The following is a 288,358-nucleotide window of genomic DNA, read 5'->3' on the forward strand; positions in this document are numbered from 1 at the left end:
CTCGTAGACCCTGGTGACCAGGAGCCCAGATTACTTTTGTGCGAGTTGGATCGGCGGGAGCCTGTCTTAGAATTTGGAAGGCAAGAGGAGATATTTCCCCTGCAAGATAGCGTTCACAGGCCCGGCGGGAGTCTGTGCTAACCGTTCTCGATTTTTGATCGGCGGCAGCGAGAGCTATTGCAACTTCCTCCACTCGCGTTGAATTTGGGGCCCGAACGGATAGCCCATCGACATTCAATCCCCGGTGGACTACGGCAGCCGTGTAGAATACTGCGGGTGACGGCCCTGTGATGTCCACGTAGTAGACGCCCACTTAAGATCAATATTGCCTCTCAAACGCGCGAACCCGCGCTTGTCGTCTGCCTTCATGTGAAGTCATGTCCATATTACGCGGGAGCGGAGTGACCCAGAGCATATGGCGCCACAGCACCGGGATGTTCTCCATCCCCTCTGGTATGCATGTGTGTTGGATGTGTAAGCGGTTTAGCAGGCGGCAACCAGGAGCCGTCAGCGAGAGCCGCGTGTATTGGTTCACGAGGGGATCCTCCCGCAACTCATGATAAGAGTTTACCAGTCCCAACACCTTCAGTTTGGCGTTGGAGGTAGCCACCGGTAGGTCCAGTGCTCGCTTTGTTGCCTTCCGGATGATGGCGTCAATGCTCTCGTCGTCTTGTTTGGTGGTGCGTAGGTACGGCACGGTGTAGAGGATCCGGCTGGTCACGAACGCATGGCCGAGCCGTAGTGCGTCCGTGCCCCGCGGCCCACCCCGCTTGGGGAAACGCGGTGGATCATGCGCCCTACCTGTTCACCTATGCGCTTGAGTCTGGCTATAGTAGAGTCCGGCCTAAGCCTGCTATTGATGAACAGACCCAGGATCCGGAGCTCTGCCAATTCTCTGATCAGACCGCCCGATAGAGATATGTTAGAGACGTATTGTCCATGGGATTTGTCCTGAGATGTAGAAGCTCTGATTTGGCGGGAGAACATAGAAGACCACAGTCGGCAGCATATGCATCGACTATGAATGCGGCCTGCTGAAGGCGATCCTCCATCTCGGTGTTCCAGACTGGGATATCGTATGCGTAGAGCGCGTTTTATACCCGCCACCCGAGCCAGTTGGTAGGGGAGGTGCATCATGGCGATGTTGAAAAGGAGCGGCGATAACACCGCCCCCTGTGGTGTACACCGTGTACCCATAGCGTACGGGCCGTATTCTCGTACTCCATCCGGAGGAGTGCCTGACACGCAGAGAGAAAGTCTCTGACATAGGCGAAGACCTTAGCCCCGCAGTTAGTGGTGTTGAAGTTAGACAGTACGGTACCATATTTAACATTGTCAAAGGCCCCCTTAATAAGATCGAGGGCGAGAATGACCTTGTCATTTTGTGGCATGGCTGTGGGTCGTATTATGTCCCTGTGTAGTTGGAGTAGGACATCCTGTGCAGACATGTGCGGACTGAACCGAACATAGTGTCTGCAAAGAGGCCCTTACCCTCCATGTATGGAGAGAGGCGATCCCGTGCCATCGTCTCCATGAATTTTGCCACACATGAGGTCAGTGAGATGGGTCTGAAGTTGTCCGCAGTCACGGCTTTGCCTGCTTTGGGATGAAAGTGACAAGCGATGTTTTCCATTCGGGAGGGAGTGGACACCCATCCCAGATCTGATTTATGTATTGTAGCAAATTGAGGTAGGCCGAGTACAAGAGGTTCGCCAACAGTTTCACTGTTATTATGCGATCCCGACCCGGTGCCCCACCTCGGCGCATTTTAGCCAGGGCCGCCTTAAGGTCATGCAATGCAAAAGGGGCATCTAAATCCTGATTTGGCTTGCCGGAGTACGTGTACTCGGGCCCAATCGGGTCATTTGTGCGGAAGAGATACCTGTCACACAAAGTGTCCACAAGTTGCGCCGTCGTACCTTGGTACCCGTGCAGAGCCCGCCGGAGCTCTTTTTGCGTCTCCCCTTTCGTTTGAGACGGGTCGATGAGGCTGCGTAAGAGACGCCAAGACCCCTTCGAGCTCATCTGACGCGCTGCCGAGTTGCAGCGTTCTATCCAATTGGAGTATGTGAGCTGTGCGGCATATGCCGCAGCCTGCTCAGTAAGTTGTGCAATGCGAGCTCTAAGCTTGTGATTCGTCTTCTGCTCTTTCCACCGTTTTATTAAGCTCCGGCGCGCCTCCCACAGATGCACACAGATGCAGGAGGTGATTGTCCACTGCCAGGATCTCGTCGGTAGTGTGAAGTGTTTGCGTGTGTTGTTTCTGTGTGTGTATGACCTCTGTTGCCCACTCCGCATAGACGTCGGAGAATAGTACGGGAGGGATGTCATGAGTTTGAAATTACTGCCAATTGGTTATTTTAGCCTGTCCCCAGTTTTTGCGGGCTGCCTTCGCCAAAAGCGTGATGCGGGGAAGGCAGTGGTCGCTGCCCAGAAAATCCCCCAGGTTCTCCTAGGTGGCGTCTCTAGTGTTCCTACCAGAGGTAAGTCAGGACACGTGTCACGGGTGACCGAGTTGCCCACACGTGTGGGGCAGGCCGGATCCGTGAGCAAAGTGTCTAAGGGCGGAGATGGGCTCCGCCAGCTTGCGTCCCCTTGCTTTCTCGAAGTGATAGCCCTAGTGAAGGCTGGGGGCGTTGAAATCCCCAACAATCATCAGGGGTTCTTTGTCCGCCAATTTGAGCGCACAGGGGGGGGGGGGGGGGGGGCAGTATAGGTTGCGTACATGTATGACGCTTGTCCTGTTGTTGCCTTTACTCTTGTCTCTAGTCTTTTGTGCGCTGTTTTCAACCATGAACCCATACCAACTCGCCCAACTTAACGTTCTACTATGTATTGATGAGTCGCGGCGCTTGAGAGGCAGAACCCTGACCATTGTGTATTCCTGCTCAATCTACAGGTCAAGATCGACCTGAATCGCGGTGTATGCTTTATGCACCAGGATGCGCGTCGAGGGGCCCCCCTGAAACGAGTTATACCCAGAGAATTTTACATCATTACCGGGCTCTTGCAGAGAAAGGAGCGCTGGCATGTCACCGAGGCACTGCAGGTAGAGCTGGAGGTGTGACCGTTTCTTCAAGGCTCCAAAGTCCCTGCAGTTCCATTGAACGATTTCGAATTGTTCTAATTTATTAGCTTTCTGAGAAGGTTTGCTAGCCATGTTGATGTTTTTTTTATTACTACGGGGCTGGGTAGCCACTCGGTCCGGGGGTCTGCGCAGCCCCAGCCGGGGGCTGCATCCACGCCGCGGCCATCGGGCCGGAACCGCTTTCTTCCGCTGCCCGTCGGGGAGCTGTTTTACGTTTTATCTGCGGGGAGTCACCGCAGAGAGTATTTTTTAATTGGGAGGTGACCCAGGGTTGCACCGCCTTAAGGACAGGATCAGTCACCTGGGCCGCAGTGTCGGGAATGCGGACCTGAACATGTCCTGAAAGGACTCGCGTACCGCCATTATGATGTGTGAAATCCGCGCGGCAGCGGCGCCGCTGCCGCGCCACGCCGCGCCGCGCATATAAATGTGCGCTTTCCTTGGCGTGAATGCTTTGCTATGCAGTCCTCTAAGAAGAAGTGGCAGCGACAGTAAGAAGCGAGAAAGCGACAACGTGAAGAACTTCTTGCAAAGCGTCGTGCTAAGGATGCAGCTCGGCGACAACGTTCTACCTCGCAGAGTGGTTCCACGTCATCGGGCTAACGCAATTTACCCGGTTTAACCAGAGCTAAACCACTGCCAATTTTCGCGATCTCCAATAAAAAATTCAGGGGGCACTTTGTTGACCTAAAGTGTGGTGAGGCGCAAGCCTTAAACGCAGTGTTGCTGCTTGTGCCACTGATGTGTAGTTAAGATGTTAAGCTTCGCCTCAAAGAGTGGAACGCAACAGCGTCTCGCAACGCTGCCAGGGAGTTCACAGAATGCCGTCGCCCGTTCGGTTGTACGCCTTGATCGTCGGTAAATTGTTTTTGAGGGAAGGAAATGTACCTGTCTCGTATACCTCGGTGGACACCTGAACCTCAAAATTATCTGAAGGCTAACCTTGAACAAGTTCAAAATCGCGCTGTTAGATTCATTCATTCCGCATACTCATAAGACATCAGTGTATCGTCTTTAAAAGCTGAAATTAACTTGTCACTTCTTTCCCACCGCCGGCGCATTGCTAGCCTCTGCCTTTTTCATAAATTCTTCAACAGTTCATTGCACGAACCCTACATCGTACGCCGCATGCACATATCCCAGCGCACTGGTCATCCGCTTCAAGTTGTTCGTCCACGCTCCCGTACCACTGCATTCTCAGCCTCGTTTTTTGCCCGAGCAGCATCCGACTGGAACAGCCTTTCCCACCAAGTCGCGTCCATTACCTGTCCATCAAGATTCCACCAAGAGTTAACGCAGCTGATGTTCGATTAAACCAAACCTCATGTTATATCTGTAGACCCACCCCTTATGTAATACCCCTGAAGAGGGGTCTTTAAGGAAATAAACTGAACTGAACTGAACAGGAAGGGAGGAAGATGCGAGTGAACGAAGACACCGTACTCACTAGACGCGCCTTTGTTCATTCCAAACCATCGAGCTGGCATGGCGCAGTTGCAGCGAACCATAAAGAAAGATTTGCCGCTCACTCCGCACGGCATTAGGTTTCTGCCGGTCGAAGACGATGGAGCTCCATATGACACCATTTTTCTGCTTGGCTTGCATGCAGCGTGGCGTAGTGCCATGGCATATCGCCATTGCGATCCTGGAGCCAGATCTGGGCATCAATATTTTGTTGAGAGTGTCCTGAAAATTTACGATGTGTTAAAAGACCGAGGTTTTGACGAAGAAATTGTATCCCTTTCCCAGAATCTATCCCAACTGAAGAAGTTGGAATGGTCGCTGGAAGCGAGGAGTGCTGTAGCCATGTAAAGAGCCATGTAAATAGTCACATATGTTGTAATGCACTGTATTCCCACGCCTTTGAAGGCAATAAAGAAAAAAAAAGCTGGCATGGCGCAGTGGTTAGCATGCTCGTCTCGCACTCCGGAGACAGGGGTTCGATTCCCGAACTCGACCAATTTCCTACTCGGTTTTATTTATTTATCTGGCCTGATTAGAAAGCTTAATTAGGCTAATCGGTTAATTAAGCAATGAACTAAACTCAGTCCCACTTAGTTGGAGCATCACTATACGATCCATTTAATTGGTTGCATGGTTACTAGCCAAAGTACAATTGGTCCCGTTTGAAGTTCACGCACTGTGACGTCACCACCATTTGGACCAATTGAAAAGCATGGCATTTCTGTCGACAACTCCTGCTTGCAACGATGAGGCATTAAAGGCTTGCGCCTTAATATGTTCAATGAATCAACCACGTTCCGTACTCGGAGTGCCAGTAGTAGCACGAGTGAGGCGTCAGCACGAAGATGCTCAAATAGCTCTTGCGGTAAAAGGCATACTTCCTTTTTTTTTACCCAAGCACAGGCAGGTTGATCCACATCTGGCTCATCTATGGGAGGCCCGATAGGGACTTTTCAAGCGCTGGCGTCACCAGCGACACAATCGCAAATTGAAACTCCGCATTGCCACTCTCACTCGCGAGGCAGAAGAATACGCGAGCACGCTAGCCCGCGCAAACTGGGCAACCTTTTGTAACGATCTCAATGGTACATTAAACACAAAACGCACGTGGTCCCTCCTACGCGCTCTCTTAGATCCAACAACCACTAAATCTCAGACACAAGTAAACACACAACGTCTAATACAACTAGAGCTCCAAAAAGGCGCGACGTAATTGGCCAACTACGGGACACTTATATACCCACACCACTTCAGTCAGCAGATCCACCCAATCTACCTCCACCTAACCCAGAGCTTGATGCCGACATCACCTTAAACGAAGTCCGCCGAGCACTCTTCAGTATTCGCCGCTCTACGGCGCCGGGGCCGGATGGCATAACGTACAAGGCACTACTCAATCTGGACGAAGTCTCCCTCCAGGAAATCACGGAGCTCTTTAATAACCACTGGCAAGCTGGGACGCTCCCATCAGCCTGGACCCATGCCGGCATGCGATTTATACCCAAACCGGGCAAACCCCTCACCCTTCAAAATTTGCGCCCCATCTCCTTAACGAGCTGTGTCGGCAAGCTCTTCGAGCATGTCATTCTCAATCGCCTGCAACCGTTTCTAGAAACAACAGGCTTTCTCTCCAACGTTCAATTCGGCTTCCGCCCAAACATTTCGGCGCAAGACGTACTTCTTGCCCTTAAAGAGTCCCTCTTTTACATCAAGCGCCGTACACCCAGTACGCGAGCCATACTGGCCCTGGATATTCATAAGGCTTTCGACACAATAAGCCATGACCATATCCTCACGACATTAGCCACCACGGGATGCGGCACCCGTATATGGCAATATATTCGGGCCTTCCTTCAGGGACGCACGGCAGAACTCCACCTTGGGGATATTGCCTCCCAGCATTTCCCCCTGCCTAACCGTGGTACCCCACAGGGTGCGGTTCTGTCACCTTTGCTTTTTAACATTGCCCTAGCGCCACTGGCAAAGGTCCTTGCTGCTATCCCAGGGCAACTCAATCGGGCTGTCCTCGACCCCGTGGAATGCCCTCACAATGACAAGGTCGTACTCGCCTTGGATTTGAAGGGTGCATTCGACAACGTTACCCACAAGATCATTCTCACCCACCTCTCTCAAACTAACTGCGGCAGAAATGCCTTTCAATACATTCGGCAATTTTTAACCGACAGACAATCTTACATTCGGATCCAGGATAAAGAACATGGCCCTTTTCATTTATGAACCAGAGGTACACCCCAGGGCGTGGTGCTCTCTCCCCTCTTATTCAATTTGGCTATGATGCGCCTACCGGCCCAGCTGGGCGCTGTCGCCGGTGTGCAGCATGCGCTGTATGCTGATGACATCACCCTGTGGGCCACGCAGGGTTCCCTTGCAGACATTGAGGCTAACCTGCAGGAGGCGGCGACCACAGTGGACCGTTATGCTCGCTGCTGCGGCCTCCAATGCTCCACCCAAAAGTCTGAATTTGTGCACATACGCCCCTCACCAAAGTGCACAGCCAAAATTTCATTGTCTCTCGAGACAGGTCCAATCCCTGAAAATATCGAAGTCCGGGTACTGGGGCTCTTTATACATCAAGACAGACGGTCAGAAACAACATTGGCCAAACTCCGTCAGGTGGGGGACCAGGTGGGCCGCTTGGTCCGACGGGTTTCTAACAAGCGCGGGGGGTTACGATGTAAGGACGCCTTGCGGCTGGCGCATGCATTTGTAACCAGTCGAATTCTATATTCGACTCCATACCTCCACCTGCGGAAGCAAGACGAGGATTCACTCGAAGTCATCCTCCGCAAAATTATTAAGCGGGCTCTAGGCCTCCCCGTGACCACCTCCAACAAGCGCCTCCTGGGACTAGGCATGGTGAACACATTTCGGGAGCTCCGGGAAGCCCACTTGACTAACCAATACACACGTCTCTCGACGACATCGTCGGGTCGCCGCCTCCTTGTCCGACTACACATCCAACATACCACTCTCATGGAAGAGCGCGTACGTATTCCATCCCAGTGGAGATGCGCCCTCCACGTGCGCCCTCTTCCCGCGAACATGAACCGTGCGGACCATAATGCCCGGCGCCTGGCGCGGGCGGAAGCCCTGGCCCGCCACTATGGATCGAAACCCAGCGTATTCTACGTGGATGCCTCAGGCCCCCACCATGTGGGATGGTACACAGCCGCAGTCGTCCACCAATCCAAAACAGTGAACGGCCTTACTTTCCGAGCCCGTGACATAACACACGCGGAGGAGGTCGCCATTGCGTTGGCTGCATCTGATTCCAATTCAAAAACAATTATTTCCGACTCGCGAGGGGCATGTCGGAACGTCGAGCAGGGCTGGGTACCGCATTTAGCCTACCGCACTCTTCAAAACAGCGTCTACACCGGTGACCCCGCGCACCGGCGTATCGTTTGAGCTCCCGCTCACATAGGCCTTGAGGGAAATGAGGCAGCTGACGCCGCCGCCCGCGCGCTCTCTCACCGGACATTCCCCTCCGACCCTGACGATCAGGAACTCGAATTTATTCCAGCTTACGCCTTCAAGGACATCGTTTTACTCTATCAATCTGGCCATGGTCTTTATCCCCGCCCGTGTAAAGGTCTTTCCAAGGCGGAGGAGCGGCTTCTGCTCCGCCTGTATACTAATACTTTGCTGTGCCCGGCAGCTCTGAAACACTTCGACCCTTCTTTCTCGGGCAGCTGTCCGCACTGTGCGGAGAAGTCTTCGGACATCTACCACATGGTGTGGGCCTGCCCCTCCAACCCTGCTATCCTCCCTCACCCCAACCCAACCCGGGAGGACTGGGAGGCGACCCTGCTCGGCTGCTCTGACCTGCAGGCCCAACGGGCCTTGGTCGCGCGAGCCCGGGCGGCGGCCGATGACACTGGGGTCCCGAACTAGGGACCTCCACCTAGTATTTGTAAGGGCTGGCCTCCTCTGGGTCAGCTCATGCATAACCTCCTGTATTATACCTGTACATAAATGTTTCCCACCACCACCATCCACACAGACATATACGCAGATGATATAACCCTCTGGACAACGGCAGGATCCCTTGGAACAGCCCAGGATATCCTGCAATCTGCCATAGACATCACCACTACTCATTTAGCAAACACAGGCCTCCGTTTCTCTCCAAATAAATCGGAACTCCTGCAGCTGAAGCCCCTCCCGACTGACCCCCAGATTGAACTGAACATGTACGGGAATCCAGTGCCCACTGTGCCTCAGGTAAAGATTCTCGGCCTTCTCATTAACAACACGCTCGATGCAACCGCCACTCTTCAGCTCTTCAGACCAAACAGGTCGCTGCACTTATCAGGCGGGTGGCAGCACGCAATCATGGGCTGTCTGAACGCGAGACCCTCAATATGACAAATGCACTAATCATTAGCCGCATTACATACCTCCCATACCACATACTCCCTCAGCGGCAAACCCAACAGGCAGACATCCTAATACGCACGGCTGTTACCTCCGCCCTACGTCTTCCACGGACGGTTAGCACAAAACGTCTCCTGGCCACTGGCACCCACAATACACTGATCGAATTATTAGAGGCTCAACGCACCAACCAATTAGTCCTCCTGAGTCGCACGGAAACAGGACAATGCCTACTGCGACAGCTTCGTCTCAATCCACCAATTCCCACCCCAACAAGTCCTACACCTTACATGATTTCTCTGCGCACTCAGGATCACGTATATCAGAAGCCCCTACCGCGCAATATGAGCGCTAGCATCCATCAGTGTAGGCGGCAGGCACGAGCGAGCTATTACACGAAAACATACAGCAACCGCTCCGATATCCTTTATGTCGACGCGGCAGAAAATTCGAAACCAGGATATTTCACGGCAGTCGCAGCCTATGAAGACGGCACAGTGGGGGCCGCCGCCACTATCCGGACTAATTCGCCTGTAGAAGCGGAAGGAGCCGCCATCGCACTTTCTCTGGCCCACTCCACCATTGACAAAAACGTAACCGAAATTTGCACGGATTCCCAGGCCGCGTACCGCCACTACCTAAAGGGCGTGGCGACGCCGGCAACACATCGTATTCTTCCCACAGTCACCTCTCTCGACCGAACGGTTACTCTGTCATGGGTCTCTGGGCATGCCTCGATCCCCGGTAATGAGCGCGTTCATGCGCTGGCCCGAGAACTCTCCTCCCGGGCCCCGGATGATCAGGCACCCAACCCTGCGAAAGAGGCCCCATCGGTCCTCTCTACATATCATCAAATCACAATATTCTACAAACTCAGCCGCATGACACTGCCACCACCCCACAGTACCTTGTCGCCCTCATCCAGCGCCACATGGCGACAATTACAGACAGGCTGTTTTATTTCCCCCCACCGTCTCTCATGCTTTCACCCCACCTTTCTTCCTGATTGTACCTCCTGTGGCGTGCCCAGGTCCACACTTTCCACTACCTTTGGGAATGTCCTTCCCCAAAGGCAGTACCCCCTATCCCCAATCCCACTCATTCTTCCTGGGTGGCTGCTTTACGGACCGCTCAGCCCACCGGCCAGAAATGGCTGGTGGATCGGGATTTACGTGAAGCGCAAGCCCGTGGACTCCTGGACCAGTAGGGGACCACCCTGAAGATTTTTTTTTTGTAATAAAGTTGCTTCCATCCATCCATCCATACATCCAGGCGTCGGTGATGTGATCCTTTGTTCGGAATAAGTATTCATATTTCTTCGCAAACGCGACAGGACGCAGAATGTAAGACGAACACGGGCGCCCGTGTTTGTCTTAATTCCTTTCTGAATCCTGTCGTATTTGCGCTAAAAAGATGAATACTTTGACGGGGTGATCGGCGATGCTCTTTCCAACATTTCAATTCCGGTGTAATATTAATTACCTTATCCAATATATGTAGTTTGTAACGGTTCTATATTGTAACGGTTCTGTATTGTAACGGTTCTATATTTGTAACGGGCCTGCAAATTTTACCTATAAATTTTAGCTCATACCAATTGCCGAGCGTTCGAATGAAAGTGTCTAAAATCAAGAAGTAATCAACCTAATTTCTCTATGCATACGCATAGCGTTCTATTTCAATTGAATTGGTTTTTGAGGAAAGGAAATGGAGCAGTATCTGTCTCTCATATCTCGGCGGACACCTGAACCGCGCCGTAAGGGAAGGGATGAAGGTAGGAGTGAAAGAAAAAAGAGAGAAAGAGGTGCCGTAGTGGAGGTCTCCGGAATAATTTCGACCGCCTGGGGATCTCTACCGTGTACTGACATCGCACAGCACACGGGTGCAGTGGCTTAGCTCTGCTATGCCAGGATATTCGTAGTAGCGTGAGGTGAGGGCGAGGTGTCCACACCTCGGTGGACACCTGAACCAGAGGGAAGGCGCATAGCTGCCCTCTTGGAACAGTGGACACTTCAATCGTGCTTTAAGCTGCGTGACGGTAGTGACAGGTGCGCGCTGCATGCACTGGCATTGACAACGAACGTTGTGCAGAAACGCGGCGCTGAAGCCATAGGCCATCGGCGTTCGTTATGTTCGCGTTATGTTCGGCGCACCGCGCTCATCCCACTAGAGGCGCTGCATATGAAGTATAGTTAGCTGAGGGAGGATTAGCTGAGGGAGTTGACGGTATAAGGGCGATAGCACAGCAAGCGCAGATCGTGGTGTGTACAGTGCCGTACAAGGAAGGAATGCAGAGGTTGCTAACGACGTTGTGAATCTTGATAGATAAAGCAGTTAAGCCTCGAGAAAGGCTTTGAAGTGGTACACAAACAAGGAAGTGCACAGAGCAGGTTTGGGCAGAGACTTTGGACGAGATGGCATCCATTTCAGTGGAAGGGTAGGAGAAGAGATAGGCTGGCGCCTTGGAGGCCAAGCAGTAGCTTTTTTAGGGAGTCCACGGTGGCTCAGTGCGTAGGGGTAGGTAGAAGCGATGTAGTAAATGTAACAATTGCGGCTGAGCGCAACAAAATGGCCACTAGGATGCCCAGAAAGAAAACTACGAAAAAGAAATTTAACGCCAGGATCAGTTACATAAACATGCAAGGGGGTAGAAAGAGAGCGAAATGGCTAGAAATAAAACAGCAGTTAAAGGACGAAGCAGTAGGTGTGTACGCTCTATGCGAGACACATCTGAGGGATCTAGAAGATCCACCTTTAATCGATGGCTATGTCTGGGAAGGGTGCAACAGAACAACAACGGAGAAGAAGGGAGGAGGAGCAGGTATGCTGATACATCAAGGAACAAATTGGCAAAGAATAAAATCAACTTGCAAAGAACATGTCTGGGTATCAGGTACAATTGCTGGCAAAAGGACATGGCTAGGGGTAGTTTATTTAGGGACCGGGGACTAATGCAGGCAAGAAAACAAGGATCTAGTTAAGGGCCTCAATGACGATATAAAGCAGGTTGGAGACGGTGTCTATATTATTTTGCTTGGAGACATGAACGGCCACATCGAGGATCTAGATGGATACACAGATTGTAAGGGGAAGTTAATGCTAGACTTGTGTGAGCGGCACAACCTAGTTATTGTCAACAGAGAAACTAAATGTGAGGGTCAAATCACGTGGGAATCCCGTAACAGGCAAACAACCATTGACTACTGTCTAATGTTGCAGGGCATCTATAGCAAGCTCGCAATAATGGAAATAGACGAAGAGGGGAAGTACAGCCTAGGAAGTGATCATAAACGTATTAGTCTACAGTTGGGAGCCCTAGTCAAAAGATAAATGCAGCGAAGTCAAACAGACAACGCAAAATTAAACGATGAACAAATAGCGGTAATATCAGCCGAAATAGAAGAAGTAATGGAGAAACGCCCCATGAAAAAGTGGGATTATAATCAGTTGGAACTGCTCATCGCTACAAAAATGAAACAAGTGTAAGGAGTAAACCGCTGAAGAGGAAAGAGGAAGCCACGAAGCTGGTGGAATATGGAAATTAAGGAGGCCATCGAACAACGACGGGTGGCTTCAAGGGAACACAGAGAAGCAAAGAGGGCGCAGTTATCTGAAGAGGAAATAGGCGAAAAATGGGATTCTTATCGACAAAAGAAACAGCAAGTTCAGGTCCTAGTCCAGGCTAAAATGAAGCAGTCCTCTGTTAATGGCTGGCTGAAGTTCGCGAGGCAAATAAAGGGGGGCCAAGAAAATTCTGGAACCATATAAGCTGGTTGGGAAAAACAAATCAAAGAACGCGGGAACAGATTATAGATGCTGAGGGAAAATGTTTAAAGGGAGACGATGCTGTGAACTACATTACGTCATTTATAGCTGCGTCTTTTAGCAACGACAATAGGGTAATCTCCCCAAGTGAGGCGGCAACACAGGACAGCACAATAGAAAACAGCTTACAATTGACTAGTCTTAACTGGGAAAAGGCGGAAGCGAATATTCCTAAAACCACATCCACAGGGATAGACGAAATTCCAATTAAGCTGATTAATGAACTTGGCCCAAGAAGCAAGGAAGCGCTGATAAAAGCATTAGAGACAGTCATAACACATCAGCAAATTCCGCACAGCTGGAGACAGGGTAAAATGAATTTGATTTATAAAGAAAAAGGTGATAACATGAACATAAAATCATTCCGTCTGATTACGATAACATCTGTTATGTACAGGCTGGCAATGCAGGCGGTGAAATTAAAAATGCAGTCATGGGTAGAAGGTAATCGGATACTCGGAGAACTTCAAAATGGGTTCAGAAGGGGTAGACGCTTAGATGATAGCCTTTTCGTGCTTACCCAATGCATAGAAATAGCTAAGGCGGAAAACTGACCTCTGTTTTTAGCCTTTCTGGACGTAAGCGGTGCATACGATAACGTGAACAGGGAACTCCTGTGGAGCATATTGAAAGATTTAGGTATCGGTAATGAGGTAATTGATTTTCTACAGGAAATCTACCGAGATAACGAAGTTGAAATTACATGGAAAGGAAAAAAAAATTATGGCTGAGGCTTAGCTAAGGTTAAGCCTAGTCAGATGCGAAGCATATTGATGGCTAGGCTTGGTAATACATGGTTTTCCTTGGTTGCATACTTGGTCATTTTAATACAACCACTAGAAGCCTTCGTCGTGGGGGAAGACAACGGCATGGCTACAGCGGAACGCCGACTAACCCCGAGACGCGCGTTGGTTGAGCGCCTGGATTGCCACGGAAGCCGCGTCTGCCTGCCCGGTGGAGCGAGCGTTTCACCTACACCGAGTGTGAACGCGCGTTCGAAATGCGCGGGAATGCCGCTCGAGGACATTCCGGCGTCTGTGCGATGGCATCGTCACGACGACGTCACGGTGTCACGTGGCGTGACGGCTAGGGGTCCGACGGCGACGGCGCGAGGTGGAGGCCGCCTCTCTCATCCGATGTCACGTGGTGTGACGTCACGGTGTCACGTGCTGTGACGTCACGATGTCACGTGGTGTGACGTCACGGTGTCACGTGGTGTGACGTCTAGGGGTCCCACGACGACGGCGTGAGTGGTAGCTCTAGCAATATGCTTCGCATAAAAAAGTACCACAACTGTGGGGGTGCACAAAGGATTAAGGCAAGGTAGTCCTCTATCACCGCTGCTGTTCATGCTCTACGTGATAAATATGGAAAGAAGGCTAAAAGAAAATGATCTAGGTTATAATCTGTCGTACAGGTTAGGCGGAAATGTAGTTGAGCAGCGACTCCCGGGTTTAATTATGCGGACGATATTGTACTGTTAGCAGATAGCCAGGAAGATTTACAAACTTTGGTTAATTGCTGTGGAGACGAAGGAGACGCTCTAGAATTCAGTTTTAGCACAACTAAATCAGGTGTGATGATTTTTAACGATACAACTGATCAGGTGCTTACAATACAAGGCCACGAAATACCCAAAGTGGCCGAATACAAATACCAGTGCCCCAGGATATGGCACAATCAATAATGCAGAGGAATGGGAGACCATACTCAGAATTGCCGACCTTAGCATACAACGATACGCTACCCGCCTGGCAGCAGAAGCTGCGCGACTATACCGTTGCTAGTCTTCCAGCTGCGACGCTGCCCCTCCCCGGACGCCTGCGTGCGGACCCGGAGGGGCACGGGTCTTCTTCTGGCGGAAATAAAGTTTCTTCACTCACTCACAAATACCTCGGGATATGGCTAAACGAAGGGCAGATATACACGGAAAAGCATGGACAAGCTCTTAGGGCAAAAGAACGAAGAGACGCCGGGATAATGAAACATAGGGCATTATGGGGGTACAACAAATATGAAGGACTAAGAGGTATTTGGAAAGGAATACTGGTGCCGGGACTTACTTTCGGCAATGCGGTTCTGTGCTTAAGGGCACAAGTTCAGTCGAGATTAGACGTAAATCAGAGAGCTGTTGGAAGACTAGCACTAGGTTCCCACGGCAAAACAACAAACGAGGCAGTACAAGGGGATATGGGCTGGGCATCGTTCGAAGCACGGGAAGCTAAGAGTAAAATACTATATGAAGAACGCCTGAGGAAAGTGGACGATAACAAGTGGGCAGCTAAGGTATTTAAATATTTATACAGAACGAGCGTTGACTCACAGTGGCGGAAAAGAACTAGAAAACTAACCAGTAAGTATGCTGGTCATGAGGACGGAGAAAGAAAGAGCATTAAACGACAGGTTAAAAACGCGGAAGTTAAAAATTGGATGAATTCAATGGAAAAGAAACATAGTGTAGAACTATACCGATACTAAAAAAGGCAGATCAGGAAAGAATTTTTCTATGATAACTCAAGAGGCAGTGCCCTACTTTTTGAAGCTAGGTCAGGGTGTCTTAGAGCGCGCAGCTACAAAAAGAAATTTAACGAAGATGACACATGTGCAGTGTGTGGTGGATCTGTGGAAACAATTGAATACCTCATAATCAAATGTGATGGTATCCATCCCGATGTCTATGCAGGCACAGTCACTCTTCCTGAGGCCCTAGGGTTTAAAGACAACAATAGTCATGTAAATGAATCTGCAGTGGAAGTTAGCAAAAAGCGATTGGAGTATTGGTGGCTGAAAAGCAGAGATATGGCATAAGGTTAGAACTGTAGGAAACCGTAGGTAAAGATGATGGTGAATCTTAATGAGAATTGCCAACATAGTAAACAAAAAAATAGTAAAGAAAGAAAAGCTGAGCATGGTGGCAATTGCCACCACACCGTTTCAAAGGGGGCGCTCCTATCCATCCATCCATCCATCCTTCCAAAACACCTGCTTTCGCAACCTACCAGGCTTAACCAAAGCTAAGCCCCCGCCAATTTTTTTGTTTCTGTATCTTTTCTTATTTTTATTTCTGTTAATTTGCTTATGAAACCCATGCGTTCACTAGATGCGCCTTTATTCATGCTCAAACCCTGCGCTTTAGTGGCGGAGAGAGAGAGAGAGAGAAAACTTTATTTACAGAGGAATGCGGGGCACGCTCCAGGGTTCCCGCACGACCCCACTGCACTCAAGTGTTTATGTTCCGAAGGTCCATAACACTGGCAGCACGGCCGGTGGCGATGGTCTGCACGGCCGGGTCCTCCGAGCGCAGCAGGGTCTCCCAGTCCACCCAGGTCTTGAGGTTCTCTAGGTCCCGCGGGGGAGGGTCCGCCGGGCAGAGGGAAATGATGTGGAGGGAAGAGGCGAAGGGTTCTGGGCATAGAGTGCATGCCGGAGTGGGGAAGGAGGGATGATAATGGGCTAGGGTAAGGGGTGAAGGGAGTGTGTGTGTCTGTAGTCTGCGCCAGAGTGTTGCGTGTTTGTTATCTAGGGAGGGGTGGGGCGGGGGGTAGAGCTGGCGTAAGGCTCTGTGCGCCTGGGTCAGCTCACTGAATGAGTGCATGCGCTCCTTCGTGAATCCCCGATCAGAGGCCACCTGAGCCCGGTTTAAAGAACCTCGGGCTAAAAGGTTGGCGGCCTCGTTTCCGGGATTCCCGGAGTGTGCGGGCACCCATATCAGCTCCACTTGGCGGGGTGGGGGGGCATCGGGCGAGTCTAGTATGCCAAAAGCAGGGACATGGACTCGGCCTTGAGCAAAATTTAGAATCGCAGTTTTAGAATCGCTTAAAATGTACCGGGCTTCCGTGCGGGTTATAGCAAGGGCAATGGCGGCTTCCTCTGCAGTCTCTGGGGACGCGTCTGGAGGGAGAGGTAATGTGAGGAGGGCGGATAAAGAGGAGTCCACCACAGCTGCTGTCGCTTCATCGCCCGTGCAGGCAGCGTCCACCCATACGGCGTCCGGCTGGGGGCCGTACGCTCGATGGAGTGCCTTCGCACGGGCTCTGCGGCGCTGCTCATGGTGGGACTGAAGTCCCTTTATGAGCTTTTCTAAGCAAAGCTGATCTAGGGACTTTAGGTGGGACGGGTGCATATTCCTCGGGAGCGGCCTGATGAGGAGCTCTCGGTGAAGGGTTCGTGGGATGGCGGAGTGGTAGCGTCTCTAATCAAATGCCAAAGGCCCTGCTTTGATTCCCAGCCCAGACGGAGTTTTTTTAAGGCGGAATCCTTTAATGGCTCATACTGTCGTGACCAAGACGTGTTAGCAAATTTGTCCGCGTTTTAGATTGGTCGAAATAGTCGTGACGTCACTGCGCGCGAATTTTGACGGGTGTTTACCGAAATATGTGAGGTAGTTACTGCGCAATTTCCTTTCCTCAAATACAATTTTAAGCATGAAATGCTTTTAGCTCCCGTTGTCGGCAGTGTGGTGACGTCACGCCGAGACCGAGAGCCAACATCCGGGCACTGAAACGAGAACATCAGGGCACCGTACGAGATTTAACGAGACTCTCTAAGACCTCCTACAGGCTGGCATACAAGCGCCGGTAGCTTCGCGCCGAACGGGTGGTGGCGTTCGTCCCTTCCTGTACGGTGCGGTTCGGGTGTCCACCGACATTACAGAGAATTACTGCGCCATTTCCTTTCCTCAAAAAGCGTTGCGTTTAAAGGGCAAGGCACCGCGCCGAACGGGTGGTGGCGTTCCTCCCTTCCTGTACGGTGCGGTTCGGGTGTCCACCGAGATTACAGAGAATTACTGCGCCATTTCCTTTCCTCAAAAAGCGTTGCGTTTAAAGGGCAAGGCACCGCGCCGAACGGTTGGTGGCGTTCCTCCCTTCCTGTACGGTGCGGGTGTCCACCGAGGTGACAGAGAATTACTGCGTAATTCCCTTTCCTCAAAAAGCGTCGCGTTCGAAGGACAAGGCATTGCGCCGAACGGGTGGTGGCGTTCCGTGGACTGCCTGGTAGCGCTGCAACACGCTGTCGCGTTCCACTCCTAAAGGCGAAGCTTAAGCGTCATTCATTAGCAGTTAATTAGCATTTAGTCACTAATTAGTAATTTGTCATTACTTCGTCATCAATTATGTGTGACGTAAGCTAGTGGTGACGTCCCCAGTCTCACATAGGCAAAATGGTGCGGAAAACGTTTTCGCCTCTACGCACTTTAGACAGTTTCGAACGCGCTGCATATGCATTGTCAGGCCTGCGTCTCGTCGTGTCCGCGTACGCTTCTGCATCGTCCTGCATTTCATGCTTACTCTACTCTCGGGGAAACGCTACATGGCGGTTCAAGCAAGCGGACGCGCGTCGCATCGGTTCCGCAGATTTTGACCAAACTCGACCGGACCAAATCATTCTCGCCACCGGATTTTCTTCGGAACGGAAAGGTATCAAGTGCTGGATCCCCAGGATAGAAATTTCAAGCGGTAGGACCAGTTTCCGGCTTTCTACCAGAAAGTTATAAAGCGGAGGCCGGCCAGCTAACCCTAACGGGCCACCCAGCTCGACATCGTGAGAGCATGGGCCGCTAACCTTGTCGACGACGCCGACGCCTAGCATCGACGCCGTTTCAACGACGGACCATATGGCGGGGCCCAGCCATATGGTCCGTCGTTGAAACGGCGCCCAGCCGAGACAACGATGTGCCATTACAATCACCAAACGTCCTTCTCAACGAATTCCAAGAGATGGATGAAGACGACTTCGGAGACACCGACTTGGGAAGTGAGGACGAGATCCCGTCCGACTCCTCGTCGAAGCCGGCCGGGTACAACAACGATGCCAGCTGGGAGCTTGCACAATCCAAGCGCCAGAGAAAACTTCAAAGGCGAAAAGAACGCAAAGGCACGGGAATCGACCCAGCCGCCAAACCTCACGATGGAAAATTACCGGGTGATGCGAACGGCTGCAACAAGAATGGATCAAGGGAGCAGAGCAGGCCTAGGCGAAGAATGCCGCCACTCCCCAGAAGCGACTACAAGATCATTATTCGACCTAAGAAAGGACTCATGGTGAAGTCCCTCACCACCCACCAAGTAGCGCGCGCCATTGTCATGGCGTGCGGCCAGCAATGCAAGGACGAGGACCTACTTTTAAGGCTTCGCACCGGATCCAATATCATTATCGTTAGCACCCCGCACGAGCAAACGGCTCAGCTAGTGCGGCACATTACCCGTCTCAAATTCGACGGAAAGACTTATGAAGTACACGCTTACGTGGCGGCACCGGAAGACGTCCTGCGCTGCGTGATCCACGGTGTAGACCCAGGTACCCCTCCTGAAGAACTCAAAGCACACTTACGAGTCAGAACTCAAGGAGTCACCATACTTCAGGCAAGGATGCTCGGAAAATCTAAGACGGCAGTGCTCACGTTCGACGGCCCAGTCTTGCCGAAGTTTGTCATTTATTACGGAGGAGAAGTACCATGCTACCAGTACCGCCCCACTAGGCAAGTGTGTTACGTCTGCTTCCAGCAAGGACACCGCTCCGACGTGTGCCCCACACCGAACATTATTGTGTGCGGACTGTGCGGAGTTTCGAACCCGCCCGACGACCACGAGTGCGCGCCCAAGTGCATAATCTGTGGCGAGGCACACCGGACCGGATCCAAGGAGTGCCGAGAGAGATTGAAAAAAGCGAGGCCAAAACCCACAGGAGGAAGAGGTCGGAGCGACCAACGCGGGCGACCACCCAAGTGATGGCTCAGCTCAGAGGGAGAGACATCGAGGAGCCGATCGAGGTCCAACTCCTTCCCGCCTCTACCACCAGCCGGCCCACGGGAGGGGGAGAAGCAAGAGAAAAAGAAAAAGAAGAAGTCTTCCCAGTCAAGCGACAGCAAGGTGAGCTGGGCTTCTACCACTGCTTCGCACTCGGTAGGAAAGGGTAGTGACATAAACAACACAAACAACAAAGACAGTCGCGTCACAGAACCGAAGGACGCGAACAGCGATGCGCTGAGACGCGAGCTAGAACTCGCTCGAATCAAACAAAACGAGCTCGAACGCAAAGTTGAGGAACTCACAAAAACACTAAAGGAACAACAGCGGGAACTCGACACGACTAGAGCCCTTCCAAAACGACAACCACAGGCATCGAACGGAGACCTTGAAACACGATTGCAACAGATGATGCAGCAGATGATGCAGGATATGATGCACCAAATCCAGTCGCAAATGCAACAGATGCAAGTACAATTCCAAGGGCAGATCTCAGAGATGAGAAGCGCTTTTAGAAAACAAAAACATACCGAAAACATTAGGGAAAGGGCGTACAACCGTCCAGCGCTAACAGCTTTCGCAAACGAACAAGGCAACAGCAGTAACGCGTAAACATGATCAGTACGTAGCGGCAAGAACAAGAACACTTAGATATTTGGCAATGGAACTGCAGAGGCTACCGCAAAAAGCAGGCCCTCTTAAAACAATATATAAACACACAACTCACACCTCCTGATGTAATTGCGCTCCAAGAGACTGGAATCAAGCCGACCTTACAAGGGTACGAGGTTTACGAGAGTCAAAACGAAGGTAGAGCGGCCGTCCTAGTCAGCAAAACCATTACCGCCATCAGGCACGATACCATCGCCGACACCGACATTGAACACGCGCTTGTTGAACTCATTCCGAAGAAGCGAAAGGGACGCAGCACGTTCTTAATGAATGTGTACAGCCCGCCGAGACAAAGAAAAGCCAAACTCTTCGAACTATTTTATGGAGCGCACAAGCTGGCCAAAGAAAATGCGCTCATCATCGTAGGAGATTTCAACGCCATGGACAGGAGTTGGGGATACCAGAAACAAGACATCAAGGGAAGAACATTAGTGGAAGTAGCGGAATACTTTGGCTGCAGTCTAATCACAGATCCTGCGACCCCCACGAGAATCGGGAATAGCGTGAGCACAGACACATGCCCGGACCTCACCTTCGTAAGGAAGAGCAGGGAGTCACAGTGGGAAAACATGATGGAAAATCTAGGCAGCGATCACTTTATCCTCCGGATACGAATAGCATCCGACACCATAAGACGCCAGATTGGACAGGCGAAAATCACTGACTGGAACGCGTTTCGCGGGGCTTGCAACAAATCTGAAGGCGGTATCCAATCACTGGAGGAATGGAGCGGCATGCTGAGAGAAACGCGACAACGATGCACAAAAAGTCTAAGGAGAACGACAGCAACGCCCGAAGTAGACGCCCACCTCCTCAGGCTATGGGAAGCGAGACGCAGTCTCACCAAAAGATGGCGGAAGCAAAAACACAACAGGAAACTAAAACTAAAGATAGCAGAAATTACGGCAAAGGCGGAAGAATACGCGATGCAACTCGCGAAACAAAATTGGGAACAACTCAGCGACTCGCTTAGGGGAACTCTAGGCACAGCCAGAACCTGGAATCTCTTAAGAGCACTAATCGATCCGACCAAAATAAAATCAGAAAACAATAAAGCCATCCACAGATTCATCCACTCCTTCGAGGGATCAGACATCGCCCTACTGGAGAAGGCACGAGAAAAATGTTTTGGCGATCACAATCCCCCGCGATACCAAGGAACGTATCGAGGAGCCGAAAACGAGAAACTCGACCGCCCCATAACTGTGGAAGAGGTTTACGCGGCCATAAGAAACACCACCAGAAACACGGCAGCCGGAGCGGACAGAATCGACAACGCCCTAATCCGCAACCTGAGCGACGACCTCATACAAGAGCTCGTCAGCTTTCTTAACAAACATTGGGAGGCGGAGACGGTTCCCGAAGATTGGAAACACGCCGAAGTAATAATGATACCTAAACCTGGTAAAAAGCTACAAATTGAAAACCTCAGGCCCATATCACTCAAGTCCTGCCTTGGCAAGCTTTACGAACGGGTTGTAACTTTAAGACTTCAAAATTACATGGAAGATAACGACTGTGTACCACATACAATGTTCGGCTTCAGAGCGAAGCTCTCGACGCAGGACGTTCTCCTCCAAATACAAGAAGATGTCCTGCGAAACGTACCTCGGACGGGAGAAAATGTCATAATGGCCCTGGACATCAAGGGGGCATTTGATAACGTCAGCCACGAAGCGATCCTTACGGGCCTAGACAACCTGTATAGCGGACGCAGAATCCACGGCTTCGTCAAAGCCTTCCTGTCCGATAGAACTGCCACCATCGGCATAGGAGATCTTCGATCGGACAAAATTCGCACTCCAAACAAGGGAACACCCCAAGGGTCAGTTATCTCACCCCTACTCTTCAACATAGCTATGATAGGCCAAGCTCGAAAACTAGAGAACATCGAAGGCATCAGGCATGCAATGTATGCTGACGATACAACAATCTGGACAAACACGGGCTGTCTCGGAGAGAAGGAAGAAAGGCTACAGCAAGCGGCCTCTTGTGTAGAGCAATACCTCGCAGAAAGAGGACTCGCATGCTCGACCGAGAAATCGGAACTGCTGAGAGTCTGGAGAGGCAAGCAAAACCGGACCGTCCCAACCAACGAGGACCTAATACTCAACGTCTACCTAGAAGGGACGCCCATACCCGAAAAGACAACAATAAGAATTTTGGGCATGTGGGTTCAATCCAACCATCGCAGTACTCACACTTTTACCCTACTGAAAGCAACAACGCTACAAGTCGCACGCATGATCACCCGCATCACCAACAGGCGACATGGCATGCGTGAAGAAGACACACTAAAACTAGTCAGAAGCCTAGTAGTTAGTCGAATCACGTACAGCCTACCCTACCAGTGCCTCAACAAAAATGAAATACAACAAGCGGATGCCCTGCTACGCAAAGCGTATAAGACAGCGCTCCGACTACCACGCAACACGTCTACAGAAAAACTCATGGCCCTGGGATTACACAACACCTTTGAGGAGCTACGAGAGGCGCAGCTTGAGTCGCAAAAACTCAGGCTGTTGCAAACAACGACAGGAAGAGCGCTCCTGCAGAGGCTCGGATACCGCGAGCAGATGCGAGAAATGTCGAGGACAGCAACGATCCCCGACGAGCTTCGCAAGACCCTCAAGGTAGCTCCAATACCAAAAAACATGGATCCCAACCTCCATCGAGGCAGAAGAGAAGCGAGGGCCGAATTCATTGAGAAAACATACGCTCCTCAAGCCACGACCTTGTATACAGACGCATCTTGGAGAGGAGGAGATACCAAAATCGCTGTAGCGGCGGTGGTCGATTCGTCTTTACGCGAAATGACCAGCGCGTCTCTCCGAGGCTGCACAGCTGCAGAGTCCGAGGAAGTAGCCGTTGCTCTAGCGGTGGCAGAGGGCTATAGAACCGGGCGGTCGCTAACAATACTCACGGACTCTCAAACAGCCTGCCGAAATTACATGAATGGCAGGATAGGTCGTCACGCGCTCCGTATTGTTATGCCGGGAAACCCGCCCGGATTCCAATTCTGCAGGCCGCAAACTTTCTGCTGCGAACGTCCCTTTGACAAGCCCTGGTGCTGCGCCGCAAGGCAACGCGCCCTAACGCTCCCTTGACAAGCCACGATGCTGCGCCGTAAGTCAGCGGGGTCTCAAGGAGAAGCATCGGCGAGCAGCGTGCCTGGACACGTCGCTGGGTGCCAGACTACGAGGCGCCCGTTTCCCTTTCCCCAGGGCGTCACCGCGCGCGGCAAAATTTGAAGCGGGTGGCCGGCGCGGTCGCTGGTTGGTCCTTTCGGACTGCCGTCGAGTGCTGCCCTCGGATTGGACAGTTTTGAGTGACCGCCGTTCCTCAGGCTATATAAGCGCCACCGCTGCCGCTTGGATAGCAGCTGTAGTGTGAGAGAGTGACCGAGTGACCGAGTGACCGACCCACCGTGAGTCGAGTGCTGCTCACGAGTGGAGTCGGATGGTGTGAGGTGCTGGTGTCTCGCTGATCGTCGCTTGCGAGAACAGTCGCGCTGTGTAGCTCTCGGCCCCCGTGCCGATGTTGAACTATATTATGCCCTGTACATAATGTATAAAGCGTTTTCTTAGTCTCACCGACGCCTGACTCGGAGTCTTCGCTACCGCTAAGAGAGCTGGCAACACTCAGTCACGAAACGGGTGGCGAGCGCAACGGGACCACCTCCATGGCACAACAGTGGTGGCAGCGGTGGGATCGACCGACATCAGCTACCTCGGCGCGGTGAGTGCCTGAAGTTTTCCTCAAACGCCAGACTTTCTCTAACACAGGTTATGGTAGCTTAGAGAAAATTGGTGTAGCATTGTGTTAACCTTGTGTGTTTCAAGCCTAGGAAGAGTGTTTTGAAAACCAAGGGATGCTGAAGGGGTAAACAAGGCAGTGTGAGAAATGCTTGCGCGTGTCTAACTAGTAGTGATATAGTAGTGTACGGCAAGTATTTTCTAAAAGGGCAAACAGAAAGAGGCCATTGTGAACGCTGGAGGGTTACAAGGTCAAAGAACTTCTCCAAATTTGTGAGGAGCTGGGCATTGATTTGGGCTCGGCAAAAAGAAAGAATGCGATCCTTGAGGTCATGAGGTCATGAGGTCATGAGAACTGAGGACGTGACGGCTGAGGAAGCCGAAGAGGCCTGGGCTGATGTCATTGAACGGCGTGAGCGGGAGGAAAAGAGGGAAAAGGAACGTCGCGAGGAGAAAAGGGAAGAAGAGGAGAGGCGGGAGCGCCAGGCGCTTAGAGAGCACTAGGTAAGAAAGATGGAGCTGGAGCTCCTCGAAACCCCGCCAGCGCCTATTCTTGCTTCTACGACAGTTCTCTCTAATGGTCCAAGAATAAGCGACCAACTGCCGCCCATGGTCGTCGGCGAGGATATGGATAGATACCTCGAGAAAGTTGAGCACGTGTGCAAGGGTAATGACATTGAGGCTCTAATCTGCGGCCCAGAGCGTGGCTGTGAGTCACATGACGGTGACGATGAAGCGCCAAGCCAGAGCGCAGCGTTAGCTGTAAAGTGCGATGCTACAGAGATTACCGCTGCGATCTTGAAAGATGAAGGCGTAGCGCCTAGATGTCGACCACAGGAGAGCGAGCAGCTGTACTCTGCGGAAATTGAGACAGGTCGCTCTGAGTTCGCGGCGGGCAGTGGCGCACCGATAGCGCCAACTGAGAGTTCGATTGTAGGCGAGGAATGCTGTTCAGCGCTGCATGGAGACAAAGATCAGCTTAGTGAAGGTCAAACTCCAGCGTCTTGTGATAGACTGCCGGAAAACGAGCTATTGTGCTCAAAGGAAACAGCACCGAACGGTTCGTCAGGTGAACCGTCGCCTGGCACTGCTAGAAAAGCGCAGGTTTTGTGGCTGCGCGAGCAAAGTCTTGCTCGGGACGAGTGCACGAATTCTTCAAGACCAGATTTTGCTGGTCAGACGAAGGCTGGTAGCTTGAAGGATGAGGGCACCGAAATAACCGGAGAATCGCACAACAGATCCGCTAGGGCAGTTCCCAAAAAGCGGCGGTGTAGAAGAAAAACCAATGTGAATGGTTGCGCTAAAAAGGGAAAAGTGCGGAAGAAGCTTGTACGATCGAGGGCCGGCAATGTGCGTAAGAGCCCGAAATTGTCACCTTGGAGCCCAAGAGTTCGCAGGCGTCGCGTAAAAGGAAAGCCGACTCACCAGGCGCAGCCTGGTCTAAAGCGTACTACGCCGCTGTGGAAGCACCGCAGTAGAATTCCTAGGATTCGGGACGGGCGTGATGGACTCCAGAGAAGGGTGCGCGGTCGCCAGACAAAAGAGCGCCACAGTGCACGCGCTAGTCAGAAAGGGAAACGACATGACTGGGACCGAGAAATGAGGAAGCGCCCCTATCGCTTTCAGCCTTCCAAGCGCTGCCTAGGCTTTGGATGCATGTCGCGGAGAGGCGTGACTAATCAATCCCTCAGGTTCTGTGAAGCGCAGGCTGGTCGAGCGACCGTCCGACCGCGACCGCGCAGGGCGCGGCTGAAGTTTGTGGATTCTAAGAATACATCTTTCTTGTATTTAGTGTTTGTTTTTTTGGTCATTCACTCAGATGTAAAAGGAAAGATAGAGGCAAACCAAAATTTGAGCTTCGGACTTAGAAACGGGCCGTATTGTTTCTCTAGCCTGATGGCTAGAGTGATTCATGGTTTGGGCGAGTTTGCATTGCCATACCTCGACGATGTTGCCATCTTTTCGGACACTTGGGAAGAACATCTCGAGCACTTGCGAGTCGTATTGTGCAGGTTGAAAGAGACAGGCCTTGCTGTGAAACCAGCTAAATGTCATCTAGGTTACAGTGAAGTGACCTATTTGGGCCATGTGGTGGGGTGCGGCCGGCGTAGACCTTCCGACATCAAGGTAGCCGCTATTGTAAACTATCCCCGGCCAACCACTAAGACGGATATAAGGGCTTTTTTAGGTTTAGCTGGATATTACTAACACTATGTGAGAGACTACTCTGACCTTGCCAGCCAGCAAACAGACGCGCTTCGAAAATCGGAGCCCGTTAAGGTGACGTGAGACTCGAAGAAAGAAAATGCGTTCCAAATGTTGAAACAAGCCTTGAGCCATAAGCCGGTTCTAACGGCGCCAGACTTTTCGAAAGGTTTCATCATTCAATGTGACGCGAGTGATCGCGGAATGGGAGCGGTGCTATGCCAAGAAGATGCTAGTGGTCACGAACGACCAATTTTGTATTTGAGTCGCAAACTAAGCTGTAGGGAAGAGGCATGCAACACCTTTGAAAAAGAGTGCGCCTGCCTTGTGTGGGCAGTTCAGAAGCTGGCTTGTTATGCCTCCGGTTCTGAGTTTGTTGTGGAAACAGACCATTTCCCTCTAACCTGGTTAAGTGACATGTCGTCTAAAAGCGGCCGTTTGCTGAGGTGGAGAACGATCCTCCAGCAGCGCAATCTCGTTGTCCGCTATAAGGGAAGGTTGAACGCGAACGCCGATGCTCTTAAGTCGTGCATTTTAGGCCTTGCTTCTTTCAGTGACCTCCTCGTTACTTACCTTCTCACGCTTTGCGACAGACTATCATGTTCAAAGGAAGAAAGGGGCAAAAATGAATGACCTCATTTGCTTCCTCAGTAGTGTGTTTTCGGTCCAAATGATTTCAAGGGGACCAATATGATTTTCATCATTATTCCTGATTATTAAGTGCTCCTGCTATTTTGATGTGTTGATACTTTGCAAGATGGTTGTTTGAACCTTGTGTACCAGATCGTACACATGCCTCTTGTTGCAGCGGGAAAAAAATGGGTCCATCAATTTAGTTAAGTTGATTTGGATTATGGCTTTGTCTGGTGTTTGATGGGAGACAGAAGGCACTTGCTTGTGTTGGGTGTTGCCTTTTGCCGGTCGGTTTTGTAGTCTGCAGAACGACCAACCATGACCGGTGGCGAGAAGCAAGGGGATCGGAACGACCTCAGCAAAGCTGGTCGAGGTGCCTTGGCGACAACACTGTGAGAAGAGATCCTGGTCCGGCGAGTAGGACCTGGTGCACGTGAAGTTACCAGGCACAACATTGGTGGCAGCGGTGGGATGCCCAAAGTCACAACAGTATACTCCTCGCAGCGAGCGACAGAATTAAAAACCAGGAAGAACAAAACGACAAGATCCCACACAAAATTGTGTGGGTACCGGGGCACACGGGGGTGGCAGGGAACGAAGAGGCCGACAGGATAGCTCGAGGATACATTACTTTCCGAGCATCCGATGAGACCGCCGAACTCGCGCCAGCACCCAGGGAATATTCGGCCATACTACAAAACTATAGAGGCAGAAGAATGCGATATCCCCCACCGCACAAATCTCTCAGCGGAGAGGAAGCTGTCACTTGGAGACAATTACAAACAGGCTCTTTCCCAAACCTACATATACTAAACAAAATGCACCCTACGATATACACCGACAAATGTCCCTGGTGCGACGAAAAACCTACACTATACCACATCACATGGACCTGCCAAAACATACACGTGGTCCCCAAAATACAAAACCCGAGTGCGGAGCAGTGGGAGACTCTGCTGTCCAGCGACCGCTGTGAAGACCAACAAGGTCTGGTGCAGCGAGCTCAACGGGCGGCGGTGGCCAGCGGAGCCCTGGACTGAGGGCAACCGACCACTGATTAGAGGCGGACGACTTCGACAGAAGGCTTCTGGGGGTAGAACCAAGACGTCTCTGAAGATGCCCCCAAACCGCAGGAAAAACCATTAGTGTAAATAAAGTTTTCCCTCTACTCTCGGTTACGGGGGAGGCAGAGATTTTTTACTGGTGTCCACCGAGATATGTGAGACAGTTACTGGATAGCTTCCTTTCCTCAAATACAATTTTCATTCTCTTGATTACGGCTCCTCTTTCTCTTTCTTCTTTCACTCCACTTCCTCCCTTCCTGTACGGCGCGGTTCAGGTGTCCACCGAGATGACAGTTGTTGCGACTGAGAGAAGGATGAAAAGGAAATTTCACGGGCCTGCCAACAGGCTCCTGCCGAGCCACCACCGCTGCCACGTGCAGATAGAGGAGAGTTATAAGATGAGAGGAAAGAGAAAAAGAAAAAAATGGCTGAGGCTTAGCTAAGGTTCAGCCTAGTCAGATGCGAAGCATATTGATGGCTAGGCTTGGTAATGCATGGCTTTCCTTGGTTGACGTTCATCCCGCTCTTCATCGGTCTCTGTGGCACGCTGAAGCTTTCGCTTCTCGTTCAAATCAGCCCTGCTTCTAGGCGGCATCCCAACACCTGGCCGCCTCCGTAAGTGCCCGGAGAGTTGTTGTTGTTGTGACTGAGAGAAGGATGAAAAGGAAATTGCACGGGCCTGCTACTGGCTCGAGCCAAGCCACCACCGCTGCCACGTGCAGATAGAGGAGAGTTAAAAGATCAGAGGAAGGAGAGAGAGGAAAGGAAAGACGCGCGTCGCAGCAACAACTGCGTCCGCCGGAGCGGACGCTGCTCAAAAAACAGATAAGCGGCCGAAGCCGCGCTCGCCCAAGCGAGAACAGTACACACTGCCCGGAGAGTTGTTGTTGTTGTGACTGAGAGAAGGATGAAAAGGAAATTGCACGGGCCTGCTACTGGCTCGAGCCAAGCCACCACCGCTGCCACGTGCAGATAGAGGAGAGTTAAGAGATCAGACACTTGTTGCTGGGCTAGTTGGTGCATTTTTCTTCGTACAAAAGCTAGCGCAAAACACGACACACACAAGAAAGGTAGACAGGACAACGCGTTGTCCTGTCTACCTTTCTTGTGTGTGTCGTGTTTTGCGCTAGCTTTTGTACGAAGAAATAAGAGATCAGAGCCAGGCAAGCTCAGCTTTATACCGCTGCTGTAGCGTCACGTGGTCAGCTGCAGCGCCTCTGATGTGGAGCCTCCACCGCCGCGGCCGACCGCACAAGCCGGCAGCCCATCTCTCCTGTGCTGTGTCGTCATGTTGTCACGTGGTCAGCCACCGCGCCTCTGATGTGGAGCCTCCACCGCTGCAGCCGACCGCGCGATCCGGCAGCCCATCTCTCCTCTGCTGTGACGTCATGTTGTCACGTGGTGTCACGTGGTCACGCTCAAGGTCAATGGTAGCTCCACCGCCGCGGCCGACCGCGCGAGCCGGCAGCCCATCTCTCCTCTGCTGTGACGTCATGTTGTCACGTGGTCAGCCGCCGCGCCTCTGATGTGGAGCCTCCACCGCCGCTGCCGACTGCGCGAGCCGGCAGCCCATCTCTCCTCTGCTGTGACGTCATGTTGTCACGTGGTGTCACGTGGTCACGCTCAAGGTCAATGGTAGCTCCACCACCGCGCTCGACGGGCTGTAGTGTAGCTCTAGTAATATGCTTCGCATAAAAAGACGCGCATCGCAGCAACTACCGCGTCCGCCGAAGCGGACGCTGGCTGAAAAAACAGATAAGCGGCCGTAGCCGCAGAATTACAGCGCCATTTCCTTTGCTCAAAAAGTGTTGCGTTCAATGGGCAACGCATCGCGCCGAACGGGTGGTGGTGTTCCGTGGACCCCCTGGCAGCGTTACAACACGCTGTCACGTTCCGCTCCTAAAGGCAAAGATTAAGCGTCATTAATTGGCAGTTCATTAATGCACGAACAGAATGTGAAGTGAACAATCACGTAGCAGAATGCAGTACTCGGGCTGTCGTCTTTCACCACTTTAGCCGCTAAAGTTCCTCGTAATTTTTTTAAGTAGTGACGCCGAAACGCGGACAAATCTGGCGACACGAATGCTAAAGACAGTATGAGGCATTAAAGGCGCTCGCCTTAAAATTGGCTGTTGTTTGACCAATGGCCATCCCGAGTAGAATTGGGGAAGCAACGGCGCGGCAATCGCAGCGGCGGCGGCATCTCAGGGGAGTGGTGGTGGTGAAAACATTTATTTAATCATAGGGAGAGGTGTTGGGGGTCGTGACCTGAAGGGTAACGCCCTTACAACCACTAGGTTGGATGCCTAGTCAGGCACACCATTGGCGTTTGCCGCAGCCCGGGCGCGCTGCGTTAAGGCCCTTTGAGCCTCGAGGGTGCAGCAACCGGACAGGGTCGCCTCCCAGTCCTCTCGGGTGGGGTTCGGTATAGGGGGTAGGGATGGGTTCTGCTGGCAGGCCCACACCATGTGGTAGGTGTCAGACACCTCCCCACAGTGTGAGCACCGCCCGTCGAATTTAGGATCGAAATGCTGTAGAATTGCCGGGCACAACATCGTGTTGGTGAGCAGGCGCAGGAGTACCCGCTCGTTGACCTTCCCCAGCCCTTTGCATGGGGTGGGAAGAGTTTGGTGCGTGGATTTGTAATAATCGCATATTTCCTTAAAAGTGTAAATCGGATTGAAATCCAAGTCCTGGTCGGCGTCGGGTCCCGTGGGAAATGCCCGGAGAGAGAGCGCGCGGGCGGCGGCGTCGGCTGCCTCATTTCCGTGGACGCCTTGATGACCTGGAGCCCAAACGATAGATCGGTGCGCGGGATCCGAGTCTCGGCTACAATTTTGGTAAATGCGATAAGCTAGGGGAGTAACCCACCCTTGCGGGACGTTTCGACAAGCCCCTCGTGAGTCGGTGATTATGTATTTGGAGGAGGTGTCAGAGGCTGCCAAAGCGATGGCAACCTCTTCTGCGTGAATTGCTGACTGGGCCTTGAAAGTAAGGGCGTCTACTGTTTTATCCTCGTGAACGACCGCGACCGTGTGCTATCCCCTGGAGTCCGGGCCGGACGCGTCCACGTAGAAGCAGGGTGTCGAACCGGAACTGAACCCGAACCCGAAACCGGAACCGAACCCGAATTTTCGCCCGGAACCGGAACCGAACCGAACCCATATTTTTCTCGCCAACTAGGAACTGAACCCGAACCGGAACGATTCAAAGGAACCGTTCCGAACCGGTTCGGGACCCGGTTCAGCCCCACTTTTTTTGCATCCCGGCATACGTCTTGTACTCCGACAAAATGATATGATCTATCGCATAGACTTACCCACCCGTAGCTGTCTGCGCTGACAAGTGCCAAAATGGTGCCCAGTATATACGACAGCAAACTTACAGGAGGTCTGGTGCCTGGGAAGAAGCCTAATTGTCGCTTCTCTAATGTACTGCCGCCAATTCTACACACTTGTACGTCAGGTTTATGTGAAATCTTGAGTTATTACTCCTCCGTTTTACATATTTGCGTAAATCTTTAATCAAAGTGTTAGGACTGCTCTAACTCAGTAAAGTACTATAGACACGAAACTTTTTCTTGCGTGCTTTCTTCTTTCAAACGATGCGTCAGACGTTGGTGTACATGGAGCACCGCGTGGTATTCACCAGCACCTAATAAATAATTTATGGTTGAATTTCTTCTTGATCCTGTTTCAGTTTCACCAACATAACAATGGCTGTGACGTGTAGTGGAAATTAGGTCGCGTGAGATGTTATAAACGGCAACATAACTGCTGATACGTCGTTCGTTGTAATTATAGGTGTTGAAGTCGGCTGATATAAGTGCTACAGTGAGTCAAAACAACGTATCAGCGTTTGTATTAGTTTTCCCGTGCCTCACGTGACCTAATGTTGAACTCACGTCAAAGCCATCATTCGGTTGATGAAACCGATACAGCATGGGAAAAAAAAAATTATTTTCTAAATTATTTAGCGGCAGTAGGCGAATACCACACGGTGATCCATGTATCCTAATATCTATGGCGTCATTTGAAAGGAGACTTCCAGGTAAAGTATACGAAGTCCTTTTAGCCTAGCATTTGAAACGGTGACGTAATCACCAATTAAAATTACGACGGCCTTCAAACTTCTCCGCAGCGCACAACGCTAAGGGGGGGGGGGGGGACGCATGATGACGTCATCAAACGTATCCGTACATTTTCAACGCGTAAACGCCTGCTTTGAAGGAAAAAAAAAACCAACGGAACCGAAGTCAAAGCCCGCCGAACGTTGTTTGGAAGCGTCCAACGAGGCTCGGCAGGGGGTGTTTGACGGCAGCAGTAATTTAAAATCATACCTTCCATGACATCACACTGAACTTCCCCGCACTCCTTAGTTGCTTTGAGGAGAAGTGCAAAATTTAATCGTCGATTACGTCACTATTTTAAATGGTAGTGCAAAAAACTTAGTATCGTTTACCTACAGCCTGTATAGAGTTGAATCCTTCTGTATCGCGAAATCTCGAAAGGTGGCGCAATTGCCCTATAACTTGCACTGACATCGCGCAGCATACGGTGCCTTTTGCGTCTCGCCTCCAACTAAACGTGGCCGCCGGGGACGAGCTCGAACCAGGGTACATCGAATAAGTAACCGAGCGCCCTAACCACTGAGCAACCGCAGTGGGTAGTGCAACATTTACTTTTGTAGGCGCTCATTGTCTTAGACAGCAAGTTCTAAATAAATTCCCTCACGATGAGCCTGTAGGGCAATAAAGAAAAAAATGTCTCAATGGCTGTGGAGCTCGGCTGCTGATTCCGAAAATACAAAAACCAGCGTGCTCTGTCGCGCGTCGAAAATCCCCAGCTGGTCTCCGTTAATCTGGAGCCCTCCACTACACCGTCTGTCATATAGCCCCAATGTCTACTCGACACGTTAAACCTGAGATATTACTACTAGTATTACCAAAAGAAGGATTTAGAAATTGGCGCAGCTTCTTTTTTTTTTTTTAGAATCCGCATATTCTCGTTTGCGCGCGACGGAAATAAGCAACGAAAGGCGGGTTTTTGGCAACGGTGGAGATGTACTAAAAAAAAAAATTAAATACTGATTACACAAAAGGGCAATGCGGAAATACATGTGCTCGCTGGCATGCGATAGTGATTACGCCCAATAAGAAGCTACTGCGATGCAATGTAACTACGATGAAGTGATTTCGTTATGCCAATTCGCTGAAATTGTTCTGCTTCTAAGAAAAAAATTTCTTCCAGTCGCCAGCGCGCGGCTCCATCCGCTGTTCTCGCACTGCTCGATCTTGAATTCTCTGTCTGGCGACTTATATCTACTTTTCGCAGTCATATTTACCGTTCTTAGTGTCTGACGCGACAGGCTTATGATTGTTAGTGTTTTTTTTTTTTTTCTTAGAGCGCTTGGGCGATTGAATACGTTGAGCCTTCACAACAATCTGCCTCGGCTATATCGGTAACAGGTGGGTATTGGGGGGTGGTGAGATGGGTGAAAGTTTTTGAAGGTGCATTTTTACCAATGAATGCCGTGATGTGTCGTCCACCGGAGTGTCCATCAAGGATGGAGGCTGCACGCACGCAGCGCGGTTATTTTTGGGAAAGCAGGCTATACTGCTAACGCAGTAAAAAGAACAATTAAAAGAGTATGCATAGTCTTACCTCTGACTCCGAGTGGGATTCGTACTAATAGCGGCGCAACTGAAAACTGTGTTTACAGATGCTTTAGGCTATTCGGCTATCTTGTAGGCTTCTTTTTATGGTTGTTGCATGGAATATTTGGAACCTCTCTGACCCTCCTCATGCCTTACTTGACAGCGTCAAATTCAGCGATCTCGTCTTAAGGCCTCACGTCACCATAACTCCCTGCGTCCGCCCGCACGTGAAAATTCCAGACGGTGCACACGCCATGAAAGGGGAACCAGTCAGGAGGTTGAACTTGCGCAGCATATTCCTCCTGCATTGAAGTGCACTGTGTCTGAACAGTGACCTCGTGGAACGCGGCGGTTCTGCGTCCTATGAACACGAAGAGTTCGCACGGAATTCAAGAGTTTTTCATCGCAGACATAAATGTTATAATGAAATGTATGATGTCAATGGGTTTTTTAAGAGACTGCTTAAGTATGTTCTAAAAGAATACAGCATCATGACAAAATATCATTTTATTGCTGAAATCGTTTCTCGTTGCTCGCGCAGGTTGAAATGCACTGACTACTGCACAAACGCCCCTTTGGCGCGAAGGTGGTAAGTCCAAACATGTAAGGTCCATGTCTGAAGGGTGAAAAAGGTTTTTGGGGCCGATTAAAACTAAGTCAAGCCCACTTATTGCGAGCCTGATGGTCCCGCAGGTTCCATTCGTTATATCTGATGTTCGTAGCAAGTGGATTCTTCTTACAACAGCCAAAAATACTAAGGCCGCAAAAAGTGGCTATTATTTCTTACAAAGCTGCGTTATGCCTGCCTACTTGTGCAAAGCAGAGCCTGCCGCTGCTCTTTCCAGGCTATCAGGGCGGTCATTTAATCCTCGTCGAGACCTTGCTGCCAACTACCAAATTTAGGGACGGGGTATAAGTAATCATGGATGAAGTGTCCATGGCAGCTGGTGGCAGGTCGGCCACGTAAATGAGATTCCTGGCAGTAGGAAGAGCTCGCACTTGGTGTTCAACGTCTCCGCCAGAGCAGGCGCTTCTGCGATTTTGTGGTCCGCAGGAACGTAGTTATGCGAGGAAACATCCGGTCGGCTATGGATCAACGAAGCGTTGCCAGAAATCTGCAATCATCTGGTCACGCGTGTTTTCGAGCTTCTTCTGTCGTTACTGGGATGATGCAGCGACGAAGTAGGGCAGCGCTTGTGGCGCAGAATGCATCCGTTGCCCTGTCAGCTATATGACAATGCCTGCACATAGCAGCGGCGCCAAAGATTGAGACGACTGGGCAGGCTACGCATACCACGTGACTGGGATACCTCCGCAAGGATTTCAGAAATTATCTATTCGCTGTTTTTAGTTGATCCGCGAGATTAGTCAGTAGCTTCGCTTTTGACGATGCCCCTGTCTCACGCGCACCGCGCTTCTTCTACTCAGGATGCTTTGCCGAGCCGGCGAACGCGTAGGCAATGATTGCCCTCGTTGCCATCGACGCGGGTTTGGCCGGCGGTTACTTACTATTTCAATAGAGAATTATAGCATATCGTTACCATGTTTACATTAGCATTTATAGTGTTACCGGACGCCGGACTTTCCGGTTAGCGCTGCGCACAGCAGTGCCGCCTTTTAATTCAATTTCTGGGTTGACATGTTCTTTCCGGGGCGGTGTAATGAAGGTTGAGAGGCGCTATTTCATCTGCGTGCTTAGCGGAAGGACGACCTCTACAACCTCGGGGTAGTTCACCACGCCACCTCGTTCGCTATAACCGAGTGGTGTGGCCAGAGTTGTTCGCTGTATCTGCGACGAATTTCCGTTGCCCTTATGCATATTTTCACGGTAGCACCACACCCGCTCGAAATAAGCGAGCGTTCCTTATATCTGTGGCCATTAAAGTGGGCTCCACTGTACATCCGCTGACTTCGCTTTAATACACTAGTATGAAGAAAGTTAAGGTAAGGCTGTATATGTATGGGTAAAGGAAGTAATGACCGATCGCAACATTTGTCATCTGCCTTGTGGAGAGGCCGTATAGGTAAGTAAAAGCCAAGAGTGAGAAAACAGAATGAATCAGCACTCGCGAGCATGTCCAGAAGAGACAGGCAAGCACTTACTAACCAAATAAGCATAGCTGCCAGAAAGGGGTTGTTTGTAGCTTTGCAAATAAATGCCTGAAACAAGTTGGTGGACAAATGGTACACGCCAGATTAACCCCTCTGTATCACTCTATCAAGGGCGCAAAAAATTCTGTGGACGCAAAGGTTGCCTTTGATAGCGCCCCAGGAAGAGTCCCAAACATTCTATCACGAACAAATTTCTTACTTTCCTATAGTGAGAAGCCACGATTAGCTGAGTTTTTGAAGATACTGAGCTATAGGGGCTCAGGATATATAACGTGAGTCACAAAGGCGATGTCGAATAGGTGATTTAAATAAAATATGTTTGGTAAGTTATTTATGTTAGGGAGAGCCAGTGCTCCCACGAGGCTGTCGTTGGGTGGGGGATGGGCGATAGAGGGATTCTCGAACATTTTCTTACCATGTAGTAAAGGAGGGGGAGACTGGCAAGTCGGTTTCGGTGTGACGGAAAGGTATCCATCTGTATGTATACGTGCCGATACATGACAGTTTCATTTCTCAGTAGTGCGCGGGAACGTAGCGGGCGCGTGCGGCGGGAATTTTGGGGTCTCGTAAGTACACTGCGTACTTACGGGGCCGTCAGTACACTGCGTACGAGACCTATTACTCGCGCTACGGGGTCGCCCAAACAGCTCAAGCAGGAGGGTGTTGTAGATGCAAAATGTATCGGCTTTTCGTCCTGCACCTCATAAGGTGGATAATAGCGTATATATACAGCCGATTTTCATTTATTTCGAGTTCATTTTATTTTGCGGCTATTACCGTAAATTCGTCTCTTTTCTGCGGACAATAAATAAAATGGGTAAAGTGAGAACATCTCGCATTAAACAGTTTTTTCGTGCTCAAGTAACGCATAAACACGACAAAAGGAAGAAAGGAGATGACACGAGCGCTGACTAACAACTGGTTATTTTATTCTGGAAAAAGCATATAAAGGCGCAGGGCGCAGGAAACAACCCCCCCCCCCCCAAAAAAAAAATCAAAACAAAGGTTAAAACTTAAAAACCATACTGCGCATGCACGTCACAGTCGAGTCGTGACGTCTTTTTCAACGAAATTCGAAGAGTATCTTCGATAGTAGACGGCACTCCCTTATCTCATGGACCTCACACAATGCCAAGAAAGCCTACCAAACTGATAGATGGTGTAGCAACACGCTCATCTGCTTCCCCACTTAGAAAGACAAGTCTCCTGTTTAATCACTCTGATCGAATTTTTAGGGAGATGGTGGAGGCCTTTATGATCAGGAAGGATGCAGGTGATTCGCTTGCCAAATAGCGCTAAAAAGACACGGACACACAGAAAGACACACAGGACGGGCGCTAGCGCCCGTTCTGTGTCTCTCTTGTGTCCGTGTCTTTTTAGCGCCAGATCTGTGGCATGTGAACCATTACCAACTCGCCCAAGCTTCTACTCTGACTATACTGATGCAGATGAGCGTGTTGCTTCACCATACATCAATTTCGTAGATAAGGAGCCAGGCTTTCGTGGCAACTGTATAGGGTCAAGGAGACAGGGGAGTGCCGTCTACTATGGAATATAGTCTTCGAATTTCATTGAAAAAGATGTCATGACTCGACTACGATGTGCAGGCGCAGTATGTTTTTTTAGTTTTAATTTTTGCTCTTCTGTTTTCTGATTTGTTCACTGTGTCCTGCGCCTTCATATAGTTTTCCGAGAATGTAATAGCCAGTTGTTAGTCGGCGTCTGTGTCGTCTCCAGACTTCCGTTAGTCCTGTTTCCTGTGCTGCTTAAGCAACCGTTACCAACGAGCCCACTTTTATGTTCTCGTAAACAAATCTTTGCATTTTTTATTTTGTATAGCGATGTGCAAGAAAAAAGAAAACGCATATCACTGAAACCCATCTGCGTTCTAATTTTTTTTTGTCCTGAACCCGTTTGAACCGGTTCGAGACGGTCCGAACCGGTTCGAACCGGAACGGAATGGCCCTCTGGAGCCGAACCCGGAACTGAACCCGAAAGGCGTGAACCCGAACCCGAACCGAACCCGAAAATATACCGGTTCGACACCCTGCGTAGAAGACTCCTGGTTTGCTCCGAAAATGGCGGTCCAAGGCTTCCGCCCGCGCCAGGCGCCTGCCATTATGATCCTCTTTGGACATATTGATGGGGAGAGGCCGCACGTGGAGGGCGCGTCTCCAGTGTACGGGAAGGCGACATCTCTCCTCTGTGAATTGAGTGTGCTGGATGTGAAGTCGGGCTAAAAGGCGGTGACCTGACCCGACCCTGTCTTTGTGATACGAGTGTATTGGTTGTTGAGGTGGGCCTCCCTGTCCCGCTGTCTGAAGTTCGTTGAGGCGAAAGCGTTTTCCGCATCACTTTGACTGCCTCTGTGACACTAGTGACGTAATCACTGGATGGCATCACACATAATTAAGTACTAATTACTAAGTAATGACAATTTATAATTCGTAGCTAATTACTGATTAACACCTAAATACTAATTAACTGCTAATTTCTGACGCTTAAGCTTCGCCTTTAGGACTGGAACGCGACAGCGTGTTGTAGCCTGCCAGGGAGTCCACGGAACGCCACCACCAGTTCGGCGCGATGCCTTGCCCTTTGAACGCAACGCTTTTCGGAATGACGGAAACTTGCCCCCAATCTACGCCAGGTGCCTGGGTTCGCTCTTGCGCCGTGTATAAAATGGACAACGCAGCTACGTTCTGCCTCATTGTGAACAAGGCTCCCGTGGGGGAGCCGAAACGTCATCTCATCCTTTCTTTTGGTCGGCGCCTTCTAATTTCGTCATGTACCATCCCGACCAGACGTGCCGCCGCGGTGGCTCAGTGGTTATGGTGCTCGGCTGCTGACCCGAAAGACGCGGGTTCGATCCCGGCCGCGGCGGTTGAGTTTCTTTGGAGGAGAAATTCTAGAGGCCCGTGTACTGTGCGATGTCAGTGCACGTTAAAGAACCCCAGGTGGTCGAAATTTCCGGAGCCCTCCACTACGGTGTCTCTCATAGCCTTAGTCGCTTTGGGACGTTAAACCCCATAAACCATAAACCATAAACCATCCCGACCAGACGGGTTTCCGTCAAACACTAGACTTCAACGCTTTTAAAGGAAAGGAAATGGCGCAGTAATTCTCTCTCATCTCGGTGGGCACCTGAACCGCACCGTACAGGAATGGAGGAAGTCGGAGTGAAAGATGGAAGAGAAATAGGAGCCGTAATGAAGAAAAGGAAAATTGTATTGAGGCAAAGTAATTAGTGACTGTCTCGCATATCTCGGTGGACACCCGTCATCCGTTTGTAAATGAAGGGAGGAAGTGAGAGTGAAAAAAATGGCTGAGGCTTAGCTAAGGTTAAGCCTAGTCAGATGCGAAGCATATTGATGGCTAGGCTTGGTAATACATGGCTTTCCCTGGTTGACGTTCATCCCGCTCTTCATCGGTCTCTGTGGCACGCTGAAGCTTTCGCTTCTCGTTCAAATCAGCCCTGCTTCTAGGCGGCATCCCAACACCTGGCCGCCTCGTAAGTGCCCGGAGAGCGAGGCAAGCTCAGCTTTATACCGCTGCTGTAGCGTCACGTGGTCAGCTGCAGCGCCTCTGATGTGGAGCCTCCACCGCCGCGGCCGACCGCGCGAGCCGGCAGCCCATCTCTCCTCTGCTGTGACGTCATGTTGTCACGTGGTCAGCCGCCGCGCCTCTGATGTGGAGTCTCCACCGCCGCGGCCGACCGCGCGAGCCGGCAGCCCATCTCTCCTCTGCTGTGACGTCATGTTGTCACGTGGTGTCACGTGGTCACGCTAAAGGTCAATGGTAGCTCCACCGCCGCGCTCGACGGGCTGTAGTGTAGCTCTAGTAATATGCTTCGCATAAAAGAAAGGGAAAGAGGGGCCGTAATGAGGAAAAGGAATATTGTATTTGAGGAAAGAAAAATGGCTGAGGCTTATCTAAGGTTAAGCCTAGTCAGATGCGAAGCATATTGATGGCTAGGTTTGGTAATACATGGCTTTCCTTGGTTGAATACTTGGTCATTTTAATACAACCACTAGAAGCCTTCGTCGTGGGGGAAGACAACGGCATGGCTACAGCGGAACGCCGACTAACCCCGAGACGCGCGTTGGGTGAGCGCCTGGATTGCCACGGAAGCCGCGTCCGCCTGTCCGGTGGAGCGAGCGTTTCACCTACACCGAGTGTGAACGCGCGTTCGAAATGCGCGGGAGTGTGACGTCACCATACCACGTGATTCACACGGCGTGCAACCGCAGCGACGGCACAAGTTGGAGCCCCGTCTCTCATCTGTCGTGACGTCATTGTGTCACGTGGTGTGACGTCACCATACCACGTGGTCTGCACGGCGTGCAACCGCAGCGGCGGCACGAGTTGGAGCCCCGTCTCTCATCTGCCGTGACATCATTGTGTCACGTGGTGTGACGTCACCATACCACGTGGTCTGCACGGTGTGCAACCGCAGCGACGGCACGAGTTGGAGCGCCGTCTCTCATCTGTCGTGACGTCATTGTGTCACGTGGTGTGACGTCACCATACCACGTGGTCTGCACGGCGTGCAACCGCAGCGACGGCAAAAGTTGGAGCCCCGTCTCTCATCTGTCGTGACGTCATTGTGTCACGTGGTGTGACGTCACCATACCACGTGGTCTGCACGGCGTGCAACCGCAGAGAGAGAGAGAAACAACTTTATTGCCATAGATTGGCGGGATTTACGGCAGGTGGGCTTGGTGTGGCCCCCAGGTGGGGGCGACTTCCTGGGCCCACGAAATGAGTGCCAGTTGGACGCTCTTGTCTGGCCTTCTGAGGAGTTGGTTCCATCCGTCTTCGGAGGGAGCTGGCAGTAAGGTTCGAGGGGGCGGATTTCCCGCGCAACCCCAGATAATTTGAGCCTGGGTGGCGATTTCTCCCTGGTAACAATTTTGGCAGACGGGGTCGTATTCCCCGTCTGTGATGAGTGAAAGTCTAGAATGGCTAAGGATGGAGTGTGTCTGCAACCTGCAGAGCAAGGTGGCTTGCGCTCGATTCAAGTCGGAGTGTGGTGGCGGGAACTGGCGTCTTATCTCTCTGTAGAGGTTGGTAATTTCGGCAAAGGTCTGGGGAGCCTCGGCAAGAGCGTCTGGGTCCGTGGGGCCGGCCGCCCGGTTGGTTAGTCCTCGGGCTAGTCGGTCGACCCCTTCGTTTCCAGAGTTTCCCGCGTGGGCGGGTACCCAGACCAGGTTGATCTTATGGTCGGGAGTGCAGCCGCGAAGGATGCGTGCAGCGGGGTGGCAGATAAAACCTGCCGAGTAATTTTGTATCGCTCTTTTGGAGTTGCTGAGGACTGTGCGCGTACGTGGGTCAGCGATGGCCAGCGCGATGGCGGTTTCTTCTGCCGCTGTCGGAGAGTGAGCTACTACCGTGGCGGCGGTGACGAGAGTAGATTGTGGCGTGGTTGCACAAGCCACGTATGTGTTTGCACTTTGCCGGGCAGCATCTACGTATATTGCGTGTTCGTCGCAAGGTATGTGGCATCTAGTGCTTGGGCTTTCAGCTGACGGCGCGTATCATGGCGGGCAGGTAGCATGTTTTTGGGGATTGGTTTTATAACTAGGCGGCTATAGACCCATATCGGAATGGGCGTCGTGGGGTGGGCGTCGCCTATGGGGTTGATGTTGAGACGGTCAAGTATGAGCCGCCCGTGTTTAGTGCAGGAGAGGCGGTGGATTTAGGCGGTCTTGTGTGCCTCTATGAGTTCTGTGAGCGTGTTGTAGATGCCGAGTTGGAGGAGGTGCTGTGTGCTGGCGTACTGAGGTAGCCCCAGTGCCGCTTTGTACGCTAAACGTATAATGCTGTTCTCAGCTTCCTCGTCCTTCCGGCGGAGGTGATAGTAGGGGTAGGAGTAGACTATCCTGCTAATGAGGAAAGCTTGCGTGAGCCAACAGAGGTCATCCTCCTTCATACCTCTCCGGCGGGTGCTGATGCGGCGGATAAGGCCGCAGCGACGGCACGAGTTGGAGCCCCGTCTCTCATCTGTCGTGACGTCATTGTGTCACGTGGTGTGCACGGCGTGTAACCGTCACGAAGGGCTTGGGTTGCCTATTGTAATATGCTTCGCATAAAACTGCGCAGTAACTGTCTCACACTCGCTGCTCGCGCTTGCGCAGTTGCGACTCTCTGGGGCTCCGCGAAATCGCTCACACCTAGCGTAGTTGTTGCTCCCCATCAAATCAGTGAGCTCACGCAGGCCTACAGAGCCTCACGCCAGCTCTACCCCCCGGCCCATCCCTCCCTAGATAACAAACACGCAACACTCTGGCACAGACTACAGACATACTCTCTCCTCTCACCCCTTACCCTAGCCCAATATCATCCCTCCTTCCCCACTCCGGCATGCGCCCTATGCTCAGAACCCTTGGCCTCTTCCCTCCACATCCTTTCCCTCTGCCCGGCGGACCCTCCCCCGCGGGACCTAGAGAACCTCAAGACCTGGGAGGACTGGGAGACCCTGCTGCGCTCGGAGGACCCGGCCGTGCAGACCATCGCCACCGGCCGGGCTGCCAGTTTTATGGACCTTAGGAACATAAACACTTGAGTGCAGTGGGGTCGTGCGGGGACCCCGGGGCGTGCCTCGAATTTCTCTTACAATAAAGTTTTTCTATCTCTTTCTCTGTGATGCCTCCACATTTGGCCTTTGATGGAGTGCCAGCGGCGAAGGCCTTGCGCAGCTCCTCCGTCAATGCGCTGAACCGACACCTCCCGCGCGCGGCTGCCGATAGCGGCTGACGATAAGATCTTGCATGAGGTTACCTTTGAGGCAGTGTTGCCTCAGGTGCTTTCGCACGTCCCATTCAGTTTAACTGCGTTCAAACCCTGTCATTTTTATTTTCTTTTAATCCTGCCCAGGATTCAGGGACAGCGCCCAGTCGTGCCTCCTGGTGGCTGTCAGGAGCGCCGTCTTTAAGCAGGCTACTCCTGCTAACACTGCAGCAGATTGGCAAAGCCAGCTTTATAAAGAAATAAAAACGTTTTTGCCGACAGTGCGGCGGAAGCTACCTGCAGAATGCAAAGGCTTATTCGTTGTTTTTTGTAGTGCGACCAAGCTCCTCGCCCGTCAAAACACCGCCTCATACACCCCAGTATTTTTTTTTTTAAATATTTTTCTCTTCAACCCCGCCGCGGTGGCTCAATGATTACGGCGCTCGGCTGCTGACTCAAAAGACGCGGGTTCTATCCCGGCCGCGGCGGCTGAATTTCGATGGAGGCAAAATTCTAGAGGCCCGTGTGCTGTGCGATGTCAGTGCACGTTAAAGAACCCCTGGTGGTCGAAATTTCAGGAGCCCTTTACTACGGCGTGTCTCATAGCCTGAGTCGCTTTGGGACGTTAAACCCCAATACACCATTTTTCTTTTCCCTCGGTACTTTCTTCTGGAATCTTTTCTTCTAATTACTTTTTCTGCGTAGCAGGGACGGTATTCAAGTTAAGAGAAGATGAATCTCTTTTTGACAGCTTCTTTCCTTTTTCACCAGCATATTTTAGGTACGGAGAGAGAGAGAAAAACTTTATTATGGCAAGTATGTTAGACCCACTTTGTGTCCCTGCACCACTGCACTGTCCCACTCTACGTCGGAACATTCATGTGGTGTTTGTTCATGACGTCGGCACCCCGAAGCACCGCAGCAAGCTGCGATGGCGGGTCCAGAGACGAGAGCACGACCTCCCAGTCCTCCCAACTTGATAACGCGGGCTGTCCCTGCGGGGGAGGATCAGCAGGGCAGCCGAAAAGGATGTGGGAGAGTGTGGCGTGGGGGTCGCCGCACAGGGAGCATGCAGGGGAGGTGCCATAGCAATGAGATAGCAGCTGAAGGGATGATAGAGCCGCGTATCTTCCCTGCACAAAGGTTTAGACGAAGCGGACAGCATGAAAGTAGTGCAAGCTTTTACACTTAGCCGCATTTCATACGCCACCCCATACCTTAAGCTTAACCACATGGAAACAGAGTGAGTGAACGCCATGATTCATCTAGCAACCGAGGCAGCCTTAAACGGAATGATTTTAATTCTTATTCTAGGCAAACCCAGACAAACATCATCATTTCAATTTTCATCTTTGCTTGCGCTAGTATGGTAACACCACCATCTTATCTCATGCAAAGACGAAAGTCGAAAGGGAAACTTATCGAAGCATACGATATTAGTTAGGACAGTTAGGATTAGTTAAGGCAAAACTGCGCTCATAAACTGTTTCACTTTGTAAATTCGTTTGACAAACTTACTTGGTGTGCCATGCCGTGGCGGTCGTATTTCAATGAAGGCGATACGCAAAAGGCGCGGAAGTGATGTCCGATGTCAACGCTAGAGATGTGAGTGCCTGAAAAAAACAACAAATGGTGAAACATGTTTTCTCGTTTGTTTTTTGTTTTTCATGGCCCGGAAGAAGGAAGAAAACCGTAAAATTTCCAAACTCCGAGTTATCTGCACAGCCTCGCCGCCTTACGCAGTAGATAAGTTCATGTAAATTACCAGTTTGGAAGTGTGCCTGGCCCCTGAAGCTGTCCACATAGTGGCGCGGTCTTTGTAGCAACCAACCGCTGACTTCAGTCGCATGTCAGCAACAACGAGTTCTCCTGTCGTATATATGTCGTGTGAAAGAAACTGGTCGCATTTCGGTAACGTGCATACGAAGCTGCCAAACACGGTTGTGGAAGAGCGTGCGCAAAACCTCGAGAGTACATGCACTCTAATCTCAACTTGGGAATAGGCGCACAAGCAAGCATTTTCTTAGCCGGCAGTGACGAGCCACACTAATGCAGTGTTTTGCGTCAATTCCAATCCATTAAATATGTCCCCATATTTTCCTGATAAGGCTTTGCAGCATCATTGTTTTGGTTCAAAAGTATAATTCTTTAGTTATTGCTGAGCTACAAAATAATGTGCCTAATGAAGTGCCTTTTCGTTTTTTTTTCTATTATGTTTATATGCATGTTTTGTCGTCGCCAACTGGCAGGCACTGCCGCTCAAGCCTGCTTTGGCATAGGCAGGCCTGAATATGTATCGTGTTCCTTGAAAATAAGCAAGCTAATATTATTATTATTATTTTCTAAAATTCCTTATTTTTCTTGGAAATAAACGAAAAAAAGAACTCTTTCCCAAGCATTCAAAATATCAAGTGCATTGCGGTACCGCGGCACTTTTGCCGTGATACAACGCATCTTCTCATAAGGTGCAATTTTTATATTGCGCGTAGCAGTAAAAGCTCTAGTCTTCAGCCGCTAACTCTGAAACATGCTTCTCTATATGCAACGTTATCTTGAAATTTTGGTCGAAATGGTGGAGAGCAGTCGATATTACTGGAATGCCCTGCACTACTGCATCTCTCGCTCTCTTCTTTCACTCGTCCTTCATCCTACCCTCAGGGCGTGCCGTGAGTGCGTACTAGGCGCCGGAGCGGTGGGCGACGCAGCTGCGTAGGGCATCGCAACAGAAGCGACGGAGCGGCACATATAGAGTGCGTCGCCGCATCCAGAGGGCACTGCCGAGCATAAATAAATCTAGACGCTGGCATGGTAGGTGAGGCGTGCTAACAGGAGTGTGATGCGTAAACCGAACGGCCTGCTGGAAGCTCTTGCTCGTGACGCGGCGCCTACACAAAAGGTAACGCGCAGAAACGTCCACAAGACGAGGGTGGAAGCGGGACCATCGCAGCACATTACACAGTGGCATATCAAGCCACCACGCAACGCAAAAACATACAGGTTGTGGAAGTACATGCTCGCTAAACGTTGCAAGGTAAACTAAAGGCCGGAATCGCCAACGGCGATCATCAAGTGAGAGTTTACAAGTGATGTGAGAAGAAAACTTTCTTTGATGGTCCATTCTTTTTTTTTTACCGTGAGCGCCTCTACTGCTGCCTAAAGCCAGCCTTTCATGCATCCCTATTTCCGCCGCAGGCGAAAATTAATGCCCGTAGCCTGAAGAAACACTGCTATGGTTTACACCGCCTTTCCTTTGTCGCTGAAGCCCAAGACAACAAATGCTTTAGAAGGCAAATGTCACACAATGTTGTTGAATCTTCGTACTATGTCGCGCATGTCGTTTGTGGAACACGACATGGATAAATTAAATGAAAGCTAATGAGGAAGTAATTACTCATTGCCATCCACACGAGCGCAGCCATACACCTACAAAGGAAAGCTATACAGCTTCGACAGAAAGTTCGTAGTTAAAGAAAAATTTATCCTGGTCCAGGGCTCGAAGCCAGGATCACCGCTTCACGATGCAGTCGCTCTACCAACTGAGCTAACTGATACGGCTAACATATCAGTCCCGGTTAGCTGTGGAAGCTGTACGACTTTCTTTTGTAGCCGTATGGCTACGCTTGGGTGGATGCCAGTGGGTGGATGAGTACTCCATTATTACGAATCTACTCCACCTTGGGAGATTCCCCTAAAACTTTCGACCAGAAACGAAGGCTATTCTCACTCCACACATTTTGAGTTAGAGGAGTTTTAAGTATTCATTGCAGTTTTCGGCAAATAGATGAAATGGACAGACGATAATGAACCCAACATTTCATATCGGTCTGGTAAAAAAGATTTTCGTACCACCGAAGCACTATTATAAAAGCACGAAATTTCTCTCCTGTATGCTGCACTTCTCTCGTTCTTTTTCTCTTTAGAATCGGATGTACTTTTCGCGCACCATAAGCTCGGTAAAACCCCTTACTTCGTCTGGAAAAAAAAAAAAGTTGGCACACTGCACAAAACTTTTTGTTAGACCGTGTACCGAACCCATTCGTAACGGTTCCTTGAAATCGTTCCCGTTCATGTTCAGTTCCAAGATAGCTAAAAAGCACAGGTTTCGTTCGGTTCTGTTTCCGGGCAAAAATGAGTTTTCTTTATCCGGTACAGGTTGTGTTCAGGTTCCGGTTCGCCACCATGGTTCGGAATTTCAGAGGTTGGAATCATCAACACGCAGACCGTAAAAATGACAAAACAATCTCAGTGAGAGTTAGAAGGTTATCAGAAAATGGCGATGAATAATTTATTTACATACTCAAGCGGTGGCTCACGCAATGCCCAATCGTGAATGATTGACAGCACGTTTATAGTCCACTTCGTTGCTTGTGCTTACAACAGTGCACAGGAAAGGAACAGGGGGCCTTTGACCGCAGTGGTTCCAAAGCGTTGATACTGCAAGGCCTCATACATTTGCACATTCTACATATATTATGCATTTATTTATATCTACAAGTTATGCAAATAAAATATGTGCTCCCATCCTGTTGGAAATCACGTATTCACGCTCGTGTAGACGTGTCATTCAATGGTCGCTATTTTTTCAGTGGCGGGAAGGGGGGAGGCGGGGAAGAAGGCTCCTGACAGTAGTAGGTTATTTATAGAAGCATGGTTAAAACAGTGTTTGACGGCAATAATTCCAGTCGTAGTTTGACTTGAGTTAACAACGTCCTAAAACTTGCGCGTTTCAGTCAGAAATGTTGGTTGGTCGGTCGGCGGTCGGTCGGCGGTCGGTCGGTCGGTCGGTCGGTCGGTTGGTCGGTCGGTCGGTCGGTCGGTCGGTCGGTCGGTCGGTCGGTCGGTCGGTCGGTCGGTCGGTCGGTCGGTCGGTCGGTCGGTCGGTCGGTCGGTCGGTTGGCTTATGGGGTATAACGTCCCAAAGCGACTAAGGCTATGAGAGACGCCGTAGTGGAGGGCTCCGGAAATTTCGACCACCTGGGATTCTTTAACGTTCACTGACATCGCACAGTACACGGGCCTCTAGAATTTCTCCTCCAAAGAAATTCAGCCGCCGCGGCCGGGATCGAACCCGCGTCTTTTGGGTCAGCAGCCGAGCACCATAACCACTGAGCCACCGCGGCGGCAGTCAGAAATGTGATCTTAGCCCGGATGCTCGGAGATAGAGGGGAAGAGGAGGGGGGGGGGGGGGGGGGGGGGTGACCTGCCCCACTGCATTCCCTTCTCACCCTTTTCCGGAGGCCCTTGATCCTGCACATTCCTCAGGTTGACCCGTGGGTTCACGTTTGTCGAACTGTTTTTCAAAATGCCCGCTGCATGCCTCCGAGGTTGTTTAGAAGCGCCACCTCTCGACATAGCGTTTAACCATGTCTTTTAACTGCTTTGCGGCTCTCTGGGTGTAGATGGCAGCAAGGTGAGCAGCACCGTAGAGTCACTGGATTTATCCATTGACTCTGTATACAGACTCTACAGCACCGCTTCATTTAATGAAGAGTTACGTGGGAAGCAATACACTTGCCGGCATGCACGAAGGCATACACGACACTACGGTGTTCTGAATGAAAAGCCGCCAAGGAAGGCCATAGGCTGCTCTTTTGGCTATTACGAAGACCAACAGGTTTGTGATGACACAACTTTTTCATTCAGCACCCATAGCACGCATAGTGCACTGCAAATGCACATATTGTATCTGCAGTTGTAGACATGTGTTTAAGTCTTCCCTTGATATACAGGTGCTCCCAGTCGTCAGCTACCTTTTTCACAACTGATGCAAACGTATTGTGAAAGATGAAAAAAGCAGAAAACAAGCATAATTCCCTTTACACTGCTTTTCGTGGCCCACATGGTGTATGATCGATGATATGAGTGAGTTTGGTGTATGATCGGTATGGCGCTTATGCGCTCGCATAGAGCCAGCTAATCTTTTTACGTACCAAATTATGCGCGAGCGCGACCATTGCTTTTTCAATAATTTATACAAAAGAGGACAAGCACACTGAGCATATGTGAAGAAAGTTGATTTCAGATGACATCTATAAACTGGCCGTGTGGTGTTGTAATGCGAGAACAACGATCAATGCCCGAATTTATTTGATTTTATTTGAGCATTTATTTGATTGTGTTGAAGATATTTTTGAAACAAAGTTTTCTGCGACTTTCAGAGAGACGATGCTTTCGACGTTCTCTACTGGGGATATTTATTGGAACATTTTTCTCCCGGGTGCTGTGAGCCCTCGGATGTATGTCCACCGTTGTGCACCTAAAATATTTAGCTCTAGCTTGTCAGTGCTTTCTAATTCTGAGCTAATTTAATTCCAATAAATATCTTGTTGTTGAGGGAATAAAATTCTACTAAATCCATAAAACCATCAAACTACCAATTCCAATATTGTCATCGCTTCTCCCGATTCCCCTTATCGGAAGGCAAATGCCGAACACCCATTTTATTACTTGCCTAATTCCTCTTTTTGAATAGTTGACAAAATTAAACTTGCTCACTTCCCTAACGTCTTGAATTTACCAGACGTGCAAGCATATACATAATTTGCATTGAAGCACTGTTTCTGCCCAAACATAAAAAGGCGTGAAAGGGCTCAGTCTGTCCTTGGTACACCACATCAAGACAGTTCCGCAACTGCCAATTTTAAACTAGAGCAAGCTGTAAACGCAGCTGACATGGCGTGGCCCAAGCATTTGGGAAAGACAGACCCTTGGATCGGTGCCGAGTGCTAGAAACTACCGAGACCATGCTTCAGCTAATATAAATAACATGTGTCATGCAAAAATAACAGCAAATGAATAGAGCAAATAATCTTATATCTCAAACTCCCTTTTTGCAGCTTTTGCTATGGCTGCTACTGGCTGCGACGCCGGGGTTGATTGCGAGACACTAATTTCATTTGTCGCTTCCGGTATAAAAGGTGCACCTGGCGAGTGGCAACTGGGCAAAAGAATGAAGCACGCAAAGAACTTACACATATATACCGACCCAGATTAAATACGTATACCTGTAATAGGCATTATTTGCTAAATGTGGCGCCATCTATCGACAAAACCTTTAACGTTGCGAATAGTGTTGTTGCTCTCTGTATGTAGATGGCAGCAAGAAGACACCGCTGCACTGAAGACACTAACACTGTGCCCGGCACAGTCAAAGTGAATATGAAGGAAAAAACGCTTGCTTCACTAATTCAAAGGAAGAGCACGTAGCGATATTACCAGGCGCAGCTCCCTGAGCTCTGAGCGAGAAATTGCAGCTCAGTGCTCTTCCTATAGATGGCTTAAGTGACGTATGGGTCGTCTATACGAAACAAATATTCAGAGTCGAAGTCTAAGCGAAATTAGCGAATGACACTACGGGCAGCACTGCTTGGAGCGGAATAAAAATATGAAAGAGAGCATAAGTAACTTCTGCATTTAAAAAATACAAAACAGCCTTCATGAAAACAGCGTAGGCCAGACACGATAACTTTACATCTACAACATGCTTATGGAAGCGGCGCTATGAAACATATATCGAGGAAAATGTAAGCGGTTATATCTGTCCGCGGATTAATTTTTGTTATAGAAGAGATAAGTTCAGATAATCAATTGCTGGACAACAAAATGCTGGCAGATAAATTTAACCAGTACTTCCCGTCATTAGCAGAGATTAGCATAGAGCAGCTCATAACTTGACGTCACACCTAAAATCGTCAACAGTCAAGGTTTTAGTTCATCTGTTAAAGGCTATCGACGGTCTCAGTAATGTTACAGTGCCATAACAACTTTTGTTTGTCGTTCGAAGCATCGCAGCTGAATTATGTATTCGTGAATAATTGTTACTAATGTCACGCTGACTGCGAGCAGTCTTAAGCCCAAGCGAGTAACTAGGCTGTGCCGTGAGGCACTATTTCAAGCTCTTCCTGTAAAAAATGACAGTGGACACGTCAACGTGCATAACAATTTTGTAATTTGCGTCTGTCATATAAATGTGCTTTCTGATGCGATAGTCATTCTCAACAATTCATGACAAAAGCATTTTTCAATGGGAAACCGCTTATGAGCGCAATTTTTTCACATAATGTAACATTTCACTCTAACAATCAATATATCCGCCGATCACCTGACGGCAGTCTTGCCTTTTTTTTCTATTAATGTTTTAATATCGTCGAAAGCGTTCCCCATTGGTTTCCTATGGCAGTCTTAACTGTTCGATACGATGGATGAGAACACTTTAAAAGGAAGGTTTTGCAACATATCATACCAGTACGTACCTTCGGCATTTCTATAACAGCATCTTGCAGTTTTCTCATTTTCAATGTTTTTGTCCGAGAATGTTAAACAAGGTTAAGGCTCCCGTTCTGCTGAAAATCCGGCGTCGACGTTGCCGTCGTTGTTAGCGAAAAAGCAGGCGGCAGGCCTGCAACCTGACCACCGGATTGTCACATGCAACTCTCCACTATTGGCAGGTGGCAGTTAAGTTAACGATTGGTCGCGACAGGTTGCTCCCGTTTCACGAGCCCCACTGGTGTCTGTGTTTGAAACAACCACCTGCCGTGACTGCGGCGCATCGCTTAACCAGGTCATCACTGCGCCAGGAAAGGTATCAGGACTCCCCGGGTACCTGTGAATATCAAGTAGAAAATCACCAATTACGCATTTAAGGGCATGTAAGCAGAACCTAGGTAAAGTGATACGCAAAGAGGACGCCATGCTGGAGGGAGCCATTAGACATATTTAGCATACCGTGTACCATGTTACCGTAATTACCGGAGTACCGGAAGCCCGCCCACCAACGCTGAGCACGCGCTGAGTGTCCCGATGCTGCAGGAGCGCGGCCAGCTGAAGGGTAAGTGGCGCCACCTGGCGCTGTCAAAGCGATTTGCGCATGCGCACTGGCTTCACGCAGGCTTCTGGTACTCCGGTACCGGTAATGGTAACACGGTACACGGTATTCTAAAGATGTCTATTAACACTACCGCGCCATACCATTAAGGTGGAGCTTCAAGGGTCCCAGAAAGGGGTGTCTGAGGTTGGCAAAAAAATACTTGCATTACATAGAGCATAGGCCACTGAACGTTCATGTCGCGTACAATACATCAAAAGCGAGTAGATAATTTATAATACATTTTCAAAAACTGCTGCTCCCGAGCCTCGCGGCGACCAGCGGCGGTGAACTTCCGCCCGAATCTGTACTCATTACGTCACTTTAGTACTCTTTACGTCACCAGCGCAGGGCTATCATTGGTTCGCGGTGCCAACGTGAAATCGCACATTTAACAAACTAAAAGCTCTAAATACTTCATATTCTTACTCTTTGCGGAACCATTTCGCATTTCAACAAGGAGAGTTGTCGTTTATATGCATGTTTACGCGGTTATTGCGTGTTGGGTGTCAGAAATTAGCACTGCACTTCCGGTTTGCAATGTTTTCGTCTGCTCGTACCGCTTGTGTCACTCCGCCGGCGCCGCCGTCGAACCGAATCGAGAATCGAGGTGCGATTTGGAGTCACCGCACTACTGATTTCTGTCGCGACCTCCGTCGCATGCGCAATCAAAATGGACCGGCCGTGCTGTGTCGTTGGTTGCAAAGCCAAGATGTTGCCCTTCGGCACTGTCTGCCGAAAGATGGAAGTGAGCGAGCTGTCGTCGTCGTCAGGATTCAGCGCCGGATTTCTGAACGGCGTGTCCTGGCCGACGCGCCGCACCGATCGTCGCTTGTGAACTGCCGCCCCACTACAAGCAGGGACACACGGAGCGGTGAGCATCGCTGCGCCGCTCTACCCAAGCTCCGCTCACAACCGGTGTCGCACTTCGCCGCCGTGCAGCAATGCCTGAGCGCTGCTTGGGATGGTGTACAAATATCACAAGGCAAGATCGTCTTGTTATCAGAAATACTGCTCGAGCAGCGACAAAGCATGCCTGCTTATGTTGCGAGCTCTCGGCAACGGCACCGCTCGCGGGCGCTCCGGGCGACGAGCTCTGCTGCTGCCTGGCTGCCGTGGTCGTCGCTAGGCCTATTGCCTCTTTGGCATCGAAGCCGCAGCGGCCGGCGCTTCGGAAGTCGCATGAGCTATAATAAAAGGCTTACTCTACACGTCGCTTTGCAGTCAAAAGCATCATCTCACAATAAAATAATAGTATGGTCACTTTCCGCGACTCCTTCAGCAGCGCAGCGAGCGGGCGCCAGGCGAGCCGGACCCCACGTCGGGCCAGCGGCAGCTGCGAGACGGTTGTGGCAAGAAATTTGCTCGTATCACAGTCGTTACCTTTACCAGCAGCTCAGTATTGGTCAGCGAACCTCAAAAATGACACATTTTTCACATTTCTTATCCCAGGGTTTATTATTTGCGTCAAGAACACACTTTAGCTCGTTTTTATGACGCCGGCAGACGGGATCCAAGCTGGCCGGCCGGCCGGCCGGCATGCTCGGAGTACGTCACGTTCGCACAAGAAAATACAAAACAGCCATGATACCAGACAGGATGCTTCCTAGATTCGAGCAATGAAAATATGCCTGTGCAAAAGTGGATCTTCCGGCAACAACACCGCCTGCGGCAACGCCGCGCGACGAACTGCGCGCTGGTCCCAGGCTGCCCTAGTCGTCGCTAGGCCTAGCTGGTTTCGGATCGAAGCCACAGCTGACGGCGCTTCGGAAGTCGCCTACGCTATAATAAAGGGCCTATTCTTCACATCGCTTTACTGCGAACTCGTCCCATGGTAAAAAGATATGTTCGATTTCCACGACGCCTTCAGCAACGGAACTAGAAGACGGCAGGCGAACCGCACCTAGTAGCAGCAGCACCAAAGCGGCTGTGGGATGAAATTTGCTTGTATCGCAGTCATCACTTTTACCAGCAACTCGATATTGGCCAACGATAGTCAGAAATTATGCATTTTTGACATGTATCTATCCAAGGGCTTGCTATGGACGAGAACAAACAATACTAGCGCGTTTTTCAGTCGCCGGCGGCCGGCATCAAGGCTGGCAGGCCGTTCTGGCGTGGCTCGGCCCCGAGCGCCATGAGGAGCGTGCTGTACGGCATCACGACGCTGCCGCTCTCCGCGCTCGTATTGGCTCCCGCTTCCCGTCGTTGCGTTTTCCACGCGCGGCTCGTCGTTGACATCCAGCAGGTTGGACGCAGGCGACGAGCTGCGATCGGTCGTTACGACGTCGTTCACAACGGCGCGCCGCAGCGAATCGCACACACTTTTCGCACACATGTCCCCGCCTTAAGACTGAAATCCCATTTCGGCACTCATCCGCAAAAGTCGTTCCTTCAGCTCGGGGTCCACAGTACGAAAGAAGCCGCAGCGACGGTTGCGAGACACAGGTGAGCAGACAGCGGGAAAGCGAGCGAGCGAGCGCGTCAACCGGAAGTAAACAAACCGATCTCGTCGATGACGTATTTGTGGGCGGAGCATGGTCCCGGTCTGTAATCTTTATTTTTTTATGGTTCGCTCCGGTGCACGAGTTGAGAGGGAAAAGGCTGGCGGTCATTTTTAATAGACATTATCTCTGGTTCCACACAAGGTAGATCAAAAATTTTTGTGGTAGGATGATGGATCGTTCAGTGTCTATCAATACTTCGACTTCTCTTTTCCTACATGAACACCGCTTCAGGGACCCTTTAAGTGTCCCCTCAAGCTATTTACGCAAGCAATGTAAGACGACCTCGTGAACCAGCAAACCGAACATGAAGTAAACCTTGTTGATGACCTCCTGAGAGTTCGTTATTAATTGATTGGTGCAATGCTAAAGCTCTTCCCTTCCGCCCGTAAGCAACAAAAATGTAATTTCTGTACCGTCCAGTGCTTAGCTGACTCTAAATGAATAGCACTGGTGCAATAAAGTATTAGTCATTTCCTTCCAAGCGTTCATGTAAATGGGATAACCTCGCTAATTGTTTGTCAGCTAAAATTCATTCAGTTTTGGGCATGCTGAGCATATGTCACCAATTACTGTGTAAGCATCAAAGGCGCTACTCCATGAAGATCTATTTGTTTAAAGGGGCAGTCTGCTGTCGGAGACGAGTATGAAAATGTTTTAACACGCTTGTAGAACTTTGCATGTGATGACAATAACGAGCTGAGAACTTGCAGTTTGGCCGGAATTTTTATATTAAATTGGGAAACAAAGTCAGGACACAACCGATGGCAGCGCCATGCTGTGTTCAAACTTCGCAGCTTTCTATTTAGTAGCATGAAGTGGATGCACTACGCTCTTCGAATAGGACTGAGTGCCACGCAGAGGATATCCCTGCTGAAACATCCTGCAAATGTGATTTCTTTTTTGGCACCTATTTACATTTCTTGCAAAGTTGTACCCTCTTTCTCATCATTTCTTAAAATACTTCGAAAAGGTAAGCCACCGTGCTGACTGTGGAGCTGCCATTGCCAGTTTTGCTACCGGCTAAAAATTGTTGCTTTCGACATCCCCAGTCTTATTTTGCTGGAAGTTTCTTAACGTGTAACTGTCACGCTGATTATTGTCGCCGCGGATCGCAACAGCGTGCCGCCTGTGCGGCAGGGCAGTCGGATCTGTAGCGTCAGGGTTTGCAGACGGTGACTTCCCGGGGAAAGCGATATTCCCATACGAAAAAATTGCATTTCAATTTGTTCAGCCGTGTTACCAGCCCCGGAGCCGGATATACATTTATTATGACAAGTAACCTACAACAGCCGCACAGAAAATATGGCTGATAAAAGTCAGTAGACCCTCTGTAAAAACTCCTTTACTCCATTTGATATGGCGAAAAATTACAGGAAAGCTTCACAAAACAATTTGTTTGTGCAGAAAGATGGGCCACATGCACTTGCAAACCAGTCTCATTACGTTCATACCAACTTTCTTTTCACGGGCTATCCAGTAACGAAATCAATAAGCTATTCATAAAACGAAAAGCAGGAATATTTGGGACTGCGTTACGCTACAGCACTTTGTTTCGTTGCTGGTGTCTTGCAATCTCAGAGGATAGCACACTTAATCGCGCCATGTAAGAAGTGTCATTAATTCGTCGAGATTCCCAATATACCGTATATATTCCGAACAAGCGTCCCACACCCCCCATACACCATCCACACAAGTCGAAATTGCCGGCAAAGGGACAAAATTTTCCCGGGAAAAAAAAAATAAAGCACAGTGCACATAGATTTAAAATTTTGATTATTTCTGGGAGCATTAACTTTATAGGGCCAAAGATTTGTTCTTGCTATGTGAATAACTTTCAAAACAATCAAAAAACTCCTTCGAGTCCATCGCAGAAAAGAGTTCGCAGCATTCCGCTTGAAGTGGGCCCTTTGTGTAGGTACGCGTTTATTACCTGACACCACCAAACCAAAGCGACAAATGACGAGTCGCGACCGGCCGTAGTGAACTATACAGCATAAAATCGGGCTGAAAAGCAGGTTTGGATTGGATTGGATTGGATACCTGGACCGAATGTGGCTGGCCAGTGTTGCCTGGACGCGGTGCGTGACAAGAGCGCGTAGCGGGAATGGGAAATCAGCAAAGAAATCGGGGGGGTCTCCTGCACGGAATTTTACAGTACATACCACTTCATTGGTGGTTGTGTACTTTGTGCATTGCAAGCAGCGAAACGCGTCATGAGGAGGAGACTGGGTAACAAGGAATAATCTTTGGCCCAAAACTGGGGCCCTCCATGGATGAATCTGTGAAGATTCCCAAACTCCAAGAATCTGTGATTCCAAGAATCGCTGAAGATTCTTCAATCCTTGGTCAAATAGCCCTTGTGTCGCCTGTAACTTCCCATTCATGTCAGGCGAAGAGCCATACGGAACAGCTGCGTCACATCAGAGAGGAGTTTCATGCTGAATCCCGCGATCTCGCATGCGTGAATTTATGGTTTAGGCTGAAGTTCACGTGCATATCTCAGTACCCGAACCAGGTACTCAAACTGTGCACAATGTACTAATCTTTGAGTGCCACTGCCTCCAAGTTTTTAGTACAAACATGTACGCTAACTGCAGTGAATAAAAAGTTAATAAATGTCAGACAATTTCTCAGGTTTCCATTAAAAATTTTCGCATTGTTTGCGTCTGGCAGCCCATTCCTTTTACAATAATGTCTTTCAACGTGATGGGGTTAAAGGCACCGTTCTCCCCAAAATCCGGCTTTGGCGTTGTCGGCGTTGTGAGCGAAAAATCACTGGCATGGCTCTGGCACGTGGCGCCCAGTGAGCAGCCTAGGAGGCAGGTGGGCCACCTAGGTCACGTGACCATGCGGCGTCGTCACAACCTGGCCACCGGATAGTGAGCAAATTGCCCGCCATGGAAGGTGGCAGTTAAATTAATGACTGGTCGCTCGGGAGGGGCAACCTCGGTCGCAAAAGGCCCACCGCTGGAAGCACCTAACGTCACAGGGCAGAGGCGCATCGCTTAACCGCTGCTCCACTGCTCCAGGATGGGTATGATGACTCCCAACGATCTATGAATGTAAAGTAGAGAATGACCTTCTGCATGAATGCCATTAACCCATTACGCTATCGTGTCACACCTTTCAGGCGGAGCTTAAGTGTCCCCTCTATTTTTGTGTAGTACTTGTGATTTTTTTTAGATATTTGTAAATTCCCTAATCCGTAATCCCTTTTATGCATTGAGGCAATAATTGCGTCTTAGAAAAAAAAGCCATAAAATCTCTGCAGAGGGTCGAGGAGGTCGTCGATCGTGATCCTGTCTTGACGTGCTTGCTATCGGCACCTCCACCCTGGCTGCAAATCTGCTGCAGATTACATGCGTGCAGAAAGTTAAGTGCCCGTCACGACTAGATGAAGGAAATCCTGAAGAAATTACAGACATACAGTGAAAGACTTCGCTGCGCAATGTATAGCGCCTAGAAAGCGACACTACATGTGAAACACAAATCAGCCTTGATAACTGTCGCGCCATACCGATAGGTAGTGGGTACCGCTTTGAAACACGGTAGAAGAGAGGAGGGAAGATTGAATTCTTGAAGCACGAACTTTGACGAGGGGAGCAAAGGAAACCTCGGCGCATTGACCAACGTTTCGGCACGAAGATTTCTTTTCGTCCGCCAATGTGCGCTTATCAGTGGAAGGGAATTTACAGGCTTCTCACTCGGTGCAGTAAAGGTCGGGGTGCAGGCGAGGTCAAAGGTTAGGTTGTATAGTGTGAAGAGGATTGGAATGTGGCACATTTGGTTTCGAAGGTACCTGGCAATGGTGGGAAGGCTTACGACTTTAATACGGAGCCCTGGTGATGTGACGGCTGTTGATCCGAAAGAAGTGTCGCAAAAAGAGAGACCGGGGAAACGAACAGCCTAAAATTAAAAGGTGGCAGCAAAGAGAAAAAACAAATAGAAGCATGAAACATAAAAGCATAAATAAAATATAAAATAAATAAAGGCATTAAACTATCAGCCTCGCCCGCAGTCAAGTGGAAACCGTCTTCATCAGCTTTCATACACGCGCGATATAGTCCAAGCACAGAAGCAAGCGGGCACTTGGGTGTGCCACCCGAAGTTCTAATGCGTGACTGGTTTTGTGCGACCGCATACAAAGCCAAGATCATGCGTGCACTTGGACGCGCGAGCCAAAGTTCGAACGTGTGGTCGGTTTGACGCGTATACGCTTGATGGCACTTGACCAAATGCTTGATCGAACTGGGCACCTCACTTGAAAGAGGGACAATATCCCGAATGACTTCAAAAAATTTCAAAACATGCAAGCAGCCTTTCTCCCAGAGAGTTAACATGCCAACCTCTCACTACGAGGCACATTTGCTCAGCAGCGCACCGAGTGCGGACGAATCCGAGGCGCACGCGCTAGCTTTCGTCACTGCGCAGAGAGAGGGCGCCACGAGTCAGTGAATTCACGAAGTCGGGGCGCGCATGCTAACCCATTCAACTCCGCATAAATCGCATTGAACACCCGATAATTTTAAGGCGAAAGCCTTTAATGCCTCATCGTTGTCGACAGAAGGTTGTCAGCAGAGGTGGCTAGAGATGTAAAATTTTAAGAAATTTTGGATGGCATGAAAAAAAACTTTTTTTTTCAAGGTTTTTTTCATGAAAAATTGGAAATTTTGCAAAACGTGTCAAAAACAGATTTATTTGCAAAAGCACAACGATCAATAATAATGCTCCGAAGTTCAGTCGAATATGAAGTTATATATGTAATATTATGAAACGAACTTCTTTTTCTATGGCACCGAGAAGATAAATAATGATTTGCACCTCAGGCGAATATGGGGGTAAAAATATCATATTTGTAGAACGAACTTCTTGTTCCATTGCACCGAGAAAGGGAACGTGAAAACTGATCTATAAGTCACTCCATATCGTACTCACTGTCGCAGGATGCGGCACTACGCGCAGCAGCATGGATTGAAGTTGTGTCCACAGCCAGATTCGACTGCACAAACACAATTCTAACGTGCCGCCGAGGTGGCTCAGTGGTTATGGTGCTCGGCTGCTGACCCGAAAGACGCGGGTTCGATCCCGGCCGCGGCGGCTAGAATTTCTTTGGAGGAGAAATTCTGGAGGCCCGTGTACTGTGCGATGTCAGTGCACGTTAAAGAACCCCAGGTGGTCGAAATTTCCGGAGCCCTCCACTACGGCGTCTCTCATAGCCTTAGTTGCTTTGGGACGTTAAACCCCATAAACCAAACCTAAACCAAACCACAATTCTAACGTGTTCCCCTGAAAGCGTGTTGAGAATCCTTGTTCGCACTTTTCCGAAACGTGACCAGTTTCGTTCGCAGCTGGCCGTTGATTGTGGTATCTGCAGCTGTCGGCAAGCCAGAAGAGTTAGCGGCTGGTTGGTGCAAAGGCCTTGCCGCCAGGTAGATGGGGCCACATGCTTCGCGGAGTTCCAGACCCCTGTCCTGGATCCAATACCTGCGGATGTCCTGTACTCTTCTACGCTGGAAATCAGAAAGCTGGGCTTGTATTTGGCTAAAACCGCTTACGTGCACAGCAGCCTATTTTGTTTATGTCATGTGTGTCGAGCTGTAGAATTTGCAGCCATTTTGTTCTACTTCAGCCGTGAGTTCAAGTATTAGTGTGTTTTTAAGTCAAGTCTGGATGTTATATGTGACCTGGCCTTCAACCCGCTCACTCGCAGCACGAACGTTTTAAAAGCCCTACCTGGCACCGGCGATAACGACTGCTCTCCTATCGTTCAACGACGCATATTGTAATGGTTTTCAAAGCAAGAACAAAAACCTAAACTGAAAGCAAGCAATTTTAAAACCTTGAAATTGCATTGTGAAATTTACGATGTTTTTTTCCATTTTTTTCTTGTCTGAAAAAAAACGAAAAAAATCGGCTTTTTTCCAAAATTGCAGTGTTTTTTTCAGGCCTTCACATCTCTAGAGGTGGCACGCTTTTCGGTTGGTCGAAATGGATATGACGTCAGAGTGCGCGGATTCGCATTAATGAGGTCACCCATGGTTGCCTGACGCTCCCTCTTGGAGCACACGAGAACTAATAAAATGGTTGTCGTCCACTCCGACAGGGGGCGTAAGGCTTCCGTGGGTGACCACATTACATACCCCATTACTGCGTAAAGAGGCATGGATACAACCGAACTCATCGAAGTAAAGGGAGAGTCGTGCTAAAGAAGCAGTCGGCAGTCAAAGTGTGCAGTCAAATAAAGCACTGGTACAGCACAAACAGTCTCGCAATGCCAACAGTGCACCATTAAAGCCTTTCGGCTTGCAGCATTTTAGATAGCCAAATTGCCCCCTGAATGTTTTTTGGCCTCCGTTCGTACGAAGTGCGCGCTTCTCTTGCGCTTGGCCAGCCGGCCTTCGTTCGGCCAGTCACCCCAATACGTTCTAAGGCGCTCTCTTAGGACGTGGAGTCTAGACCGATTGCTCAGTGATGGGAGCAGAAGAACGCGTGGGTGTTTCAATTCACTGTTGCTCGAGTGGCGAGATCAGAGGTCACGTTCACAAGAAAAGCCGGCGTCTGTCCGTCCATGTGATGAAGAATAAGGTGGCAATGAAATGAATTCAAATGTATTCAATGCAATTTCCGCCTGCCCACTATGGCACTGCACATCAGCCCATTGGCCGGTATATGACAGCCTCACGGGAGTTCGGGAAGAGCAACATGGCTCTCACAGGCCCCACCGGCGGCCGTGTTTGAAACAGCCACATGCCCGGGCAGTGGCGCATTGCTTAACCGCTGCACCACTGCACCAGTAGTGGAATGATGACTCCCCGCGATCTATGAATGCATAGCAGAAAAAGAGAATTTGAATGCATAGAACGTTCTAGGAATGGATGGAAGAAAAAGAGAATAGCATGGTACTCTCAAAGGGCAACCGCACCACTTTTTGAGAATTCCGCGTCATTAACGGATTATAATCTACACAGGCCCGCAGGTAAAGCATGCCAAGTGTTCTTGCGCTAGCATTAAAAATAGTGACTTATTCAACACATAAATTTTACGCTTCTCCTCAAAGCCCCGGAGGAGTGCAACGAACCTGGCTGTGACGTCACTGAAGGTTGGTTGGTTTAGGGGGTTTAACGGTTTAACGTCCCAAGCGACTCAGGCTATGAGGGACGCCGTTGTGAACGGCTCCGGAAATTTCGACCACCTAGGGTTCTTTAACGTTCACTGACATCGCACAGTACACGGCCTTTAGAATTTCGCCTCCATCGAAATTCAACCGCCACGGCCGGGACGTCACGGAAGGTAAGTTTTCAAATTTCTGCTGCCGCCAACCACACCCTGCCGTTACTAGTTAGATACTGCCAAACAACGCTCGGAGTCATTTACCTTCTGTGGCGTTGGTCTTTTTCTCCTTGAAAGCAATCGTTTGAGTTGTAAATGTACTGGTACCTTCAATGACGTCATGATGCCCCCCCTTGGAGCTAAGCGCTGCGGAGAAGCTTGATGGCCGTAAGATTTCAATCGGCAATTACGTTACTATGCCAAACGCTAGCCCGAAATGACTTCGCATTCGTTACCTGCTTGGGCAGGGCATGTAATGCGAATGCAAGATAACCGGTGGTCATTAAGGGTAACGGAGTTGATTCCAAGAGAAGGCAAACGTAGCAGGGGACGGCAGAACGTTAGGTGGGCGGATGAGATTAAGACGTTTGCGGGGATACTTTGCTCGCAACTGGCGAAGGACAGGGTTAATTGGAGATACATGGGAGTGGCTTTTGCCCTGCAGTGGGCGTAGTCAGGCTTATGATGATGATCATGATGACCTGCCAGTTCCAGACAGTCGATCCATTTAAGCTCACAGATTTCGAAATCCTATGCGGTTGCCTTTTAAAGGTAGGTTAAGCGGCGACGAAGTTTTTCATCAAGTGACCACCATATATATATAGAAAGCGGTATATAGAAAGCTGAAGGCTCAAAGGCACATCCTCTCTACTCTAGCCTCCTTCTCTGGCGAATATAGAGGACAGACTACCGCAGTACCTAAGCCAGGCCCTGATGCAGAGTACACCTCCTCACAGCCACGGATCCATCAAGTCATTCATAGGCTACTGCGGCTGTACTTATGTTAAGGGTCGTGGTATGAACAGTAAAGCGGAATCATTGGCCGGTGTGCGGATTTCAAGGGAATGCAAGTTATGACGGCCAGTGGCGGTTTGTGTAAGTCAAACTGTTGTGCTTGGCAGTGCGCGTCTACAAGTCACCCGATTGTGTTGAAAGCCTAATTATTACAGTGGGTCGGTAGGTGCATTTGCGGAAAGGTGGAGCGCGATCTCGTATGCTCGACAAATGACGACATCCAAGGCGTCAGTGTCCCTGCGAGAGAGGTGGATATAGGGGGTGGAGGTGTGGAGCAGAGCACGCGGCTGAGTACAAAGGCGCGAAGAAGGCGACATAGGTCGCGCTCCTTCATGCCTCTGTGGTGGCCCTAGACCAGGCAGATGAGGTGCAAGATCGCCCCTACCACCTGCTTGAGTCTCCGGAGGCCAGTGGTGTTCTTCCCATCGCTCAGGATATGCATACCCAGGAACCGGAGGGTATCGACCTCTGGTACGTCTTCCATTTCGATGATGATGGGGCACGGGGCTAGGTGCGGTTTCTATACAAACGGATGCAGAGCAGTTCGGTCTTCAGTGAGGAAGGAAGGCCAAAGCTAACTGCATAATTTTGGGCCATACTGGGGGTTGCTTGAAAGGCGTCCTCTATGGCGCCTTCGCTGCCATGGGTAGCCCATAGCGTGATGTAGTCGGCATAGAGGGCATGTTTCAGGGAGAAATGCTTGTCAGTTGTCGGGCGGGATGGATGAGAGTAGTGTTAATACAGAGTAACACCGACACAACACCAGCAGGGACAACCATTTTTAAAAGCGCCGCAGTGGAAAGGTTAGCTGCGATGTCACGGGCAATAAAAGCCTTTCGCGCAAACGAGGCGAGGGATTGCAAAATTCTGAACATTCGAAGAACGAAACCTATAACAGGCTAGAAGGCCAGTGGGGCACGATCCTTAGATGACTTGTATAAAATTCCTATTTTACCGAATCGCTTCGCCTCTGTTATGTCCAAAGTGAAACAGCAACGCGAAGCTCTTCCGGAATCACATCAACTTCATTTAGACCAATGGCCTCACCATCTACCGGGACAAGAGTAAATGGGACACCCCACGAGCCCACCACAGACTCCCACGCTGAGCGCCTCATCTGCCCGCCACCCCAGCCATCCTTCACTTCCACATAACAGTCAACCTGTCGTCGCCTGCAGACGCGAATGCTGCTTACACAAACAAGTCTTTCTAAATTTATGCCGGTACCCCCATATGCACCTTGTGCTCCCACCCGAAGGCCACTTTTGCGCACAAACTTATATCATGCACAGCGTCCCCTCCCCCGCCGGGGTGATACCTCTTCGAACCTGGGAGGACCGGGAGACCTCACTGCGGTCAGCGGACATGGCCAGGCAAGAGATCGCCGTCAGACGGGCCACATGCGCCATGGACCAACACCACAGGAATGTTTAGACCATGAGTGGGGTCGTGAGGAGACTCAGGAGGCCGTCGGGCCTCGAATTCTGCTGCTAAATAAAATTCTACCACTACCGCCAGTTCAGAGTAAGTAAGTTGAACAGGTACCAACTCCGCCGGGCGACTAGCCTGCAAAGGGAAAGCCCTGATCACGGAAACAACCGCCATTCACGGCAGCAAAAGACCTTAGTCTAAAAGCTATGAGAACACCGAGGAACAAACCCACAAGGTGAGGGAACATACACCCATTACACTTGCTGCATTCAACTGCGTAATCTCCGTCTTTCCTGGCTCCGTTCTTCCTGCCTTTGCCCCCAGGTCACTAGGGTAGCACATGGCGTCGCCTAATTAACCGGCCTGCCACTTTGTTCTTCTCTTTCTCTATCTCTCATTCGCTCAACACCTTCTCATCTTGTGCAGCCTGCTGTCGCCTCGCCTTCGGCCGTGTCACAAAGCAGAGGTCAACGACATCTGGATTCTGTCGTTTGCATCAGTCAGGGTATTAATCTGATGACAATCATACTGTTTCTACTCCCTTAACAGTTTCGCTAGGTGTTCAAGCGATGGGGTATAAGGTGGGTTCTAAGTGACAAATTCTAGGGACATATCATACGAGTGAGGACGTCAGCACATTGCGCAAGTATCCCGCGGATGATGCACCTCAAGAGGTGTTATTAGAGAGGTTGTAAATGGTTATATAGTGTATAAAATTTGTTTGCATTCAAAGTCTCTCTTAAAGATCTCTTCGAAACTAACTGCTTTAAATGTAAATACTGTAACTTCGATAACTTTAAGCAAGATGCAAACCTCAGCCCAAATCCTACGACTCCGAACTACCACCGGTCACACACACGGCCAACACGTCCAGCTGAGTCTCACACCGAACTCCCGTGCGCCGGACCAGTGCAGGCCGCCGAAGACATATCTGCCCGGCTGCCGCAGCCCACTTGATGAGATCTCTCTCTCTCTCTTGCACTTATTCTGTCACCTTCCCTTCAAGTTCGCCCCCAGCCAATTCAGCTGGGTCGTTGCGCAAATACACAAGTAACAAGACAGCATCACGCACAAACACTATATACAGTGTTTGTGCTTGGTATTCTCACTTTCATCCGCCGCTGCCGTGGCTTAGTGGTTATGGAGCTCGGCTACTGACCCTAAAGCGCGGGTCCGATCCCGGCCTCGACGATGGAATTTCGAAGGAGGCGAAAGGCTAGAGGCCCATGTGCTGTGCAAAGTCAGTGCACGTTAAAGAACCGCAGGTGGTCGAAATTATCCGGAGTCCACCACGGCGTGCCTCATAGCCTGTCTCTCTGCTGCCTTAAGCCCCATAATGCATCCAACCAGGTTTCAAACAGTCTGGACAAAAATAAAAAAAAAACCACACCAGTTTGCAAGAATCCGAACACTCGTTCCTCAACCTCCTAAGCTCTATTACTCCGTCTTCGACTGAGCCAAGTGTTAAGCGAACCCCTGAAACGCTAAGAATCAACATTATCATGCCGTCCCGAACTTCTGTCGAACCTCGACGCGACGTCCGACACTGCAATGGCTTCTGCGTGGATGTGCGCCTCGCCATTTCGCCCTACACGCCGCACCTCGAGATGATTATAAGCAGGGTCCGGTGGGCTTCGGACCTGTGTACTTCGGTTTTTTCTTTACTATGACGCGCTTACGTGGTGAGAAAGGCTTTAGAAGGGCAAGCATCTGAGCATCAAGCAATGAGAGTGCGTGCGCGAACATGCCAGCGACTTGAAATAAATGAGGCAATGCGATATTCTAATCTTCATTCAAATATCAGCACCAGATTCTTTCCGTCACAGTTAGGATAAAGCGCCTACGCATCGGCACCTAAATTATCTCTATGCGATCGTTGCTCTCCTGTGATTGTTCTGCATTTTACTTCCCTTTTCTATCCAACGTTCCTAAAGGTTGTGCTTATGGCACTCATATGACAGCACAACAATTTCCTCAGTATTCAGGTATTTGGTATCAGAGATTTATTTTCGCTATCCAATTAGATCTAAGATATAGTTCAAGCCACTGCAACTCTTTCAGCACTGAACGAAGCCGCGGTGGCTCAGTGGAGACGGCGCTCGGCTGCTGACCCAGAAGACGCGGGCTCGATCCCGGTCGCGGCGGTCGAATTTCGATGGAGACGAAATTCTAGATGCCAGTGTGCTGTACGATGCCAGTGCACGTTAAAGAACCCCAAGTGGTCGAAATTTCCGGAGCCCTTCACTACGGCGTCCCTCATAGCCTGAGTCGCTTTGGGACGTTAAACCCCCATAAACTAAGCTAAACTAAACTCTTTCAACACTGCAAGTGGAAACAAAGCGTGCAATATTATTGTTGGTAGTAGCCACGAAATTTCAGCTACGGTTAAGCCGGAAACAAACACTTTAGGTCAATGGCCATCTCTACTGACCATAAGTTAAATAGTAATGTGGCCCACAGGAATGCATGCGATTACTGCACGCCCATAATTTCTGAAATCGTTCGGTGTGGGACATAACACCTTTACCATTATAAAGCTCTCTGAGGAATTTTCCTATTATCGGATATTTCCTATTATCGACATCAACTGTATTCTTCTTTCATCCACAGCAACACCTCTAGCGCTTATAGAGTCTACTCCTGTTGAGCAGCTAATGGACCGGCATCTGCAAACGCCCATTCACCGAATGCACTCCAACGTGGAGAACCATGCAGTCTTCATATACTTAATTGAAACTAAAGTTGCGCTGCTACAAAAAGCAGGTAAAAAGCTTCTTGCCTTCTTAGGCAGAGAATGTCAAGCTTCCATCCCACAACTGCAAGTATTCCCGGAACGATTTGCAAGCCCACAATCTCCTCGTCGTTTGACGAACAGCTTGAAGACAGAGCACTGTGGAACATTCATGCAGGCCACGTGTGATCGCGAAGCATGCCGTCTGTTTTTTTTTTTTCTTTTGACTATAATGCCCTTCCACGACAGCAGAAAGAGGGCAGCTATCCTAACCTCGCTATTTACTGAGCATGCAATCTCCCATTAATGCTTGAGTGCCCCAACAGCCAAGTGCGACCCACTCTGGCTCTCGGTTTCGCCGGTCATATCGAGTAAGAAAGCCTGTGAACTTCTCGAGACTAGAAATAGTACTGTTCTTGTCTGAGTGCCGTGCACGAGGCTTTGTGATAACGGAGCGATGTGCGCTACAATACACACATTTAGCATACTGTCCATGTTGCCGTTACCGTTACCGAAGTACCGGAAGCCCGCCCACCGTGGGTGAGTACGCGCTGATTGGTCCTGATGCTGCTGGCGCGAGCGCAGCTGCCGGGTGCCTGGCGTCATCTGGCGCCGTCAAGGCGATCTGCGCATGCGCATTGGCTGCGCGCGGACCCCCGGTACTGGTAACGGTAACAAGGTACAGGTATGTTAAAGGTGTCTAGTATCGAACCGACGCACGCCCACGCCTGCGTTCTTCTCGACTGCACCCTGCTGCGGTGCCCGAGAAAGATTCATCAGTGTATTTCACGGAAGATATATGCGGACTGTCTTTTTCCGAAAGCCCCCCAACTCTGTCCTCTCGAGCGCGCCGGTGGCCTGTTTGGGGAGCATTATTTTGTAACTGTAGCCAATGTGCATGCCACAAATCGATCGGTTAAGCCGCCCCGGACCTCTCGCCCCCCATCTCCCCTTACGCCACATACCTTTCACTCTGAAAGAGTATCAGGGGATACCTGCTGCTTTGTCATGGAGGCGAGGGCTCTTACCCGTGACACAAGTCTGAATATTGCTCGAAAATGTTTCATGTGACCACTGGTTGTTAAGACCGGCGTTAGACGAATCGAAGCGAAAAATGTGTCCAACGAAACTACTTCCTTTGATCGGTGACGCCTATTGTGAGCAAATGGCCTCAGAAGAGCGTGTTTTCTCCGTAGTAAGCGATTGCTATCCATTACGTCATAGGTCTTTTCTCGAAGAGCAATCTGGTGCCGCCTAGACCATTCACGAACGCACCTCTTGAATCGAAATTGCACTCCAGGCGGCCCTCGAAGTCCGTTTCGTGTTCCATAAAGTACCCTCGGAAACCAACTTGGACTCAAGTCGGCCCTCTAGTGGCAGAAAGACTCGAGAATTTTCTCAAGAATCTCGATGTAGCTTCAACGCTAGATTGAGTGCTCCTCGTTCGTCAATTTGTATGTAAACATGGTGGAGGTCTCACCATTTCCTCCCAATGGGGACTTCCTTCCACCCGTAGCCGAGGCTATCCACGGACGTGCATACGATACGAATGGGGTGAAGGGTGGGCCAAAACGCGGGCTCAGCGACGGCGTCAATCCGTTCGACTCAGAATTTCTCGCATGTTATCGTTTTACTGAGACGACCTTTCTGTGGAGGCGAAACGCAAAAGGCACCCGTGTGCTGCGCAATGTCAGTGCACGTTAAAGGGCTGCAAAGCATTTTAAGGCTAAAGCCTTTAATGCCTCATCGTTGTCGACAGAAGGTTGTCAGCATAGGTTTCACGCTCTTACGATGATTACGACGTCAGAGCGCGCGCATTCGAAGTAATGAGGTCACCCACGGATGCCTGACGCCCCCTTTTGGAGCACACGACAACTATTAAAATAGTTGTCGTCCACTCCGAAAGGGGCCGTAAGTCATCCGTGGGTGACCACATTTACATACCTCATTACTGCGAACAGAGCCATGGTTACAACCGAACTCATCGAAGCAGAGAGAGAGTCGTGCTAAAGAAGCAGTCAAAGTCGGCAGTGAAAGTGAGTAGTTGTAATGTGTAGTCAAAGTGTGTAGTCAAATAAAGCACTAGTACAGCACAAACAGTTTCGCAGTCAGTGCCAAACAGTGCGCCAGGAAAGGCTTTCGCCTTGCAGAACTCTAGAGAGCCAAAATGCGCCCTGAATTTTTTTCGCTTTTTGGCATGCTGTGCCTGTGCCACAGGCTGTGACTTTGCAGCACGCCCGACAATAAGTGACGTCCTTGATTAGTAATTTAACCCTCTCGACCTTGTTTGGGCCACCCCTTCCAGTGCCTTATTGCAGGGTAGCCAGCAAGAACCGAGTTCGCGTGCAAAGGATTTTAGAGGAAGTTTGCAGGAAGAATTGGAGGGAACGCTTCAGCTCCACCTTAGAGGTATGACGCGACAGCTTAAGAGCGTTGTGTCCATAAATACGAAATTGCCATTCCCGACTTCGCATTCATAGATCCCTGAGTTGTCCTCATGTCACTGCAGGCCCGGTGGTGCAGCGGTTAAGCGATGAGTACTGCCCTGCGATGGCAGGTGCTGCCACCGGTGGGGCTTGAGCAACCCAGGTTGCTCTTCCCGAGCGACCAGTCATTAATTTAACTGACACCTGCCACGGTGGTCAATTTCCGAACAATCCGATGGGTAGGTTGTGTTGACGCCAAATGTTACGTGACCTAGGTGGCTCATCTAGATTGCTTTACGGAGATTTTTCACTTGCAACGCCGACGCAGCCAGATTTTCAGCAGAGCGGGAGCCCTAACGCTATCGCGTTAATATGGTGGCTGCGGTTGGCAGAGGAAAGGTTTACTTGAAGGTCAATGGGAGAGGGCTTTTGTCCTCCAGTGGACGTAAGTTCATGATGATGATAACGATGATGGCCTATCTAGGACTAAGCCTGTTGTGGTAGAGCTATTTAGTGCTCTTTGCAACCTTGTTATTAAATGTTGATGTCTTTTGTTCCAATTTCAAACAAGGTGTGTTAGAACCTGTTTTTAACTACGCAGGACTCAGTACGAAGGGGTGCTCATAAGTATTGAGTCTTACCCAGAAAGGATTCCTCCAACTGCCAAATTATTCCATATATTCCCCCACGTTGTCAATGCACTTGCAACATCTAACCTACAGCGTTTTAAGACTCTGCAAATAAAATCCTTCCGCCTGCAGGTCAAACACCGCATTTGCAGCATTAGTTGCCTCCAAAACACGCCGAAACCTTTATCCCTATTGGTGTTTTTTTTTTTTTCCAGATTCGGTAACCAATGGCAGTCCGACAGAGCCAGGTCGGGCAAACAGGGCAGATTGGGCAGCAGCTGGACGCCTAAGTAGGCCACTTTTGCGATTCTGGCACCTGCAGTGTGTGACGCAGCAGTGTCATGCAAAAGGATGACACCTTTGGAGAGCTTTCTTACCAAATAATGACTACCATTTTCTTCTGCATTGAACTCTGCACACGTAACTCTGGCCTGGGAGATTCACTCTGCTTCTATTCCTTAGACGGTTTTTTGTTGAAGACAGTGAATTTTTAATGGCGCAAGGGCATCTGCGGCCAAAGAGCGCCACGGCATAAGGTACTTTGGTTTGCTTTGGTTAATTGGGGTTTAACGCCCCAAAGCAACTCAGGCTATGAGTGACGCCGTAGTGGAGGGCTCCGGAAATTTCGACCACCTGAGGTTCTTTAACGTGCACTGACATCGCACAGTACACGGGCCTCTAGAATTTCGCCCCCATCGAAATTCAGCCGCCGCGGCCGGGATCGAACCCGCGTCTTTCGGGTCAGCAGCCGAGCGCCGTAACCACTGAGCCACCGCGGCGGGGCATAAGGTATTTTCGTTAGCTAACGGTGGGGTCAAAGACCAATTTCCCAAGCATGTCACCCCGATTAAGCCGAGCACACGGCCAGGGGAAGCTTGTACCCATTGTATCACCGGAGAGTAGCCGGCGGCACTGGGGATCGAACCCCATACCTCCCGCATACGAGGCGGATGCGCAACCGCTAGGTCGCCGCTGCGGTGGCGGTTTTTTGTGTGCGGGTCATAACAGTAGATCAATGTCTTACCGGAAATTACCAGTTTGTGAGGGAAATCTGAATCGTTTCTCGCAAAATGCTCTAAAAACAGCCACTGATGTCTTCACACGTCCCCTGTTCCCTTCGGTTGGCAGGTTTCGGTATCCACTTGGCTGTAAGCTTCCTGATTCCTATGTCGTTGCAGATAATAGCACGAACTCTCCCATGTAAGATCTCCAGATATGCAGCATTAATTTTGGCTGATTATGGCGGTCTTCCATGATCAAGTCGTGAATGGCTTCACATTTGCAGGCAAGGAGCCGGAAACATGCCTTCCACGGGGTTTCTTGCGTTCAACACCAAAATGACGAGTTTCAAAATTTACAACCCAACACTTGACTCTTGCATATGAAGGGCCGCTGTTTCCGGAAATCTGGGCCCTTTCATCACGGATATGCTTTGCATCTTTCCCTCGGAGAAACAGGAAGCTGATTATGGTCCTTTCCTCTTCCGCACTGAATGTGTACGGAGACGCTGCTATGTTGACATTGCAGCAAGAAAAAAATGTAAGTTAAAACCATAGGTAGTTAATTTTAGCATCTCTGAATAAAAAAAAAAATCAAGAAAACCCTAAAGTTTGCAGCTCCCCAGCTCCATTTTTTCTCGGTAAGCCTCAAAACTTATCAGCTCCCCATCGTAAACCCGTGAACGATTGTGTGAAACTATTCTGCCCTTGCTCAGAAAAACTGCGCTGCAGCCAATGGTTACGCGCTCTGATTATGTGTTCTGCTAAAATCAACATCGTAACCAACCGTTAGGGTGAATTTTCTCTCACCACCAGAGAGCTTCCACTGATGGATGTGACTGTTCCTAGCAGGCGTCTGGGGAGAATCAGAGACTTGTAGACAGCTAGTCTGAATTAAAAATTCAGGGGGCACTTTGACTGTCTAAAGTGCGTAGAGGCGAAGGCGTTTTCCGCACCACTGTCGCTGCTTCTGTGCCACTGGTGGCCTCACATATAATTGAGTACTAATTACTAAGTGATGACCAGTCACTAATTAATGATTAATCACTGATTAATACATGAATACTAATTAACTGCTAACTAAGCTTAAGCTTAAGCTCCGCCTTTAGGAGTGGAACGTGATAGTATGTTGTAGCGCTGCCAGGGAGTCCACGGAACGCCACCACCTGTTAAGCGCGATGCCTTGCCCTTTGAACGCAACGCTTTTTGAGGAAAGGAAATGGCGCAGTAATTGTGTGTCATCTCGGTGGACACCTGAACCGCACCGTAGAGGAAGGGAGGAAGTGGGAGTGAAAGAAGACAGAGAGGGCCCGTAATGAAGAAAATGAAAATTGTATTTGAGGAAAGGAAATCACGCCTTAACTGTCTCACATATCTCGGTGGACACCCGTCAAAATTAAGGGGGGCACTTTTTTGACCTAAAGTGTGGTCACTGATGTGTGGTTAAGATGTTAAGCTCCGCCGCTAAGAGTGGAACGCGACAGCGTCTTGCAACGCTGCCAGGGAGTCCATAGAACGCCATCGCCCATTCGGTTCTACGCGTCGCTCGTCGGTAAATTGGTTTTTGAGGAAAGGAAATCTATCTGTCTCTCATAACTCGGTGGACACCTAAACCTCTCCGGAAGGGAAGGGAGGAAGATGAGAGTGAGCGAAGGCACCGTATTCACTATAATAGACGCGCTTTTGTTCATTCCAAACCATCGAGCTGGCATGGCGGAGTGGATAGCATGCTCGTCTCGTACGCCGAAGCCCGGGGTTCGATTCCCGAGCTCGATCAATTTCCTACTCGGTTTTATTTATTTATATGGCCTGACTAGAAACGTTAATTAGGCTAATTGGGTAATTAAGCAATTAATTAGGCTCAGTCCAACTTACTTGGAGCATCACTATACGATCCCTTCAATTGGTTGCATGGTTACTAGCCAAAGTACAATTGGCCCCGTTTGAAATTCGCGCACTGTGACGTCACGACCGTTTCGGCCAATTGAAAAGCGTGACATTTCTGTCGACAACTGCTGCTTACAACGATGAGACATTAAAGGCTTTCGCCTTAATAGCCTGTTCCCATCATTTAAATCTCAGTCTGGTTTGAATGCTGAGAAACATGCGATAGTGAACACGCTTGCCAGTTTCTACCTCTACCAGCCGCCTTATGGCACTGGGGATGGTGAACACTTTTAGGGAGCTTCGGGAGGCCCTCCTCAACAACCAATACACTCGTCTCACAAAAACAGGGTCGGGTCGCCGCCTTTTAGCCCGACTACACATCCAGCACACTCAATTCACAGAGGAGAGATGCCGCCTTTCCGTACACTGGAGACGCGCCCTCCACGTGCGGCCTCTCCCCACCAATATGTCCAAAGAGGATCATAATGGCAGGCGCCTGGCGCGGGCGGAAGCCTTGGACCGCCATTTTCGGAGCAAACCAGGAGTCTTCTACGTGGACGCGTCCGGCCCGGACTCCAGGGGATGGTACACGGCCGCGGTCGTCCACGAGGGTAAAACAGTAGACGCCCTTACTTTCAAGGCCCAGTCAGCAATTCACGCAGAAGAGGTTGCCATCGCTTTGGCAGCCTCTGACACCTCCTCCAAATACATAATCACCGACTCACGAGGGGCTTGTCGAAACGTCACGCAAGGGTGGGTTACTCCCCTAGCTTATCGTATTTACCAAAATTGTAGCCGAGACTCGGATCCCACGCACCGATCTATCGTTTGGGCTCCAGGTCACCAAGGCGTCCACGGAAATGAGGCAGCCGACGCCGCCGCCCGCGCGCTCTCTCTCCGGGCATTTCCCACGGGACCCGACGCCGACCAGGACTTCCATTTCAATCCGATTTACACTTTTAAGGAATATGCGATTATTACAAATCCACGCACCAAACTCTTCCTACCCCATGCAAAGGGCTGGGGAAGATCAACGAGCGGGTACTCCTGCGCCTGCTCACCAACACGATGTTGTGCCCGGCAATTCTACAGCATTTCGATCCTAAATTCGACGGGCGGTGCTCACACTGTGGGGATGTGTCTGACACCTACCACATGGTGTGGGCCTGCCAGCAGAACCCATCCCTACCCCCTATCCCGAACCCCACCCGAGAGGACTGGGAGGCGACCCTGTCCGGTTGCTGCACCCTCGAGGCCCAAAGGGCCTTAACGCAGCGCGCCCGGGCTGCGGCAAACGCCAATGGTGTGCCTGACTAGGCATCCCACCTAGTGGTTGTAAGGGCGTGACCCTTCAGGTCACGACACCCAACACCTCTCTCTATGATTAATAAATGTTTTCACCACCACCACCACCTGCAGCTACGTGTACTGTCGAGGATATAAGATAAAAAATACGGCGTAACTGGCATGTTAGGGGCACTGTGCTCGTGTTCGTGTCGCTTGTGCGCTCATGAGAGTGCACCCAAGCACCGGCCATGTCTATGGAATTAAGTAAGTGCTTTAAACTTTCGCCCACATCACTCCGCATAACACCGCTTGAGAGGTTTCTAGACAAGCATGCTCATGACTCTACGCCGAATTAGCGTTAATTACCTGTAGAGCGACGGAGCAGCGTGATAGTGATTCCTTATTTCACGTTTTTGCTGCATGACTCGTGCAGGGAAAACTTTCGGGTAAATACTTGTATTATCAATGTATTACTGCAGTTAGTGATCCGTATCACCACGCTCATTTTATTTCATTGAGATTACAAACCAGTCACCTTTCTACGACGAAAGCTAACTGCTGGTCGCATCGCAAATTTGGCGAGCTTTCTGAGGAAAACAAAGCGCCTTAAAAAGTACCTCACAGCCATTTTATGCAGTGACGTTGCGATGCCTTGCCACGCACGCCATTAGTCAGCCATTAGGAGAACGCGCCGGTAGTTTTGAGCATTTTTACTTTGCGCATTCCAAATGACCGGGCTTGCAGCTAATTGACAACTCATCCCCCGCTCTGCACAATAAATCGCCTTAATGATGTCCTTCCTCTTTACGTGCCTGCGTTTAGACATCTGTTTTTCTATACATTTTCATCCTTTTCGCGGAATCTCTGATAAGCGATCGGCAAAAACATAAGGGGGAGGGGGGAGTGTGAGGTGGCGCCAAGACGGCACCAGCTCGCTCGCTCTATTTTGCCTCAAGATCTACCGCAGACATATCACAGCGCATCACCAAAACGGTGGCGCCGCAATGGAGACATTGGCCGGAGGAGGGCACCGTAGGTCCGAAATTATGCGCGCACACTCAAAAAGCCGCCGCGACGCTGTGTATATGCGGGCGCGCGCAGACAGCCATGGTGTCGCCAGACTTTCACGATCGCAACTACCGCGAGGGGGAAGACAGGGGACACAGGGCAACGGAAGGTGCTCCTAAAGCCGATACCCTACGACATACACACACGCACATAAAGGCACCACCACGGCGGGCACAGTGCGTGCCGCGGTGGCGGCGTCGCGACGACGACGAATCATCCATCAGCGCGATCCGCTAATGATGCGATCTGTCAGGTGGCTGAACTCTCCAGCAGCGAGCCGCTGCTCCTGGATACTGCTTCCTTTAGCCACCAAGTCGGCGCTGCGCAGCAGCGCACTACCATGCGCGCAGATCGCGAAACCGCGCATGCAACAGTAGCGCAGCAGTAGCGAGCGGAGAAGGGGGAGAGAGAGGACTCATTTGACGCAATTAGGAAGGTTTTTCTTCTCTCTACCTCTCCACCGCACCGCGCCTTTGGCTCCTGGGAAAGTTTCTGCCTCAGCTACTGTTTTCTCCGCCGCTGTCTCGTCCCCCGCGTGCGTACGTATAATATTCGCGCGCAGTGCGCGCGTAAGTTCTATCCAACAGTGAAGCGGGGTGACAGCAATATATCTTGCTGCCTTCACGCAGAGAGCATATCTCGGCGTCGCCGTCGTCGTCGACCACTTTACTCGGCTGCGGGTCCGAGCGATCCCCTGCGTGCGCGCGCGACTTCTCCTCCTCCTCGTCCTCCTCGATGAATGCAGGCATGCCATCGGACGGGCTCGTTAAGGCGCCACTCGCTGCATAAGCAGGTAGGGGACACGATAAATCATCGGCGACATATGGAACAGAAAACGACGACGGATATACGGAGCAGGGGGAGCTGCAGTATTCTGCGCATGGCTCCTCTCTGCCCTTACTCTCTTTTTTTTCTTCTCTCTCTCTCTCTTCCTCGCCGCCTTCCATCTTGAAGTCAGAGCAATCTCACGGCTCGCTTGCTGTTGCAGTTTGGCGTTTTCTTGTTTGTCGGGCTTGTTTTGTATATTCACTCTGCGTATCTTCAGGCCTCGACTGAATGAAATTGTCTCGTTTGGAAACAAGCGGGTGCTTTTCCATTCGGCTGGCGCTGTTTGTATGCGTGGAATTCATTACACTTCATTTTCTAACTGCCGCGGTCAAGACGGTCTGAGATATAGAAAAATATATGCTGTCGGTTTAAGAAACAAGATACATACTGTCGACTAGCGTGACTCCCGGGTCTCAAACTAGCGCGTACCGGTGCTGTGTCAAAACGGGGCGTTAGCGTTCGTAATTAGGAAAGCTAGGACTGCAAGGCAAGCGCGCCGTTGTACGACTTTAATTGCTGGTCTGGGCGGGGCGCTGACCTCGGGTGCGGTCAACACGTTACTGGGAAAATGATATGGCATCAGTTGCTCAATTGACAAAAAGAGTAGAAAAGAAAAAGTGGGAAGCAGTGAGCGAAGCAAGACAGCGTGATAAGAGTAACGACTTTAGCCTTACTGGTGCTTCAGTCCACCGCGCTTTATCTGCAGACAGTTCTACAGCGCATGGAGTTATTTTTTTTCGTGCGCTTTTAGTTCATTTACACTTGCACGGAGAGTCTAGAATTGCAAGTCTGCCAACTTGAACTGCGCTTTTTATTTTTTCGGGTGGTAATGACTCTGGATTCATTCACCAATAAGTAAGGCATCAAAAAACAACCCAGTCCATTACGACTGCCTCTAAACGCAACTTTGCCTCTTTCATCAACATAAATAAGAATGCGGAATCTTTTAATGACATCCTCTAGATTTCGCGTGGATTAGGAGTGCTTCAGTGAAATGCACATACAGAAATTGAAGCAATATAGCTGGCTCAGACCCACTCTCACGTTGACTCCTGAAAGTGTGACAACACTCTGCGACTGACCTAAGCAAGAGATTTTGATGTTATGGCGCCCACCTCAGTAATGAGATATGTAACCCTATAGAAATCCTGCACCTATATTGTAGATTGTAATAATGTATTTCGGGAAGTTCTGAAACGAGTAGTAAATATCAATTGGGTAAATACTCAGTAACGTCCAGAATTTAGAACCGTCGCAGTCCGACAACTGCAAATGCAGGCTGTGAGAGAGAGAGCTCTCGAGCTTTCCTTTGTATAGTCTTACCGGGCTGCGCTGAAGTTCATGCTAATGAATAATTATTTCCCTATTAAATGCAATGTTTCGAACATCATTACATTCATTCATCCCAATTAGCACAAACAGGCAATAAAGCGAATCGCACTTCCAAGCCGCGCTCGCGGGAGGAGCTTCTAAAGCGGTTTCGAGGGCAGCGCTAGCCGAACACCGGCTTACGCGCTCACATTTTTTATGGCCGCGCTATCGTCAAAACCATCATCTCCCGGCCGCAAAGCCAGCCACTCGGCGTCAGAACTGCGCAATTGCAGCCCGGGGCAACATTTAAGTAAATCTCCCCGCCGAACAAAGGGACACGGCGATTTGTCACAAGTCGTTGGCGCCGCCGAGAGCCACGACCGCTGCCGGAAGAAAGAAGAAAGGCCGGGCTGTAAACGCCTCCATTGCGCGCCGTTTATCACCGACCAACCGAGGTGTCCGGTGCCCTTGCCGGCTGGGCAAACAGAGTGAGATGCACGACGGCACTGGGCGCGACAGCGCCCGGACTGTTTGTCAAAGATTCGCCTAAGCCTCCCTATATACGGTCGCGCTCCAGCACGACTGCGGCGTCACACGTTCGTCGGCTCACGTGCGACGGAGATGCGCGCTGGGTGACGAGCGTAAATTTTGCTCTGCTTGGAGCTTATTCGAAGAGGTGTCACCCTGAGAGGTCATGCACGATTCGTCCGAACGGCTTTGCAGTTGACATCTTCAAATAGCGGGTTGAAAAGCGCGGCTGTTGCGGACGCACTGTGACAACACTGTCGAGAGGCCTCGGGTGACGGACGGGCCCCGTGATTGCTATATGGCGAGGTAATTCTCACTGGCAGCGCTGCTCGTGTGCTGACTGTACTGCATTGGACGAGGACAGAGCAAACACGACGAGCTGAGGGCGAACAGCGGCTAGACCACACACTGCATGAAGAGTAGGTGTACAGGGGACGGAATGACCTGGAAACAGCACGTGTTCGTTATTTAGGCCGTGGAAAAGACTGCATAACACGACCCTCCACCCACTGATGACCCTTGGTGGTGTTTCTCGGGGAAATAATAATGGTTGTGCCTTCGCGTTTCGCCTTGACAAGTGCACACACTCATTTATGGTTAGCAGGAAAATTAAAAAGATAGATAAACATCGAAGCACAGAAGAAAAATAACGGACGCGCTGTAATGCAAAGCTAGTGAAATCAGGTTGAAAAAGTAAGAATGCGGCTGTGCACACCATCTTTTTCAGAGGAAGCAGATTTGCTTGACGTGGTTTCATTGTTTGCCTATAATCTGCTTGGCTGACTTTCAGCACTCGAAGGTAGGCAATAATTCGAACATTTTTTAAACCGCCGTCGCAAGAGCTTGCAGCACACACACACATATATATATATATATAAAAAACAGGGCGACTTCACAGGGACTTATTCCTAGTGTACCGAGCTAGCCACGTTTTTCTTACGATGAGATAAACATTATTTTGTAGAAATAGAGATTTGTCTGGAGAGAAATTAACTGTAGGGCCTCTTAGTCGAGCCTACAGAGACTTGTCTGGAGAGAAATTAACTGTAGTACCTCTTAGTCGAGTCTCAAGTAATGATGATGATGATGATGTCCTCAGGCTTAATGGCACATACCCACGCTGGAGGGATTGGCCAGGGTGCATAATACGAATGATGACAGTGTCCTGTAAACGAAGCTGATGGGCCAAGCCTCGTAAATTAGTAATAAATGAAAGTGAGAGCAAGTGTGACTTACAGTTATTGTTGTAGAGTGAAGTTTTAATAACAAAAATGAAGAATATGAACCCCATAAAACAAAGAAAGTAAAACCCCATGATGTTGTTGTTGTTGCAGAATAGTAATAGAGAAATGAAGTGCCTAAAAGCTGGCGTCACATCCTCTTTAACGCCAAGAGGCCAGAACCTAAGCATTAGCGAGAATCTTTTCATGGTGGACATATATTAAGCCTGCATTCGGCTGAGCTAAGGTTTTAACTTTTTGCTGCGTCTTTAGTGAAATGTTATCATGGCTGGAAGACGCGTGGTTTACATTTTAACTGTGTATGAAATTTAGATTAGTATGTCCGCCGAATTTTCTGTGGCGCGTGTTCCTGGTGGAACGTTTCATAAGACATTATCTGCATCACAACGCGTAATTCTGTACCAAAGAGAAATTTTATATACTCCAGTTATTCTGATGTTTTTCGGCTTAGGTTTCAAAAGCCAGACAGTGGATATGACGTCAAAGTTCAGTTTAGGTCAGAGGAGGCATAACAAAGCTGCTACATAATCACTCCATCATATTCAAGAATTTATTCAAGGGTAAAAAAATTATTGTATCAATTAAAAGACCCTTATCTATATGACCTGTCCTTGCATACGTAGTGAAAAAATATATAGCAAAGATAATGACTGTATTTTTCGAGAACTCACTGTTTACAACAAGTCAGTATGGTTTTCAAACAGTTCGAAGTACGATTATGCTGTTAGAAGATTTTAGCGACCTAGTGCACTCAAAAATTGACCAAAATGAAATTGTACTGAGCTTATTTCTTGACCTGAGCAGAGCATTTGATACAATCGATCGCAATATATTACAAGATAAGCTAAAAAGTTTTGGGTTTCCGAAGGCCGTTTGCCGCATGGTTTCAAAATTACTTCACGAACCGTAAACAGACGGTGAAAACTGATGACGAATATAGTGAATTAATGGTCACTAAATTTGGTGTACCTCAAGATTCTTCTCTAGGACCGTTATCATTCAACTTATACGCGCACGACCTTGGATTCCTAAATTTAAACCCCAAGCTGTACCAATTTGCTGACGACACCGCACTGGTAATGGCACATTCCAGTTTGGAAGAAGCTTCATTCGCTCTTCAATCGGGTGTTCATAAGTTTATGAACTGGTACAAGAATAATTACATTTTTCCAAATAGCTCAAAAACAAAGCTCACGTGTTTTCATAATCCCCACAAAAAACTGGATGTGCTACAGCCAATTATGAATTAAAATGCCACAACTGTCTATGTGTCCCACTTGAATATAGCAATAATGTCCGGTACTTAGGCATTGAATTTGATCCTACCTTGTCGTGGAGGAACCATGTTAAACTTATTTGTAAAAAGCTACGAACTGTTGTAGCGCAGATGTATCATATAAAAAGCTGCACAACTGTCAACCTAAGAAGAATGGTATACCAGTCCTTAGGGGAATCACAGTTACGGTATGGTATTACACTGTACGGGTTTTGCTCAGAAACGCTAAGAAAATTACGAGCATAATTTATAAATGTGTTCAAAATGTCTTGTATGGTGTGCTAATAGAGGGTGAAGAGAAAAAAAAGACCTGTATAAGGCAGGAGACCTACTACCATTTGAAGAATTCCAAAGCTACACTATCTTTAACAGGTTTTATTAGGACAATACGTTTAAGTCATAGAAGACTTAAAGCAAGTTCACCTTAAGAAACATAGAACGACTCAGCGTCCCCACAATTTATACGAAGTATGGCAAACGGTGCAGAGCTTACTATGTGCCTGCATTATTCAACAAACTATCCGATGTCAATATAAACCATACATCGATAAAAAAAAGGTAAAACGAGTGATGAAGAATGTTTTCCTTGAAAATCTATAAAAAGGTTCGCACCTTATCTTTAAATGCTGTAGAGGTGTTACGTTGTATATTTCCACATTCACTATTTTATTTTCTTTATTCGAGTTTCTAGAGGTGTAGCAATATATATTGGCCTTTTTACTTTGTTTCTTTGTGGAATTTCCCCGTGTCTGTATAGAAGCTGCAGTGTATCTGTGGATGCTTGCCAGATTCTTGAGTTACTCACAAAATTACACCTGTCCACAGACTAACGATGGTGGCATGTCGCGCCTGTGTTACAAAATACTGTAAATGATCTTGCTTTACTCATGAAATTTCCTCTGTCCACCTAGCGACGACGGTAACATGCCGCACTTGTTTCTACGTTGTGCTTCGAAAAGAATGTCTAGCCAGTGATTGAGTTCCACGAAAGGTACCAGGAAAGCTTGTGTATTTCGCAGGCTGCCAGCACCGCAGACAAGCACAACAGTGCTTAAGCGGTGCGAGAATGTACGCCTTGTAAGCAGTTGGACAAAATAAACCATTATTATTATTATTAATTATATTAATAATAACCGGCAGCAGGCAAAATCCGCCTGCTGCCGGGTGTTGCCCAACAAGCCACTGGTGGCTTTGGCATGCCTGGAAATGTACTGTATTGCATGACGGAAAATCTTGGTATTCTTCTGTTAGAGTGAAGTTATGCTTAAAATATTGGTTATTTCATTTATTTTTATTTTTATTTTGACGTATACTCTGGGTTTAGAGTTGAATTTCTGAATACTTGTGCTGTTAACCTGTGTTTTCCTTTTTTTTTTTGCTCTCTTTGGGTGTAACGAGAAGCGTTACTGTATCTGCCTTTTTTTGTAGTCCTGGCCGTAACTGCCGGGCCCAGTCACTCAAGCCTCTTGTTGGCTTTAACGGGCCTGAACCTTATTGTATTAGCTACAAAGTGGCAATAAACATTATTATTATTATTATATATTATATTATTATTATTATTATTATTATTATTATTATTATTATTATTATTATTATTATTATTATTATTATTATTATTATTATTATTATTATTATTATTATTATTATTATTAATTTACTGCAACTCTTAGTCCAGTCTGCCGAAATGACGATTTAAGAAACAATGGTGATACCACTGAGATCACACGCCTCACATGACCTGAGCATCACATGACTTTGGCATCACAGTAACCGTCCGACTATTGAAACCGAAACAGCCCGACACAAGCAATTCAATTAGAAATTACTTATCGGGCGCAGACGAATTCATCGTGATGATTCGTGTTTACCGGTGACTTGGGAACCATGGCAAGGGAAGAACTGCCGACCAAAATTTTAGCGTCTGCAGTCCTTTAATGAATACAACAAACGCGAATGCAGGAATAATTTTAAACGCGATAGTGTTAAAGGCTGCGTTCTCCAGAAAATCCGATGTCGGCGTTGCAAGAAAAATCACGAGCATGGCTCTAGCGCAGGTGGTTCCCAGAGAGCAACCTAGAAGGCAGGTGGGCCACCTAGGTCGCCTCACCCTGCGGCGGCATCACAACATGCCCACTGGATAGTGAGAAAACAACCCACCGTGGCAGGTGGTAGTTACATCAATGATTGGTAGCTCCGCAAGAGCAACCTGCCCGCACAAGGCCCACCGCTGGAAGCACCTGCCATCGCAGGGCAGTGGCGCATCGCTTAACCGCAGCACCACTGCGCCAGGCTGTGAGGTTTGTTTATGGTTTATGAGGGCTTAACGTCCCAAAGCCACACAGGTTATGAGGGACGCCGTAGTGAAGGGCTCCAGAAATTTCGACCACCAGTCGTTCTTTAACGCGCACTGACATCGCACAGTACACGGGCCTGTGGAATTTAGTCTTCATCGAAATGCGACACTTCCAGGGATCTGGTTTGGTTTGGTTTATGGGGTTTAACATCCCAAAGCGACTAAGGCTATGAGGGACGCCGTAGTGGAGGGCTCCGGAAATTTCGACCACCTGGGGTTCTTTAACGTGCACTGACATCGCACAGTACACGGGCCTCTAGAATTTCTCCTCCCAAGAAATTCGACCGCCGCGGCCGGGGCCGAACCCGCCTCTTTCGGGTTAGCAGCCGAGCGCCGTAACCACTGAGCCACCGCGGCGGCACTTCCAGGGATCTATGAATGGGAAGTAGAGAATTACCTTCCGCATTTATGGGAATTAACTCATTAGGCTATCACGTTATACTCTTAAGGCGGAGCTTAAGTGTATCCTCCAATTTATTATCCTCCGCTCGAAATCGTTCATGCGATCATTTTGGATGCGTACGTGCAAACTGGCGCTCACAAAGCCTGCATGACACAAAGAAATCATATCCTCTTGACAGAGGTTGGAAGATCTGCCGCGAGTACTATGTTCTAGCGATGTCGTAGACCACCGCAGTAACCTGCTACTAACGGGCTTGATATAAGTGCGAAAGCATTTGTAAGTGCCCGCGGCTACACCTTCAAGAGCATTGTCAAGTTTATGATGGTATCATAGGTAACGTATAATTAAGTTTCCCGTGCTGACTGCAGAGCCGTAACCTATAGTGAGCTCAGGAAGCAGCTCTGAACACAAGACCCAGTGGTTTTGCGCGCCCTCATACCATCGCATAGAGCTTGGGTCGTGGGCTTGCTCGCTCATGGCACACGGGGTTACTCTGAGCTGTGTTGCGGGGATCCCACAGCTGGCTCTAAGTTGGTTGGCTCGGCCGACCCAAAGGAGAGCGTTGACGCGGCAGACATTGGGTCTTTGGGACTCGGACATCGGGAGACAGTTAGCCAAGCAGAGACGGGCTAAGGATGAGGAAAACTTAAAGCGGTTTGTTCTCATGGCAGAAATGAAAATGGAAGCCCTCCGTGCCATAGGAGGAAAGTCCCGCGTATCAACAGTTCGTGAGTCTATCTGGTCTTTGATACACGAAGTCCCGCCTCTTCACGCGCTGAGTATACCGGCGGCCTTGCGGGTCGCATGACTCCCGGCGCCTCCCTAGCAAGTCCAGTCATGTCCGGCTCCTGACGGGGTTCGCTCCCCGCTTCTTTGTGTTGACGGCTAATTTCGTCAGTATAGGTACCAAGTCTCTAGTAGAGCTCTAGCCGTTAATCCGAGCTAATTTGCGTGCAGCAGCAGATAGGGCTACAGACGCTGACACGAAGATAGCAGGTATAAAATGAGTTTCATCCACGTGTTTCATCCGGTCGCCTCGTGGGGCTCACGTGGTGCGATAGCAGCAATTCCTGCAGCTGGAAGCGAGTAGTTTGTCTAGTTTTGATTTTCTTCTGGCGGAACGTTAGACCACGTATCAAGTATGACATGAAAAAGCCTCAAACAGGAGCGCTTCTCTCGTAGTGAACAGTGTTTTCTCAATATTGTCACTACCATAGCGGCTGTTGTCGCCAGCTTTGAGCGGATAATTCATACGAGAACAACACAGCCTGGTGCCATATTGTTCGTCAAAATTACCCAAAGGAAAATGAAGCGTTGCTGTCGTTCATCCACCACGATTTGGCGCAGGGATGGCGCGAAGTACGCACTTCTTATTTGGCTTGGCTAGAGTTTGGCAGAGAACGTGAATTAAATCGCAACAATACTTTTCTCGCGGCAGATCTACAAGAAGTCTTGTGCTAATTTCCCCACATTCATTTTAAAATATTTCCATTCGCGCTTTACTTAGCAAGATATTCTCTTTCTTTTGCTTCGGCAGAGCGATGACGCTCATGCCTCGAGTTATGCTAGAAATCAACTGTAAAGCTTCATCAGCGCAGCCAGTTGATATTGCTATTTCTGACTTCTCAGCGTTACGCAGTATGGCGTAAATATTGTCAATTTTGGCAATGACATATGTGAGCACACAGCTGCGTTTCTTTTCCGTCACCGCCCAAGCCCGTGTACCGTGTTTTCAACAAGACGCATGTTTTCGGGCTGCCACCTACCGGCTTTGCGCAGCGTCTGAAAAGCGTTTCGTGCATCCGTGTGTCCAAGCAGACGGCAAAAAAAAAAAGGCACTAAGCGCGAGGCTTTAAGTGCAGGTATGATGTGGTCATGTGATCGCAGGTGCGCGGCCAACCTGCAAACGACTAATGTAGCGCGAGGCGCCTGCACGGAGTGGAAACATGATCGCGGAACTGGTTTACACGCCGTCAGTGGCGGCAGGTGTCCCAGAAACAAATCCAGCTGTAAAACGTGTGATTTAACCAAGAATTCGTTGCACATAGAGAGCATCTCGGCGGATATATACTATTCCTCAGCACAGTTTACGTTTCCGGTCTAGTGTTAGACAAGCCAAATGCCGAGTGTGCGCTTCTCGACATCTCGTTTTTAATGAGGTTTTCTTTAAGAGGCTCCCAAAGGCGGTGGTGCCTCTTTTTTTCTCCAAGCAGTCATGAACGATTATACGGCCTATATATGATTTGGACGTGGCAGGGACAATATGTTCATTATTTTCCTTTGTAATCGCCAAACTGCAGAGAATAAATCCTATTCATATGCCATGCAGGCCAGTTTCGGCTTGCAGTTGAGGGCGGCTAGTTTCCCCGATGTGCTCCCGCTGAATCAGAATCAGAATCAGTCTTTATTTGTTGATACATTTTGAGAGTACAGCATATTATGCAGAAGGAGGTCCCGAAGTCAGAGACTGTAATGGGACCTCCTAATTAAATACATCTAGTAAAACATTTAACAGCATACGACAGATCAGATAAATATACAAAACTGAATATACACGTATGGGATACAATTAAAGCAGACACATGGGATAGAAATAAAAGCTATTAAAAAGGACCACCGAAACATATAAAGTTGTACATAACTAAGCAAGCTGATGTCATACTGTATTATAATAAAGATCATGAAGCAGTGCAAAATGCATGTAGGAAGAAATGAAAACAATTTAATCAGTATTAGGGCTCGTTGCTAAGAATTGATCGTTTAAAGTGTGCTTTAAAGTCACCGCTGAATCAGGTTGCTGAATCACCGCTAAAAAAAAGTTGAAGTGGCTTCACAAAATTAACCCTGAAGCAGCCGAGAAAAGAAAAGCCAGCCGTATTCCGTATGTTGTGAGTATCTCGCATAATTCGATGACAGTGACAAACTAGCACTATGTCCCTGATTTTTTTTTTTTTTTGGAAGGGGTGGTGGGGGTGCTGTGTGCCTAGCTTGCTTATGCGCGTGCATTTGGAAGACATATACTGCAAAAAATAACACGTCTGCGTCTAAATTAAGCACCAGTACCACGTAGTTCACGTTGTATGCCAGATTGCTCTCGCTTATGGCAAAGCGTACGAGGGCCAAACTGGCCGTTGTGTCGATGTCAGTTTTCGTGAGCATGAGGCGTCAAATGAAAACAAGGCGCAGACCCACCTTTGTACTCCCTTAATTCAAACTGCGTAAGGCTTTTGCATGCACCCACGAATTATTCATTACTACTTACTAGTACTTCACCTCGTAAATAACAAAACAGCTCAAAACGAAAACTCAATGTGATCGCTTGGGTGACGGCAGAAATGAGTGAGTGGTCCCCGTTACGAACTACGCTCATTGACCACATACTGTTTTTTCTTTATTCTTTTATTTTTGTGCGGAAGAACTACCTCAAGACCGCAGCTGCAAAACTCGATTCATCGCTTAAGTCTTGACCTTGAATAAATAAATGAAAATAAATATTGCCGCGACTGCGGTTAGAACTCGCGGCGGCGTGAACCGACCAGCTTCGCAGGCCACTGCTCGAGAACGCTATGCTATCGCCGCAGCCAATCACACATCGTGATGGTGATAATGATGTCCTCAGGCTTGATGGCACATACCCACGGAGAGGGATTGGACTAGGCGCATAGCTGATACAAACGCACTCATGTACAAGGAGTGGAGTATTGGGATAATTTTGTAACTTAAAGCTACAATTTGTACAAAACAAAAAATGCAGAAAAGAAGAACTAGTTCTGCAACACACTCTCGCGCTGTGCATTGCAGATCGTCGTCTTCATCAACTTCCATCTCCATCGAACAGATCAGATAAGCTTAACATCGATCAGATCTTAACCTTAGTCTATTATCGTCGCCAGACGTGCCGACAACCCATCAAAAGCAAAACCATGAACCACTCAGGCGAAACACATGCTTTCGCATGTCTACTCGATTTAGCTACGCTAAAACCCTATTATTTTCTTCGTTCTTGGCGTCTTCGTTCTCGTCGTCTTTTATTACCGGTTAACGCCGCGACATCGGTCATTCTCTATTTTACATTCACAGATACGTGGGAGTCCTCGTACTAATCCTGGCGCAGTGGTGCAGCGGTTAAGCGATGCTCCACTGCCCCAAGTTGGCAGGTGCTACCACTGGTGGGGTTTGTGCCACCCAGGTTGCCCTCCCCGGGCAACCTCTCGCGGCCAACAATTCACTGCCACCTGTACCGGTGAGCAGTTTGCTCACAATTCGATGGGCAGAGCTTCACTCCTATAGGGCTTCACCTTCTCCGCGACAATGTATATAACGAGGAAATAGTCAATCCTTTTGATCGCTCCCACAGAAACCTATAAATGTAAACTTTTCCTGCCACGACACATATAAGCAGCCTCCAATGAACAGCAACGGCAATTTCGCGCTGAATATTTCGATTGGTATCGGTGTCCAGCACTTGCGTACCTATTCGATGTGGAAAGTTTGAGATCACTCCGTATAACCTGCTCTCTCGACCACCGCCCAAAACACGCCAAAAACGTAACTCTCCTTAATCGGGATCTGCATGGAGCCCTTGTCGAGGCAATTCGTCAGCTTCGACGCGTTGATCGACGCTGGCTATCCCGGCTTCTCCGAAAAGTGGGTACGTGACCCGCTTAACGATGTCACGCTGCTCGGTAAATCAGAGTCGTTGCATAGTAAATCAAAGCTGTTATAGTTCTCGCCGTTTTCCACAGTACTCGCTACGCACGTGCCTCTGCGAGAGCGTTGTGTTTATTTGGTTCGATGTGCAGTTCAGTTAGCGTTTTCACATTTTGGTCGCATGGTTAAAACCGTTTGCTAGTGCGCACGGTGAGCTTGACGGTATGTACCCCCTTTTCCAAAAGTAATCGAGCAGCAGGTTAGTTGGATTCCCTCTCTTGATCTCGTAGAGGGAAATTTAGTTAATGATGTTTGTTGTAGGATTCTTGACGTCTTGAAGATTCGTTTTTGCTCAATCACATTGCAAGAGGACACTTTAGGAGAGGTTAACTTTTATAACAATTAAAAGTACAACGGAGGATACAAGCAAGGAGAAAACATATTTACAATTGACTGGCTCGCAGTTCTAGGTGACGAAACCAGCCCTCGGTCCTGCCGAAGCAGCTGGTTTTAAAACCAATGTCCCCGCCCTCGGTGGGAGAATAACCAATCAAGTACTATACAAACATCCACCCAATAACTTATTGGGGAAAGGAAAATACCACAAATCAGCAGTTGGGGAAAGAATAACACAACCAATGAATGATTGGGGAAAGAAGCTAACTCATCGCGACACTGTACACATATGCACACTTTCCACCATCACGATTTCGGATAATTATGCTTTCCCGCTGCGAGCTTCGCGAACACTCGCTTTCCCAAGGTCCGGTTGCCGCCAAGTTCGAGGAACGCCATTTCAACTCATCTGTTTCTCGTCGTCGCTCCTCATGCCTGCAGCTAGCGTGACAATAGGTCAAAGCATGCCGCTGCAGACATGGTACAAAGAGCCACGCACTGTGACGCGGGTCAGCCTCGCCGTACACACGTGCACACAGGATGCCGCCTAACGACTCCGTCCATAAGGGGAGTTTGACGTCTCCTGTAATCCCCCGCCGTTCGGCGTCTCCCTTCTCCCGCTGGGTTCACTGACCCCTTTCTGTGCGGTTGTGCGGAGGGCCTAAGAAAAAGGACTTAATGGGCATTCCCATAAAGCGACCGGATGCAGCAAACAAAACACGGCACCGTGAACTTCACTCCTCCCAACCAAGAATGTCACACAGACACTTGTTGTCAGTGGGACATTAAAGTTCAGCCACGGTGTCCAACAACAAAAGTACATACGCACGCACACACACGTACGTCGGCTGTCCGGTCAGTCCACCAACACGCACACATGCGCGCACACAGCGGATATTTCAACCCGCACACACAAGGCTGGAGACCAATCTGCACATTCCAGAATTCACCATGTCAGATCGGTGCCCCAAACTGGCAGAAATAAATTCTAGCCACCTACATCTCGAAACAACACTTGTTTCCTTTGAGCCTTGCCCAGAAGACTGGACCCAACTTCCGAATTATCCGGGAAAACACCGGTTCTAAAGGCTGCCGCCACCGTCGGAGCAATAGAGCTCACCTGCTCCCCGCGGGCTACGAAGATTGCTGCTGCCCTCGCGTCTGCATTCTCCACTTCTTTCAATTTTACAGTTCGCTCAGGCCTCTCATCGGCTACTTCGCATGCTGTTTTGCAACGAGATTCAAGTAGCCCTAGCTCTTCGTACAACTGCCCAGAGACATTCGCTTCAAAGAAAATCGTGCCGTCACGCCTTTTCTGACAACTGCCTTCACCAGCTTGCTGCCGCACTTCTGGCAATGAAACATACTGTGTCTCCTCCACGCTGATACCCACAGGGACAGATGCATTATCCCAATCCTGCAGTTCCTTATCAGCTTCGAAAACCATTGCAGCGAACAAACGCGCATTCCTTCCTTTCTCGGCATCAAATGCAGCCTCATCGCTCGTTGATAGCTCACAATCTGCTGCAGAAACTTTTGCAGCTACCGAATTGGCCTCAAGCTCTACCGGCGTCTCATATTTGTCTCGAATTTTGAAAGGCTTTTCCAAATCAGCTCTCTCAATTTCTTGATGTAGCCGCTCTCTTTCTGTCTGCTCTAACAGCGAGTGCGTCTCAGGTGTTACCAACTTCGCTACACCATCATCTACATCTGCTGCCACTGCGCAGAGTGTCAGCTCCGGCTGGCTAACCGATTCATCTTTGGCAGCCAGCTTACCTTCGCCTGCAAAGAGTGTTGCCTCTATTCGTGCCTGCTCTACCTCTTCGTCGAGCATTACAGCTGCCCCAGAGTTTGCGTCAACCTGTTCTGGCCCAATGCTGAACTCCTGTTCACAAACAAAACACTCGTGTGCCTCCTGGGTCTCCTCTGTCTCAGCTTGCTCTGACAAGCAGCGCTTCAAAGGCGCGACTAACGCCCCTATGCCCTCGGCCATCTCTCCTGGCACGGCACACACGGTTGGGCCCTGCTGCCTAAACGCTGCAGCTTTCACACCTATAGCCATTGGCCCACAGGTCACTCTCAATACGGGAACATGCTGTTCTCGCTTCGATTTCGGACAGTCAATCATTAGATGCCCAAATTCCATGCAGTCAAAACATTGAACTGCTGCCAATAACATCCCTCTATCAGATTTCGTTCCCTGGTTGAATTTAGATTGCATCTGTGCAAGTTTTATCTTTTCTCGTTCAATTTCGAGTTTCAACTTGCCAATTTCAAGCAGCTGTTCTGCCTTCTGCTCAGTCTCCAAACATCGCATCATGCCCTCCCGATCGTACCGCACGGCAGCCATCTCCCTTTTCCGTGCTATCATCTATAGCACGAAAACACTACACCGACATGGTGAATTCGGAGGAAGCAGAAAGGTCTCCTACCTCGCAGGTTGCTTTCCTCTGCCACGGTAGTCACGTCGCCCTGAGTGACGACAGCGGGCTCCTTGATGCGGATGAGTTGAGTTGAGCCCCGGCTCTCACAGCAGCTCGCTGACTTGTCCTGCCTCGTTTGACTTGCTGGTCTCCTGGTTCTTCTCTTGAACCTCAACGCGGACGCCTGGTTCCTTCCGCAGCTCACGGATTAGGCACCTCCACGACACGTCGGTCGCCTGGCTCCTTCAGCTCCTCGCCGACTTCAGCCTCCTACGTCCCGTTGACAATGACCAGCAGTCTCATGAAGCTTTCAACGTCGCTCTATGACGCTGACGTTCCTCCTTTAGGACGTACCGCTCTGCAGCTTGTCCACCGACTTGATCCTCCGCCCCTCCGTCAGATACCTCGAGCAGGAAGACGTAGCAAATCCTGTCGACTGCGCCAGTTGGATTCCCTCTCTTGATCTCGTAGAGGGAAATTTAGTTAATGATGTTTGTTGTAGGATTCTTGACGTCTTGAAGATTCGTTTTTGCTCAATCACATTGCAAGAGGACACTTTAGGAGAGGTTAACTTTTATAACAATTAAAAGTACAACGGAGGATACAAGCAAGGAGAAAACATATTTACAATTGACTGGCTCGCAGTTCTAGGTGACGAAACCAGCCCTCGGTCCTGCCGAAGCAGCTGGTTTTAAAACCAATGTCCCCGCCCTCGGTGGGAGAATAACCAATCAAGTACTATACAAACATCCACCCAATAACTTATTGGGGAAAGGAAAATACCACAAATCAGCAGTTGGGGAAAGAATAACACAACCAATGAATGATTGGGGAAAGAAGCTAACTCATCGCGACACTGTACACATATGCACACTTTCCACCATCACGATTTCGGATAATTATGCTTTCCCGCTGCGAGCTTCGCGAACACTCGCTTTCCCAAGGTCCGGTTGCCGCCAAGTTCGAGGAACGCCATTTCAACTCATCTGTTTCTCGTCGTCGCTCCTCATGCCTGCAGCTAGCGTGACAATAGGTCAAAGCATGCCGCTGCAGACATGGTACAAAGAGCCACGCACTGTGACGCGGGTCAGCCTCGCCGTACACACGTGCACACAGGATGCCGCCTAACGACTCCGTCCATAAGGGGAGTTTGACGTCTCCTGTAATCCCCCGCCGTTCGGCGTCTCCCTTCTCCCGCTGGGTTCACTGACCCCTTTCTGTGCGGTTGTGCGGAGGGCCTAAGAAAAAGGACTTAATGGGCATTCCCATAAAGCGACCGGATGCAGCAAACAAAACACGGCACCGTGAACTTCACTAGGTTTTTGCTTCTCAATCGTATAACTGCGCCTTTACGGCACCCCTAAAGACCTTTCGGTCTTTAGGGGTGCCAACACAGTAAACAAAATTGCCAACACAGTAAACAAAAAAATAATAAATAAAGAAAAGCTGAGCATGGTGGCAATTGCCACCACCCCGTTCCAAAGGGGGCGCTCCTATCCTATCCATCCATCCATCCATCCATCCAGGTGTCAAAACATTAGGGCAAGAGCTCGCCTAACTTTACACAGATTCAGAGCTTAAAGGGCAACTGCAGCACTTTTTCGAGAATTTCGCGATATTCAAGGATTCAAATCTATATAGGCTGTAGGTAAAGCATGCTGAGTGGTTTTCCACTAGCGTTTAAAATAATGATGTAATCGACGATTGAATTTTGCGCTTCTCCTCAATGCACCGGAGAAGTGCAGAGAAACTCAGCGTGACGTCACGGAAGGTATGATTTCAAAATACCGCTGTCGTCAGCCACACCCTGTCCTGACTCGTAAGACCCTGCCAAACAACTCTCGGCAGGGTTTGCCATCGGTAGCGTTCGTTTTTTTTCTTCAAAGCAGGCGTTTGTGCGTTGGAAATGTACCGATACCTTCGATGACGTCATCATGAGCCCCCCCACTTGGCGTTGTGCGCTGCGGAGAAGCTTGCAGGGCGTCCGGATTTTAATCGGCGATTGCTTCACTGTTTCAAGGGCTAGCCCAAAAAGAACTCCATGATTTACCTGCAAGTTTCACACATTCTACCCTCTTAAGCTCGTTGATTTCTAAAACCTATGCAGTTTCCCTTTAACTCTTTCCTTACCATGGGAAAAACGACCATTTTTCACATGTCTCAGACAAAATTTTTTTTTAGAAAAGGTGTGATAGATAAAATTATATAAAATGCATAACAATAATTCAGATAGAATGCGCTTTATAATGAAATTTATTTGAGCACATATTCTGCTTGAAATGCTGTGAAAAAAAATCAGTAAACACAACAAAAAGTAAAAAAGAAGAAAAGTTTTGTGTTTATATGAGAATAACTTTCCAAACACTTGTACTAAAAAAATTCTAGAAACTACAAAACAATTCAAATTCTTTCTAAAATATGGCATTAAAGTTTGAAAATTATAACTTGAATAGTTTTCGAGCTAGAATTTTTTTTCTTCATGCCTCTTGAAAAGGCTCGTTTGAGAGTGCCCTTTATATGATTTTTACAGTCCAACAAAAAAAAATTGGAAGTGTAATGTTATGCGCCAAACGAAAGCTTGGTAAGCGTGGTTTAAAAAATACAAATCAAAACTTATTTAATTTACGTCAAAAATTCAAAAAAAAATATAAAACACAACAAGTATAGGTGTGATATTGCGATATATAGTATGCGATAAGTATAGCTGCGATGTAGCTGCAGAATCGAAATCAGACGTTACAACATCTTCGTCCGAGGCACTGCTGCTCGGAGGATCTTGAAAATCAGCTGCAGAGGCTGGAGAATCACGTGCAGCGGGACTCTTCCGAGCGCGCGAAGCGCCCGACCTCGACGCGACGCCATCCTCACCGCGTATTATGTCGCAATAAGCCTATGCTCCAAGGGCACTTCAAAAATGCACGACTGGCGGGGAAATTACGAACTAGGCCGAAATTGGAACTAACCGTCTGAACAACAAACCAGATACGCCCGCACAAGCGGACAGGAAAAAGAAAGCGAAACTATCAGGCCAACGTTCCGGGATCGGTTTGCGCAGTTACAGCGTCTGAACCAAAATCTGACAATGCAACATCGTCACCAGAGACTCTACTACTCGTAGCATAGATAATAATTGCAGTCAACGCAGTAGAATTGCGCGCAGCAAGGTTTTTCCGAGCGCGCGCCGTCTGCGCGCCCGACGCCATGCACGGAGCGTCCGCGCCGTACCCTCCGCTTCAAGGGCGTTTCAAAAATTCGCGCGTCGTGGGAAAATTGCTCTCTATGCAGAAACCGAAACTGTAGTCTCTGGAGAACAACTTAGATGGCGCCACATCACCGTAACGGCTACAATGAGGAGCTTCGGTTCGCACAAACAGACCGGAACGAGGAATCTGAACGCACAGGCGAGCGTTCTGGGCTCTCGTTGCCCCAGTTTGGGCTTCGAAACAATACCTGACGATACAGCATCGTCGTCAGGGTCCGTGCTAATCGATACATCAAAAATATGTGGTGCAAACGCAGCGGAATTGAGTGGAACCGGGTTTTTTCGAGCGAGCGCCATTCCCGATGATGACGGCTTGTTCGGAGCGCCCGACGCCGCACACCCAACTTCAAGCGTGTCTCAAAAATTGCCGCTTTTTGGCAAAAATATAAACTAAACAGGAAGTTGAAGTTTAATGTGTGAACAACAAACCGAATGACTCAGCAAGTCCGTAGCGGCCGCGGTCGCGCTGCCGTAGCGCTTCGAATTTTTCGATCACCGGTGATCGAAGCACAGTGGCGTGGTAAGGAAAGAGTTAAGGGCTGCGTTAAGTGCTTCACTACACGGTTAAGAAAGGAACCGCCACTGCCCGGTTACTCTTGGCAAAGAATGTACATACGTTCCCCTGGTTTCATAGGGCCAAGAGGCCAGAGCTAAAGCGCAAAGCAATTCCCATTGACCAGATGGCGGTCATCACTACACCCTTCAGTCTGGCGTGCGCATTCTTCACAAGACACTCCTGTGATGCGATGAAGTATTGTGTCCCGCATGCTAGTGAGCGTTGCGGCAAAGCAAACCAAATGGGAACTCTCGACGAAATCGCCGGCGCGCCCCCCTTTACAGCGTCCCGCATGGGCTTCAGCGCCTAGAAAACCATGCTGAATATTCTGGAAAGGTCTCTACGTGTACTCTACGACTTTATTCTCCCAGAACCCGTTTTTTAAACCCTGACGCTCGTGCTTGCCGCGTAGGAAAGAGGCACGCGTTGGAAAGAGCGACATATTCGTTTGGTGTACGTACGTTCGGCAGCGTGGTGGGCATTCAGTGCGAGTCAAGTTGAAGGCTCTCGCGACGCACTTTGGCGGCACATTAAACGTCAGCTATGTTGGCATGCGACAGTTGCTACTGAGGGGCGTACCGCTATAACGAAGTACCAGCTCTAATGAAGAAATCCTACGAACCCTTTAACTTCGTTAAAACGGGGCTTTTTGTTTACGCACACGTAGCTTTATTTACGCACAAGTAGTACACAAGTACATTTTTCCTTCACGAAACAACGCGCAAGGAAATTACAGCATAAGCCCCCTTTACGATATGCCACCATCATGCTTGTTTTTTATAGAGAACCGCAAACTACCACGTTCCAGCGCTGTTACGGCCTAGTGTAAAAGCCAGTTTTGCGGATATCATTTCGGTGTACTATATTACACTCTGCATGAATATTAGGCAAAGTGGTATAAAACGTGCTGTAGCCCATTATTTTACATGCATTTGCTATTCCGATCCGCATACCAATCGTAGCTTCTTATCCGGGATGGTATGCTATAGCAATGCTGCCGTGTGACTGTCAGGCAGAACGTATAAGCCAAACTAGATGAACTAGAAATATCCCTACTTCACAGAAAAAAAGTTGATTTTTTGCACTAAAGACTGTTACGACCCATCTTAAGAACCGCGATGAAACGGTGATGGATTCAATAGTAGCGGCAATTTCGACGGGTCGTTTGACCCCCAAGATGACCCCACGGCTCGGTGCCAACGACCTTCTAGAAGGACCGACGACCGGGGAAGAAAGGTTGCCCCTCGTCTGAAAAAAAAAAAAAAAAAAACCCTGAACGAATCAGAGGAAGCCGGCGCAGCTGCGGCTGCGACGTCATCAGGCCACACCTGTGTTCGATGGACGCGAGCTGACAACAGTATGGTTGCCTCGCAGTGCGACAGAGATGCGGACTTACGCTCCTCCTCGCCAGTTCCCACGTGTGGGCTCTCAACAGGTGTCTTCATTGGCTGTGACGTGTGGTGCCGATCTTTTGTGTCACGATGAATTGCCACCTGGTGAAAGGGCGGAGCCTTGGGCTATTTAACCTGCGCCCAAAGTGAGCACGAATGCTCTGGGCCCTGGGAAAAAGGCTTATCCAGTCGATCGACGTCAGGAACTCTTAAATTTTGATTCCTTGCTCTTCTTTTGTAAATTTATGTAAATAAGTGTCTTAGTTTCTTGCCATTAAATCTGCTTGTTTTCGTATCTCCAACTTCGAAGCTTCAGACTTTCCTCAGCCCGACGACTCAACACGCTACCAAATGGAGCCCGGGTTAGAGCTTTCCTGTGCGCCACAACAAGACGCAATACATCCATCAAAGCACAGCGCACGTGCGTCATACGCTCTTCTCTTCTCTCACTTCGCAGCGATTTAAAGCCGCTTTCAATTGTGGCGGCCTTTAGAAGCTCTACCTGGTGACGAGGTGTGAACTATAATCCCCTTGTCAACATGTCCTTCCATTCTAAGGATTTCAGTGCCTGCGATCTGCACAGGCCCCGCATGTTGCTGGTACGTGACAATTCATCCGAAGGAAACGCCTGCCGGGCACTTGGGGCCATTTCTCCAGGTGCCATTTGCTTATAGATTCTGGCACTGGGGAGTTCCGCGTGCTTGGACTTTAAAAACTATCGCTAACGCACGAATTGAGGCCGAAAATGCACACCTTCGGAGAGCTTCGCATTTCTCCGCGCAGCAGGGAGATTGGACCGGAAAGGCCGCTTTTGCCAGCCCAGCCAGTTCTCTTCCTGCGCACCCCCATGCCCAACTGCCGCCCTGGAGTCGTGTTGTTTGCGAGCATGTATATCAATGTCCCAATACTTTTACGTCAACACATCAAAGGCTTAATCCAGGTGCAAGCAAGCAAACAACCAAGGAATTTTCTTAGTTACCTTGGCCAACGATGTGGCGATGGTAGCAGTACCTGGCTAAGACACAATAAAAGCGCACTTCCAGGCCCATGGACAAAGATCATGTGATGTGCATGAAGTTATGTTATCGTTGATACTAGCTATAGTAGTGAATTCGTTCCTTTTTGTTTTCTGATGTTGTGTTACCTGTATCACAGTTCCCTATATCTTCTTTGTGTGTGTTATTATATGACGTTAACTCCCTACTATAATGCCTCATGGTCGCTGTAGGTACATGTAATAACTGAATAAATAAATAAGGAGCACACCAGCGAGAGCATGTTCACAGCCATCACGCGGCATGGTGTACCTGCTGTCAGGATCCAGTCTCTGAAGATCTCGATGTCGATTTTGTGCTTGAGGCCACTTTCTCGCTGTTGCACTGTACATAAAAGAAGGCACTAAAAAGAAGGCAGGTGACGTCCAGTTTCCAAAGCGGAAATACTGTACATACGCCATTACTGAATGCGCTTTTTGAAGGCGCTGCAATGGTCCGGCGTCTACTGAAACACAATACCACAATAAGATGGCCTATTTCTTCTGCAGATCAAGGAGGCTCCGCGACGCCCAACGCCAAATACTGCCAACAGCCATGTCTCAACAAGCACTCCAAGATTGGTAGCTCTGGTTTATAATTAAAAGATATGCACCATGCTTATGGAGTCTCCACAGATATGCGGCGAATAATTTCCCCCACGCGGGAATCCTCAGTGTGGTTGATGTCATTTCGAGGTCTAAAATGTAGGGGCGGATCATCTTCATAGTGGTTCTAACAAAAACTAGTTGGATGTGGGTGGCGTCACGCATTCTTCCGTATAAACGTGAATCTATATGCTTCATCTTCAGGAAGTGAAGTGAGAAGCACAGATGACCGTGTTACAGAATGTAATGATGTCCTGAGTTCATAGACTGCCATGCGACGCTAGTAATTCTTATATTTTAAAGGGCTAGCTGTTACCGAGACGTGTGGCGGTTTCGTATTGTCTAAATCCATGCGTTTTTATGGCGTCAGTATATGACGGTGCAGGGCTGGTAGTGCATGGCTCCTGAGTATACCGCCTATTAGAGGCTCTCTATGAGCGCACACAGGATTCATTCACCAGCATAATACCATGATGATCGATAATATGATTTTATTCATCATCAATATCATAGGGAGGTGCGAAAAGCAATTTATTAAACACCGAGTTGTTAAATGCTAAAAACATCCCGGGCATGGGGCACCAGAGCACGCTGGTCGTCGAGTTGGTAGCCAGATACTTAAGGTTGGAGACGGGGGGGTGGGGGTGGGGGGGTTATAAGAGAGGGGAGTTGGGGGGGCTACTATGCACTGATAGACACTGTGCTCCAGATTGCGACTTTTTGAGGGGTAGTTGGGACAGGACGGCTCAGACTACATGCGTAAGAGGTGCACGCGAGCTGTGTGAAATTCGCATCATTTTTTACAATCGCCTGGCAACTGTTCGCTATGTTCACTGCCCCTGGATGGCGCATCGGGCTTTCGCAGCATCTCATCACATCTGTAACACAAAGTATGAGTGATTAATTAGCACTGTTTCTCATTTCGTTCTACGACTTTACCGCTCATTATCCTCACATGGGGTTCGTTTTGTTCGCCGTAAATAATTCGTGCTGTGTGCACCAGGTGGAGCACCCGTAGGGTGCCTGCCTGAGCCCACGTTACCGTGTGTACGCTGTTCGAGAGCTTATACTGCTTGTTGCCTTCGGCAAATTATTGATACTATTCAACGAAGTGCACTGCCGTATTTTTGTTGGCAACAAAATTAAGCCAATGAACTAGCTAATCATAAGCGATGACGTCAAAGTGCTATCTAATGTCTCCGTTCTGCGCCACGATAAGGGTCAGGAGCGGATTTATTTTTCTCATCTCAACCTTGAGCTTTGAATGGTAATAACAAAATGAGTTGCAAAACCCTTTCCAGCATATATGCGGCAAGCTGGAAGAAATGTTTGGGAACGAAAAATACCTTATCTCTGCATCTCTTTGCTGCTTCATTGGTTTTTACGTTTCCTTCTTTAAGCTGCCGTGGGATGCGGGGGTAATTGCACACCACGACCAGTCCGCTGATGACTTAGATTGTTCTGATAATATCTGAGGCCTCGGTTGCATAACCCTGAAAGCCATCCAGGTACACAAGCGTTTCATTAGTCTTCAAGGCAGCACGAATTTATCTGCACCGTACCCAGTTTACTGGGAATCTATAATATCCGTCGTCTATCAGCGCGAAGAAAGTGGTGTTACATATACTTGCTTAGAGAGAAAAAAATAAAAAGGGTGCGTTCATCACAGATTCTTAAAAACGAAGTGTACAAGGCATCGAGTGTAGCGCATAGATCAATCACTGAGGGTGCTAATTAATGCACGTGAATCAGTAAACGATCTATATACACCTTGTCACACTTGCCAAGACCACACATGTGGCTTGGCTGTGGCTGTCTGGGGGTGGGCTTTGGATCTCTTTACTCTTGTCGACCACGAAATTTAACCCTTTTCATCTTGCTCTGTTGTCTATGGACGGATACAACTCAAGGATGAAGCACCTTTTCCTCGACAAAGCACCCCTTCCAGCCAATGGCGTTGACCAAATCTGATGACTCTCCTCGACAATGCAGGCTCGACAATGCAGGCTGGGGACTATCCCCTATCATCTGGCAGTCCTTGCATTGTCAAGACAGTAGGCTGATGAGACCTGGCCGACGACATTAGCTGGAAGGGGGTCCTTTGACGAGGAAAAGCAGCTTTATTCTTGAGTTGTATCCGACTATAGATGAGTGCTTCAGGAATGTGCTCAGCTGCTTTGCCCATATTTCGCTGCACACACACCTTTGACGGCAGTGGATGCATGTGTCTGTTACCAGCAGTTTCAGCCCAGAGAGTGCTACCGGGCTAGTACCTTATCTTACACTCATTGAAGCTAGTCATCATGATAAATATGGATTTCAATGGCGAAAGGCTGGCTGTGATCATGGAGTGCCATAGCACAATATGTTTCTGTCTACACAAGGCGTGTTGAAGACATATTCTCCAAGAATTTTACCCCAAAGAACCCGAGCACCAAGACAGGGGAACTGTATACCCACTGGAAACCGATGGGCACCTGGCGGCTCTGGGGATCGAACCCCGTACCTCCTGCATACGAGGCGGATGCTCATACCACACTCACTGAAGTTGCTGCCTCTGAGTGACTTTAGTCGCTCGTGACCATCTCTCCCAAAACTTGGGCTTATAATTTCCGCGCTCTCTTTGGAAGTCGGCTCTTCGATTGGTTGTAGTCGGAGCTCTTCAGCCTTTCTGCCATGATGGAAAATGTATCATGGTCACATCCGCACCCCTAAATGAAGGCATGCCGTTTGATTTCGGTATGCCACTTTAAATTAATGGCACAACTTCCAGCATTTTCGAGTCACCCGCGGCGATCAGTCCCCTTTCATTTGGCGCTATTTGGCCAAAGATGCCCTTTCGCAAAAACACACATCGCTATCATCATCAACTTTGAGAACCTGTGGCACTGCAGTGGTCGAGGTGCACCAAGATGTAGCAATTCGGCCTTCGAATTAGCACATAGTTTTTTCCCCTTTAAAAACAAGCGACACCTTTCGGGTACCTGAAGCGATTGATGTCTCTAACGTTCTGCGGGCAACAGCCCACATCCCGAGCCCCATCGGCGTCAGAAACAGCCCCAACCCCATTGTATCGGCAACTTTAATGTGCCCTGTCTAGGTAGATAGGCTGCCACAGTTTTGCTGTGTGGCATTAATTCGTCCATAGTGTCCCTGAATTTTAATAAGGCCAATGTACCATGCTCCTGGCCTGCGACGGGCATTGCCTGATGATTGAATTCATGCTTTGCATTCTCTTGAAGGTCATGTGCAATTGTGTTAGCCCATTAAAGGGACTATGCAATAAATTAACTGAGATCACGTGAAGCAGGCGAGAGATAGGCTTTCCATCACTCGTCACCCACGCGAAAGAATTTTTGAGCTAACATCGATAACAACGAAGTTATAAACGATTAAAAATTACGCCCCTCCTCTCCCCCCTCAACTCGTACACGCGGGGCGCCAGGAAAAAAAATAAAGAAAACAGCTCTGGGACTGGGGCCCCGCCCATGAATACATCATTCGCTGACGTTCGGTTTGCGACTTCCGGTTGTCGCACCCAGCTCCCCAGCAGCAGCGTCTGGCTCGGCATGCAGGGCGGACTCGGCATGCAGGGTTGTTCGCCAGGTGGGCCGTAGAACCGCAACGGTAGCACATGCGCTCTGGTATTGCAGTAGGAGGTTGCGACGGTTGACTTTGGCACTTGCAGCAATGGGCCTGAGGTGGTGTTTGTCTCAATCCGCGCTCGCATCCAACACGCTGTACTGGAGCGACCTCCTCAGCCAATTCCCAGGCTTCACGGGGCTTCACGTTTATATTTCCCTGGCTTCACGTATATATTTAGATCCCTAAAATTGCGATAAAAAAAATGTTTCAAACTACTACAGACAGAAATCTTCCACCTCCGTGTAAAATACATTCTCTTTTAGTGGTGTCCTAGTACGTAAAGACTAATACTATGCAGGCAGGTTCAAAGAACTGTACATGCAAAAGCACTATAAACGAAAGCAGACATTTAGACATTTAGAAGCGAGCACACTCTGTCATCTTCCTAAGAGGGGGAATAGCTTGCAGTACAAGGAAAAGGCCCCGCTGTTAGCGCATTTGACGCGTGCGAAGGGAGGGCAGATGCGGAACAGAGCGCAGACTGCCTTCTTCACGAGAGCGCGGTTCGGTTTTTCCGCTTCCAGACGCCTCCTTTCCTGCGCCTTCTCCGCTCACTTTTCTCTCCGCCATGCGGCGCCAAAAGGGAGAAGGGGGCAAACTTGAGAACGGATTTTGTACCGTTTACTGACGCGGCGGTTTGTTTTGTGTGTGAGTACAGTTGAGAATGGGTCGTGAGCTCGCTTGTTCGTGGTGGCCTTCCGTGGTCCTTTAAAGGCCTAGTGGTCTAGTCCGTCAAAAGCTGATCATCTATAGGACTCGGTGTATACGGCTGCGTAACTCGTTCGCTTAACACTCCAAGTGCACGTGTACAGAAAAACGTTGCTTTGAAAAGTTTATGTGGAGAGCGGAAACCGGAACGCAGTTTTTGGTTCTTCCTACAGCATGTTTTGTGCACTTCTTTTCAACCGGCTAAATCCTGCTATTGTTTCACAGGTGCATGTGTATGTATTTGTTTTTCATTTGTCTGTAGTGTTTATATTTTTATTTCCCCGCACATGTGTATATAACTGTCTTATGCCGCAGGGCATATCTGCGCAATTGAAAAAAAATTTCGCCGGTTCAAAAAGAGTTTGCTTGGGCTTCGTCAAAAGGAGCCTTTCCACACGCATTGTCATAACTTTTCCAAGACACTTTGTCAGAAACTCAGCTCCGAGTGTGCGAAATTTTTAATGCCGGTTGAAAGTCAGTAAAACATTCGGGGGGCTTAGTTCTGTTTTTCTAAATGGGACCCTGTCCGAATTATCTAACTACGCAGCCCATAGCGAAGTTCATTTGAAGGTCGCAGTCAAGGCAGCGCAGATGCTGAATTAAGGTTTGAGTGGACAAAACATGCTATATACTGCAACCTATAACTCATATACGGCCAATATATGCAATTTCAGAACAAAGAATGTATTTAAACTTCCCTCAAAGAGTGCCATAGTATATCTAATCCGCGCGTTCTGCGTGTATGTCATGCGCGGCGCTAGCAGCCCCTGCTGCACGTAGCAGCCGCAGGAAGAAAACCAGTCTGACCTTCATTTCAGGCTTGCTGCGAGGCCAAGGCATGTGTGAGCATTCGCGAAGGACAAAGACACACAGCCATTCCGCGCGCGTAGTAACTCCATAACATCCGTCGAGGCTGACGTCTTTCGTGAGACGTGTTTTGTCGCTTACCATAGCCCATTTGACCATGGCTCTGCGGGTCCGTAATGCGCGCCAGACGGGACACGTACAAGGCACGCCAGCAAGAGGGGAGAGCACGCGGAAGGCGACGTCTCTCGGACCTAGACAAAGACGAGAAGTGCGAACAACAACAGATTGCGAATAGAAGGGCCCCCGCTTGCTAATTTTCGCATTATTTGGGGATGAAAAAGGGTTAGTATCACTGCTCAAGTTTACGGGCGTGCCTCAAAACCCAGTAAACCTAAAATCTCACGAATTTGCTATACATGTATGATTCGATAATCGCAGGGTGGAGGCCGGACTTCAGAGATTAGGTCTGTGTAAAAGGCGATGCTTAATGGAAAATCTGACCAGTTCGCGTACCTGTAGGTAAAATTTCTTTGTTTCTCTATAATGTCGGTACATTATATTACACTTTCAAAAGAAAATTTGTTTTTTTACGCGTAAATTTCGTGTCGTTTTACCTTTACCAAACCTGCGACCTGTCTCTAACGGGGAAGCTCTCAAGCAAGATGCTTTCGAGCCTCCAGCAGTACATGGTTAATATTTTGGGCGATCAGGCGAATGGCCTTTCTGGTCGAACGAGTCAGAAAGTATAAGATGCTGAAAACCGCCGCCTATGTGACCGGATGAGTTTTGGGATATTTATTTCTTGAGCTCATCAAAAAAACTTATTAAATACTTTGAAACCAGAGTTAGAACCCAAAGATTTACCATATCACCCACTACGCAACCAACAAACAAGATGAATATGCTCAGTTTGCGCCGCAAAACCCCTTCAAGTGTATTGCCGACTTGTCACTGAACAACAAATGAACACATGCACAGGTTTCACGCGCAAACACGGAAAAGGGTGACCATACAAATTATATTTTTTGTTCGGCTTCTTCAGCCGCAGGCGTGTTTGCCATGCAATCACGCTGTTATACTGCTCAGGGAACCTCGTCTTCGTATTTATGGCCGTTTTTGTAATCTTTCTTGGAGATCTCGTATATATACAGGTTATTTTCCGTCATTCAGAGGAAAGGAAGCCCGTTGCAGAATTCAGCCAAGCATGAACGTCAGCCGCGCGAGAACATGAACGTGTACATGGCTGTTCAAAGACACATGTGCTTGCTCCTTCGCGAGCGGCCATGGAAAAGACCAGCAGAGACGTTCTGACATAGCACAGACGGCATTCCATGTTTTTTGCATGGTATCCGATGTGCTTGAGGATGCACGCTTGAAGACGTTGTTTATGCAAAACAGCATACAGCAGATAAAAGCGCAAATGGTCTAGAATTAAAATACAAAAGCATGCATAATTCATGAGATGGTTACTTAAACCACCTTTCTGTTGCAACCAAGGTGTAATCAGCTGCACCTGTCGGAAAGTTTCATGTCACATGACGCGCTGTTTGGGAAAGATTAACAGGCCAGGCGTGTAGATTGGTCGTACAAGAGCTCTTGTGGCTCCATCAATGCCCCCTGTGCCCATGCAGAAGTTCATCATTTCCGGTGGCGACACCAGCAGTACCGCTATATTCGGGCCGCACACGCAATAGTTTTGACGGCTACGAACATAGCCTCATTTGTTCAGAGTGTTGCACATAACTAATCGTGTGTGAGAACGTGTCTCTCCGGTCTTATTGCATGCACGCGCAAAGATTTCAACTCGTTCATACACGATTTAGCAAGCTCTCGTTGCATGGGTATGACGCCAACCACCACGTACTCAAGCTGTAGTTACGGACAGTGGCAGAGCAGATAGGTATTATCTATCCGAATGCATCTTTCATCTGTACTTCTCTGGAAGCTTATTTTTTCTTCTTTTTCTCAGTTTCCGCGCTAGGGTACCGTAATTTTAGGTTTACAGGTGCATCGTGCGTATGGAAACGCACAGTTGCTCCCGCTTTCAAGACGGATGGTTTCCCAATCGCGGCCTTCTGTGCCTACGCGCGCGTATTGCCAGAATAGCCCACGCATCGTTACGTGCTCGTATAATTTTCCTGGGAAGTCGCTTCGTAGTGACGCGCTCACTGAGCTCCAGTCCAAGAACAGCAGCCAGGAAGCTCATAGCTAGCGCGGCGGTAGCTTCAGATTTCCGCTATGAGGCAAGCGAAGGCTGTGCCGTCCGTTCCTCGGGGAAAGAGAAGTCGTCGGGACGTTGCCATACGACGCGGCCCAACATGCTTCGACCGCCGCCGCCGCCGCATGCAGCCACCGGCGGACGAGACCGGAAAAACAAAGCGCGGCCGGCGAACTCCGTTTTCCTCTTTGTTTAGTTGCATCCTTCCCCGGGCTCCCCCAATGGCACCCGGTCCGGCCGCCGAGGCCAATGGCGACGGCGTGGCGCGCCGGGCCGTGCGTCGCACCTGGAGCGGCCCTGGATTCGCCGGCGCCGCCGAGCGTCGGGCCAATGGAGCGCTGGCGCAGGTGGGCCGGCGCACCTTTAACGACCTTCGGGCACCGCCCGGACGCCTCCTCCTTGCAGGGCCGGTCCTTCCCCTCGCCGCGAGTTCCTTACCGTTGCCACCTGTCTTTGGCAGTCGAGACACGCCAACTTTCACTCGAGCCAGACTGCACGCCGTCGGGGCCGGCATGAGACACCGGGCAGGATTACGAGCGGTGTCGTCCTCCTCCGTGCCGCCGCTTCTTCGCTCGTCGTGATGAATCCGTCGGCGCTGCTTCCGCGCTGCTCCTCGTCGGTGTCGTCTTCTTCGTGAAGTGGCGGACCGCTCGCCGGTGTTTGTGTCCGTCGACGTCGTCGTGAACTTCGCCTCGGTGGGGGAGAGGAAAGACGGCGCCGTCAGCAGCAGCAGCGACTGAGTGCGCGCGCGCAACGATGGAGACGTTCGTGCTGATACCGAAGGAGCTCAGCCTGGTGCTCAGTGACCGCACGGCGTCTACGACGACCGACTCGACGTCGACGACGCCAGCCAAGGAAGTGACTGCCGCCGTGTGGAGCAACAGCCGCATATCCCGCGGCACGAGGTTCCTGCCCTTTCAAGGAACTGTGCGCCTGGACAAGCTCGAGGTCTTCGGGACGCTCGACCAGAAGGACGTGAGTTGACCTGCCCCTCCTTCCCGTCGATCACCGACGCTAATGCGCGCAGCACGTGGTCCAGCGCTATAGCGTCCGTCCCGTTGCGCCCCTTCAGTCCGGTTCGATTTCAGTGTTCGGCTTCTTGTACGAACATCGGTTTACTGTCAGTTTTACCAGGGGCGCCTGTTGCCGCGCATATTATGGACCGGACGTGCTTTGAAACTAAGCAGCTTATCGACGTGCCAACTTCGGATTCATCCTATTTCAAACATCACCTTATAACCAAACAACACGTCTGGTTATAAGGTCGCTATCTAACAAACTATATATGTAATGAGGAGCCACTCTTTAAAGTAAGGAACTCAAATATGAAGCAGCAGCTTCAACGTAATGATGCATGCAGTTGAGCTGTATAACAAATATGGCATATCCTCCATTCCTGTTAACTGCCCAAGCACTGAAAGTTTCGTCGTAGACACGGTTGCGAGCTTGTTTGTGAGCAATACGTCCCACATGGGACTGAGACCGAGAATCACCGCTTATAAACGTTATTTGCAAAGCAGATGTCATGACCGCATAATTAATCTATGCAGTGCAAAGGAGCCTCTAACCCAAAGCAGGCTCATTACTGAAGGTGTTCCGAATCACTCTGGATACGCTGAGTGTTTCGTGGTGTATAGCGCGACCATAGAAGACGCACACAGCTGCCTGGCAACTTCTGCAGCCACGTTTAGAAACATCTGCAGATCAGCACAAAGATTACAAATAATCGCGATCGGCTTGGCCGACTGCAAAGGACTGGCATCGCATCGCTCCCCATATATATCATTCATTGCACGTTCAGTGCATGTATAATTTTTGCCTGTGCACTGGCGCATCTTTCGGAATTCCACGGCGGCAGTGTCTCGGGATGTACTTTCATTCTTGGCAGTCATCCGCCTTTAAGACGTTATATAATGTCACAGCAACCTTGAAACACCCTCCACGATAATCAGTTGCGGCGAAAAACACCCAAGAGAGGAAAACGTTTTAAATGAATGAGAGCGAGTTTTTCGAAGAACACTTAACGCTAGATAACTATGCACGTGATGGCATTCAAAGCTGCTTCTTTGCTCTTTTTACTCCTTTTTTTTAACTTTTCTTGTACACTCTTCTTTGAGGCTCTTATCCCATTCACGTTAAATACCGAGCAACGAGAAAATGTTCAATTTGAATTGGCAGCACATGTCGTATGGACAATTCGTACGCTATAGATGGATTTTTGCGCTTTTCTTTTCATTTGCTCATTATCTTTTAGTCACGCGGTCTAAAGGTTGAAGATTTTGATAATGCTTTTTTCTATGCGCTTTTGTTTTACCCGAGACGAGGTCTGGTTAAAATCGGTTTACATTAATCTTCTCCGGTTTTCCTGGTTTAACACTTCCGCATAATGCATATGACGCAAATTCAAATAAATGGTCATTATGCCCTTTGGGCGAACATAGGAAGACAATTTTTTCTTTACAAAGGCACCCACAAATATATAGACGCACGGTAAGCCGGGAGATGCAAATGAGCGCTACAACACCAAACAGCCAAATAAAATTAATTCGGGTGTCTGCACAAACTCAACCCTTAGCATTCTCAATGGTGCGTTTAACTAATTGTCATACGCTGTTCTCGATAATTTGCATATGAATATAATTCATTATAAACGCTGACTACTGGCTGCTTCGTGTTTATAATGTTCGAAGCATATTCATAAAGCATGATCGTCCTTTTTATGCGCATAACAGCGCCCTGTGCCACGCACACGGTTTTGATAGACAGCCCAGAGCAATAATTCTGATGCACGTCGCGGGACCGATTTGCAACAAGCATCAAAGCAATAGCGATGTATTTCACCATCTATGGAAAAACGTCGATGAAATACAGACGCCGCAGTTACTCTGAACTTTGCTGCAAGGTTTCGAAAGTCTTCCCTCTCTTCAAGATGCATTTTGATCATCGTAATGATCAGGGCATGTTCAGAGACAAGCGACTGTCATGTATGCCATATAGTTTTCAGAATTCAGCAGCCCCAACTGTCCTTTTCAGCGAAGACGTACGTTCGCCATTTCAGAGCTATAGAAACAAGCAGTACTCAAGTATCCTCTGGTGCCCACCGACCCACTGTACTCAACATGCCCAATCTGAATTGGCTGAATCTGAAGCACTTTTTGCAAAATATTCTGATGTTTCAGAACTGCTGTAGCTTTTAATGTACTCTTTAAACATGCAAGCTTCAAACACGATGGTGAGCCGGTCATGTTGGAGGCATGTGAAAAACGAATGGCAGCAGCGTGGAGAGCATTGGACAGGTTTTCTTGCAGCAATTCTAACCGGCCGCAGAACCACCAAGCGACGCATGCATTTCTGGCTCATACCACAGTCCCTTCACACTTGAGAGTATACAGTTGTATCTCGTTATAACGAGGTTGAAGGAGCCCGATTACTTCGTTATAGCCGCAGCATCGTTATAGCCCATGCAGAGTGACCTTCAAACGGGAATCGTAATTCCTTCGTTATATCCATTATTTCGTTACAAACAGTTTCGTTATATCGAGGTTCGACTGTACATGGGCACACAGGCAAAATAATGCACCGCACTATAGTCTGTAGAAAACCGGATCATGAGAGCTGCTTAGCGTGTTTCATCACTAAACAAAAAAGAAAAGCAGATGATATTATTCTGATAGTTTTCGGTGAAGTATCAGGGTGCCCTTAACAATCTTGTAAATGTGTGATTCGCGTTGCAAATGATCTAACGCAGTCGCAGAATAATGGCTTTAAAGTTTGTGGTGTATTCGCATCGTATCCCAGTTTATACCCCAGTGATGCGAACTTCGCCAATTGTCAGGCAGTGCACGAAGAATATGGCGCGTATTCAACGCGCCAGACAATTAAACGTGGAGATGTAGAGATGCATGCTATTTCTGAAGATACAATTTGTGCTGCCTCAAATGATAATAGCGGTTGCCGCAATGATGGCGTCACTATACTTCTTTGGACACTTCTTTGCACGCACTGCTACTTTACTGCGCTCGTTCGTTTTTTTTTTTCTACGAAATAAAAATTTCAAAAAGAACCAAAGCAGCAGCGAGTGCGCTGTGGAGCCTGAAAGCAGAATTGAGATTTTCCTATTGAACCATAACACTGCCCTCTGCTGTCCTAAGCATGCATTAGCGAACTTCACAATACAGACAGCACAACACTATATGATGTAATGAGCGACCTAGCCTATTTGGAATTACAAGAGAGCGGCACTCTCGTGATTTCGTTTCTTGCTGCAACTCCTACCACGCGACAAATGATGGCATTAAGGCAGCTAGAATGCAACAAGAAATATTTCAGGGAGTTCATCACAAGGAGAACTCATAAATAAAGGCAAAGATAATTGTGACGTTGGCATACGTAAAAGGCTCTAAATTTAGTTTTTTTTTATTTTACTCGAATAATCGCGCTTGCTATAATCCTGTGGAAATGCAGGAAGGCAAAAGCTGTAAAGCTCAAATTCCAATTATCCTCGCTGCAACACTTAGCTTTCCGCATACATTCACGAAGCGAGATGTGCAGTTGGCAACGAAACTATAAGTGGAGCCCGATTGACTCAGAATTCTGTTTTATTCCGGGAGAGCTTATCGCTGCATGCATCCGGAGAATGATGCGCACATTCAACGCAGTCTGCAAAGCGCTTGCTGACAGAATCAAGTTTCCCGCAGGCTTCCAGAGATAATTTTTTTTTAAATTTAAAATCACTATATACTTTTGTTCGTTATTTATTCCACAGGTTTACTGGCAGAGACACCTGAGGTGGCTGCCAGATATATACGGATGAAGATGGTCAGGTGTATTCCTGTTCTCGAGCCAAGCCTACTTTGCATGTCACAGGGCAACTCCTTTGTAGAGTATTCCGGTTAGTTCTTGGCCCCGATATAGTACGCAACACCTCACAACACATCCTGGCTGCTGCATGGAATGCATGCATTTGACGCCAATATTTGAAGAAAATCACGACACCACATTGTCCAAACATGGGTAATGCTTCCATTTATAGGCTACGACTGCTGCTAAAACTCAAGGCCAAAGAAAAAGATCGATCAGTATCAAATATTGCTCAAAACCGTGTCAATTCCCAGCATGCCTCAAGTACAGACATGCATAGCGAAGACAGGATATCAACATATTACCTGTGTACCGTTGTATACAGAGGTCTTGACTGTGTCAGGTCCAAAATTCTGCTTGCTGTGGATTTCATGAATAGCATAGCTTACAATCGTTATTACGCTGAACGAAGGCCGACAAGCAGCGTGATTCACTACATCATTTCAGGTTATAAAGTAGCACCGCAGTTCAAATGATGAATTGCGCCACCTGATAACTAATGACGGTGGCCAGTGACGAAATGTAGCTCATGAATGTGTTACTAAGTTTGTTAACAGCCATGGCTGTGCTTGTTCGATATTCGATGTAAATTGTCAATAAGCGCAATATAAAGCTTCTTTTTGTTCTGCGCAGGTGCGAAAATCAGTTCATCAAATCCGAAAGCATTATATGCAAGCATCGGCACATTAAACTAAAACAGATTCATTATATATTCTGTGGCACAAGGCTAGAAAGATACCTCATTTTAAGGCTTCTTTCATTAGCCTTTCTGTTACCTTCAAAACAACGCAAAGTCTTTTTCAACATTTATTCAAGACCAGATGGCTATTTTGGCTGAGTAATTGCATGAAAACAACTACTATGCTCAATTAAAACCGTCTTTGTAAACTAGAAACGCGCCTACGGAAATGTATGCACTTTTTCTGCAAGAATTTATATCATTCAGGTAGGGATTCTTTCATGCACAATTTTTATTTAGATAACTTCTTACAAAGGTTTCCTGGACACAATTATAGCCACAGTCTGCGATCTTAAACTTATCTGATGCCGATGAGGGCAGCCGGTCGTCAAAGAACGCTACTGTTTTGAACATCACACAAGGCGTTTCTCGAAACTTTCTTTCCTGAAGCAAGAATTGCTGCCGCCCGCAGTCGTATCATAAAGTTTCTGTATACTTCTTTTTTTTTCCCCACCAAAAGGAGCTTAAAGTCGAGCTTTAAAACCTGCTCAACTACGGCGCTGCTTGACGCAGTACCACACTGACCATGTGCCAGACATTCTGATCACAAACTCCAAGGCCACACTGAATCGGAAAAGGCGTGTTTCAGCCACTCCCTACCCGTTTCGTGCAAGAGCATAACCCTTATCGGCACCTGACTCTAATAAATAAGAACACTTTGAAGGTTACTGCAAATTTTCGCCGAGGCTGTAAAAGTGTACGGAAATGGATATGTTTCTTGTATTTGTTTTATCCGCAAATAGGCACGCGAGTGATTTGCCGCGCACGTCAGCCCTCTAACTATAGATCTGAACCGTTGCCCTGTTTTCAGCTTTTCCTTCTGTTTTCACCCGCAGAACACGTAAAATTGCCAGCAAGTTAGTCCGAAGCCAGACAACCAGCTCTCCCCATATCGTTCTCCTGTCGGTTCCCCTTGCAAGGCGCAGTGACCAGCTAAGCGGGCTGCAGCTAGCGCTGTAGCGCCACCGTTAATCAAGCAACCCGGCGAAGTGACAAAGGCGAGCGCGTGGGTCGGCCGTTGCGCGGAAGGCCATTTCGCGCGGGTCGAGCCTTCCGCGCAAAGGCGCGCGCAGCCGGCAGCAGCGCTCCCCATGCCTCGGCGCGCAACAGGCAAATGAGGGGCGCTGCGGCGCACGAGACACGGAGTCCGCGGCGAAAAGGCGTGGCATGCAGTGGAAGCAGTACAGCCTGGCGGCTTCCGCGAGCTACAGGCCGTCGTCGTGAAATGTCAGCACTACGCCTGTGCACGCGCCGTTACGCACGCACGCACATGATGTGGAGGAGACGGGCGAGCGCTTGGCGGTGACGACTCGAGATGCCCCGCCGCCGCGCCCCCGCTGCGACTTCGGAGGTGCTGGTTTCGAGTGTCCGAGAACGGACCAGCGCCGATGACGGTCTTCGGGAAGGGGTGATAGAGGCGAGGAAGGCGCGTGATGCGGGTCGCGTGACTGTTACAGGTGTGAGACGAAACTGCAGGAGATGGAAGAAGGGGAGAAGAAATGCGGACGCGGAGTAGCTGCTCACAGCCCTGCTATGCGTCAGCTATGCAGTGTAGAAGAGCAGCACAAAGGAATGGCAAGCAAGGAAGCGGAATTGAGAGATTCGGAAAATCTGACTTCTAGAGCGTCCCTGCTGCGAAGCTGTTCTCACCTGATCGAAGGCCGACTGACTGGTCGGTCGGTTATTGGTTAACTGTTTTGCAAGTCTTAATCGCAGTAAACTCTAGCTGATCAGTCGATCAGAATCGCCTGAACTAAACGAGCGGATCATCTGCCCTTGTAAATCTGCGAGTGAATTTTTTGAAACATGGTCGCCGCCTCATGTATGTTGTCTAATAATTTTTAGTGTCGTTTATTTGCACATTCGCAGCATATATTGTAAACGCATGAAGGTTTCTGAAATAACGTCCGAAGACGTGCAGGCGCGTTGAGACAGAGCGCAACTCGGCGCCTGCATGGAAGCGATGATTCATTCGGAGGTAATGGTAGCGCACCAGAATGGGACAGTCAGTCGATTAACACTAGCAGTTATGGGCTTGTAAATGATCAAGTTAAATATCTTAAACGACGCTCGGCTCTATCAGTTTTGCTACTACTTGTGCCTGGTCGGTCTTCGGCGAACACCACTGCTTTGAAAAAGTGTAACCTATCGGGCGAACTTATTGTTCAGTGAGTTGCTGTTAACCAACAGGCGAGACACAGCGCGAAAGCGCCATTACTGGAATTTTAAAATTCAAAATAGCATGTAAATAGAAGTTAATAAGGGAGTAATTACTCATTGACATCCACCTAAGCGCAGCCATACGGCTACAAAGGAAAGCTGTACAGCTTTCTCAGAAACTTCGTAGTTAAAGAAAAATTCGTCCTGGTCCGGGGTTCGAACCCGGGACCACCGCTTCACCGGAGCAGTCGCTCTACCTCGAAGGAGCCACCTAACTGCACGATCGCAAGCCTTTCGATGCAGCGGAGCTAAGCCAACTTCGGGGAACTCAGCGCCATAAAAATGACGAAAAATTATTTTCCAGATTAAGTGGCCCGCGAGTGTGGGAGAATATACATATATGTACACTGTTCCCAAGGAATAAATCAACCGCTAAGTGTAGCGCCTTGCTTAGCATGCCATTTTCCTTTAGTGTTCTTTTAAGCTCTCCAACTCAATTTTTAGCATTAGCTGCACAAATATTTCAGGTTATGTTTACGTTATCTTACAGCTCCTTCACAAATTAATCTTTCCATAAGAAGTTGCGCGCCATTATGCCTGTGGAGGCTCGTGGTTTGCTTGGTCTACTTTATTTTACCGTAAGAACACATGCCATATAAGGCGCACAATGCTTCGTATACGTAGTGTAAAACAGTTGCTTCCGGTCATGTATAGAAATTGCACTTCTCTAGAATATTAGCTTTTCACGTCCTGTAATGGTTCGAAATAGATGGAGTTAAGCGAGAAAGATCCGGAAGAATCGCCCGCCAGTACTTAGCGAGGCTCGAAAACAACTAGTGCGAAGCGCTGGATGGAGCAAGAGGTGTTGCGTGTAGATATTATGCACATCGTCCATTTTTATGGTACCACTGAAATCAGGAATAGGTTTAGTTTTGATCTGAAAATTGCGTCTATAGCCAGGCCTCGTGTGAGTTTTTCTATGAAAACGAAGTTCGCTTACTATATGCATCCTACTTCTGAGGAGTAAATGATCGCTCTGCATTGTGAACATAAAGCAATCGCTTTATGAGCACACATTATTTCGCTGTAAACGAGCTGTAAGTGACCGATGAGTTCTGTTAAGGGTGCAAGATAAAACACGGGAGTAAATTTCACGTGTTCGTATATTACTTATACGTAAAATTAACCACCATGTCAGGGAGCCTTTAAGCCGCATAAGCACAACCTAAAACTGGAGAAATTTCGCTGAGCAGTGAAACATTTAATGCAGATATAATGCCATCGGCTGTTTAGGGGTATCTGAATCTCTTGTTCGTTTCACATGACAAGTAATGCAGAAATAACCATCTAAAGAGTATAATAAACTCAGCTTGACTTTAATCGATTCATCTAAAAAGACTTTCGGAAAGATTGCCTTTGCACCTCGTTCGCTTCTGTGTCGAAAGTGCGGCTTGACTTTCGAGCTCAGGCCATGAGCACGCTTCCGACCTCGTAAATACAGAACGCAAATATTTTTTTTTTTCGCCAGTTTAGCAACCACCACCTTCATCCCCAGCTGCATAGTTTCGGAATTTTTGAACTGTCACTATGGTCGCGACGGAGAAATTCTTCTACTGCATTTCCATCACGAAATTTCGTGATAGAGAGGCCATATAAGCGCATCGTTTTCTGTCGCGAGATATTTCCTGGAATCTTCTAGTGTCCAACATTCGTGAATTGTATGACGACTGCTCAGGCCCTCGTGAATATGAGTCTTTTTAAGTGCATGAATGCCGAAGGGAGGACATTTGCCTTTTCACCGCTGTTTGCGCTGGTGCACAACGTATTCATTCTTGAAATACTAAGCTGCGTCAATAATTGTGTCTTCAATAATCATTATTTCTTAGAACATAGTTAGTGTTATTTCACCTTATGATGTTTTCCTTCGAGCCGGGTTAATCCGCCTCGGAAGGTGCTGGGTTCGATCCCCAGTGCCGGCGGGTGCCCATAGGTCTTCTAATACGAGGCTTGCGATGTTGTGTATATAAATAATCGAATAAATAAACCGAAGTGCTGGCTTTGTGGTACACTATCCGCCTCTCATTCGGGAGGCGCTGATGCCCAGTTCCGCCCACCTGTTTTCTTACGGGTAGAGTATTTCTCCCGGCCCAGTGCTCGGCTTATTCAGGGTGAAGTGCTTGGGAAGGAGGTTTGTATCAAACAGTCTTGAAAGAAACATGCGCACAGTCAAAATATTACAATCTGCAAGTCTTCGTTTTGTTCCCGTTCTTTGTGCTATGACAAAGCCAACAATGACGAAACAAGGCAGAATATGGCACTTTTCACAGCTAGCGGTAGCGCATTGTCTTCAAGAGCAATTCCAATGTGCTGAGGCAGCAGGCATTGAACAAATCTTTCACTGTCTAACACAGCGTTGCTTATAATGCGGCACAAGACTGCATACCACTTTATTTTCTCATCTAGTAACCGAATCTAGTTGTTTTTTTTTTCACCTTTTAAGCGCCTTGTACATATAATTATAATTACTGATGGCCGCGTACTCTTGTGCATCATACGTATCATGTAAATTCTGCCGATAATTTATATTAACAGTAGCCAAGGTAACCGCGATAGAGAACTCAAAGCCTTTCAGTTGCAACCGTTTATTTTTGCGAGAAAACTTATGCGCACATGCGACACATTCCTCATCGATCCTTATTTAATCAATCAACCTCCAGAGATCTTAGTGCGAATGGGGCGCTTCTGCACGATCGCATTTACAGGCGTGGTCAACCCTGATCCAACTTAAGCCGACCATGCGACACCAGATGCGAATGATGATGATGCTGAAAACATTTTTTTATTGGACCTGATACTGGTGGTTGGGCGACCATCAATATCAGATGGTCGAAAGTCCGTTGCATCGGACAGTCGCTCTTCCCTTTTGGTCAGCTCCTGCTGAACATTCGGGTCTAATCTCGACAGCATTTCTTCCCAACCAGTTGAAGTTTGATCGGCAGTGATAAGCGGCTGTTAAATTCAATTCTTTACCTCGTAGGCTTATGAATAGGAGAGATAATCAAATTAGTCTAAAAAGCATGCCTGACACGAGCCAGCTACGATATAGTCGGTGGCGCATTTGTAGCCTTCACATAGCGCACTGGACAGTAACTTCTAATTTATTCGAAACTGATTGTGTAGTAACGGCTAGATGCAAAAGCGGACGATAAGTTTCGTACAGGTAGCTTAAATGCACCCCAAAAATGCCTGGATGACAAAGAAATTGCTCCTCCGCCGCTGAAAAGCTTAACCATCGTTTGCGCATGTATTCGAAATGGACAACTTAGGCGGTCATTCTATTAGAAATAAATAGAAATAACGATTTTGTATTACAAATGCGAAAATTCATTGCGACATTATATTATTGCACCTTTTTTGCGATTATCAAAACGACGGTTTGCAAAGCGCAACTTTCCAGAAGCCTGTAAGGCTGTCAGTGGCGCAAATAATCAAAGGATCTCGAGCAGAAAATACGCAACGCCGAAGCGCGAAAACGATGCCCACCCGCGCATGAAAAAAATGGCTGTGTACAAGTGAAAGTCATTATGAGGAGGCATCGATGCATAAAATTAGATACAGGTGGGGCCTAACCCCCTGCCTTTGTCACCCCTCCACTACGCAATCATCCACAGGCCACCGCCATAAGACCGTAGCATCAACGCTGTCTGCACAAATCTAATAACGAGTCAGTCTAAAAATTAAATTTCTCTTTACTGGAACTTATTTTCGCACGGTTGTAAATTCACTCAAAGCAGATGGTTATGGCAGAAAAGGTCGTTTCATTACAACGGGCAGTATTATTTCTGTTTTGTTCTGTGCATGCACCTTGTAACTGTTTTTAACAGCGTGGTCATGTATATTGGCATACCTTTACTTTCGTTATAACTTGTTCTTTCCGGAAAATAATTGCTACTAGAAGGAGTAAGGCTTCCAACAACCTTTGCTTAACACTTTGTTGAAAAATAATCTTAGCAGCAAAAAACAAATTAAGTACAGGGTCAAAGTCCTAGAACTGGTTCGCGCGTTATGAAGGCGCGTGAATGGCTGCCACGCTTCCACACTATAGACCCACGGTGGGTGCGATGGTTAGGGTGGGTCGGAGAGCCATTGATGATACCGCTCTTGCGCACACGATCGATTATTTGATAGTAGGGCCACAGATTCAGAGGCTTGCGCCATTTAACGAGCACAAATGGCTCCAGTTGGCACTGAACAGCTTGTTGTCCAGCCTAACCCCCAAAAAGGTACGCCTTGAAACGAGTTCATTTTAACTCCATTCAATACAGTGTTCTTTCCATAAGCAATGGAAGAATTTCCCAACATCAAATACACGGAATTTTTGTGGAAATGCTTTCTTTTCTGGTCCTCATTACGCTCGACGTCGGTGTTAACTCTGACAAGGTAAAAAAACTGCGCATACGAGGCGAATATATCCCGTGAACTATGCGCTGCCGGCAACAAGCTCAGCGACTGGGGAGACGATTTCGCGAACTCCTTTGAAAGAGCAGCACGATACAGTGTCCGGTAATACGAGCCCACTTCGCAGCTGGGTCCGACACGCCGTTGCATCCCGTCATGCGGTTCGCGGGCCTAATTTTCATGACTAATAGGCTGCAGGCGGCGGAACAATAGGCCGTATACCTTTCTCTCGTCTTCCCACGGGTGCCCATGTTTCAAGGCACATATGAGCAGCTATGAGAACTTGCATACCTCTGTCACCGAAAATAATGCAAAACAAGAACAAAACTGTCCCAGGCGACTCCGCGCTGGAAAACGAACGAGCGGCACCGTGTATGTTTGCTGCATGCGTGTGTTTGTGCATGTGCCTGAGAGAGCTGAGCTCAAGCATCGCCGTGTCCGCAGCAGTTGTACGCCGTACTAAGAGCCGCAAAACATAATAGACCGACTGTTGCGAGCAAGCGAGCGAGCGAGTAAGCGGGCAGGGAAGAACAACCTCCGCTTGATTGTTTTTCCACCGCGCGGGTTCATTTTCCCGTCTTTCTGTTCACCTTTTCTATTACAAGGGTGCGCGGCAGTCTGTGAGAACTCCCGTGCGCGAAAGAGGCGAGCGCGAAAACCGCAGACCGAGCGTTCGGTAGCTCACAAAGGAGGCAGTTCAGGGAGCCGTTTGCCACCCGTCTGCTGCCTGTCCCGCAACTAATTATCCGAGCCGGCGATGGGCGGGGACGGTGCCCCCACCTCTGCCAGACTTTCTGGGCTTCCTCTCCCTCTCCCTCACTCATCCGTGGTTATGTTTCTACTTCTTTCTTTCTTCCTCGTCTTTCTCTCCCGCCGACTCCTCTTTCACTTGTCTTTGCGGGCTTCTGTATTTTCGCCTTCTCTCGCTCTTCTCACTGCCATTCCGAGCGACCTGGGAACCGCGGTGAATAAGGCAGGGAGCAGTGACAGGGTTAATGCCGCCGAAGAACCCTCGCCGAGAGAGCTGCTGCTGCTGCTGCTGCTGCCAAGACGGCGCATTAGAGAACTCATCCCTTCGGCTGGGATGTGGAGGGAAAGGAGGTGAAGAAGGTGGAGAGAAGATGGCGCAGCAGTCTCTCTGCCGCCATGCCCGATGCGGTGCTGCGAAATGAAGGGGCAAGAAAAAAAGACTATGACGAATGGGCCTTGCCTTAGGAGGAAACCGAAATTCGCTCCCGAGGTTTACGTTATGGCGCGCACGCGAGTTCGCTTTTTGGCCTTTCTTCTTCACCCATCTTTCTCTCCCAGTTACACCCACCCCTCTTTCTTTTTCCCTTCTCTCTTTTCTGTAGATGATGGTGCTTCTGGTTTGGACTTCGGCGAGCTCAGTGCTTTCGGAAGCTGGCTTCGCCTCAGAACTGCGAGTTTAGCCTGAGCTGGGTGTTTGTCTATTAGGCGCACTTCTTCCTTGCTTTGTGTTGCGAGGAAACGTTGAACGAATCAACTTAAGCTTGAGGGGCTCTCAATCTCGAGGACTCTAAACTCTGAGTGCTTGAGAGCAATCGAAATCTGTCGCCCCGCCTCCCACCTCTCCTCCCGAAACTCAATCTCCCGTCTACTCTGCTGCTTTAGGATAAGCTGCATCTTTTTAACTGCTGAGCACATCGGGTAGTCCAACCAGGATATCAGGGCTCAATAAATATCATTTGTCTGCGTCGACAGTTTCACAAGGATGCAGGAACAAAAGCCGCCTTAAGTGGAAGATGTACGCTAAAGAATGTGCAAAAACTTCTGTTAGACGATTCTCTTGCAATTTTCCTACATAAAGGAAAAATGCCCTTTACGGAATATCCCTTGACTGTCTAAATGAAAAATCAGGTGAACATTAGTGATGGCGCGATCACGGAGGCGTTTCAAGCCGCTTCAAAAAGATATGCTGCATACCCGGTGTCACAAGCTCTACGCTGCAGATAGTTAAAGTATATGCAACGTTTGTGCCAAAACTATGCTCCTGCTAATAAGGAGTGAGACACAGGCCTTTACATGAGGGACGAGACGCGTGCCAGTTTGAAAAAACAGCATGCAGCGTCAGTCAGCGAAGAATTTCGAACAAACCGAATTTCCTAGCTTCGTGGGCCCAATAATTGTTGCAGTAGGCGTTATTTATTTCCTTCAACCCCGCGTGTACCGCATACTCATGCAACGTTTGTATCAACTTTGAATGACGCGTCTTTTCACAACAGCAGAAGCTCGCAAACCTCCGCTCCTTTGTTGTTCATATCCCCGATCGTCCTTCTACTCGTGTAATGCGCGCCTCGCGCAGCCTGCTATCACGCGTTCTTCAGACAAACCGAAACGTACAAACCAAAAAACCGTACACATGGAGGCTGAATTGGCGGCTTGCGCACTCTTTTTCGCTCCACTGCGTATACGACTCGGGTCCGGCCCGCTGCAGGTGTCATTTCTCCTGACGCCGGCATAATGCACTCCCCAGTGGGTGTCAACCTAATCACGCCACTTGACAGCTCAATACCCGAACGCGCGCACGAGATCACGCCTGCCTGTACCAACGTGTGTGTATCTGCTCCGTCGCCCCGAACAAGTCACGCGTCCTCCGGCGTCCATAATCGCCACTGCCGCATTTCGGAAGCCGCGCTTGTAATTTCTCTCTTCGTATTTTTTCTTCCCTTCCTCCTCACTTGTTTCGCCACTTCACACTGTGCAGCCCCGCTCGCGGCGAACCGCCTTTGTTGCACCTCCTGCACGAGCTTCGCGGGCGCTATTGTTATCGCTTGCATATAGACTTGCTACTTCTCTGGCCGAATCCGAGTCGCCGGATAGTTATCTATCGCGGGGGCAATTTTCAAGGCGCGTTTTCTTGCCTTGATTGCGCGCGAGGGGCGGCGTTTCGTCTCTCGGCCTTGATGCACGTTGCGCATATACGTCATGCTTACGCAAGGAACTCGGGCAAAAAGAGAGAAAAGAATCAAGGGCGCGCGCCTATACCGCCTTATAGGGGGGTCCCTGATACGTCTATACGTCTATATAGTGTGTATGCAACACCCGCAGCCCGCCCCCCGTATGTGTTCGGGAAATCGCGTGACTGTGTTGTGATAAATTGGTCCCCGCTGTTCAGAAGAATAGATGACACCTTTGTCACCGCAAGCAAGAATTTCAGAGCTCAAGGTTTCTGCACTTGCATATTTATACTTGTTGGAAGTTGAGAAGAAAAAAAATGCATAGGACTGCGAACGTCATCTAAGAGCATGCATGATGGAAAATGGCTTCAGCAGGGTTGGCGTTAGGTAAATATGGTAGCAGTTCGTATAAGCGTGGGCGTTTCGTTCCTCAGTATTTATCTGTCTGACTTTTCTTCAATGTACATAGCAGCTGTACAGTATGTTTCGCCCTAATTCAGTGCTTGTGATTGGTTCACGCAACACTAGTTGCAAACGTCACAAAGGGAAAGAAAACGTCTTGAGAACGTTTGCTCCATTGGTACATACGCCTATATGTGTTGAAGTTGAAAGGTTCACCGCAGAAAGAGACCAAATTATCTGTTTTTCCGAGCAGTTTCTCCATGTTCAGCCATAGACTAAGCATCTGTAGTCGGATGCAGCTGAAAAACGGAGCGGCAAATCGACTCATTGGGAAGTCATCGCTGGAAATCACCTTTTCCTTCCAGCCACCGGCTAGCGGCCGTGGCAGATGCAATACGGTTGACCCGACTACGACGTCACACTCAATTTTTTTTACGCCATTACAGGTGTAACGCTCTTGCCCTAGGGCTAACACCTTTTGAGAGTTTTCACCAACCCCTCAAGGAAAACCCCTGGGGGGTTTTCATGAACAGCATCACGGTGTTTACGAACACCCTAAAGGGTGTTTACTCTGGGGTACTTTGAGGCACCTTTTTTACTTATTGAAGGGTGTAAAAATTTTAAAGTGATGTAGAGCCGCACGGTTAGAACCTTGGTTACGAAGGACCTTCTCTGAGGGGCATTTGACATTTCGTTCTTGCGCTGTATCTGACAATAGCCTGTGCAGTTTTCAAACGGCACCCGCACTCTGTTCCACCTGACCTATTTGAGCAAGTAAGAGTGCTACTTGCGAGGGCTAACGGCCGTAACTGTTACTCCCGCCGGAGTGATTTTCGCAAAAGGTTTACGTGCCGAGAAAAATGCTGGATAGGATAATGAGGCTCCAGTAAGGAACCGGAGCAATCACATTTTTGCCAGTATGGAGCGCATTAGGAAACGCAGGCTCCTTTGCTTGCTTTTTTTTTTCTAAAAATGACAAAACCTGGCACAAAACAGTGGTGCGGCAAACGAGTATAGCTTGCATGTTTACAAAAGTACAATGGTTAGTCCGGGATGTCAAATAGGCTTTTTGGGTGTACCGCTAACACCCCTGATGTTGAAATAAAGGTATTTGTATTTGTATTTGTATTTGTAAATCAATGTAGACGCTTTCTGATCACTACGCGCAAGGCAATGGTGTATTTAGCTTTGTCTGAAATTTGCGTATACTGCGACGACTGCTACAGCAGGGGCAACGAGAATAGCTCACTACACGTCAGCCAATCAGCTACTCACATCCGATTGTACGACACCGTCTGCATCAGCTTCTTGGTTCACGCAAAAACAAAGCTATTGAAACTGTTATGATCGACGACTATTGAATCGATGGGGCACTGAGCGTCCATGTACCGTTCAAGAATGGTGGAACTATGCACGAAACATCCTGCAGTGATCGATGTGCAGTCGAGACCCGATTTGGTGATATCCACAAGGTTCGTTTAATTTCTCGTAAAAATGGAAAGCGCAGTAATTTTCTAAGCGAATAACATTGGCGCTCCTGATTGAAAATATGTCGTTTCCGCTTCAACTATTTTTCTCTGCAGTGTAGTTGAACGGAGCACACCTCCCACCGCTTAGTGCATGAATACTCACGTTCTTCACTTATTACATGCTCTCTATAATGTCACAAGCGCAGGATTCCCTACGCTACATGTGGTGCCAGCTATAGTTCTTTTCACATTTCGCCAACATAATCGCCTATTCGCAATTCCGGTGATGTCCAAAGTGCCTCTGGCGATGTGCTGCTCAAAGCGTTGCTGCATGCGACTGCCAGGCCTTCGCAACGAAATTTTTGGAACAACAATGTGATAGTATTTTTGAATATTCCAAAGAAATCGGCATCAGGGCAAGGCCAGTTTTTCGGTACCCGATTTGTGAACCTCGCGGTTCAGCCCGATTCTCCATTTCTTCTCTGTTTTACTTCCTATAACATCCGCCCTGTTACACTAATTGTAAATGTGTATGTAACATCTGGTATACTTCCAAGAGGGCCTTTAGGCACGTTGGTTGGCTCATAGAGTTAAGTGAAGGAAACGGCGCAAAAAAAAAAAAATAGGGTCGTGACACGACTACACAGGCGCTGAGCGAACAACGGTTGGTTGTCAGTTCACCGCCTGTGTAGGCAGTTCACGTCCCTGTGTTTTCGCTATTTCCTTCACTCATTTGATATACTTCTTTTCCGGAATATCATCCAATTTCTATTTTTATTTCACTGATAAAGTATACTCTCACTGTCTCGTTATGGCGCAGCTTTCTTCAGGCTCGTTTAAAACTTTGTTAGTTTCACAAGCGAGAAGTCCATCTTTGGAAACTTTTCTTTGCAACTATAGAGAGCGAGTCAATTTAGCGCTGAGAGCTTTTCTCATGGCCCTCACACGTCTCCGCGGCTTTTGGCTGCGCACGCGAAAACCAAAGCACAGAATTGCGTGCATTCACTCCACAACATCGCAGTGGAGAAGCGGTGTAGTGTGTATAAGGATGACTTCAGCAGGTTAACCTTCTCGAGTGTACACAGATGTCTTCGGGATCACCGAGTACATGAGAACTTACTTTTCTCATTTCATGACATACAGGCATGCACTTCGCGCCCACGGATGTGAAGCGTTCGTTTCTGTGGAATTGTCTTGCATTTATTCACTTCGGCATTTCGTAAATTTGTACGTTTTCGTGGCATATTGTAGCTTCTGCAGCTCATTGTACATAGCTGAGATGGTTTGGTTTATGGGTGTTTAACGTCCCAAAGCGACTCAGGCTACTAGGGACGCCATACTGAAGGGCTCCGAAAATTTCAACCTTCTGGGGCTGTTTAAAGTGAAATGACATTGCACAGTACACGCGCCTCTAGAATTTCGCCTCCATCGAAATGCAACCGTGCATCGCTTAGAGGTGCCGAGGTTTAGAACAGCGTATAAAAACAATGCAAGGCACCTATAGAAGTGCGGGGAATTCGTCAAATAAATTCCATCGGTAGTCAGCGCACGTCCTTGTTTTCGTGTGTTCTTCTTTCGTCTACGTTTCTTTTCGCGCTGCAGCTAGTTCTTTGAGGTTTTATGGTTTTCTAGGTTTAAACGTGCTAAAGCTACTAAGTTCTAACTGCATTATAGCCATGTCCACTGCACACATAGCTGCATTTATACGTGCACCGAATATTCATACGGGACCATTTTGGTTGTTCGAAAATAACACGGTGCATTCGGGGATTTGTTAGTTAATGCTTGGACATTAGCACGCGAGCGGCGCGAACTTGATTACTTTTGTATTTTGTAAATAGTGTACAAAGCTCTCCCCTGTCCTTTCTTGCTGTCGCTCCCCTCTATACTTCTCCTCACTATCCTCTCCCTTTCCCTTTCGTTTCCGCCGGCTGCAGCTCGGGTGCTTAAGATATTAGATAGCAATTGCCGCGGCCGGCAACACTCTTTTGCTTCACTTTTTATTTTTTAAATAAACCACTACCACCACCACCATTCGGGGATTTGTCGTCCGATCGGGGTCTGTCCGATCTAAACGTGCCGGCCGAAACGATATTTTTTCTTGAACTTCACGAGAAACTGGCATCACCCTTTCATGCAGGGGAGTCTTTATATTCGCACGGGTCTGAACGCTGCTGGCACGCTAGTGTGCATGCCCTCAACGCGGCTGTCGCGCGCGCCACACCGCGGGAGCATGTTTTGAGGTCCAGCTCCATGAGACCCTGAGCATATTTCTTCAAACCCCATATTGGCACTAGCAAACAGAAAGGCCAGGGCGAATCTCTTCTCACAGTTCACTTCGCGGGTTGCGCCACCGAATCAAAGCTGTTAATTCTGATTGAAAGTCGAGAATTGCGGTAGTCTGGACGCAGTTTTTTACTGAAGGCTCTTATATGCAGCCGTTTATACCCAAGCCAAAAGTAATTAAGTCATAAAAAGCTCGATCGTATTCACCGCCGCCACGGCTCTACACCCAGACCGTTTTCTTTAAAGCTTACACGTCGCACAAGTTTTCAGCTTATATATTGAACAGCTTTACTTCGTATGTCTTGCTAAGATTCAGTGCGTGGATAATGCGATGTCAAAATGAAATATTCGAGATATAACGACGTGTCGAAAATGGACTTATTCTCACCCCTGCAGACCAAATCGTATTATTGTTATTATCCTCCGCATACACGTTGATTCCACTCCAGGTAATGCATATGATTTTCCCAAAAGTTTCCAATTATTCCCGTTTCGCTCTTCAGCCACGGGCGCGCTATTTCAGCAAATTTTTAATCCGAAAGCACTAAATGACTTATCGGCAACAAACCCCGATGGCGTTGATCACCAGCAGTAGTCCGAAAACTTCCTAGTGACGTCACCATCGTATCCCATGGTGTCAGCTGTAGGCCATGAGACAGTGACGTCCACAGCAAAGAAAAATAAAATTCCTTCCGAAGGTGCGGGAAATTGACTCAAGGATCTTCAGACTGCGAGGCAAGCACTCAGACCATAGGCCGCAAAACCGCGCTGTTTCTTGTCGAATAAAGTTGGACCTAGTGTATGCGTTTCATTACGACTGTATGCAAATGAGTATGTCTGCCATTAGAAAGGAAGGAATCTCTCCAGATGAGACAATGCTTTTACATTCAAAGCACGTAAGAAGTCTTAAGTGCCCTCCGCAATGTTTAAAGATCGTAACTCCACCTTACCCTGGTCAGCTTCCGATTTCTCTTTCTTAGTATCCGCTCGGACGCTCCAATCGATCGCAGGTTGTCAGTTCTGGCCATTGCGTGTCCGGCTCATGTCCACTCGCGCTTTCTTACGTCAAATCAAATATCCTCAAGTTCCATTTAGTTTTGAAAACTCGCATGTTTATTTCTACACCTTAATATTTGCTCCTGACATTCTTCTTTACACCCTGGGATGTACTGCCTTGTGTCTTAACCTTTCTACTCGTATCTGCCTCCAAGTTTCGGCGCCAGTTGAGGGCCGGCAGGATGCTACTATCAAATACTTTTCTCTTGACAGGTATTCGTAAGTTCCTATTCATATCCTGAGAGTGCCTGACAGAGGCAATGCAAGCAATTATTGCTTTTTCTGGTAATATCTTTACACCCACTACTTGACCTACAGATAGTTGTATACTCACTTACTACTTCCAATATTTCACTACCGACGCAGTGAAGTTGGTGATCTGTGCAGTCAAGTAAGAAGTGAGGTAACAGGTCCCAATGTGAGAAGACTATAGGTGACTTTCTCACTCTGTGCGAAGAAGTTGTCAAAAGGGTTAGAAGAGGTGCGAACCGGTAAAGAGAAAATATCATAATCAAGAGGGTGAGCGAAACGGTGTGCCTGAGTAACAGCTATACAAGACATTACACCACCCCGACGAGATCACAGAACCTTCTATATTTTTATTACGTGAACCGGGGGCCTACCCCGAAATATGCAAAAACAAAAATTACCAATCGGGAATCTACTGGCGCAGGTACTGACGCCTTGCACCGGCCGTACAGTTCTTCTGAGGTGCGGATACAGGGGTATATCTCTCCTTGCCCAATAGACAGAAGCGAAGGGCCTCGGCTGAAAAATTGCCGGTCAGCCCAATCAAGTGCGCGGACTACGGTGCTGCGAGGAGGTCAAAGACAAACTTGGCGCTCGGAGGAAGACAAGTAAGGTGGGCGAGGGCGAAAAACAAACCGACGCCGCAGCGGGCGCCGATGACGACCGCTCTCTGCAGGAGAACGAGCCGAGAACGAACGCTACTAAGAAAGGCCTATTGAGCGACAGAGAAGGGAGAGAGAAGTGGCCTGGCCAGCGTGCGGTGTATATAGGAAGCGACGCAACCGCCAGCATAAGCCGCGAGTACCACCACCGCCATCACCACCCGTTGTGAAGGCGAACACATAACTCCCCGCAGTTCGCCCACACTCGTCGCCAGCCGCGGGGCCCGATTGGATATATTCGCCGTCTCTTGGCTCGCTCCCCTCCCTTGCTTTCTTCTTTGTGCATACGCGAGCAAGCCTTGCACGTTCGCCGTGCCTACGCAAGAAGCCCGCGTTGCTCGTCGCGTCGCCGCGACTCGACGCGTGCAACGCACGCACATACATACATATACACACACGTGCACGCACGCACACACCGAAAGCTCTCGGCTAGCCGCATGCCGCGCTGCCGCGCTGCCCCGCTGGGCCGATTGCTTCTTTCTCTGTCCAAACTGTTCGCGGTCCTTTCTTCTTTTCCTGTGGCCCCTATTTTCTTTTCTTCGAGCGCGCCCGCGGAAATAAGCCGCTGGAGTACACAATAGCCAATATGGGCAACTGGCCCGCCGAAGCGCTGCCCCCCCCCCCCCCCCCTTTCCTGCGCCCACGGAGTGAGGAGTGACGACGTCGGGCCGAGGGTTGTGTTGACGCGCCGCCGAGAAGTCCTCTCGAAAGAGAGGGAGAGGAGAAACAGTGCAGCACCGACGCTGGAGCGCGCGCGCGCGCGCGGCGGCGAGTCCTCGCACGCATGACGGAATTATCGACACCTGCGTGTTTGATGGCGCAGGTATGTGGAGGTATTCTATCGCCGCTGCTCGCGGTCCCATGAATAAAAAAAAAAGGAACGAATACAAAGAAAGGCTAAATGCAAAGAGAATCATAAGTGGAAGAGGAGACGAATAGAGAGAGCGGCGGAGGAAGACGGCGTTTACATGTATAGTGCGACGGAATTGCGTCGGCCGCTCTGGGCGTTTTTCGGGACCCTTTGTGTGCTCAGGCGCGCGAGCGCGTTCAATAGCTCCTTCGCTCTCAGAGACAGCAGCGCGCATACATGCGCACACACGCGTCGGATGCCGAAAGGTGTCGGGTCGTCGGGTCTGCCGCCGCTGCTGTCATGCGGCCGGCATGCGTCTACAGAGCCGAGGGCGAGAGAAGAGAGATTGCAACGAGTCCGGCCATTTGGTGCGCGCCGCCGTCGGATCATGTTTGCGGAGCTCCTTCAGGGTCGAAGACGCACGCTCTGCCGCACGCATCAGCGCCTTGTAGTTGGAGGCCCGTCTTGTGATTCTTCGGCTTGCGCGTGCATGCATGCAGATCTCGCAGACAGTGCCGGCTCGAATCCGATGGTCTCCGCTGAGTAAACATTTCTCGTGTCATCGGGCGTTGTTTGTTTCACGGCTGACCCAAACGACTCTTTCCTTATTCTTCCCCTCTTACCTCCACCCCCTCCAACATCTCTTTCTCTGCCTGCAGCGCCTACCTTCTTTGCCTGTTTGCTTCCTCTAATATGGCGAGTTCATTCGACCGGAGGTATTAGCGCTAACTTCTAGGGCGTGAAGTACCAGTAGTTTACTTTAGAATTGTCTGTACTATTAGCGCTATGTGGCACTAGACCGAGTGAAGGGTTAATCACGGAAATGAACATAGTAAAGGTGGGTCAAAAGGCGACGCGACACGTGACCCGTATCGAGCCAGTCATACTTCCTATGCTGCAGAGACGGGTGAGTGAGCCAGGAATGCATACGAGCGGAACTGTACGGGATGATGGTGCTGAGAGTAAGCACAATATTTGCACAGGCCAGTAATTGTGTCGCCGAGTAATTCACAAATCTGTGTTCTTGGATCACAGGCTGTCTCCTCTTCCTTCATCACTATTGCTTTCTCAGAGAGACAAGCTCAAAGACAGCCTTACAAAAATTTATCTCTAGTCTACCTAGTCAATTAAGTCTACAGTCTATATTCTCCCTAGTCTATCAAGTCTATAGACTTTCTATAGACAAATATTATAGTATAGTCTATAGGCAATGCGACTCCTATAGACAGTCTATTTTAGATCTATAAATTTATGGTCATACACTTTAAGCGGACTATTTTCTATAGACAGTCTATACACTACGAAAAGACAAAAGCAAATATCAATAGGAAGGAAATAGAGTCTATAAGAAGTCTATAGACAGTCTGTAGGTAATTTTGATAAGAGAGTCCATGCGCGAAGTTACAGATCGCCAGCCCTCTCGCCAGCACGTGACACGTATACAAAGGTGCCCGCGTAGTCAGGGCCCGAAGCGATGCTGCCTATAAAGCACTTGATTTGAAACCTTTTCATTTTGCGTGTACCTGTACACCAACATTCGCTCGGCCTCAACGCACCAATGCCTATAGACATAGTGTACTATACGCGTATCGTTCTCCGCGACACAGACCGAGACACGAAGCCTTGACGCGGCAGCTACGTCGCATACCACCTCACAGAGCGACAGAGAAACATTCGAAGGCACCGGGGCGGATGCGTCCGAGACGCGCAGGTGCACTCGGTATCATCGCGTGTATAGTCGGACTCCTGGCAGGGATCCGTCAAGAACGCGTGCTCCCTCCGTCTCCGCTCCAAGCGCGGTACGTTCCCCGCTGTTTCGTCATTGTTCTCTCCATTCCCCTCCTCCCCGCGCGCTAGCGTTCGATGCCATACCTGTCGTCACCTCGGTATACTGCAGGGAGCGCAAGCCCGCAGCAACAACAGCATTCCGAGCAGCCCCCGGGGACGGACGGCGGATGGAATTGAAAAATAAAGGAATGAGAAACGAGGCAAACCAAACAATAGGCGCTCGCGGAGAGAGACGCGAAGCGCTTGCGATCCAGAGAAGTAGCGAGCGGATGACAGGAAAGACCCATCGACGTCAGATGTGTATATTCATCACTGCGCGAGCGCCGGCCCGGGGAACACTACTGAATTCTCCGCCCGCGGGGGGATATGGATGAACGACAGGTGACACTCGGCGTGCATGCCATCCGCGCTTGCGGAGAGAGAGGCGATATATGTGCGCGCGGAATGCTGCGCAGAAACATGAATAACGCTTCTGGCTTTCGTTTTTTGACGTCGCCAACGCGACGTCTAACACGTAGCTGCACGAAGCAGCCGTGACAAAGCGCCTGTTTCTAGGCAGAGTGAAGAAAAGCGTCTTTTTTTTATTGTTTGTTACTCTAAACAAAACGCGCATTTAGATCCTGCTTACATGTATCAGTGATGAATTTTCCCTTCTTTTGCGTGAGACAAATGAAATAGTTATCTTGCCTATAGCCAGACCACTGAGAGACTTCGACAAACCCTTTCAGCTCAAAGTTCTTGCGTTGTGTAAATGACACGAGCGGTAATGCAAGGGTTCAAGCCGAGTACTGCTGAAAGAAACTCGGTGTCCCAGGAGTCAGGAAGGCAAAGGGAATGATAAGTAGTGGTTTACAGCTACAGGCCAGTTGAACACATGTTCAGCGTCGCCAGTGAAGACGGAATAGTTGGAGCCATTAGAGCTACTGGCAAAACCAAACAAGCAATAGCCTGCGCACGTAAAAACAGCCTAGCTATCAAACCGTTCGTCGTTACTTCGACTTTAACGCGCAGAGCCACACACTGACCCGGACACTTATCGAGCTTTCCAGTTCCTATACGTTCCAGCCAGCAAGCAGCGGCTATATCGAAACGAGCTCCCAGAAAGCTATAGTGTTCTTCGAGCGAACGCCGTGTGCGAGAGAACACGTTGCGCCGGTGTCATTTCTCACATAAAGAGAGCACGGCGCTCTGCAAAGGGAAAAAAGAAAAGCCAATTACAATTGGTTCTCCTCGGAAGAGCCTCCTCCGGACCGAACGTATAGACATGTGGTCACGCTCTGGCGTACAGTACGTACAGAACGTGGCGCTCCCCATAGTTCCCAATTAAGAAGGAGCCATATTTCTTTACAGAGCGCGCCATAAGGACCGAGTCAGTGCGCGCTGCATTCTTTCTCTTGCCTATATACCCCTGGCTGTCTCTCTCGAAGCGGTAACAGAGGTTCTCGATTCCGCGCTCGCAAAGCAATTACAAACCCAAGCGGCTAGGGTATACATACGTCTCCCGCGGGCGAGTCGCCGGTCTGCCGTACACGCCCCAATACGTGTCCACGGATATATAAGCTCCCAGAACAGTCCCTTATGCAGTCGGTGGTCGCGAACCACTTTCTCGTTTCAATGAGAAACCACATTTCAAAAAGAGTGTACGCGCTGCTCCCCTCTGTGTGTGTGTACATACGGGGTGTGCGCACTGGAAAGCGAGCGTCGGCGACCCCAGCGTCGTAGGGGGGCGAGAAGGTTACGTGTTCGATTCCCTGCCCGCTGCGGTGGAGACGTTGAAGGCATCCGCGGAAACAGGGCCGCTCAGCTTCGGTGGGGCAAAAATAATGCGGGCCTTTTCTTCTTTTTCTTTCTTTGGAGTCAGCTCGAAACAAAACACTTCTTCTTTCGTTCGCTTATTCGCGAGCGAAAGAAGGGGACACAATGATTTTTCCCGGCCGCTTGCTGAGCTATTCAGAGGGCCGGGAAATGAGAGACGAGCTTCCAAGAAAGCGAGACGGAAAGTGAGAGAGTGAATGCGAGATTCGCTGAAACCGGACGAGGCCAGCGGGGAAGATGGAGGCGAAAAGAAAAAGTGAACGCAGTTTCTCGGCGCAGCGGAAACCAATACTGCCCCCAATGGTGCGAGACGAACAGTATGGGACCGCAGAGGATGCGCACTAACCAAGATTGGCCTTGAAGACAACGGGGTGGCCGAACATTTCTTCCCAGGTCAATCGGCGTGACTCTCTAGTCAGGCAGGAGTTGAAGAAAAATGCTCTTTGTTGTTTTTCGTTCTTAGTAGCCGGCTATGAGCTATGAGTAGCCGGTTAGCGGAGGACGTATATGTCGCTTGCACGAACACCGAATGTGTTCCAGTTATTTCGGATGGAGTAACAGAGCTCCATCCTAAGTTCGAGCGGTGCGGAGACGATGACAGACAAAAAACACATTACATACTCATGTAACACTGCCATTACATCTCCTTATTTCGCTAAATCATCCTCTTCCTTCCTGGAGTGTTTGGCTTCACTCGTACTCGGCAGATCATCAGCGGACCTTAGCGGAGCAAGCGGTGTTTCAATGGGAAAGCACTATTTCAAGATGTCTAACCGGCTCACCGAGCTTGTATGAAGCTTGATCATGGAAGTCACTCTGGCGAAACCAAGCATATGAGATCAGCTTAACCTCAATCAGAGCTTAATCTGAATCCAACAACGTCGCCAGACGCGGTTTAGCTACGTTAAAAACCTACCACCTTTTCCACTGGGCCTCAGTGCAAAATATTTCCTCCTCCTCCTCCTTTTTCACAAACAGGAGCGAATTCTCTTTCAACGATGCAGTTTTTTCCGGACTTATTGGAAGCACTGCATTATTTCCGAGAATCCACATCCATGGAAATATTGCATACATCATGCATTGGCACCAACAGAGCAATCCTCTAAGAGTCAGTCATATGCTCAGAAAAAGAGTGCTTAGAAAGTATGCACACGGAATAAACAAGTGCGCGCCTTTGAAGAGGGGCACTCAATTTGGAAAACTTCGCCCTTTCTTGGTATGGTACTTGGAGCTCGAGCTTTCGTTCCACTCGTTCTGGACCGGACTGTGTGCAAGGAACACAATGCCCCAGAAAAGAAGAACGCATAGGCAAGGTGGAAGAATGGATGACTCCGCGGAGCCACTGAGCAAAGGGCGGCAATCTTAAATCATCCACGCTCCCGTACCGTTCCATGAGCCGAGCCTCGGCGAAAGGAGAGCCGACAATCTCGGCATTCCCGCCGCTGGCACCTTGACAAGCCTCGCGATGAAATACCCGTGCCTGCAGTACCGGCAGTCCCACAGCCAGCCAGCCGACTAATTCGAAGGCGCCGCGCTCGCGCCTCTTCGTGGTTTGCAGGGGCGGAGAAGAAGATGGCTGGCGTCGGAGAAATATTCGGAAGAGGGGAGGGGGGCGGGGGAGTGGGAGGGGAGGCGGCGATCGTATTTGCTTGCCCGCTTTTTGCCTGTTCCCTTGTCGGCGGCGCGCGCCCGTGGTTGAGGAGCAGCGGCATGGCACAAAGACGGGCCTCGAATCGATAGAAGCCACTTTGCGTCGTGCCGTGTTTGTGCAGGTCCCCGCGCTCTGCGGCGGCGTTTGCGGCACAGACGCCACCTTGCGTCGGAGGTGGTGACCTCATCCCCCTCCCTGTGGGGTACGCGTGCAAATATGGCCGCGGAGGTGACCACCTCGTAGAGGGCGTACTACACCTCCAACACCCTCCTCTGACCCCCCTCATTTTCTTCAGTCTGCGCTCTCTGAGCCTACCTCGACGGCTTCGCAGCTCCTAAGCCTGCTGGAGAGGAACTCAAAGTGGCGGCCGCATGGACGGGGAACGTCGATTTGGAGACGTGATGCGGAGAGAGTTGGGGGGATGTTTCGGAAATACCCCGGCGACGATATTGGTACTCTGACAGGAGAGGCAGGTGTTTTGCTCTGTCTGCGTTTCGGTAACAGCAAGCCCAGAAATTCTGGACAGGCACATTTGAGCATTTTAGACGGGAACTAGTTATTGTAACCAGACCAGAAATACAGCCGACAAATAAACACCACACATGAAAAAAGGACATTCACGAGGCTGATGTAAGCCTCGTGTACATCCTTTCTTGCTCTGTGGTGTTTATTTGTCGGCTGTATTTCTGATCATGTTCCACCAACTAGCTCACAAACGAATTCTTCTAGTTATTGTACGCAGTTTCTTCATATGTCGAAGATTTCACTTTAAAAATCAATATATCCCCAAATGTTCCCTAGGAAGGCTTGCATTTTTTTTTTTTTTTGCATTCACGTTTATGCTATCGTCATAAGCGTTCCCCATTGGTTTCCTAAGGCAGTCGTTACTCGATTCGAGCGATGGACGAAGTTTAAGAGAAAGATTTTGCGACACATCGAGAGAATTGACCATTAACTTCAACAATTCCATAGCAGCACCTACCAATATGCCAGTATTCAAAATTGATGTCTAAAAATCCTGGCTTGGGTGTACGTAGCAGGCTGCACCAAAGACTATACCACTAGACTTGGGGAGTAGCAAAGTATGGAACACTGTGTTCGATCGTCAATCTGTCTGCACCACGGTGATATGTTGTCAAGGAAAGATGTCGCAGATTCGTTCACTTACGATTGTTTTTTGTTTTTTTTGCAGCAACACCATAGCGACGAATTCCACCCACTCATTTCCCCTTCCAACACAAAAATATTTACCCTTTTACGTACTTTTGCGCCCAACGCATCCGCGCGCAATATTTATTTATGGGGTTAACTTAGACATTCAATCAGAGCAGCCAATGATATCTTCAAACGTGACCCGAAAGCAAAGTTCTATTACCGAGAATCCCGCAACCTCTTGGCGTAACGCTGTCGACCTCGATCTCTAAGGTCGCTAGCGTTACGTGCCCAGACGCACGCCAACCGCTAACCTGGCAAGTGCGCGCCTTATTGTAAGCACGTCTACACCACTGCAAAGGAAATCCAACTCCGTCGGCGCGCGTGCAACTATACAGTTCCCGTCTGACGCCCGTCGCTTCGTCCGTCCCCTCAGAGACCGATTGTTGTTCTTCGATCCGAAGCTGCGGAGAGAGCACTTGAACGCTTGTTTCCGACTCGAGACAAACGGTGCGTCGGACGTTTAGAAGTGCGACTGCGAACAGCTCTGGAGGGACGACGAGTTGACGGAGAGCGGGGCTTAGAGTCGGTCCATCGGAGACTGTTCCTCAAGAGGCTTCTCCTCGCTGCCTGCCCCGTAAATCCTCGCGCTCCGGTGAGTCAACAGAGCTCTTCAACTGTCCTGCACGTATATTTTGTATAGAACCTTGCTGTAGGATAACTTTAGGAGGACTTGGTTCGAAATAACTGCGGTTGCGTAGGTTATACGATATCAAAATCGGCACGGCTGACTCAACCAGTTTTACAACTAATTTGCTTGGCAGTAACCCTGGAAGGAATTCTCCTCGAAAGTATAAGAAAAGGGAAAAGGAAAGAACTTCAAATCTGCGTTGTTTAACAACTCTAAGAAGTCGCTTACTTGAGCAGCCTGTGAGCTTACTTGAGCTGCGACGACAAAGGAAACAAGACTAAAGAAGAAGCTCCGCTTTGCTACTTAATATTTCTTAGCTCTTCTTCCTGCACGCATTCCACCTCATGCAAAAAAGAACATGAATGTGCATCCAAGAAAAAAAATAAGATCAAGAAAAGAATCAGCAATAAAACCTCAAGGGGCGCCTCACCACCACGCATTGCATCCATAACTGCGCGTTGGTGCCGAACGCGTCACGCTGTCGGAGTGCGGCGCAAAAGCCTCGCATTGCAGCCTCCGGACACTACAGCTACAAACTAGTTCCGATCTGGGATGAACTCGTTATATATCTCACCCAAGCGCGTGACGTACAATCTCTCAAGTTGTTCGCGGCTTATCCGGAGCGGCAGTAAAACCACTCTCCGCTCAAATAATCATTGCACACCTTCTTCGTGTGCTCGTTGGGCGCGCGGTTTTATGTCCGCGCTTCTGCGCTTCGCAAAACGTTGCCCGGGTATCGAAGTACGCGATCAGAGATGCACCGCCCTCCGCTGTTGCCACTCGTTTCCTTATGGCTTTTCCTAGCGCTAGGACATTTATTTGGGGCGTAACCACAGCTCCCAATCTCCAAGCTCGTTTCATGCTGGTCTTGCAACAAGGTGCGCAGACCTTAACAAAGTTTGTTTGCATTTATTACCCCGTATGTAACAGCGTATAAAGAAAGAAAGAAAGATAGAAAGAAAGAAAGAAAGAAAGAAAGAAAGAAAGAAAGAAGGAAAGAAAGAAAGAAAGAAAGAAAGAAAGAAAGAAGAAAGGAAGGAAGAAGAAAGAAAGAAAGAAAGAAAGAAAGAAAGAAAGAAAGAAAGAAAGAAAGAAAGAAAGAAAGAAAGAAAGAAAGAAAGAAAGAAAGAAAGAAAGAAAGAAAGAAAGAAAGAAAGAAAGAAAGAAAGAAAGAAAGAAAGAAAGAAAGAAAGAAAGAAAGAAAGAAAGAAAGAAAGAAAGAAAGAAAGATGGCGTGTATAGCGTACAGCACAACGTTTGACGACTACGTCGTACTGCGGATGTAAGTTACCCGGGTGTTGAAGCGGAGGTTACGCGCGCATAGAACACCATTCCGCAGCACGCACTTAGGACATTACTGTGCGGTTCGCTCTCGTATCCATCTCGTACCATCGCCACTTTATTTCGCTTTTTTTATGGTTCGTTAGTCTTCGTCGGATCTGCGTTTCGCGTGGTCCGACCAGACTTTCTTTATTTTCGGACACGGCGCTATGTGAGCATGCATTTTTATCGCGCAGCTTGTGGCCAGGACGCTCAACCGCTTTCTTGAGAGAACAAAAAGTAAACGTTGGCCGCAACACCAGGCATTGCGTGAGCAGTATAGGACACGCCTGCACCCCGTCTTTCGCGGGCACTGTAATTTCTACTACTCCGATTCGGACGCCGCGGGCACTCCACCAGAACATGCGCAAGTAAAAACGGCCTCTCGCAGTAAAAAGTAACGAACAAAGATGGACGGAGTAAGGGGTGTGGCACTGGAGTCACCCTAATGCACGCGATATAGAGAGTAGTGCACCGCATCCAGTGACGTTTCCTTTCCTATTTCTTCGCCGCACCCTCGCAAATATAGGATCGTCCACAGAGCGGAGTTAGAGGAGGGTCGTGTGGCGGATGCCCGAGGCGCTAGCAGAAAAAGCGCAGGGACGATTGCATCTCTGCGGCCAGAAGTGGTTCGATACCGGAAAGAGGAATGCCGACACAACTGTCCTTGCGGGATAATGTGGCTCATGCGAGTGCGGTAGTTTTGCGAACGAGAAGCTCTGCAGACACACGTTCGACCACGCCCTTTTAGGCGCGCGGAAATACCGAAATGTATGCCGCTAATTGCTCGGCGGTGGACACATTTTCCGAGGAAATAAGGGTGCGACTGGATAGATATATGCGTCTGTATACATTCAAGTACGACGGACACACCTCATGCACAATGCATTTTTTTTTCTTAATCGCTCGAAGCGTGTCTTTGCGGAATCCCCTACGGTTTAGCTAGAGCACCAATAATTTCTCAGACGCAGTTTGCTTTATTTTCTTTAGCACCATGTGTGGACTGTAGCTGCGCAAGCGTGAACCTGGTACAAGGTGGCGGGGCTTAGATGTAACAAGATCGTATACAGAGAGGAATGGTCAGATTTTCCAGTCACTTCTGGCCATACCATAAACTAGACAGAACAACAGTTATTGTAGATGTGTTCAGGTATCATTCGATAAATGTCTCTTTTGGAATCGTAAGTTCCGCGTTTCCAAGCCCTCGCACGACCAAAGGAGATCGTTTACATTTTTTTTCTGGTTCGGATTTATTACTGGAAGTTGGCGCTTTTTCTGCACCTGACACTGCACCAGCGTAATTGTAGCCTCGTTTACAGCGATAATATGCGTTTCGTATATATACTATATACGGTATATAGCACATATATATTTAGAGCCGAAATGAGGAAAAAAAAAACTGAAAGGGCGACTGCCCGCCTCTGTATATACAGAGTGCGGTGAGTTCTTGCTTCACGCGGACGGATGACAATCAGTGTCGCCACCTACATTTGGCAGATTGAGACGTTACCCGAGAAGCTTATCTTTACGATCGAGCATGGTCGCTCGAGGTGGGCTAGCTGCGAAGAGATACGCATCCGAGAGAGGTAGAGGCCTGGTAGGCAGCAAACCCAAGTCGTCCATAGCGCATGACATGTAAATTGCTGGCGTGAGAAAGAGAGAAAAAAAAAGAGGAAGAGGGAGGAAACACGACGCTCGGCCTTCCAATTGCCCATAATGGCGCAACGCAATGATTGTATAATTACTCGCTTAGTTTCCCAAGTGCGTCTTTATCGAATGACGTCTCCGTTCGAGATGTAAACAGGCACGGCCCGAGATGCTTATCTAATCGCCTGACATACCTGCCCGGATTGGACGAAATAGTTCTGACCTCTCAAAGTATCCACACTACAGCATTTTTTTGTTATTCGTAGGCTCATGGGAGAGATCATTATGAAAGCTTGCTTAGGCAGGAGTTGCGCCAGAAAAACAGTCCACTTCAGCGCCCCTCCCACCGTGCCCCAAAAAAAAAACAAATAAAAGAAAGACGAGTGAGAAAGTATTTAGCAGCAGACGTTAAAAGGTGGCTAAATGAATACGACTAAGGATGAGGCGCCTCTTGTGGCGTCTTTTGTTTCGAAACACAAAAATCGCGAAATTGGTAGCACAGCAAGACCAACGGTCAACGCAGAATTAACATCCTTGGAGCATACGTAGTAGCCGATGGCCAAATGGAAACAAAATGCTTATTGCTTTGTTTACAAATATACAAAACAAACTAAAAGCGCTAGCTGGCAGCGATGAAGCGGCAGTTATTGTACATAAGATGGCTCATTGGCCCAAGTGCGAGCCTTCGGGATCACATTGGAGCTTCAATCCGATCTGTTTAATTATGTTTTGCGCTGTACTTCCCTTACAAAAATTGCTTTTGTGATTCTTTAGAAAGTCTTTCAAATTTACTCATTAAAATGTAATGAGTTTCTTTTAGAACTGTATGGAATTTTTGTCCAGAGTTTCAATAACTAATTGGCCACCGCATTGTTATAGGAACACGGCTAACGTCCTTTAAAAGAAAAACTGTAATGAGTTGCTTTAGAAACTCCTTGAGGAGTCTCTTTAGAAACCCTTTTGAGCGCACTCATTTCATTGTAATGTGCTGCTTTTGAATCTGTATAGAATTTGGCTACAGTGTTTCAATAGCTAATTGGCCACCGCATTGCTATAGAAATGTGGCTAATGTCCTTTAAAAGAAATTCTGTAATGACTTGCTTTAGAAACTCCTTGAGAAATTGTTTAGAAATTCTTTTGAGTGTACTCATTTCATTGTAATGTGCTGCTTTTGAATTTGTATAGAATTTGAGTACAGTGTTTCAATAACTAATTGGCCACCGCATTGTTATAGGAACACGGCTAACATCCTTTAAAAGAAATACTGTAACAAGTTTCTTTTGAAACTAGTTATATGAATTTTACGTAAATCCATTGGAATGCATTTATTTCATTGCAATGTGATGCTTTTGACACTGCATAAGATCTGAGTAATGAGTTCCAATAACTAATTGGCCACCACATTCCGCCCAGCATGTACAATGTAACATATATGATGTAACCACTGATTGCTGTAAGCATGCAAGAAATACAGAGCAACAGCACACGACATACAATCAACTAACTTTATTTCACTTAGCAACTTTTACAGCAGCTTATGGAATTGAACGTTTGCAGCTCCTGGCGAGCCTTAGTAATTAGCAGCATTTATGATGAAACTGATAGGAGACATGGCACACGAACAGTACGAGCACATTTTATTTTGAGACAATCAAGTAATTTTAGATTCATTTTCTGCGCCACATGTGCAACGAAGATCACACCTCAAAGAGAGTGTTTTCACGAAAAAACAGTGGAGTAGCGACTCAAACAAATACTGCCTAGCCTTCTGCCTTCAACAGCTCTGAGTATATGCCTGCCTTAATTTTATTCACTTATGCCCTACATAAGGTACACAATGCTAGTTGGAGCCACAGCAAAAGGCTAGCTGCATGTTCATTCTGTGAGAATTAAAAGTTAGAAAGCACTGTATACCTTATGTAGTATTCTGAAAGGATATCATTTACAGCTGTCCCAAGGATTGCGTGCACAGCAGAGTGAACATGATGAAGGAGTCACAATTGTTTTGAAGGACACGTGAGATCTACTTTCCAGAATTAAACTGCCTCTTGTTAAAACAGTACATGCACCTAATTTTGGTGGCATGCTTTCTTCTCCACAGTAATGTGGAAGACACTACTACGCATGGATCACCGGGTGGTATTCAGCTGCAAACTATAAATAATTTATAATTGAATTTTTCTCTCATGCTGTTACGGTTTCAACATCCAAACAACGAATGTAACGTTAACGTGCCCTTATAGGTCACATGAGGCATGAAAAAACAGCAAATTGCTGCTTCTTCATTTGTTGTCATTCCGGCTGTTGAGGCTGCTTGGCTTTAGCATTGTAGCAAATTAAAAGGACAAAGCAGTGATTATATCAGTTTCTTCATGTCTCCTAGACCTGTAAGCACACTTTGATGTCACAGTGATCGTTCGGCTGTTGAAACCGAAACAGCATGAGAAAGAAATTGAACTGTAAATTATTTAGCGGGCATACTACAATACCACATAATAATCCATGCCTTACGAATCATTACAAAGCAGAAAACATGCACCCAAAAGTTAGGTGTCTGTACTCCTTTGAGCAGGAATAAATTCTTAATTCAAGCAAGACGCAAAGTACAAGAATGACAAAACAAAGTACATTATTCATTTCTACTCTACATGACTAAAAATCGTCCCATGAGGATGCAAATTTCAAGGAGTACTTTATGTCTGATACTGAGCAATAATGAACCAGATAGCCATCCTGCATACTACCGTTTGCTACAAGGACGCGCCTTTGTTGGCATTTTAATTCAGACTGGTTTGCACTACTCGCTATTAACCACAAAAAAGCTGTACATCAAATCTCTGAGTGTGCCAACAAAAGAACTGGTTTCTTTCATTACATATATGTAACTTGTGTTTTCCTACATTGCTTCACATGTACAAATTGATCCGACCATAGGGAATACAGGGCGGCCAGAATAGGATGCTTGACAGTTGGCTGCTCAATAATCCTTGTTAGGTGACAACATAAGCTGTGAATGTCATCTGTTACAGCCCCCTTTCTTCACTCAACTGCTGCTGTCCACAGGCAACTAATACTATACCTATGCATATGCTTTCCTGAGCTGAGTTTAAGTGTTGCCTGGATTCACAATGGTCAGCTTGCCCAACAATCTAAGAGACCATCATAAGCAGGCTGCAAAATTCACTGCTAAAGAAAGCTATGATATGCTGCAGTAATCAAGTGAACTGAACAAAAAGAAAAATGAGAAGAAAAGCTGTATTCGGTTTAGAGGAGAAACAAAACAAATATTTCGAAAACCAATCTATTTCATTCCTTTGTAGTAAATAGTAAGGAGGATAAATGTGCTGGGATATTAACAACCAACTCAAAGCACACATTTAAAATATGCAAATGCTTGATACAAGATCTGACTTCCTAACTATGCTGGTATAGACATATTTAGTTTAGAATTCATATCTTTTAATTGAGTGCATTATTCTGAAAATAAAAATTGGTCAAAAGGAGGCACTGTTGGTTCATATCGGCACTTCCATCTATTCTTTGGATGTGATCTTCATTGTGCATATCCCACAGTACAATAATTCAATTGCATAGATACCAGCATTTCCATTCATAAACTGTGCTGATCACTTGCAGTAAGCCAATGATGTGACATGGCCGGTAGATTATTAGGTGCATCATTGTTGTCTGTGCAGAGACGAGGAGGTGTCAGGTAGGCACCACCCATGCTTGCCAGTCTGAAGTACCCAGATGTCTGCGTATAGGCCAAAGAAAAAAAATCAGTCAGTGAGACCTAGCACACAACTGCTTTCACACTAATGCAAACAAAAGCATCAATCAGATCAGAATCTACAAGCAGTAGTACTCTAGTGATCTAGCTTTGAAGAGTACTAACAGCACAATACAGAAAGTATATGATTTCAAAATAAATGGCATGCACACTTCGAAAAGAACTATAAACACCACCCAGCTGTGACTGATACTGCTGCCAGACTAGAACATTTCATAAGAATGAATAACTATTACATTAGCCTGTAACAGTATTCATCTAATACATATTTATTGCCACTATAATGCAGTGACAATCACAATCACTTTGTTTAGAGAACTAATTCACCTGTCTTCTGTGTTTTACAAGTGACTGATTAATTGCAGTAAGTAAATTAGGTGCAGTGAAAACTGAGAACAGCTGTAACTCAACCTCAGTAGCTCACAGGCAGCACAAAGCGTCTACATCTGAGTCTCTGGGAATGGCTACTCAAACACAGTAATTGCACTCACTAAACATCTGACAAGATGGTGATGCCGACGACCCCCTCGTTAAGCAAAGGGATGGATTCTGATCCTGCTGCATTTAGAAAACTTTTCACTTCCCTGCTCCACTAATGCTGGATTGACACTGCTGAAATAGTTGTAGAAAGATATTAAGTGCGTTAACAATGTCACATAACTATTTTAAACTGCTAGCCAGTATAATCCATTGCATCCATATAAATGACTCCATTCAGTTACATAAATTAAAAACACGATATCTCTAGCACTCTGGTAGCGAGATCAATAAAGCTATATTCCAGTTGCTGCAGAAAAGCAGTGAGATTACAGCCAGGCAAATGAATCAGCACCAATACCACAGACATAACACAATATAAAATAATAAGCTTTTTACGGCATGACACTACGGTGCAAGTGGGAACATCTCGGCCAAATCCAAGTCTCAGTACTTCTCTCTTTGATAAACTCTGGAGAAACCGCATGCGTCACCATAAATTCCTTCGAAATAAAATTATTTCAAAGCATAGTCGAAAACATCATGCGCAGTTTGCGATGGTACAGCCGTAAGTGTGCAATTCATTTTTGCACCAGTACGAAGTATGCTTGAAATGCCAAAAAAAAACAAAGCCAGTGCCCACAAACACTCTCTATGAGCGAATAACGCCGGAAAGAGATTACCAAAAGTTATTTTCGCGGCGAAACTCATCCGCAACATTCCTCTTGCATTTGACGTGCGCAACTCTAGTCGGTTGCAGCTACATCGTCATTCCACTTCTAGGCACTGAACGGCCTGAGTACTGTGAGCATTTGTAACGTGGACTCGGCAGACCATGTTTTGTTCAGCTTGGAATTATACCCTGTACACACGCACACATACAAGCACGAAAAAACTAAACGCCGGGAACTACTGCCACTGAGAAGCATACGTCGTTCCAACACAGTGCTTTCCGCTCGTTGGTCCCAATCATCGCAATAATGAGCACAACGATATCATGAGAGTAAAAACATGCAACTGTACTCCATGTCACAACTTCGTCGCTGCGGAGAGGAAGTTATAGGCGCGAAGCGACGGTTTCCGTGGCTGTGTGACAGGTTCGCGGTCACGTGCAAACAGCGCACTTGCGGAAGCCGTTGCTCAAACTTCTACTGCACTCCGAAGAAGTTGTCAGACAACACCCAGCAGCATTTACAGCACTTCACGCACCCCAGTACAACATTTTGGCAGATAATTTCAAGAACTGTACTCACATTCGTAAGCAATCACACAAGGTCGTTCGTTCTTCCACGTTGATGCCGGCATTGTCACGGCGTGGTGCAGGGCGCAATACGACGTCCAATATCTTGAGAAGAACTTCAGGTGCTTCAGAAGGTCTTTCGAAGCACGCAGGTCACGCACCAGTTTTGTAGCACATTCGAAAACCACAGCACGAAAACACCACACAAGGCGCAACAGCAACAAAAAAAAACTACGCCCGAAACGCCACCCGGCCGGCCCAACGTTTATAGATACTTTTTTAGTTCCATAACTCCTCGCAGCGCCCGTAGGGAGCAGGCGGCCTGTCGCCGTCCCCGCCACCGCGGCGCTGCAATCGCGGGTTGAGCTAGGAGAGCGAGAGTCGTCTGCTAGCGTGCAGCGTTTTGCACGAGCACTCGCATTTGAATCATCGCTGCGCGACTGCTGTTTTTTTGTTTCCGGCTCTTGCCCGGAGGTATTTCATAACACATGTGTGCTTAGCGCGTTTGCGAACTTAAGAGCGGTATTCTGAGCCGTGTCACAAGCGGCCGTTTTGTACGGGCAATGACGAAATGCGTGCTTCGATTCTGCTTCTCGTGAGATGAACCTAACCTTGCTACTTCAATAGATTCGTATTATCCGCCGAACCAGTTTTTCGCGACTGGCTGTTGTGTCTCGCATTACGCGCAAAATTATTTTTACGTTTATTACAGCAATACTGGTGCAAATAAAACCCGCCGCTGTCTCGGTGGCTACGGCCCGCGGCTTCTTTCCCGAAAGCCGCGAGTTCGATACCGATGTAGGCGAAATGAAAGAGTAATTCAAGGCGCTTGGCATTTAAATAGAAAAAATTTATTCACAAACCCACTAAACATCGTTGTTGACAGATTTGCTGTCAACTAATTTGTCAGACAAGCTTCGCCTACTTTCGCTCTTTTTGAGCTCTAACGGCACTACTATTTTCCAACCACTATGCTCGCGCAAAGAAGTGCATGGGTGTCACTAAATAAAAGTAAATTAATTGAGCTGTGAACACCTCAGCATGCTCTGGTAAACCAACACCATTCGTGCCTTTTTTTACAAGAGAATCCAGCACGTTCCAAAACAGGTCGCCAAACAACTCGCCCTTTCAAGCCTGTTTTATAGCACCTTCTACCGCGCTTACACAGGCAAAGGGTACGGTACGCGAGAAGGGTACGCGAGACTGCCACTAACATACTCGCGCTCAATAATGAGCATATAGCATCACGCGGCAGATAATCCTGCCTGCCAAGTGCGTCACATTGCGTCACAGAGTTCACATTGCGCTTTATTTTTCATTTTGAAAGCCACACAGACTGCCAAATAGTACAAGGCTGTTTCTTCTGGTGATGGAACACTGTATCTGTGGTCGTTGGAAGCATTGGAGAAGTCCCTGAAAGGTATCGCCATCAGTTCCTTCCAGATCTGTTCTTTCTAGCCTTTTTCTGGATGAGGGCGTCGCGACGTTTTTCTCCGAGGCTCTCGAAGGCACTAAATAAGACACGATCAGTTCCCGTCTCAGTTCCATTTCATAGCTACTTAAACAGTTGTGTAAAAGAAAAAAGCAGCCTAAATAATGATAAGATGGAAGACTCCATCTGAAGCTGCAAAAAATATTGTAAAATAGATTGGTTTGGTTTGGTTTATTGGGGTTTAACGTCCCAAAGCGACTGAGGCTATGAGAGACGCCGTAGTGAAGGGCTCCGGAAATTTCGACCACCTGGGGTTCTTTAACGTGCACTGACATCGCACAGCACACGGGCCTCTAGAATATAGCAAATCAACGTTTTCCACCACCTCCTAAATAATTGCCTGAACTTTGTCACTGTAGGGTGGTCTTCGTCACCTCCTAATGGGCTCACTAGGTCAAAAAATCTCTGAATTAACAAAACCCATTATATATGAGCATTTCTAGGCTTTTTCAACGTGAATTACCTCAAGCGGGTCTTCATTTAACTTCGCTGTGAGAATACAGCTGACGCCCTTGCTGTGTAGGAAGTCTATAATGGACAGCACTGACATCAATGTCACCCGCAGGGACTCAACGGTTTGATTTGATGCAATGAGTTTGATATTTCCTCTTGCTTCCGTACGGATGGCGTTTCTCCGGGTTGCTCTTGTACCCGCTGGTACAGCCGGGTACGAAGCAAGTTGGCATTGTCGCGCTCGAAAGCTGCTTCACGGCCAGCAGCGTTTGTTGTTTTGAGTGCACGATGGGGACCACGTGTTCGCAGAGCGCACAGGAACACAAATGGACAAAAAAAGGCAACGACAAACCCGCGCACACGGGCTGAGCAGTAACTGCAGCCTGCAGGAGAGGAGCCGCGCGCGCGCCGGCGACCGCGCAAACCTCGACTGCAGCGCCTTCTCACCGCCCGGGTACAAGCAGCGCCCGCTTTCAGGGGAGGAGTTATGGAACTAAAAAAGTATCTATAAACGTTGGGCCGGCCGGCAACAAAAGGAACATGGCGCCGCTGCTGACGACTTTGGGATTGGACTGGATTGGCTTCGGTGTGACTTTTTTTTATTTTTTGCCGCTACTCGTGGTCAGAGTTTCGGTTTCTGTTTCCTTGGGAGAGCCGGTAACTCTGTGGTGCGAAATTCATTCTGTGTGGCAGGACTCATAATTAGAAGTGCTGGCATTTCTACCAACGTGGTTCTAGACGCATCTCCCTCCCTTGAGAAGGCAACGCCTGGTTCAGCGTCCTTGAGTCGAGGATCGACTATCAGACTGCGCGGTAGGCGTCCGCATGAAGCGCGCGCACATCTGCTCGGACTAGAAAAGCCAGCATTGCACCTAACATAGAGTTAATATGCACCTAACGACTAAATACTCAAGGTGGGGCCATGCCAGCATGGTAAAGGAATTTTCGTCACACAGTGAAGTTGAATTGTAGGCCTGATAGCTTGTCTGTTGCAAAATGTGGGAAGCGCTTAAAACAAACAATATTTATTAATTTATGTCTACAGATACTAGCGAAGATAAAAAAAAGCACGTTAGGAACATAATCTTAATAATGGGCCTGTTTACTGTAGCGGCTGCCCGTCTCAACTACAGGTTTACTCTTTTGCAAAACTCGCGAAGTCAGCCTCTCTTTACAGCGGAAGGGGTCTTTACCATTGAGGTCATTTTTTTTTTTAAGAAGGGGGGGGGGGGGGTGGCAGAAATCGGGTGCAGCGCTGGAGAAATATATTGTCCGAAAAATGTCGCGCGCCTCTTGTGCACGCTTCTGCCTTGTGTTGTTGCGGCGATAAAGGAATTAGGCGCAACTCTGTCAAGCCGTCAAATGAACCGTCACCACGCTGCAGTCGCGACGGAACGGTGAAACGCAGCTTTGCCAGGCCTCAGTGCTGCACCCAACTCCCGACCCTCGCGAGCCGCAACGCCATGGTAAAAGTGTTTTTGCGATGCTGGAAAGGTGACTTACGAAGTTTTGGAGAGGTTCTGCTAATACTGCACCGAATTACTGTCGCACAGTGCGTCGTGTGCTTGGTCGGCAAACATTGCTCGTGGTAGAGCACGTGCGCAGCGTTTATGCTATAGACAGGACGCTACGGGAAGAAGGCCCATTTTTTCGCCAAAAAAAAAGGAAACAACTGGTGCAGACACAAATCAACAAGAATTCGAAAAAAGGCGAATGCAATGACAACGATGTACAAGGCTACTCCTATTCATGCTCATTAGTCAGTAGTGAGAGCTGATCGTATTTTGTCTTTCAATGAGGAAAAAAATATTCGTTACAGGTATTTGTATGCTTTGTTGATCCAGTTTCTGGAGATTTCAAGTGATCGTAACGGCGGTGAGGTTGTTTTTTTACTCAAGAAAGCAAACGAATACATTGCCGCTGTGTTCTGCCAAATTTTTCTTGAGATCGGTCGTCGATTCAGAGGTGCCTTTCGAAAATTTAATGTTATATGCTTGCGTTGAATTATTTCTAGCTTGCTGATGTGCAGTTTGATTTAAAGTTTTACCGCCTTTTAGAGCGAATTGATATAGTGAAAACTGCGAACAATATCTATAAAATTTGGCTTAAGAAGTCTTACGAAGAGAATGCAACAGATTCTGTTTTGACTGCGAGAGGAACGAATTCATTTAGCGAAGGCACGAAACAAGCTCTAAAAAATTTGACTCATTTTGAAGCGATACCGAGCCATTTCTATAGAAGTTATTTTGACTGCCAACCAAGCGAGTTCATATAGCGAAGGCACAAAACAAGCTCTGTAAAATTGGACTCATTATAAAGTCTTACGGAGGAAATTCTATTTAATTTGTTTTGACTGCGAAAGGAGCGAGTTCATATAGCGAAGGCACAAAACAAGATCTATAAAATTCGACTCATTATAAAGTCTTACGGAGGAAATTCTATTTAATTTGTTTTGACTGCGAAAGGAGCGAGTTCATATAGCGAAGGCACAAAACAAGATCTATAAAATTCGACTCATTATAAAGTCTTACGGAGGAAATTCTATTGAATTTGTTTTGAACGCGAACGGTGCGACTTCATATAGTGAAGGCACGAAAGAAGTTCTATAAAATTTGGCTCATTATGATGTCTTACTGAGGAAATTCTATTGAATTTGTTTTGACTGTGAACGGAGCGAGTTCATATAGCGAAGGCACAAAACACGATCTATAAAATTCGACTCATTATAAAGTCTTACGGAGGAAATTCTATTGAATTTGTTTTGACTGCGAACGGAGCGAGTTCATATAGTGAAGGAACGAAAGAAATTCTATAAAAGTTGACTCATTATAAAGTCTTACGGAGGAAATTCTATTGAATTTGTTTTGACTGCGAACGGAGCGAGTTCATATAGTGAAGGCACGAAAGAAATTCTATAAAATTTGACTCATTATGAACTCTTATAGAACCAATTCTAAAGAATCTCTGTTGACTGCGTACAGAGCAAAATTTTATAGTTAGGTCTCGTTAAAGAGTAAATAGACTACTTAATGAGCTGACTCGATAGACAGCGAGTTTCTATAGAGATCCTTTAGAATCATTAGGCTCTCCATACATGTTCAAAAGAAACTCGACATCCATTTTTGTAAGGGTTTGAGTGTCATTGTTCCATCTATTATCTCCGCTGCTGTCAGAACGACTAGGCCGGTCAAGTTACCCTTGGGGAACTTATTTCCACAGCCCTTTCATGTATTTGTTTATACATGGAAACAAACATTTCATTCATTCATTCATTCATTCATTCATTCATTCATTTTATTTCTACTCTTGCCATACAAATTACCAAAACACTGACTGAACCCATAGCCAGCTAGTGTGGGGTTCAGAAACGAAATACATGATGGCAATGACACAGCACTTGTGTAAAATGAAAAGCACGAAATCACGGCGAAAGACCAAAATACGTCATACAACGAGGAAAAAATAAAATAATGTGGATTTTACAGCAGAATGAAAAAAACCTTTCATGAAAAACATGGTACAACAGACACAAAACGAAAACAACTGTCACATATGTCAAATAAGGCTCATAAAGTGTGTTCGCAATGCTCTATTTGTTTCATGGGACTGTTTTATTTCTGGGGGTAAAGCATTCCAAACCTTGGCTCCTGAAAACTGCACCAATCTTCATTCGATTTCATTTCACTTGATTTGGTCTCCACGTAGAACCCCGAGCGTTAAGAATGGTGGGAGCTGTATCCAGCGGGCCCTTTGTTCTCGGTATATAGCCGTGCGCGCTATTTCCCCGAGAAGCGGCCGCGCATAGGTCACGCCTCGTTTCTTCACGAGTGCTCGCCGACAGTGACGTCACACCGGGAGGAGGCAATTACCCGCGTCGTCCGGTTTATTTCTCCCGGCGCCTTCTTCCCTTCCCTTCTTCATCCTCCCTCGTCGTCTGGGCGAGATAGACAGTCGAGCGTGCCAAGAAACGACTCGGAGGTAGGCTATCCCGAGTAAGAGTGAGAAGAAGCATTCTACCGCTCGTGACTGTTTCCTCGTGAACAATGAAGAGGCGGTGGACGTGCTTTACCACGACTGCGAGGTGTTCACGAAGTGAGAATGCCCTTGTGGCTTCTATTTCAAAATAATGTGCAGGCTTGGGCCGATTACACGAGCGCTGCAGGTAAACGTTTTCCGGCAAGTCTTTTTTCACGGCAAGAGCGCACGCAAGAATAAAAACATCTATCGCATTAGAATGAGTGCTCAAGTAAAGCGGCAAATGCATCTGTTGCTTCACTATTTGAACACATTTCAAGGCGAAAGCCTTTAATGGCTCATACAAACGTCCGTTAACAAAGCGTGTCACACGTGTTTAACTCGGGAACTGAAGAAGATAGAGGAAAACCAATTGTCGCTTCAGATAGAGAAGGAAAGAATGAACCTAGAAGCCAAGTTTGATGACTGTAGGTTAATTAGTTAAGTAATTATAGGCAAAAATGTCAAAATTGCGTCGAAATAGCGCGGACGTCGGTATAGCTAAGGCGTCACGGCATAGTGAAAATTGTCACAGAAGGGTCGGAAAAACGTCGGATTTGTGTCAAATTAGACGGAAAAATGTGAAATTAAGCGTAATTAGCATTTAAGATCCCCGAAATATGTATAAATTGGGGATCGATATCGCCCCTGGAACGATGTGACGTCACATCCATTGGAAGTCTTCACGGCATAGAGTCCTCGGTTTGTGCCTCTTAACACTTTAGTTGCCAAAGTTTCCTCGCAGTTTTTTCTTGAGCTCAACACCAAATGCAAGCCAGTTGGGTCAAACGGAAAATCATCGCTCAGATTGCCTTAGGTGGGGCCTACGATGGCCACTTGTTAGAATCAAGCATCGACAAACTCCTCCGGCCGACATTACGACTTAGGAGTCGCTTTATTAATTCACCTCTCTGCTGCATACATGTAGATGCGTCGGGGGAGCAAAGGCGGGCGCCAGTTCATACACCTTCCCCATCAACCCCTCAGGCATTCGCCAGCCGCACTTCGCATTCAGACTGGCCGTCGCCGCGGCGTCGAAAACAAGGCGCTGCTCGCCGCGGTCCGCATGTCCCTTGTCTTTCTTTCTTCATCTTTCTTTCTCCACTGTGCGAGCTCTTTCATGCGCGCTCCTCTTCTCCGGGCGACCGGTCGCGTATGGAGATGACGAAGACGACCGACCGACGCTTCTCTCACCCTCCGTGGAACGTTAAGTATAGAGGATCCCCCGGCCGCGGCGACGACGGTGGCGTCGGGTTGCCGCGCGATCGAGCCGGCTCGTCAGAGACGCATCCTTCAAGATCTCGGCAGGTTTCGACCGCGCGCTAGTGTATACAACATACGCGGCTCAAAGCCGAGCCGCTGAAACGTGATTAACGAATCGGACACCGCCGGCACCAGCTTGCTCGCTCGCCAGCGTAATGGCCCTTTTGTGCGAGTCGTTATTATACAGCACCCCCCCCCCCCCCCCCCCCCCCTCGAGTCTTCGTTCCTTCGCGTGTTCGCGAGGGGTCTCGGAAGCGCGTGCACACACTCGCACGCTCAGCCGCGCCTATCCGACCTCGCGCGGACGCCTGTGTCCGCAGTTTCGTTCGGGGAGACTCGTCGTGGAAGCCAGCAGGCTGGAAGAAGAGGCGACGCAAGGATTAGCAATTGGGCGCGCGCGCGAGCCTCTCTGTCGAAGGCACGATTGTTGTGACAGCTCTCCGTTGCGACGAGTGGATGCCTCCGCTGGTTCTTTAAAATATATATTTTTTTTGCTTGCTCCATTGCATTACCTGTCGTGAGGTGCTCCGCAGTGCATCGATAGGCCTCGTTTAAAATCTTAGCCGTAGCCTTAGTCCCGTTGACGATGAGTAATTCGTGAGCTGCTTCGGCATACGCAGAATACGTTACTGCTAAATGATGACTATTGCGGCCGCACCTTGAGCTTTCTGTAGAATCGCTTCGCTGTCCCACCACACGTTTCCTCCTTACCCGCTAGGAGGCGTCGGCAGACTTAGTGTCGTGGTGAAAAAACAAAAAACAGGCCTAAGGAGAACGGGGGAGCTGAAGCCATTGATGACACTCCTTGTCACCCCTTGGCGTTCAATAGTCCAGACTCTTCAGAGCCTTAAAATAAAGGCTAGGCAATACAGGACGACCACTGCGCATGCGTGCGGATGCGTGCGCTGCGCGCGCTTGCATTCCTCGGTGGTTTTAGGGAGTTTCCGCGAAACTGGGAGTGGCGCGAGCAAACGTCGTGCCACAGGAGGCGAGCTGTCGAATAGTTCGCGGAACTGGGCCGAGCCGCTCGGGCCCCACAGCGTCAGGGAGAGCGCACACATACGGGGTGCGTGCATGCTAGAAGCTCATACACACGGCGGCGCCGAATGGCGTCGTATATACACTGTGAGCATCGTCGCTGCCTCCCCGCAGAGTCTAATCAGCTCGCGGCTTGTCGTTAAATTGACCCACTTTGTGCTCACGTCGGCTCAATTACTCCGAGAGCCAATTAACGAGTTCACTGGTATGGCCCTGGGTTCTTCGGGTCCTTTTATTCTTTTTCCTTCTTTTCTTCTTCCGTTTTTTATTGGCTGCTGTACCAGCTGAAATTGGAGCGAAAACAGGCGTTTACACAAGCGCCATGTCTGCTGAATACACAAAACTTAGGTCGGTCAATTCGCGAGATAACGACGTCATTTATCTGCGCGCTTAATCTGCATTATTGTAGGAGACGTTGCATGGCAACATTCTTGTCCCTGGTATTAATTTTAATGGCCAAGAGTCTCGGACCAGCTGATGGTCTGACCGCATTCGTACGCTCACTGCACTCCCCGCAGGGAACTTGATGTGCACGAACAGGGCCGACTGCATTCCTGCAGCGGTGTTCGTGTAAAATTTCCTGCTGATCATCTCTTCCATGCTGTTTTATCGATGCTTCTGCAAGGACCAATTATACTTTAAATTTTCCTGAACTGTCCAAGCAGTAAAATTTACGGCCAATGAAAACAAAACTATACGAAAACCATCGCAGCGAGAACGCTGGTGGCGCAGTTATCGTGGAGAAACCGATCCGAACCTCTCTTCCCAACTTTTCCGAAATGGAGAGAGAAGCAAGACATCATGAAGGAGTCGCCTTCAAAAGTGCGTGGTTGTCACGTGCTCTGTAGACAGTCGATAGGAAAGCAGAATCAACGTGCTGACCGGCCACCGCTATATGTATACGAGAAGCAAGTACCGCGAAGAATGTCATGCATGCTTAAAAGATCTAACGTCAACCTTAAAGGAACTACTCAATCGATACACTTAAAGAGGTTATGGTTGGCGTGTGCTTTCAGTGCCTCCGAATCTTCTCCTTTATGAAAGTCAGAGTGAGCCAAAATATCCGAGTCCCTTGCTTAGCTCGTCGTAAAGCTGTATTTGGGAGCCGTATTCCTTGCATTCTTCGAAATGGAAAAGCTTCAGACACTTCGAAAAGGCAAGGCGCGGTTTCACGCATATGGCCTGACAACTTTTCAGAATGGGTGCACCCTTCCGCCATAGGGCAGTGGCCAGAAATTCTTGGCCCTTCTCGCAGGTTTCATCACTTCGTGAGAGTTTCTCTGCAGCGCATTCCAATTTCGAGGCAAGCACTCGCGACTTCCCGGTATATCTCGCATCATAACCTCGTCCACGCTATACACTCATTTTGGCGACCCTCCTCCGTCTCGCTCTTCTCTCAATCCGCGAGGTCCCCCATCTTATCAGCACGGGAGTTGGGGGGCAATCGACTGGTGACAACCTCCGCTCAAAAACAGGACACGCGCGGCCGCAGCCGAGGGTGGAGAGGAGGAGGGGTATAGGAGTGCGCTATTCGCCTCTTTTACAGCGCGCCTACTGTTTGCCCCGTCGTAGCCGTGGTGCGCATGGGGCCCCCTTATCGCTAATCGCTGCCTAAACCCGGGCGCACGCTTGGCCCGCTCTTCCGAAGCCAATCCACCGGGAGGCTTATGGCCGTGCAAGCCGGAACCATAAAGCTCTCGCGGCGGTGCGCGCGCCTTGGCCCGAAAGTGACATGCCCTTTGCTTGACTCACTGGAGGCGTGCACCTTCGAGGAAAAGGTGCAACTGCGGGGCGCCGACCGGTCAGGGGTGCTATCGTGTGCCAGAGCTGCTAGCATATGCCAGAAATGCTAACGTGTAGGAGAGTGCTAGCGTGTACCAGCAGCGCTACGGTGTATACCAGTAGTGCAAGTGTGCCTCTTCCTGTTACGTAGCGTCTTTCTTTGCCAAAAATAATCTAGCAACAGGGTTTGGTTCTCACTCGTGTAGTGGAGCCCTTATGACACCCCTAAACACCAAAAGGTCTTGAAAGGTGTGGACAAGGGTTCTCCTTGCCTTACGCAAATTGAGAGCTTATGGGATGCCGTATAAGTGCTCGGCTGCACTGCTGAGAAACAAACCCCGTTGCTTGGTTACTTTTTGGCAAGGACGGTACATGCGAACAAACCTATATGTGTTGCCTACATAGGACGGGTGAAAGTCGCCAAGCATTTCTGCCTAACTGACTCTCTTTGAGTTACCGGAACGTCCGCTCCGCCATGGCAGCCAACAAGGATGGCACGAATGTACCAAGAAACGCTCGTCGTGTACGACGAATTTCATAAACCTATTCCCGAGTTAACCAAGAGTACGTGGTGTCCCAGATTTCACTCTAAACACAGATATTCCTGTATGGGACTAAAAATAAAGAGTGAGCTGTCCTCAAGCGCACAGTAAGAGCCTAGACGACAGCTTACTCCCTATTTACTCCTTTCTGCTTTGAGTGTTTTGGGGGGACGAATACGCAATAAATCTCTGTTCAGACTGGGCACTCTACCTTCCGAAGCGCGCCTCATATCTTAAACGATGCTGCACCGTTTTTCGAGGAGCAGTGTGTGTGCGCCTACCAAACTCGCTCGGCGTTCAAGCGTGCGATGCAGAGAATGAGGAGGAGGAGGAAGAACGGGCATAGAAAGGGGCCCCCTTGTCGGTGGCACCCGGAGACCCTAAAACCCGGGTCATCGTGCCTCGCTTGCGCCAGACCGACTGTCCGCGCGGAAAGCAGCGTCGGCGACGACGGCTATGATTTATGGAAAGCGGGCGAGCAAGGCCGCGTGGCGGCTTGCCGCCGGCTCTCGCCGATAATGGCTCTCTTCTTTTGCCTCCTTTCTTTTTTCTCTTTTCATTTGAGCAGTTCGCAGTGCCAGCCTATATACGGCGAAGGTGAGTCCCATAGTGCAGGTGCCACCGACGCTGTATACATACAGAAAGCGCGAGGACGCGTCACAGTGCCTTTTCAGTTCGTATATATCTCAAATATAGTCCGCTTATATGCTGACCGGATGTCTTGTCTTGCTCGCCAAAGTTATACGGGGCTTACTGCGGCTTTGCTTTCGAGGCCGTGTATGCGGTTTCTTTTCCAGAATCTTGTCCATGGAGAGGCGAGGTCTTTTTTTCCGCGGACTACTCGGGACCGAGCTCTCGATGCATCTGCGTAGTTGCGTGCGTCGCATCGTCGCCGGGAGGAGTGTGGAGCAGCAGCTCTCGTTCGGTATACATATCATGTTCGGAACCAGGCCTGTTTTGTTCGAAGCGGCCGGCTTCGCGCTTATCCGATCACTGTGATGCGCAGGTCGGGGGAGCCATGGTTTTCCTTTCGCAGGATGTAAATCATCGGGTGACGTGCGGCGCCCGGTCTCGCGTCTCTCTCCGGCCTTCTTTCTTTCTTTCTTTCTTTCTTTCTTTCTTTCTTTCTTTCTTTCTTTCTTGGACGGGTTTCTTTCTTTCTGTGCGTGACCCCCCCCCCCCCCCCCCCCTCCTTGTTTTTCCTCTCGACATGGACGAAAAGGGCGGCGTCCTAGACTCTCCAGAATGGCCAGTGCTTGTAAGCGTGACACCTTTGACGCCCTTATGCGCCATTGATAGTGCTTCATTGCCATGTAAAAGAGATCAACAATCCCGGCCCGCTATATTGTATGCAGGGCATTGAGGTTTCCTTTACCAGCACCTTTAATTGCTTAGCAGCCTCCTTCTGGCGCTTTAATAGAGAGAGAGAGCGAGAAAAAATAGGAAAATATAGCCAAAAAAGTTCCCTCCTACTTTGTTAGTTTGGTTGAGTGACACACAGGACGCGGTTCTTCTCACATTCGTGTAGCAAAAAGTAAAAATTAAGCAAAAACGGACTTGGAAATGGTTAAAATATAGTCCACAATATTTTCCAGCTCTGGAACGCCTATTTGAGTGCGTTGTCTCTTCATCCTATTTAAATTTGTGGAATTATTTTACCAACACTGACAGTGGCTACTATTTTCAGTGTTTTGTGTCTGTGCGCGCTTATGCGCTTGCGCGTGTGAGTGTGTATTGCCTCTCGCCGGCTCCATGAAATAGTGATATATACAGCGCATAGCTTCGCATTTATCGTTGGAAAAGAAAGCCTACCGAATGATCTGTCAGGTACTCGAGAGAGACGCTTTTATATTAAAGGACCCGCGAGTCCTTGAAACTTCTCTGACCGCTTGTCACCAAGCTGCGCAGTGCAGGATAATGAAGCTGTACTGGGAGCGGCGCCGTGGCGTCACTTGGTGACGGGGGTGCGGCGCCGCAGCGGCGTCAGAGATATCGCCGGCCGGTGCCACAGAGTGTGAATCCCAATTAACACACTAGCTTCATAATGCTTTCTTTTTGTGGTGGTTCGAAACCGAGCGTTCAAGGACGGAGGTCGTCGGGTTGTCAGTCAATCTGTCAGTATCGATACTCCGTGCAATTACACGTCGAAAATTGGATATTTCTTCATTAGCACGCGCTCGTATTTCGCGCCGAAATCAACACCTGCCTTTGCCACCAGTTCTTGGTGTTGCGAAAATGTTTTTATTGTAAAGTCGCTTGACTTGTAGGGTTGCAAGCAGCGGCTGACACCTATGCGGGATACATTGTGAAACAGTCGCGGTTGTCTTGCACACTGACAAGTGAAGCTCTAGCAAAGTACATTGTAAAACAGGTACATTGTATGCCGTGCATTTACACTCTGTACGTAACACTACTTAACACGCTTCTTTATGGTAAAGAGAAATTTGTAAAATGTGCCGAACAAAGCAACTACCATGCTCCGAAATCTGCATCACATGTGTTTTGTTATCGATGCCTAATTACTGTACGTATCGAATATAAATGTTTACTAACAGTATCGCTATTGATGTAGATTATTCGACTAGTTTGTACCAGTTCCTACTGAAGACGAATCCTACTCTTGAAGATGTGCACAGCGTTTGTTCGGTCTTGTTCTTTTTTTTTTTTTGCTGGTCTGTCATTTTTCTTGCACTTTTCTTGCTTCTCATAGTTTTGAGTGATATGGTTATCGCGGTCACTATGGTAACGTGCGAGAAACATTCAGCGCATAATGTTCACTGCCGGTGGCGCATGGTGGATAAAAGCACAGCACGGACAGTTGTTAGCTCGTAAGTGCTGTAAATCTCAAAATCGCACGACACACTCAATGACAGTCTTGGAACAAAACTCACTTTTCTTGTCTTAGCAAGTTGACAGTGATGCTGAATTTGGGGAATTTTCTCTTCTTCAGGGCATCTGATGGATAATACTTGGCGAAAATGTAATTCTGACGGAGTTCCAGGAAAAGTTGAAAACCGAATTTTTTTCAATTTTTCGAAACATCTGATTTTAATGCTGATGCGGGGAAAAAGGGCCTGAAATTGGGATTTTTGGGCCTAACTAAGGAAATTTTCAGTTAAGGTAAGGAACATCCATGAGGCCCACTTTTGTAGATAAATCTTCGTCCTTGCCAGTATACCTGTTATTACGATCACGTGACTTCAACAAATCTCATGAACTGCTTTAGGAAAATACTAAGTTGTCATCAGAAAAGGATACAACCCAAACTGTCCACCGATCTTCTTTATCCCAGCAGTAAACTCACGGCGCCAGCGTCGTCCAATGGGACAACGCACGTGCCTCAAAAACGCGAAATCCATTATTACTTTTATTCGCCAGATCACGGCGGGGTGCCGTGATTCCCACGCTGCATCAGGTTCAATTCGTGCCGGTATCCGACTCTACTCGCACACGCACGGCAAAAAAATAAAGGAAAACACGCCAAGAAAGAACAAACTCCAGCAATTCGGTTTTCGCGAACACATCGTAACAGTCATTCGTACAGGCATCACCGCGTCGAGATGGCGATGCTATAAACTCCCGCTGGCGTTCCACATTGTCAGGGAACGTGCAGCAAGCATCGCACGCCGCCGCTTCGATGGCTGCCGCATGCAACGCGGGGGCACGACGCCAAAGAAGAAGGCCTTCCGTGTGGCGTGCGTGACCGCACTCTTAGTGGCATAAAGTCGATCCCAAAGCGGATAGCGGCGGCCCAATATGGCATATGATCGGCGCAGACCGATCCCTCACGACTCTCGCATCCCCTCCAACCCCACCCCTCTCTTCCGAGCTCTACATTTTCTAGTTCTTTCGCTTCGCAGAAAAGCCGCGTATGCCTGAGCCGCGTTGTTTTTTACCTTTCGGTAGCCGAATTTTATTCTGCACGACCTCGGGCGCGCGATTCTGCTGTACACGGACGCGTCGGGACCGTGGTATATATATATATATATATATATATATATATATATATATATACACATACAGACGCCGTTGCGCTTAATACGGTCCGACGGGTCGTCTCGGTCCCTTCTGTTCTGTTTGCGGCGCTTTTCGGTCGGATCTGCCGTTCGTTCGCGACGGAGCTTCAGTGGGTTCCTGTGCGACCGCTGGGCCAACGTGCGAACAAAGCGCTGCAGAAAGGGTGAGAGAGAGGGTGCGAGACAGCCTCGGCACGAAGCAAGACGGCGACGCCGAGGCGCTGCAAAAGCCACGCCGCGTGCAGTTCGTGAGCGATATCTTCTTAGGCGCGCGCACGGTAGCTCGCTCGAGACGGCCCGATATTACAATGGACGCCTCCGATGCGAGAAGGCGTGAATCATGCGTCTATCTGAGCGGGCCAGTGCATGTACCGCGAGCTAGGCGTCTGGCCCGCCGTCGTGGGTCTTCGCAAGGCTATCGGAGTTTCCAGACCACGTGTGCATGGTATACTACCGGTGGTCGTTATCTTGCCTGTACTGCCAGCCGAGCTGTCAGTAGCACAGGTAGTTTGCTGGTTAGGTGTGGACAGGGCCGGAGCGTTGCCCGCTCGCTTCTTAGGCTGTGCGAAAGGGAAAGCCCACTGATATAGAGGGAGGCAAGGGCGAGCGAAGAAAAATGCTACTGCCATTGTTCTGTGGGAAATGGTGCGGCCCCGGCAACCCGATATGGTCGGCAGAGAAAGTGGACACCCCGTCAGTGGTCTAATGGCTCGGATTGCACGCGGTCATATGCCAGCAATAGAGCCGTTACAGCTTGCATTCCGAATTGGTCGTGTGGCGGCGGTGGCCTTGGAAGAAGCATGGAAACAATGGACTCGACAATTGTTTCGATCCCATGCAAACACAGTGCCGCAAGTGTATGGATATATGTGGCAGACAAAGACGTGGAGATATATGCCGCGTTACGTGAACACGTATAGTCCTCACGCTTAGAGTTACGAAACTAAAGGCCACCTTGCTAAAGTTGTGTACGTCCTGTGAAACGCAGTGAAATCCATGGAAGGCCCGGGGCCGAAGTCCTGCGATTGACCGTTAATGTGAAATGATTTTCCTATATCGTGTTTTTCTCTTCACATGGAAGATAACGAGCTATTCTGTACACTGCGCCTTCGTTGACCATCGCAAGGTTCCTCATGTCTGCTTTCTAACAGGTCAAGGAAGGAATAAAGCTTTGGCTCACCTCATATGCCATATACCCTCGTTGGCAATGCGACCTGCGCGAAAATCTATTAACCACCAAAAACCGCCGAACTACCCGGACTCGTGAGGAAACGGTGTCTCAAAGTGTAGCAAACACCTGAATGGGAACGGTATTGTTAATATTAGCTTGTATTAGTTTTCCGCCAGGTAGCGATTGCTGTCTAAAGGAGCAATACGCTATTCTATTCTGTGATGTATGCTATATACTACCTCTGGGTTTTTAAAACAGCTTAAAACAGTTACAACGCCCTCACCTCAATAGTATTTGCTTATTGCTGATATATTAAGAGTTTAGTTTGCTGAGCGCTTTCCACGCTTGATATATATACCGGCATCTTGGACTGCATTTAAGTCTTTTATTGCTTAACTGCAACCACATGTATGAACATACAAGAGCGACAAACCATTACCTTGGTGCACACGAATGTGGTTTCTGAAAATGTCGGCATCGCGGAATGCGTTTCGCGTAATCCTGATTTCTCTCTCCTTCCCTGTTTGTGTGTTCCGCAGATCCGGCACCGGTTCGGCTGCTACGACGAGATCCAGCTGGAGAAGTCCAAGCAGGTTCGCCACTGCAACTGGGTGCGCTTCGTCCGCCACTCGCCGCAGTTCAGCGCCGAGGTGAACCTTCTGGGCTCGCTGGTGAAGGGCGAGCCCGTGTACGAGACCATCCGCACGGTGGCCTCCAACACGGAGCTGGTGGTCTTCTACGAGGACTCCGACGAGGACGTCGAGCGGACACCACTCACGCTGGTCGTGGCCAGGGACCTCTCCCTGGCGCAGTACCGCAGCGCCATGGGCATGATCCTCGAAGGTGAGCGGCCGCTTGCTTGTCTGTTCAAGGCCTAAGGGAGGACCGTTTTGGGCTGACAGGATATCTCATGTGCTGTATGTGCTTTTTAGGTCGCCACTCTTAGGTGTCCATTCATGGATTCCGCGTCGTAGACGTCGTTGGTGTCGGTGTAGTCGGCGTAGTTGGCGTAAGACGCTATACCTGCATAGTAGTTGAACGAAACGCCACCTGCCACGCCAAGAGCGGGGGAATATACAACCGGAAGTTGGCTGCCACAGGAAGATCCCGGAGGGTGGCTAGCGGCGTACCACGCCACCTGTCAGCAGTAGCAGGTGGCGTGTGAAAAGCTGCGCTCAAATTTCGCTTTACCGACTACGGTAATCATCTGTAAATTGTTTCAAGGGTCATTGATTCTACACAGGCGTGAAAGGACTTTTATTGAACTATCAAAATATCAGAGGAGCTCTTTGCTCTTTGATAGTTTACATCACAATCCCAAAAGCAGAAAGCTACCCAAGAGCGGTTTTTTTAGAATGGGGTCTTCTTACGAACTTCTTTCCATGCTTTGAATTTATTCGGAATGCTTGGAGATTCCGACAGCTGCACTTTTACTGGGCTGAGGAGCGGGAAACAAATTTTTCTTCCCGTCATTATTTGGTGATTTATTTGTTTTAATTAATTTAAGTACCTCAAGGGCCCCATTGGAGGGGTATAATATGAAGCGGTGGAACGCTCAGCAGGCGATTCTTTCGATGCATGACCCGAAGGATGATGAGTCGAGTTCATGCACTACGGCGTTTGGCAGGTCATCCCAGTCTCTTGCTGCATGAATGAAAAATGATGGCAAATGTGCAGATGTCCGGGCAGGGGGAGGGTAAACGGCCTTCCCGGTGTTTGTGCCGTTCGAGATGTGGGGGGCGTTCCTGGTAATTGATTTAAGAAATCGATGATAGTAAGTGATGCTCACCTTAAGAACACTGCCGGTCAAGCTAATGGTTTAGAACAGTTCTTATTCTCGCTATATTCCGAAGGGTAGTAAATATGATGTCTTCAATAAATTTTGGCAATAAAATAAAAGACAGTTTTCCACTCGGACTCTGCCTTCTACGGTTACAGGGAGTTGCTTTCTACACCCAACTGAAACTCTGTTTTTGACTGGCTTGTCCATGACTATCTTGAAAATTCGACGGAAAACGTATACAAGGACAAACACCGGTGAGATGAACTGACGCTGTCACGAGCATACGCAGCCACGGACGGATGGCATTGACTCATGGTACGAAGTACCGAACCGAAGCTGATGGTCCCTGTAAACCTAGCTCACGGTATTCCGCTTAATCGGACGCACGAATTCATTAAATCTCAGCTCCATCTAACTTTGTCGCGCAGAAAGCACACAGAAACAGTATACGTCGACTCATCAAAACGCAGCAATAACGCTTACACACTGATGGTCCTCGTCTCGCTCCTCTTATAGCAGCAGCACCGCAAGGGTGCTTGCGTTGTTCCACACGGGACGAGCAAGAGGTGGAGACAAGCAACAGGGGAAGGAAAAGGTGGAGGGGAGGGGGGGGGTGGATAACGGAAGTAAAGGACGTCACACACCACTCGTCTCCGCGCGCGCTCGACTCCACCCACCGTGGATCAGCGGCGGTTCCACGAAGCCAAAAGGCGCTTGGCACCCGGGCGACGCGGGCAACCAAAAAGAGAAAGCGCTCGCACGGACGGCGACGACGCTGTGCTCCCATTGTTAGGCCTGTATAGAGTAGCCGCGGTGGTCGGCGGTCCCTCTTTTGACCTCATACACGCGCGCGCGGTGGAGTGATTGATCTTTTTCTTGCTTAGTTTGCTGCGCCTCGAGCCGCCTTTCTATCAGTCGGCCCCGCGCACTGCTGCTGGCGCCGCTGAAACAGCTTTTCAAAAGTGGTTCACCCAATCGGCTTCCGCGGCGTCTTGTCGATACGGCATCCTGCAATAGCCATCGCGGAAGTCCTGAGGGATCTCTGGCTTGCGTGCTGCCCGGACCGGAGCTGTCGAGACCGTCAGTGGTCCGGTTTGAATGATGACCGTTCGTAATTATTTTGCCGCTCATTGTATTAACAGTCAACGCACCTGAAGACGAGCGCACACACACACTCACTTGGGCGGCTGCGCGGTTAGGGACTTTTCTTAGCCTGCGTTTCGACCCGTCGACGTGTGTGTGTGTGTGTACGGTGTCGGAGAGGAGGCGTAAAAATTAACCGCCGCTCGAGTAAACTCGCGTTTCTTTCTATATCTTTGTTGTTGTTGCCTAGACAGCCCGAAGAGGCCGCACTGGGAGAGACAGTGATAAGCGCTGAAACTAGGGGGCAAATTGGCTTCTCGTTTACACTGCCCGAGTAAGAAATGAAAGAAGGGCGGGTGTCCTCTTTTTACGAAACAATTAGAACGTTAGCTTAGTGGTGTTCCCTTCTGTTCTGTCCGCCTTGCTTCCGCTTGACTTGTGCTTCAAGAGGTTCCCAGGATACAAGAAATGTGAATGATGGAAGGCACCGCTAGATGCACGCGGACGTATAGGAAGAGGGCAGTGCTCAGTTGTCGGATGTTCTGAGACGGGTTTGTTTTCGTTTTTATTTGTTGACCTCGATTAGCCGAAATTCAGCAGAAAAGTAATAAACGGTGTAACCACATACACAATGTATGGCTTTTCTCATGCTCTCCTAACCCGGCAAAAGCACGTTAGGGAGGCTATAACTTAAGAAAACCAGTTATATTGTCTCTGAAACAAGCGTTAAACAGATAACGTTGCAGTGAGTCGTTGCTTAAGAAATTTTGAGCCGCTACCTATTACTTGAGTTTATGCGTTGCCGGAACGCTTAAACGCCAAAAGCTGGAGTGCTAGTACTGAATCAATTTGTCTGCTGTCAGTGCACATCTGTGCACCAAAATAACTGTTATGTGAGCTTGTTTCAGCCTGTGAGATTATGTGAAAACGCGGCTTCAGTTTAAAGCTTCTCTCTGTAAACGTCCAAGTCCAAGCGCGACTCCTTAGCGCTACATTCATAGCACCTCCTGCTTTAAAAACACCACAATATCTAAACTTGCCTTACCCCTATCGTCCCCTTGTTCTCAAAAGCGTTCCCTCAGTATTATTTCTCCCCTTTTTTTCTTTCTTGCGTCTCAGAAATACGATCATTCATTTGATGTGCGAAAATTGAGAACCAGTCAGTCAATGAATCGACAAACTTTCTTGGCGCCATGAACTAAACGCTACTCTTTGGAGTTGTTCGAGCACATCGCCCCGACACGCCTTCCCATGATGATGACCACCATGGGCTTCATTTCTGCAGACAGAGCGCGATTCCCGTTCTGTTGTTCGGGAAGTGTCTCAGAATGTGTGTATTTCTCACAGAGAACCGAATGCTATTCGCTAATAGAATAGAAATTAGCTGCAACTCGAAAATTCGTTTCTCTTCTAAAGATAACATTTGAATCCGGGCTCGATGCAGTGTATAAATGAGGTAATAAAGGATCTTCTAGTTTATGGCTTTATAGAATTTAACACCCGAAAGTGATTCGGGCTGTGAGGGACGCCATAGCGGAGGACTCCGGATAATTGCGATCTCCTAGGGTTCTTTAACATACAGTAACACCGAACAGTACACGGGCCTCTAGCATTTCGCTCCATCGAAATGCGACCGCCGCGGCTTGGATCGAACCAGCGTTTTTCAGGACAGCAGCCGAGCACCATAGCCACTGAGCTAACGCTGCGGCTGTAGCTTCTGGAAGACGCACTATATCTGTGCAGGGAACATAAGGTAAGCTTACACAGGCAATACAGTGTACGAGGCAATGGGTCCAGCATATATATTGTCACACAACAAAGGGTCGAGGCACAGTATTCAAATTCCTTACTGTTCCTATATACGTTAAACTTCCTTGTCTATAAGCGGAACGTGGGGATACCAGGTGGCAATATAGTCTATGAGACAAGCGAGACGAAAGGTGCATTGAATGAGTACGCCTTCGGGTTACTTTATTTACAATCTGTCAATAGGCAAAGGGGCGCCATTAGTGGCGTTTGCTGCACGACGTATTCGCCTCTAATTGTGATTAACGAAATTATATTATTCAGCCTCAACAACCTTCAAACGGCCATCGTCAACACACTTCACTCAAACTCAATATCGGCGCTTTGGGGATACAAAGAAGGAGGCACATGCTAAATCGAGGATTCTGGTTGGTTAAAAAGGTGAAACTCCACTTTCCCCGCGTTTCTTGCATTCATTACTTGCGAGCAACGGCATTCAGCCTTATTAGTTGTCCACACGGTAGAAGGTTCACGTGTCCCTCAACTTGCATTGTTTAATAATGTTATATACTTAAAGGTGCACTGAAGAGGAATCTGAACTCATATTTTTACCGCTGCAACTCGATCTACACGTTCCGAGCGTTCTTGGAACCTTCGAACAATTGCCCTGTGCGGCCGATTTCATTCATTTAAATCGAATTAACGTCAAGCTGACACCTTTCTTTTTTTGAATTCCCAGCAAATGGTCGGAGGAGTCGACCAACCTTTCACCCAGTCCCGTGGCGGCTTGCCGCTCTGCCATTGGCGGAGTGATACGTAGTCATCGGCTAAAGCAAATAGTTCACGCGTATTTTATTTCCGTGGGCCTAATTTGCCGCTATGTAGTCTCTAACTAGATCTGTTTATTCACGGAAACCTAAAAGAAATAAAATAAAAGCGAAAGCAAGGCACTCCATGCATTGGTAGACTCCTCCTACCGTATGCGGGGAATTAAAAAAAAAAGGTGGGATACGGACGTTAATCCGATTTAATTAGGGAAATCGGCCACACAGGGCAATAAATCGAAGTTTCTAAGAATGCTGGGAACGTGTAGATCGAGTTCCCGCGGCAAAAAGACGAGTTCAGATTTCTCTTCAGTGCACCTTTAAGGAGTGAAAAATGGCTTTATTCTCAGAAAGCCGTTCTAAGAGCCATTTTGTTATGAAAACATCATGTTCTTAAAAAATTTGCGAACGCAGCTAAAAATTTTCAGCTATATATTGTTATCATTTCACCGACTGTCATCGAAACTAGTGCGGGATGACACTTTCGCCAAGTTGTTTCACGCCACGAAAAATGAACCTGCCAACGCTTCGATCAGGTTAAAAAGAGCTTATGTATCAGGCGAAATGTCTCAGCCTAAAGTCACGCCAGATATGTCTGTCTGACCGGGGCATTAATGATCGCCGGAGTGACAAAGCATCAGGACGTCGCATGCACGTGCCTCTAGAAGCAGCGAATCTGAAATTGTATCGTTCGCAGGCGAAGGCAATTCCTCGCGTTAAGAAAAGAATCCCGAGGCCTGACAAACACGTGAGCGATCAAATGGCACTCCGAACAATGCTGCTTTAAGTATGCAATGTTTCTGACTTCTTCTGGAAAGAAAAAACGGACAAATATGTAGCGAAGCACCCGTCATGACGCGTGTGAAATCCTCCTCCGGGACTCAGCTTTGTTTGCTCATCTGAGGATAATGTTACAAGCGTCACTGTCGTAGTCGCCAGGGGTTGCTCAACGCGCGTGCTTGCTGCGGAGAGGCCTGGTCACGCGCTTGAAAGGGGAGATTGTAAGATTAAGCTCGACAGCTTTCGTCACGGCTCAGGAAGCTTCGGAGGTTGCACGTGATGGAACAGGTACCACAGAGCAAGCATACACCATACACATTCACTTCGCGGGCGCTCAATTTGTGTATGACGCGTGTTCGCGAAGAGAGCTGCAATGGCGCAATTTTTTGCATACCGAGCCAATGGCACCAGAGTGAGAGACAGATTTCGGCTTCAGTTTTTCACATACTGCTTCAATCACAGCATCCACGAGTTTGAAAGCAACACAATAAATATTCTGTACTGCATAAATGAAATGGCTAGGGCGAATAAAAGAACGCTACCGTAGGCAAGATGCCTTGTTCGCAGTGTCATGGCAAGAGGGAGGTCAAGGGTTCAGAGAAAGGGCATGCATGCCCGAGGGGAGGAGAAAAGGTGCTTTAGTCACACGTGACTAAATCACGTTTTCCCCTTGTTTCTAAAAGGGGTCCTCACGTATGAAAACAGCCCGCTCCGAAACGTCCCACCCCTCCCTTCATCCCCACCGGTTTCCTAAATAATAATAAAGAAATTCTTACGCCAGAAATCTTTTCTCTAGCTTCTAACAGCTCAGCTCTCGCATACGACCGGGCTATAAGTGAACCCTCACCTTTTACTTTTTTTCACGTGTTGGCTGTCATGCTGAACGCATACTCAGCCGAAGTAACTTATTTTCCGTCGTTTATTTTCTGGGCGCTTTTTGTCTTGTACTTGTTACGACGCCACCTTGAGTGGCACGCGCGCAAGTCATCGTGTATGCAGTGGGCGTGCACAGAGCAGAAAATGTAGCCAACGATGAAATGTTGTTACCCCCGTACCGGTCTCTTGAAACGAACAGAAGTCATTAGGCGCACACGTTCGAGCAAACCGGCAGCCATCGAGAGCCTCTAATCATTCATAAGAAAAAGCGGCGTACCGCCAGCTTTGCATGAAGGCCTCTTGGTCCACTTAAAACGGGGGCATTCGTAATGAGACACCTACCGTTTTCTACCAGGCCTTTATCATGCGAAAGAAGCAACAACAAAAACCCTTCGAACGGTCACCGTCAGCCTGGCATACCCGCTAAGCAGCCGTCCGTCCGATAAAATAAAGCCAGCGACGAGAGAGAGCAAGCCCTCATTTCCACTCGACAGCATGCGCATTTGCCCACGTGACGTCTTGGGCCGCATCGCTTTGTTCGTTTTTACGCCCAAAGGGAAAAGGCGAAGGTAAAAAAAAAAAAAAAAGAGGGGGCATTTTTCGCTGGTGCTCCCGATACCGTTAATTATAAACCCGGTCATCATTTCGTGAGGCAGGCGATACCGAAAGGCGAGCTGACATGTTGATTACACCGGGCAGACGTGTCAACGTCTGGAATGCATCGAGTCCTTGCAAACGTCAACGCCACGTCGCAGGCGCCCGGCGGAGCTTTTGAAAGCGCAGCGTTACGCAAAGCCGGCGGCAGCAGCAACGAAGTTCGCGCACTGCAGCTCTCTCTTCCAGGAGGCATTGAGTCAAGGTCTGCAGATCTTATCTCCGGCTTCCGACGGAGACGCTGGACTCCGCTTCTTTCTTGTACGGCTTCGAGCTGACCGACCGAATGTGCGGAGGCTATAGTGCTCATTCGCACCGCGTTCGCGCTGGAAGTCGGAACAAAGGCACAGATGATTTAATACCTGTACAGATTGAACTTCGCCGCATACTTCAAAGAATAAAAGAAACGAAAAATAATGTAAGGAAAGATATACCCTTGCTTGAGGAGCAGCCGTCCCGGTGCCATTGTAAGGCTCGCCACGTAGGAAGTCGCAGGTACGGTCGCCGCGGCGCTGGAAAAAAGAAAGTAAATTGTGCACGAGAGGGGCCTCTTTGTGTGCTAGACTGTGTTATTGTCGCAAGAGATGAAGTGCTGTTGAAATTGGCATAATTTCCAGAGGCGGCGGCGGAGGAAGCTATGGCCAGGATTGATGGCCTGTCCGCCTCAAGGCGAAATACCGCTCGCATTCCGCCCGGCGTCAAGTGAGGACAAAGCTCCTCGAATTCAAGGTCCGAGACTTCGACAAAGATTGTCGCCGTGTGCTGACGGCCAAAGAAATTTCCTTCTACTCCCTTTCAACCATAATGGTCTTGTGCCCATGAAGGCGACAAAGAGCCTGCAAATTGTATACAGGTTTGTAGTAAACACAGAAGTACACAAAGGTTGAGCAGTGGCTGGTCACTGTTCTGGTTGTAAACTTTGCCTTCTGTAAAGTTTACGTGGAACAGATCTCGCTTGTTGTTTGAGGTGCCGCCAATGAATGCATTCTGGCTCGTTACTTCTTTGTTAGCCAGCACAAATCTGGCGTACATTTGACTGGTTAACCGTCTTGTGCGTTTCTGCAAAGTCCTTAAAAATGCAAAACGCTTCCTCTTAGAGCAGAAGTGCTTCACAATAATTCTCACTGATGAACAATTCAGTATCTTGTAGCAATAGTTTCTTTCAGCAGCTTTGTAAATTTTAAAGAGTGGGGTTTAACGTCCCGAAGCAACACAAGGGTTACGAGGGACGCCAAAGTGGAGGGCTCCGGACTTATTTAGACCGCGTGGGGTTCTTTAACCTGCGCTGACATCGCATAGCACTCGGGTGCTTTTCCATTTCTCCTGCATCAGAATGCGGCTGCCCCATCCGCGACATCGGAATCAGTAGCCGAGTGCCAAATCCACTGATACACCGCGGCGGATGAAGTCGCTTTCACCGTAGCGATCATCGGAGTTAAAAAAGAAATTAAAAAAAATGGCAGCGGTTTAGTTCTGGTTAAACCTGGAGGATTGCGCAAGCAACGAGGAGAGAGAGAGGGGCGATGGAGAGCGCGCGGCAGCGGCGGCGGCCCCGACACGCTAGCTATGCGCCGCTACTGCGCATGCGCAACTGGCCAGCGCGGCGGCGGCACCTCTGAGTCACCTGCGAAGCGACGGCGGCGGCGCGCCAGCTGTCCCTTATAAGAATGGTCTATTGACAGTGTATAGACATCTTATCGACTCTGTTGACTTGCTACAGATATTGCTTTTTGTCTATTCATAGTCTATAGACTGTGTATAGACAGAAGTCTACTAAAAGCGTGTGGCCATAAATCTATAGATTGTCTATAGACTGTCTATGGCATTTGTATTGCCTATAGTCTGTTCTCTAGAATTTGTCTATAGACAGTCTATAGACTTTATAGAATGAAGTCTATAGACACTCTATAGACTGTCTAAAACTTTTTTGTAAAGGGTGCGCCGTGTGACGTCACTGCTCCTCACGCATGCACAGTATGCCGTTCCGTCAGCTCCGCGAATTGGCTCAGCGACTAGCGTAGTGTTGCTTTCGCAACAAAAAATCTTATTTTCAGCTCCAAGAGTAATGTATACTATCAGTACAAATATTTAGTTTCGAACTATTTCACGACTTTTCTACAACAGAGTACGTCTCGCTTTCTTCTATTTGCAGACACGCCTCTGGACCTGTCGCAGTCCTTACTAGCACCGCCCGTGTCCCCTTCATCACCCATCACCCCTCAACTACCCCGCGTCCTCATGACGCCGCCTTCCGAACCCGAAGAGAGGAGGTCGGTATCCAGCGAAGGAACGGCAACGGAAGAGGCAAGTCACGCTTTGATATGTTGGGGGGCGCCTGTGTCATGAATGGAATAATATAACCTCCTTCCATAGCAATAAAAATCAATTAATGTCTCATTCATATCAGTCTCATCAAGCTTCCGTATATACGCTATAAGCTATCGTGCATTGCTTTAGGCCTAACTTCAAATTTCTGCTAAATTAGCTCTTTCTAAAGAGCGCAAAATTCATGTTAGTCGCTGTCAATTAAACCAGTCAAGAGCTGCATGATACATACCCAACAATTCATGACAAAAACATTTTTGAGCGGGGAACCTGTTTATCAACGCAATTTTTTTTATATAATGTAAGATTTCACTATAGCAATCAATATACCCGCAAACCACCCGGCGGCAGTCTTGCCATTTTTTTTCTATTAAAGTTTTTGCTATCTTCAAAGGCGTTGCCTCTTGTTTTTTTTTTTTTTTTGTGCCAGTCTTAACCATTCGACGTGATGGATGGAAACACTCTAAAAGAAGGATTTTGATACATGTCAGAAGAACGGGCTATTACCTTCAATATTTCCATAACAGTATCGTGCAATTTTCCAATTTTCAAAATTTTTTTACGAGAATGTTGGGCATGTGCGTCTGCGTCTCCGCGAGGCATGTTGGTGCAACGAATTGCGTTAAAATGAAACAACGAGAAAAAAAAGCACGAGGGTCTACGGGTCGCAGCATTTTTTTTCTGGGTGTCTCTCGATACCTACTGCATGATGCGATGTCTACCTTAGCACCGAGCGCTAGCTTATTCGCTCTATCTATGTGCAGAAGAGCTTCATATATCATTGCGTCGTTTTTTTTCTTTCTGTGTGTGTCCGCAGTCGTCAAGCGTGCCAATGGAGACTCCCAGGCATATGATGGTCAAGAAAGGTCGAGAACGCACTCTTCTTCCTTGCGAAGTGTGTGGGAAAGCCTTCGACCGGCCGTCCCTCTTACGCAGGCACATGCGCACGCATACAGGTACGCGTCTCTCCATCGCAGTCTATGTGTTTTCCACTCTCGCGATGCCCCCGCGCACCTGTCTGCGCATATGTGTTCACGCTACCGCCACGTGGTGATAAATCTGAATTAATGGTTCTACGTGGTGCTGGTCGTGTGTGTAGTGTCTGCGTTCGTGAATCTTTTCCCACTCCCAGTGTAGCCTCGCGCGTTCAAGAGGAAGTTTTTTTTTTTTTTAATTTTTTCCTCTACAAGCTTGACATTGGATATCTGGCTACGCGAGAATGTGCAAATTACTTCGTTCGGCATACACTACACGTATGCACGAGCAGCAGAAGAATCCCTGACGTTTAGAGGAAAGCGGTGAAATTGCGATGATTGATGGTTCTTTAATTCAACTTGCACCGCGCATTAATACAAAAACGAAACTCACTAATGATGGCGCGCAGAAAAATACAGCTCGTGAGGAATCCCTGTATGATCCCGCTTTCCATACTCGCGCTCGACTGTGCAGGTGTGAAGTGAGTACGAACAAAAATGTGCCTTTCCCGGAAGCCTTCGCTCTGTTTGTATTGGGAAAGGACCGGCTATGCGCACGGGCTAGACACGTGATCACGTACCCTAATATGACTGCGACGACGACAGACGGCCTTTACCCGGCAGCCTTCGCGCTAACTGTTAGCGCTATATATATGTAGCCTTCTTTATTAGTCTTTGGGCGCGGCTGAAGGCAGTGAACAAACATAGCAGTGGAAGATGTGGCAGTATGATGATGGTGCGACAGGTTGGATTTTGCCTTTACTTGTAGTATCCGAGCGAAGCAGTAGCGGTCAATAAACATTAGTTTATTGACAGCCACACTGTCGGTATAGAGGGTGTTTGTAAAGCATATTAAATATTCGGAATGTGGCATTATTATTATGTGGTGTCAGCAGTACGTAAAAGAAAGCCAAGCATATGCTTACCCAATTTGACAAAAACGGAGCCTTTTATTGGTTATGATCGCATACGCCTTTCTGGTGCGCTGAAGCACGCTGGATGTTGTGCACGAAGGGATAGATTTTTTCACTCAGGAAAAAAGAAATAATATTATATCGAATTCGATCCATGAGCATATGCGTACGCGTAACCTTTTAGCGACTTTTCGTGGCAACACTTCCCGTTTCGGTTGCCGGCGAAATATTTCTCGGTGGCTGCCAAGAGCGGAAGGTAAGTTTGCAGACACCAAGCCAGTATCCTGCTCATATCTTCAGCACTAATTAAAAGTGAGAAATTTCAGCACCAACATCGACCATTTCAAGCGCAAACGCTGAGAGTTGCCTTTTGTTTCCGTCCTGTCTAAATTGGTTCGCGTCGCCAAGTTTTCAGTTCTCCTTTCCGGCGTTGCAACCAAGCTATAGGTCTGCGCGCAGCACGCAAATACGTACAAACCCACATACGCACGTACACACACACAGCCACTGCTATACCAGCGTGCCTGTAGTTCCCAGTGTGCGTGTGTGTGTTTGCACGGCTACCGCGAGATCTCACTCAGACATCTTTACAGAGGTAAAGCTTGTCCTGCATGCAACGTGAGAAAGCCCATATGCTAATCCAGCTAGCGCGGACGACGAGTGCTTCATCATAGTAATCTATGCCGAGCCGAGGACGGTCGACGCAAATGAGTGGGACTCTGGAGCGGCGGCGGAGCAGAAAGCATTATCGCGCCGCGGGACGATTCGGTTAAAAGCATTTTGCTGCCTCACCGCTCAGGATGGCGAGACGCTTCCGTGGTCGCTGCTGTGTTGCCTTCGGGGCATTAAAGTTTTTCTTCTTCCTCTCTTTATCTTTTTTTTTCCGCTTTTCGTACCCGGAATTTGCATCTCCACACACAGTTTGACAACAGCCTGTACAAAACGTCAGGGTGCGTAAAATGGTCAGTAAAAACCTTCGAGAGATGCTATCTCGCTGTATACAGAACTTCAGGGAAGCACTTCGGCATCTTTTGACGCAACGGTATAGATAGGGCCTTCCCCTGCGCTGTCGAAACCTGGTTTTATTCCTAACAATCGTGCGTCTCTTATTTTATCTTTCATTTTATATATATATCTCTCCTTCTGGGAAAAAGTCTATAGGGTGTCCACAAAAGCAGTGCTCGGAGCTGGCATAAATCCAAGCGTGAGAAAGGCAATGCAAATCCTGCGACATGTCGACTTATGAGATGCACGAGTAGATGCGCTCTTGGAAAGCGGTGAAAAGGATTTTGTATACTAAAACCTACCTCGTCCAAGCGCAGTCGCGTTCAACGTAACCTGCAACACATGAGCAGTATCTGCACTATGCCTTGAACCAGCTTTGCAGGTAACCGTGGTTTCTCGAGCACTAGTGGCACCTAAATGCTTGTATTTCCCACCGCGCCGCTCCTATATGGCTTCATGAAGTGAGCTCTGATAGCATTTCATGTTTAAAGTTTTGCTGGACGCGACAGCACCTGCTGTACGGACATTTATTCATTAAAATATTGTAGCCTTCCACTCACTAACACGCACCTCCAACATTTGAAATATTCAGTACACACCTCCAGAACCTCTTCGGCTACGTGAAAGCTGCTTGCGCTGCTTAGACGATGTCCCCAAACGAAATTAGTACTGGCATCTTAAACGGTATCTCAATAAACGCATAACAACTTCTACACCTGCCATGTCTGGCTGCGAGCTACGTCGAACAGTTCATCATTATGTCCGACTTACTCGATACATTTCGGATAGCATAATTACAGCTTGAAGTGTGTAGTATAGCTTGAAGTTCGACTAACGATCTTGTTTCAAGTACTATTCCTGTACAACAGCAGGGTAATGCGTACTTTTGCAGCAGCGAAGCTGAGAAGCTGCAGAATTTAGCGCTGACGCGCGCCCACAGACTTCATATATATATATATATATATATATATATATATATATATTAATGAATATAGAAGAGATGTGGTTGGTCGTTAAGCTGGCATGCTAGTCCAGCCTCAGAGACGTGCTTTTTATGTGGACAATGCAATTAATGCCTTTGATTGCAACCCTTCGGGGTTTTTTTTTCTTCACTTTTTTTCTGGCGAAACAGGGGAAAAACCTCACGTGTGTGACGTCTGCGGAAAAGGCTTCAGCACATCCAGTTCCCTCAACACCCATCGGCGGATTCATTCGGGAGAAAAACCCCACCAGTGCCACGTGTGCGGAAAGCGGTTCACTGCATCCTCCAATCTCTACTATCATCGCATGACACATTCCAAGGTGAGAGCCGCTCGCATGATGCAATCACGCCCACACCCGGTCGCATATGCGTTAGAGGAGATAAGTCGCGCAATTAGTGTGCTCAATTATTCGTAGACAGCTTTACTAGCGCTAACGGGTACATTTACACAGCATTACGTCGGTAATTACGTGATAATCATCGCACACTCACGTGTCGTCTACTTTCGACTCGAGATAAAAAAGGCGGGGGGGGGGGGGGGGGGGGGGTGCGCTGCAAACTGTGGACCTGAAGACGTCGTGCACATGATTATAACGGAATGATTTCGTTGTGCCAGGCCTTTTCACGATGTCCCGATGATAAATTTCGTTAGGAGAGAGACTAGTGTTACGGCTGAATTAAGTGTGATGCAGGCGATCTTGTGCGCCCAGAGATATATAAAAGAAAAAAATTAATATGGCCTGGGGATGAGGAGCCACTGCTGGTCCACCCAAGCGCCATCTGGCGTCTTGGTCGACGCTTACGCAATGGGAGAGGACGCAGGTTGTTTCGGACCGACGTCCGGTTTTCTCTCCGATATTATGAGAGCATGAAACATCTTGGTATGGATAGCAGGTGTTGCCTTATCCTGGGCAGCTTAGAAGTGAGGTTTTTGCGAGCGTTTCTAGCTGCTCCAAGGAGTGCAACTCAAAGCAGCACGCTTTTTAGCTTTTTAATACTGAGGCATCGAGCACAATGTAATCTTGATTATCTACAAAAGCAAACGCTCGCTGTGCCTGGATAAGCTATAATCATAAAACACTGATTGCGCCCAAACCATCCTATACTTACTGCAGTGGGGACCATCCTTGATAGACGCTGTCTTTCAATGACACATTTTCAGTCTCTGTATATATAGCTCCATACCTGAGTTTTGAGCACGAAAGAGGATGCAGTTTGTTCACATCAATAGAGAGAATGCGTTATATATGCAAATGAGTTGAGAAAGCTAATTATAGACGTTTTCGAGATGTAAGCTACGTTTTAATACGCAGCCTATATCAGGGCAAGCATATTTTATCACCTTTGCTTCGAGGGCAATGCACATGCTTTTCGTGCCTTTGCGGGCAAGTCGGAAGCTGTTCCTGTCATCTGCCATAGTTTTTTCGGCGCTGTGCGATGCCAATGGTTGCATCTTGCATACCCTAACGCGGTCCAATTACTCGTCCGACAACTTCCCTTAGCAATCTTCGCGTTCCAGTGGCAGTGTAGTTGCAAAATCGCGTGCTTGGAGGCAGTGAGAAAAAGTGCAAAATGAAAAATTACTTTTTCTGCGAACCGTTTTGCACTCACTGGGTGCTCGCAATTTCACAGCTCCTTAGTGGTCATCTTACTTCCACATCGTCAAGGCTATGCTCCCGTACGAAGCCTATACAGCCAGAGGCGGCCTCGCCACGCGACTGAATATCGGCTAAGAGGATCTGTTCATAAGCAGCGGCCGCTGCAAAGGAGTCCGGCGAAACGACGTGACAGCTGGAAAGCATGGAGTATGACGCAATAGTAAAGCGTTGCGTTTGGCGCTGAATATTTACGCTATTGTTTTGTTTTTTTCTTTTTGAAACCTTTTCTGACTGGTGCGCTGGCAGTAGCAAACAGGGGACTTAATTGCCTAGTGGCCCGTCCGCCTGGCCGGGAAAAGCGGCCACTCAGCCTCACGCCTTCCCTTTCCCCTCCCTTTTAATCCCTCTTCGAGCGGCGGTCCTTTATAGAGCTCGCCCGTAGCCGTCCCATCAGAGAGCTATATAGCTCAAATTGGTGAGGCGCCATCTCCGACCCGGCGGCGGTGCCGGCGGTCACCGGTGGCAGACAGACAACGTCGCGGCTGTTTGGTACCGCCTACCCTCAACCTCACAGCCCCCTCAGGATTCGCGGCGCCAGTGCCAGGCGTGCATATAAGGAGGGACGCGCAGCGCAAAGAGCTTTGGAGGGGTGCTGGAGAGTACGGGAAGACAGCGGCATCGCCGACGTCATCATCATCAAAATCGTGATCGAAGCGCGGTGCCCGGGGAGGACGCACGCGTGATCGATATTACATGCCGACGCGGCGTACGCGCGGACGGCAGCCGAAGCAGATCGAAAGTGGTTCGCACGACATTCCTGGGGTGAGTGGTCGCCTGATAAAGTACGCACGCGTGAGAATAGCAGGACTAAGAAGAGGCAGAGTAAAAAAAGAACAGAAGCAAGCAGAGAACGGGTGGAGGGGGATGGCGTGTGGAGCGACGGCTGGCTTCTCTCGCGCTGGCTGGCACCCGTTTCCAGGAAGGAGTCGAGGGAGGCGGAGCGATTGAAAACGTGCGCTTTCCCGCTGGGAGCGAGCGGCGGTGGCGGCGTCGTGGACACGCCGGCCGCCAAGAAGGGGGCGGCGCGCGGCCGAACGCAGTTTTCTCTGATCCCTGACATACAATTAGTAGTTTCTTATCTATCTCCCTCTTCGCGGTCGCGGCCGCCACCGGCTAGTCAGCAAGAAGAACAAGAAACGATGGGGGGGATGAACGGCGCCAAACCACATAGCTATGAGAAGCGCGCGCACTATATAGCGGTACGGCGTCCGTAGCAGTAGCAGAAGCACGGCCCGGTCGGAATGCTTTTCTTGCGCGCTGTCCGAAGACGAGGAGGACAGCGAAGAGCTTGGCCGTTGACCGCAGCGACTGTTAACCGCTGATGTCAGCCGGTCTCGCCGCCGCGCGCCCGCCTCCGTTGACGCTGGCGCGTCGCTCCACCCGACGTGCACGGAGCGTGCGCGCCGGCGAGCAGCGTTGATCGATGCTGCGGCGCATTGCGCTGGAACTAGTGTGCGTGCGTGCGCGCGGACGACGCTGGCTTGGCGCCCAATGAGCCGCGCTGAAGCGGTGACGAAGATGAAGAGTCTAAGTACACGGCTTGGAAAGTGTTTGCGTTTTTTTTTTCTTTAGCCAGCTCGTAATTTCTCTCTTATACACGCGGCGATCTCCGTGGGACACTGGAGACGCGGAAGAGGCAATAATAGTAATGAGCCTCGGGTGGTGGGAAGGCGCTGAGTCGCAACAAGGCTTCGATCGAGGAAGTTCTTCGACGGGGCGTAATGCGTTAGTCGTTTACTCATTTGTTCGTCGCCTAGTTTCGCGCTATTTGCGAGCGTGGAAGCAGTTAACGAGGCACCGAGGAGACTAGTGTAAGCACGAAGCTGTGAGAATCGGCGATAACATAGATGATCTCACGGGTCTTTTTTTTTTTTTTCTTGCCAATTGTACGTTGTAAAACATCGTGTATGAGGACTCTGCTCATGCTCGTGCAACCTTGTTGGCAACAAATGAGTAATATGTAGCCGCTGTCTAGCTCTGCTGCTATACTTTCTTACTCATTTTACCCTCAAGGATGCGTGTTAATACACCACAGCGCTCCTTTCTTAATAAGCAGGAATTGGACCATGGCTTTTCAGTCCCCTCGAGCCAAAATCGAGCAGATCACAACGCAGGTTCCACTATATCATTACCACTATATCCGTTCGCTTTGGCGGAGCTGCCGTAACATGAAGACACGGCTGATTACATGTGACCAGCGTCTCGACGTCACCTGAGTGAGCGTTCCACGTGACCTTGCGTCGTGACGTCAACACAAGGGAGCCATCTCGCGCATGGCGCTCCCCGCCACCGAGGTGACCACCAAGGCTTGACGTCACCGCTAGCATTAGGAGACTACGAGCGATCCCAAAATCATAAATCGCAAAATCCACACAACACCTCCGCTGCACAACCGCATTAATGAAAGGCGGACATTTTTTATTTTTTATTTCTTAATTTCACAGGAGCAACAACGGCGTAATACCACGATCACGAAAGAAAAGTCACTCTTCCCAACGGTTTCCTGACATGCATCCTAAAACTGAATGACCCTAGTTTATGAGCATAAGTTTCTATTTGTGGGAAGACGTTTAAACGCATATGTCCGTCGGAAAGACGAATTTCTTCAAAATAATGTGTAGAAAAGTATGTACAACTATTCAGGGGTTACAGCGAACTCTGCTGCTGAGTGCTTGGACGCGGATCAAATCTTATACCAGTGCCTCGGCGACCGCACTAGTGTGGCTGTGACGGAAAAATTGTTCCGCATAGCCGCATTTTGTTTTTAATTTTTCTTATGTGCAATTCTTGAATGGAGCTCTTTGCCCCAAGACGCTGTTGATTCCTCACCGACACCCACATTCTTAACTAATCTTTCTAACTCGTATTCCAAGCATAAACTTGAGCCATTCTGAAATAGGGCTTATAAAGACTGTCGGCACACCTCAGTGCATTCTTTCCGGTTTGTCGAAATTCACTTTTTTTTCCTGAACCTTGTGAACAGGAATTTTTCTAGTGTAAATATTTATGTACTAAAAATATGTCACAACCTTTTCTAAGAGGCTAGCAGTATCTGTAAATAATTAAATAAAAAATATAGATATGCTAGTGAGTGTCTATGGTAAATTGATTCAAGCCAATCCTGCCTGCGAATATTTTACGGCACCATCATGTAAATATGCAGGCATATAGATAGCACACCTTACCACTGCAATTAATAAACTGGCAGGTCCTCAGATGAAAATAACCCCCTTCTATGACACAGCGGGTAGTGGTGCATAAAGTAACCGCAGTTCTCTGTCTAAAGCGGCATCATGGCATACAGGTGCAACCATTTGATCACATTTTGCGCTGTCTGAGCCAAGCTAACAACGACGAGAACGTATCGCGTCCTTCACTTTCCGCCATACACATTCCCAACTTACAACTTTTCTTTCCCGAACTGAAGCTGACATTAAGCGTCTTCGCCTTTTGTCTCGCGTGTGTACAGGAGAAGCCTCACAAGTGCACCCTGTGCTCCAAGTCATTCCCGACGCCCGGCGACCTCAAGAGCCACATGTATGTTCACAGCGGCTCGTGGCCCTTCAAGTGCCACATCTGCAACCGGGGCTTCAGCAAGCAGACAAACCTCAAGAACCACCTGTTCCTACACACGGGTGAGTGGCCGACTTTTATGCCTGCTTTCCCTCTCTCTCTTTCTCTCGCCCTTTATTCCTCTCCGAGTGGCACGAGTCAGCCTGTGCCCACGACGATACGCGCGCACGGTCGTGTAGGCGAAGTATCAGGCGCGTATTAGGCGCTTAAATCTGCTGGGTGGCAACAACGAATAGCGCAAAACTCGTCTACAACCCATGCTTGCTTCTCTTGCAGCGATGGGAAAAACCTGCGCTCGCGTCAACCGCTACGACAAAGCATGACACGTATTCATTTTTTTTTTGTCCGTCCATCTTCCTAAATATCTCATTTTGCTCGCGCGGCCTCTTTTAAAATTCTGAACTAGACGAGCGCTAATTTCTTCGAGGGAACTAATTTCGACTAACGTCCCAATCCGTCACACTTAAAACCTCGGGGCATTATGCGGCACGTATAATGTCCAGTTTAATCTATTACCGCCGGGACACTCGAGAGGCGAGCGACTTGATTAAGGACACTTCATGCACTGCATGCCTGGCACGGCGGCAACTCCAGGACCATCGGTTCGCGGGTTATATATATATATATATATATATATATATATATATATATATATATATATATATATATATATATATATGAGCTAACCCTAACATAATGCCACTTCCTCCTTTCCCCCGAACGCGCTTCGTTATTAGAAGGAGCAAAAAAAGAAAGAATTAAAGCTGAGAAAATGAGAAACCAGAGGGGACAGTACAGAATAGCTGCGGGCCAGAAGCGTAAGTACAGAAGAAAGCAGGGGAAGTGAAAGAGGCCTACTCTCACGAAGCGTGCTTTACGGGGAACAAGGTGGGTAATTACTCTCTTAAACAACTGGCGGCGGTGCGCTATACGGAGAAGGTTCCCGGCTCTTCACTCCCCCCCCCCCCCCTCCCCCCCCCTCTCCTTGGCCCCCGCAGCCCATACTTGGCTGGCTGTCCGGTGAGCGCTGACCGACAACGTTGCGGCCCACCGCCGCTCGTTGGGAGCAGGCGCGCAGTCGAGCGTGCAGTCATGTAGCCTCCGCAAAGGCGGACAGGTGTTGTCTTCGAGCTTTCCCATTTTGCGTTTCCGCTGCTCCCTCGGGGAGCGCCATATGGGGCCCTGCGTGTTGCTCGCGCGAAGCCCTGCTGGCTGGCTGCTGCGCGGCGATGGGTGCGGCGTGATTTTTCAAAGCAGTGTCGTCGTTCGCCCGCCTGGGTCACCTCCGAGCTTGCTCACGCCGTGCCATATGCGGGCCGTATATAGCCATATGTAGTTACCTGCCGAGGTAGGCAGCGGAAATGGCCGTGCCTTGGTCTCGTAGAGATTGAAACGTGCGAGCGAGTCGGGAATTGGCTTCGCGCAAATGAGGCCACTTTTCGGTGGCGTTTAAGCACTTAAGACTCGAGGCATTTAAACCTGGTACCAAGGCTTGGCTGCACTTCTAACGAGGTGCCTGTGAGTGCGTGTAAATGAGAAGCTGGAAGGCCAAGTGACGTAACAGGGGAACCTTTTCGGAAAACTGCCGCTTGAAATTAGTAGCGTGGTTATGCGCTTTTATTTCTTTCTCCCTTTGCATATGCTGGAAGAAAAATTTCAGCTGTTACTGCCGAGACCATAAATAAAGCTTACGCGGGCTTTTATTTCATAATCTCGTATACTTTTCAGACAGCATTTGCTATGGCGCGGTGATTAGTTTGCAGGAGTGGGACGCGTGTAATTTTTTTCTCATAAATTCCGAACTCGTTGCGTTCTTTGCGCTTTCAAAGAACTGTTTCTATATCGACGCAGCTAACAGTGAAAACTGCCAGCCGAATCAGAGTTGTTCACAGCGGCGGAGCGTCAGCCAACGATACTGTGCCACGATGTTCACCGCAAAAGTGATGATTGCGTGGACTCTGCTGCAACGTTTCCAGTGTAAATGGGAATGGGTACGCCATTAGGCGACACCGACTATCACGCAAATAAAAAAAAAAAAGCTGTCTAAATGTTACGTGACACAACTACTGGACAAAATCAATATTTCATCTCGGTTTACGTAGTGTCGTGATCGAATACCACGTTAGTAATAATTCATATTATCAGTATAGGCTAAAGAATGAAGCGACAGAGCGTCCCTATGCATCTATACTATAACCCCGCTACACCTCGTACTTCGCAAGAAGCAGTGTAGAACTACAGCATAGCGTACAGGTCGAATAAAAGTTCGCGCAGTATTCTCTGCTCATAGCGGTATTCGTGCTACCGCATTAGTTCAAAATTTTTGGGGATGTATCTTTATAGCAAGTATAAAGGGCCCCCAAATTTGCGGAAACTGCACTTAAAAACCATTGTCATAAAGCGCTGCTATACAGCTGGCCATTCTTATGCATGAGGCAATTGGCCCTTGGAAAGAAAATTATATCATTACCTAAGTGGCATGCGACGAAAGCAGGGCCCTATGCACAGGTGGCACAATCCGTAGACAAGGGTGGTTTCGGATGAAGTGTTATAGTCGGAGACAAGAAGGAAACGGCAGATGCCCGTCAAAGGAGGCTCTCCAGTCAATCGCATCGACCAATTTTCATGGCACAGCGTTTAATCCGATTAAGCGGTGGTTAATATCCTTTATTCGGGAACTCCCCGCGATGTCACACTAGCAGATCCAAGGCGATTTACCACGACGTCATAAAAATTGGCCGACGAAATTGAGTTGCGTTGAGTCAGCCTTACAATTCCGCTGCCGACAATTGGCCATCGTAGCAACACTTGGCTGCAGGGCCTCTTTTAGCTTTGGAAGGCTTCCATTTTGTTCTTGAGTTTTACCCGCCTATAGCGAAGCAGTTGTGTTGCAGGAAGTGAATACAACGCTACTATTAGTCGCAGTAATTATTAAACTAAGACCAGTCTGCTGCGTTCGGAAGCCGTCAGCAAGATTACAATAATCTGAAGCAGTTGGCGGTGATCAGCGTCGCATTCCGTTAGACGTTTCACTCTTCTCGCAGTGCTAAAGAATACCGCATATTCAAGTGGCATGGCGAAATCCTCGGACGATAATGTAAAGGGAAACGCGAAAAAGCTGCTTACTCGATTGTTATAAACACCAAGCAAAAAAGGACACAATGCAAAACACGCGAGAAACGCGGTCGCGTGGCACCGTTATATTTAGACTGCTCAGGTAAAAATACTGGCGCAAGCAGCAGTCATTCAGCATATCTGAATACACGCGCGTGCGCACCGTGTCGGAAAATTGGTCCGTTCGAGGCTTCGCGCGCCCGCGCTATCGCAGTGACCGACTAAATGTTCTCCGCCGCTTCGCCGCGATATGGTTTCGAATTAGTCAAAGGATACCACGCCGCCGCCACCGCTGCCTGCCTCCGCTGCTGCTGAAGCCGCGAGTCGCGTGTCTTGTATATCGCGGCGCGACTTTCTTTTCTTGCCCTGCTCATCCTTACAGCCCGAAGGAGGCTACTGCGCTCAATTATCGCCTTTCCTCGGGGCGCTTTCCTTCACAAAAGCGCGGCTAATCAGAACACGCGAAAGCGTTTGCTCAGGCGAGAAGAAGCGAGAAAACAAAAAAAGGAGAAGAAAGATGCAGAAAGATAGAAGGAGAGAGTGAAAGAAAGACCAAAAGTAGAGCTATAGGGAGGGGCGCGGCAAATATCTCCCACCCTAGCATATAGAAGGAGGTACTCGTTTGCGTGCGACTTGTTTTTGTTCAGGGAAATGACAAGGCGGAGAAAACACAAAACAAAGGAGCGGCCTACTGGCGAGTTGAAGGAACTTTGATGGAGCTCGCCTATACGGGCGACTTAAGTGCACGGCAGGTATATAGCAGCACTCGAGAGAAACCGCGTATCACTGGTCTACTTCTCTGCAGGAAATTCAGATTCCAGGAAGAAACGCTCGCATCTCACGCACGACTACGACGAGGCATCGCGAGGGATTGTGTAGGGAAAACAAAAAAAAAATATGTTGAAGGCTAGATAACGCGTCCTGATTCATCGAAGATAGCTTCGCTCCCGCTGTTAGGAATGCGACATCGCTCGCGATAGCTATGCGGTGTTTCATCGGCAAGATTTGGTTTGGTTTGGTTTATGGGGTTTAACGTCCCAAAGCGACTAAGGCTATGAGAGACGCCGTAGTGGAGGGCTCCGGAAATTTCGACCACCTGGGGTTCTTTAACGTGCACTGACATCGCACAGTACACGGGCCTCTAGAATTTCTCCTCCAAAGAAATTCTAGCCGCTGCGGCCGGGATCGAACCCGCGTCTTTCGGGACAGCAGCCGAGCACCGTAACCGCTGAGCCACCGCGGCGGCCATCGGCAAGATTTCTCCACGCGCAAAAAATTTAGACGGGAGATTCTGGGATAGGAGTAGTAAAATCGAAGATATAGAATGTTGTTTAAATGCGTCTCCTAAGCTGGAAGACGGTAGCATGTCGGGAGTAATAACTTAACCCAGTACAGCTGACGTCAAGTGTCTATCGTGCACATGATAGAGTATTAATTCAAGCCAGGGCTTCGTCAAAAGATCGCTGCCGTGAGCGTAAACAGCATATGTTTAAGCAACTGTATGCTATATAGCAGCGGCCCGTCCATAACTGGGGGGAGCGACCCTGCCCTTGATGATGTATTTCATAAAAAGACTTCCTCATAAACACACGCAGAAGTGGCTGCATGCCACTGTTGCAGAACTGCACTGCTACCGACAGCCCATAGAGCGCCATATATTCTTGCGAGGCTTTCTCCTTTGTGAACTGCCTGTTCATTTCCTTCGAGTTCACATGGACACTGCGGATAACGTGCTGCCTCACTTATGCGGCCTATAAGCAGTGCACAGTATGTACACCGATATATGACCATATATGACCATAACCATACACGACGATGTATGTGAAAGACATGAGTTATTTTTGTTGTTAACCAGAAGAGCTCTACTCTTGTCGCTCGGAAAGTGTTGTCGCGAAGTGCGCACGAAAAATCGGGTCCTTGAAAACGTTGTAGGCAAACCATTGAAGTCTTCAGTCTAGTGAAGCTGAAATATATGCAGCTTACTCGAGGTTCCGGCGTTGCTTGCTTCGAAATTGACTCAAAGACCTTTTTTTGAGCACCTGCTGTGGGGTGAAGCACGTTTCACTCGCCTTATGCCTTCAGTTCATCGCCGATACCTACAACTATAGGTACCGAACAAGGTATGTAAACGAACAGCACGCTGAATGGTGCTGGTGGGACATTTAGCAGTGAATTTCACGCCCACGAGGCGTGCTGCGCGTAGTGTCAGGAATATGAACTAATGGAAAGCCCCGTAATACCTACAGAGGATAGCTGATAGTTCACACACTAAAAAAAATCCTGCTTCAGTTTTGGAAAAAGCCATGAAAACACATCGCTCGCGATTTGCTCGTCCTGGCCCGGGCAAATCCAGCTTTCAATGCCACCTCAAGTCCTCAGTGCTCTCGGCTTCAGTGTACAGCTTCGGCAGCGTCAGGCTGTGCCTATCCGGCGAGGCCATAGACCGCCTCTTGTCTGTCGATGTTCTCCGTACGCATTACTGCACCGCTCAAAAGACAGCTCGCTGCGCTCGGTGGGGTGGCTCAGAGGCGCCACTCGGCACGCCTGAGGCGCCCGTGTGGTACCGCATCAAGCGCTCAGGCAGAGGCGGCGGCTCCGGGCCGCGTCGGCGGCGGCTTCAGGGCCCTCGCGTGCGGGCCCGACCCGGCGCGAATCGCTGCGGTCATTACGGCAGACGGCGGCTCTGGCGGCGGGCGCGGCGACGTTTCGGCGATACCTATGGGATGTAGGCACGCGATGCTCTCGGGCTAGTCCGCAGCATTGCCCTCTTCTTCGCGGTATGATGCGCGCCCCTGCGCACACACGCACACACAAAAGGACCACGGCTGGGCTGGGGCGCGGAAAACGAGGGGAATGCGCAGTGCTCCGCTGCCAGGAGGAGGGGAGGGGGGGGGGGGGTGCGCTTTGCCTCCCCACATCCTCCACCTTACTGCCATCTCAAGAAACACGTCAGCTTGCAGCTCGTCTCCACAACACGGACACCAGGCGGCGGCGCCGGCAGACGCGGGCGCAGACACACACATAACGTGCGCTAAGGGCGTTGCGTTTTCTCCGAGGTGCGCTTCGCATTGAGAGGCGCACGTGAATTATGCCCCTCGGCCGACGCTGCCGCACCTCCGCATGTGTTAGTGCGTGTGTCCGGTGTGAGCGGCACGCCTTGTCTCCCCTGCACACACACACACGTAACGCTGGCCTTGCCTTTTGTGTCGACGGCATTTCATCGCCGGTGTGCTCGCGCGGGTGCGTGCTCGGTGTGTGTGTGCGCGCTCGCGGCGGCTGTCTGTCAGCGGATTAATACCGCGGGGTGTACCGGGAATACATGGCGAGCCTTCTTCTTCGTCGCCGCGCGCTCATAGATGCGGGCTTGTACCCCTCGGTCATTTCACACGCAGTCGGCTTCGCACCGCCGCTCGAGAGTCACGCGATGTTGCTTTGCGCCGGACCGGGGAGAGCGCTTTTTGGAGGCTATACACCCTCTTCGTTGTCTGTATATACACGGTGCCTCGGCGCCTAAATTTGTTCTCAGTGCGGCGTCTTTGTGTTAATGCGCCTTTAAACAGCCGTTTCTGGGAGCAGTATGTAAGTAGTGGATCGCTGATAAGGAGACGCTATCACAGCGGTCCATGCGGATACTTCGAAGCGTAAACCATAGATAGCGCTCGCGAGCGAACACGAGCAACCCCTTTGAGTTCAGTGTTTCGAGCCGTCATTGGAGCAGTTGAAATGAATATATATATCTCATACACAGGGTTCCTTAATACATGCGATGGCCCTTATGCGTGAAACGTATGTTTATCTGATGTTACGATGTCGTTTCGTGGGAGCTGGATTATATTTTCTCTTTATAATGTCTCAGTACTCAGAAGTCCTTTACTAAGTGTAAATAGCATCACTTTTCTGCTTATTTATGTGCGTGCTTGTATCTGAAAGAAAAACAGATGGAATGGAAGACTAAACGCAGTGAGTGAGTGAGTGAGTGAGTGAGTGAGTGAGTGAGTGAGTGAGTGAGTGAGTGAGTGAGTGAGTGAGTGAGTGAGTGAGTGAGTGAGTGAGTGAGTGAGTGAGTGAGTGTTTTAAAACTGACTAACATGTCCTTCCATCAAACACGCACTACTTACTTAAACGGACACTGAGGAATACTATTATTGTCTTGTTAGCAAAATCCAGTAGTTCGGAATTTCGTGGCTTCGTTGTCGCGTGTCCAGCAGCAAAAGATGTCTTTATCGCTAACAGATTTGGATTCGAAGTCGAAAAACTTTTTCCCGCCGCTCGCGCTCAAACTCTGGACTCCCCGATGACAAAATAGGAGAAAAGTGACGTAACCTCACGTAAACATGGACTCCGTGATTACTGGCTCCGAGCGGTGCAGCTTAGCAGCAGCCGAAGCGGAAACTACCTTCGGCCGGACGTAACGGCTGCCACCAGCCGTCGCTACCGTCGCTTCGTTTGCGTTTGCACCAGCTTTGCGACGGATCCCGATCCCGGCAACCGAGTTATCGCAAAGAACTGCGGCCTCCGCTTCAGCGAACTCAACGAAACACTGCGAGCGGTGCTTTTGAGGGCTGAGGTGGCGGGTCTGGCAGCAAACCAAGCTACTTGTGCTGCAGATGTCATCGCCGAGTCAACATCACGATTGATGAGACTACGTACGGTACGGACATATTTGAACTGTGTTATTATAGTCCTCGTACCGCTGGTTATGCAGCCTAGCTTCTTGCTACGTTGACGAAGTGAACACGCCGAGCGGAGCATTTGCTATCGTGAGCCTCGTGCGATATTTCCTAGGCGCAGGTCTTTTCCTCGTCGCAGGTGAGTGCTGCGACATAAACTTCGCCCGACGAGCACTTAGACGGGCACTTGGGGTTCCTCTGCTCCGCGAACTCAAACAATTCAGAAACTCAGTATAGGTGCCGCCAAGTAAAGGTTTTCTTTGGCTTCCAACATTCAGGTTGTCTTTTTCCCGTCTTCCTCATGTGACAAAAGTGCACTAATGCTCACAAAACAAAACTTATATACTTCACTATCTAAAACGCGTGACCTCCATGCGCGTTTGTCAGCTGAGAGATCCACGAGAGTTTTCGATTATTTCGTCATCATGTTTGCACTTGCGAGATTTCCCTGTGGAGGCGATACCTGTATTTTACTTCTTGCTCTTGTCTCCCTTACAAGAGCATTGTTTTCAGTAAGAGTGGCCTTTTTGTGGTTAGGACCTGGTATTTTAAAAATACAAGCCCGCTTCAATTTCTTCTTAGTGTCGATACTTCATGAAAATTCTATTTAGGTTCCGAAATCGTGCATAAAAAAAAATGCATCGCGAATAACTCGCACGTCAACAAATAATTGCAGCAACAGCATTAACCACCCTTCAGTGCAATGCATGTCGTTCCCAGGAACTAGCTGGGATTCTTTCTAAAATTGCGATACAAAACAACACAAAACAAGCCCCTGTTACGAAGATGCCAAGCAGTCGTTGAGGCAGCGTCGGTACCGCCGTGACCAGTTGTGTTTCTGAAATGCACGACAAAAAAGGCCGTTAGCCAGAACGGTAGCCACACGCACCGTGTAATAGAAATTCCACGGCTTCAGAAAAGGAAGTGAAGCGACGCCCAAATTCATTAGCGAAATAACAGGTCCGGCACCCAAACTGCGTTCCCCCGTGGTGGAAAGGGAACCGACAGCGCTGGACGCCAGGTAAGGGAGGCCGGAACTGCTTACCGGGAGCGCAGGTCTCCTCTGGTCGCATCGCCATGCAGCTTGGTTCGGGATGTACTGACCGCTGCTTCGCTTCTCACTCTGAACAGCCTCGCTGTGCTGGACACCGACTACTAAGGGAGAAAGCAATTAAGTTTGTTCCGAGGGAGAATTATAGGAATTCCGTCATGGCGTTATCGCTGCCTTTCTTGATGTTTTTTTGTTATTTGATTTGATGTTGATATGTTTTCTTGTTTGAATTAAACCTTCTTGCTTTCTTCTACGCAGTAATGTCGAGTCTAATTTTGTCTGCGAATTTTATTGCGGGATTTTTCTTATATCTGCGTATTACAGATAACGCAGTAATTCGTAAAACCGACTCCGAGGAAAATGCAGGAAAAGAATCGAGCAGCAGTGCTTCACGGTGCAGTGCAGTAAATTTAGGGGGAATACCTGAAGGTGAAGTAAAGTTGACTAAAAGCCGTAATTACTCATTAGCATGCACTGAAATGCATTCACACGGCTGCATGCGACCCACCGTGTAGCTTCGTCGTCATAATGGTGGAGGAACAATAACCGCGCGCTCACTATCTTCCTGTACCGTCTTCGCACCTGTACCGCCGTAGAGTAAACCCCGCTGTACATCGCCATGCACGGACCTAAGCCGTTACGTGGGCGAAACGGTGTCAGGACAAGCCTTTCACTCGAGCCACGCCGAGTGCACAGTAGCCCGGCAGTTCGAGCAAGTTTTCTCGAGTGGCGACGATCTCCGCAAAAAAACGAATCCTGAGGTAACAAACCCGCAGAAGCTGCGCGCACGGGTGAAATCAACGAGAAAGGGCGCGAAAAAGGAGGATGAAAAGAAGGGCCTGCCGCTCTCTCTCTCTCTTTCCCCTCTCACTCTCAGCGCTGAAGCCGCGAGAAACAAAAGAAGTAGGCGGCATAGTCAGCAGAGCGGCGTGTAGTACAAGGAGCGGTTTCGCCTCTTCAAAGTTGACCCCGACGGCCCTCGCGAAGGTGAGCGACGGGAGCCGTGGCCGGACCGCAGCAGCGGCAGAGTTGCCGAGCCAAATTGCCCCGCGATCGCCCCGGGAGGATCGTGCGCGGGCCATCGGACGCCCTCCCCCCTGCACCCCCCTCCACCCTCCGGGGCCCAGAGAGAGATCGCCACACCTCCCGTCTATTATCCGCGCGCCGACGCCACGCCGGCGCCCCTGCCTGCGCCGCGGACACGCAAACACAACCAGGGCAAAACTAAAATTGAGACTGGCTGCGCTCCTCCAGACTCCATCTTCCCTTCCTCCCGGCGGACGACGGAGGAAGCTCGTTCTCCGGCAGTCACCACCACTGCGCGAAGCAGCTCGGCCGCCGCGCAGATTCCGCGCGGCAGAAACCTTTCCATTTGGACGTCGCCCGAGGCTGCTACTGCTGCTCCTCAGCTGGCCGCCGATGCTTGCACGACGCAGTTCGGCCGGTTCGCTCAACTAGGGGCCGCGGAGGTGCGCGAGCGGGCATGACCGGTAGCTGATCGAGGCGGACAGTTTTGCGTTACAGGAATGAGAGAGAGGGGGGGATGGTGCCGGACGACCCTCGCGGGTCAGAGGTGGACCCGGCTCCATAGGGCCGCCTCGCGCTAATCGCTCCGTGCCACCGGTCACTCGCCCAAGCCGCCGGCGCCGACGGCGCCGGGTCTGGGTCTGTGTGTCGCCGAGAGTCGCAGGGGCGCGACGACGCGGAAACGCTTGGCTGCCCTCTGCTGCCCCCGCCGCTGTAATCCTTGCCCGGGCGCGACGCGACACACGGTGGGGTCGGGGGGCAGCGCGTGTCCGCGAGGCGGTCACGCGAGTTCACCGATGTACCGCGCGCATGGGACGGGCCTTTGGGCTGGTCAGCACCTAAGAAAGAGCCTCTGCAGCCGTGTGACCCTCGCCAGATTAAAAAGCAAGAAAAAAAAAACGGGTTTCTTGGCTCGGCGTATGTAAAAAGAGATAGTGTTCAAAACGTTCGCTCTTTTTGCATAAAATTTAATTTCATTCTCTTTTAAGACTGTTAGTAGCAGGTGCAGAGTTACGGAGCTATGCTGCTGACTTCAACATTGCAGGGAAGCGCACCCCCTGCGGAAACTATTAGGTACCCATAACTTAACAAGCGCAACGAAGCCAAAGGCAAGCAGACCTCATCGAAGCCGCACAACCGCTGCCCCGCTTATATGCGGCCTTCTTGCTATTTGGTTTGGTCACGCTGGCTAAGTTTCAATATATTTCCTATCAGTTTGGCGTTCCCTGCAAGAGGCGACTATTCATCTCATAGCTTATGGGGCCGGTCGGCACTGCGGCCAGGAAAGAGTTAGGAATAGTATACATAGGCGGCCTATTCAGTGATGGGGGTCCATTTTGATCTGGGAAACTGACGCTATCCATGCCATTGCGCTGCTCAACACTAAACCCACGCATGTTAACACCCTGTGCGAAACAGCGTCCTTTAGAGAAGGATAGAGAGATAGTAAAGTTTATTGAGTGGGAGAGGCGGAGCCCCTCAAAGCTCAGCAGATCAACCCCGCCAGATGGCCGGGAACTTAGCGCCTCGAGGACACAGTCAGCCCGTTGGAGGAGTCGAGCCTGAATGCCTGCCTCCGAGCTGCCCTGTGCGGTCTTCCACTGCTCCTTGGTATAGTGGTCAGAGGAAAGAGGGTGATAAGACAGGCCCACGTGATGTATAATAGGGAAGCGTGCCTACCGCAGAACCTGCAGCTGCGAGAGTAGATGGGGGATAGATATGGGAGATAATGCAGATTTTTGGAAGCTGCGCTTTTGGCGAAGGCCTCTACAAGGGAGAATGACACCAAACATTTAGTTTCACAGATCACACATCTTTTTCTGAGATGCAGGTTGTGGTTTTTCTGCAGATGGCATGCGTGCATCGTGCCATGCGTACATCGTAAAGACATGTGCTGCAAACAATGTCCTGAACCCTATCGCCATATGTAGTTCCCACTCAGTTCGACGCACTCTTCTTTATGAGATCTTAGTAAAAATACATTTAAAGAAGGGAGGTAGTTGCTTTATATAAGTATCATGCATCATGCTTATAGGCTTTCTTCACAAGCATGATTCCACAAAGTGGGTTGAACTCTTCGTACGACATTGCTGAAGGGACGTCATACATGCATATGCACTGCTCTCATAAATTTTCCGCCAAGTAAGACTCAGCCCTGCAATTCCAGGCATTCGCGATCCCCGGGGGTGGCGTTTGTGCATGTAAAAACCAACGTGTCGCAGAGCCATATCAAAACCCGTATTACACGAGTGCCCGCTATTGGCGTACGCGCACTGCGGCGACTGCCGCCACTACGATCAATTTGCGTGACTACACCCTCTCCAAAAAGATTGAACGTCTGGTTGTCAATATTTCCCGACGCCTTCACAGACACGTGCGCAGTCTCCTTCGCCACAATCCTTTTATGCCAAGTGAAGTCCACATCTACGCAGGCGTACGTGATCGCGCAATATCTCATTGCTGCACGGCCGGCATGTATAGTCTTACAGCGCCACACATACGCGGCTCGATGCGTGTGTACTTCCTCACAACGCGCCTCTGTCTAGGCGCGCCTATAGAGGATTGCGAAGGGCAGCCTTGGGGAGACGCGATAATATGCCACACCTGCGGCGTCCACGGCGTGCGCGCTTATTGCGCCCTCGCTTCCATATGTCATGCGGCTGGACATTCTCCAATAGTGTCGCGTAAATTTGACGCGAACGTGGGCTTTCGTTCGAGGTTGGCTGTTTTGCAACCGCCCGGCCGCCCTTATATATATATACACTATACGTTCTTCGGCAAAAACTAATTACTCGGCCATATCTGAGGAGCCGTGTACCGTGTTTGTACGGATATGTGCCGCAGGTGTGTGGTTGCGGCCGCGATATCTCCGAGCTGTCAGATATTGGAGGGATTGTTGGGAGAATCCGTTAGGGATCAGAAAGATGCTATAGGACGCTTACAGCACAACAGTACCTGAAAATTCGTTTTTCGTTGTCCTGGGGCCAATCTGGTTTCATTAGTCACAAATTATTACTATTACTCGCATAACGAATAGCGTGAGGCAGTCTTGCGCATTACAACCTAAAAACACTGAGATCAAAAGCAGAGCGTCTGGAAGCACTGACAAAAGTGCGAGGAGTGATAAGTGCAGAAAATGATGACACATATAACCTGCGCGAACATGAAGGAAGGCGCGTTGCGTGAGAGGAGGCTGTCCCCATATAGGACTGCATATACAGCAACGCAAGCATCATAAGTACACTTCTGCGTATGTGCATATATGCCCGCGTGTATTATGTGCATATAAGCGTGCGTGCAGGATGCCAGTTGTGCTGGAAAACGCATGCGTGCCGCACGCCACGTTTTCCACAAGAATTAGCGACGCCTCACTTTTGAAAAACATAAACAAGCAATAAACAACACGGAGCCTCGGTTTCAGAGCCTTCTCCAGTTTCCTTTTCTCCCCCCTCTTTTTTTTTTTTTTCTATACGCGTAACAGCCACCTGCTCCGTTTTTGCCGACGCGTCCACCGGATCACTGACTTTTATGACGTGTGGGTTTGCGTGGAACGTGGCAGGGAAAATGACGATTCAGCCGCTGCTGTAAATGTATAAATATATCTACAGAGCGCTTTTCCTGAAGCCAGCTTGATTTGTTTCAGTTTGCCTGTACGGTGTCATTTCCTTTGTTACGCTATTTTGCGAATTCTCGCTCGAGAGACAGGCTTGCGAACGTACTAGGGTATGCGAATTCGCGAGGATGCGTGACATCACGCAAGCGTGCTCCAAAACCGGCCCCTTTAACGTGTATCTGTGTGCTCGGACACGCGCTATGGACGGCTCCGCACTATATTTCCATGACTCTAATAGCCCGAGTTTGTTTCACTATTGTGATGCACTGCTCGAAGCTATAGTTTATTAGGCTTGCAGGCTTCGGCCCCCAGAAACAAAGCCAATGGATGGAGTCCCTGTAATGTGGCAAGCGTAGTTCTCCTCACACTCAGTTGCCTATTTTTCATTTTACTCCTTACGTGAACAGCACGTCGGGTTTTGTGGCTAATGACACGGAAATTAGATATCTCATTTGATAGAGAACTGTGATGTCACGTTGATTACGCAATGCGAACGCACTGTTCCTACAACGCACATTCACTGGCGCGCGAGTCAAGAATAATCGCAATCAGAACGCTATAGTGCATTGAGCGCAAAGAACACACGCACGCACGCACACAGATATAAAATAACCGCAGCTCTGAACGCTATTTCTTTCCTTTCCATTGCCGAGCTATGTGTCTCTCCAGAATGGGGCGTCACCAATCTTCCTATACGGTGCATTTCCAGTAGCCGCGCACGCACTCGTTTGCTCGCCGAGGACGTGTTCTGATGGAGCGGCTCCCAGGGAGAGGCAGTATATAAACGAGGTGGTCGCGAAGACAAACAAGTAAAAACAAAAAAAAAGGAGGAAAAGAGAAAAGGGAGAAGGTATGGAAGCAGCTTGAGTCGAAGGAGGAGGCAGCGGAGGTCCCGATGAAGAACGGCGGGGATTTTTTTTTTCTTCCCTCGATGACCAAGTGCCTTATCCAGCTGCGGCCGGTGTGGGGCCTCCGCTGTTTCGAACCGCTACCTGCCTTACGCGGGAGCCGGCCGCCTTAATAACGACACACCTTTGCGGTGCGGTCGCGTCGAGATCGGCTTGGGGCCTCGCCCTATTAGCATTCTAGTGCTCCGCGCCGCTGTTGCTACCGTCCGAAACCACACCTCTGACTGCTCGGCTGGGCAGGCAGCTGCGGATAAACCCATCTCTCTCTCTAGCCGCGTGCGCGCGGGCACTTGTTCGCCCGTCGTGGCGACGTGGTCGCGCGCCGTTTTCGGGGGCGCTCCGTCGGAAAACGACTCGTGACAATTGTTCAAAAACGCGTGCAGCCTGCGCGAATGATATGGACCGTACACGGTTCCCCGTCATACGCAGTCAGCCGCGGCACTGGAACGCGAAGATCAATTAGTGAAGGAGCATCGAGAAGATGACACTTTAAATGGAAGGGGGGGAGGGGGGTAGTAAGGAAGGAAAGGGAACTGGGGGCATATCTTAAGCGACGACTCCTCCTCGCAGGAACGTGCTAGTTTCTTGTTTCGTTTTGTTTTTGTTTCGTAGGTGCACGCTTTGTGCCGTCTTTATTTGTCGGTAAGCGATCCACCTCATCTCCTATTCCCTGCAATGAATCATGACTAGGCGACACTCATTTCGGCGCAATTGTCTATGTTCAGATATGTTGTCTGCATTTTTCGGGGCACTATTTACTTCATAAACGGCGGTTTCGAAGAACGGGTGAAGGGAATTTAAACGTCGTGTTCAGCAATCTTGTAATCTTAGAAAAATAGCCTTTCAGAATAGTATCAATCAGCTAATTAAAGTAATTCTGCGAGTTTACAGCCGCTGTCAGCTGCATTACCTTTGTTCGAGGAGGGCAGAGAATAAAGTTCGCGGAGTTTTCGCTTTCCCTTCCATAGTAGGACGTGACGACGACACGAGAGATGCAACGCAGCAGTGTCCTCTCTCACCACGCTTTCCATTAGAGCATTCAATGACATTGAAACATTTCCCAGCATCAGCTGAATCGTGTGGCCAGAGATGAAACGCTCTCTACATAACGCTCCCTTCTCTTTCTTCTCCGCCAATCAGGTCGCGTTGCATCAGGATCGCCAATCAGGATCCGCCAATCAGGTCTGCAGCAAACCGGTTGCTTAAGTTTAGGACTTACCACGCCAATATGGTTAAGTTAGCACAAACCACGCCAACTATAAGCACCGGAAAAACTCCATCGTACAATGAACGCCGTATATTTGACACCTGAAGCTCACAGCACGCAGCGCAAAGCTGCTCTGTGCACGGCACGAAACGAGAGCCTCATTTCTCACTCATCAAGGCACGCTGTCCTTTCCCATGAAACACTGGCGCACTGGCAATTTACTATAAAAGTAAAGCGAAAGAAACGTTTCCCTTAGCAGTCGGAAGCAAACAAACCGCAGAGGGCGCTTGCAGGTGCGGAAGCGATTTCAGTCGCTCTCAGCATCGCAGCTCGAAGAAGCAGGACGGCCTCGGTAAGGAAGTCGACCAGGCCTATACCGTTCTTCCCCACGGTCCGTCCGAAGGGAAAACAGTGGTTAAGATGTAGGAGGCGAGCAGCAGCGAGAGATAATAGCTGGTTTACCGGACGTACCTTTCACCTGCTCCGTGAGACTGAGACGGACGAGGCGGCGGTGTCGTATCTGCTTCGAGACTTGCCGTGGGAACGCCTTCCACGTTCTGGACAGCCAAGTTCCACGTGCACTCGAGACAGCCTAATACGAGCTGGCGTCTTCTCTAAGTGCCACCGACAGGATCTCTTGAAGCTCGCGTCCTGCGTGTATGCGTACAGTCTTCAGAAAGTACGTTGCCTCACTGAAACCTTCGAGGCAATGCTGGCGTTCCCCCCCCCGTGTTTATTATACATGCTAAGCATTCCACAGTTTTTTAATGTATAAATGTAAGCAACGGGTTTTGCATGTATTTATCTTTACGGCTGAAGGTACTTTTTGTTTTGTTTTTTTCTCGTGATAGGGTGCGTCCTGAGATGCTACCCAACCTTTACTATAAACACAGTAACGTCAAGGATGATGTTCCAAAAGTCCTGCATGATTTTCTCGTCGTGACAAAAGTCGGTACTCGCTTTAACTCCGACATAACACAGAACGGATTGAAAGCGTGAAACGAAGGCAACATCTTGAGAACTCCTTTACCACGAAGTCTTTATTTTGCAGTTTTCGTTGCGCGATAACTACTCTTATGGCGCTGTCGTAGCGCAACATACTGAGCCGTAACAAGCGGCCAACAGGCCGTTGTTGGCCGCGCATTCTAACAATCCACGCAAGCCGCAGCATCTCGAAAGCCGCTAATTTGCGTCCAGTTAGCGCAACGCAGCGCTCTTCTCTCCGCGCCGCACTATACAGCCCCCGTAAAAGGTGCTGACGCAGCCGGAGCGGCGTAGCTGCGTGCCAGACGGCCATCGGTCGAGGAGGCTTCTAGGGTACGCGGCTCAGCACTTCGCCCGTGCGGTCCTTCGAGTGTCGCGTCTCGTTAATCCCGGCTCGTAAAGCATGTATAAAGGAAGGCCCCCGAGGTGGAGAAAGAAACAGCGCGGGAACCGCGAGCGACGACGCTGTACGGACTGTAAACTAGAGTGTGCGGATTGTTCGGCGATAACGGCGGCGGCGGCGGCGGCTATCCGAGCCATCGTGTAATTGTCTTCTTTCGCTGTGCGGCTTAAAAGCTTCTCCGCCGTCGCCGTGTTGCCTCGGGCACGGGTAGCTCTCCGGCCGTATCAGCAGGAACGCGCGTCTGCAAAGTGCGGCAGTTTACCGTTCCAAACACTCAAATATAGTACAGGGGCCCATTGGCAGCAATTAGACGCAATCTGAAGATAGGCTGCTGTTGCTGCTGCCGCCAGCTCTTCCCTCCCCCCTCTCCTATCCATACTAGTCTCCCTTCAGCGGAGGCTCTTCCTGTTTGCGAGACCCCATCTCCTCCCCTCCATTCGTCGTCGTGTACAGCTTCTTCAGGACTGTCGGGGTCCCGTTATAGGTCTGTCCGGCGAGCTCCGACTCCGTCACTCGCGAGGCCTAATAAAAGGGATTTAGCGAATTGCCGAGTCGTCCGTCGCCTGACCTGAGACGTTAGCCATTTGCTGATCAGGACGTGGGGCTTAGGCGCCGCTGGAATGACGGGAAATCGCGGCGGGGCCGGCGTCCACCGACCACCACGAGGAGGTTTCATGCAAGCGTGTTTTTCTCGAGAGTAGCGCGCACGCTATAGACGGGCGGAGAGCGGGAGGGAGGGTGGTGGTGGTGGATCCTTATCTGCCGACCGCGACGTGAGTGCTCGTGCGCCGCGCGCATTGCGAGCCAGCGCATGGAGGCGACGATGCGTTACCGCGCGCGTGAAACGCCCGCCGTTGAGGAGAAGAAAAGCGGGCAATTCCCCGCGGCACTAATTGCTTTATGCCTGCCGCCACCGCTGAGAAGGCTGCAGCGGCAGCACGGTGGCGTTTTCTGTTCTTCTTCTTCTCTTTTTTACTTTTTTTTTACTCTCGAACTGAAGGCGGTTGCGGGTGCTCATTGTCGTCCCGTCGTCGGCGGGTGGGCGGCCCTTTTCTCTTGGATTTTGACACGAAAGGGGCTGAGTCGCCACGCCGTGTGCCGACTGAGCTGCGTGGGCGACACGTGCGGTCGCGCTCATTTTTCCTATTTTGTTTTGCTTCGCGAGCGCGCTTCGCGCCCAGATTCGCTGGGCCGGAAGGAGTTACAGCTGTCCGCGCAGAACGGAATTCGCGCGAAACAGACCGCTGGTTCTGATAAGGGCTTTCGCACGTGGTTGGCTGCGTGCTGCTGCCGTGATAGGAATCTTAATGCTGGAGAAGTAGTGTGCTAGGCGGACTGGCGGTGGCATTCTCAATTCAGATGCGGAGTGATATATCCATTTCGTCCAATTGAGACCGCGTGTTAATTGTGTGGCGTAAAGCCAGAACGGAGGCTACAAGAAGCGGGGTGCGGCGAAATGCGATTTGTATCTTGTTTTGGCCCGTACTTTGGAGATCTTCATTGAAGCGCGTGGTTGGAATGCAACACACATTTGCCTTTCAGCTGTACCACTTTTTCCTTTACCCTGCCCTATTCGCAGTGTAAAAGAAAATATGTATGCGAGTGAATTCATTCTAAAGCAGCTTCTGTACCGATGCAAAAAACACTGGCCAAGGTTGCAGCGGATATGCGTAGACCTCAAGGTGCGTTCATTTGGCTCATGCTTTAATTGTCTTCGTACTAGACCTCGCTAGCCATTCCGTAAGAAAGCTTTCCCACATAACACTTGGTAATTTGTAATGCCGCCCATGCGATGGCGCTGGTCTTGCTGCAAGTAATGCAATTGCGCACATAGGGCTATGTGCGCGTGTACAGCGGCTTCTTCCGCTCCTTCGTTTCATTGCTCGAGCCCACACTTGGATTCTTCTGACCGCGCAAACTCCCCATTGCTCCCAATCATTCCGCGAAAGCATGCGGAGAAGCCCGCTTGCAGATTGTGATGCGTGATGCATGGTTGGTAATATATCAAGGTAGAAAGGCGGTATAGTTTGTCGTTGCAGCAGATGAAAATCTTGTCAGCACTTCCAAAAAGAAGAGTCAGTGTGAGGCTTACAGAAACCGTACATTAAGAACGTGCACTTCCTAACGTCCGGCGCGGATTTCGGTAGCCATGTTCGATAACGGCGGTTAGGTGGCTGTAAGGTTGCCCGTAAGATGAGCGCGATCCCCTGGCTTCTGTTCCTGGGAAGATTTAATAATGAGGTAGCGGTGGTAGCAGTGGAGCTACAGGTGGCGTCAAGAGGCAGTCTGCGCTGCAAACGTTTCACTTGGGAGAACGCACTAAAACGGTGCATACAGTTATCCTAACATTTAGCATGCAAGCATGTTCAGAGCTGGTAACGCAGGAAGGCGAACGATAAGCAAGAACGGAGGCTAAGCATTCATTTTGTTCTCCGGATCAGGCATTCCAAAGCGACCAGTAGGCACTTAGAGCGAGCAGTACGCCTCACCTGAGGACATCACAAAAGCCGCAGTAGAGGAATACATTTATGTTACAGCTGCAAACGCCGGCCCTGTTATCTTGTATTCCAAGGTTCACGCAAGCCGCCACACTGTGCGCTAAGCAAATTCTTGAGTTATTTCTGCGATCTCAAGCCTGCAGCTGGAATGCATCGATGCCCGAGCGCGGCTGAGATAACTGTCGTCGGCGGTACAGCGGCCGCTGAAATTCAAACAGGGTCGAGCTCCAACTTGCCCCGCGGCGTAGTTTTGAACTCAGTGACTCAGTGAAATGAAAGGCCTTTGCCGAGTCGACGCGCTACGCAATCCCTCTCTCCATAGAGCGGTCTGTCTTGAACACCGGGTGAAGAAATGCAACTCGTACAGACGCAAACAAGAGATCACCGCAGCGTCGAAGCTGCAGGAGCGAGTCGGCGCCGTTTTCAAACGGAACAACAGCGCCGCTGCCGCGCATGCGCTACTGAACGCAGCTGCTGGCGTCGGAACGCCGTAATGCCAGTCCCGTCTGGAAACGCATTATTGTGAGGGGTGACAAGTTAAGTGCGTATACATAACACCGCGTGCTGGAGACACTCGCAATTACCCGCGACTCCCTTGCAAGGACTCGCTCCCGCTTCTTCTTCCTGTTGCGCCCTTACGAATACGTGCGTGTCTCATTGGGTCAGAGAGTGCTTTGTGCGCCCACCGTCGGCAGAGAGGGGGCGCTGCCGGCGCTTCGCGCGCAATTCGGCGTGAATAGCATTACACGCGCCGCTGCGGCATCAAGCGAGCGAGGCACGTTCTCTCTGTTGCTTTGCTTATTCGCTTTTTCTCTTCCTGATGTACGGCAATTTTGCTCGCGCTCGCCCGTATACGCTGTCGCACGTGCGCGCGCTCGCGCGGGCTCGCGCGTGGTTGCACTTCAACCTTTCGCTTTCGCTTTGCGCGTTTCTTGTATTTCATATTATTCGCCCCTTTCTTTTATTTTTCTCTTCCTGTCCTCTTCTCTTTGAAAAAGTGGGAGTCCTCGGTGGCGGCGCGGTAGTGCGTACATTGTTTCGTTCGGAGGAACCGTGCCTTGTTGCGAAATGCCCCCGGACCGGCCCAATGTGCGTGCGAAGGTTGGGAGAGGGGTAATGGAGGCAGATGAGGTTACGCCGAAAGCCGGAGACTTGTCTCTCTCGCTGCTCCATTCTTTATCATCCTGAGCAGCGCTTTGTGGACGCTAATTGGACAGCTCTCACTAGCCCCATCTCGCCGAGCACTGTGCGGTGTCTTATATCTTAGAGCCGTTAATTCCGTGGGGCGTGTGGCTAGTTAGTCGGATGCCTTTCGCTCTGATGAGTCACCATCGTTGGCGTCTTGGAAGCGGTTACGCCCTGCTTCAAAGTCATGGTCTGCTTTTTAATGCGCATATATTTTTGCTAGATGCCACACCTAAGCAGACTCTAACTCGCTCTGCTGTCTTCGCGTAGTCTGTCCTATAGGATTATGTGGCAGTCGCTAATACAAAACTCCTCTCCTCAGCTATTTCTGTTTCATGGAAACGTGGTTTTCCTCTATTGAGATTATCACATGCAGTCCAACTTTTCAATAAGGAGCCGAAAAATACGTAAGTTTGTAGACAAAGCAAAGACAATGGCCGCAGGAATCTACTGCGTAGATTTAAAGAGAAAGCAAGGCAACAGAAGCAGTCCTATACAGATGGGAGATTGTGGATACAGGGAGTCACACGAATGGATCTAACCGCCCCCTTCGGCCACCCGACAACAGGAGAGAAAAAAAAAAATGACGAGGGACATTGAAAAATAAGAATAGAACAGATCGATAGTTGCTGGCTCTCCAACACAGCATTCTTGTGGGCGGATGTGTTGTCCCCCTTTGAATAGGTGTTACATGAAGGCAGCGAAACCACGGCGTTTCACACTGAGCTGGCAGGTAGCAATGCGCGGACAGAGAGAGCCTTCGAGGACGGATAAGAAAATAAAGAAAAGAAATGGAAAGGTACACCATGCTAGATCTTTTCAAGCGCGACCAAAACGGGTGCCCGATCGGCCAGCCCGAGGCCAAGTAGGCGTCTCGCGCGCACAACGCGTCGCCAGCTACTACACCGCAGGTGATGCCATGGAGGGGCCTTCGTTGTCGACATCGTCGTCGTCAACACTGGGCGCTGCGCTCCCTGGCGACGTATAGAGTAGGTCCGAGCGTGCGCGGCTCGCGGCGGCCGCGGGGCAGGCAGGGTCCAAATTGCAGGGTCCGCACATTGTCGAAGCTTGGGTATCACCGCAAGGAGGCCCTCTCTTCGGAAGGGAACGCAGCTTGGGCGCTGCCGTGTGTCCTCGCTATACTCAGCTCGCAAATGCGCAGGTGGTTTCTTCCCTTCCTCGGTGCGTGCAGGTGGTGTATAAGAAGGGCGAACCCTATGCGCTCAGACTGCGCCAACCGGCGCCGTTCGTGGGGCAGGCATGCCGCCAGTGTTCTTCATAACCTGGCATTAGAGCGACCTTCTTGCCTTGTTTCGATGTAGACTCTTTTTTTCTTCTTCTTCTACTTTTGGGGCCGTTTTGGTTGCGGTCAGCCCCTAGTTTTATTCGACAGTACTATCGTATACAGTACCGACGGTCTCCGGGCATCGAAATGTCCCGTGCGAGTATTCCACGCTGACTCGACCAGATGCGAATGTTCAGCTTCAAGTTTCAGATGCAAGTTTGAAGTCCTTCTTCTAGGTTGATGCAATAAGTCGAACGCACTCATGGATCATCCTCATCATCACCATCAGCCTGACTACGCCCACTGCAGGGCAAAGGCCTCTCCCATGTATCTCCGATTACACCCTGTCCTTTGCCAGTTGCGGCCACCGTATCCCCGCAAGCTTCTTAATCTCCTCCGCCCACCTAACGGTTTGCCGCACCTCTTTATCTTCCTTTCTGTCGTAGTTTTGGAAACGCAAGCATTACGGTCGTATGGGTATTGAATCTACTGCATTGCGTATAACCCAGGGTCTAGTGGTGCATCCAGAGCCGGATTCATTAGAAATTAGAGGCATTTAGCACGACTCAGGGAGAAGGAGAATGAATTTCATGGCAGGATACCGGTAACGTCTGAGTCCGTGATGAGTTGAGCGTGCTTAAATACACAATGTGGAGCACCGTTTGCGAAGTTTTGGGCAACATGCCCCTCATTCGTCACCACTCCCCTCTTTCATTCAGTTACCTTGCTACATTCTAGGGCAGGCTCTGTTTGATTATTAACATGACAGCGACATACCCGTTTTAGAGGGCGACTCCGGGGTTTTTCCGTATTTTGAGTTGATGCATACACCTCACACTCCTTCACGTGAACAAGCCTTTCTTCAAAACATGGAGTGGAACCATTTGAAACAGCGAGAAGAGCAAACACCGAATACTGAAGTAGGTCCGTGGCCAGGGACAATGCTTTAAGCCAGCTATGACGTCACAAACATTACGAGAAAAACAGTCGAACTAGCGTTGAATGACAGAAGTAGCGACTGAAAACGATCTGTTTTCTTCCATAAAATGCGTGAGACGACCTATTACAAGCCTGGAAATGTCATTACTGAAGCGTGCCGCGCGTGTTAACGCGCGGGGAATATTAGCGGCGTCGGAATTGAGGTGTTTCCTGTCGAAATCTTCTGAACTGAGGCCACGAAAATGGCGGAATTAAAAATCAGTTCTCGCCGGAATGGAACGGTGCATCGCGACCAAATTTGATGGAAGTAATCAGGAGCGTGAGAAAAACCTGTAGTATGAGTATCATTAATACGGTAGCCTCGAAAAACCACCGCAGCTGCCTGCTCACTTACTGGCCACAGATCATTGCCACAGAACACAGAACGTCATTGTGTTTTAGATCGGAAGCAAAGCGTTATTTTGTTCAGATTGCTCAGAATAATCGCTTTCTCGCTTACGTCCTCTTGAAGTCTACAATCGATCAACCTTGTCCCAGGATCAATGCACAGCCCTGCGTTAAAACCCATACCACACCGCCGAGACCGGTCACGCGTGGCAGCCTTGTCCCCTGCAACCAAACTAAAAATTACAAAGTGATTTACAGCCGCCGAATTATGGTTCCTCTACTCACAGACCCCTCATAACCCGTTCAACACAAGCCTTTATGCTCGTTAACACCGCTGTTCTTCACCGTTGAACGTGCCTTATCTCCACCGCACCAGCGCAAGCCGGGCACACACACGCGTGGGTCTCCCCGTTGCTCTTCATTTCCCTTCCCTTCTACTTCCCCTCTCACGTGGCGCACGCGTCGGCGCCAGTCGGGCCCGCGAACTCTGGGCGTCACCGTGGCGGGTCGCGCTCCTGCTTTGGCTCTACGAGGGGCCACGAAAATTGAGCCGCCGAAGTCCCCTCTGGACACTGGCGCGCGCGTAAGCGCACGCCGCGCGGAGAGAGCGCAAGCTAGACTCCCTCTCCCCCTCCCTCTCTCCTCAGCGCATCCCTGATGAGGGGGCGCGGCCGCCGCGACATAACCATAGAGCCCCGGCCAAATGTGTCCCCTCACCTCGCCGTCCCACCCCTGCCTCGGGCTCTGTCCTCGACTCTTTCCTCTTGTCGTTCCTGTTCTTGCTACTCTCCTCTGGTTAATTGCCGCGACTCCGAAAAGAGCCGCGAGCGACGCGCACAACCAGCAAGAGCAGGGAGCGCGGGGATGCGACACAGACGACTCCGGTCAGGAGAGGGAGCACGACGCCGCTGTGTCTCGGGGCTTGGTCAGCCGGCTGCTGGCCGCGCGACGCTCCTGTGTGCGCCTCCTGCTCCTCGATGATGATCGACGGCGATTTCGGGACCAGACTTAAGGGGAGAGAGGGTCTGAGAGGGCACGGTCGTCGCCGTCGCCGAGATGTCGCCTCGATAGCGGCGGCCGCCACACAGAGACGCAAAAGCAGGCGCGTACTACTACTACTCGAGGCGGTCCAAATTTCCACCGGCGCGTCGCCTGGCCTGCCGCAACCCACCACTCCCCCCCTCCTATGGCTGTGTGCGTGCGTGTGCACGCGTTTGTGTAACACGGGTGGCTCCGGCGTGTCGCTCTCCCGTGCGCATGTTCTCGCCGCGAGGCTCTCGCTGCCGGGGCAATTTTTCCTCCTCCTCCTTCCTTCTCGGCCTCCTAGGCGCCTATACCACGACGGCGACTACTGCCATACCTCTCGGCGCTTCCCCCCGATTACAATAAATGAGGCGCTCGCGTGCTCCACCGTTTGCAGCTACTGCCCACGGCTTGCTCGGCCGCCGTCGATGCAGAGCGGGTTTCTACGCGTTTCTGTCCTCGGGCGCGCTCTTTCGGAACGTCTGAGGCAGCACCGAGGCGCCGTTTCGCTCCAACGGTTGTGGGGCATGCGCCGCCGGACGGCTACTCCGCTGGACGCTCGCTCTCCGCCGGCGCATCAGCGGCGATGCTGGACGTGGATGCATGGCCTCCGGTGGCGGAGACATGCGGGCGTATATGGGCGGCCACGGTATGGTTATCGGTTCTTCGCGCGTCATTACAGCGCGTGGCTAGTACTGGTCAGTGTCACTGCTGGCACCGCAGTGACGGAGGGGGCCCGTATGGCTGCCGCTAACTACAGGCATTGAAAACGGATTGCTTCTGGTTTTGCAGGTGCATAACGGAACGAGGTGGCTATAGCTGATCATAAAAAAAAATGATAACTAATGGCAGTGACAGGAACCAGTGGCTGTACGAAATATATAACGCGCCCCATTTCGTTGGTCAATTGGCGCTACGTTTCGTTCCCTTGTTTTTTTTTTTTTAGCTGTTAAGTTTGTGAGATGCTTAACTGCAGCAGGAAAGTGGAGCGAAGATGGTCATCCGCGCGCACGCAAAATGCGTACTGTGAATTAGGAGCAGCGTAATACGTTTATTCCGCGAATACCAGCGTTAAGAAGCAGGAGGAGCTGTATCCTTACCATCAAAGCCCCAGTGATGCCTAAAAGCACACCCACGCTTCTCGAGCCACGGCACGCCTAGGAGAAGCGTCATTGTCCAGTATACATAACCCTATTGGTTCACTGGTACCCAGCCTGTGGTGACACTTAGGCGTTATGGTGGTACCCAGGACGTATGGTACCCATGATGGACGGAACTCAATTCAATTTTGAATATTTCACGTCTGTTTTGGAATTTCGAGAAACTGTTTTTTCGATGACAATTCACAGGAAAATTGCGCACAGCCTTTCAACCGCTTCCTCATTCATTCATTCGCATAAATGCAGCACATAAGACTATGTAAAGATCTGGAAGAAGCAAAAATTTTGACAACACATTGACAAGTCCTAAAACTAGCTTCGCTGCAGCAGCAGGGCAGCTTTCACCTAAAAAAAAAATCCAGCTCTGCGGTACCATGGCAGCCCCTCTATCATCGATGTTCTGCAGGAACGCTACACATACCAGTCCCGCTGTACACCTCCTTACGCAAAGCGCACGCGTCGCCTCGGCGCAAGCGTGGCACGCACACGCGCGCTCCCGAGGTCGCTCCGCTGCGCTGCCCAGCCCCGGAAGTGGAGCGCGCGCGCCTCGCATCAACCTCAAGCAGCGCGTCCTCGTCACGGGTTAAATCGCCCATCTGCCGTTCCCGCTCAGTTTCTCCAGGAGCAGTGGGCTTTGTTTCTGCGCACGGCGCGTCATTCGTGGCGTTCCGCACTCGCACGGGGGCGTCGTTCCCCGCTCTTTCAAGGCGTGGAAGGATAGGAGTAGTCAGAGCCACGACCGCGCGTCCTGCCCTCCCCCCCGGTGGCTTTCTTGCACCATCACTGAGAGGCCATCAAAACACTCTCTGACTGGTGCTGCCCTCTCCCGTCTCTCTCATCGTGTCCGGAGGAGCGGCTGCGCCAGTGCTATCCGAAAGTGACGTAGCCGTGCAAAGAGGGCGCGAGGGTCGTCGCGGGGACCTGTTGTACATGTGTGCGTGCGCGGGGCCTCTTCGTTTTCCTCCCACGCGCAGTAGTGGCACGCGCCGTTCGTTTGCGCAGGTCGGCACGCGCAGCGCGCCTGTTGCGCTTTGGGCGAATCGAGGCTACGTTTATTCTTGTTGTCAACGGAAGCGTGCGCGCTGTCGGCGCGCAATGTTCTACTACTACTGAAGTAGTTATAACCGGTCCGGTTACTGTAGCGTAGCGTTTCGCCTCTCCTTTCCCGTCACTTTACTGCGCTATTTCAGATTCAGATTCAGATTTATTTCAACAACACTTGGTTGCCGAGGAGGCGAACAAAAAGGCAATCAAAAGTTGCCTGATGAGGCGTCCGCCCCCTTTCTGATTATGTGGGTGCTGTTATGCTCGTTTTTTTTTTATAAGCGTTTATATACTGCACGCGTGTATTACAATCGAAGCCTCATTATACTGTGCACTGTAAGCCTTAGCACGCTGGCACTCGTAAACCGGGTTAGCTACGCAATGTGACGCCCGACGCATTTTGCGTGTCGGCCCGCAAAATTAAACAGAAACACACAATCAGCATTAAAATGATCTTTCTTTTTTTTCATCTACTGTGCAAGATTGAGTACGGAATACAGATACGCATAGTAATATGGTAGAACTACTCGTTCCCGGTGACACTTAACGTTTCTCAGCTGCACTGACTCTCATAGCGATGTTAGGTTTTGATCAATCAAGCTCATTCAAAGGAACCCTCGGATTAAAGCAAGTTCTGCGGCCGGTATAGCTTATGTTCCTGCTGAAAACAAAATCGGCTTCGTGATGTGCGTGAAATCGCGGGCGGGGTCCGCGATATAGTTCAGACAGACAGTTTTGTTTCGGATAGTAGAGTGGTGGCCATTGATGCAATGCACTGTGATTATGTATGAAGAAGGCCCAATAGATTTATCTTTAATGTAAAAAGAAGAGTGGAAAGGCTCTCAACGCAGCTGTAAATAATAAGCAGTGATCTACTAAGGTTAACATCTGCAATTTGTTTCCAAGCTGAGTCACGTATAACTCCTTCTCTTAATTCAGCACGTTTTACGCCTGCAGAAATTGCTAGGCGTATGTATACGCAGTAGCTCGTTAAATATTAATCGTGTACTGAGCTGGGTTCAGCCTGATTAAACCTTATTTTCTGCTCCTTTCTTTTCTGACGCAGGGGATAAACCCCACATATGCGAGTACTGCCAAAAGAGGTTCGCCTTGGCCTGTAATCTGCGAGCGCACCTGAAAACCCACGAAGGTAAGGAATAACGCTCCCGCCCGGGACCACGCTTCTGTCACGCCCGCGTCACACGGGTGTCACACGTATACGTGATGAACGGCTGGCATCTCATCTCCAGTGGGTAGATGCGACGTATACTCCAGCACGTAGGCTGCTACCACTACTTCGGCCGCCCTCAGATTACTCGCTTCTATATTGCGCATTTTTTAATTGCTCATTAGAGACTCGTGCGTGACAAAACACTGCCTTCTTTCTTCTTTGCTTGGGTTCATTACGTGCACGTTTACGAGCAGCGGTTGCTTTAAGCTCTCCAAGGTGACCAGCGTAAGATTGCGTGAAAGCTAGAAAGAAGGGAACGCGATCGTTTTTTTTTTTTTTTTTAGTTGCCTAGGCGTGCTTAAGCGGTCGCGCCGCCAAACGCTTCTATCTTGGGAATCACGGATTGGGTGGACGAATGCCTCATTTTTGTTCAAAGGTATAAAAGCTGACCCTGGAAAGAACAACGCTAATGAACCCATTGAGTAGCATGCAGGTTGGATGGCTCTTTGAGTGTATACGCGTCTAAATGAACTGGTCTTTTTGGAATGAATGTCTAGCTGGGAAACAAAACGAAATGCAAGACATTTTCGTTTCAATGAACAAAGGTCTCAAAACGCAAAAAAAAGGAATGCTCAAAGATTGCTTACTGTTAATCGTTCACTTTTCGTGCATTAGCAGGCTCCTAAATGAGTTGTAATCGCTTTTTATGTACATATTCACACTTAAGGGAAACAGACGTGGCGAAGAAACACTACTTTTCATGATGTTTCGGTCGGGGACCGCCGTTCGTCGCTCTTCAGACGAGTGTATAGCCAACCTTGCCCCAGGAACGAAGGAATGATAGTTCCCCTCGGCAGCTCTGTCAACACAGCCTATGACGAATCTGCGGCTACAACGAAGTAATCGCCGTGCCCCTACGTTATAACGAGGTTCAGTATATATATATATATATATATATATATATATATATATATATATATATATATATATATAACGATAAAAAGAAGGCTTAGTTCGTTTTCTATCACGCAATTCGAGCACAGTTTCGCTTGCGTCTCGCCTTTTCATGTCATAGATATACGGTGCGGCTCAGCAAGGAAGAAGTATATATACACAATAGGCCTGTGCGCGTCGAGCACTACTTCGCTTTTTCCGGTACAAGCCAGTTTTCATCCTCGATGCGCGCGGCCAAGGTCAAGGATCCGCAGTTGAAAGGACATATGGAAAAACGAATAAAAAAAGGAAATATAAAGTCGCTCCATAATCCCAGCCGTTTCCGAAGGCGCCCTGTTTTCACGCTTCAACGGCTTCCCATCCAGCATTGCCAAGGAGCGGGCGAAAGTTGTCTTTCAGATTTTTTTTTTTTTTTTTTGCTCTGAAGTTTGTCTTGGTATCCGAGCGGTCAGTACAGACTCGAGACAACGACCCTTCCAAGACTCGGGAAGGTAGTTCACCTGACGTTTCGCCCAGGTTTACGAGTGCAAAGCAAAGGTCGAGAGAAGCGAAAAATCAATAAAGACGCTGAGAAGGGCGCCTATAGTATACGCAGTCTATCGGAACCGAAAAGAAGGAGGACCCACGCCGTCGGTGGCGCCGTCGAGGCAAAAAAAAAAAAAAAAAAGACATAGCACGCCGAGAATGCTTCTGCCCCTTGCCTCGCATTGCCACGCGGTCGCTCCGGAGACCTACCGCTGACATTTACGGCGGTGCGCCGAGAACTCGGCTTAAAGTGGCCGAGAACATGCATGCTCTGGAGTTACAACGCCTTCGCTTTTGCTTTCTACGTTCAGCAGGGTCGTCATGAAACGAAGACGAGAAAGTGTAGTGAGGATGTTCCGGGTGTTAAGAGCGTTTTTATTATGCCGCCTTGCTTGCCATTATCGTGGTGGTGCGTTCCTTAGAGAGCTGACATTCATGGGTCGCCCACATCGTATAGCGTGGGTTGGCCCTGTGGGCTTTCCTGCGACGTCAGGCATCGAGCAGGGATGGCATACCGGTAGTGTGGGCTACAGCCTCTACCTTCCGGACGCTTGTTTAGAGGGTACCTGTTGTATACGCAGATTTTCGGTGTTCTTCGGAAGTTGCTTCTCGCGAAAATTAGTATCTTCTTTTTTCTCGTGGCTATTGGCGATCACGTTACTGTGCTCTCAAGAGGAGGTTCGTATTAGTGCATGCCTTAACAATTCCATTTATTTGCGTCGATTCGTGTAGTCATCGCTTCAAATAGATATCACTTCATAAAATACGTCATAGAATAAATTATCAGCAAGTCTCTGATATTCCCACGGGTTCGTGGAAGAACGCCACACTCATTATGCCTTCGTTAAACGGTGCAGTTAATTTCCTGTTGCGATACCTACTCTTTACGGTCGTTCATTTCCTGTTGGCGTAATGCTCTTTCAAGAGAGCGGACCGTTCCAGTCCCTACCATGAGATCCCGACATTTCACCCGACTGCTTTCCTCCATCCACGTTCGCGACACGCACGGACGGCATGCTCCGCCGCTAGACACCACGACGGCGAAGCGACGACACAGTTCTCTCAATCGTCTTCTTAGAATCGCGTCGCCCTGGGCAGGACCGACTTGCGGAGGACGGGCACCCGAAATACAAGGCGCAGTGTCCGCAGGCTTTCAAGGGGTTCGATTGGGGAGGGGATAGTGTCTTGAAAAGCGGACAGCAATAAGCAGCGTCCTGCACTGCCACCCTCATATACAGCGGCGCGTTGTCGTCCTCACCTATATTCCTCGCGTACACGCCCCTGTCCCACCAGACCAGGCCGAAAGAGCGCGTCCTCATAGGAATATACGCGCGTGTATGTATACGCATATCAGCCCCTGGAGCGACAGACACCGTACAACCACCGCCAAGCGCTCGGTTTCCAGCGCGGTCGGAGGCGCGACAGGGCCGTTCCCACCATCGCGCGCGCTCACGGAGTGCAAAGCGGTAGTATAGCTACCGTGCGTCCGTCCGTCCGTGCCTCGGAGCGACGCACAGGCAAAGCGCTCGGCCACGCGACCCGTATCTCGGTTGCTCCCGCCGCCGCCGGTCGGCCTACATCCCGATGGACGCGGGCTAAAAGCAAGGGTGGGGCACACACTGGCATCGCCTTGTCGGACTGCTCGCAGCTGCTTGTGCTCGCTCTCCGTGCGAGCACCAGATTGCCACCCGATCGGCGTCGTCGCGAGAGCGCCAACGCCAGTTAGCCTCACTTTGCGGCGCATTTCGTCGTTTTTCCTGTCAGTCCCCGAGCGATCGACGCCTGTGAACGGCGGCCGTTTCCTGCAACCGAGGCGCTGCGCTTTCGCTTCTTTTCTTTTCCTTTTTGTCTTCTTGCTCGCGCTTCCATTATTCCCATTTGTTTCTCCGTCAAATCCTTAGCCTTCTCCTGTCTTCTGTCTCTCGCGCTCTGTCAGTGTTGCTATCCGGCCGCAGCTAATAACGTGGGTGGACGTACAGGGCGGTATCTCGTTAAATTAGCCGCGCGATCCGCTTTCCGTGAACTGCGTCGCTTGCTTCTAGCGCGCATGTACGAGTATATATAAACGATGATAAAGAAGCTAGTTTCCGTTTGGGCGCGGACTTCACAGCTTCGACGAAACCTATCGACAAGGTGGTGCGATAGTTAAGCCAGGTGTATAGGATGTCTATGTAATTTGGCGCTGCTGGCAGGATTCCTCGTACGGAAAGACGAAAAAAGAAAAAAAGAAAGCACTCTCAGCACTCCAGTTCGTTAGTACTGAGCACTAACGAACTGATATTTTCTATCTCCGCTCTATGCGGAAATGAAAGAAGGCTTCGATTGAAATCATTATTAACCAGCAATGCCCGCTGTCTGCCTAATGCACCCGCTTTCTCAAATTGGCAGCCCTAATTATAGCTTTGGAAAAGCACAGTAAGGAAGATGAAAGAAGGCAATGTGACAGATTTTGTTCCACTAATTTCCAGAGGAAAAATACCTCCCGAGATATGTTTTCATGGATAAGTGTGGTTACGCCTTCTTCCTTACTGCTCGTCGGTCATAATGTCCTCGTTTACCTGCGCGTTCTGTGACATGCATGCCCAAAGCACAAAGCGTAAGTAATCAATATCATTACACGAACATGAACTTCAGTCGCTACGGTCAGTTTTGCCGTATGTTCGAGGAAAAAAATCTTGCGTTGCCACGAGGTTACAACTTCGTCGCATGCACGAAAAAGATAAAGCGAAATGATTCACGCCTTTTTCGTTTGGCAACGCCTAATATTCCCCACCGGGCCGCGCGGAATAAAATTTAGATTCTCGTCTACCGGAAAGCTCGTTTTCTCCGGAAGCCAGCCATTGGGACTTGGATTCGCTCCAATGGAACTAATTGCTCCAATGTTCGTTTCTCGATCCATTCCTTCTCGGAAATAGAGGGAACACAGATAAGGAGGGGGGTGGAAAGGATTCTCAAGGATGCGTAGTTATGGGTACCGCGTGCTTTTTATGCGTCGTATAGCCAAACTCTCCGACTCTTTGAGCGGCCTTACAGAGACAGGTCTGCGCGGAATTCACGTGCCTATCACAGGCACAACTACGCCATTGATTGCGTTCGTGAGCCCGCGTAAGCTGTTCACAGCGTTGAGACTCGAAAGCTGTCTCGCCAAATGAACTTGCTTCAGGGTGGCTACGCTTCAGACGTGTTATCACAAGCAAACTCTAACTGATCAGGCCGCGCAGACCATTTCTCTGCGCTTTAAAGTTCGCTTAGGGTTCCAGTGTATCCATTACACTCGGCTACGTACGCCACTGCTTCCTTCCTGTACTGGTTTCTAAGAACTCCTTTAGTGCCGCCGGACGGATTGGCATCTCGCAGCCGTTAGCATATTTCAACCTAACCCAAAAGTCCAAAGCGGCAACCTTGAAAAGCTGAGCTCTTACGCAAATCAGTGGAACGCGCTCGGTCATTCAAGCCGAGAGTTTTTACTGAGGGCCAGGAAACACGCTACCTGCGTTCTCAACACTCAGCACGCGTGACTCAAGACAGGCAGCACGTCGGTGCCACGTTCATTTGTTTAAACCGCGTTGCAACAACCGCGCATACGCCTTGCCCACTCCATCGAGTCCAAGCCACCCAACCGACTGTTTACTAAAGCACCACCAGCGCTGGATTCGAGCCAACAGCTTGGCGCGTGTGGGTGTGTTTCTTCACCAGAGAGCGCGCGGGAATATACTACTCGGGGTGTACATATACAGTGACTAGCCGCTGTACACAGTTCCCCCGTCAGATCGTTCGCTGGCTATAGCCCCCGGGCACGTTCGTGATGGCGGTGGTTGGTGTTTGCACATCTATATAGGCAAGCTTGCTCGCCGCGTGGAAACCCAGTCGTACTGAGTGCGTGAGCGAAGTTGTGTGCGTATGTGTGTCTCCTACTATCTCGCTCCTCCATCGCTGCCGTATAGATGCGGCGCTCAATTACTGGCGAGGGAACGGACGCGACCGCAGTTGTGCTCGCTCAAGCGCGAAAAGAACGGGAGGGGGGGGGGGGGGGGGGGTGCTGACCATACCGTATAACGCGTCCAAATAGCTGTCTCTCTCTCGCCCTCTCCCTTTTTCCGCGCTGTACGACTGCTGCGTTGCTGCGGTATAGCGTGAGGGACGCCGAGTCAGTCGGCAGCAGCAGTAGTCGTCGCTAGCGTCGCCTTGGGAAAGCGCCGATAAGATCGGGGACCCAACCCACGCGAGTGTCTTGAGCGCATAGTAGGGACACCCCGAGAGGATTCCCGGGCGAACTGCGCGCGGCAGCGACAACGAGCTCGGCGATCGGACGGGCGCGGCGCGACGCAATATCTGAGTGGCTGAGTCTCGAGGAGGAAGCGCGCTTGAGGCGAGAGACGAGCGCGTGCGGTGTGTGTGCAGTCCGTGTATCGTGTCTAATGAAGGCCTTGAATCGGCGATGAGAAGTCGATGATAAAAATGACCAGCGGGCTGGCCGACGACAGGCCTGGAAGATTTTTTGAAGCGTCGTAATTCGCTTTTATTTTCTTGTTCTTTTTCGACGCGACGTGTCGCCGCGGCCAATTTGGAATGTCCTCAGCAAGGGAATGAGAAGAATCATATGCGGCCATAAACGCAATGCGTATTCGCTGCAGCTGCCGCCGCAGCTGTAACGCCCGCGGTGAGGGCTCTCTCAAGGGCGTTTTGCGTCATGGACACATACTTTACTTGTCCTCGGCATTGCGCGAGTTTTTTATCTCTATTGGCCACACCTGGGAGCACGGCGCGACGGCTCATGGGGTGCTGTTAAGGTGACGTCCGTCCTGGAGTAGCGCGTCGCAAATTGACTTCCCAGGAAACCGGCCTGCTTCTTGGGCCTTTCTGGTGCCTCGGGACTATCTGTCTGCCGGGCATTTAGCAGGATGACACTTCTGTAATTCCATAGCATTACACACCTCTCGTTCTCTCTCTTTTTTTTTACTTTTATCCACCCTGTCTGAAACATTCCGAGACAAGCAAGTGGAACAGCATATAGCGTCGGTGATATGCCGCTAATTTGTGGTTATCTTTATTGCCTCTGAGTACACAAAACTGGGACACAGATGGAACAGCTTGCAGTAACTGCCACTGGGAGCGGCACTCTACACATGCATGCCTCTTCGGAGAGGGGAGGTCGTGGGTAGAGCACGCACCATACCTTCCATAACGTTCGTTATAGAAATGCTATACTAGGAGAGACTAATGCAGAAAAATGGCCAACTTAAGATGTTGTGGCACAGTCAGTGACCCCATATGTACAATTTTTTTTATTCATAGATGTGTGATAACAGATGTTGACGCACGGGTGCACAGTAGGGGGAGGCTACTTCTCTGCTGAATCGTCGCTCAGTGCATTTATTGCTTAAGTAAGAGTCAGGTGCGAAAAGGTGTATTTCAAGAAGTAAATGCTTCAGGTATGGCGTTGTACTCTCGCAGGCATGTAAGAACACAACTTCTACGTGAAACTTCACTTGTTCCACTGAAATTAACGCATTCCCGAACACAAGGTCTGCTGCTTTGAAAATGCATTGACTTAGAGCTCCGTGCCCGTTGTCGCCAATCTCCTAACCTGCCGTGTGCGGTTAGGGGAAAACTGAGGAGCAAGCTATCTGTCCTGAGGTCTTGTAAGGACCCCTTATACCATCATTACGTGTCTAGCTATAGAGCAAGCTAACAGAGCCAATGGTGAAGTTCGCGAAAAGACCCCTTGCGAATGAAGACGTCCAAGCACAGCAAGGACAGATCTGCGTACGCTCCCCGCATCCGTGTTCGGGGCTCTTATTACGCGAGAAGCCTTTGCACTTCGCTCCTACTGGCGAATCGGCTCGTATCGTATACTCCATGTTCTTCGCTCGTCCGCAACAAAGCTATTAGTGGCGCAGTCATCGACGGCGATGCTCATAGCCGTCGGCGCTTGCTGCCTCTAATCACAGAATACAAACCCTAGCTGCCCGAGCTCGTCGCGCGAAGCGACGACAACGAACGTCGCGACAGTGTATAATTCAGTCACGAAGCAGGAGCAGCCTTTCGTGTTTACCAGTCATTAGGATCGGCGTTCTGAGCGAAACACTGCAAAAAGCGAAGGGCGCACACGCTGCAGGCTCAAGCCCACAATACCTACGAACCCTGTTTGCTGAAGCTTGTAACGAATATAGCCTACAATACCGCGACGCCTTACGGCGCCCGCGGGCACTACGCATGCATGCGCATTCTCCAGCCGCGCGGATGACTCGGAGCGGTTCTCTGGCTCGCATTAGAGTTGCGCTCGACTTCCTCGTGATGCGGGTAGCCGTGTGGTGCGTTCCCGACAGCAGCAGCGCTCCCGCGTGTGAGAGAGGGGACAGTGGGCGGCTAACGGCGTATGCCCAATGCGCGGTTTTCCTTCTGGTGCTATTATCGCGTTTCATTAGCGCCAAGTGTTAATTGCGAGCGCGGCGGCGATGTGTCCTCTATTAGGCGCGGCGTCTTCTGTGCAAGCCGAATGGTCGTGCTTTATAGGGTGGCAGTAAAAAACTCAATTACAACTCGATCGGGGACGCGATAAATGCCTCTATAGAAGCCGGCTTATAACGTATTCGCCGTTACAGCAAAGCTGTGGCAGGCACCTTCAGTTGCGACTGCACATGTATGTGCAGTCGTAAACGATATACGTCTTACCTTGGCGAAGTTTGCCGCAACGCTTCAGTGAACGTTCCTCTAGAAAACAGGTTGTAGAAAAATGGCAGGTTTCAGCGGAACCAACACAGCGCCGGAAATATAAAGGCTACATGTACACATTACACATGCAGTCTCGACCAGAAAGCTTAATGCCGAACTAATGACCCTTTAAAATGACGACTTGCCCTACAGGAAAGTAGAATTAGAATTCTGTAGCGAGTGTGTTGGTGAACAGCTTATATAGACATGAAAGAAAATGAACGCGTGAAGAAAGCAGTCATCTGAAGTGAACGATTATGACAAGTTGTATGATTTCTTCAATGAGCGTCAACGATTAAGGGAATATCAGCACGAAATGTTTTCAAAGCAGTAATTTTAATAAACTTGAAGTGGGCTATTTCAGTATACTGAATTCATATTGAACAATGGAACAATCGCACAAATAACGCACTAGAAGACCTTTTTTGGACTATTAGAGCAAGAGAGATAACTGCGATTGGTTCAAACACTGCATGGAGCAGCGCACCGATAACTTCCCTATGGGATATTATAGAAGGTCAAGACTGCCTGCTTACGCGGATGTAGGTCTAACATGCAAAAGGCGGGCCACGAAGATTGTTTCGCGGAAGGTCGCGTACGGCGGTGGTCATTAGTTATATAGGCCAGTTGCTCCCTCATCCCGGCCTGCATTCCACGACGCCGGATGCACACACGCTGCCTGCGATGGCCGCGTCTCGCGCATCCGGTAGTGCAGGGGCAATACTTCCGGAGATCGCGGCGACCAGTTGGTGGCACCGCCGGGCTCGTAGAATCAAAAGGTCGAGCGCGTAGAGCGTGCCTTGCTTCTTGACTCTGCTCTTATAGGTGGTGATCTCTAGTGTGCAAGGGGACTGCGTTAATATGCGAACCTCGTTATAACGAAGCGGTATATAACGAAATAACGGATATAACGAAGGAATGGCCCGACCGCGGCGGCAGCTTTTCCATGGAGGCGAAACGCAAAAGGCGCCCTTGTGCTATGCGATGTCAGTGCACGTTAAAGATTCCGAGGTGGTCGAAATTATTCCGGAGACCTCCACTACGGCACCTCTTTCTCTCTTTCTTATTTCACTCCTTCCTGTATCCCTTCCCTTATGGCGCGGTTCGGGTTTCCACCGAGATATTTGAGACAGTTATTGCGTCATTTCGTTTCCTCAAAACCAATTTTAAAGCCGTTTTTTTTTTTTGAATGACGATTCCCTTTGGAAGCTCGGTCAGCACGGGCTATAACGAATCTGCGGTTATAATGAAGTAATCGTCAGACCCTTTCAAATTCGTTATAGCCAGGCTTAACTTACATTCATTCATATTCGCATGTTACTGACGCAGTGTGATATAATGGACAACAGCTACTGCTATGTCGTGGACTGTTTATCTATACAAATGAAATAATAAAAAGGAAGTGCGGAACAAAGTTTGCCTTGCCTTAAAGTGGTTTGAAAAGTAAATGAAAGGATATCAGGAAAAGGAGGCAGAGTAGATATTACGCAGTCAGAATAGCAAAGAAGCCAAACTGCACTGTGCCTGGTTTGCACGCATGGTTGCGTGTAGGTATGTGCGTGTGCTCGAGACCAATAAGCATGCAACACTTGTTTATTTCGAACCCTGTTGTAATCGGCAATCGCAAGTCCACAACCAAAAACGCCCGGAGGCACACCGCTGAAATCGCCCCATGGAGCTGTGTGCATTAACATAATTGCTTTTGCTTATTTGCGTCAGCTCAAGAATGAAGCTTGGTGCGTAAACTCACTCCATAGCTGACAAAAAACGCCTTCGGGATATTTATTCCTTCCTTATTGCTCGCGCTGTACCAGCTGCTTGGATTCTGGCGGTTCCGATAGCCTCAATTTATTTTGCAACCGGACTATGGATTTTGCGTTGCGGCAGTGCCAACCCTTTTAACACACGAAGATTGGACTCTACTCGCTGCCTCACAAGTTTATCCTGTAAAGAAACTCATTAAGTGAGTCGCAATCGGTAGCAATCGAGGCTGTGGAACTGGACGTGACGCCCTGTATTTCTGAAGTAATCAACTTGCGCCTATGACGAAACAAGTGAGCAACAAACCACACAATCCACAGCTCGAAATAATGCTTTGGCGCATCGTCCCTTTGCGTTCGTTTCTTTTCCTTTACCCCTCTTCTGCACTCGCTTTTTTTTCTTTTCCAAGGAGAATAACTTGAACGCGGAGTGGTGACTGCGTGGCTATGGCGATCGGCTGCTGGACACGAGATCGAGTGATTGAATCCCGGCCGTGACTGTCCGATTTCGGTGGAAACAATGCAAAGACGGCCGTGTGCTGCACGATATGAGTGCGTGTTATACAGCTCCAGATAGACGAAATTAAACCGCAACCCTCCACTACGGTGACACTTCCTCCTTCTTTCTCTACCTCATTTCTTCATTTCGAGGTTCAGGCGTTCACCTTGAGTGAGGCACTTCCTTAACCTTCCTATTCTTCGTTGACAATATTATTACCATCATTGTTGTTATTACTATAATGCTTTGTCACGTTCCCGAGTATAACTCCTGCATGTATGCCAATTTTCGTCTTTCTTTTTTTGTCGACTTGTATATAGATGCATCATCGTCATTTCTACGTCCTGTTTTAATAACTAATTTCTGACTTCAACTTCGTTATACAGCTTTATCTTACTTCACCTGCTTCTAGTCACCCCCCCCCCCCCCCCCCCCCCCCCACCTACCTCTTTACAGCGCAACGCGAGACAATGGCGATCGGCCGAGGTGAGGGCGAACACAAACGGTCGTCGTCCCCATCGGAACCGGCGCGGTCGCACGACGGTCGGCCCGAGACCGTAACCCCACCCGCTTCCAGCAGCTATAAAAAGCGGGACAGGATGTCTCTCTCGCGGGCGACGAGGATTGATAAGAGGCGCGCAAAAGCAGGGAAGCAGCAAGCAGAAGCTGGTTGCCACGGTCCGTGCGAGGAACCGTGCATAGATAGGCCCGAAAGTAGGCCATAAATACGTCCTCCGCAGCAAGTCTTCGGCCCGCGCCGGTCAGTTCACGCACCGGGAGCTCCGCGCTGCCGTCATCCCGCGGGCGACCGTGTCCGCGCGGACACGCCCATCTTAGGTATAGGCCGAGTGCCACCACCGCTTACGCACTCGGCCTCTAGCCAGAGCGTTCGAGGGGGGAACAGTCGCTGCTTCGTGCGCGGTCCGTGAGCTTGGCGAGGATATGTAGGAGTAGGCCCAACGGTCGCGCAGGGAGGGGAAATAGAGAGGGAAAGAGAGAGATGCCGGTGATCGATCACATTTCGTAAGAAAGACTCTATCAGAGCTTCTGCGCGCTGCGCTGCTCACCTCCGAATCTCAGCGTGCTCGCTGGCTCGCGCTCAGCGATTCCCCTGCGTGTATAGTGTATACCTACGGGCGACTTCTTAATGCCGAGCTCCCGCAGAGCTCCACGAAAATGACTCTTGCGGTGCGCGAGCGACGCGGTACTCTCCGGTCCGCACGCGGCCGCACGATTGCTCCGCTGCCATCGCTATGCAGCCTGCGGTTGCGGAGCTGTGTTGTGCACTTCCCGGAGAGTAGCTTGCTCTAGCTAGACCAGGACTGTTTTTGTCTGCGTGGGAAATAGGAACCGATGATCCTTCACGGCCAAGTCTCGCCTGGTGTGCGAGGTAATCGTTTTCTCTCTGAGCGGTCTTTTCGGGATCCGCCTTCCCCCATCTTTTTCTCTGTCCACTACCTTCCGCGAGGGCTTTGTTTCAAAGCGACGGCTTCTGGAAATAACCAGTTAGCGCGTGTTGGCCGTCTCTCGCTTTGCCCGTTTGTGAACTGTAGTAGCTATTCAGTCTTCAGCGAGTGGTTCTTTCGCGGATCTATTTTTGAGAGCGCTGCGAGGTTTTGTTATGAAGTCACGCCTTCAGCGAGATTAAATGGGGTTATGGAAGGGTTCGAAGATCACGATACCGGCTGCCTTTGAAGCTGTAGAAACAGGCATCTTCATGCGGCAGCTGCTGGGTGAAACATGTTGAGAAGAAAGCATATATCTTCTCAGTGTCACACTCAAGGCTTTACGTGAATCCCATGAAATTGTGTGTGGGAAGCTCGATAATGCAAAGAAAGTACCAAACGTTTTTCACCGGAATACAAAGATAGCGTTTTAAAAAAACAAAAAAAAAACAAATGTGAATGAGCCAGCAGCCTTGACCGTGAAGACAACAGGGTCAGTCACAGGGTTGGCTCCTTCAAAGCCACGACGAAGCGCATCGCACCGCCAATCTGTCCAGCCTCCCCATAGCGCGCTCCCACAAAGGGCCGACTTCACAGCGGCCGCTACAGTGGACGAAAAGACAGCTGCGAAGAGCAAAAACAGAGACACCGAGAAAGAAACAAACTCGCCCCTCCTGGTCAGGAAACACAGGAAAGCACTTTTGCTCGCCGCCGGCTAATTGCTGCGCGGAGCGATCGACAACCCGTTCGGCCTGGCCGTCATTCGTTTCCCGTTCATACACACACGAAGCGCCCACGGCGGCGCGCGAGTTCAAGAATCCTTTCGCGGTTCTCTCCCGTGTTGTGCCCGCGAAGAAGAACAGCCCTTTTAGAGCCCGCCCGACGAAGAAAGCGGCGAGCGGCTCAGGGCTCGTTTGTGCTACGTTACTAAATCCGCACCGTCGGCGTCGGCATCCACCTCGACTTCGATCCTGCCTGGAGACAAGCGCTTGCGCCCTCCAGTATAGTGGCCACTTCTTTTTCTGTCTCGCGACTGAATCTGCCGCACTGGTAAGACACCGTCATTTCGGAAACGAAGCGAGCCATTTGTATTCCGTGTGGGGGGGAGGAGAGCGCCACTCACCATCCCTGCCGAGACGGTGGTATACACCTCTCTCTCCCTGTCTCTCCATGCGCTCATATATAGTGTGTACTGCAACCCTCCGCCCAGTATATACAGGTGCATACACTTTGTGAACTGCGGTCGCACCGGCTTCGAACGCGATAACAAGGGGCAGACGGAGGATGTGGGGAAGGGAAGGAAGCTTGCACTTACTCCCTGCTGACCGCTGTTGCTGCTGGCATCGGCTTTCGTATAGCGAAATTTGCATCTGCGCCGAGAGCCTCTTTGTCTTCTGGTTTTTCCGGCCCGACTGCATGCGAAGCTTGTCGGCGCGTCGTCCCACTCGCCTCAGTCGAGCCGGCAGCGAGCTCTTACGACACGGAACCCAAACGGCCATCAAAGCCCTAACGGTAGGCAAACGCCATTCGTTATTGCGAGGCGGTGGCCGACTCGACTGTCTTCGTTCACCGCAGCCAGGATTGCACCCGAACGGCCCTAGATATGCGGCGTTCGTTGACGATATTACTGCCCTCTATTTCGACATTCATTTACTGCGGTTGTTCTTGTTAGCTGTGCGGTGGTCACTATGGGGTTCGAAGTTGATATGAAAAGAAAAAAAGCTTCCAGGCGCAACTGGTTCGTCTTCGGTTGATTGTACTAATGGATTGGTGTTGAACAAGCCTCCCGGAAGGCCATTACTTCTCGGGTTTAAGAACCACAGAGCAGCAGTCAGATTAGGAAGCAGAAATTAACTCAGCGGACTCGAGAGTAACTTCATCATCAAAGATTAGAATGAATGCGAAATGAGTGGGCAATTTATAATTCTTCCTACTCATTTCTCGATATCTACAGAAACCCCACCAACAACTCTGACTATTTATTGCAGGTCCTCAGATCTATGGTCCCTTCCCTTCACTCAGTGTAATAGTTTAGCAAGGCCAGTGCCTTCGGAGCCTGTTTTGATAGGCTGAGCCTGTTTGCAAGCCCTCGCCAAGGGACTCTGGTCTCATAATGCTGAATGTTATATAATGGGGCTCAAGACTAAACCTATCTATATTTTTGACTAATAATTTGTAAAGTATGCAGACGCCTACAAATAATAACCAGAAGTTTGCCTTTGTTTGCTACTCCCTTCTTCCGCGATTAGAAAGTACAAGTGCAGTCGTGAGCAATATTAGAGAGAACAAAGTATAGTAATTAATTTATTGATTACTCCGTATTTAAGTATGACAAGCACGGTTTAAGGCGATAGCATTACAGTTGTCATCGCACCAAAAACCCGCCGATATTCGAGATGAAATTCGCTGATTGGTCAAGAGATGTGTCACATGACCTTTTGACGCCATCACAACCTGGCCTGATGGGCCGCACTGATTGGTCAAGAGAGGTCATATGCCCTTGTGACGTCATCACAACTTGCCCGTCGTGACAAATGGCAATTAAATAATGATTGGCCGAAAGAAATCACGCGACCTTGTGAAGCCATCGCAACCTGCCCATTGGGTTGTGAGCAACTTAGTTTCTAAGCAGCAACCTAGACGGAAAATAAAAATTTAAAAAGTCAGCAATAAATGCGATATATGCAAATGTCGTCACCGTAGCAGCATTGCGCATACCGGCTACTGCAGGTAGTAGTCAGAACATGGCGGTTGATGGTCCGAAAATTGCACATAAACTGGCGCAAACACGCACAGGAGTTGGAGGTGAAGCTGTGGCAAATGTGAAATCTAACGCTATCACATTCCACTGTTGAGGTGACGTTAGCGTCCTCATAGTTATTTCTTTTTCAGTTCGCTGACTGTTTTTCGTCTTGGCGTATAATCACAAAAGGTCGTTCTCAAATTTGGTGGAGAAATAACCAGAAAATTCGCAGTTTTGTGCAAAAACTTTGGATATTGCTCACGACTGTAGACGTCAAAGCGGAATTGTACTGTAAAAGTTGTTCATTCCTTATACGAGTGTGTGATTGGCAAACCTTTAGAATGTTGCAAAAGTTCACCTATGTAGTCACTCAGAGTTCTTATTTAACGCGCAGGAAGCGCTTGAGGGAATCTTGGGTTTTGAAAACAGTGCTTTGTTTTTACCTGTTTGATGTACCAAATAAGATTTCATAAAAGGAAAAGATATGTTTTCTGTAACAGCTTTCAAAGATGTGAACACGACGGCTTCGTTTAACCAGTATAAAACGCGACAAGGTTTGCTTTTAGGCGCTATCACACCTTTGGCCCAGTCTGTAAAGAACATTTTTTGTTTTTATTTTATCCCATTGGCTGCCAGTCGTTAATTGTGCAAGAACAGATACACTGTCGCAATGAAGCGCGACGGAGAGATCGCCCTGCACAAGAACTTCGTTTGTCGCCATATACCTCTCTGCGATCGCATGTGTCGTGCCTGCACGTAACTTACAGGTTCTACATCGCTCTTATCTTCTAAATTTACGATTAACGCCTCATCGGAGGCCTTAAAGCTCACCTCATCCGCTATCTCTAGAGCCCCCTCCCCCTTGAAGATAGAGTCATCTCCACGCTGAGAACGGGAAGAAGAAGAAGCGAGAGACACACTGAGCCGCGTTCACCATTTCGCGCTTGTCTCCGCATCGCATCGCCGGTGAATCCATGCACGTTTCCTCCGCGCGAGCGCGCGACTGCAAATCGCTGTAGACGACGGCGTATAGGAACTGTATGCATAGGAACGCCTTACTAAGCGATAAGGCACGCAGCCCGTCCGGCGGGCCGCTCAAGGCAGGCGCGCGCGCGGATTACAAATTGAGAGGGCGTGCGTGTACTGAAGCTCGTCTAGAGAGAGCGTGCACGACACACGCGACCGACGCGCGGGAGGGGAAGGGATAGCGCGTCGCGAACCACACCGCCAGCGGGGCACAAAAGGGCGCACTGCCAAAGGCAGTGCGTGCGGGCACGCGTCCGTGTACACAGTGGTGGCACTCGGAGGGCCTCGAACGATGCAGCGGCGACGGCGGCCTCAGCTAGCAACAGGGCGGCGGAATGCCTCTCCTCCTATTCTTGTTGCATCTTTTTTGTTCCTTTCCTCCGTTTCCCTCTCTATCCTCAAGTCTCTCCATCTTTTGTTCGCGTTTATTTTTATTTTTTTGTTGTTGCCCGCGTCTTTCTGGTCTCCCGCCGAGCCATTTTCTCGTCTTGCCCCGCCATTTGGGCGCGGGTGTAACCGTCGCCGCTCGAGAGAAGCGTGCCGTACCGTGGTCGAGCGAGCGAGAGCGCACGCGCCCGACTCGGCGGTGCGCGACACTCCCTAGCACGCCCTGTCAGAAAGCGCGCGTTCTCGAGGATTGAGAAAAACGCGAACGCGAGACGCACGCGCCCCGTCGGGCTGCGCTTGCGCGCGCGCATTTCTTCGCTTCTTCTATGCGCGCCGCCGGTACCGCGCCTTTCCTTTTTTTTTCCCCGGCCGTGTTGTGCACCACACCGCGTACATTATTCCCCGCTGTTGCTACTCTCCTGGTAGTGGGTCTTTGTTTCGTTCTCTTTGTTCATTTCGTGCTTCCTTTGGGATGACTCGACCCTCCTCATCATCCTTTTTTTTTTGCCCCATGTAAGTCCCTCGCCCTCACTGGATGAGGCTGAGCTCATCAGGGGTCGTGCAATGCTCCTGCGGGACAGACGAGGCGCACGCGGTACGTTTGTTCGCTTTCAGCGACGCCCTTTGTGACACACCAAAGAAACCACGCGGGAGAGGTCACCCTCCCGAGCTGCACCTAGGCGGATTTAAATGCCGAGAAGTTCGTACACGCTTATGTTCTCTTTTGCACCCACTCGGGTCAGCTTTTGCTTTTATGTCGCAATTTAGCTCTCCGTATCCTACCCTGTACGTGGTAATCGGGCGAGACAGCCGCCGTGAGCTTTGAGCGATCGCCTGTTGTGTTCAGTTTGCCGGACACCTTTTTGACTGTAGTGCTATATGCATAACTAACTGGATTATAAACTTTCAGACATGCACTTTCTTCAGGCAGAGGATGAAGAAGAGTTGAAGAGTATATTCACGTGACTTCACCGGCGCCATTTTGTTGTACAGCGCGTAGCCTCAGCGGCGCAGGCCGGGGGAGGTGGCAATAATACGACCGGACACGAAGTGCTGGCTATGAACGAGCTTTATGTACAACAATATGGTGGCCACTTAGACGTCAGTGAATACTTCCTATACACCATGTGATACCCTAGATATGCGAAGAAATATTCAGACGAGGGCAGCATCGATATGTACGTGCGCACAGATGCGCATCAAACCTTGAAACCACAAAAAGTTCGTTGCCTCTTTACGATTAGCCGCCGCGGTGGCTCAGTGGCTATGGGGCTCGGCTGCTGGCCCGAAAGACGCGGGTTCGATCCCGGCCACGGCGGTTGAATTTCTTTGGAGGAGAAATTCGAGGCCCGTGTACTGTGCGATGTCAGTGCACGTTAAATAACCCCAGGTGGTCGAAATTTCCGGAGCCCTTCACTACGGCGTCTCTCATAGCCTTAGTCGCTTTGGGACGTTAAATCCCATAAACCAACCAACCAACCAGCCTCTTTACGATTATTGCGTCCACCCATGCCTCGGCAATTCAGCGTCTAGTTATACGCAAAATAAACTATCGAGGACCACGCGGGGAATCAGTGGTCTGCGAGGTTATGACCTTTACCGCAAGAGCACCCCCGCTGACAGGCGCCCCTTAAACACCGGTAAAGGCGGCTGGCATGCGAGTTTCCGGCTCGTCATTTCCATTCGCCTCGCGCAGCCAGTTGAATCGTACACGCTTTAACTACTTTCTCTTTATGTATTTCCGCGTACGCGCGCTTTATTTCCTTTTTATCTTTCTCCCTCTTTCTATGCACGGCGAAGTCACGCTGGTTTGCTCTGAGTGTCTGTAAAGAGAGCTCCGGGGGCGGTCGATTGCACACGTGGAAAGTGCGTGGGTGTTGGTCGCCGTCCGTCGCAGATGCGCTGCTGCATCGCATCCCAGGGCGCTTCCTACTCTGCGCTGTTTGAGTCGTTGCTCTTGTTCAAGACATCTCTGTGCGCTAAGGGGGCAAGGAGGCGGGGGAGGCTGCGGCGTGGTTAATGGTTGGCTTCTGCGCTGTAACGCACGAGCATACGCCCAAGCCGTCGTCGCGGTCCTCTCCTTATGGCTTTCTCTTTTTATCTTGGCTGCGCGTGTGTGCATACTGCGTGTGAGCGTGCAGAGAAGAAGAAACGTGATTTCGAAACAGCGCAAACGCCCCTGCGTTCTTGTAAAAGAGGGCGCGCGCGCGAGCTCATCTTCAGTGCCGCCACGCTCTCGACTCTCGGGGTGTATACTGTAAACGTATACGGAGCTGGCTCTTCGTTCTCGCTTTGTTTCCGTTCTCTTGCTATATACCGAGAACTGTTTCGGGCGCTCGCTTTGCAAGAATCTGAATATGTATGAAAGAATCCTGGATTTCTTACGTGTTATGACTATGAAGATATGGTACTTGCGGATCATGGCATTGACGTATTTACGATATTGAATTAATAGACTTAGTTGGCTCCTATAAGACGCACTATACGCTTTTGAGTCTTCAAGGGCATTCCACTGTTACATTTCCCTACGTCTCTCTTAGCGTAAGTGCTGAAATACATATGCGATAGAGATGAAGGGCCTTTAATTTGAAGTCCACAAGTGAAACAGAACTGTAAAAAGGGAGTAATTACTCATTGCCATCCATCCGAACACAACCGTAGAACTGTTGAAAAATGACTGCAGAAGCCGCAGTGGAAACTGCGCTATGTGCAAAGCTGTACTTATCAGAAGCAAACGGCGCGTAGCTGGACGCGAAATATATAGCTTATGATCCCCTCAAAGGAAGGGAGCTGTAGCTTAATGGCTAGGCTTCGCTCGAAGGAGATTTCTGATTCGCCGCGGTGTTAACGGGTATGAATGAACCCAACGGGTGATAGTTCAGAAGATTCGCCTAACTCACGACTACTACTAACGCGCAGGAAGTATTAAGCGCTAACTGAGACCGACTGCTACTAGTGTACTAGTAAGAAACAAAAAATGCGCACGGCGTTACAGCTTTATCGCATCAGAAGCTCCTTACCAAGTAGCAATTAATTTTCATAATAAAGCTTAATTATCATATTCGTGCCTCCGGCTCCTAGCTCCCTGAGTGGCACAGTTAACTGCGTTTGACGGAGCACCGCCGGTAATGGCGCTATTGCAAGATGACCAGTTAGGAGCCATTAGACGGCGCATACTGGTTCCTGTGGGAAACGAATGCGCACCCAGGAAGCTATTCACCTTGACCGATGGTTACTTTAGTTACGGCCGCCTCTCGTAGATTGCAGATTTCACGATGCTATCGCAACTGGCCTGGTTCGACGTCATTCATTGTCTGCGGCACGTTTGGCCCTTTATAAACTGAAGTGTTGCTTTGTTTTTCTTGTGACGTTGACCGAAGTCCTGGCACCGAATGCGCAGTCGGTATGAACGCAACAAAGGTATTAAGTGACTTGGCAGGCTGAAAAAAATATGAAGCCCAACTGATAAGAAGCAGGTCGCAGCTGCCGTGTTTTGAATCCATTTTCGTGTCTGGGCAACCTCGCAAGGAACTACGCGTTGCTCTCCTTTTTGGAAGATACTTTGCCGGCGGTTAAAACAGGCGCTTTATCATTCTAACGCGTTCTCACACGTTTCAGGTTAGCGAAAAAACTAGCTGCACTGAAGAAATTTGCTTTGTTCGTTTATATCGCGAATCCTTGGCTCAATCAGCGTCTTGAGATATCTTGTGCCTTTCTATATTGACATTTTGTGCACATTAAAGAATACGGAGTGGCCGAAAGCAATCTACAGACCTTCAATACGAGGTGCATATTACCCCCTCAGTGTTGCTATCGCACATGAAGATTAATTAACAATTAGGTAATAATTAATATGTCCTTTTGTCACATTTGCATTATTGTACACAGCAATCGCCACTCCATCTTACAGCGTCAAGAAAGAGGGGCGCATATTTATTTAGTGTTCAGATGTGTTTATTTGTACATATAATCCTTGCAAACAAGTGAATGATCTGGAGTGCTTTCTATATGCGCGGTTTCTGCATGCTCGGATATAAAAAAAAACATAATGTGACGTGCACGACGCATCGAGTCTCTTTGTTCCTACCTCAAGAGAATATCATTCACATTCCTGCTTGCTAATAAATCTGGCTTCTCAGAAATCACAATACCTGCAAACTTGCGGACGCTGTTTCTGTCTCGGGAACGTACTGGACGTATTCGTCAAGAAGCCACATAATCTTTCTCTTCTAGCGAACTTCGTTTAGATGGCCGATGGTGGAGCATAACTTTGCGTAGCTTGAACTCCCTGTTCAGTATACACAGCACTGTCACCGCGATCACTGAAATTACTTCCCATAATAAAAAAAATGTGTGGTTAAATAATCTCCTTTTTCTGTTCTTGTTTCCTCTTTCGCTCCTTCAGGTGAGCACCAGGAGAAGTGCGCGGGCTGCGGCAAGTCTTACTCGACCAGTGGCGGACGCCTTCTGAGCCGCGGCTACTGTCCGGCGTGCCTGGGGACACTCGCAGGCAACGGGCTGTCTTCCAAGACGGGTCACTACGAGTCGGAGCCGCCAAAGTCTCCGACGCTCGACTCCAACGAGGACAGCAAGGGCAGTTCTCGTTCCAACCCGGAACTGGCTGTGTCGCCGACCACGCCGCCGCCTCCTCCGCGGCTGCTCTTCGGCGTCCTGGACCAGATGATGATGCGCTACCGGCAGTCGGCGCAGGCCTTCCTGCCGCCCTCCCTATCGACCATGAAGTTTCTCGAGGGCGCATCCATGCTCACGCCCTGACGACACGCCTCGGACCCGGCGGTGCGGACCCGACACGTGGGGGACTCTTGTGTGCGCGTGCCTTGAAAGTCTGCTCGGCTGGCGTGGTCCTCGAAGGCGCAGAAGAGGATTCAAGATGGCGTGATCTCAAACATTTTCCAAGTGCGCTGTGCGGGCTGACGCCATCGTACCATCATGACCACACGAACTGGGACGGTTTTGGTGTCGAGTTTGTAGTGTATATATCTTCCTTGGAGTGGAGCTAGCACCATTCGTCGTGCTACTGGTAGCGTATAAACTACTGTGAAATATACTCTAGTGAAATCAACTTTAAATAACGGTGGATTCTTGCGTCTAATTAACACAAAGCGAGCTGATTCAAGATGAAGTTTAGAAAGTGACAAGTGCATCTGTACACAGGCATGCAGCTTATTTACTTACCGCAGTGTTCGTCTCGAAGTGTGAAGTAGTGTTACTGGTATAACTGAAATACTGGTAGAACCGAGCTGTAAGAAACCTATATTTTTGTAGCGTTTTATATTTTACTAAAACATTTTAAAACAGGTCCTAAAATTAAACGCACACTGAAAATGCAGTCCTCCCATCTTGGATATTTGCATTCTTTCCATGATTTCGTAGAGAGCCACTCAACAATGAAACAGACCTTCTGTGTTGAGCAATCCCGGTGACAATGTAACATAAACCACAGGTGACGATTTTGTGTTGCATATTCAGCCAAGTGCTCCGTTCGCCAGTGCGCTTTTGGCTCCACTCCAAGGCAGACTGCAGAGAACCAGTGCGCTGCACAGCTTCGCAGCACTCACTGCTTAGCAATGCAGTGACTTGCTTTCGCTTTTGTACTGCAAACAACCAAGTACAAACGGGAAACCATTTCATTCAGACCAATGAAATCCTTAACAGTTAAAAAGACAAAAGGATGAATGGTACTTTCGGTGGTGAGAGCAAGAGGAAATTCTTTGCGTCGGTTCTGGCTGCATTGAAACGAGCGGTGTCAAGGGATGTGACATGCCATTGTAAAAAGTTTCCAAGCTTTCTCCGGTGCCTTATATTTGTATAATGTTAACTGTCCAGAACTACACGTGTCAATGTTTTACCCGTCGGTGCCTTACTCTGCGCCTTACGCATGCAAACACAACCTAACGTGTACAATCGTACTCTGCATGTTGTTGTACATTGAATGTGCCACTGATCACACTTTGTGGTTCAAGCCCAGCAGCGTTTATACACGGAACAACGAAGTTTTCTCAAGAACAAACATGTGAAGCCAGTCAGCCTGAACTCTTGTTTTCAGTTAATAAGATGAATGGCATGGCGGGAATAAATGAAGAAAACAGTAATTGCCTTAGCGCTAGTAAGCTTGACGCCTTTGCACCACAATGCCTTACATTTCCTGTATTTATTGCGAGCAAAGTCTTCTTCGCCGAGAGACCACGTTCGGCGTTTGTTTTAAAAGAATATTAAGTATAATGGAAGGGCGAACTAACTATACTTCGAAGAGGCATTGATGGAATGTCTGGCTATCATACTTATGTTTTTTTTATGTGCATTAAGTGCAGGAGCGAAAAATCCACACGGGGCTGCATATTTCACGAGGATTCAGTGCCAATGCCTTACCGCGCTCACGACGGCGCTATGTTCACAATGTGCCTTTAGCTAGGAAGCGCGCCGCGCAGTTTTGATATCTCTCCGCAGCAGCACTTTTTATACATCCCAACTGTACACGTGTTGACAATTCCTATATGCAGAGCTCCTGTGATACGCCCGGTCACCTAGTTGCCTTACTGCATGCTGTGTGAACACGTGTGAATTTGGGGAGAAATGCTTGAATAGCGGTGACTGTTGAACACGCAGATATGCAGCGCCGGGTAGCCGATGTTTTTGTAGTTGCATCTACAGGCGCTACAGCTGGAGCCGGGGAGTGAGTTCGAATGTTTTCGAGGCAGACATGTTCTAACTATCTGTGCCTTACTTGCTTACGGCGTGACTTATTTAATGTTTCCTTTTAGGAACGTAGGCCGTTCACTGAAATAGCGTAATATAGATTTCCTACGAAATTACCACAAAGTGGTGTCGATAATAAGAGGCTGCAAAAGAAGAATATTCCCGCGTACATGCGGTCCTCTGCAAATGTTTACAGGAAAGAAAATTTGCTTTTGGACCGCGTAGTGAGCTTCTTTGAGTATCTCAGGCACTTCAAACGCACCAGAGAGGTGTGAGAGCGTGTACAGTACAATCCGATCCGTAGTGTGCGGCGCAGTAGTGACTCTCGCAGCCTACGATCTTCAAAGAATGATGGTGCTTACGCGGAGACGTCAATTAACAGCACTTTTAATTCTGTGCTGTAGGACTTGCGGTCTTGTTGCTTCAGCATTACGAGCTTTCATCACCTCAACTATGCCTCGAGCCATGTGCTGCGTTCCGAATATCAGTGAGTTTGTTGCCAGATAACACGCGTCTCGGCGAAAGTACTTTCTACCATATGTTTAGCCTTCGTTATTAGTAATAAATGCGGAGCAAAGTGCCTTTATATGAAGCTCGGAAGGCAAATGAAATATGCTAAATGCAGTGTATGCAGCGTTGCGTGCCTTGCCGTCCTCGAAATAGCGCCTGTGTGGTGCAGTGTACCGGCTGTTATGTGTAGAAAATGTGTGCGCGCTTCAAGTCCCGCGTGAAGCCTTTCAGCGTTCAACGGTGTGTATAGCTCAAAAGCGGAGATCGAAGAAGTTGTTTACGATTATCTAGTCTATTCACCTATGTGCCTTGTCTTCCTGTTGCATTGTATTTAGTACTTTTGGGATGGAAATAAACGTCGACAGAGTCAAAACATAATACTCATTTGTGCCTGTCTTAACCACTTGAAAAACCTTTTGGGATAAGTCCTCTCGTTTCACATTAACTGCAGCGATATGCTGGGAAACAGAGTATGCTTATAAAAACCGACGTCATCCTGTGCTAAAAAGTGACATTGATGGAGAATATATGCGGCACCTATTACGGAGCTGCCTTCTAACTTCCATTGTGCGCATCCAGAATCTCCGAGAGTCTGGCTTGCGCTGGCACTCCGATTCACATTTACATTGGTGAATGACGAAAAATGCCTTGATGCACAATATGTGTTCTTACCTCACCAAAAGTGGTCTACACGCCCATCTCGGTAATACAGGACATACTAGCTACGTCCGCCGCTAGGGACGAGGGTGGCGCTGGTGAACACTCTCAAGGCTCTGTAACACTTCTCATATATACCCCCGAAAGCAGTAGATTGGATAGCCGTCGCCTTAGCTCAGTTGGTAGAGCACCGGACGCGAAATTCGGAGGTCGTGGGCTCGGATCCCACCTGCGGCATATGGTTGTTTTTTCTTCTGCTTTTATTAAACTCCCATTGATGAAAAACAAGAAAATAAAAATAAAAGACATCCCCTATGCTGCTTGGTTTCGGTGGCTATTGGCTTTCGTCATGTCTGATCCCTTTAGTTTCTTTCAGCTGACTCCCTCTTCTGTTCCTAACCCATTTCTCATTGCCCAGTTACACCGTGTGGTGTATGCCATACGAAGCGACGGCGTGTGCTCGCTGATAGCTGAAGAAGCGGTGCCAGTGGTGCTCTGCACTTTAGTAGGCGAACTTACTCGTGCAAATGAGCCCTGTGTCAGGCTTGGCAACGCTCCACTAAGAACGCCGCAGCAGTTCAGTCCACCGCTAGATTATTGCGGCATAGAACTTGAGAGAGCGGTCTTCCACTGCGCTATTCAATCACTGAAAAGTGCCATATGACTTATCAATAGTATCCTTCAACGTGGCCTGGCGTGCGCGCTCGAAATTACTTGGACATAGATAGCACTGTGAGTGGCGTAGTTTAAACTTGGTCCGGAAATGCCGTAGTTAAGTTTTCTCTCATGGGACGTCAACGAAGAACTCTCTAGAGAAATTTTAGCGATTCTATCATTCCCGAGTCGTTCCAGGCGGCAGGACAAAAAACAAATATTATTGTTTCTAATTTTCCTCTCGTGAGAACAGTGCAGCTGCAGCACATATAAAAATAAGTAAATAACATTAATTAACATTTATTCTTAGCCAGCGCCATGATCCTGATTCATCCGTATCGCTGCTAGAGAGCCTTAAGTTAAACCTGCAATGTACGGGCCCGAGCCCGACTAGGACCCGCAACTTCAAGGGCCCGCAACTTTAAGGGTCCGCAACTTCAGGCCCGACGATACAGTACATTTACCAGCCCGTCCCGGCCCGGATGAACTGGGGCAGCTGGTACAGAAATGTTTTGCAGTGTCGAAAATCATGTCCAACGACACGAATCAGCGGAAAACAAAAAAATGTTTTCATAACCTGCACTGAACGAAGACATTACTTCAAAAAAAAAAAAAAACAACGAATGAGCGGTTCACCTTCAAGAAGGAATGCTGCACACAAATCTGTGTGATTCGCTGACATTGAACAGATACTGAAGATTCCATAACGCAAGATACCAACAGAAAAATGTTTATTTATCGCCCGAAAACAGCACACGCTTTTTCAAACAACCTAACAAACTTGAGTGTCTGGAATTCTGGTCCTCTCTCCCTTGTGATCATTTCGAGTGAGCCTTCAAGAAGGGGAGGACTCGTAAACGAAACGAGGCATTCGCGTACTAACACCGAAGAAACCTACCGAAATAGTAGCACTGCACGCGGAGAAAGATCGGCATCGCTAAGGTGATTCAAGCTTGCAGAGCCGGACGCGGCCTCAGCCGCCCGAGAGCCGCAAGGCATGCGCAGCATTTGCTTTAAAGAAAGGTCCGCCGATGCCATATGGGCCGTCTTGCCGGCGTCATGCTCAACTACATGATGGGAACCGACTAAAGCTACATCTGCTGCGCTCTGTTCCTTATCTCTATGCGAGGAGGCCGAAGAGACGAATTACGCGCCTTCAGAAAAAGCAAGAAGGAGAAAGAAGAAAGCCATAGCCTGTACTGCGCCGGGCGGTACAAGAATCGCGGAGGTATATACTACTGTATACCGTCCCCTCCTAAGCGAGCGAACCCGCAGCTTGAAGCCACGGGCGACCACCATCGCCACCACCAACGCTACTTGGTATTCCCGGCAAAGAGTGTCAGATGCGGCCATTAAACAGGGCCTGCTTCGTCGCGCAGTAAGTGCCGCGCGACGACTGCCGAAGCCAGGGCCGGTACTGGCCACTGCGGCGTCGTAGAGATAAGCCGCGCAAACCACCGCGTGTGTCACGCGGTCTATGTGTGTGTGTGTGTCCACGACAGCTTGTGTGCATCCAGCAAGTGGCGAGTATGCTGCTACCCCCCTCTCCATCCCTCCCTCGGTTTCTCGGTCGTCTAAAGCAGCGTCGGCGCACTTTGTAGTCGGCTTCACCTTGTTGCCTCGATGATTTACTGGCGAATCGTGAAGAAACTGAGACTGAGAAACGGCCCGTCGTGTTCTACAAATTCACCGTCGCCGTGCCGGCGGCGGCGGTGGAGGCGTGTTCCAGATTTTGTTGCGCCTGTTCATCTTGTTCCGCCGGGACCAGCGCCTTCCTTATCTGTTCGCAGCTCCTTTCCTTTTTCCCCATTTTTACAACTCGGTCGTAAAGCAGGACGTGCGCTGCGGCGGGCTAGAAGCACGCTGTACGTATACGCCGTGCATTCTGATGGAGCCCCGGAGGTCCAACGTTTTCCGGAGGTCTTGGTGCGTTCGGCGCAAACGAAAAAAAAAAAAAAATAAAGCGTTCGCTTTCAGTCGCGGCACGTTGCCTTAGTTTTTCTGCTTGACCACGAAATTCGGGCTACGTAGGTCTTTACTGTCGCGCACGGCTGCGAGCTTGACAGAGAAAGCGCAGGAAAAAGCCGGCTTCCCGCACAAAGGGCCATTTCAAGAATTTACTCACGGTTTACCACCTGCTTATCTTGAGTGGTCAGCGAAGCTGAGCGTATAGAATGGAAGAACCATATTTCTTCTACCTCGTCGCATTTGACAACCGTAGACCACACCAGCCTTGTGGAGTGCACAGGAAAAGAGCAGTAGACCGCCTACCAATGCCCACAAATCTAGCAGAATACGGAAACAAATAGGAGAAAGGAACTTCTTAAAAAGTAACACTGAGTATCAGTATGAATGGACACAATACTGAGAAATAACCCGGGCTCGTCAGTAATAGAGGCACCGTCGCACCGATGCTGGCATGGCTCAGTTCGTAGTTTTCCTTGTACGCATCGAAGGGTGCTAACATGTTGCCCTTCCATTTCTTGCCATTTTTTTACCGTACCGCCCGAAGAAAACTTGTGCGCGCAGGGGCGCTTCGAACCTCACCAACTTCACAGTCGTAAGACTGCAGAAAAGCAGCCAAGTTCACAGCCATGAAAACTGCTTTGCCTCTTATCTCCACCATTCCTACGGGGGCTGAAGGCCTTAAGGCAGAGAATTCTCTCCATGAAATTCTTATGAGAGTGTACGCCTGTCGTCAGCTGTGATAAAGCCATGATACGCCCGTTTGACGCGGCCTTGGAAATGAACTGCAGTCGCTGAACGAGACGAAGATAGGATGAATGCTTGGGAGCCCTCATGGGGTCGAAAGGGAGCACACAAGGCTTCACAGAACCCGTATGGGGTCCGAAATGTGAAACGACCTCAAACGCCCCGTGACTTGGTCAAAGACTGCAATTTATGCCCCGCTTTCGTCATGATACTTCATCAGACGAAATTTTGTTCAGCTCTTGACTTAACACGACCTTGTAAGCAAGCTCGCAGCGTACCTGGTTCAGCGGTCAGCCTGTTAGGCTAGCATACCTGAAGCCGGAAGGAAGGGCCCGAACGTATGCGACGATAACAGCATAGAAGAATTTCTCTGGGATAAACGCCATTGCGGTCCGTGTAGTATGTCGTAAACGAAAACTATGAAAATGCTATCCAGGGGCTATATACGTATATCTCGTAACGTTTCCTTTCGTATCAGTTTCAATTTGTCGTGAGGTCATTCGCGACGAAACCATCGGGAGGTGGGGTATGGATGCCGAAGAAGCGTTGTCAAACACATCGCCGCGCTCCTTGCTCCGTCATTCGTCGGCGTCAGCGGCGGTCCGACAGTGCGCATGATCGTGGTGAGTGTATATGTGCAAGCAAGTGACACTATGGGCGTGTTTCTGCCACGGCCGGCATGACGTCATCTTCTCCGGCGTGTGTGGTCGCGAGCAAGGACCAATGGTAGACGACCAATTTACATGAAAACGAAATGGAACACTACAAAATGTGGTCGCAAGTGGTACTTGATACTGAGCCACAACGGACATGCGCCATATATGATTATGTGACACCGGCGTGTCCATGACAGTGGACGCCCTCGTGCGGAGTGCCGTGCAGTCAGCGCTTACCACTTGCGTCGCGAATCGGCAAAAATGCTTCGCAATTTTACCCGCCGCGATGGCTCAGTGGTTATAGTGCTCGGCTACTGAGCCGGAGTCCATTGGTTGATTGGAACCCGGCCGCGGCGGCCGCGTTTCGATGGAGGGTAAACGCAATAGCCGCCCGTGTGCTGTGCGATGGCAGTGCATGTTAAAGATCCCCCGGCGGTGGAAATTATCCCGGGGGCCCTTCCCTACGGCCCTTCTTTGTTCTTTCACTCCCACTTTCCCCTTACCTTACTGCGCGGTTAGGCTGTCCACCAAGATGCGAGTCAGTTAGTGCGTCATTTCCTTTATTCGAAAACCATTGTTTTTGCTTCGAAGTTTTACATTTTATTGGGTCTGCCGAATATTTCATTAAGCAAGGATACATTTTCACTGCAGCTTGGCATGTAGCGTTTGCTTCGCTTCATGTGAGCAAATAACTGTCAGCATAAGGAGGTAAAATGTAGAGTGAAAAAGGCGAATAGTGTATATCGAAGACACTTTCACACCGATAAATTGCAGCCTTCGCGAGTGGACGCGACTTAAGGTCGCCCCAGCGGCCTTGATTTCCGACCGCTCAGTCGCAGAAGTGATGCACGACGATTGCAGCTGTTCCCTATAATAAGCGGCATGCAGGGACACATGACATTCAGTTGGCTTCGGGTCATATGGCTAATGTGCAACGTGGCGTCTCGTCTCTTGATAGAAATCTCATTGCTACACTCAGAAAAAGTACAACCCGCCGCACAGGGTCAGTGGCTACTGTGTTCTCGTCCGGGGAACCAGCTCGCATGCAGATTTTCTGCTAACTCAACGGCTGCATTTCGATAAAGCTTCAACGGCAAAGCTGTCGCGCAAAGAGATTTTGCCGCACCCTGACCCCCTGTTGTCCGAGATTACAGGCGTCCAATAACCTGTGTTGAAAACCGACTGCGGACTGCATATTTGGCACTGAAACAACAAACTGATTTGAGTTTAAAAGCAAGCCCGTTAAAAAAAAAAACATATTGGAGGACTCTTAAGCTTCGCCTTTAGGAGTGGAATGCGACAGCGTGTTACAGCGCTGCCAGGGAGTCCGCGGAACACCATCGGCCATTCGGTGCTACACAACTTTTGCCCGTTCAAAACATCATTTGAACGCAACGCATTGTTGAAGAAAGAAAATGGCGCAGTAATTGTAACATCTCGGTGGACACCCGAACAGCACCGCAAGGGAACGGAGGAAGGTGGGAAAGAAGAAAGAGAAAAAGAGGCGCCGAAATGAAGGAAATGAAAATTGGATTTCTGGAAATCAAATGGGTCAGTGTCTCACATATCTCGGCGGGCACCCGCAGCCCCCGATTGTAGGTCGCCGGTTCGAATTCCTGCCGCAAGCTAGGCGCTAACTTAATAGGTTTATGTTGCATGAAACGCTGAATCGCATGGCACCATCCGGAACATTATGCGGCAAAGGTTAGCATGATACAATTTTTCCCGACGCGCGGTGCAGCCAACTCCAAGTACGACGTCGACGGCTGGTCTATCGAACGAGCTGTATGCGTTGTCGTGTAGAAAAGAAAACAATACTCTTGTTCTTTTTACCCCAGTGACGCATGCGTGAAGCTTCGTCGTCAATCTTGATGTGGCTCTCTCTAGAAAGTGGCAGCAGCCACACTCTAGCAGAAGCAGTGAGTATGTTGTGCGAAGCAAAAGCTCCTTCTCAATCTTCAACGTTGGATTGGCCATTTCCTATTTGTTTAGAGTTGTTACCGCAAGCATAAGTCATAATTTTCAAAATAAAGAGTTCGCTTAAAAATACACTCGATTCACCCTCGAGTATTACCGTAGTGTTGTCAGACGCTCGAAACGCGTGCTTCCTGTCAACAGCCCGCGTCGATCCTTGCTTTATCGCGTATTCGTGACAATAGCACTTGCGCCTCTTAGGCTGTGTTCAAGAGAAAGCTTTTAAGTTCATTGTGCAGAAGAATTTCGTGCTTCAGTTAATGAGCATACCATAGGCGTTTACGGGTCTGGATGATTGAGAACGCCCGTTTCGCCAGCAAACAGAATAATAGCTGGAACGACACTGAACCATACAGCAGGAGCGTATTACAAATGGATCACTCGTTTATTACGGGCAGTAACGTGAACCATACTGCAGGAGCGTATTAGAAATGGATCATTCGTTGATTATGGGCAGTAACGCATTAGTGAGGACTGAGAAGGCAGTGACAAAACCCGAAAGCATGTATTAGAAATGGATCATTCGTTGATTATGGGCAGTAACGCATTAGTGAGGACTGAGAAGGCAGTGACAAAACCCGAAAGCATTAGAAATGGATCATTCGTTGATTATGGGCAGTAACGCATTAGTGAGGACTGAGAAGGCAGTGACAAAACCCGAAAGCATGCTTTCGGGTTTTGTCACTGCCTTCTCAGTCCTCACTAATGCGTTACTGCCCATAATCAACGAATGATCCATTTCTAATACGCTCCTGCAGTATGGTTCACGTTACTGCCCGTAATCAACGAGTGATCCATTTGTAATACGCTCCTGCTGTCTGCAGTCTAAGTTTGCTCCTTGTTGCAGTGGAAATGAACACGTTAAATGGATAACAAAAGACTCTTTCCGCAATGACGCATTCCCATGAGGAAGAGACGAATTGCACTGCAAGGGCATTATGAGTTTATGTTGCTACAAACGCAGTCGTCACGCCTCCTCAAAAAAGAAAAAAATGTTTTCTAGAGTTCCATCAGTAATGCAGTACCCCTCCGAAGTGGTATCTTTTCATAACTTACGCTAGTCGCACAAAATGAATGGCCAGGCTCGCGAATTCGTGACGCAACAGTTTTCCGTATTGCAAGTGCGCTTGCAAATACAGCGCATAGTTTTTATATGGGTGCATTAGCTCGCATACTGTACCAACTGTTTTTCAGAACGAAAAATTCAGCTGGGCACTTTGTTGACCTTAAGTGTGGTGAGGCGAAAGCCTTAAGCGCGGCGTTGCTGCTTGTGTCACTGATGTGTGGTTAAGACGTTAAGCTTCACCTCTTTGGAGGAGAAATTCTAGAGGCCCGTGTACTGTGCGATGTCAGTGCACGTTAAAGAACCCCAGGTGGTCGAAATTTCCGGAGCCCTCCACTACGGCGTCTCTCATAGCCTCAGTCGCTTTGGGACGTTAAACCCCATAAACCAAACCAAACCAACCTCTAAGAGTGGAACGCGACAGCGTCTTGCAACGCTGCCAGGGAGTCCACACAACGCCATCGCCCGTTCGGGTCTATGCCTTGCTTGTTGGTAAATTGGTTTTTGAGGAAAAGAAATGTATTTGTCTCGCATATCTCGGTGCACACCTGAACCTCGCCATAACGGGAAAGGAGGAAGATGTGAGCGAACGAAGACACCACATTCTCTAGACTCGCCTTTGTTGATTCAAAACCAGCGAGCTGGCATGGCGGATTAGCGTTCTCGTCTTGCACTCCGGAGACCCTGGTTCGATTCCCCAACACGACCAATTTTCTACTCGGTTTTAGTTATTTATCTGGTCTGACTAGAAACGTTAATTTTGTTTGTTTGTTGTTTGCGTCTCTCATAGCCTGAGTCGCTTTGGGACGTTAAACCCCATAAACAAACAGAAATGTTAATTAGGCTAAATGGTCAATTAAGCAACTAACTAAACGCAGTCCCACTTACTTGAAGCATCACTATACGATCCCTCTAATTGGTTGCATGGTTACTAGCCAAAGTACTACTGGCCCCGTTTGAAATTCGCGCACTGTGTCGTCACGACCATTTCGACAAATTCAAACAAGGTAATCGCAACTACGGCGGCCCCCTGAGATCTCGCTTTGGCCGTCGGAGTGTTGCTTTCGCAGCAAAACGCTAAATGCGCTGGAGCACAGCACATTTAGCCCTTTCCCGTGACAGCGCACTGTCTGAAAAGCGCTTGAAAGCCGCTCAAGTAATTTGGCTTTGGGTGGTATAGTATGACTGCTCGGAAATCTCGTCAGGCCAGGTATATGAAGCGGGTCAGCCCGGAGCGGCATATCGCAATTAGCCTAAGCGCGTATAGCTGACACTTGGATAGCTTTGCTGTACACAGAGTGTTTCACCTAAGACTTTACACAAGTTTCAAAAATACACTTTTTGAGTTAGAAGAGCGCTTTTTTCGGCATAGCATTGTCAGTGGTGTAGCGCATCAGAATACAGCTAAGTTGTGCTAACCATCAGGCTCGTTAACTAATAGCGAATAGCTAACTTGTCAACTGTTACTTGCAGGCTTCTTAATTACTGAGAGGTGTATAGCCCCCTGTAAGTAATATTCATATCAGTTTTGAGAATTTCGAAAGCGCGGTTACCCTCGGCGCAGTGGCCCGACAAATTTTGGCTATTTCGACGAGTAACGTGCACTGGAGAGGTTGCTTTTCTTGCAAGCTTCTCGAAAGCGCACGTATTTTGGCGCGATGTAGCCAAAATTTCTTTGGCTACATCGCTGAGGGTAACGGCGTTTTCGAAATTCGAAAACTGACTAGGGTATTATTTACGGTCGGCTACACGCCTCTCAATAATAAGAATCCTAGTAGTACTATCTAAAACGTTACGCTCTGGGGCTACCCTCAACACCACCTGGCTCGACTGGCTTGGCGCTGAAGGGGAGGAAGAACAGCGACTTCTGGTCGCCCAGGCGGTCGATATGCTCGGCCTGTAAATTATGGCCGAATAAAAGTCTTGTACTACTACTACTACTTTAAAACGTTAACTATTCAGTACGAGTTAACCAGCCTTCTGTTAGCACGGCCTAGTTGTGTTCTAATGTACTCCGCCACTGACCGTGCCGAAGAAGAGTGCTCTTCTAACTCAAGAAGCCTATTTTTAATAATTGTGTAAAGTCTTAGTTGAAACTCTCGGTATATGCACCGAAGGGGTGAATATACTAGAAAAGGGTGCAGTTTCGTCATCCGACACTTATTTTCAATTTTGAAGTTTCTCGCATCTGAAGACATTTTTAGTGGCTGTATGCAATGCAAGGGTCTTCGACACCTGTATTTGCTCTTGTAAATCTGGTCCACCCTGGGGATTCTCGTGCGCACCTTGGAACAAGTGAAAGAAGGAAGAGAGTTGTTTTGCGCATACCAATTACTGGGCTGATCGCTTTTAACCGCCGCTTTGCTCTCACATAGAATGCTAACAGTAAATCTCAAACCATCCCATTCCCCTTTTGATTCTACAACAGCCTCTAGACAGATTGTGCTACCACGGCACAAATTCTTCAGCAGAGGACTTATTCTACAGCATTATCGTCCGGTAGCCTGTCCGGAATGTCCGGGATTAAAATTTTGGATGCGGTATTCCGTTAATATTTTAGACTCTCTCCTTCCTAACGGCATTAGGCTATTTCTTCAAATTCCATCCAAGCATACGCAGCATGGCAGCGACCTGAAAAAATATTTTAAGTAGGGGTGTGCGAATATTCGAAATTTTCGAATATATTTCGAATATTATATTTCTAGTATTCGAATTCGATTCGAAATCCAAGTATTCGTGTTGTTTCGAATATTCGACCCGACGCGAATATTCGTACCTAGCCGAATATTCATTGTGAGCACCGGCGTTCATTTCGGTCCGCAAGCCCTATCGACAGATACATAACAACATGGCGGCGCCTACACGGAAGGAAAATTATTTCTTCCTCCAAGGCCCATGCCGTAGCTGACTGCACTGATGAGCTTTTTTGTGGCTATACCTGCGAAGCTGGTATAGTCAGAGCTGTGCACGAGGTACCTCGCAATACGTGCCAGGTCAGTGCCAAGTGAGAGAGCATTTTCTGTAGCTGGAGGAGTCGTTTCAGTTAGAAGGGAACTACTTCTGCCTGACCATGTGGTGCAGCTGGTTTTCCTTCACGACGACCTTTTACGTCATCCCAGCAACACGCTTTTGTGCTGATGGCAAGCTAGCCTTAATCAATGCTGTGTACTAGCCATCTTCTCGGATATTTCTACTCTTCTAAGAATAATGTTCGAGACTTTGATACTTTTTGTGCAGCCAAACACACCTTATGTGTTCATTCAATCATCGATAGTTGAACTGTGATGTTCTTGGGTGCCCAAATAAATGTTTTGTAGTGATTAAATGCGTCTGTCCTTGATTATTCGATATTCGATTCGATATTCGGAACTAAGTATTCGTATTCGATTCGTATTCGAAAAATTTGATATTCGCACACCCCTAATTTTAAGAAATAAGTGATTTCAAGAAGCTTCTATCTCTACGTGCAGCTACAGATGCTTGGCTTCAGAGCCACTGCCAGAAGTACAACAGGACCTGAAAGGCCACTTTCCAGAGATGCACTCTGGTCAAACTGAGTGCCATCAAAGAATAACAGAATCTGTCACCTCCTTACAATTATATACTGTACAGCTGGAGTCACCCCTGCGCAGCGACCTCGAGCAATGCGGGCTAGACAAGGAAAAATAATATTTATTAAGCATGCGGGCATTGTTCTTGGAGAAAGTGCTTGTGCCCACCTGACTTGTAGGTCTTACTGGCCCTACCTACTTCAGCGCATGCTTTGCCTCGAGAACCAAGCAACGTCTCAATGCTACAAAGGTTAAAGACAGCTTGGAAGTTCATTGGCGGGCTCTCGGGATCTGATCTAGGCATACAAATTTTGGTCGCCTGTGGTTTGACTGCGTCATAGGCAGAAGAGGGCGCTTAAATCTACTCGATGTAAAGTGAGAGCGAAGCTAGATTCGAAATGCAGGAGAAGCCACGCATGCACTTACTAGTATAATATAAACTAACAAAAATTTAGGCTGTTCACCGCATAATATTGGTTTTCTTCAACATTTGCACTCGAAGATATATGTGGCCAGTAAAGAATTGGTGGTGTTGCTAGGTGCTGCAGAAAGAATGGAGTAAGATCAATACGCACTGCAAACTTGCCGTCCGCATTTTGTTTTATGCATGAACGTTTGTCGTTAATGCTCCAGTGATTTCAGCTTTCCCTCTCCTGCTTATGAAGTATTAAACTTGCAATTTATAAAAAAGAATTAACGCTTCTGGAATAAGTGACTGCGTTGAACATGCCTAGTTTACGAGAAACAGCGCTAACTTACGTCGACATAGATTTTGCAGTGCATGTTGCCCCGAGAGTTTCGATAATCGTCAAGTATGCGACGGAATATTCCAGGTATATTTTTTCAATTATTGTACAAATTTTATCGCCGTTTTGAGGAGTTGTTTGCGACGAAGAGACTGAAAACCTGCACAGATTTTCATTTCGGGATGTCTTTATTTAAGGAGTCACTTGTTTTTACGGTGTGCTTGCCCACATACCTTGAATACTCAATAAAAATTACTATCGCAGTTGGCAATGAACACAAACCTGCGTGACCACTCACGCATTCATTGCAGCCGCAGGGTAGCGAACCGTGCTCAAACAAAAATGTAAATATATATATTATGCGGAAACAATCTCGTGAGCACTGGAGCAGCCACAAACTGCCGCCGGGGTATTAAGTCTTAGAAAACGAGCCATTAAACACATATGACGTCATCCGAGTTCCCACAGAATCCAATCCCATTTCTCTCCTCGCACGCTATTTCAGGTGCCAAGGGCGACAAGGACCCTTTGCTACTCAGTTTCTACATTCAATAATTTGTCTTGTCCCGAATAGTTATTTGCAGGTTATTTAAAACACGAGTGACAAACGCGAAAAAGCCAATTCAAAGGGGTCTAAAGGAAGCTAAAAACACCGAGAACGCGCACGAACTTGACTGGGAACGGCGACCGAGCGCAGTCCCGCTCATAGCGTGTTCCATCAGACGCGCGCGCGCTTCTAAACCGAGGCAGCGCAAAAAAGGCGCGAAGAATTAGTGGTCGCCTCGAGGGAATCGGAGCAATAAATTCCCGCGCTACGACCGCAGGGCTACCGGTGGCTCTCCTGCCCAGGCGCGGCGTGAAACCAATTAATTATTTACAAGAGCCAATCTATTGAGTCGTGACCACGTTGTTTCCGATCCCATTTGTTAACCGACTCAAACGAAGGGGAGCGGGCAGTCTCTGGCAGCCTCGTTTGGACGGAAGCAGGACGAGTCCACGGAGCGGTTCTTGGCAACAAAAGGACACGTGTGGCAGATAATTCTCGCGCTGGATTGCCGCTCGGCGGGCTTAAAGAAGGGCCCTTCGGGCAGAGCTCTTTCGAGTGTCTCGCATAATAAAGCGGCGGAGAACGGGTGGGAGAAATGTGTATTATCAGCGCCAGCGCCGGCAATCATATTCCTATTCGCGTTGAAATGTCCGTGCTAATGCAGAGCGATATACGCTAGGTAACAGAAATGGCACTGGCTAGCTCCCTGTTACTTCCGCGGTTTTTTTTTTTTTTTTTGCTTCTGGTACAGAGGTCTGTTTCGGAAGGCTGTGTTTTCGTCTCGGAAGCAGTGAAATGAAAAGAACAAATGGGCAGCAATGGTGGCCAGTTATCACGAGCCAAATTTCTAGTCTCTATCCCCCCACCCCTCCAACCTCAGTGCAGCAAGGCTCGACGGAAACGTCCTTGAGCGTGCAACTCTTTAGAAATTGGCGTCATCTGTAACTCTTCAGTGACGCGCCTATCTGCGGAGGATTCTATAAGCGTCTGCAGCCACTCCTGTACACTGACCAGGGTAAGCGCTGTCGCGAGATACGCGTCAACAACATCAGCTGCGCGACGTTTGTTGTCGTGGCTTCTCGCCGAGCCAGCAGCGCTCGACGCAAGACATGCGCGGAAAATTTCTTGTTCTTGTCCTCTCTTTCGCTCTCTCTCTCTTTCTAGTCGTCGTCGTTCTCTGAGAGCCGTTTAATCATCGCTACGGCAGACCGATGTGTGCGACGGTCGAGCCTGTCGTTAAAAACGTAGGCGCTTTCAGCATGTTGATCGCAGCTGCGAAGAAGTGAAGCACGTTTACAAATAGAGTAGCAGTAGACCTGTTTCAGTACTCGAAATCGGCGCTCCTAGGCGCCCATCGCCAAGTCCATAGTTGCGGTTAAAGTTACTCGTTTAGGGTTCGCCAGGAATGATGGGCTGCATGCGAACATGCAGCGATATGAGCAATGATAGCTAACGGTTTTTCTGCGAAAACGATGAATATTTAACAAACCTTGCCGCTAATTGGTCAAATTTGGTGACAAGCATTTATTTTCAAGAGTGCGAGGCTGTAAATTTGTCTGTATGGTGGCTAGAAATCATAACGCAGGCTCTTACACTGTCTTCATGACGGCAGCCCTCCGAATCCAAAAGGTCCGGGGCTAGCCGAATCCTGTGCCCTACTCGACCACTACGGTGAAGAAAACTGCAGCCAACCCATCGGCAGGATATGAAATTTATCTAACGTATAAAAAGCGCGGTTAAGCTTAACATCACCCCCCTCACAAAATTTTTCGCGCGCGAATACTGTTTGCCTCAACTGAGTAAGTAGGGACGACATATTTCCTACATACTTCCTACATACTGCCTACATACTCCCTACATAATCCCTACAAACTCCCTACATACTCCCTACATACGTAGGTAGTATGTAGGGACGAGGAAGCTTGCGTTCATTGTGGTTCTGCAATCGCCGGATGTTTGACAGCGAACCTAGAGCGAGGAGTATGAAGAAGGTGTAGAGAACCGGGTGATTTCCTATATAGTAGCTACCCGATAAAGGCATACGCAGTAATGGGGGCAGAGAATGACTTCGAGTAGCGCTCAGGAAGCATTATGACGGAAGGACGGACGCAGCTGAGGCAAGAAAGGATAGAGTCTGAAGAATGGAATTGAAGGAAGTTTAAGCAGGCATAATGGACAATTCGCTACCCTGCACTTCAGAAGGGGATAAGGGGAATGAAATGGAAGATAAGGAGGAGAAAAGGTCAGTTAGTCATGTTAGAGGAAACAAGCAGGCTATAACTGGGAGCCACGCCTGTGCCCTGATATAAGTTAGGTTCAGCTGAGGGTGTGGAGATGATGGCGATATTGAAGAATCAGATAAGGACTTCAGGACATACAATATAAATGATTTCTTCATTGGATCAGCGTCTTGTCTTTTAGAGTATACAATGGGTAGAGGACACGCGACGAGACGCGAAACTGTTTGGACGCTTCTCCGCTGCGCCGTGCCCGCGAGGAGCCCCCTGCAGCGCACACGTCGGCACTGCCGTTCCGTGGCTGTGTTGGCATCCAGTTTCCTCGGCGCGGCCGACCCGGCGGTCCTGCTTCTCGGGAACGGGCAGGCATGCCGGTCACGTTTTCTTGGTCTCGTACGGCGACAGGCCGGGGCAGTCTGCAAGGAGGAGGGTGGCCACGAGACAACAGAGACATTGGCCACACCCCGATTCGCTTCCGCGCTTTCGAGAGGCGATAAAGAAGGACGGACGCGTCCAGGGTCGCCGCGGAGACGAAACAAACAAACGGGCACAAGATGCGAGCTTTCGTTGAGTCGGAGTCTTGAGGTGTTCCTGTCGCGTTTGCTACGCATAGAATTAAAAAGAGAATGTGAAGGTGGGAGAACACTGGCGTAGGGATTGCGCTAGTCAGGTGATGCTTCAAGTTCGGTAGAATTCATATTTTGTACGCTCTCCCAAATATATGCAGCTGCGAGTTAGAGATTCCTTCCACAACACGTGTCGTATACCATACACGAAGTCAACACGAAGCACCTTGCAGCCGTAAAATTTAATAAAGCGGTACTGAAGCCATCCGCATTGTTAGTAATGAGTGCAGAAAACTGGGTGGAAGAGGCTATCCAGTAGAACAAACAGCAAGAAATGAATGAACCAGGCCCTGGGCTTGATAATCAATGCTGTGTTTCACGGCAGATCTGCAACGGGATTTAAAAAGCCGCGTAAACATAGGGCTGGAAAGAAACTAATGGAACATGTTAAGCTGTCGCCTAAAGGAAATCGAATTGCCGTTTAATTGATGCTAACTTATGAATTACCTAAAGCACACAATCATCTCTTTAACTGCTGGAGATTTTACAAAGAAATTCACTTAGACTTCTAGAGCGTCAAGGAAGACGAATGTTTGTTGAGTTACAGAGATGCTGAGAAGAAATTTCTTACCTTAAGGCAATCTTGTCAGGAAATTCGCTATTTGTGGTATCTTTTGAAGTGCAACTTTTCCGCAATTGAAATGTCTAGCTCATCCGCACTAGTATAAATTTTACTTTACCCATACTCTGACAATAAGGAGTCACCGTGGCAGAAACAAAAACCGAGAAACAAAATCCTCTTATTAAACCTCCGGCACCCAAGTGCGATTATAGCACAAGCACTGGTATCGCACTTCACTTATTACGCTTCACAGCATCACAACAAAGCGTAAAATGATTGCGCTTTAGACAAACGAAAAAAGAACACCGTGCCTTCAACGCATAAGCGTACAATCAGACACACGAGCGTTGGAATAACAAGAGATACGTTCGCATCGTCTAAGCAATGGATCAAATTTCATGCGATATGACTGCTGGCCCAATATCGCCGGTTCGAATCCAGACTGCGGCGGCAACATTTCGGTGGAGGTGGAATGCGCAAAAGACGCGCGTCTGCTGTGCGCTGCATGTGCACTTTAGAGGACCACAGTTGTTAGAAATTTATTTGCAGTCCTCCACCACGGCCTTCCTAATAACTTAAGTGAAGCTTCGTTTATGATGTTGAACCACCAAAATGACCATGTTCTTAATATGCCTTGTATGCCGACTTTTTAATGCATGATTTTAACGTTATAAGGGAGTAATTACTCATTGGCATCCACCCGAGCGCAGCCATACGGCTACAAAGGAAAGCTACACAGCTTTCTCAGAAACTTCGTAGTTAAAGAAAAATTCGTCCTGGTCCGGGGTTCGAACCCAGGACCACCGCTACACCGGAGCAGTCGCTCTACCAATTGAGCTAACCAGGACGGCAAGCTTATGGTAGGACGAGAGCGAATTGATCAATAACTCGAAGTGGGAACTGTGTTGGTCAGATGTTTAGGGGAATCCCCCAAGGTGGAGTAGATTTGTAATAATAACGTTACTGGATTTGCAGTCAAGGCCGGGCATATCCAACCCGGGTAAAGTCGCATACTGCATCTAACTACCATTTCATGGGTTGTTCAATATACCGAACCGCGCGCCGCTCTACTGCAAGTGGCACTTCTATATAACGGCACTCTTCGATCACTTAAAATACGCGCGCGGAGACAGGTCGGCTGCACGGCCTTGGGCCCCTGCCGGCAGAGCCAGCGCTGTGAAACCGTGTCACAGTGTGATCGTGTGGGGTGCTTGATGGTGGCCTTCGATTTCTAGTGCTCATTTTACACCCCACATTGCCATCATTCGGGGAAGCCAACCTAACTAACTAAAGCCTAGCGGCGGCCCTCGCCCCAGCGTTGAATGCGCTTTGGAAATCAACTGTAAGCTAATTTGAACGGACGATTATTCTATTTATATTGTGCTGGTAAGAGGGTTAGGCACCTTATGATATTCAGTTCTTCGATGCATACAACCGTCCTCTGCGGCGCAAATGCGAAGCAGGTTAAGCTATAGCAACGCCCAGCAACCCATGTACAGCCAGCAAGCCGGCGGGCGTCCCATCGCCAAAGAAAGAAAGGCAGACAAAAAGAAAGAAAGAAAGAAAGAGAGAGAGAGGGAAAAAAGAAAGAAAAAGAGAGGGAAAGAAAGAAAGATGGAAAGGAAGAAAGAAGGAAAGAAACGAAGAAAGAAAGGAAGAAAGAAAGGAAGAAAGAAAGAAAGAAAGAAAGAAAGAAAGAAAGAAAGAAAGAAAGAAAGAAAGAAGAGATCTCAAGCACTGTAGTTTTTCTCTTAAATGGGAAAAAAGCCCGTCACTTAAGTGGGCGCAATGCATTCTTGCTTTTAGATTGGAGATAACCTTATAGGTTTCCTTTTTTATCATTTCTACTTATTGATATATCGATTTATCTCACGATCTTCTTCGAATTCGATATATCTGTGTTTGACTGAATTGTTCGACTGTTCCTGAAGCGCTGATGGAGTTGAAAATAAAAATCTGCCCTGGGACCATCCCACTTCCGAGCTCTTTGATGTTGCTAACACTGCTAAGGCGTTCCGTTTGTATAATATACGGCTGGCCCTTCGTTTCAAGCATGAAATAAAAAATAACTTGATGATTCTATCCATCATGGCTGAGCTTGCAAATCATGAAAGCACGTACCCCTTACGTCACACACAGCGGTTTCTCATTAGAACGCCTATATACAAATGTTAAGACATAGTCTTCCCTCCCTTCTCAATGATATTACAGACGCTGGTCTGAACGTTTCCTCTTCCAGTCATTTAAACTTGTGTCATTATTTGTGTTCATAACTGTGTGGTCGTCTCTGTATGTTAGACATTAAAAGTGTTGAATCAATTGCTTTAGCCTGGCGAGTCCATATTTTTACCTTGCAATATATACTGCAAATAGTCATTCATATTTCGGTTGTTAATATTTTTGATATTCTGTTTATTATTGTCACAATGCATTAAATTTGTGACTTCATTTAAATTTAATCTAGAATAAATAGGAAATGTTATGCGCCCACATTTTCTGTATCACCGTTTTACTTCAGGGATGTATTTGTTGTCTTTGGAGTGTTGCCGTCTAGTTTTTTGGGGGGGCTCGAGAGCTTGTCAGGCTCATTGGAACGTTTTTCCCTCGATGCTCCCTCTCATTGTTGAGCAAGTAAATCAACTTCAACTTCAATAATAAGAGCCCCTTCCTTCGAAAGCTGCAGGCCTATTTCTATAGTAGAATGCGAAGATCAGGGAAGTCATTCGTATTAGAACTGCGCGTCGTTTGGTCCAGTGACCTCCTGAGTCCAGCAGACACGTAATGCCCTCTTAAAAAAAAAAAAAAGGTAAGGCAGCGAATAATAATCTTGTGAGAGCTCGCAGAAAACAGTTGAGAAGTGCATCTTGAGAAATATTCATCCTAATTACATCGTTATTGACAAAGCTCTCCGGAGGTTGAATCACAAGCTATGTGACAGTAAAGCTCGAATGGACAGAAAAACGTGACGCTTCAACGACGCCATTTTCGTCACTATAGCTATGGCTGCTGGTAGGCCATGGTATAAAAGTAGGGAAATGATAAATAACTAAAAAAGTAAACGTATGAACAAAAGAGAGGAAGGAAGGAAGGAAGGAAGGAAGGAAGGAAGGAAGGAAGGAAGGAAGGAACGAAGGAAGGAAGGAAGGAAGGAAGGAAGGAAGGAAGGAAGGAAGGAAGGAAGGAAGGAAGGAAGGAAGGATAGATCTCAAACGCAGTAGTTCTCGCTTCATGCAGGAAACGTATAGGATATGCACAGTCTTTGCCAAAAGTAACCAAAGCATGAGTTTGCTCATCAGTCGCATTGTGCGGCCCTTACAGCAACCTTAAAAACCAAAATGTCTCGAAAAGTGAGGACAACGGTTCTCCTCATCTTACGCAGTTCTAAAGCTTAAGGGATCCCATAAGTGCCCCGGTACAAAGCTAAGAAGCAAAGCCCGTTGTTGCGTCGTTACTTTTGGCAGACACAGTGCACTCGCATGCAGCTGCCTTGCTTTCACGTCATGTACGCCACGTAGCAGCGCTGCGCGAAGCGAGTAACAAGATGGCATGTTCGATCTCATTCGCGATCTGCGTTCGGATCAAAGTGAGTAGCAGCATTCCAGCGTAACACTTGTTCGAGGCGCTCGGACAGAAAATGATTGCTCGCCTCGGCATCTGACAAGCACCCAGGTGCAGACATAATAACCCGTTAGCGGGTATCGACTGCACGCATTGATTGATCGCGAGTGCGTTAACCGGGCCTAGTTCCTTGTTTCGTTGCCCTGACGGTGGGGGGTGGTTACTCAGCGCCGATTAAACTCATAGGCGCGCTCAACCAGTCCGCGCGGTTAATCAAGTCATACGGCATTGGCTTACACGATAAGGAGAACACCGAGAAGGGGTAAGAACAAGGCCTCTACGCATGATTTCATTTTCGAATGAAGTGAAAGAAAAGCACAGCGGTAGTGTGGCAGGTAGGAAAGGAGGGGGGTGGAGGTCACGCAAAAAAAATGAAAAACAGAGTGTTAATCTTAAATGGATTCTTCCTAACCGAGCTTTTCTTCTTCCCAAATTAGTCTATTGGTTATTTTCACGACCTAAGGTGGGCGCTTCCCTTTACCCAATATGGCGGCAGCGTTTCTGGGCGCTGTCTTGGCACGATCTTGCTTGTTTGAAAAGTTTACGTTGTTTGTTCATGTTGCGACCTGTTGTGACTCAGTCTTTCGTTGCTAGACAAACAAGAAAGACAACGAGAGACAAAGAAGAAATCATTGTATGGCGTTTAAAAGTGGCTGGCCTGAACGGTGATTGGTGGACGGTGGACGCGCACTTTGAAGATAAGCTCCAGAGACGTCTACAATGGGTGAATAACAGAACTATATAAGCACAAAGTTTTGCATTTAGCACAGTATAGGCAAGCAGGACTCAGCTGCTGGCATGCAGTTTGCTCAGTAAAAAAGGAAGAAGCATTATAATTGTCGCTTGGGATTTAACTACTAAAGCTGATTAACCCCCACACACCCCTCTCACACACACTTTTTATGCATTTTTTCGTGCTCATTAGCTTTAAACGACATGGGTGACTTTAGATACGAATCGAAATTTTTTAGCTTGTTTACAGATAGAGAACGAGAAAATTATGAGATCGCCTTCTCCACGTGCTGTTTTCTCATAGCAACCGCACCTAGCGCTCTCTATTTCTTCGTAAGCAGTTGATGAAAGTCACGTAACGAATTTAAGGCCTCTGTGATGTAGTCTTTTTATCCCATTCTATTCGGTTTTTACCATCCGTCCATCTAAGAACATGTTTTCAGTCACAACAAATACATGGGGCACTAATGGAGTGCAAAATGAATTATGACAAAACGAAGTACGAACAAATCATTCTTCTACCCTCTCTCCAGGTGCATAGCAAATCACGATACAAGCCCGCCGTAATAAGACCTGTCATTAAAGGAACACTCATGCAGAAAACTCCTCGCTCGTTCTTTACTTGTGCGTGCTCAACAATAGTTGTTTACAAATAGTGCCACATATGTACAGAGGGCAAAACACATGCCTAGAACTATCGAACTGTGTGTTCCACAGCTTCCAAAGTTGCTGCGACCAAGAAGGCAAAAATGTGGCGATGAAATCCTATGAGTTTAACTGCACTTGCTTAAAACCAGACAATTTTTAACCAAACGCTGCCGCTAGATATCGCATGTTTAGCCCGAAAAACGCCAAGAATGTAATCTAGACAAGCGTTTTGCCCTCTGTACATAGGCCCGCGCATACGGTGTTTTTGTAAATAGAGGCTCGGCTTGCATGATGCATTTGATTATCCTACGTTGACAGCCAGGATTCATTTGGCATGTGTCTAGACTAAATGCCTGAAGGTGTCGGCCATTCTAAACTGCCACTTCAGAATGTATAACGGGCAATATTTAACGTGCCTGCCATGCTCAAAGTTTGCTGGCGATATCTTTGCGCAAAAAATATTTTTCCGCTACGCCAGCTGGTATCCCTCCGTTCGTTTTTTTTTTGCCTTCTCTTTTTCATCTGGACGGTGACACATGCCCACCTACGTATGTGTGCATGTATCTATTCCACACTGACGTGTATGCAGAGCTCGCAGACTCTTTTACGTTGCATTCACGTATCTTTTTATGTATGAGGGTGCACCACTGTTAAGACACAACTGTTGCTTGCGAGCACAATAAGCGTGAAGTAAATAAATAAACAAACAAACAAACAAACAAACAAACAAACAAACAAACAAACAAACAAACAAACAAACAAATAAATAAATAAATAAATAAATAAATAAATAAATAAATAAATAAATAAATAAATACTTCTGATTTCATTTCATTTCATTTCATTTCATTTATTTCGTCCTTAAAGGCCCGAGGGCATTACATAAGGAGGGGGTTACAAATTGTTTGTGTGAACGCACTCATGATGAAAATATAGACAATAAAAGAAACACTGCAACTGCAAACACTAAAAATAAAGATAAAAAGTATCAAGTGGTTATATAAAAAAAAAACAAGAGAAGCCAAGAAAGCACAGAAAAATGCAATAAAAACTCAGGGAAAATACAGAAAAAAAGTAAAGGCCAGCAAATGATTCACGTGTTCTGAAAATGACTGGTGAGTTTCGCGCGAAATGATTTGCGATCGTTGCATGATACTATGTCGTTGGGCAGGGCATTCCAATGGTTTATTGCGTCAGGAAAAAAGGAACTGCTCATTGCTAAAGTACGACTCTTGATGCTGGCTATGGGGTGGCTGTGGCTGAGGCGACTGGAAGTTCGGATCGGTGGTTTCAGCAGGGGATGTTTTGATATCGGATGGTAGAAAAAGCTGTGTAGTAGACAAAGGCGTGAGATGATGCGGCGTGATTCAAGTGTGGGGAGGGAGATAGAATGTTTGAGTGCAGTGATGCTACTTTCTTTTGAGTATTCAGAGGTGATAAAACGGGTCGCGCGGTTTTGGATGGCCTCAAGTTCGGTGCTAAGGTACGCTTGAGAGGGATGCCAGATGGATGATGCAAATTCAAGTTTGGGACGAACAAATGTTAGGTAAGCAAGCTTTTTTACTTCGGGAGATGCTGACTTGAGGTTACGTCGGAGATAACCCAAGACACGGGAGGCATCAGAACATATTCTTTGGACATGGTTCACCCAAGATAGTGAAGATGTCAGATGTAATCCAAGATACTTATATGACGTTGTTGAGGCAATCGGGACTGACTTAATATTGTATGAATGATGAATAACTGCGCGTTTGCGAGAGAATGACAACAGTTGGCATTTATCTAGGTTTAAAGGCATGAGCCATCGGTCGCACCATGTGGCTATTATGTCGATATCTTTTTGTAGTAGGTGACAATCGGTGGGATCACGAATGGGGCTGTAAATTACGCAGTCGTCCGCGAACAGTCTTAATTTGGCGTTTGTGTTTACTGAAAGATCGTTGATGTAAATGAGGAATAGCAGTGGTGATAATCCAGCGCCCTGGGGGACACCTGATGATACATCGGTAAGGGGTGAGCGGTAACCATTGCATGAAGTGAATTGCATGCGCCCATTTAAGAAATGATCGATCCAGGTTATTAGGTTACCAGGAATGCCTAGGGAGGAGAGTTTTGCGAGCAGGTGCGAGTGAGGAACACGGTCGAATGCTTTCGAAAAATCTAAAAAAACGGCGTCTATTTGAAGGTTATTGTCCATAAAGTGTAGGATGTCATGAGTGAATTCGGCCAATTGGGTTTCACAGGAATAGTGTTTTCGAAAACCGTGTTGGTGGGGATAAAAGAAGTTAATTGAGTCTAGATGGCTCATTAAGTTAGACGATATAACATGTTCGAGTAATTTTGAAGGAATGCTGGTCAAGGAAATGGGGCGATAGTTGGACGGATTTGTGCGGTCACCTTTCTTGAATATCGGAATGATTTCAGCTATCTTCCAGTCGTCGGGGACTTCGCCGGATTCCAACGATTGGGTAAAAATTAGATGCAGGATTAAGCTTGAGACTGAAGTAGTATTTTTCAGGAGTTTGCTGTTGATATTGTCACAGCCAGCCGATGATGAAGTTTTGAGAGAACTGATTAAGGTTGCTATTCCTGCCGGTGTGATTGTGATTTGGGACATGGGTAATGCCGAGGTGGCTGGCAAAAAACTTGGACTGCTAGTTGCTGAGGAGAACACTGAACAGAAGTATTTATTTAGAATTTCCGCGCACTCATTGCTGTCTATGGGCTCACGGTCAGCGTCAAGAAGCTCAATTCTAGAGGATCGGAGTTTAGGGGAGAGAATACGCCAGAATTTATTAGGGTTTGTTTGAAGGATAGAATGTAAGTCGGAAGAAAAAAACTTCAGTTTAGCGGAGACCAATTGTGCCGGCGAACTCCTCACGAAACGGACCAAACAGCTTGGTTCCACAAGCCAATCTTTCTTAAAGATTCGCGGTGCCGCTGCAGCGTGGCACTAATTTAGTGAAATTCACCATTAAACTGTAGCATCAACGCACATGCTACTGAGAAACTTGAGAAACTTTCTAGTTGAAAGCAAGGAGAATCTCTGAGTGCCGCACCTTTTGCAGGGCCAAATAAACTTCTGGGTACTGTTCGAAGCAAAGAAAAGAAAACTTGCAGTTCTTTGCCAACTCAAAGTTGCACAGATCATTACAGATGTGGCCGTCGGTTGCGGTCCTAACATGCCCAGGTTTTGATTCTGTGTTTCATAACAGCTCATATAAAATAACTCTCGTTGAGGGCGCGCTTCCTAGCTTGTCCGTCCTGCGGTAATTCGAAAAGAGGACCATCGTTTAGAGCGGAGTTTCCAGGCTGCAGTATCAGAAACTCTGTCACCTTTCAGAATGCTGCTAACGGAATGACTTTTTGCGAGTCAAATATGTTCCTTCACAAGCGGGGTGAGGTGTTAGCGGGGCACCTGATTAACTTTGACCTCCCGGGGTCTGGTGCGTGTACTAAAATTTAAGAGCACGTGAGTTCTTTTTCTTTTTCCACGGTTTACCGCCAACAAAATGCAGCTGCCTTACGTGCGACCTCATGCTTAGCGGCAAAACGCCTAGGCGCTATGGTTGGTTGGTTGGTTGGCCTCAAATAAAATTGCATATACCCACTACGGTGGAGTGGCCAAGACATATGCGGTGCAGGGTCACGGTGAATTATTCGACGTATGGAAAAGGGGAAGTCCGGAAGTTCTTTTTCACCTTAGCTGCAATCGGCTATTGCGACTAATGAACACTGTATAGCAGAAAATGAAGCATTAAGATCGTCAGACGTGGGGAGATTTTTCATTTATTTTTTGTAAAAGCGCAATCATTATCCAGTGCCTTAGCAGGCATCTCTAATGCAACTGAGAAGTATCTGTTTCTGTTACGAAATTAAGAGAAAAATTTAAAGCTTTGATATTGCGATCATGCATTGCAGAAAATTGGAAAAAAAGAAACATTCGATCTCCCACAATTCCACAGATTTTTCGTGCATAATTACTGATGTTACGATGAACTTTAAAGGCCTTCTAAGTACACGGCAGAGTTGCATAAATTCATCCAATTTTTGTTGTGAGAAAAAATATGTTCTATGTGTCTTAAAAGCATTTATATTCCGATTTTGTTCACGTTGCCTCGTACAGTGTAATTCAGTCTGGGGTAGCTGTAATAATACAGATTTCTTAAATTGCTCAGCTTTCATAAAAGATCCTTCTGTGCATTATGTGCAAGTACACGTAGTGAAGAAAAAATAGTTTCTGAACTTTCATTTCCAGCATTTTTTATTTTGATAGGTCCGGCTCGGCTATTCATATTTTTTTAGGAAATTAAGCAAACTGATTTTGTTTTGTGATATATGTCTTTTCAGAAATATGAGTTATAACATATGATTTACGTGATGCTTCTCTATCCTCTTCAAAATCTAGAAACAAATTGGGAACACAAAGCGTAAGTAACAAAGTTGCTGCTTTGTGCAGTGCGCACCTATTTTTCAGAAGCAATTACTCCATAATGTAAAAGTGTTTTTCTCTTTAAGATTGAAGTTCCTTTTTACGCGTTGTATAATATTTGTTCCGTAGTAAATGTTGCGCTTGTTTATTAAAGTCGGTCGTTAGTATTCGGATTTAACGGATGCTGTATTTTTGCTGCACGTTTAAATTTAGAAATGTTTGCGTGCATTTGCTTAGAAAAGCGTATTGCTTTGTATAAAAAGATGAGTTTGTGTGTTGCAGCATAATAATCGGTGTCATGTGTAAGTCTGTCCAGGAACTTTGTTAGGAAGCATGCTTTGCCTGCCTCCTTTCTGCCTCACCTTGCGGGCAAGTTGTACCACTATGGACGGATACTAAATATTATTTTGACCGGTCCATTGGCCTACATGGTCTGTTCTGAAAGTAGTAGGACTCATTTTTTTAAACAAAATTTATTCAAGAGAATCGTACAAACGATTACATTTTTTCAAGGTAGCACCCTTCCGCACCTACACGCTACTGCCAATGAGTTTCACAGTTTTCGTACGCCTCCAGGAACGCCTGGACCGGAATGCTGTTTAACTCCCTCGTCACGGCCTGTTGAACCACCTCTACCGATCCGTAATGTTTCCCCTTGAGCGTCGATTTTATTCTCGGGAATAGAAAAAAGTCTTCCGGGGCCAAGTCGGGGCTGTAGGGGGGCTGAGGCAGCGTTGCTGCCTTGTGCTGGCCAAAAAATCGGGGTCCTCATTCACATGATGAAGAAGATCCACCGGTTGGCCTTTTCCTCCTCCGACAACACTCCCGGCACCAACTTTGCGCACGCTTTCCTCATGGATAAGTTTTCTGTCACGATCTCAAAAACTTGGGTTTGAGGAATGCTCAAGTCATCAGCAATCATTCTGATACTCATTCTACGATCACTGTTAAGTAAATGTTTCACTCGCTACACATTTTCGTTGGTCTTGCTGATCGAAGGGCGTCTGGAGCGGCCGTCTTCCTCCACTCTTTCCTTACCTTCTCGGAAAAGCTTGTGCCACTCACAAAACATCTGATCTACCCATGGAAGCGTCACCGTAGGCCTCCTTAATCATTTTGTGAGTCTCTTTGCTAGTTTTACCAAGATTTACTCAAAATTTGATCGCGTATCGCTGATCCAGTAAACGCTCGATGATTCTGCGTGACGAGACGTTTCGACAGGGGTTCACAGTACAAGCGACCTCCTCTTTTTAACGGCCGAGAGCCGACTGCCGATTTTCCCCAGCATTCCCAATATCCCCCTTCAATGATCCTGCACGCGCAGACCACCTCTCGTCCGCCCGTTCGCCCAGGAAAAAACCAGTCCTACTACTTTCAGAAAAGACCCTGTATGTTATTGTTTGTCGGGTATCGTAACACACAATTGTTGCCAAGTGCGAAAGAGAGAAAAAGAGGAGAAAGAAGACAGGGAGGTTAACCAGAGAGGTGTTCCGGCTGCCTACTTTACAATGAGGAAAAGGAAAGAGGAAGTGTAAAAGGGAAAGAGAAAAGAGAGGGATGGGGAGGAGACCAAGGGTACAGGGATAGGATCGATGCATTGCAGAGCACAGCGCCCCACTCTTTGTCTCCAAACACAGGGGGACTTTTTTGTGTCCAAAGATTCCATCACCTCGCCATATCCACATGCGACGCACCTAGGGCCATCGTGAAGGAATTTTGCGGAACGCAAGCGCAGCTTTGCAAAAGCAACACCGAGCAGCAGACGGCAAAGGTCTCGGGGAGAAAATTGTTTTTAGAAACTGTCGTTCCATTGGATTCGTACTCCTGAAGCAAAGACCGAAAAGGATTCCGTGATCACCGTTTGTAAGTAAATGGCGGTGCAGCCTTGCCTCACGGATCCGCGTTGCGATACTCGACCTATCACAGATTTCTTGCGAAAGTGGCTGATGGTGGCGACTAATTTATTTAATTTCCCGACCTTTCCTAGCTTGTGAAAGCTGCATATCCAGTGAAAGTGGTTTATTTTTCATTAGGACTCCGTAATATATCGATAGAGTCCAACTTAACTTGTCCTCAGGTTCAGTGCAATGTACTCAAGAAAGCATAAATTGATCCGGAAGCTAAATTTTAACGTGCCTTTCTGTAGATGCCGTTGCCTTGGCATGAAATATGATGATGATGATGAATTTTAATGGCGCAGGGGTAGCTCTGCCAAAAGACGCCATGACACCAAATATTTTGGCCTACGCAAGATTAGGCCTAAAACTCATTTTCCAGGTATTTCGCCACAGAAAAGCCCGAGTACCAGGCCTGGCGAAAGCTTGTATCATGCATTGGAAACTGGAGGGGGGTTTACCTGGCGATACTTGGGATTGAACCCCGCATCTTGGTATATAATCAGCCAATAAATATTTCAAGTAAATAAATGAATAAATTGTAACTTTTTTTTTCGGAGCATTAGCCAGGCTTTTTTAGTGACTGAAATAGCATTTTCATAGTGTGGCCAAGATGTTTAGATGCTTCGAGCCGCTTACAACCAGCGCGCTATGACAAAATAATGTAAGGATATATCTGACATGCCGCTAAGCTTGCGAGGAACTGCGTGGTCTTGGATATCAAATCAAATCAAATCAAATCAAATCAAATCAAATCAAATCAAATCAAATCAAATCAAATCAAATCAAATCAAATGCAGTTTATTTCCGTCAGAAAGAAATCAACGGAGGAAGCTCGAGCAAAAAGTGAAACATGTTCACTTGATTGCGCTCAAGCCCCCTTTTACATGGCATGCAGTGACGACACACAGGTGGACATTGTATAAAACATACTCGTGGAGTATGGAAATATGGAACAGAGTTCACTTGATTGCGCTCAAGCCCCCTTTTACATGGCATGCAGTGACGACACACAGGTGGACATTGTATAAAACATACTCGTGGAGTATGGAAATATGGAACAGAGCAAACAAAACGTACAAGGTTAAACAATATAGAGTGGTTTTGCAAAGCTCTCTTGTGGAACTTAAGCAATTTTTTATATGTACAGCAAGTACGAAGGCAAAAAAATAAACTGTAGTAATTTGCAAAAAGAATGGGAAGTGCATACAGGTACAGTCTTTGTCAAAAGTAACCAGGCTGCACGTTTTTGTTTTCCGTCGTATATTAAAGTTATTATGCCAGCCCTCAAGCTCTAGATCTCTGTATGGTAAGAAGAACTCCTGTTCTCTCCTTATAAAGAACTTTCTATCTTTAGGGAAGCCGGGAGGGCCCTGTTATACAAGTGAGAATCAAACCATGCAGCCTGGTTACTTTTGACAAAGACTGTACATATTCATAAAGTCAAGCGGTTTAGCAACAGAATTGCATGTTATTATTTCAGTTGCATTAATTATTATGGGTTGTCTGATGCTTGCTCCGACAGGAAAGACCTAATTTTTGAAATACCAATGTGGTTAATGTAAATTCCGTTATGTACGAGATTGTTTAAAAGTGTTGGTAATGAATGACGTAGCATTTGTTGACCATAATTTGTCCGCGAATAAGGAACTTTCCAAGGTTCTGAAAAGCGTGTATCACATACATGTGTTGATCGAGTTAACTGTGCTATATATTCTAATTCTTGCTGGCTGTTACGAAGTTGTTGTTTGTATCTTTTTGCCAATGTATTTAGGTATAGATTATGTACACTTGTTACATTAAGCCGCATAAAATATTCACCTGTGTGGGCTTGCGAGTCGACCCCTACGATATGCCGAATAGATTTTTTTTGGAGTACGTGCAAACGATTTAGATTTGTGACGGTTGTTCTCCCCCAAACAAGAAAGCAGTAACTTATATGTGATAGAATCAAGGCATTGTATATGTGCAGTTTAATTGGGTGTGGTAGGAAAGAGTGGAACCTCGCTAGTATTCCGACAGATTTAGATATTTTTGTTATAGCATAATTAACGTGAGTGTCCGATAGCATATTTTTGTGCAGATATACGCCAAGTGTTTTAACTGAATCAACAAATTCTATTGGTTTGGATCCTAATGTGATATTTAAGAAATGTGGTGCTTTCGATTGCCTGGGAATGACTAGACCTAGCGCATTAATTACTTCAGCTGTGGTGTAATTGCAGAGATTCTGCTCGCATAAAGTCTATTATGTTTGGAGTAGCAGTCCAAACATAACAGATTGGTATCATCTCCTCTGCGTGTTATTGCGAAATTCTTTGAACTATCGGTATGGGATTGTAGTAATAGACACAACTGACATCTTAAAGTTTTTTTTTTAATTTTTGAGAAAACTTACTGTCGTAACAGGAACGCAAATGGTCAGCAGAAAGATGTCCAGCATGGTAGACCTAATGTCGCTGCCAATAAAAATATTTTAGTACTCCCCTCGGAAAATAACGTTAAGCACACGGAGGAATATCGATAGTGAAGAACATTCACAACGCCAAGCCATTTTAACGAAAGTAGCCGCAGTGGCTAATGTACTTCCTCTGTCATGTTTTCGCTGGCATGCGTTTCCTCTGGTCATATAAAAACTGCAATAAAAAATATCTAGATATCAATACTTGGAAACAATCAATGCCAACGTCGAATCCATTTTAAAAACAAGCAACCCTAGAGTTCTTTCTTTTCTTTTCCAGCGCCTAAAAAAAAAAAAGTCAGTAAAAGCGTGATTTGTACCTCCCGGAGATAGAAACGGACGTTTTAAAACCTTCCTGGCTGACAGGGACAACAAGCTAGCAGACAAGGCAGGTACACGAAGGAAGACACTATACACTCATTGCGCGATGAGGCATGGCTCGAAACCTCTGCCAGGCAAGAAAGCAGCCAGGTTGGGTGCTCATGACAATACGCCAATTTGGACAGACATTATGGAAATGACCAAACTGCGTAATCGTCGACTGCCGAGAGGGAGATAAAAAAAAAAGAAACGCCTCACCCGCGAGAGCGCCACTGCCAGACTTGTAAACAAGACATTTCCGGAAACTGCGCGCACTCAGGCATAGCAGCTTTACACGGCACACGTGTGCAGCAGAACGTTCTGTGCTGGACGGGCAGGGACTGCAAGCTTCCACGACGCGCGTAAGGCTAATTTCTTCAATGTGCCAAGGTATTAGATTAGATCCGTCCCGCACTAAAGGCTGCGCGGGGACTGGCGACGAATTAAACCGTGAGACCGCGCAAAAGCCAGTTTGCGGCCTGTATTACGCAAGCCCATGGATATACTACGTCCAACAGTGGCATATACATACGCTGCCCTTGACAGTACTGCATGCACAGAGTCCGCAGACTCTCCTCGTTAAGCGCATATCTCTCCCTGCTCTCGCGTCGTCGCCAGCCTGTGAAAATGCGACGGCGTTACGCGAGAACTGTGAGCGGGCAAGCGTGACGCGTATACGGGCGTGCTGAAAGAACTGTCCTTCGCTATCGCCCCCAGTGGGTAAGTGTACGAAAGCTGAGCGGTGGGATTTCGTCGCTCTGGTGGTGTTCTTGCTTTCTATTAAGATTATTCTACGAGATAGTGTCATTCGGTCAAAAACGCTGTCCCCACGCGCTCGCCGTGAGCCTGCAGAGTGTTTACTACCTCGCCACCACCGCCGCGTACCGCGCACTTTGCCGTTGGCACGTATAGCGTATGCCCTGCGGGGGAAAAATTGGTTCTCGCTGCCTCCTTCCGGCGTTCGAGAAACTATCAGGCGCGAATTGGCAGGCGAGAAAAAAAATAAACAAGAAAAGGAAGGGCAAGGAAATGCACGCGAGAGCGTCATTTTCACGGCATCTCGCCATTTTTAGGCGCGATTTCGCTTTCGGCATTAAGCATCTGTCAGAAAGCAATTAGTGTACTCGGAAGCAAATCTCTTTCCAGCACTTCAGCTCAAGGTTGCAGGGCTTTCCTTTTTAACTCCCTTCCGGTGCAATCGACGACTGCTGTTGAATTCTATGGGCGCGACAGCCGATATTAGCTTCGGCGGCCAATACCAAAGATAGGGAATTCGCGCGCGACCGCGTGCAGACTTACCGTCATAAGCTAGACAGAAATGAAAAACACGACAACGAACTTCGTGCGCGGTGAAACACAAAGAGAAGAAGACCCCGCAGGGATGCCTGCCTTTGAACTCAGTCAGTCCTCTGCATCGTCTTTTGAGTGGCGCTGCTTTCAGAGCTCGCGAGGTGGCGTTGTCTCCCATGCCGGTCCTTTTAACCCAACGCTATAGCCGTGCCTGTGCGTGGCTGCGCGTTGCACGCAGGGCGGCTATATAGATGGGACGTGGTGGCGCGTCAAAGCGCTCTTGGGGCTTCGCAGCTCTCAAGAAAGAGCGGGCCGAAGGGGGCGAAGCCGCGCCGAAGTTGCATGCGTTTATAAAAGCCTCCGATGTCCGAAGTTGATGCATGGTTCCTTTGCGCGCCGCGCGCAACGCCGTCGAGATACGTGCGCGCAGGAGTATACACGGGAGGCACGGGAGAAGAAGAGACGCGAAAGAAAGAAAGAACAAAAGAAGAAAACTAAAAGTGGCGGACACAAACGCGCGCGATGGTCGGCGCGTCGTTCGATCCCGGCAGCCCGAGGGCATCGAGAGGGGGGCTGGTCTCCTCACGCGCACGCAATTATGCGTACTTTATCAGTCAGTAGCTGGAAAATGCGGCAGGTCCTCCGATCGGATAATAGAAGGAGGATCCCAGGGCGAACGGGAAGCGCTGGCGACGACGCCAAATTGGAGAAGCCGGGAGCACTGCCAGCCGGCGCCTGAAGCCAGCAGCCGTGCGCTGTGACGACGATCTGCGCGGCGCTGGTTAAAAAGGCGCCGTGCGGGTATGCGTGGTCCCCGACACCACCGCCGAACTCCTTCAAAGTGGTGGTGGCGGTGGGGAGCCGTTCATTCTTCTATCACTCTCCTTCTCTCATTTTTCTTTTAGCTGCTTGTGATTATACAATGTCTCAGATACACTGTCCGAAAGTGGCTACGAAGTGTTGGTAGAGCTAAGCGTGCAAGTAAAACTTTTCCAGTCCATCTAATGCAAAATGTAAGATTTTCCCAACAAGCTTAAACTTGTAAGTCGACAGTTCCTCTCATACACGGCCAATGTTTTTTTCAGCCTGAGATGTCCTATCAGAACAGGTAACGCCTCGCCTAATTCACAGCGCTGAAGTTGCTTATGTAAGCCACTCTCATCATCTCCTCACCAGCGTCGTCTGCAGTGGCTTTGCCAGTAAGCCCAGAAATGAATTTATCGTCGCCCTCCCAACGTGATTGTTTTCGGTGCGCTCTTGAGTCATGTTCACGGCTGGAGGATTGGGTGGCTGTTACTTTTCTAATAGTGAGAAGCTTAAATTACCGATAAACGATAATAACTCTTTTATTGGTAACTTCTCTGTACAGAAACTCTGCGTGCTAGTAGCATTCATAGTGCAATTTTGAACACCACCGCCCAGAAAAACCTGTTTTACTAGTGTGCCACTGCCACAGCTGACTTGTGAACAAGTCGCCATTTCTGTGCCAGGCCACCACCACTTAATGCAATGAAATTAAGATTCTCTACAGAGAAACTACAAGAGCGGATGTTGCCGACTTTCTTAGCCCTTAGCGCCATTTCTTGTTTTCACTGAAATCAATTATTTTTTCACCTAAGTAGTATATTCAGCCCTCAAGAAAGGGTACTTGTTACTTTTCGAGCGTAAAACACCGGCAGGTCAGTTCTTACAACGATGTGGAAAATGCCGTACAAAGTGTCTGATTTGATAGAAATAATAACACCGAAATGTTCTCGTGTTTCAGGTAAACACCCTAGGGATCGTGGAATCGCTTTGTGTTTCAAAGATGCACATTATACTCAAAATTGAGCAAAAACAATTGATGTTTTCACTCGCGGCAAAATCTGTCTGCACTAAAACGGCGGACAGAGTGCTACCTAGCTCACTCTTATGTGAAATATTATTTACTGCATTCGCTACATGGTACAAAAAAGCAACTTATTTGCAACAAGAAGGATGCTCAATTTGACTGAAATAATGAAATCACTGTTAGGTGCTCCAGTTTCTCAGAAAAAGCTGTAAGTTTGCCGCTTACACAATTGTGTGCAAAGCGCCTGAAAGGGTTAGGTTTGAGATACAGTTAGGCTGATACCCCTGTTACACGAGTGTTTTCAACTGCAGTTCAGCTGACCGTCAGTTAAACTGCACTGCGGTTATCGATGTTCCGCGGCAGAGCAAAATGTCGTTAAGTTCTCAGGTGCAGTTCAGTTCGACTGATGTCAGGTACTTAAGCATACAAGGTGGCGGTCGACGGATCCGCCGAATCCGTCGAGTTGGCGGCATCTCCCATTGCTACGTGCCCACAAATCACTCTTAAGGTTGTTGCCCTTGCTCGAATAAATCGCATTCTACAGCCTTCCTGCAATAGAATGAGCGTAAACACGCAAATACATGAAGCAATACCAGAAAGATAGTGGCTTAACGGTGAAGCCACACGCCTCAACTGGATTGTCTTGGCTCCGTGGGGTTTTCCGCTGCGGCGCACGTGAAGTATGTAACTTGGGTAGAACCTTCAATTTAACGAAATAAAGCATGGAATGGATAATTACAATTAAAAATACACGAAAACAAGCATTTTTTTTTAATGGCCAGCCAAAAGTTAGGTGGGCGGACGAGATTAAGAAATTTGCGGGGATGAGGTGGCCGCGGCTGGACCAGGAGAGGCTTAATTGGACAGATCGGGGGCAGGAATTTATAGTGCAGCGGGCGTAGTGAGGCTGTAGGTGAGAAAATTTTTATATTTATAAATTTTCCTCACGTAGCGTAATTCGCACGAAAACACGTTTCCGGCACAGTTGTGGGTACGGCGACTCGTAAGGCGAGGGCTTATCCTAACCTTTCCTTCCAGCGCGTTGAACTCGGTTTCAGGGAACGCGCTGTGTAACGGCCGCTGGCTGCCGTTCAGTTCAACGTCAGTTAGAACGCGGAAATTTTGTTCATACATGAACGGCATTTTAAATTGCACGTGTAACAGGGGTTTGAGACATGGCTTCTTGTAAGTCAAAATTCTTTTCTTATTATTGCCCTTTATTACGCAAAACTGTTTACCCGTGCACTTCGCATTGACTAAGGGGTTTGTTTTTCCAAATTTACCTTTCGACGGCCTTCTGCTGTTTCTATGTATGGCATTACTGCACACTTCTGAAGGGGAAAGTTTTCGGCGTAACAGCACAAACAAATTGAATAAACAAAAGTGTCACCGGTGCGCACAAGTTAGAACAGCACAGACACACAGAAGAAAGCGAATGCAACAACAAACCGCGCGCGTCTTCCATGACGCTTCCTCGAAAACAGCTCCTAATAGGCAACAATACCTTCCCCACCGATGGCAATCACAACAGCGAAGAGACCAAAGCGGCTTCGGTTTTTCCCACGTGACTGGCGCAGGCATAGAGCTCGACAGGAGAGAGAGCCTTCACGAAAATTGCGAGCCACAATCTACGCGCCACAAGTTTGCACCGCGTTAGGCGCCGTGCAATTAGACCGGCGTGGCCGCGAGTGGCTTCCCACAGCCAAGCACAAACGCGCCGGCGCTTATTGAGGAAGTGGCGCCGTTGACTGTGTCAACACCGCCGCGCCGCCTATAGGGTCCCGTGGTTTCCCACGCGAGTGCGCTCACGGGTCTTTTCGCCGAGATTTACAAGCGCGATCGATTGGAACCACTGCCGCGGCCGCTGCAATCGTCGCTCGTCCATAATCGCCTTTGCGTGCGTCATGGGCAGACCCCCATTTCTCAGCACACTGCCGGTGCTGTTCCCAAACGCGGCGATTGTTTGGGAAATGTGTTCCTAAGATGATCGCTGTGCTGCGTTTATTCGCGACGTGGGAATTTCTCCAGTGCGGGAGCTGTGAAGAGGCATACGGGGAATGCGATAAGCCTAATGGAAAACTGTTATGGAAACTGAATATCTGTTGCAAGTGAAGGAGTGAAGGCGAACTTGCTTACAAGTCAAAAGCTAAAACAAGAACTAAGAAAAGAAATCTTTCCAATTTTTACAGCCGTACCTGCGTCAGGTGTTTCGAAGTTCACTGCGCTATTCTCCGTCCATTTTCGCCGTAGTTTGGTTTGGTTTATTGGTTTATTAAGGTTTGACGTCCTAAAGCGACTCAGGATATGAGGGACGCCGTAGTGGAGGGCTCCGGAAATTTCGGCCACCTGGGGTTCTTTAATGTGAACTGACATCGCACAATACAGGGCCTCTAGAATTTCTACCTCATCGAAATTCAGCCGCCGCGGCCGGGATCGAACCCGCGTCTTTCGGGCCAGCAGCCGAGCGCCATAACCACTGAGCCACCGCGACGGGGCTTTTTCGCCGTAGTCTGTTGATAGAAAAAGCGCAGTGACGTTATCACAGCTGAATCACGTGATCGCCTTCTGGCCAATAAGAAGACAGCCCAGCCGTATTCTCCCCTTGGGAAATGAGAATGCAGCGTATTTGGTCACGCGATCCAGTAGAGGGTTGTCTTGTAAGTGTGGAGGAGATGGCTAGGGGCTGGCGTAGCTCCCATTCCCACATCTTCACATTGGTAGAGGGGGCGAAAAACATGAGGGTCTCCGAATTAATTTTTGCTATTTATGATTCTTCGAGCCCCCATGGAATTAAGCCTCATCACGCGGGTGTTTCGGTATTAACTCTGTATCTCAATGTCGCCGCCGCAGCCAGGTAGCGAACTTACGGCCTTACGCCCAGGAGAAGAATGCTATCTGTGCTTGACCAAGCCTTGGTGGGTGAATGAGCGGAGTAAAATACGACTAAGGACGAATGCGTGTGCGCAATCTTACAAACTTAACATCCTACACGATCTGGTAGAGACTGACAGGAAAGTTAACTACTACTTTCAGATACATATCAGCGTCAAGTTGACAAGAAGGTAGCAAGATTTCGGAATTGGCAGACGCCTGCTTGTCGCACCAGTGACCGTTCGATCTATCATCGTTTTCTTCTGGTTGAAAGAATCCTGAAGATAATATTTGTTACTGCAGTCACATCAGCATTGCCGCTGAGAAAAGAATATACTCACGGGCGCGCAGTCACAGAAATGAAATTTTTAAACGCGCAGAGCGCAATGAATTTAGCGGCTATACAAGCGCACTGATAATTCATCGAGACTAGACGCGCTCATTAATCTACACCAAAACGTTCTGAAGTTCTCAGAAAAGCAAACAACTGGATTCTTTCAAGTGTACGACTCACTCAGGAACCAGTATACGACGGAAGCTCGCCATGACGGCTTCACAAAAATAAACTTAAAAGCGATAAAAGCAAGCAGCTTCGAAGCGTAGGCTTAGTTTTCTCGATTTATTTTCTTCGCCGCGATAACATTTGGTCCAGGCTCTGGCGCATGATGGAAAAGCATGCCCGTGGCGAGTTTCAAAAGTGGCCGGACCCGCATCTTCCCTGGAGACGATTGAGAATTCACCGGGATGATAATTGTGATTAATGAAGGGAGCAGTCAGGGAGGGACAGAATGTGACACACGAGATCGAGCCGAAGGCACGCTGCTTGTATACTCGCCGCAACGCCAAAAGGAAGCCCCGATTATACCAGCCAGCCCGAATCGGCAATGCGACCGACCGATAGCATCTCGAGCCCACCGAGTGTCGACAGACGGTCGCTGGGCCCAACGAGCGAGGGTTGCGGGCTGCGCGGGCGATTCGAGCACGACCTAGGCCTAAGCGCGCATGGAGCAAGAAAATGCACGCACACCGCGTCTACGGCGAGTGCCGGTCGCCGTCGGCCATATGGTGCGCCACCAGCGCCGATACCATCGCGGGGTCCTCGTCGTCGTTGTCTTTTGGCTGCGGACGCCCGCCGGTTGCGGAAGAAAACCTGCTGGTAGCTGCAGAAGCTGCGTTGCTCCGTGCACATAAGCGTCGGCTGGGGCCAGACAGGTTGCGGGAATGGTCTGCTCGAAATTGATGCCGAAAACGAAGCGGGTTTCCGTGGCCCAGGATGCGTAGTATAGTACGTCCGAACATGGCGGGGAAGCTAGCGAGACGTTGAGTGAGTTTACTTTGGCTGCTAGCTTTGTCGCATGTTTCAAGTTGAAAGTTGGCGGGACAGTTGGTATCCACCAACATACCATTTCGCCATGTATGCGTATACCGTAATGTGTACTGTAACTGCTCTTGTCTAGGACTACGGCGCCGAATGCATCCGAAGAATATGTGAATCTTTCTAGCAGCATTTTCAATAAAATTTGATGCTAAGTTCTTCGTTTTTTGTTGCTTACTGCGATAACGACTGTCCGCTTCTTCTTAAAGCACATTTTCATGCTAGTTTTCTGGCATGAAAATTTGGATGCATGGACCGGTAGAAAAAGGACTTTACTAGACAAAACTGCGCTCTCTTCAGAGTGCTCACAATGGCTAATCCTAGCGCCAAGGCATTAAGATTTCATGCATTTGGACAAAGCACTAGAAAACGGGGCACTAGTCGCGACTTTGTGAAATCACGTGACCGACGATTAATCAGAAATGGCCTATCGGCGTACTCCTAGAAGTCAGAACGATGAAAGCTTATTTCACATGTAGTCTATGTGCAAATTCAAATGCGGTTAAATGAGGATGAGCAGCAAAAGTGCCAATGTGTGCTTAACTCTTTTTTTTTTTTTTTTTTTTTACCGCGACCACTGAGCATCGTTCGACCCACCAATGATGGAAGCGAATGCAAATTTCGAGTGCTTCCTCTCTAGTCTTGAATATGTGGTGCTATATGCCTTGAAGCTGAGAAACTCCAGGTTAATTTTACTTTCGGTAAGGGTTTTTTTTTCCGCAGGGCCGCGATTTTTGAACAGCTTGCGAAAACAACGGAGCGTAGAAGTTGAGAATGGACGCCTCCGCGATCCTGGGACGCGCTGTGAAATGCGGCAAATCTCGTAATTCAGTTGCGTCCACGGCGGTTTTTGTCGACAATTTAGGTAGTAGTAGTGACGATGCTACCTGATCATCCGACTTTAGTTTAGAAAGTGAAAGAGACCCGTGGGTCCAGTCCAGAACATCGGTGGCAGCGCCTCAGTTGGCTTCTTATTTAGGCCCGTTTCGCTCGACTCAGCAGCCGTTCGGGAAAGGATATTTACCCCCTTTTCCAAAAGTAATCGAGCAGCAGGTTTTTGCTTCTCAATCGTATAACTGCGCCTTTACGGCACCCCTAAAGACTGAAAGGTGTCAAAACATTAGGGCAAGAGCTCGCCTAACTTTACACAGATTCAGAGCTTGAGTGCTGCTGTAAGTGCTGCGCTACGCGGCTAAGAAACAAATCATCGTTGCCCGGTTACTTTTAGCAAAGGCTGTACCTTGCCAATGTTATTGGTCTTATTTATAGAGTTTACACACAATTTGAGCATTATTTGATGCCGTCTGCGCTGCGAAGGGCTCGTCCGGCTGTTTCGCTCAATGGCGGGCCCAACTATAGGCCTAACGTTATTGTATTCTAGCCGGAAAACTGGTTTATGGTTCATAGAGTTTAACGTCACAAAGCGACTCAGGTTATGAGGGACGAGGTAGTGAAGGGCCGGGGAAATTTCGACCACCTGGGCTCCTTTAAGGTGCACTGACATCGCACAGTACACGTTCCTCTAGAATTTCGCCTCCATCGAAATACGACCGCCATGGCCGGTATCGAACTTGCGTCTTTCCGGTCAGCAGCCGAGCGTCATAACGACTGAGCCACCGCGGCGGCTAACCTGACTAGAAAGCTGTATAAGTTAGACCTTTGATGATATTTTTTTCAGAACTATTTACTATTGGATAGACAGACGTTATGTACATCCCAAAGTTTCTTTAAATGGATTTCCTTTTTGGAGACAAGCATATCTTAGGAAGTTTTGGCCAAATTTTGCCTCGAAACATTGATTTCCCAAGAAAAATTTGATAACACAACGTACAACCCTTTACCGAATCTGACATTATTAAAATGCGTTTTTAGTGTACTTCAGTTTGATGTATTCCAGTAAATTGAACGAAACAGCGCAAAATGCGGCCATTTCTTTAACAGAGGGGAAAGAGTTTAAGCGAGTCCGATGACAATTTAAAATTAGCCTGTATAGATAGAATATTGCGCACTCACGAGAGCCAACTCTGACTAAAAACATTGGTACATACACTTCAGCTCCGCATCATGGGTATGATGTGAGAGGTTTATGGTGGTAACACCCTTATATACGGAATTGGTCATTGTCGACTTTACACCATAGATCCGAGGGAGTCTTTAGCGGTGGTCCTTGCGATGCCCAGGTTGCTATTCGCGAACGGCCAATCATTAACTACCAGCTGCAACGGTGGGCAGTTTGCTCACTATGCGGTGTTCAGGTCGTGAGGACGCCGCAAGGTCACGTGACCTGGGTGGCCCACCTGCCTCCTCGGTTGCTCTCTGGGGACCACCTGCCAGAGTAATTAATACCCGTGATGTTCCGCTCACAACTCCGGCAGCGCGGACGCCGGATTTACCGGGTTGCGGGACCTTTAGGTTATAGCGTTAAAATAACTTTTTAATTTTATAATCTAGGAAAGGCGAATAAAATATGAAATACGGGCATCGTCACCGCCGGCTGTTTTCGCAGTCAAACTGCAGTGACTTCCAGACAGTTCTTTACCGAGGATCCCAGACGGTCAGGCTACACCGCTGTTAACTTCCCAATGATTACCACGGGGTCCTTTCAGTTCTTGACGTCACAATTTTGAATAGAGGGAAGGAAACAAAAGTTGTGTGCTTAAATCCAGTTCACTGAGCAATAAACGTGCTATCTGCAGCCAAAAAAAAAAAAAAAAGCTAACATAGCCAGAAAGAGCAATAGAATCGATTTTTACAATGAAAAAGAGAAGTTATATGGAGACGTCCCTCGGGTTCCTTCAAACCCTTCAGCGTTATTTTGAAACAATTTCATTCACAGCTACATGCCTTGTCGAATGTGGTTATTTTGACAAATCGTCCTCTGCTCGCCTCCAAATGGGACTGTTTTATTTGTTCAGTTATCTTCTCATGTCCTGTTCGTCTACGTCGTACTTCTGCGCAGAGTCCAAAGGGTCTATTCTTGACAGCTAAAAACCCATTTTCTCATTCATACTTCCAGAAAAGCTGCGCGCAGCAACAAAAACTCTCCTTCTTGAAGACTAACTGCTAGTGACAGCCGCGTCCTTGAGTCATTTAAACGCTGACGAATGAAAAAAATAATGAAAGAAAGAAAGAAATAGCACGCACCGAGGCGCAGCACCGTTCAACCTAGGCGCGCCAAGGCCCAGAGCCAAGCCTTCCAATCATCCCCCTCTCACCCAAGCGGCGTTCCCCGCCGTCCGTGCAGGCTTTCAGCGGCAGGCCAACCGTGGCAGGGGCTGCAGAGAGAAACAAAAGTGTGATGAATTTGGCTGTCAAGCGCGGCGTACGCCGGTAATGTTCCAAGAAGCTCGTACGGCTCACGAGCTTCTGGAACTTGCCGAGCTGAGAGCGCGGTAGCCCCGCACCGGAGGGGCCGAGACGATCACGCCTTAGCGTACATGCGCACTCATAGCGCAGTCCTACGCACCCTTCTCACGCCGTGAGAAAAGCGGAAAAGCGTTACGGCCTAAAATAAATTACTAAAAAAAATAACCGCTCAAGAAAAAAAAGTAAAAGGGATAGTCTGCGGCATTTCGCGGAGAATATGGAGCCGTCCCCGTGGCCCCCAAGGTTTCATATATCTCCTCCACTTTCTCGGGCGCAGCGGAAGGAGAGATGCGCACGTGCTTTGCCCCGGGGGCAGTGTGTTCCTTTGTGCGAGCAGCCCCGAGCAAGTGAATGAGATAATTGGACCAACCCGGTGATCCGTGACCTCCGGGCCTGCTGCTCATGCTGCGGCGCTGCTCCCATGCGCGTTGGAGAGCCGAGGCCCATCAACGGAGAGGTCGCTCTCCGCCGAGTTCACGGTAAGGTGCGCGTACCTTTCTTTTTTGTTTTACGCTCTTTTTTCCTAATATTTTAGTGTTCGGCCTTTTGTAAGCAACTAGGCGAAGCGGGGAAGACCAAAGAAACAAAACACATCCACGAGAAGAGTACAAGAAAAGGGGAGCATCCGAGCTCCCCCTGGCGGGGGCATCCATCGTCTCTGCTCTCGCCCTGCTTCTGCTTCGGCTCGTGTGCAGTGTGCGGGCGGCTAATACGGGCGGTGCGGTAATTGCGCACGCCAGGAAGCTACCTGCTGGATCCGGCATCCGGGGCTCTTTTTCTTGCACGGCAGCCGCTGCGCGAACCTCGTTTCTGCTGTCTGTGTACAGCTAGAGCACTGCGCAAGCTGCCGAGGTATTTCCGTTTCCCTTAGCGGGACGATCTTGCGAGCTTGCGCCGCATAGCCCTTGGGGAGGAAATTAAATCGCGCCGCCATAACCTATAAAAGGTCACGTTCACACGCCTGCGCATGACATGACAGATCGTGACGATGCTTGAAAGCAAAAAAGAACAGGAGAAAGAAAAACGCATTTATTCAGGCGCGCTGTTTTCGCTTTCCTGAACAGCTTCAGCAGAATGCTGGCTTTTGCGCTCAGGATGCCAACCAAAGGATGGACGCAGAGCAAAGAAGCAGACAAGGTACGCAGGCTGTCATGTCTTGGATGCATGCAATGCGGCTGCCATATGGTAAGCAGGTATAAGTGTAGTACATCTGTAGGCAAGGGTGCATATCATGTGTGTTGTGCAGTGTTTATATGCAGTGTTCACGTGAGCTAGTTCTCAATGCTGAACTTCGCACTGCCGCATCAACAGAGCTGTTTGTTAACGCCGTTCACATAATGAGGGCCCTAATTTAAAGTGAGAGACACACCAGGTATGGACGCGTCTCCACGAGAGAAAGACAGCAAAAGCTTAATTTCACTCAGAACAATGTTTTTTACCATGAAATTGCACTGAATAGTTTTCACGCTAGGTTTCTGCTCGCTTAATTCGGGGACTCCCTGCAGTCCAGATCAGGATTTATCTTAATAACAGTCAAGTTCACATATACGTCTATAAGTTTACACTGTAAACATGCAGCGCACACTACATACCTGATCAACCTAGGTAGCAGGACTGGTTATTCATTTTATCCAGGTTAACTTGGAACAAGAGTAAGCTAAAAAGAAGCAGATAGTTACGACAGATTACCACAGGGGCTATCTGTCCTGCAGACGATAAGACAGCCTTTGTTGGTAAATCGATGGGAATAGATTCCCATTGTTTCCTTACCCCGTATTTCGCGCGCGAAATTCTATTTTCTGCTTTTTTTAATATATGAAATCCAAAGGCTTCTTTTGTAATACTACTGAGGCAGTGAACAAAACAGACATCCCCGAGACATCTCGCCAAGAGGACATCAGGGCTCCTGGCACCACAAAACGACTTAGTAAGCCAGCCTGCATGAGCGCGCCGTTCTCTATAAGCACATTTGTGAAGTTCAGTTTTTCTCCCGTGTTTTGTCTTCGTGACCAACGTGGATGATATATGTACAGCGGCACGTCGGGCGCGCCCTATTTTAATCTTGCTGTTTGCTCCCGTTTTTCGTACGCTGCAGTAGCATAACAAGCTTGAAGAGCACTCCAAGTTTATATACCGTTCGCGCTGAGGGTGTTAAGGAGATGCCTCCGAGCTCACGCGGGGACCCGCGATAGTAGCCAACTCTAGATCGAAGAGAGAAAAAAAAACCTGTTACTACGGCCCAATGAAAAGTAAATGCACAAAAGCGAGAGAAATCGCAGACTCCGCGTGGTCTTATGATTATTTTCTGCCCGGCGCGAAGCGTTACCCCGCCGATATAGTCGGCCAGCAGCGTGATCAGGAGGAGCTACTGGAAGATATGGCGTGCGTAGCCGGTCTCCAATGATGGAAGCAGAGCAGTCGGAATCTTTCGTAAGCGGCGCCCGGAGAAGCGTTGAAACAAATGACAACAAGAAATAAAGCGAATAAGAAACGAGGCCCTTACGAGGCACAGGCCTGAGTGGAGGACGGTGTGGTGGAAGGGGGGGAGGGGTTGGTTGCGAATACAAGAGTCGCTCACGCATGCCCGTTCAATGAAGCGAGTGTTCAGCGATGCTCGCAGAGCAAGCAAGGAAGCAAGCAAGCGGGTGACGGCGAATGAACTCGTTTGGAAATTTAATGCGCTCAGCACAAAGAGCGCCTGTTGCTAGCTCGTAGAAGATACGGTGGCCGGCCGTCGCCGCTGCGTCCCGAGACCGCGCAAGGTGTATGAACGACCGATCGCGCGCGCGCGCGCTCCCGTGGTGCCGGGTGCATGGGGAGATACAGAGAGAGCAAGAGGGGGGCGGCGGGAAGTCGTGCCAGGCAGACCTTCCAGCCGATAACCGGCGAGGGTGCCATGAGTGCGTGACTCGATGCGAGCCCGATAGAAGATGCGGCCGAAAATGTTCAATTACTCTCGGAGCCCGCCGCGGTATCGTATGTTGTTCGCGCGCGAGATAGCATCGTTGGCCACCGGGGACCGACCGCGCGGAGTGCATTGCGTGGAAGGGAGGATCACTGCCCGCCGCTTGGGGGAGCCGCAGTCCGTTTCCGAAGAGCTGCTCCACCGGCGACGGCAGCAGGCAACAGCGGCGAGCGAACAATGCGCGTGAGCCTGGGCCGTAAAGACTTTGGCCGGAGCCGACGAAGGGGGATTGCTCGAGACCACCTATGCATGGCATCATCATTGTGTGTTGGATGCGAGGGCCCTAACGAGCACACCCCTCCTCCCTGCCTCCACCCTCCTTTCTCGTTTTGGCATACCTGTACGTATACACACGATGGCTTTAATTGGGCTTGGCTACGTTTACGACGACTGGGTATTTGCTGGAGCCTGTTTCTGCCACTTGCGTTTAGCGAGCCGCTGTAAGAGCCGCGGCTGCATGCTGGCACTCATGGCGCGTGAAACAACCTGTCGAAAAGAGGACGCCTCGGCACATAGCGCCTCGAGCAGACGTGTTTTTCGTAAGGATCGTATCTTTTTTATTCTCACTCAGCTTTCATGATGCACTTCCCAGCACGTAATCAGCTTACCCCTGAAACAACCCCTTTTGTTCTTTTCCACGACGTATACCTAACGTACAGTGTAGTTACCTCGTAACCATTACAAGTTTAATGCAGCAAGATGATGGCCGTCTAACTACAACTGGGAACCGCCGGTGTGCAAGATCCTTTGTATGCAAGAGTTTTTACCAGCAGCAACTCACGTTGAAGTAATATCACTGCGTTAGTCTCTGCTTGCTCTCTAACGAATATATCTCACGAGTAACAATGCACTGGAAGCAGCGCGCAACCACTGCCTTTGGGGTGTATGTCGGCCTCGAGAAGGGAACCTCTTCCTCAGTAACAGTAGCGGAACCAGGGTGTCTATAACTAGATGTCGTCACCTCCGAGTGCGCAATGCGTATTTGCTTATGGTATGTACTCAGAGCGAAGAAGCAATTCCTTCAGCTCACGGACATAACCCGCAGCAAACCTGGCTGTGGCCTCGTAGTGCGACACCTCCGTCATCATGCTCTTACCCAGCAGCAGAAACTACCGCCTTCCTCTTTTCCTCTATGGACAGTCTCGACCCTCGAAATCACCTAGCTTAAGGCCGGAATACATGGAGCGTTTTTACCGCGGCGCGTCGTCGATTTTCGCCCGACGGCGCAGATTTGACGCCCGGCGTCGAGAAAAACGCCCGCCGCCGCCGATCAGGACCGGCTAGATTTTGACGCGCGGCGTCCGGTGAGACCGGAAGCGGCGGCTGAAGCGAGCCAATGGCAGCGCAGAAAGCCCGCTCTTCCGGTCCTCTGCCTGCCGCCGCCAACATGGCCGCCATGGCCGTCGAGCTGCGCCGTGTTTTTGGCACGGAAATGTTATTGTCGTGAAAATAAACGCTTCATCAGGCTTGAAATGTCGCTTTTTTTGGAGAACACGGCCGAATCTTGGATCGGAATGCCTGCGCTCCCTCCCTGAAGCGAATCTGTCGAAGAAAACTGCAGCCGCTGGTGTCCGCGGCTGAGCGGGCGTCCAAAGGTACGCGACGGCATGCATTCGAGCACGCAAATCTTTATAGATACTTGAGCGCGCGTGTTAAAATTTGTACTATGATGTCGAAATGAAACTTTCCTGATTTTAACAGAATGGTCAGCGTCGCTGTTCTCACAGACCTCCTTGCACAGTGGTGTTTGCCACTTGTTGATCACATTTGCTTTCGCGTCGAGGGATACGCGGCGGCGCGCCGCCGCTCCAACGCTCCATGTATCTCCAGCCGGGCGTCGCGCCGCCTCGACGGTTTCTGCCGCGCGAATGTCGTCGAAAAAAACGCCGCATGTATCCCGGCCTTTACAGCTGTTTTCAATGCAAATAACCCCGTGGCACTGGCTGCTCTCAAGAAACCCAAATCTTCTCCAACGGCTCACCTTCTATGGACTGTTCCTCCTACGGTTTCTATGTGCTCTCAACAAGGCAACTGCTCTACCATTGTCTTCAACGAATGACGCCCTCTAAATAGGCAGGCATCAAAAAGCTGTCTACCCTGTTGCGGACAGGCTCTGAAGGAGCTATTAAACCCGTCAGCCTCTTTCGAAATAACCAATCACCAGCCTGACTCCTTTGCCATTAGTCACCGACATCACTCACCTGTCGCAAGACCCTGCGCACTATTCCAATGAACCCCAGTGCTCAGGGGCATTTTGGGCAAAGAAAAGGCAGACGAAGCGGCCCTCAAAGGTCTCTAGTACAGAAACTTCAGAAAGGTTTTCTTTTAAAATTCTACAAGCCCCTAATGGAAAAAGTGAACGTTTATGAACAAAGTAATCGGTTCTGGAGGTTATCTCATCGTTATGCATTTCTGCATTCCATTATCCGGACCTGAGGTATAGGATTCCTCACAGATTTTCTCGTTATCCGCAGGAATCTGTCCAGAAATGACTTCGACTCAACACCATGTTCACAGGCAGCTGTCGGTACGGATTAGGACAAGAGAACAGTCTATACTGTGCAAAAGAGGGCCTCAATTGAGACAATGCAGCACATTTTTCTAGACTGTTGTACAGACTAGCGGGCACGTTACGAGCAAAAAATAGGCTCTCCCACACAACTGCCGCTATAGCAATTAACTGTGTGTTACGTCCATCGGCCTGGCATTCGACGCAGCGCCAAACACTGAAGTTTTCATTTGCCTATATGCAGGACGTTGCACTTCTGCACAAACTTTAAAGACTTGCACTTCTTTTTGATTCTTATTTGTCCTATACAGATGGCAGCTCATTTTAATGCGTTAGCATTTCAACGCTGCCTATTATCAGAAAACGTGCCAGGCGTTGGCGGTGAAGCTTGTGTTGGCAGGTGGCAAAATGGGGAGAGGAAATCCTCCTTTCCACATTCAAAGGAGAGAAGGGAAGGGGAGGGAAGTGAAGAGAAGGTGGGTGGCCACGGGTGGCGAGGGGGAAACGCGGTGATCAATTAGAGTAGAGGGGTGAGGAGAGAGGAGAGAGGCCGGGTAGGGCGTGCCACACACTTACTGCTGGATTGGATCACACCACTCGCTCGCACGGTCTTAACCCGCCAGCGGTAGCGGTTGCTCTGTCCGGGGAAACGCTAATGGTAACTTAAATTTAGGGCCCTTCATTTTCGACTAGAACCCGATTTTACTCGATTCTTGCATTCGCAACATATTTACCAAAATCGGGTTCAACCCGATCCCTCCCTGAAAATGAGCCATCCAGACGATGTTGGTTTTCCAGTTCGTGAAGCTGAAGACACTGCAAGAAAAAATTGTGGATATGTAATGCTTATTCCAGAGACGTGTCTTCGGTTAACGGGGATCGTTAACGTCTTTTAGCACTCGTTTTCATGAGGGGAATGTATTTAGGATAAGTTCGAAACTGGCAATTTTGAATGAAGCGAGAGGTCAAACAGCTGAGGGTACCGATGAGACGCCTTAACGGAGCCTCTCTATTACAGGCTACCCAGGCTAATGACAACCTGTTAAAAGGACCTCGCACGTTTGAAACTGTTGCTGTGACGTTGTAAGTTTTCGCACTGTAAAGGGCAGCACGGTTTGGAGTGTGATGGTGACGGTAGTTAGAATGTACACGCGGGATTCTCCGCCCGTCTTGCTCATACGTGGGTCTGCTCCGATGATCTCGAGATTTATTACATACGAAAATAAATATTGGCCATAAATTAGGGAAAAAAATCTTAACTGAGAAACAATTTCTAAGAGGAACCCGTGATTGCCGTGTTCATTATCAAAAAATGATAAAAATAGGGCACCTTACCTCTAGCAGAAAATGGAGCTGCTATATTAAAGCTGTTTTGTTCTCTAAAAAATAACCCGCAAGAACCTGAACTACGAATTTTTTTTCCTAATAAACCGATTTACACCCGACTTTTCGGTAAACGGTAAATTCCGGTAAACATAAAACGTGAGTAGAACAGAAAACTGGGCGAGTTGGTGAAGGTTCAACATTATGTACAGCGCGAAAAACTAAGACAGGGGAAGAAACACGCAAACAAACAGCGCTTGTTTGTTTGCGTGTTTCTTCCCCTGTCTTAGTTTTTCGCGCTGTACGTAATGTTGAATAAAACGTGAAGACGAAAGACTCTGCCTACTCTTCTGCATCAATCCCACTGAACTTCTGCGAGTATTGTTATTCTTTTTAAGTTTAAACTATTTTAACTGTTCCCCTTCTTCCTGCTACAAAACCCCGCCGCGGTGGCTCAGTGGTTACGGCGCTCGGCTGCTGACCCGAAAGACGCGGGTTCGATCCCGGCCGCGGCGGCCGAATTTCGATGAAGTCGAAATTCTAGAGACCCGTGTACTGTGCGATGTCAGTGTACGTTAAAGAACCCCAGGCGGTCGAAATTTCCAGAGCCCTTCACTACGGCGTTCCTCATAGCCTGTATTGCTTCGGGACGTTAAACCGCTATAAACCATACAAAACCCCTCCTCAAAGTAGAGTAGCATGCAAGCGCTTTTGAAGCGCCTCTTTAATCTCTGTTCAGCTTGTTAGTCACCCGCCTCTAACTTTTGTGGGTATCGAAAGAGAGAACCTTAGCATATGACACGCTTCCTGGAGAAGAAAGCAGCTAAAGGCAATATTGCTGAGACAGAGAGAGAGAGAGAGAGAGAGAGAGAGAGAGAGAGAGAAAGAGAGAGAGAACTTTTAACTAGACTAGATTAATTCGCAGAAGCAGAGTGGTACAGGCGCCTAGGAAATCCATCTCGGGAAGGGGGGGGGGGGGGATTACATATAAAGAAAGAATAAGGACTCATATAGTGAAGAATAGTTGTATTTTAAAAAAGTTAGAGACAGTCATCAATTCGGACATTTCAGAATAACTGAATATCTGCACACCAAAGCATTTAAAAAAGAGAGACGGAAGGGGGAAAGACTGGAGGAAACTCTGCACTAAAGAATGCGTTAGGGTTTCTTAGGAAATGTTTGATTCGCATAATGAATGTTTAATAGAACACTAAGAAACTAAACGTTTACGGTTACAGCAAAGCCTGCAAATTCTCTCTAAAAAAAGCACTTAGAAATGTACATTTATAAATACCATAACATCAGGCCAAATAACCTGAACGAGTCATAACTTCACTGGCGTATGAATAAAGAAGGCAAAAATAGCAGTAGTTCCATGAAAACTTATTTTAAACGCAGGAACGAAGGCAATCAGAAGTCAAGAATTTAATTGCGTGATATTGATGGAGAGATGACAGGTTTGACGGGATGGACTTATGTGGCTTTCTTTAATTAATTTAATCAAGCCCTATTAATTCAGTTTAGGTTTTGGAGTTGGCTTTACTCGAGCGAATCGGGACGCACGTGTACCAAGAGGAACGTCGTGTCGGCCGCTTGGTGTTTTCGCCATATGGGCCCTGGTTTCCTGGGTCGCCACGGGGTTGCTTCTTTCAGTCCTGCAGCCGACATGTCCGCTTCAGGTCAGTGCGATTGCCCACGTCAGTTTCAGAGCACGTTGTTTGATTTTACCCTATTTTAGCACCTCATAATTGACATGTAAGGCTTCAAAATTCGGGTGATTGGAGTCGGCGTTGTCTGCCATCTGTAGAAGTGTCCGAAATGGAAGGGAACGCCAAATTCGCCTACTGTATGCTCACTATATATGCATGTGTTCGTGGGCCCATTTCAGCGATTACCAAATAGCTTTCGGAAGCGAATGCACAATCCCGTTGCTATGTCTCCGCAGCCTGTCAGAATCAGTTTATTGCTCGACGAGCATATAAAATGTCTCCTGCGCTGAAAAGCTCGGTTTCAAAAACTACCACATGTATTTCAACGCTTACCTTTCCGGCTCACTCACAACAGCTCTACACTGCAACGGTGAGCGCGATAATGAAAAAAAAAAAGCGCTCTTAGCGACAGCTGTTAACGCCTCCTTCACTGAGGTTGTTACGCCCACCTTCTTTCGTTCGTAAAGGGAAGGGGTGGGAATGAGAGAAGCGACACGGTGGATCATCGCCACATTCATCATCATCAGCTTGACTATACCCACTGCAGGACAAAGACCTCTCCCATATCTCTCCAACTGACCCGGTCCTATGAGAGCCACGGCTGGCACAGTAGAGAATGAGTGATTCGATTAGCGAATCCAATCCATGGGCGGCCATGGATTCAGCCGAGAGGGGCCCACGTGCTCGGGACGCTGCACGTAAGTGGGAGGGCAAGGACCACAAACGCGATGGATAGAGGGACAAAAGGCGAGGGAGGAAGGCGCCTATTGTTCTGCGCCTGGTGCCTGCGAAATGGCGAGGGTTGAAGCTGATGAAATGCAACGGCGCAATAAAATAAGGGCTAAAAGACATGCTAGACTGCAAGAGTGCCATGTATGTTTCTAGTTCTTGTTTCCTCGCGCCGTTCCATTTCATCACCTATGTCCCATTACCACCTGCTCTATAGATCAAACCGAAGTCTTGCAAGGCTGACGCGAGCGTGATCATGGCTGGACTGCAAGCGAGCGTGCGCTGTTGCCGCGTGTATACAGGCCTTACTGCGATGTGTGCCGTGGCTGCACCGTCGACAACCACCGACGGTACGGAACGGCGTTATGCATTCGAAGAGATGCAGATGCCCGTGCTCGGGACGCAGCTGTTACCAGTTAGCACCGACCTTCACAGCATCATTAGAATGAGCGTTTGGATAAGCGAATGTAAAGCCTGGGCGGATAAGGTTGCAGCCGAGTGGGAGCGGCAAGCTCGGGACGCTGCACGTAAATGGAAGAGCAGAGAGCGCTAAAGCGCGCCAGGTGTAGAGGAAGAATGCTCTCTGAACGGTAGTCACAAACGCGCTGCACGTGGTGATATAAAACGATGCAGGGAAGAACGTTAAGCAGTGCGTGCCACAGAAACTAACTGCAATTCGTGTTCAGCGTTATAGGTGATAACCATCAGGTAAGTGTTACAGCGACAGCTGTATTGTCGTTTTTTGAGATCGTGTCATCTGCGACGCCGTCCGCGCACGCTCGAACCTTGCATTCTCCTCTCATTACAGATTACTGCACTCGGCTATTCCGCATCCCACGCCCCGGTAGGCTTGTTACTTCGGAAGTCCTTCTTATGTACCACGTGTCGCAGTTAAATATAACCGAGATTTGAAATAATATGAAGTGTTTTAGTGGGGCGAAAACATCTGAGTGCTTTGGACGCTAGCGGGGCCCAGACAGCAATATTTTTTTCGTCTGGGAAACTTAATGAATTGGTCAATGCCGTTTAGCTGTGTAAATAATGCTGCCAAGAATATTGTCTCAATGTAACAGTGGTAGATCGCCCTGCAAAACAGCCAGCTGATATGCCTGCACCAAGGCACCATTTACATAGTGTTTTTTTTCCCGGGCTCAAAAAAAAAAACACCAGAAATGTAAGAGCTACTTCATGACATCATTTATACATCAGCATCCCAAGGCGCATCACGCCGAACAAAATCCGCTTTACTCCGGAGCGCCATTTTCAGCGGTGCTTCGTGCGTTACTGGGCGAGTGATATGCGCCAGGAGCTATCATGTGGTAGCTTTTGATAGGTATCTATTCTTAGCCATCCAATTCCACGTTGATAATATTTTCTGTTCGTCTATGTGTCCTTCCACCTATGGGCGAGCAATAATGTTCCCACATGATAAGGAGCCCATGCAGCCGTCTAATACATTCCAAGGATTACAAAGAGAACATGTTGGGCAAAGTGGTATAAAAAATTGGGAGTGGTTTAGCTCTGGTTAAACCCGGAGGATTGCGAAAGCAACGAGGAGAGAGAGAGAGGCGACGGAGAGCGCGCGGCAGCGGCGGTGGCCCCGGCACGCTAGCTATGCGCCACTACTGCGCATGCGCAACTGGCGAGTGCGGCGGCGGCACCTCTGAGTCACTCGCGCAGCGAAGGCGGCGGCGCGCCAGCTGTGCGCCATGTGACGTCACTGCTCTTCGCGCATGCGCAGTATGGCCTTTCGTCTGCTCCGCGAAATGGCTCGGCGACTCGCGTAGTGTTGCTTTCGCAACAATATATTGAACAGGTTTGGTTACAGGCAGTGCGCACCTTTCGCTAAACCTTCAGGACAACTGCCGATCCCTTCTCCAGTATCAAGGCACGCGTCTCTGTCTTCGATCAGGAATGCACGCGGAAGCCGTGGCCCAGATCGGCGCCGGCCGTTCGCTCGCGGCAGCCACGACTCGAGCGGGACAGCTGAAGAAGAAGAAGGCAGAGACAGCAAGGACGGGAAATAACGAAACAAACCTAAAATACAAGAAAAGAAAACAAAATGGCAGCGGCGCCACCTCAACCCGCCGCCGCCGCCGAGGTGTGGCCAGGCCGCGACGGGCATCGGCGGCGGCGGCGGCGCACCGAGCAGGGGTGCTAAGTGGCGCCGGCCATTTATATACGCAGCAGCGGGCAGCCGGGAGCGCGTAACGCGGGTTCCCTGCTGTACGACGAGGGGCTCGGCCTCCCTGTCGCTCCGCTGACAGCGAGCGCTCGGTGCGCTGCCCGAAGCCGCTGTGGCCACGCGGGGCGTGAGAAGGAATGCCGCAGGGCGCCCCCTGCAAACCGCCGATGACGCCGCCGTGGGTGCTCTTTGGTTGGTTGTTTTGTCTGTGCGTGTGCGTATTGCTTCCCTCCCTGCTTATTTATATCTCCTTTGACAAATGGAATCGAATGGAACCGACTGTCCTGAGTAAGGTGCGCATGTATACAGCGCGCAGCTGTCGCTCATCGCGCTTTCAATTACGCGCGGAGCATTTTCCAATGATAAATGAGAAAAAGTGAGACTGAACTGAAAACGAGATAAATGCGCTTAAGCTCCTAGAAGGAGAGTGGGCAGGAAAACGGGCAAACAAGAGGTGCTACTCTGTTGGGGAGAGTGGAGTGTTGAGTTGCGGAGGAAAGGGATGGTTGCGGTAGGCTGGTGGCTGTTAGAGTTGAGAGTCAAGATTAAGACCTCAGGTGGTTTCACTAACGCAAACAACTTCGGTATTCTTGCCCTCACGTTATTGAAAGAGAGCAGAAGAGCGCTTACGATGGCCAAAGATGAAATTAATGACGTGCCTCAAGGTTTCCTCTCTTTTTTTTTTTGTTTCCTAATAACGTTTCATTCAACGTTTTCTATCTTCACTCTGTTTCGTAATTTTCAGCAGGAATACTCTTATTTCTGCTTTTTCTTTTTGACTGCTGCCATTAAACCTTGCTGGCTTGATAACAGCTGGTGTCGGAGATTTTCGCCAGCGTATGATGGTGTAGACGGGAGCGGCTCACAAAGGGTAATAATGAAGGGCATGCTAATGTCCGACTCCGAACCCGAGCTTCGGCTTTTGTATGCGAAACGGCAGCCCACTGAGCCAAGCGCGTAGTGTTCTGCACCTGGAGGCTAGCTGAACGTACGCTCCTAGTTAGTTTATTGTAAGATCCCAATAGCTACAATTTTCGCCTAGTCCCAAAGAGCTGGCCACTGATTTTTTTACTTAGAAAATACTGCCGGCCTGTGTTACAGGCCTTAGGCAGGAGTGGGGTACAAACATATTGATAAAAAATGACAAGTACATTGCAAAAGAAGCAGATAGCGAACAGAGCAAAAACCAGACATACAACATAAAATTGATTACAAAGGCAGAGAACATGTAATTACATCGAACCTAGCAGCAAACGAAGGCATCGGACTTGGCCCAAAACAAGGATACATAAGAGCCCTATACATCCTTCAGAGCTTACCGATTCACAATTACCGATTCGCAATTAACAACGTCAGCAGGTAAACCATTCCACTTAGTGATAGTATGGGGAAAGAACGAGCACTTAAAAACATTTGTTTTACATGAAAACACGGCAACTTCCTTAGTATGGTAAGCGCGTGTAGGGCGTCGAGATGTGTCCTCAACTAAAATTCCTTCCTCTATAGTTAGTTTATTGTGATAATACAGATAGAATAACTTTAATTTTTCACGATGACGACGCATGGCCAGCTGTTCAAGTCCTGCGGTTTGCAGTAGGGCTGTTGGGGAAATATTCCAACTGTAACAATTAAAAATAAACCTAGCAGCTTGGCGTTGGACATTTTCTATTTTAAGTTTGTTACTTTCGTTCCAGGGATCCCACACTGCCGCAGCATATTCCAACATTGGCCGAGCAAATATTTTATAAGCTATAAGCTTTATTTCTTGTGTGGATTGTGCCAGCGTTCTTCTCAAGTAGTGCAGTTGTCTTAGAGCTTTTTTTTATATATATATATACGATAGGTGCTCGTTCCATCGAAGGTCTGAGGCTATCTGAATTCCTAAGTATTTAAAAGCGTTGACAACTAGGAGGGGCTCATTGGCTATACGGTATGTAAAACTTAAAGGATTCTTTTTACGTGTCACAGTCATTGCTACTGTCTTGTTAGAATTCAAAGTCATTTGCTACGTGGAACACCATGTTTCTACTGCAGACAGTGAATCGCTTAAAAGGAGTTGATCTTCAGGGCTACAAATTTCTTGATAAATTATACAATCGTCTGCGAAAAGCCGTACTTTAACATGTACGTTGTGAACTATGTCATTAATAAATGGTTTGGTTTGGTTAGTGGGGTTTAACGTCCCAAAGCGACCGAGGCTATGAGAGACGCCGTAGTGAAGGGCTCCGGAAATTTCGACCACCTGGGGTTCTTTAACGTGCACTGATATCGCACAGTACACGGGCCTCTAGAATTTCTCCTTCAAAGAAATTCCAGCCGCCGCGGCCGGGATCGAACCCGCGTCTTTTGGGACAGCAGCCGAGCACCATAGCCACTGAGCCACCGCGGCGGCTGTCATTAATAAATACTAGAAAGAAAAGGGGGTCCAAGACTGAGCCATGCGGAATACCGGATTCTACTGGGACAGCATCGGAGAGGACACCATCAACAACCACACTTCGACGTCTATGCGAAAGATAGGCTTCGATCCATGAGAGTAGGCACTCGTGTTTCAGTATAGGTTTAACTTCTGCAATAATTTTTGATGAGACACACGGTCGAATGCTTTCTCAAAATCAAGAAAAACAATATCAACTTGATTATGCCTATCTAGTGCTGCCGCTAAATCGTGAACGGCTGCAATAAGTTGTGTTACTGTGGAGAGACCGCGACGGAACCCGTGCTGACGGTTATCAAGGACGTGGTTCGCCTCGAGAAAGTTAGTCAAGTGTTTAGAGATGATGTGTTCAAGCAATTTTACTGAAGTGCACAAAAAAGAAATTGGCCGGTAGGAAGAAGGTGCTGACTTGTGTTGTTCTTTGGGAATCGGGGTGATTTTTACAAGTTTCCAATCACTTGGCAATTCAGAGCAGTTTAGTGATTTCCTATATTAAAGTTAAATATTTGGCTGACCATTCAGCGTACCGTACCAGAAAGGCATTAGGTATTTCTTCAATCCCTGGCGACTTCTTTGTGTCCAAGTTAAGCAGAAGAGCTAGCACTCCTTCCTCAGTTATGCAAATGTCACTGATTGGTGCCAGATCATCAAAAGAAGAAAAATGTGGCTTGCAGCCGTCATCGTGAGTGAATACTGAGCTGAAGTACTGGTTGAGCGCCTGCGATGTTTCTAACTTGTGCATACCCGCACTATCTGCAGAAAGGCCAAGAATCAACTTCTTGCGTGGCGCGAGATTTCGCCAGAACTTGCTTGGAGAAGGAACAAGGAAATTTTTCATACGTACAGTATGGAATTGGTGTTTGGCTGTACTGATAGCGCTCCGCAACGACAGGCGTAGCATGGAAATCTTATCTGCTGTGGCCGATGAAGGACGCTTTGAGTGTTGTTGTCTCACTTTCTTAAGCTTACGTCCCAGACGCGCAATATCTTTTGTCATCCAAGGATTGCTAGTGCGCAAAATTTTCCGTTTTCTTGGCACAAAATGGCTTATACATTGGTGAATTAAGTTTTTGAAGAAGCACCACATGTGCTCAACAGAGGTACTCTGTGTTTCGTACAAGCACGAAAAGGAAGAAAATGAAGTGTCTAGTGCATCTAATATATCGACATCACTTGCACGTGAGAAGATCGGGATAATTGTCTCTCTCTTCTGAAGCTTAGATATAGGGCGCAACTGCAAAGTTAAAGTTGACATTTTATGGTCTGATGTTCCCTCTAAGACAGTCACACGTGGTGTTCGGCGTAGCAGGTTGCCAGAAACAAGAAACAGGTCCAGAACTGACTGAGAGTCGTTTTGTAGACGGGCGGGCTCAGTGACTAGTTGTGTCAGGTTATGACAGAACACTACGTCGAGAAATAGTTGGGAGGCACCGTTGAGAGCCACCGGAGTATCAGGCAACCAATCTATTGACGGAAAGTTGAAATCACCCGTCAATAACAAATTGGCTGAGTGGATTTCGTTGCGGCATAGGAATTCATTAAGCTTTTCTAGAAATATGCTTTTCGAATTCGGGGGACGGTAGAATCCTCCAATAATTAGATGACATTCCTCAAGGAATACTTTGAGTATAATACTTTCTGACCCCTCAATGTTTGGCAACCTTGAGACCCGCAAAGGCTCTTTGTATGATATGGCAACGCCACCAACGCGGCCATCCCTGTCGTTCCGGAAAATGTTATAACCACAGGGTGTTATTTCAGAATCATAAAAATCAGGATGCAGCCACGTTTCTGTCACGACTACAACGTGAGGATTATGTGCCAGGACAATGCTCTCTAAGTCAGTCACTTTATTCAAAATGCTTCGGGCATCGATGTTGATACAACGGAAGGTCTTATTAGAACAATCATCTATTCATTGAGACCGTTTGGAACTGCGACGTTCTCCAATTATAGGAACTCTTTTCTTCAGTGTGCTGTCCCACTGAAACACTTCGTCGTTTATTTTAATCTTATCGTATTCTAGATTGACTTTCTTGCCTTCTTTTCTCTCCTCAGCTGTACTATCCCAGAGGTACTTTCGAATAGTTCTTGTGGCAGTGGAAAAGTCGTTAGATACAGAAATGCTCTTTCCTTTCAACTTGTCGCAATTCTTGAATACGTTTACTTTTTCACGGTGGTCGATTAGTTTAATAATTACTGGTCGCGGTTTGTTTGTTTGCTTGCGCCCTATTCGGTGAATTCTCTCTATCGAAGACACCTCTACACCTAATTTTTCATGAAATAAGTTTACTACTGCCTCCGAAAGTGATTCAGAAGTCTCATCAACCATTTCAGTCATGCCATATATGATAACATTGTTGCGGCGACTTCTGTCTTCAAGATCGACCAGTTTTTTTTCCAGGCTCTGAATACTGTTTTCTAGGTCAGTAATTTTACTGCCTAATTCTTTTATAGTTGACACGGATTCATCTACCTGCTTTAACTTTGCTTCTATGCCATTTAAGCGGTTATGAATAGCTTTCTGTCCTTAGAGTAACTGTTGGAGCAGCTCTGCTGTATTACCAGGCCCATGGTTACACTCGACATCTCCACAAAGCATGAGACGAGCAACAAAAACATTCCGGATGCGCGAACATAAAGTACACACACTGTGAGGGCACACCAGCTGGACGAGGCAACGATCACTGGTTCGAATAGAACGATATTTGTTACTGACCTTTGTAAAAAGCAGAAATGGGTTCATGGCGATGTTGTCGGACGGCCAGCCGATGTGCCCACTAAAGGAATCCCAGATCGGACCGCTCCTTATGCAGGGCGAAGACGATGACGTGCGAGGGGGCGGTGTCCAGGCGTTGGTGTCGATACGGCATGACTTTTCGTGTGCGCAGGCTCCGATCAGGTGAGTCTGATAGGTTCGGCACACTGCTTCTTCCGTTGCACTGCCCGTCAGAGCAGTTCCTAGCGTAAGTTAATGGAGAATACCTAAACAACCTCCGATTTCCTGGGTCAAACTGAAAAAGTCATGATCCGGGACATAGACAGGCAAAGTGAAGCGGTGGGTCTAAAAATTAACGTGAAGAACTCTAAAGTAATACACTCTACAATGGGCACAGAAGCATTGGAACCGGAAGGGAATAGGACAGGTAGTGATCGCAGATCTGGATGGCGGCAGTGAAAAAACTGTAAGGACAACAATGGGGTGAAGTGTATTGGCAAGCACTCTAAGGTGATGAATAGTTGTTACCAATATCCCCCAAGAAACAAGTGTATAGTCTTATCTTACCGGTACTCATCTATGGGGCAGAAACATGGAGGCTAACGAAAATGGTTGAACGTAAATTGAGGACAGCGCAGTGAACTATGGAAAGAAATATGATAGGAGTAACGTTAAGAGACAGGAAGAGATCAGAGAACAAAGGAGAGTTAGTGAGATCCTAGTAGAAATCAAGGATAGGAAATGGGCATGAACAAGGCATAAGGCAAGATAACCGATGGCTGCTTTGAGTGACGTAGTGGACTTCGAGAGAAGGCAAACACAGCAGGGGGCGGCATTGAGTAATATGGGAGGATAAGATAGCAAGTTTGTGGGGATTAAGTGGCCGCAGCTGGCACAGGACAGGGTTAATTGGAGGGAACTGGGAGAGGACTTCATCTTGCAGACGACGTGGTTAGGCTGATAATGATGATGAGCACTTTGCGCATCATCTCCGTAACCTCACAAGGGCAGTCCGCAATTCTCTTATTGTGTAGAATGTCCGTTTGTGCACGTGGTTTGAACCGCGAAGTTTGATCTTTCTTGTATTATAAGAAGCAGTGATCTTCTCCCACACACGCAAGGCTTCCGTGGAATGATGAGTTTTCCCACGAAATTGTTGAGCGTAGACCAAATCCGTGATACTGGTGTGCATACACTCAGAATAGCTTGACAGGATGCCCATTGTTTCCTTCAGAGCTTTCTCGTATAAAGAAGAACTGCCGAATTAAGCGGCTGGACGTCGTTTTACATGTATAAGTTGTCACTCTGCTCTCTCCCTCACCGAAAAAAAAAATGAACTTGAGGTCCGGCACAAAAAGATACGTGACCGATATTGAGATTTTTTGAAGTTCACGGTGCGGCACGCTGGGAACCACTCGAGAAAGAATCGGTGCACGCGGTACAGTGTCGTTTGCTCCGTTGCTGAAGTGTTTCGCATGCACACCGAAATGTTCTTGTCAGAGTTGCACGGTAAAATAAATCTCAGGCAAGGTGCTACTTTACTGAGCGCAATATAACGAAATATAAGAGCTCCTAAGCACCGTTTCATGAGCTTGCTAGCACCAACATACCCAAGAGGGAGGCGGGAATAGGAAATTCCTAGGGCTGTAGTAGAATGCTTGAAGGACATCCACTGAAACGAAACAGCGTGTCACAGTTGACCCCAGCGTGGAGTGAGCTGTCCGAAGCCCAGTTCCCTTCAAATAAACTGCCTCATTATCGGTACAGTACTAAATCGTGTCATTATCGATGTGAGACATATCAATAAGACATATCAAGCAATAAGTTTTCTGCACGATCGTCTTACTGGTGATAGCGATAATTATACGTAAATAGCAGTAGGGTGCTTTGTTATCCCTGTGGGGTTAGAGGGCTGATATAGTGATTTCCCTGAAATCTCATTGAATCCTAATTTTTAAGGTTTTTCTTTCTGTCCCACGTCGTCGCTCTAAATGGGATCAGTTACTCAGGCAGTCAGATATGTTCAGAATCGAAAATAACCGGATTAGACGAATTGTATCAAAGAGGCATTACTTGCATTACACGTTCAGTTCCCCTGTCTACAAATAAATTGAGTATAAATGGAATGTTTGCTTCGAGAAACAAGTGCGCGAAGAGACGACTTCATTCTTGGCATTTCCCACATGCAAATACGCTTAGAAATATAAATTACTATTTATAGTCGCATGGGATTATTAAAGGTGCACTGAAGAGGAATCTGAACTCGTCTTTTTGCCTCGGGAACTCAATCTACACGTTCCGAGCATTCTTAGAAACTTCGATTTATTGCCCTGTGTGGCCGATTTCCCTAATTAAATCAAATTAACGTCCAGCTCCCGCCTTTTTTTTAAAATTTTCCCTCGTACGGTGGGCGGAGTCGACCAACGCGGGGAGTGCCTTTCAACCAGTCCCGTGGCGGCTTGCGCTCTGCCATCGGCGGAGTAATACGTAGTAGTCCGTAGAAGCAAATAGTCCGCGCGTATTTTTATTTCTGCGGGCTTATTTTGCGGTTATATTATCTGCAAATGTAACTATTAATTCACGGAAACCTAAAAAACAAAATGAAGCGAAAGCAAAGCCTCCACGGAGCTGGCTGAAGGGCACTCCACGCGTTGGTCGACTCCGCCCACCGTACGAGGGAGAATTCAAAACAAAAAAAGGCGGGAGCCGGACGTTAATTCGATTTAATTAGGGAAATCGGCCACACAGGGCAATAAGTCGCAGTTATTAAGAATGCTAGGAACGTGTAGATCGAGTTCCCGCGGCAAAAAGACGAGTTCAGATTCCTCTTCAGTGCACCTTTAATATTCACAGACGCAAATAAACACCACAGAGTAGAAGTTTCATAAGTTTAAAGGGGCAAGACACAAAATTTCGAACGCAGACAAAATATTATTTGTTTCACGTGCGAAAGGAGATGCCTTCTAGCAAGTTTCAGTCGCAGGCGTTCAGTGAAACCTAATTTAATTTGCCCCGCCGCGGTGGCTCAGTGGTTACGGCGCTCGGCTGCTGACCCGAAAGACGCGGGTTCAATCCCGGCCGCGGCGGCGGAATTTCGATGAAGGCGATACTTTAGAGGCCCATGTGCTGTGCGATGTCAGCGCACGTTAAAAAACCCCAGGTGGTCGAAATTTCCGGAGCCCTTAACTACGGCGTCCCTCATAGCCTGAGTTGCTTTGGGACGTTAAACCCCAATAAACCAAACCAAACCTAATTTATTTTGATTTCTTCCGCATGAATTCACGTCAAGGTGCGCTTGCCCAAATCACTGTGACGTCATCGAAACCACTGCTTAATCACGGGAGCGACCAGTGCTTGCCGGCGACGCCGACGTTATCAGGAATGGGATAGTCAAGGTCGTCCGGCCGAC

The 288,358-nt window shown here is 48.7% G+C and overlaps 1 protein-coding gene and 1 long non-coding RNA gene across 3 annotated transcripts; one reads left to right on the forward strand and one right to left on the reverse strand.

Annotated features, from left to right (window-relative positions):
• Positions 1-104,372: 104,372 nt before the first annotated feature.
• Positions 104,373-225,674, forward strand: LOC149339567 (uncharacterized). Of its 2 annotated transcripts, XM_089548283.1 has the most exons (8): positions 104,374-104,908; positions 157,924-158,227; positions 167,283-167,434; positions 168,273-168,411; positions 171,481-171,650; positions 176,458-176,623; positions 204,125-204,208; positions 224,688-225,673. In XM_089548283.1, exons 1-8 carry the CDS (start codon positions 104,690-104,692, stop codon positions 225,056-225,058), a joined length of 1,605 nt encoding a protein of 534 aa, XP_089404409.1. In that variant the 5' UTR covers positions 104,374-104,689; the 3' UTR covers positions 225,059-225,673. The 2 variants fall into 2 exon arrangements, with proteins under 2 accessions (XP_089404410.1, XP_089404409.1); XM_089548284.1 differs by lacking the exon at positions 204,125-204,208 and having other exon boundaries at positions 104,373-104,908; positions 224,688-225,674.
• LOC149339568 (uncharacterized) lies at positions 137,598-141,866 on the reverse strand. Its single transcript, XR_016283530.1, has 2 exons — positions 141,627-141,866; positions 137,598-139,860 (listed from the first exon to the last, which is right to left on the reverse strand). It is a non-coding gene; the product is annotated as an uncharacterized LOC149339568 (long non-coding RNA).
• Positions 225,675-288,358: the final 62,684 nt, after the last annotated feature.

Source organism: Amblyomma mixtum, chromosome 6 (assembly GCF_055824585.1).
Source record: "Amblyomma mixtum isolate Tamu chromosome 6, ASM5582458v1, whole genome shotgun sequence".
Lineage (NCBI taxonomy): Eukaryota > Metazoa > Arthropoda > Arachnida > Ixodida > Ixodidae > Amblyomma > Amblyomma mixtum.

Coding starts and splice junctions, on each gene's coding strand:
- LOC149339567 (XM_089548283.1), top strand. CDS start 104,690: ATGGAGACGTTCGTGCTGATACCGAAGGAGCTCAGCCTGGTGCTCAGT. Junction 158,228..167,282: donor CATGGGCATGATCCTCGAAG/GTGAGCGGCCGC, acceptor TTCTATTTGCAG/ACACGCCTCTGGACCTGTCG. Junction 176,624..204,124: donor CCACCTGTTCCTACACACGG/GTGAGTGGCCGA, acceptor TTTCTGACGCAG/GGGATAAACCCCACATATGC.